The 237,948-nt window shown below is 40.5% G+C and overlaps 3 protein-coding genes and 2 long non-coding RNA genes across 9 annotated transcripts in view; 2 read left to right on the top strand and 3 right to left on the bottom strand.

Moving 5' to 3' along the window:
- The window catches only part of smg7 (SMG7 nonsense mediated mRNA decay factor), a 52,999-nt gene extending 20,187 nt beyond the window's left edge, over positions 1-32,812 (bottom strand). The window contains exons 1-18 of one of the 2 annotated variants that reach the window (XM_023818827.2): positions 32,476-32,812; positions 31,975-32,171; positions 23,205-23,236; positions 21,647-21,764; positions 21,276-21,408; positions 20,989-21,160; positions 20,805-20,876; positions 19,537-19,687; positions 18,173-18,308; positions 16,638-16,800; positions 8,513-8,669; positions 8,047-8,117; positions 7,563-7,623; positions 7,344-7,460; positions 6,029-6,437; positions 5,596-5,737; positions 4,664-4,998; positions 2,412-2,768 (exon numbers count right to left, since the gene is read on the bottom strand). In XM_023818827.2, coding sequence (XP_023674595.1) covers positions 2,412-2,768; positions 4,664-4,998; positions 5,596-5,737; positions 6,029-6,437; positions 7,344-7,460; positions 7,563-7,623; positions 8,047-8,117; positions 8,513-8,669; positions 16,638-16,800; positions 18,173-18,308; positions 19,537-19,687; positions 20,805-20,876; positions 20,989-21,160; positions 21,276-21,408; positions 21,647-21,764; positions 23,205-23,236; positions 31,975-32,000 — 2,652 coding nt within the window. In that variant the 5' untranslated portion in view covers positions 32,001-32,171; positions 32,476-32,812. The other variant, XM_023818828.2, reaches the window with a different exon arrangement.
- Positions 32,813-32,834: 22 nt separating this feature from the next.
- LOC140581457 (uncharacterized) lies at positions 32,835-35,924 on the top strand. The gene is made up of 2 exons (XR_011984522.1): positions 32,835-32,912; positions 33,956-35,924. It is a non-coding gene; the product is annotated as an uncharacterized lncRNA (long non-coding RNA).
- lamc1 (laminin, gamma 1) lies at positions 34,929-88,520 on the bottom strand. Its single transcript, XM_023818826.2, has 28 exons — positions 87,915-88,520; positions 68,736-69,040; positions 57,854-57,984; positions 57,024-57,190; positions 54,751-54,939; positions 51,553-51,670; positions 51,371-51,469; positions 49,796-49,932; positions 46,777-46,899; positions 46,411-46,600; positions 46,053-46,165; positions 45,147-45,368; positions 44,681-44,869; positions 44,238-44,483; positions 43,373-43,526; positions 43,093-43,235; positions 42,720-42,898; positions 42,481-42,637; positions 42,069-42,274; positions 41,867-41,946; positions 41,620-41,757; positions 41,392-41,536; positions 40,662-40,811; positions 39,832-39,946; positions 38,162-38,361; positions 37,591-37,749; positions 36,738-36,837; positions 34,929-36,594 (listed from the first exon to the last, which is right to left on the bottom strand). The coding sequence occupies exons 1-28, from the start codon at positions 88,285-88,287 to the stop codon at positions 36,338-36,340; spliced, it is 4,785 nt and encodes a 1,594-aa protein (XP_023674594.2). The 5' UTR covers positions 88,288-88,520; the 3' UTR covers positions 34,929-36,337.
- Positions 88,521-105,094: 16,574 nt separating this feature from the next.
- Positions 105,095-224,491, top strand: astn1 (astrotactin 1). 4 transcript variants are annotated; one of them, XM_023819082.2, is made up of 23 exons: positions 105,095-105,639; positions 126,777-126,964; positions 134,972-135,365; positions 139,438-139,587; positions 145,558-145,662; positions 163,849-163,995; positions 164,097-164,264; positions 169,658-169,742; positions 174,402-174,476; positions 175,907-176,044; positions 178,216-178,366; positions 180,912-181,078; positions 184,351-184,545; positions 189,180-189,307; positions 191,678-191,782; positions 192,700-192,888; positions 195,833-196,101; positions 199,854-199,987; positions 206,938-207,089; positions 210,477-210,612; positions 212,256-212,356; positions 213,125-213,308; positions 216,968-224,491. In XM_023819082.2, the coding sequence occupies exons 1-23, from the start codon at positions 105,354-105,356 to the stop codon at positions 217,203-217,205; spliced, it is 3,885 nt and encodes a 1,294-aa protein (XP_023674850.1). In that variant the 5' UTR covers positions 105,095-105,353; the 3' UTR covers positions 217,206-224,491. The 4 variants fall into 4 exon arrangements, with proteins under 4 accessions (XP_023674850.1, XP_023674849.1, XP_023674848.1 ...); XM_023819081.2 differs by having other exon boundaries at positions 163,846-163,995; XM_023819080.2 differs by having other exon boundaries at positions 145,558-145,704.
- LOC111847674 (uncharacterized) lies at positions 113,746-124,006 on the bottom strand. The gene is made up of 2 exons (XR_002839148.2): positions 117,196-124,006; positions 113,746-114,193 (listed from the first exon to the last, which is right to left on the bottom strand). It is a non-coding gene; the product is annotated as an uncharacterized lncRNA (long non-coding RNA).
- Positions 224,492-237,948: the final 13,457 nt, after the last annotated feature.

The following is a 237,948-nucleotide window of genomic DNA, read 5'->3' as shown; positions in this document are numbered from 1 at the left end:
ATGGCTTCCAAAACGATAAAGATCTTATCCCAACATTACCCCTGTCCTGCCCCGATCGTCCGCTCCTTTCCGTGTGCCACATTCCCCCCTCATTAACCTTGTGTGGGATCCCCATGTGATCAGCTGTTTCTGGTTATTGTCATTAGTCCTCTGTATTAAGTCCGCGTTTCAGTTTGTTTCCCCAGTCCGGTCATTGGGTGCGTTCGACTTGCTTACAGTGCTGGCTTAAAGCAACGGATTCTGATCCTGACGCAATGCATTGCGGTTAGATGCATTGCGACCTCTCACCCGGCTGCACAAACTGGAACCGCCTCCGTGACGACACACCTTTGCCCTTATTGGCTGAAGTTTAGTTACACGTATGACGTTTGTATCCCAGGCAGTTCCGATGCGTAATCTGCTATTTCTCCCGAATATCACGTAAAGCCGCGAGAACTGTTTTTCAGTTAATTTACCTGGTAAAATAAAGTTTAAATAAATGACATAAATGCTCTAATAGTACATGTAAGTTAGTGGTTTATTTATTGTTAGTTACTGTAATGTTGCGCTGCTTTATTTGGTTAATCGTCCAGTCTGTGAAAAAGGCATTCAAGTAAGAATTGCATTGTAGTATGACTCATTTCCTGGCGCGTACAATTTATATTAGGTCAGTGTTCATGGTTCAACTTCTGATATTCAGATCGAGTTCTAGGTCAAACTGGTTTGTTCGACTTTCAAGAAATTCGAGTTCTAGTGAGTTTGAGAACCGAGGTACCACTGTAATTTGAAATTTTAACAATTCTTATAAAAGAATTAAATATTTAATGGGGTGTTCTAATTTTTTCACGACTGCATAATAATACAGTCACTTTACAATGTTCCAGTTGCTAGCGACCCAGCAGTTTTTTGGCAAATAAATGACCATACAGCAATAATTTTTAAGGCTGTTTTGCCTTAAATTTATAGTAAATTATCGCAGATGAAGAGTATATGGCATAATCTGAATCATATGACCGTTATATGACGATGCAAAAAAATAATAATAAATAATGATAAATAAATTAGAAATGAGATGCAACTAGAAACTGTTCTTAGTGTTCAGGAATGACATATTCAGTAAAAGTTTGCAGTTAGTTACCTGGGGTTTGATTTTTATATATGTTCACACTGATTATATTTGTCTCACTGTCAACAATCCACTTAAGTCCATTTAAAACAGTAAACCATTCATTGATAGTTGTGTAAAGATGGGTTTCTATTCGTGGTACAAATGCTCTCTTATTACGCTGTTTTAGGTTTATTTTGTTAAGTTGTTCATAAGAAAATGCGTTTTGTCACACTCCTGAAATCAGGGTTTATGGAGATAGATAGATAATTTTTCACATTTTTGTAAAGCGTTTACTTTTAAAATTTATTTGGGTGGAGTGGTTCCTTTAAAATGACTTAATCAGAACCTCCTAAACAATGCTTTCAAAGTACAGTGGTACCTCATAACTCGAAGTTAATCCGTTCAGAACTCCGGATCGAATCCTATAAAGTTAGAGTTCTCATCGAATTTTCCCCATAATTTTCCCCGATACCCTGACGTCTGCGCCTTTGTCTCCGTTCCGTCCCCGCTCGGCACGGCAATATTATAATTAAATGTATTAATGGTTTATTATAAATATTAAAATAATTAATAAGTTCTAATGAGTTCGAGAACTGAGGTACCACTGTAATCGGCTATTGGTATTGGCCACACTTTTCCTTATTGGTGCATCATTAATTGTAATGCTTTGGACAAAATGATTAAAATTTGACAAGTCATCATAAATACTTTGGATGTTCCTAATGGGAAGGAGAGGAACAAGATGGCTGACATGTGTGACCAGGGACAAAATATCACATCACTGACTGTACCTCCGAAAGTACAAACAAGATTAACTCGTGACAAATTTAACTCAACACACAAACTACTGGAAACCCGTTTAAAAGTAAAGTGATTCACTTAAAATAGCGCTAGACAAAACTCCACCAACCCTATCTTAACAATCGTGATACGCTAACTGGCCTCCTGTCATATGCAGCCTCTGCTTTCGCTGTATAAATAATGTGCAATCACAAAAAATTCAGCTGTCCAAGAAAAGGAGACCGGAAGAAGTTAAGAGAAGGGGATGAAAGATAATAGTTGCTTTGGCAAAAAAAGGGTTACTTGCAAAGCACAAAGAGGACAGGAATTAACAGGGAGAGATTTATGCCTCATTGAAGCCTCTGGCTAGTACATTTTCTGTTCATATCAGTTGAGTGGTAAGATAAGGCTTTTCTCTCGAAACAACAATGGATATCTATCAGAAGGGCAGCAACATGTGATTCCTGTGACAAGCTGCTCAACACCTTGGGCCACCGTTTGAAAATTTATTGGGGTCGAATTGTATAATACCAGAATGTCATACCTCAAAAGATGGTATTCGGGATCCGCTGTCCGGGTCGGGGCAGAAGACGCCTGCCTGGCGTTTGACTGGCCGATCACCAGCCACCTGATGGCTCATCATTGGCTGGTTGTCTGTCATGCGGTAGGCAGATTCCCAGTAGAAATCCTTGACAGGATCGGGAAACGTCATCTTCTTGTCCAAACTGCTGGGCTGTGGAGGCTGCAGGGGGACTGGCTGCAGTGGATTCTCGAAGAGCTTCAGGGGGTCCTGGGCTGGCATGAAGAATGGCTGCTTGACAGGTATCTGCATCTTCCGGAAGGACGGCTGCAGCTGGTGCTGGTTCCACAGCTGGCCAGATGGCTCTGAAACCTGGATGTACTGGTTCAGAATGGACAGACAGACATATAAAGGTATATTATAATAAAGGTAAAGGTATATGCCAGCAACCACAAGAGTTAAAATGCACCTAAAGTATGTTTCTGTAACCACAACTGCCCCTCCTACAGTCCCCCCCACCTTCTCCCGTTGACCCTTTGAAATATTTTTAAACTTGTGACCACTTCGGGATGAGAGGTTGTGTAAATGGCCGGCTGCAGCCAATAGTTACGAGTCTGCTACTTTGCTACTTGATGAACAGATGGAAACTGCTACAAGATGACTGAGACAAGTGCTGGGAAATTTTATATATATAGTGCGATCGGTGGGGATTCCCCGTTTCTACATTGCTGTGGTGACAAGCAGGCGGTGGGAATGCAGCGATTGGGGTGTCGACTTACAGGTAGGAATATCCATTCATTTGTGTTCTTCGGGATTTAGGTGATGACTAAGGGAATTTGACGACTTACAAGCGGCGATTTACACAAGGACTTTTAAAGGAAACATCATTAGGAAAAATCGTGACTTTTACTTGAGCGTCGACTTGTGCACATTGACGAGTTACAAGCCGGTGACTTAGACCAGTTTTACTGTATATACATATATATGTATATATTTATTTATATATATATGCGCTAGGGATGTAACGGTATTGTAAATACCGTCGTACCGCAATAGCAAATTTTTTCGATACTACCGTGGTCGCATGACTCTATAAAACGATAGGTCTTCTGAGAAATGTTTGCTCAGGCGAATGGAGCGAACGGGAGGTAGCGGGAACTACAATTCCCATCAGCCCAGGCGTGGTCATCATCCTTTGCGGTCTGTTGTCGCTACAGATCCAGTAATGCGGAAATGGCGGGTGCTGCTAGTAGCGGCGAAGGAAAAGAGATGGAAATACTAAATTGAAACTTTATATTTTTTTACATGGTTTAATTTTTTGTTATTAAAATTGAAAAATTTAAGTTCCTGTTTCAAAGTTTACAGATAGATGGCTAATTTGTATGCCATTGATATGTTCAGTGTTCATGTAAACTGTTTAATAAACACTTCTGGCATTTTTTTCAAGTCTCTTCATTAGTTTTGTTTTTCCTGTAAATGATTCAATAAATACCGTACCGTGCCATTCATACCGAGGTATACCGAGGTACCGTGAAGTTTTGATACCGTTACATCCCTAATATGCGCCCATAACTTCTGGGAGGGCTCCGGACCCCCCGCGACCCGGAAGGATAGGCGGGTTGGAAAAAAATGGATGGATGTCACTAATGGAGAACTGTGATTTTATGTATAGATATGTGACTGTTAAAAGCCATCACAAACATATTTATCAAACACTGAAAAAGGTACCGCTATAATAGAACGTTCTCTCTCTCTATTTTGTTTTTAACTTTTTTCAGATATTTGACTTCTGAAGAGATATAGTAAAGACATACATCTAAAACAACGTTTTTATACATTCCACAACCATTCCTGGGCATAATGTACGCTTCTTTGTGTTTCGGGTGGTTCTTTGGGGCGCTTTCAATGGACCCTTTTATTTTTTAATGATTATGCTCTATGGGAGGGGAACTTGCTATTTCATATCTGAGATTGATTTTCGTAGGTGAATACAAGAGAAGGGCAAAACAGCCATCACCCCGCCCCCACTTGGTCGCTGAAATCTACTGAGGAATTGTAAAACTGAATTAAAAAATAAAATTGTACTATGATGCTCAAAAACAAAGCTAAACTGATTTAATATAATATAATATGCTGAGGAAGACAAGGGAAAAACAGGGAAATCTGGTCTCAGCAATGTATAAAAGAAAAGAAAAAGAAAAAAGACTGATGGATGGGATTCGGTGCCCTCTAGAGGGCGTGAATGGCCCAGCAGCTGGGGTGAGCCACAAATATACCTGCTGCACTGTGGGATGGTGAGGGGGGCTCTTGCCCTGCTGGGCCGATATGGGTTTAGTAGGCGACTGCTGCTGCTGCTGCGCCTGGGGCTGGCCCTGTGGCTGCTGGCCTTGCTGCTGCTGGGGGCTCTGGCTGAGAGCTCCTGGACCGGAGGGCCGCTGCTGACTGTAGGGGATGTGCGATGGCTTCCCGGCCGGCATCTGGTTGCCACTCTGAGCGTGGGAGGCGGCCTGCAGGAACGGGCCTGGTACTGACACCCCAGTGGAGAAGGTGAAGCCTGGGCTCATGGAGAACGCCACGGGAGGGGGGATGACATAGGCTGGAGGGGGGAAGCCTGCAATGATGGGGGGGGGGGGGGGTTGGAGGGTCGCAGTGAAAGAGCCAAGTCTGTGATTTTATTTAAAACAATGACACTTTTTAAAACAATTTAAAACAATTATTTACAATTTAAAACTATTTAAAACAATGATTAACGGTACTCATGCACCAATGCACAGAAATTGCTTTAGCATTGATTAAAAAATTTTACAGACGTGAAAACCCCTGTGTCAATAAAAATGTGATCAGAGGGTCTCTTAGCAGTGCTAAATTATTCATATAAAAGCAGAGATCTAAGAATTGTGGCTGGACTTTTTTTAATTTCCTTTTAAACACCTATGAAACCATGAATCCGGATAAAGGCTTTGATGCACAACCTTCCTAGACCCAGAATTATTTGCGCCTCCACCAGCTACCGTAATTCAGTGGGAATCATACATGGTTGCTCACCACGAGGTGCATCTTGGTTTGCCTAGTGAGGCACTTATGATTCAGTATTTTTCAGAATGTGGAATGAGGCAGAATTTCGGAACAGACTCACTAGTTATGAAAGGACAGTGTGAGGAGGATTGTTACCATTAACCAGTAGTCGGCGAAAAGCAAGTTGTTGTACCTTGTCTGCTGGGAAGAGGAGGGAATGCCCCAGGGTGATGGATGGGAATGAATTGGGAGGAGGTGGTTGTCTGTGTCTGCGTTACTGGAGTCTTCCGGAACTCGGACACTGGTGTCTTTGTGATCTCTGGCTGGCTTTTTACCTACAAACACACAGATGAAAGGGAAAGGGATAATGATTGTTAGGAAACAATGTATGTATGTATGTATGAATAATAATAATAATAATAATAATAATAATAATAATGATAATAACCAACAATAATAATACTTTCTCAAAAACAATTTCCTGTCCTGTCTGAGCACCTATGTGCTATAAAAGGTAAAACAGCTTCACACAACTCATCTGAGCCTAAAATGCAAATAAAGGAACACAGAGAAAATGTACAAGCAGCAGGAACCAAAAAGCTGGAATAAAAGGACAGGCTCCCAACCTGCTTCCCAGCATCTGAAGGCTTCTCATGGTTGTTTTTCTTTGCTTCATTCTTTCGCTTGTCTTTCTTCTGCTCATTCTTGTTCGGGGTACCATTGCCTTTGCCGTAATCCCTTCGCTCCTTCACTACCTCCTTCTGGTGGTGACCTCGGGCCGTCTCTCGGCTAGGGTCCCTGGGCTTGATGTTCTCTTTGAAAGTCACCACGGGCCTTTCACTGCACTCTGTGCCAGGGCTCCTGCCCATGGACAGAACAGGCTTAAGCGCAGGGCCGTCTTCATGAGACACCGGCTCGCTGTTGGAAGACTCCTGGAGCACTGGACCATCTTTCTCCTGTGGCTCCTGGATGACCATTTCCGGGACATCGGTCAAAAACAGGATCAGGCCTTCATTGATTTGGTACTGGATCAACCTAAAGGAAGAAGAGATAGATGTTAAAATTCCAACCACAAACTCAATAGTGTTGGGAACAGACCATTGCTGCACAAGCTATTAAGCATAAAGAAAAGACAGATCCATCTGAAGTCCCCCGAATTTGTCCACTAGTAAGTCAGAGCAAAACCAGGCCTAGTCCGTATGAAGCTTTTCACCAGAAAAGCAATGAGCCAAAATTGGCTGTGGAGCCATTCCTGTTTTCAGCAAGGGCCATAATGGGTACTGTGTCCCAAAAATAGCCCATGCAATGTGTTGACAACAGTGATAGAACTACATTCTGCCAGGCAGCATTTTACACATTACAGCTCACTAGTCATTTTGGTTCAACAGGAGAAAACAGCTTTGCAGGGTTTAATTCTAGCTGTGTTTTTTGTATGATGACCAGTCCTAGTCTTGAGACTAAAAAATGCTATTGGAATGAAAATAATCCCCGGACAGCCCCAACACTCCTTACCCAATCTGCTTCCCAATTTGGTCCTCGGGGACCCATAAAGAGGCCACATTTTTGCTTCCTACCAGCTCCGGGTAGGGAGAAAAAATGTGGACTGTCTGGCAGGAAGTAGGGAGGGAGCAAACACGTGGACCGTCTGTGCACAATGACCAGACTGAGAAACATCCTTGCCCCACACACACCCTCCAACCTCTACAATTTCTCAAAAACATGAAACCAGAAACTGGAAAACACACAGCTCTGCTACTAACTCTAACAATTTTTACTTTCCTATTATTATTATTATTATTATTATTATTATTATTATTATTCAACAACATAATGAAACACACCAAAGATGGCATCTAGATCATCAATACAGAGAACACTTTGAGGACTCATTCTCTTAGCGATGTGATTTTAAGCTGGCAGAGGAAAGTGCGGCCGTTTTACCCGGGCTGGTTGTCTGCCACCCACTTGCCGAGGTTGATAAGCCTCTGGTGACGAGCCCGGCTGGGCAGACCTTTGTCTCCATTGATGGATTGGTGCCCTTTCGAAAAATCCAGGGCTCTAGATTCAGAAAAAGGCCATAAGACCAAGGCAGACATATACATCAGCACTCAGCATACAAACATGAGAAAGGCAGAAATGGTTTGAATATAAACTGCATACCGTAGAGCCGGCCTGAGAGCCAAGAACCCCTGCAGCTCAAACTCCTCTGGAAGCGGTAAGACTAAAGAAAGGGCAGGTAGAACATGCTTATGACTGTCAAACCACAGGGACAACGTGCTTATGGCTGTCAAACCACACACTTTACGCAGTGCAGTTTGGTTAAACGAGAATAGTCTGAGGTTGGAACACTATTTATCTATATTTATCACAAATGCATTACCTTTTGATGGTAAGTGTATGCAAAAAAAACAACAATGACCAAGCTGTTTGTTCCAAATAGCATTGACAAGATGGAACCCTGTGTTCTTTACATAGCCAACAGACACTACAGTAAACTACAGTTATCTACTGGTATTAACCATTATTAGCTATATTTTATGCACTAATTACAGGACTGTAAAGGCTGCTCATTATGATTAGTTCCCAGATGTTTATACTTTAATAATCTATATACTAACCAAAAGCAACACATATTGAAACATACCTGACGGACAGGAGACATCATCTTCCTTTGGCTGAAAACTGTTCAGTATTGCAACCAGCCACGACCAAATACTGTAGTATAATGAGAAATACTGATGTTGGTAAAAACGGGGAAAAAATCTTGTATTCACCTACCAAAATATCATCTCATATATGAAATAGCAAGTATTACCTGGAATGCATGGAATCCACTCAAGAAGTGGACTTCAAATTCAAAGTTTCTGAATAATATTTGGTGAATTTTAAGTAATTCAGAAACCAATGCTATTTTGCATTCTTTTCCTATAACATAACCTTTATGTTCTCGTACAATAGAGGGAAATTAAGTTCCAGGCCAAAGACGCAGTACATTAACACAACCTGGACAGTAAACAATAAAGAGCATTTGAAAAGTTTGCAAACAAATGCATGGAGAGAGTGACACAGGTAACAGGACTTCAGAGGTGACACAAGGACAAAATACTCACTACTGCTTCTTGTCCACAGGGCTCTCGTTAAACACTCTGGGCCGCAGTTTGAGCCAATCCAGGGACACCTTGATAGCTGGGAGAGGGCACTCGCCCAGAATCTCCACACTGTTCTTATTCAGTACTGCCCTGCTGCACATGACGCCCAGGAAGGACACTAGGGCGGAGGGGGGGAAGCAGCAGGCACATGCAGAATGATGCTTCAGCAGTTTGCAGGCAAAGAATTTTAAATTTACATTCACAAGTTTAACAATTTTAGGAACACCACTCATAACACAACAGGAATAAAGGCTGAAAACAAAGACGGCCAGAAATTATTACCAAAAGGACTGAGTGACGTGTGTAAGGCACCAACACACTGCTTTTTTAACCTCCTTGTGTTACCTGAAAATTGAACCTCTATCAATGTTATGGTTAAAACTAGGACGGTGGCTCTCAAACTTATTTGTATTGCGACCCTATATCAAGTATAGGTTTAAATTAATGCTATGATTAAGCACGCAATGCACTCTGCACATTTGTCACAGAAAAAAATAAAATCGCTTTTCAACATGGCTTTCCATTTTCTAACCCACATTACAAATCGATGCCTATAGCACAAATCTGAATTTTCATTTAAGCATCTGTGGTTTATCTTGTTGGATTGGTTGAGTGTTCACTAGTTTTGCACTAAGCATGTGCAGACCCAAGATCTGTTTACATAGGTTAATTCTAGGATTGGGGCTGGGAAATCTGATCGTGGATCAGCACAGAAGCTTGCTGTATTTAAAATGCTTACATTTCCAACTCTGCTTGGCACCCTTTCTGAACTTGCTGCGATTGCGACTCAAATTGGGGTCGTGACCTATGGGTTGAGAATCACTGAACTAGGGCATATCCCCCTGGTGCTTCAGATTTTTCCAAAGCAGGAGAACAGATCTCAAACTTCACAGCAAAATCTTCCTACACTAATGCTTAACTATTTTGTAGAAATTATTTTTAAGCTAGAGCAAATGGTTTCTTATCCTAACCTTAGATTACAACTGTTGAACTGTAGATGAAATCTCAATTCACTGCACAGTAAAGTATCAATATCATTAAAGTATAAAATGAATGATAATGCTTTACATTAACTGCACCTTCATAATGCTTTTATATTGCATTCATAAAACTTTCAGTACACCTTCATAATGTATTCATTAACTATTGATAAAACATTCATAAACATCATGTATGTATACCTTAACATCCTAACATCCCTTAACAGCTTTAGTATACATTAATAACAAATATTATGTAATAACAACACACATTATAATTGTATAATCATGTAATGTTTGTTATTAATGTATATTAAAGCTGTTAAGGGATGTTAGGATGTTAAGGTGTACTTGCATGCTGCTTATGAATGTTCTATGAATGCATTATGAAGGTGCACTGAATGTTCTATGAATGCATAATGAATGCATTATGAAGATGAACTTAATGTAAAGCGTTACCAAATGAATTAGTCTAACTTGCTTATACACAAGTTGCAACCATTATCAATACTTTTTCTAAAGTGAAGAATTTCATGCATCTGGGTTTTTTGGTTAGTATAAAATCAGACAATGTAAATGAATTACAAAGAAGTGTTCAGAGTTTTAAGTATTTGGTCATTGTGTGCACACAGTACAGAATGCCAGGTCAGACAGGCATTGTGTCTAAGTCTCTGACTGTGTATTAAGGTTTTCTTCAAATTGTGTATTTTATACTTTACTGCCACCTATAGGACTGGAGTATGAAAAACTTGTCTGTGAAAACTTTTCACATTATCCGGATACAAATTTGGTCTGGCTCCAGACTTTGATAAAGGAATTATTTTACATTCAATAATGTAGAAATTACCAGCTGAACTAGCCTAATGTGACAAAAATGCCAAATGACAAAGTAACTCATTTCACAGAATAGGTTAACATGTTCTCATTCGACATCTAAAATAAATGAAATAAACTCAAACAAAACACTATATCCACACATGCCAGAAAATACTCCTTACTTCTCAAAACTGACTAGATTCACATTTGAGTGTGATTATGAAAAGCTTTGCTAATCAATTAAACTTTAATTACAGCAGCCCATTTAACTGAGTGTGGAAACCACCCCTGTTCATTTGTGGCGTTATATATTTTTGCTCACCTTTCAGTGATACCCCTCAATCTAAAGGCCAGATTTAAAATACAGTGGTACCTCAGAACTCAAACTTAATCCGTTCAGAACTCCGGATCGAATCCTAAAAAGTTCAAGTTGTGATCGAATTTTCCCCATAAGAAATAATGGAAAACCAATTAATTGGTTCCCGGCCACAAAAAATTACCCCTAAATGTGTTTTTTTTTTAGCATTTAAACAAAATGAACTGGATAAAACAATAGCATATACTGTACTAAACACATCTAAGCACATTTATCAAAACAGTAATTTGTAATTTTTTTTCAAAATGGTTGGTTCGACTTTTAAGAAATTCGAGTTCTAATGAGTTTGAGAACTGAGGTACCACGGTAACTACCAATACCCTGGACATGATTTGAGGTTAAATTTATATATTAAAAAGAATCAACAAGTTTAGGGAAGCTTAGATGTCCATCTGTCCATCGATACACAAGACTTACTTACGATGGGATGCCAGTAAAAGTGCACACACATTGGGCAACTTATGGAGCTTTTCCACTACCACCAAGAACTGTGCCGTACCCATGCCAAACTGTGAAGAAACAGCTTTCCATTGTAAATTACGTGAGCTATACCCAATCCATAACCATGCTGACATAGTCCTACTTACTAGCAGATCCTAAAGCGTGACTAAACCAAACTGGTTGTGTCACTCACCACCATTGATTGGTCGAAATGCATGAAGACAAAGATCTGTTTTGATATGTATGATTGATAGCATTGCAATTTACTGATGCATTCATGAGAACTTGAAATTTCCTACTAACTATTTGAAAAAGTACTTAAGAATGGCTGAACGGAATGAATTTGTAATGCATATTTACATAAGCTTCTAATAATTCCGCTAGCGTTCGATGCTAACATAACAGTGATTTTTACAAATGTGCTAGCAGAAATTAGCACACAGTAAATTCGGATGTACATCGTGTGAACAGTAAACAAGCGTCTCTTTGGTTTTATGTCACTGTCACTCTCCAAACCTGGAAACGTCTTTACTGAGCCGACCCTTCTGCAGTGGAAAATTGAAGCAAGCAGGAATTGCACTGCAACTAGTGCCTCTGCAGTACGGGTCGGTACGGCCTGGTTCCCGCGATTAAGCTGATCCCCCAATTAGAGACAAAACGGCAGTTAAACGAGGAGCCAGAGGAAAGCCATGCAACGTGGAGAACATCCGACAGCTGGGGTGATGTAACAGTTCCAGCCGCTAAGCCACAGTCCCACCAATCCAAGTATTTCTATGCAAAATTCAAGCATTATAAAATACTCAGCAACCTGATAAACACTAAGCTAGAACTATTTTTAATCAAATGGAATAAATTTTAATTATGAAATCACAGCAAGCAGCACAGTCTCTTCTCACATACCCCCATCTTGCTCTCTATGACACACAGACACACATGTGGGTGAGAGCGAGTTTGGCAGCGAAGCCATGAATGACAGGGAAACAGGGGGAAGTTACACTAAGGACTGTAAGGCACACATGGTGGGTAATTACACAATGACTAAGAAGTGAGGATCGGGCAAGGACCGAGTACAACCACAGTTAAAGGCACACAGGATAACCGTATACACAACACAAGAACTTACACTAAAAAATACAAATACAGGCTATAAACAAGACATACACGGGGCTATATACACACGCTCGCGAGGCATGCCGGGACATGCCGATACCGCCGGTGCTTCAGTATTATAGCGCATTTGAATTATTCATAGTTCGGTAATTTAATTTGTACAGTACTGTAATTTGAAGACCGCTTGAAACAGCTGTACTGTATTTTGAAAGAGTCAAAATTCTGACAATAGCAATGCTGTCCATTCTATTAGCTTATATTCACGTAATAAATATATGAATGTCAGATGGTAATCTGCCTGAGACATAAAGAAAAAGGAAAAAAAAAAAGTTATAACGATCATCCGCTTTAAGCGATCTATTTCAACCAGACAGACGTGATAACTAAAAGCAGTTACCACTGTAGTTGTCTAAACCTGAATCCTCTGACTTTAGCTTGCAAGTTGGGGTTGTTTCTTCAATGTAGAACTTGTGAGCATGGAAATAACTTCATCAGTTTGTTTGGAATCAAAATAATAATCTTCACACCTGATGCTCATGCTCCTTTATTGTAAATCAACCTGGGGGTCCACGGAGAAGGATCACAGAGTGTGTTTCGTTTTTCGGTATTAATAGCTAGTTGACACTTCACTGCAAACATTAAAAGGGGGATCCCCTGGGTCCTTGATGATCACGTATTAGCCGAATGGTAAGGGCCCTCCAGCTCTTCTGAAAACCCCTATTTTAAATAATAAGGCCTATCATCCCACACCACACATTCAGATAATCCTTAGGGACTGGCTCAGTGGGTTACTTGGTACCCTCACACCCACAGGATTGTAGAATGTAGAATTTGAATCTTCACCCCACGGGTGCATGACTTTCCTGCGACAGTCCAATTAAATTGTCCGTAATGTTTACGCATGAGGCTTGTAATGGAGTAAGATGTCATTATGGGAGTCCTCTGCCTTGTGCTTCTGGCGATAGGCACCAGGCAAATCCTATGTGATAGTGGGAGAGGGATGGATGCAAAATGGTTTATAGCCTCAATCCATGAAGACAGACAAAGCTAGCTGAAGGTTAAATTCAGAAGAGAGACTGATTGCAGGGATGTACTGAGCCAACATCAAAGATTGGAATTAAGGTCGATTCAGGATTTTTTTTTTTATTAATCGGTATTGGCTACCAAAGCCCTATATATTTCATTTCTCATGTCTACATAATTTACATCACTTGTGCAGATAGTAAGGTCACAGTCACAGTAAGCCTGAGGCACATGGCTTGAAACTACAAACTGTCAGCCATGTGGAAATTCTTTAAACTGGAAAATCTAAATAAACCAACGGCTACCTGAAATGTTTGCAATGGCATCCTTTTCAGAGGAGGTAGCAAAAACATCCTTTGATACAAACCCAATCAGGCACTTGTAAAAACATCTTCAGGAAGTATACTGCTGCACCATGCTCTGTATTTTTTTAGATAATATTTGTGTTGCACAGTTCTAATATGAAGCTGAAAGCTGCTAATGTGAATACAGTACAGATCAGGTACACCTTAACGGAAATTAATTTTATTTTTATTTACTTGAGAGGATATTTATTTTGATTTACTTTTAAGTTAATTCGATTTTTTTTATAAGTCGGTTGCAGCAGTATTGACAGACTTTTTATTTAAGAAAGACAGTCTTTCTTTGTTCAGAAAACCACTGTTTAATAAAGAAAAGCAATTTATATTTTGTTTCTTTTACCCCCGCTGTACCAAAACCGTGACTTCAAAACCAAGGTACATACCAAACTGTGATTTTTTTGTACTGTAACACCCCTAACTCTTACTGTATGTGCATGTATATTTAAATAAAGGGTTCTTGCAGGTTTCAGTAAGTTAAATTTAAGACCTTTTTAAGACCTTTTTAGACATTCGAATGATACCAGAAATTCTCATATTTTATGCCACTCATATGCTTAGCCCAACATCCACATATCATATGTGTTTACAAAGTGCGTTTTAATAAGTTCACATGTGTTTAAAGCATGTAGGAGTGGTATTTAAAGGCTTAAACTATAAAAAAAAGTTTATGTATATGGTCTTTCAATATCGCGGATTTTCACCTATCGCTGAGGGTCTGGAATGTAGATCGGGTGAACGAGGGTTTATTAGAAGGGAGACAAAACAGGAACATCGAAGAAGCGCAAGACGGACGTCAATGACCGGACTGGGGAAAACATATCTAACGCAGACTTAAATACATTAGACTAATGAAAACAACTAGAAACAGCTGATAAACACGGGGGTTCCACATGGGGTTAACAAGGGGGTGTGGGACACGGGAGGAGCGGACGAGCGGGGCAGGACATACTGCACTTTTATTCAAATAAGTTTTTTTCATCTCTATTTTGCTTTTTTTTGTCTTGGTGTAACTTTTTAAAATCTTGTTTTTATAAAGCACATTAAATAACCCCTGTGTGTGATAACAAAAACTTGCCTTGCCTTACCATAAGGAGACCGAGAAACGTTCTCCTCAAGACCTAACGAACAACTAAAAACTATATGCTGGAAACTAAGACATTCACAAGGTAACTCCATGAAAAGCTCTGTAAAAGTAGAAATGTGTTTATTTTATAAGATAACGTGAGCCAACTGGCTAGTAGTTGCCTTTTAGCTGAAACTTCACTCCAGTCAGAGAAAAAAGTTACTAACGCACTACATCAAAACATTTACATTGCAATAATGTATAGCATGAAATAAACTTGTAACTATATCATTCAGTAATACAGATAGTACCGTTCATATTGGCCTCAAGAACTAAGTTAGCGCTTGATTCCCCTGCACTTCCTGTTGTGGCTGAGCGTGCACCTGAGGTCAGTGGCTGAAAGTGCACGTTCTGCAGCCAGACCCTTCTCAAACTGTTGTTTGTTTGCCTAGCTGCAGTGATCACACAATGGTATTTGTAGATTTATTACCATGCAGACACCAGTGCAGACCAGAAAACACAACCAACAGATTAGTTTTACAGCGTTTTACTATTTTATTTTCTGCGTACAACGCTTTTTGGGAATGAACGGAGGTAAGAATTTTAAGACTTGGGTAAATTAAATTTAAGACCTAGGATGAAAATCTGGGCATTTTTAAGACATTTTAAGGCCTTAAATTTAACTTTATGAATTTTAGACTTTTTAAGACCCCGCGGGAACCCTGTAAATATTTAAAAAGAAAATTTAAAAGATCAGGTGGGGACTCAGTAGATATAAATACTGAATGGATCGGATCAAGGTACCAAAAATGAGGATCAGGACTTCCATAACTAATTGTGTTTCATCCAGCTTCAGCTAAACCCTAGGGGCACTATTACACTGTACCAAGTACAATACTTTTGTAACAGTACTTTTGGTACTTTCCCTTTTCCATTGGTCGAGTACCAGTACCAGAAGTGCCAAACCAACTGGGGTACTTCTTTGGTATGGAGGGGACTTGAAAAGCTTTCTTTGTCAATTGGTTATGCAAATAGCCTGCCACTGAAAAGGAATTCATAACCGTTTTCAAGGTGCCGTGGATCTCAGAGACCAACAATAAACAAAAATGCGATCTGGTCAGAAGAACAGATACAACAAAAAGCTCACAACTGCAGGACAAGAAATTTAAAAAGTGTTTGATATACTAGAACAGCATGCATATAGTGTATATAGCATATAGCATGCTGTCTTTGCAATATGATTTTGTTATAATAAATATTGGGTTTTTTATAAAGCAAAAAGAAGTTCGGCATATAATTCTCAGAAAATTTTAACCGCAACGATGAAAATGATTATGATTGGATCAGAGAATGCATGCAGCACTCATGCAAAAGAAGCAGAGTTAAACTTTAAACTGATTTTTAAACATATATTAGATAATCTATAAAAGGAATAATAAGTAAAAACTGCAAAACTAGTGAAGGTTTTCTTTCTATGATAGAGTAAAGATGTTTTAGCAAAACAAACTCCATGCGCTATAATGAAATGAGGCTATTTGCGCTATAAACTCAGGAGGCTATTTGGAGGGCAGGGGCAAAAAAATAAAAAGGCACTTATTTCATGACATGTGCCACCCACCCCCCCCCCCCCAAAAAAAAAATATCCGTTCAGAATTGAAAACAGCCTGTTCTTAATCTCTTACTAGCGACGCAGGAATTGCATTTGCAATTCAAAATACCCCGCCTCACGTTGTGATGTCATTCGGTGCCGGTGAAAACGGTTACGCCAGTGAAAACTCAACACCTTGAAGTACTTAAACTATATGCACCGAACCTGGTGAGGTGGAAAAGCAGTCTTCAGAGTTCAAGCACAAATAGGGCGATAACTCAACAACAGCAGAAAAGGAACATTCTTCTAAAAAAGCAGGGTACATACTGAAGAGTGCGAGGAGCTGGACCCAGCTGATCTGCTCATCAGGGCTGAAGTTCTGCTCATCTGCCTCACTGCCATAGTCCCTCAGGTGATGGAGGCCAAACAGATTAATGACCGTGATGTGGACGAGCTGCTGAGAGCTGAATGCTTTCTGAAGAATCAACGTCTACCACAACAATCAGGGGGAAAACAAGTGTTACTGTAATTCTATGAAACTATGTTCTCAAGGCTACTCAAATGCTTTAAGTTTACAGATGGTGTCATCATTTTGGGCAATTTGAGAAACAAATCGGAACAGGTCAGCGACACATGCTGTTTTTATAATGTACTGTCATTCCTGAGTGTTAATCCATATGCTGACACCCAAATTAAAAAGGTATCAAAAGACAAAAACATATCACATTACACATTAAGAGGTAACACATTACTTGATGGGGCACAAATATTTGGTAATAACTCAGTTACTACTGAAGTACAAATCATGAACAAATATAGTTGCTACTTAAGATATGTCACAAATCATTAATGACAAACAGATATGAGATCGGCATTTAACTTCTGTTATTCATGACTTGCTGTTTCAGTAGTACCTTCAGCAGTTCATAAAGGGTTACAGAATTAACAGATATGGTAAGAAACATAGTAACTGCTTGAGATAAAAGATGCGTCACAATTCATTAATGATGAATTAACATGAGATCAGTATGTAACTAAGACTAACAAACTAAGTTTGTTGTTAGTTAATACATAACTAATAGCACAGTACATTATTTGTGCCCAGTCAAATAAAGTGTTACCCATTAAGGAAATATGAAGACTACCAAAGCTGAACTACTAGTTGTTTGCCCAACAGCGTGAAACCATTTCATTTATTCAGCAGCATGAACAGAAATTCTGAATTAGCATGGATGGACAAAAAGTATGATTTCTAAAACTACGTAAATATTCTAAATAAGGTACAAAACAGCAAATGGACCTTTTGGTGGTATTTTTTTTAATCGTATCCTATATGCCAGTGTTTCTGAAATTGGTCCTTTTTGAAGCAAAAAAAAACGTTTGGAGGTCCCTGAAGACCGATTTGAGAAACACTGTTATATGCAACACCAGGACTGCAATTCAAAATAAACCAGACCTAAACTCAGGAGGCTATTTGGAGGGCAGGGGCAAAAAAATAAAAAGGACTTATTTCATGACATGTGCCACCCACCCCCCCCCCCAAAAAAAAAAAAAAAAAAAAAAACGTGTAGAATGGTACAGTTTGGTGAAGTAGTCCCTTATTAAGATTGTTCAACTAATGTTTGTGGACTATAGAGGCAACCTAGATATCACACTTTCATATACATGGGAACACAGAGGTACATTATCTACTTTTATGGCATGTACAGGGAACTGCTTCTTGTAGTACGGCACTGTATCTCATTTTCTTAATTGGAACGGCACCCTCCGTTTCTAAACTAGTTAGTAATACCAGCTAAGTAGCTAAAGAAGTACCATTAATATTTGAAATTATGTGATTTCATTTAGAGAAAAAAAAGAACCTGAAATTGATCTTCCAGCCTCTCCCTCAGGCCACTGAGCTTCTCGAGGCTCCTACTCAAGTAGATGTGGCCATGAAATTTGATGAAGGCTTTGATGAAATCAGAAACGCTCCATTTGGTTTTCACCTCATCGCGGCTAAAATGGTGGGGGGAGACAAATGACCAGATATTTAATTTTCAGTATTTGGAAGTGTCACTTTAAAATTTCAGTGCAACTGAAAGGCATCAATGATAGGCAATTCCTATACATTTAATACAATTATATTTTCAGATCAAAGTGAAACTTAAAATGCACTGTAGTTTACCATTGATTACACATTTGACTTATGTCAGTAGCTATTCCACAGTTACTACACATGAGGCTTATGAGTTTGTACCTAATACTTTTTCACATCTGTGAGCCAAAAATGCACAATATAATTTACATGAAATTATCCACAAATATTTCAGTGATAACTCTGCATGGATTTCTCAAGATAAAGATGTATCAGCTGAGTTCTCTTTTAAGGTATATTTCTTATTTGGTGTCAAACAAGGCTTCATCTACATGGGTAGACACTGAAAGATCTTCATTGAGGTATCCACTTAAGCAATGGCTCTTTTTCAAAAGCTTTGGACATATAAAAAAGTTGTAATAACCCTGTTAAAATCAATACTGTTAGAGTATGGCAGTCAGTCAGGTAGTTAAAAGGAAGATCCAAATCAACATCGACCTTTACAGCTATTCTGAACTCTGACTTCCTGCCTAGAGTAACAGATTCTGGCTTTGGACTGTGGTGTAAAAATAGCACAATTAGGCTACATGACTTATTCTGTCATTCAACAATCTGATGTCATTCGAACAGACGGTGGGAAAGTATTCACTCACCAGACAGGAATTCTTTAGATTTTTATGACTTACTCTGAGCAGTGGTGTTCTTAATGGTTAGGGAAGCGAACTTGTAATTGAAAGATTGCTGGTTCGAATCCCCGACCAGCAAGGCACCACTGAGGTACCCTGAGCAAGGTACCGTCCCCAAGTACTGCTGCCCAGGTACTGAATTAGCTACCCCCTGCTATGTCACGATGTCACATATGGGTTAAATGCAGAGGACACATTTCATTGTTGTGCATTGTGTCCTGTGTTGTGTCAACAATGACCACACTGATCGTCAAATTCTGAAGTATTAAACGGGAAGAATATTGCCAAAAAAATCCATATACATTTAAACTTGTGCAAAGTTAGGAGGGACATAAGAGTACATCATGATGCCTATGACAAAATGCTCTCGGATTAGACAGATGTAGAGCAAGGTCAAAATAATAAACACTTGGGGTAAAACCTTTGAGCAAATGGGGCAACGAGTGTTACCTCGCCATACTACCTTTCTAGGGCTTTGGAGAGGGCTTTCTGCAAGTTGGTTGAGGCAGCTGGAAAGGGGAATTTGACCGCGATGCTCCTGCAGTAGTAGAAAATCGTTGACAAATGGTCCCCTTTGGAGGAGGCAAGTATAGCCAACTGATTATAGGGCTGCCCTGTGTGAAATAGAAGGGGGTTAGAGGCCAAGTGAAGCAATGCAAAGATATGACAAAGGACAAGAACCCTTTAGGGCAGGGTTCCCCAAATCGGGTCTGAGAGGGCCGGAAGCCAGTACAGACTTCCCTGCTCAAACATCTTAATCAACTATCTGCCAGGTTTTGCGTCTGAACAGGGAAATCTGCCGACTGTGTCTGACTGTGGCCCTCCAGGACTGGAACTGGAGAACCCTGCTTTAAGTAAACTTTATTTAAACTACAGTGAGAGTTCTTTAATCCCATAGTAAGTTTCACATATCTAATCTGTGTTTCTCATTGCATGATTCATCTATTAAGGCACACTATTAGTTTGTTCATTTTCCATTTCAACAGAGACTGAAATTTACATTAAGCTGTATAAAATTACTTGGAATTTAATTCTGAGATACTAAAAAAAAACCAGTCATGCTCCAACTCGGCCATCCATCATTCTCAACTACATCTGGGACACGTCAAGAGAACTCCACAAGGCTTCATGGATCATTCTTTCCAAAAAGAATATCTGCAAAAGCTTTACAGTTCACAGCATATCAATTACAACACACTGTTGCATGAATGACTGTTCCCTCCCAAAACACAATTTCTTACCTATGTGAATATGTGATATGTAGAGTACAGAACAACAAAAATACACAACACAGAACTTAAAGGAAAAAGACATGTAATAGTTGTAACTCTGAAAAAAGGTACCTGGAACTGACTGAACTATTTTGATGGGGGGAAAAAAAACACTGATATTTGACATTTTTCTGTAACGAAAAATGAGTTGAAAAAGTACCCAAAATAATTCTTAGCCAAAAAGAGCTGGTTATTATATATTATCTAATAGAGTCTGTCAAATAAGTTGGTGGTTGTTGACTACAAGTTATGCCACCAGACTCAAAGCAGTGCCGTCAATTCACTTGCTTTTGCGCAATATAATCTCCACGGAATCCAAAATATTTGCATACATTGCAGAGCTTGGTAAATTTGATTGGTCAGCTCCAATCCAGCCTTGAGATTGACAGTTTAAAAAAAAAATGGCAATAACTGAGAAGGATTGATTGGGTATACGAATAAAATAAAATTCTACACTTACCATTTGAGGGTACAAGTTGAGCTGCATGTCTGTAATAGGACTCTGCCTGACTGGTTTGATTGCGATATCGTGCTTGAAAGACAAATAAAAAGCTGCTAGGAAAAAATATCAACACAGGCATCCATCTATTTCACAGTCTTCTCTGTGCAATTCATTTTCCTCAACAGAGTAGTCATTTCCTTACCAATGTCTCCAAGGTGCACAAGACAATGCTGGCAGATGTAGGAGCAAGAGCTTGGCTGGGGTTTGACAATGGCGCTGGTGTTGCTCTGTTTATTGCTAATAATCCCAAGTCGAGACGACTTCACCCGACAGGGTAAATCCACATTGAAGACAGTGCACAGTTCCTGTAGAAGCTGCAAAGAAACCAGGGAACAAGTAGTTCTGAAACGACTCGCTTTTAAAGCACAGGCTACACAAGGTTAGCAACGAACAATAACAATTAAGGATGTACAGGGTTTCAGGACTTACTTGCGTGTAGAATCCACTAGCTGCCTCAAGAAACAGGGATAAGTTGGCCTGTACTTCACTCCGGTTTGGGTTGCCTCTGTTCTTGGCTTGACTTTGTAGGGTTGTTATTTGATTCTTAAATGCATGATTCCACCTGAAAAAACAGAACAGATTGGGGGGAAAAGGATTGCTTGATGGATGAGTGGCCTGTATGAATTATATTGCAGAAAATAAGATGGCACTTCACAAAAAATGGTGATAGATTAGGCTTACGACATTTATAGAGGCTTTGATCAGCTATTATTAGTTTAAAAACTCTGTGCAAATAAAACATCACTATATGCACGAAAGGAAGACAAATTCTGCTTTATCATATTTTTAAAAAAGCTTACAGGTCTTGTTCCACTTTTTTATCTAAAGCGTACTCCAGATCTGTGACCAGCATCTTCTGATACACATCTTGCAGAGCCTGTCGAGATGTCCAGATGTCGGCTGGACCCAATTTTGAATCTGCCATAAATCAGAAAAAAAAAAGAATAAAAATTGAGAAAGGACAAATTTAAGTTCACATATTAGGAATGAAGAAACCGGGGTAGCAAGTGTTGACTGACAGTGTTCCAAGAACACAAAAAGAACGGAAGTTCTGAGGAACACACAGAACAAATACAAAGCATAGTCTTCTGCAATATAACCAAAATAATTTTTCAATATGGAAGAGTCATGGTATGCATAATTTCAACAATTTCCAAATGTGTAGCCAACATTTTAGCAAACAATAAAATAAACTTAAACACTTTAAAACAGTTAATAATTAGACAAATGCTTTTCAGCATTAGTGCTTTATAGGTGAGCAAAGCAACTGAAAAATGTATAACTGCCAGTTGATTTGTCAAGCATTAACTACAATATCACAGGTAGTCAAGCAACAGCTTACTGAGCTCTAATGATGCTGAAACTGAAACCTATTCCTTGGCAAAGTGTGTTACTCCTGTGAGAAACAGTAGCAAATAAGCTTTTAGTGACCATAAGAGTGTAACTGCCTGCTCCACAATGCTGGAGGGTATAGGAATCTCTTGTTAAATTAAGATATTTAATACACAAAAGTATCAATAAGGTTATTACTGATAATAAAAAGCAATTAATAACACGATGCCCCTGCAGATCAAAGTAAAATGACTGCCATATGAGAGGCAAGGACCAAATAATGATTCGAAACAGGTCAATTGATGACTAATGTTCTGCTGATTAGATTCTTTTTAAATATAATGTGTCACACTAAATGAAGTTATTTAATCCTGCATAATGTGCAGCACAAAAAAAAGTTTGTGAATGAGCAAAACAGGGGCTGTGAATCAGACTGAGTATAGCTGGAATTCTTTAATACTACAGATTTTTGGTGCAATGTGATGTATGTTTTCATGGTTTATATATGCATGTATATTGTATGTATATATATATATATATATATGACAGAAAGTACAATCTTTGATACTGCTGACACTCTCCTTTCCAAAAGGCAGTACAGACGCTCCTCTACTTAAGAACATAAGTCATTATTCAACATCATTTTAAGGGCATACGCAAGTACTCAGAACTAGGATGCCTGGAGTACGCAACTACACGGCGGGAGTAGCGGCCAGAAGTCATATTAGGCCGAATTGGCGCGCAGAAATAAATTTTGATGTTGCGGACAGGAAATGGGAGCCCAATGAACACAATTTGGACTTACAGTCCTCTTCGTTCGTATGTCTGAAAGTTAAGTAGAGGAGCGTCTATTTCTCTCCTAATATATCTCCTCAAACTGTCTCAAGGAAAGTAAAGAACCATGGAAAATATTAAACTTCAAAATTTCATTTAAGCGAAGGTTCAAATAAGGAATGATCAGGCCAACCCTTGATAGTATAAAGTATATTACCTATAAAACTTTAGAAAAATTACAGAAGAACATACCTGTCATGTCAGCCTTCAGCGCCTCAGCTTGCCTGTTTAGTAAACAAAAAATAAAGTAAAACAACCCATTTACAATTAACAGACAATCACTCAACAATAAAAAGTTCTCAATTTGACCCTGAGGTTACAGTGGAATGATCAGTCATTCTATTGTTTTGTCCTTGCCTTTTTTTCTTAACTTTCAAGGTACACACTACTCCACCCTTGAGCCAGTAGTGAACAATGAATAAGTAGCAACACCATCAAGGTTTTCTATTCCAAACAAGCTTCTAAGTTTATAGCCGTGTATCATAATCAAATCACACTAGGGATCTTAATGAGGTAGGACTGATCCCTCTTCTCTGCTGGTTTGCATATTACAATGTTAGGAATATATCGAGTATGGTTTTTACGGACATTAAAAATGTATATATAAACAATTTCGCAGTCATAAAAAAAAGTGAGATTTGTTGGTTATGTTACAAAAGGAACTTAATCTGATAAAGAAAAGAGAAACTGATATAATTAAGCTGGAATTATTAAAAAAATATATAAATTACCAGAAATAAAAATTTGACTCATACAATAAATCACAACAAAACTCAAATGACTAAGGGAGCAAAATGGAGAGAAATCTGGACAATTCATATTAAATGAACCAACATTAAAGAGAAAAGCAAAATTTAAACATGATCATGAACATAAAACTACACATTCCCTGATAACACTAAATCAAACACATTAGAGAGCCCATTAACATAAAAGGATACAGAAAAGGTTCTTTTGTCAATGTCAATCTCAACTGTTCCTGCTAAAACTTGCATGGGTCGAAACACGCTCAACTCTAACAATTCGGACCTCGAAAAGGTCAGTCGAGAAAAATCTAGCTGCAACTCGACTGAAAACTTGGAACACGACAAAACAAATCAGACCTGCTAAAACTTGTACGGATCAAGACACGTCTCCCTTTCCAAACAATAAACCCTCCATCCCTCCTCCTCCTCCTCACCTGACACTTTCAATATGCCATCAGCTCACCTCAATACAGGTAGAGTGCTCATTAATTATTATTACATGTTTATTGCTTTTGTGTGTGCTTTTTCATGTGTGTATTAGTTTGATATTGATTGTTAATGCTTTTTATCATTAGTTAGGCATAACTTGAAGCTCAAAATTGCATCATAGGCCAAACAGCTGATCAAGACATCATAGGAGGAAGTGAATTAGAATTTAGAAAATTAGAATTGGGTGATCAGTGATCATTGTTGACACACCATACCACACTAGGCACAACAACGAAATGCGGCCTCTGCATTTAACCCATATGTGACATCATGACATAGCAGGGGGCAGCTAATTCAGCACCCAGGGTGGTACCTTGCTTGTTGGGGATTCGAACCAGCAATCTTTAAATTACAAGTGCGCATCCCTAACCATTTGCAAAACAGAAGAGATTTCGCATGGGCAGTGGCTTCTAATAGGTCAAATGTTTGCATTAGGGCTGCAACAAATTACTATTTTGATAGTCAATTAATCTACTGATTACTGAAATGAATAATCATTGAGTTGGAACAATCTTCCATTTTCCAAATAACTTATTTGGTATCAGCTATCAGCTTTTACATTTAGACGGAGGCTGTTTCGTGCATTTGCTAACAATCAAGACAATAAAGTTGAATACTTTATTGAAAATTGCACTCTTAATGAACATTCCTGTGAAAAAGATTTTAAAAAATCCAATATCCATTTGTCCTGTTAAAATTTAAAACCAAGGATAAGCCATGTAGCAGCAAAAAAATATAACAAAACTACATCAGTTTCCCTAAATCAAGTAAACCAGACAATTCTTATAAATTTTAATTTTATATTTTAACAGTAAGGACAGAAATGTGCATTCTGTCCTTTGTGCATTCTGCTGTCCATCTACATTCTGTTCCAACTAAATTTTACAATCACAGTTATGCATTGTATTGGAGGAAAGCCATCATGTTAGGCTGTTTTACGGCAAAATTATACTTACACATGTACATGCTGAATCAATCCACATCACTGACACACAGACTCAACACTACTCAACTTTGTAGCCTATGCTGTATACCTGACATCAGTATAACAGTATAGGCTAATACAAAGCAGATCTCTCTCACCGTCACTACACCTGTCACTCACTCTCCGTCTCTCTCCCACACAGACACACACTCACTCTGTCATGTGCACGTGCACTCGCTGCAAAAAAATAAATAATTCTGGGATATTTATTATTTACGTGAGTCAGGGAGCTGCTACCAATATGCGGGAGACTCCTGGAACTTCCAGGACAGGTAGGATATCTTGTTGACAGTTGACAGCTAAGACTTAAAACCAACAATAATACTAAACACGTTTTATTTTAAATCTGAACATCAAGACGCTAGACAGACTGACTTAAGACAGCTATTTTGACCACCTTGCAACTCTACAACTCCAGCAAAACTCTCGATTTTGTCCGACAATGGAAATTTTTCTGCAAAAGTGAAATCGCTTGAAAAATCGTTAGGTGTAATGCTGGCATTATCCAAACCCATTAACAATTCAAGAGAATTTAGATTTCAAAATAGAAAATGTTACATGAAGTATGATGCCTTCTTTATTGTGAAAACCAAAATGATCTCACAGTTCAGCTCTGTAAGCCTTATGGACCAGTCTAAGTGTGTACCCAAACTAGGTGATCTGCACCGTGCCCAAGCACGTTTGATCCCCAAAGTCTAGGTTTTGCACATTTTATGTATCACTTGCCGTCTATTTGTGGATCATGTTTCAATTGTGACCTTGCTCCTCTTTATTTGTGGATTTTTGGCCAATTCCTACCGCAACTGATCTGTAGATATATGTGATCGTGATATATGTTGTTAGTATCCTAATGAGATACTTATTTCTTTATGGTGAGGTACTTTGTAAAAAGATAAGCATGTCAACACTCTCTGAAGCAAGATGACTGGTACCAAATCTTATCTTTATAAAGAAAAATAATTTTATTTTACAATTTTATCTGATGAAGTTAAGCATAGCTCTGTTAAGGAACCACAGGTAATTACAGCACAGTAAGTTTAGATAGATCATTAATGTAACAAATTCCACACCCGTATTGTGGCGAATGGTTGACAATTATAGTTTCTAATTTAATGCTTTTTAATGACATTTTCAATATTTTTTATGTCATACACGATCAATATCTGTAACCATGGGTACTCCTGCGCCCCCTTCAAGAAAGTACCAAAAGTACAGGACTTAAAGGTGTTGGTTTTTCACTGGCGTAAAAACCGGTACGGGCACTGAATGACACACTGAATCACAGCACGAGGCGGGGTATCTTGAACCGAATTTGAAAAAAGCCTGTATATTATAGGGCTGGCGGATGTGTGATATTAATACCAAAATCCCATGTTGTGCACATGCAATTATTACTTCAAGGGTCAGCTAGAATAAGATAAGGCTTTTTCTTACCTTCAGTTTGGTACAGATATTATAGTGCAGGGAGTTTAGGTTTTGCTAAAACAAATATCAGAAAACAAATCATCAAGTTTTGCAATTTTAATTATTATTCCTTTTCAAGATCATCTAGTTTATGTTTAAAAATCTGTTTAAAGTTTACCTTCAGTGGTTTTGCACGAATCACTCCTAGATGGGTTTTTGATAAATTTAACTCCTTTTTTGTTTTATAAATAGCCCAATATTTATTACAACAAAATCATTGCAATATTTAGAAATTTTCCAATACCATGATGTCGGTCCTGGATCAATCATATGTTTGGCAGAGTCATGTTTTGTTGTGTTTCCTTTTGCAGTTTAATGAGTGCAATAAACATTTAAGGGAAAAAAATCCTTACAGAGGATCGTGATCTCAATTCTAAGTAAAAGATCCACAATTCAAATTTTTTGCAGAATTGTGGAGAAGCTTGTTTTCCTGTTTATCCTCTTGTCTAAAAGATTTCATTGTAATGTTGACCCTGTGTTAACATGCATATGACAAATAAATTGAAATGGATTAGAAATAGCTCACAAGACAGCTTAAAATGTCAAAACTTATTTGCAGATATTTCAAAGTACACCTTTATTATCTGTTGAATGCAAGACATACAGAAAAATCAGGTCATGACTGGAAAAGCCACCAAGTTTCTGTTTGTGTAAATTGAACTATAACGCGTGGACAGTGAAGGAAAAAAACTCAAACTCTGCACTTAAAGGCTGGAACTTAAAAGGGCAATTAAAAAAGATATGTTTCAAAGGGGCTTTAGTGCTATCTATCAACCTAGGCTGTTCTGCTGGGAGTTGCCTAGTTTTGGAGACATCAGCCATAGAAATGTCGGGCTTCTCTTGAATATAATGCACATGAATGGCATTCTTTCTGTAGCGACTAAAGCACCAGGAAAATACACTTGAAAAAATCAAAGGCAATGTCTCTTACCGAAAATTAGTTAGTCGAGATAATCCACAGACTTTGTAGTGAGCAGTTTAATGCAGGAACTATTACCTTCTACCGAAATCCTTACACCAATCGTATCACTGGACAGAAGATATCGCCGTGATGCTTGTACCTTCTGTGTAGGCTGTCTTTTACAGCCGATTTGTGGCTATCGGACTGCATATGAGATTTATCGGAATTGACACCCATTGTACTTAGCTTAAATACTTTTTTTTTTTTTTTTTTTACAAACGCTGCAAAATCCTTCTCCATGTTGACCACCAACAGGCTGCAACCGTGTACTAAATTTGTCTTCTAGCCACTTTTGCAGGAATGTGCATTTCTCCACTTTGCGACGTTACAAGTAAGTTTTACTCCTCCAGGTCCCAGCCCACTGCAGCCCAAGCATCCAAGGTTAGCACACACTACAGTAAAGTTTTCATAGTGATAAAGGTGCAAAGAGCAAGGAGTTGGGCTAATGCCCAACTACTGACACTGGCCTGTTTCCAAATATTCACCTGGTGGACAAAGACATGAAAAAATGCAGGCTGCAGGCTCTGCCATTTTCTGCCAATAAGCTGCATTTCCAGTTGTGGTTAATGAAATATTCTGCATTAAAAAACATTAAAAACTAGCTAGCATCTAGTTGTTAATATGTTTCATTGCCAAGACTAAAGCAGGTATTAATGAATAATGAATCAAAGACTGGTACATTCCATTTAACCTAATGTAACAGACAGAGAAACATCTTAAAGGTGAACTACTAAACAATGAACCATAATCACTCCTAACTGTATTCCCCAGACATGGGGACATACCTGTATAGCACACAAACATGTTCCCACAACGAATTTACACTGCATAATGTGTCACATGTATTAAATATATTATGGGAAGAATTACTTCAGGGTTGGCTGCAGATCAGAAACTGGCCTCACATAGACATCGTGTCAATCAGCAGACGTGCTGAGTATTACATTGTTTAGACGTAACATGTATGTTGTGCAGACGTTTATGTGCTATCAGGGATGTGGTTGTGGGACTGGTCCACTGCCTCCAGATACGCTTTGTTCACCGCCTAAAATACTTTGAAGAAGATCTATAAAAACTTTTTGAGTAGTCAAACTTTTCAGAAACGTTGCATGGGTGCCGAACTGGAAAAGATTAAATTCTGATACAGATCACCCCTAGTTGCAATGCAGTGTGAATGCAGATGACATTTAACCTTATTACTGCTTCACAAAAACATTAAAATGAATGAAGATCTACCCAGGTTCATTTTCAAATTGCACCAAAATTAAGCATTTTCAACTGGGGTACCTTATATTCGTCAAGTTACCTGGCTTTGGGGGCAGTGGTGGCTTAATGGTTAGGTAAGCGCACTTAAAATTGAAAGATTGCTGATCCCTGATCAGCAAGGCACCACTGAGGTACCCTGAGCAAGGTACCGCCCCCAAGCACTGCTCCCCGGACGCTGAATTAGCTGCCCCCTGCTATGTCACGATGTCACATATGGATTAAATGCAGAGGACACGTTACGTTGTTGCACACTGCATGCTGAGGTGTGACAATGACCGCTGACCTCTAAATTCTAACTCTTCTAAATTCTTTGTGATATAGGCTGTAGGTGAACCTAATTACACTAAAACAAGTCACATGAAATTATCCAAGGGTGACCCTGAACAATAAGCCAAGAACAAAACAAAATGTCAGTGGTTCCTTCTGGGCTCTGCATATACCACCAAAAGGTTGGATACAGTGCAAAGGAGAAAACAAATAGAATACAAATAGAGAATAAATATGAATAATATACATGACATGTTAAGACATACACAAAGAAACACATATAACCACCTCATTAGTGGGGAATGATCGTGCAAACTGACATGCGAGTAGAATATGCAATAAATGAATACGTACATGTAGTTTGAGTTACACATCACAACTAGGACTGAAAAGATCCAGATAAAAACATTCACACTATCAGATGATCCATTCAGTACTTATTGAAAATCTACAGGTTGTTGAATAGGTGAGGAGTACAGACTGGGTAGAACAGGTGACAGGGCTGTCTGGAAAATACAATGTCATCTCAGACAGCACGAACCTCCCCATCCCCCAATTCTTGTTGTCAAATTCACTTCAGCAGGATACTTTATCATTTATTACTTATTATTATTCTAATAATAACATTAATAATACTAATAGGAAATTCACTGGAAGCAGTACATTCTCTTGCAATAATTCAGTGTAACTGCATCCTTGCCTTTGTCTCAACAACAAAACAAAACAACGTCATTACCTCCTCGCTCAATATTCCACATATATGAACTTTGCAGTCATATTTTTCATGCAATACTGCAAGACAGGTCACTAAAACAGCAATACAAAGTGCTCACGTGTAAAGCATGAGAAAAAAAATATATGAACATGACTCAGTCATTGAAAGAATAAAAGCGTGCATTACATCACGGAGAAGGGAAAAAACTGATCAAGTTACATATTAAATAAACATTTGTAACTCGTTTAATTTTTAAACCAGACCACCCCTGAAGACATTTGGAGTAAACAAAGGCCAAAGTTCATATCTTGACATATATATTACCACATCGCAAAAAAGGTGCATGCCCATCCCCCAAATAATATTACCGATAATGTGAAAAATGCGTTATCCCTCATTTACTGGAGACTGGTACCAAGTATTACAACGACTCTGAACCATACTAAATTACTAGAGGCGCTTGTGCTCATCCCATTTTACTAAAATCCCTAAAACGGAATTACGCGACTGAAATGACCGACTTGTAGTCATAACACACATGCAAATAAAAATCACACAAAAAATAGCATCTAAATATCTAAAATAAAGCCCCCAGTTTCCGCGCAGTTGAATTAACACATCGGGAACATGATTTTCCTGTTAGATCAGATTGGTGTTATCGTCCGTAATGCCGTAAAAATGTATACACAGATCGCCCATGTGAAAGCTGTATGTACATACAAAAACTAGCTAACCGGTAACTAATGACAAATATTCATCTATAAAGGGACAACCTAAAACCTGATCAATACCAAATTCAAGTCAATCATACAATAATACAGCCTTTATCTAATATTACACGTTAATTTGGAAACGGTCTCAACAACTGAACAATTCCTAAAAAGCAAAGGATCTAACTTGGCCTGTGTGTTACACCACAACCACCCCCCAAAGAAATAAATAAATAAAAATCAACATACACAAAAAGAAACTCGCTATTTGGCAAAGCACATGGGAAAAAGTTAGTGTAGGAACACGCCATAGTGCCCACGAGTGTCCATACTGCCTTGTGCAGCTCTGTGGGGGCGTGATTAACCCTTTTTATTTATTTCCTACATCACCATTTTTTGTTTAAAAACGTGGTCAGATCACTTCGTACCAATCGGCTGGTTTAGAAACCCACACCGATTTCCCTTTCATTGTGATGCTAACACATTTTACATCGCCATCTGATATACAATTGCTACAGGATGCGTATTGCCCTGTGCACCGAATGAACGGCATACAGGATAAAAGAACAATATGCAGAACCAGTTGAGGTTAGGATATACTGGAGTTAGCCAGTTCATGCAGGCAATTGTGAACACACCTGGCAACATTTCATACAAAACATCAGCCATTTTAGTGATAGATGGACTATTTGCTATTCTCACGTTAAGTATTAGATCTATTAATGACCGATCCGGAATTGGATGTTATATGGATATAAAATTTATTTTACTTTTTATAATTACATTACTAACCAGCAAGCCTGGAATTTCCGCAATAGGTCCACCTTCTCGAATGAATTTGGGCACATTTAACTAGCCACATTTTAAGGTTGATGTCAGATTTGGTGCTATGAACAAGAGCATCTGTATACCCAGATACCACTGCCTAACCGTGCAAAAAAGTCCATATACTTATATCTAGCACATTTAGTCGATTATAAGCATCTACAGAGCCTGGGAATCTGCCTAGCAAGCCGTGATCTTAACACCGGTGTATTTATAACAACACTGTGATATATACGCTTGTAAGATGTATACGATGATCAAAGCGCAGCCAGCGAAACTAATAAAATGGGTATACGACGACTGGTCTTTCGCTTATCAATAAAACCACAAATTAAATCCGACTGTCAAGAAGTTGTGGTGGTGATCTAAAACGAGAACCGTGCCAACTAATTAACTAGTTAGCTTAGCACAAACCGAGCGCCCAGAGACAACACTGCGGCCACTTTCAAGCAGACCTCCACATAACCCGCGCCGGGCTGAAACTGAAATGTTTAGCAGGGGAGTTTTATCTGGGTTTAAAAGACAGGCGCTTACCTCAAATATTGGACGCAAAGGTTCATCCTGCTCGGTCTTCGGGCTTTAAACGAGCTCTGTGTCGGGAGAAACCGAAGTGATTTCTGGCGCCATATTGTTCCCCAGTCGGTCACCACGGTAGCCGTCAGGCAAGCTAACTGGCTTAGCCTGCTAGCATGGACGACCCGGATCGGCCGAGTACAAAACCCTATAAAACACTAGGAAATTAAAGAGCTTGGTGTCGGTTAGATTGCCGGAAGGATAATTAACTAGGGATATGACAATTATTTTACACCTCCGCAGCGACGGTGGGTCTCAGAAAACAACATAGCTTGTCAACTTAACGCGTTACACCATGATGGTCAAAGGTAAAAACTACTACGTTAAAAAACGTCGTCGGCGATTTCTTGTGGTGGGGAAAAAAAATCATTCGCCGCTGAGCGTGCCAGCTAATCGGCCTCCGCTCGGCCGCACGGCCCCCGGCTTTGTGAAACAGGCGTCATTTTGGTTCTAAAGTGGTACCTTTCAGCTCACACGCGAGCCAACATGGCGACCTTTCTTCCTTCTGGTAGCTGGTAGACAAGGTGGGGGATGATTTTGTAGGATGAAGATGAGTAGATTGTTGTTAATTATGTCGGTGGCGTTAATCCACGGGCAGAAATCACCATTAATCATAAAAAAATATTCACCATTCAAAATGAGGTTCATTCGAAACGAATCTGTTTATTGAGCTTTAACTGAGCATTGGGTAAAATTTGGGCAGCATAATAAACATCCAACTTGTGTTGTAAATAGGAATGAATGTAATATGTCGAACTAACAGGCTCTTCCCGAGAAACTTATACGTTTAGTCGCCTAGGGCGCATGGACAACACGAACCCGGAAGTGCTCTGGGTGCGAATTCCCATCAGTCATTTCGAAAGCAACTGAAAAAAGCAAGATGGCAGATAGGTGATTGGGTATGTAGAATAATGGTGAACAAGAATAGCCCCCCGTAACTACAAATTTTCAGTATTTCATCTTTGCCAATAACAATGTAGCTATTTAATTGATTTCTTATTGTTTATTTTTTGTGTTGTCTATCTGCTTTCGGAGTGATTATTTTGGTTTAAGTACATGGCCATGATTTAAGAACAAATTTTAGTTATTTTAAATAATTTACAGTGATTTCAAATTTAATTAAAAAATTATGATTAATGACGTTTAGTTAATCCGTATTTCACAAAAACAAACGCAAAGTGGTTTTAATATGAGCGACTCGTTTTTAGTAAGTACCTCCAACATAAGTTTGTTCAGACAGCGCCTCTTAATATAAGGGTGCTATAAAACGAGAAATCCACTGGCCATATATTCTGCTGTACCTAGGATTCCATCCGTTTGATATTTGGGAATGTGTAATGTTGATGAAATTCTCTGATGGCGAGATAACTAATCTCTATATAAATTATGGTCAATACAAACTCATTAGTTCATTCAGAATCTCTTGTGCACCTGCCCGAAAGCTTGAGTTGTGTTGTCATCACAAGCATCTGGTTCTTTTGTCAGTTGTTTTGATTTAATCTACTCTATACTTTAGTTTATTCCATAGATTTTACATGAAAACCTTTCTCGGAGTCACTCCAGCATCACAAAATGAAAGACAGCTTTGGTTCTTTAGTTTTTTTCTTCTTCAACCAACATCTTAATGCAGTTGCATCATTAGATGTTATGCATCTATTAAAATAAATACATTGGAAGGGTCTATACTCAAGCCATCGATAACTTAATTCTTTGCTAATGTTTTGTACATTTTAACATGTTTTATTTTCACCAATGGATGCTTTATTTAGGTTTTAATACACATTTATTGATTGCAGCAGTGAAATTAGTCCCTCTGATTAGCATGAAGAATAATTTTAATTACCCTGATTTCAAAACTCAAGTTAAAATGTTTATTGAAGAAAAATGGAGGCTTAATAAGGATGGACTGATTCTTTTCTTCATTCTGCTTTTCCTGAGGAAGTCATAGGAGCAGCATGCTGAGTAGACAGACCAGACCTCTTTTGCCGAGGCCACAGACTGTACCTTGTTCCTGTTCCCCAAATGCTCCTAAGCCAACTAAGAGATAGTATCCCTCCAGTGCCTCCTGGCTGTTCCCCAGGGATTTCACCCAGTGAGACCCGCCCAGAATAGCTGCCTTGGGTGGCAAGTATGCGGCATCCTTATAAGATGTCCAAATCACCTCAGATGACTCCTCACAACTAAAAGAGCAGCAGCTCTATTTGGAGGTCCTTCCGAAAACCACTCACTAAAAGTGTGTCAGACCATCCTGCTGAGGAACCTCATTTCAGCGTCTTATACTTGTGACTTTGTTTTTTCAGTTATTACACATAGCTCATGACATATAGTAGCTTGGGTATCCAAACAAGCCGTTTCACCACTTAGTTCCAGCTTTTCTGTCAGACATCCACTGGGCCAATTTGCTTTTCTCACATTCCCGCTTACCTTCATGAATAGAATTGGACCCTTCCTCTCAGAACATCTCCTCTGGACTAGGGTCACCAGAACCCTTACATGGATTTGACTTAAGTTATTGGCCAGTAAATCCATGTCAGGCAGAAAACTGAACTATTTCAAAAACTGGAACAGTTTGCAACACAGTTCTTGGGCACAAAAAGCAAACACACATTTACTTCTCATCATGTGCTTAGCAGAATAATGGGAAAGCAACAATTATGGCAGTTTATATTTTGAGAATAAGTCATCATGTATTACCATATTAGAACAACTAATATCAGAAAGTTAGATCACTCATTTTTAAGATCAAGGAAAGAGCAGGGGAAACTCAGTACTAATCCTGCATCCTTCTAGCTAGTTACTGCATGACAAATAGTTTATATACCATTCATGTGACATGTTACCCAAAAGCTTTGCTAAACTAATTTGCGAACTATCCAGTTTTTGGAAGGGAACCATATTTACAAAATTGGACACAGTTTCTTGTTTTCGTAGCAACAATTTAATTGGAACAATTTGATTTACAGGCAGTATATGAACAGGAATTGTCAGATCTTTTCAAAAAAAATGTCACCGTGGCATGTAGGGATTTGAAAATAAAAATACTAACTTAAAAACTAATAAATGATTAAATACTTGATATAAATAAGAACTGTTTTATACATAAAATAGTATGTGTGACATTCTTTCCACAATGGCGTGCTTTGCAAATACAGAGGAGGCATGACTGGCATCAGAGGATTTGCTGGTCTTTCTGCAACTTGTTCCTTCATGCGTTCAACACAAGTAGGTATCTTTACATTGTTAACACTAACACCAGTATTTAATACATGGCTTAGAAAAGCCAGGTCTCTTCCATTCAAGGAAGCAACCATTGGAAGTAAAGGCATGTTTGCGATTAACAAGCAAAACCTTTGAATACAAGCAAGCATTGTCCTATACAGGTGTGTGGGTCTGTGTCTGTAGATTTCAGGTACAGTTATTTTGTAATGCTAGGACCATGTGTGTACAAGTTTCAGTTGCTTTTGTAAATGATGGGACCACAAGAGGCGGCTAATGCACTGTAGTCAGTCCTGCGCATATAAATGCATATATTTACACGAAAATCCCATTCTCACACTATAATAAACACACACACACAAATATAACATTTGAAATTATTAGCACCAGTGTATCAAAGTCTTGTTACGCACATGTACAATATTGCATAGTGTTGAATTCAGAGTATGTTGCAGGAAATGGGTACTTATGCAGCAAAGGTGGTCATCTATAAGGTTAGCTGATATTTTACAAGTGCCTTTTCACACTTTCGATATATTTACTTGATGGGTTTTGCATTTTCATGTATACATGCGTACACTACAGTAGACAAAATAAGTGGTTTGAGTTCACCAGGGATTCATTCACTGCTGGACAAGGTTACTCTCATGTCATGGTCAAATAAAAACTATGTATTGAATATTAGCTATGACTAGCTGCGCCCAAAAAAAACACGAAACACAAGTTGCCAAAAGTCTGTTTCACCTAAGCTTATTCTGAATGACACATGGATTTGACAGGAGTCCTTGCGTCTTGCACTTAAGGCACTTCTGGAAAAACACAAGCCGTTGCAGTCATATGGGTTTTTTTTTTCCCGGATGGTACCGTTTTGTCTCTAATAGCGGCTGCACTCAAACTGCAAAGTCGGTAACTGTGGTAACAGCTCTGTTTCTGCAACTTGTTGCATATATGAGTCGCAGTTATTTGTTATAAAATCCTGGTTTAACCAAAATATTGATATGTTTTTTTTTTTTGTTAAGCAAAAAAAAAAAAAGCAGTTTTGGTAAAAGACGGCACTTAGCCAGTGTTATAGGTGAGGAGCAGAGGTACATAGAGGGGAGAACCCAGGTTAGGGCCGCTCCAAGGAAGCGGTATTGTAACACCCTGCCGGTAGCGTGTTCTTTATGTCCATTAGGTTGTCAATGTCCTTCCTGATGTCGCGGATCTGCTGGTCATAGTCAGAGATCATGGTGTCCTGGCTCTTGGCAACATCACTGAGCTCTTTAAGCTTGCGGTCCAGCTCACTATTGTCCATCTGGTCTTTGGCACGCTTCAGCAATCCATCGATCTGGTCCAGTTTGCTCAGGTCCACTTTGTCGATGTTGCCTAAACCCAGATGGAAGTGTTCATTGGTCTAATTATAAAGCCAGGTTACTAGACCTGATTACCTATCAAATCTGTTCAATGAATTTGATGTGGCAAAATTCAATTACAGGCACCGCCAGTCACAAATGTCATGCAGTACATACCCAGTTGCTTCAAGAGGAGATTTATTGTATTCAAAGCTGTCTTGACAGCGTTCTTCGCCTTGCGAGCATTGTCCTCAGCCTCCTTAGCTGCATCAGAGGCCTGCAAAATGACCACACAGACATTTATGCTAAAGCAAAGGAGTTGCCAACATTCTCTCAAGTCATTAAATTTGCTAATTTACTGAAACAACAGTATAAAATGTTTAGCTCTCAGGTGCAAGTCTCAAAGATAATAAGCTGCCAAAGTATAAATTAGAATTTTGTAATGCATTAGTATAAAGATAAACATTTTCAGAAGTTTTGCTAGCAACTGCTGAATTGTATGTGTTTCAACATGGATGGGTGACACCTAAAAAATACAATAAATAAATCAAAGTGCATAAATATGTTGTACAAAGCAGCCAATCGGATCTTTCTGTTCTTGTGAAGTGGGAAGTATGGTGACACTTTCAAAGTGATAAATATGGCAAAAACAGAAATATCATACAAAGATAAATTCATGCAATTCCATGTGTTGTGTGGTAAGAATTTCACATCAAATGATGCAATGAACATTTCAAACCATTTTTTTCTATTAATACTTTACCTTTATGAATGTTTACAGTATTTAAAACTAATTGCCCTGAAAATGAATATATCCTTAATTACATGTTTTTATAAAATTTTTAAAAAGGTCAATTGTGGTTCTAATTGCTTCTAGAAAACAAATGCCACAAACAAAGTCAAACATGCTTAGTGCTTATTTCCATATGACCGGTGAGATCCATAATCCATTAGAATTTTCCTGACCATTCAGCTTCATCCCACTTCCTCGCGATATATTTGCATGGTTAGGATCAGCAGGCAGACTCACCATGCTGGCCATCATCATGTCCTGGTCAGCCTCTGAAGTCCTCTTGGCTAGCTCCGTCTCTGCATTCGACAGCTTAGCCATCATATCGTTGACCTCGTCGTCTAACTTCATGGTGTCATTAAAGGCCTTCTCTGCTTCCTGTTTGGTTTTTGCAGCACTCTGGAACATAGGAATGCCAAGACATCAGCAGAGAACTTCCTGAGGACTGAGCTCATAGTTCAGCTAAGAAGTTTTCCTCAACATAGGATGCAAAAATGTGTTTTTCCCCAAACTAACTAAATGATTCTGGGTTTTTGGTAACTCGGTAACTTACTCTATGGTGTTTCCAAAATTTGTTATGCTATTAATTATCCAAGCTAGTTGCAACCAAACAAGATAATCTTTATGAAAAAAATGATTCTACATGAGATGAAGGATTATTTGTTGCTTCGGTGTTGTGTTTGAGTTTCTGCAATCTTTCAGAAAGCTCCAAAAACCATTCCCGTTTACTTGTTCATGGTCAACTTGCAAATGAATGAAACCGACAAAGCAAGATCACTGCTTGCATGTATTTCCCAATGGTGAAATGTACCTTCTGAACGGCATTGGCAATCTTCTCGGCTTCTTCTGCCTTGTTCTTGGCCTCCGCGGCATCGGCAGCAGCATTACCCAGCGCTCCCTCCGCCTGCCTCGTCTTCTCAGCAGCCATAACGATGGTAGCATTAATCTCTGGGATCTTCTTCATGGCATCTTCTGCAGCCGTCTTGTTGTCATTCACTCGTTTGTCAAAATCTGCGCATGGAGAAAGGAAAACAAAGCACGCACAGAACGGTGACTTTCTTATGGCATTTAAAAGTTCGAATCCATTAATTATCACGTAATCCAGATTTTTTTTAAACCCGTATAAAATATTCCATCTAGGATTTTTTTCCACCTCAAGAATTAATCCAAAAAGAGAGATTATTTCAAATCGTAGGAAGCAAGGTTACATTTCATAATCTTAATTGTTAAAAGGTAATGTTTCTTCAGAGCAGCCTGTGTTAATATCATGTATTGTTTATTCTTAGAGTGAAAACACAAAAATAATACATGGTTTATATTTTTCCAAGGAAGGCAGGGGCCCTACAAAGCACATTGCTAAATAATAAATAAACGTGTAATTTAAACTTTTTGAGTCAATTTAAGATACACTTAGATGGTAAAGAATAACAATGGAAAAGGTGACTTTTGGGAGTTTTGCTCCAAATTTTACAGCTTCGCCATTTAAAATAAATTGAAGTTGCTGATGCCGCAAATTTTTTTAACAATGTAAGGAATTATGTCAGACCTATACATACAGACTAGATCTACTCTAATTATTAGAGATGCACCAAACCGATATTCAGATCAGTGCCAGTGCCAATCCGGACCTATTTGATGGATTGGGTATCAGCTGTATGTGACCGATCCACGTCCTATACTTATTTAGTTTTTGCTAGTCTCTAAAAAGATAGATTTAAATAATAGATTTAAAAATAGATTTAGAGCTATTTGTACAATCAATCGCACGATTTCACATTTTAGATATGTTTTTTCAGCGCCATTTAAGCTGAACGCTAACGCTGCCACTCAGTTTTTTTGCTTCTCAGTGGGTCTGAGACTTCCGCCTGCTGTGATGTCATGCACATACCCTTTGCAGCAAGAGAAGCGGGAGACAGTCTGGAAGTATTTTACGCTTCTAACAACTAGTATCACAGTGATTTGCAGTCTTTGTAAAAACAGTTTTGAGAGGTGGGAGTAGCGTTTAGTGGTAAATCCAACTAAACAAGCCGCATGTAATTATGGGGAATTTGAAGCATTCGGCACTTGTGTATCCTGAACTGGAAGACATTGAAATTGGACTGCAAATGCCTCAAAAATGCTTAAAACAAGATGGAACAATACGTTATTCATGTTTCTAATAGTCTAATTAAAGATTTTATGGCACATATTTTTTCATCTGTATTTACTAGTTAAAAAATATTAATATATAAATGTGTACGCTATATACTCATTATATCAGCATATTAAAGTAAAAAGAGCTCTTAAATTGGAATCTGATCCTATCGGAATAATATCGGAACTGAAAAAAATCTGGATCGGCCCATCGCTACTAATTACATTGACTGAATTCAAGAATTAAAGATTTAAGATTAAAGATATTGAAAATCAAAAATAAACATTATTTTCAAGCCCTAGCCCTAGATATGTTGGTTTTTGTACTCTCTGATAACACGGGCTAACCTCTCAGGTTTCCTAGAATGTCTTGGGCTTCCTGGTACGTGGATTTCCCCTTCTTGGATGCTTCTTCAGCCAAGGCCTTGGCGGCATCAGCTCGAGCCAGCAGCTGATCAGCAGTCTGGAAGATGGGAGCGTTAGCACAGCAGCCGCCCCACTGAGTTAAAATCAGAGTTCCCTTTGGAAGTTAACTTTCAAAAAGTTCTTAAATTGACAACCAGACTATCAAAGAAAAGTTTAAATGAGTGATTTCTAAAAATAAATATGCAACATTTTGAATAATAACAATATGCAATATTTAAAATAATAATATGCGATAAATGGAGAAAAAAAATCACAATAGAAGATATCAAGTTGTCCAACATATTTGTTTTTGCCAAAAGAATAACATGAAAACATGAAAAAAATATGCCGGTGTAATCCACTTATCAACTGGCACTAAAACCTGCCGACCAGCAGGGGGTTACTGATTAGCGGGGATGATCAAAGTCTCTTACTTTCTCTGGAATGTTGACTGGTGGGGCAGATTTAATTATGATTTAAAAGCATGTACCAGACCATCAGTGGTCAAATATGTGGCGGGAGAGTGCAAGAGTCAAAATGAAACGGGTCTCGCGTACAGCTCAACTGAAAACTAAATCAGAAGTCTTTGTTATCTCACTGTGTTTGTAGCCTAAGCCTGCTTCCTGGGTTAGTCACAGTCAGATATTGACACTGTCATGTACTGCACACTGCCCCGAACAGCAGCTAGCAGTACAGGCATGTAGTCGAGGCAGAAGATTGCCTTCTCTTTAACAAAGCGAGGGAGAATTAAAATTTGACACTGTAAAGCATACCTGCTGCTCAGTCTTGCCCTTCTCTAGCAGTCTGCGGACTTCAGTCTCTTTGCCTCTGAGGTCCTCCCTGAGGTCCACATACTCTTTCTCAGTTTTATCAATCAATTTATCCAGCTCCGAGGCCTCTTTCTGGATTTTGTTTGCTTCATCCTGAAAAGAGGAAGTTATTTAACAGGGTGTCAGTGACATTCAAAGTTCTATGCAAAAATTTAGGCACCCCTGGCTAAATTGCATGTTTAGTCAATTATGCGAGTGAAAAGTAACACGACTGCTCCAGGACACAGTATCGGAAAACAACAAATTTGCTATTGTTAAACGGTTACTTTTTATTCCATCAGCATTGAAAGAAGTGAAAATTGAAGTTTTTGTAAAAAAAAAAAAACAAAAAAAACAAAGGTATGTCTGGAGAAAAAAAGGAGCAGCTTTTCATGAAAAAAACACCTTTGCCAGTGGTAAAACATTGGGGGGGGGGTCATTATGCTTTGGGGTTGTGTGGCTACCAGTGCCGTAGGAAACATTGCAATGGTAGAGGGAAGAATGGCTTCCGCCAGGTATTAGCACTTTCTGGACTTAACATTTCCTGCAGCAGTTGTGAACTACATCACAGTTACATAATAGATTGAATTTGCAATTTGTGCCCAATCTTGTGCATACAACTGTATTTTCGTATTACGTCATATATTTCCTTATGAATACATCTGGCATGTTTAAGCTAGTGGTTCCTGCTAACCTCAAGTGATTTGGTGTCGAGACCTGGGAGCCCAGTTAGGTTTGCGTAGATGCGTAAGGCCTTGCTGCCAGCCTCTTCAGCTTCAGCGTCCACCTTGCTCGCTTGCTTTTCCAAGTTCCGTGCCAAGTCTTTAGCCTCATTAAACCTGCAAGCACCATACACCCGTAAGATTTGTTGTTCCTCGTAACAGCTAACAACAAAAAAAAAAAAAAGTGTCATATTTCATACTTCTTGTTGAGATCCTCGATGTCACTGCTCGTCTTGTTCTCCCCGTCCAAAGTCTTCTTCAACAGCTCCAGGGCCTTAGTTGATGTGCTATTGGCGTCCTTGGCGATTTTATGTATCTGATCTGCATCAATCTTGTGTCTAATCGGAAACGTGTAGAAAATCAATTGTCACTACCATTCCCAAGATAGTAGAAGTACATGTAAACACCAATTAACGACACCATTAATAACTCAAACATAGTTCTTACTTCTCAGCCAGTTTCCGAGCTTCCTCTGCTAGAAGGGTCATGTTGTTCGGATCCCCAGTGTTTGTTGGTACATTTATATCCTACAAAGAAAACTAACTATACATATTTGCCTATCAACTTCAATGGTGACACAATGGTGACAGAAGACACTGGGGTGCCTTATTTACTAGTGACTTAGACAATAACTGTTCAAGTTCCTCACCACTTTATTTATGGCATCCTTGGCCTTCTGGAGCTCATCGCGGGCCCGGTTGATCAGGTTGTCTGCGCTTCGGACACGGGTTCGAGACTTGTCTGCCAATGTGCTCGTTTGGTCCACAGTGTCACGTATGTTATGGAGACGCTTCGACTGGGTGACTAAGGTGCTGTTGATGTGAGCCAATCGCTCCAGGAGCTCCTTGTCAACATCTGGAATGGATGAAAAATTTGGTATCAGCAAGTCAAGCAGGTAAGCTTCCAAAATTTCAGACATGTTGCAATATTGTTTGTTACTAAGTCAATAAGGAAAATAACCAGCAAAAATTAGGGAAACTGATCTTATTTATTTAAACATTGCTGCCATTATGTATTGATCACCATTTAAATATTTTAGCCTTTATTTCAGCAGTCAGCACCTTTGCTGTTTTGCGCCTCCAATAGCAGGTCCATAATTGCCTTTTCTGCCTCCCGCAGACGCTCTTCAAAGGCCTTGTCACTGACGGTCCCCTGACTGCTGCTCAGGTTGTCAATTAGATCCTGCAGTTCCTGCATCTTCTGTCTTTGCTGGTGTACCTAGAACGAAAAGGCGACAGGCTGTGAGCAAACCGGGCTGCATTTGCAGAGAATTAACTCCCTCTGCACAGCATTAACTCACCCTGTCTCTCACAAGGGTGTAGCAAGAGGGACACTGCTGGCAGCCGGGCCGAGAACGGTTGTAGAAGTAGTTCTCTTCACACATGTCACAGCGAACACCAACAAAACCGGGCCGGCAGATACAGTGTCCATTCTCCTCACACTGGGCTGACTGGGAGCCATCAGGGTCACAGTCACAGGCTACATTGCAATTGGGGAGAGGGGTAGAGTCAGAGAGGAGACAGATTCCTAACACGTCTTACGCCTTGCATTCCGTAATATCTCAATACAGAACCATGATCAATGGCTTTTTCTAGGAAGATGGACATAGTTTGTATTTCACAAGATATGCAACTGGCAATTGGTAAAAGCAGCAGATTAAAAGAACATCTTACGTTTACAGCCAGACGGCCCGAAGCCAAAGGAATTGACCTCACAGCGGTCGCAGTGCTGACCCGTGACACCTGGCTGGCACTCACACTGACCACTGATTATGTGACAGTGGCCGTTTGTGGAACCAACTGCACTGCAGTCACACCTGTAGAGACAATTTTAGGCTTTAAGATACACAACTAGAATAGAGTAGTCAAGGAAACTGTGATTATGAGTACATGTTCTAGTCATCCATTATAAGGACACAGCTCTGTACACTGCAGGCAAAACCCAGAAGCTCACCGCTGGCATCCAAGGCCGCTGTGCAGGTTGAAATAGCCCGGACTGCAGGCACTGCAGTCCCTGTTTTCCACATGGGGCAGACATGTGCACTGACCAGTGGTCTGTGAGCAGCTGGTTCCCTTGTTCACCGTGCCGAAAGGAGAGCAGTTGCAGGCTGGGGGAAGGGAGCAGACCAATCAGAATCTACCCGCTATATTCTCAAAAGCAGTGGTAGTAACCATTATTCAGACTTAATCCAACAGTTTAGTCAGCTTCACATAATGCACAGAAACGAATGATGTGATCTTTCATTACAGTCAGACATCTACAAGCCAAATGTCTCCCAGTAAAATGTGTGCCCAAGAAAAAACCCCAGACCTCTCCAGGGTTCTGCAGGTTTAACTAACTAACTGGGACTTTTTGAGTTATCATGCTAACAAGAAAGCATCTGTGGTAGCGGTGGCCCAGTCCTAGAACCGTATGTATTCCATGCCTAAGAAACACAATTAACACCATTTCCCTGCCCAAACAAAAGGACAGATTGAGCAGCACACTGGCTGATCTCTGGAGCACTACGTGAGGGTTGTCCAGCTGCCATCTGACTCTGCAGTGAGTCCCTCATCTGACCTAATTTATCAGACCGCATGCTGTTTGTTGCTGTACATTTATGTGCAACCTTGTATTTTTTGGTTACCTGCCTCATCTATTTTTATGGCCCAGTTTGCCATTATAACATTTGCAATTTCTAATGGGATCAATACAGTAGCTGTCATTTAAAACATTGTGAATGCATTTCGTCTGACCATTTGCATTTATGTAATGTATGATGGACAAGATATAATGTGTAGAATGGAGTGTCTTCGCCCAGCGAGGACCACACTCTCACCCTTGCACTTCTCGGCAGGGTTGGTGGCCAGAGCATTTCCATAGAAGCCGTCCTTGCAGCGGTCGCAGAAGAAGCCATTGGTGTTGTAGATGCACTTGAGGCACTCGCCGGTGTCGCGGTTGCAGTTGCCCACTGCATTGGGGTCGATGTTGTTGCTGCATGTGCACTCCCTGCACACCCTCAAGGGGCCGCTTCTCCCCAGGGGGTCGCCGAAATAGCCGTCATCACAGAGCTCGCACTTCTTCCCTGGGAAGGATCATCACACAAGGCTACTCGCTACTGCGTGCTATATAGTGCTCTGTGCGCATGCCAACAGAGGCATGCCATGGAAGCATATGACGCACTCAAAAATACTCAATATTAAACAGCGAAAATAATAATTCTCTATTCCCCAGGGTGGATTTATTATAACATATATGTCTGGCTGCTCTTTAAATTTATACCTGCTGTCCCCGTAGGGCAGTTGGTACAAACCACTTCCATGGTATTAAGTACCACTGCACAGGATGAGCCTCCAGGACAGGGACAAGGCTTGCAATCAGAGGCAGTTCCCAGAGTAGCATCGCCGTAGTAACCATCACTGCACTTCTCACAACTGGAACCAGTAGTGTGGTCCTTGCAATCACACATCCCTGTGACAAAAATGTGTAAATTATATTTTCTGCCACTAGATGGTAGTATGAGCCATGCAAAGACAGTTAAACTTACTCTTCAAAAGTGTGAAACCCATCAGGTTCATACATACAGGATCTGTTATACCCTTGTTAACTATTAGCAATGCTTTCCAACATATAGCACATTTATAACTTTTTTTTAATCACACGTTTAATATTTTTATTTAAAGGGGTATTGTAAGGAAATGAGGTTTATTTAACAGTGTTTGTCCAAAAATTACTTCCAGAAACTAACCTGTCTCTGGATCACAGGAGTCGCTGTGGCCGTGGCAGTTGCAAAGCTCACAGGAGCTGAAAGGCCCCAGCTCAGGCTGGGCCCTGCGGTACCCCAGGGCACACCGCTCACAGAACTGGCCCGTGTAGCCCTGGGGGCAGGTGCACTGCTCCACCCAGTGCGCGGGTGTGCCCGGACCCTTGCGGGCAGTCACGAGGGACACGTTATCCAGATGCCCAGCACCTAAAGAAAAATTCAGCTTATTAACATGTGGAATTTTCCATAAAGTATCAAGCTACCATAAACTGGGCGAGTTAAATATATAGTCTTGTGAATATATTCTTCCTCTGTTTCTGATTCCCTCTATTTTTGCTTAGTAACACTTAATCGTTTATGTTCAAACTATTTAGTATAGTACAAATGACAACCTGAGTAAACGACAGATTTTAATCATTTATAATCCAACACTTATCACCCATGTGAAAAGTAATTGCTCCAAAGCCACTCAATCAACCAATGAACCAGATTTAAACAACAGGTTAAATTACACTAGTAATAATAATTAGTATTATACAAAATCAGTAACAATTATGAATGCAGAAATGTGGACTGAGGGTTCCTAATGGACCAGACTGAGAAAGGTGGCTCTTGAGAAAATCAAAAGCAGGTCCTCCATCACATGCTTAAAGATTCCTTGGCACGCTAAAAGACTGTCGTTTTTTCAGTCCACATCTAAACAAATTACGCAACAGAATTCCGCAACCCACACAGAATTTAACTTCATTGATAAACTCCAAATCTTAAAACTATTTATAAAGACAATCACATTACTAATAATTAATAAATGTAGATGCATTCATAAGGTGAGACTAATGAAATGTTCTACAGATCCCTCAGTAATGCTTAACGATGTGAGCGTGAGCACACTTTTTTCACTGTAGGTGCCACGGATCTTAATGGAGGTCAAGTTGTAGAGCAGCTTCTGGAAGTCCGAGTAGGTGAGAATGGGTTTCCAGGGGTAGTCTGAGGCGTCACGCAGCCTGCAAAGGTACATGGAGATCATCAGACACTCTTACAATGAATGAATCCCCCAAAAAGGCTGGTAAACAAAAGTCCCATGAGCACAATGCTAATAAGAGCTAAACTACACAAATCAGATTTTGAATGCAGAAAGCCTTGCATATTTCTGAAGACCCCGCAGATGTTTTTGTCTTGCATTCGTTTCACATTCGACTAAGCGTCTTGCCTTCCATTTAGCAGGCTCCCATTTAAAACTCATTAATACCTTAAGACGTATGTCTGCGGATTCTCATTGGGGTAGGCGTTTCCCTGGGCAATGAGGGGGACGGCCACACGCAGGCCTGCCCCCTCGAGCACCACATCTTCGGCAGACATGCGCGAGTCCCGTCGATCCACCCGGAAGCTGAATGTGAGGTTCTGCCCGTAGCTCAGGTGGTGGTCGCCCAGGAATTTCGCTGTTGGAATAAAATTCACAGAGACACCCTCACTGATGGAAGATGTTAGCGGCAGAACATCTCAGCACGTGGGTGAAAGCAGCAAACAGAAGCATGCTGCTATCGCATATTAGAAATGAATGTAAATGTTCTCTCCAGTAGGTCTCTCCAGTAAATGGGCCCTATATGTTTTATACCTGGAGCGACAAAGTATATGGGAAAGTAGTCATCGGACATGAGGGAGATCTCCTTCCTGCTGGAGGACCACTGGACCGGGATCCCGGACCCGTCACGCCGCTGGCCAGTCCACTCCTCATTACCTGGGCCAGATAAAGGCACAGCATTACATACCGGCCCGGATCTATATATTTATGTCACAGTTATTCATTTTAACTGCTCACACAAAGTTAATAATTACAACAGAAGATAAATATAACAAAGTGAAACTAGAGTATAGTGCAGGATGATTACTAATAAAAATAAAGCAAATTATGAACCAAATAGCTGGACTTTAACATGGATTTTATCAGAGTCAACACAAACTGAAATACATATTTTGGAAATACTGAATACCACTAGAATACAGTACGGCCCAGTTCTAACAAACAGAAAATCACCTTCAATTTCACACTAATGAATTCTTAAATTCAATCTAAATTGCTGACATAAGAAAAATTAACACTGTAGCACTATGAACAGAATCCATAATGAAACAGCCATATAAACTAGAAACTCCGGTTATGTTGTTCGGACTGACTGGAATACAGTGCAGTGATGCCTCCACTGGCAAAACTCATGCAAGGAAAAAAAAATAAAAATCAAGAAAGCTCTTAGGAGGTCTGATATAGTATTCATGTTGCTCCTTTAACATTTCCATAAAATGAACCTCCCTCATTAGCATAATCTGGGTATATCCCACTTGTACTAATTACACTTAGAAACCAGCAACTATTGGGGAGCAGCAATTCATGAGGAATCCCTTTTTTCATGAGCTTCCCCAGCTGGTAGGAAGGTGTTGCTCTTGTTCCTGCGCCCAGATAAACATTTGACTTCATTTCCTCTTAAATATGCCTTTATGATCAGTTACATGATCAGTTAGCAAAGTACTTAAATACAATAAAATTGTCTGACAAGCACGTATGATTAAACCACCAAAAAAAAAAATTTAAGATCAAAATGTAATAATGGCATACTCAATAAGGCGCCAACCTTATGATAAGGGAAAGGAAAAGCACTGTAGAAGCCTTCGATCTTCAAAAAAGGAATGCATTAAAGACAAGCTTACTGAGTTCAATTAGTGCACTTCTCCAAGTTTGATTTATGGAGCAAACGCTGAAAAGCATGTAAATAATTCCCTGTTATTATAGCAAATTGTAATGCTTCAAATAAAAAGCCATTGTATTGTATTTTAAAGCAATGGCGGTTTACAATGGAATGACACTGCTAGTTACCTTCAGCTAACAGCAGCACACTGTAAAGCCACCAGCCACAGGTTGTGAAGCCTCGTATCTTCGAGCCTCATATCACAATTCCAAGATTTCTTTGTAGTTAAACTTACTTATCAGTAATATGCTTTACTTATCTGACTACAGAATTCCGTGATGCGTACACAGAACGCAAGATTTAAACGGTGTTCATGTTTATTCACAGGACAAAACACAATAAAAAAAACTGTGGTTCCCAATAAACTCATTTGTTCAGAGAAGAAATGGTTCAATTTGTCAAATTTCTACCAAAATTATTTTTCTATGTATTCTGATTTATATAAGCATACAAAGGCCGTCCTTTTACTGTCCATGTTTCCAAATAAGGGAAAAAAGTTAACTTTAATGGTTAATTTTCAGAAATGTTTAATCAAGAGCTGTCACTGTTTCTAGATTAATAGAGCATTGATTAAAATTTGCCTTCCAAATGACTCAGCAATATGGCATAAGGAAGATGGCACATAGCGGATGAGAGTCGAAATAAAGAGCAAAAGCCTCAGATGTGTGGAAGCATTAAGTGAAAGAAAATGCTGACATTCCGAAGACTGTCAGGTAAGGATGGGAGAAATTATTCTTTTTGGGACACAGTTCGTTTGATTCTGTTCACATAAAACATTCCTTCACCAGCTAGTTCAGTGGCACATCCTGTTTGCATAAAATTGGTCTGAAACAACAGTGTTCCAATATGCGCAAAAAAGAAAAAACCCTATTATTCTGGCTAACGGTTCCCCAGTTTGCTCCCACAGTCCAAAAACATGCCACCTAAGTGAAGTGAGGCGCCTAAAATGACCTTATGCAAGACAGAGTGATGTCCTGGCACACCTTCAAGGGTTGGTTCTTGCCTCTTGCTAATTATAATAATGTATAAATATTATATTTACCTACGTATATATTATACATAAAGAATTACTTGATTAATCATAAAATGAATCTCCAGATTACTCAATTATTCATATAATAAACAGCGACAGCTCTAATCTAAATTTATAGCTGGCAATAATGAGAAATTCCCCTCAGGAACGACTCAATATCCCAGCTCACTTTGCTTCATGTCTAAAAATGCCAGGCATGCCTGATCAACCATAATCATGGCTTGTATGGCTGCAAGAGGCCTCTGACTATTACAGAAGTTGTCAGGACACGTTTGGGAGCTACTGAGACCGCCAAACTTCATTATGTCTCATGGAAATGTTACGTGGAGGCAGGATACCTCAAGGATACGGATATCTGAGCATTAAGGTACAAGCCAGAACACTGACAGCAAAACCTAACCAACTGCTGAGAAATGAACAGTAATTATTAAGTTAAGTGGTAAGTTGCATCAAAACAATAATAAAAGCCTAACATCACCACAGAAAGTGACACCGTAATATGCCACCATGAAGTGTTCATGAGACCTAGCAAGACTTGTCAGTCAGTTGAGTGAGATGGCTTTCCTTTGCTCACCAAGAGTAGCATCAACATAATGTGGCTCCCTTAGGGGACAAAGTCAGCAGTGGTCACTAACAAATCACCAAGTAACCCTTACTTCATGTTTTTGGGCATCTGTATGGCATTGCCTAATGGCTCCATAAGCAGAGCCACTCGTGTTTTTTCTCATATCATCAAGATACCAGATGTGAAACCAAATAACCGATTGGATTGCAGTTTTTACCCCCTAAAACAAAATCTGTCACTTCCTATAAAAACGAAAAAATGTAGTGGTTGTGATTGGATAAAGAGGTTGGCTCACTTTTGTCAAAGGTGGAGGACACAAGGTGTATGCTGTAGCCTTCTGCCTTGTCGCACACCGACGAGTGGCGGAAGCAGAAACAGGGGGTGCATCCTTGGGGGTTCAGTGGATCCAGGTTAAAGAATCCCGGCTTGCACCTAAAGGCATAACAAGACATTTGAACTGGATTAGATTTTCATCTTCAATGGCTTTGATAATGTAAGTACTATCGGAAGTTAGTGTTCATCTCTAGCCTAATCTTCTAAAGACATGTCAAAGACACTTTCATTACAATGAGTCATGCAGACACGTACTTTTTGCCTTCACACACACAAACTTTAATGACATCCCATTCTCAGTACATAGGTGTTAATAGGGAGTTGGCCCACCCTTTGCAGCTATAACAGCTTCAACTGTCCACAAGGTTTAGGAGTGTGTTTATGGGATTTTTTGACCAGTTCAAAACTAAAGTAACCCTACAAAATACTAACTCTTGGAAAAAGCCAATGTCTGAATTTATTAGGGAATTTACTCTAGTTCACTATTAGACACTAAATCAAACCAATTAAGGTATTCATCACAATAAAACTGGATACTTTAAAGACTCAATGAGTGACATCCTAAAATAGAATAGTAGTTTAAAAGTCAAAGTGTACAACTAAATTAAAATTATGGTCCAGATGTTCCAGGTCCCAGAGTGAAATCATGAAGGTTTGAACAAAGACTGCATGTGTGCAAAAACAAGCTGGGACCACATGTTGTGGTCATTAGTACAGACGAGTCCCATCTACAGGACAGCTTTACAGCAAATGGCTGTGCTGTTACACTATACACAGGAAGTCTTAAGATGGTGCAACAGAACTTAAATAGCCAATATGTACTTTCCATAAAATACATTCTGTGACATTAAGCTTCACAGCACCAACATAAATCTGAAAATAAAACAGTATGTCGGGATTATACGTCAACCAGATATCTAAGATAATGAAATCATTGTACACTTTTTAAGCTTCCCAAACCTGTGCTGGAGCCCTGAAAACAAGACAGCCAATCCAACTCTCTTTATGACACACGCATCCCAGTGCTAATATTAGCCATTTCAATCGGTTTCCTTACTGAGCGGCTCTACTCAGCGTCTGTTCATCTCTGGTGAGGAGACAAGGTCCCTGTTTGCATGGGAGCCCATTCGTCTGGCATCGGGAACTGATTTACAGTGTCACCGGACAATAGTAGCCTGAGGTGGTGTGCTGGGATTCTCCTCTGCTCATAGAAAGCCATACAAGGCAAAGCTGCCCATTCCCAGCTGGGACGGGGGGAGCTAAGTGCTATTTTCTCCTTCAGCCAGGAACGTCAGGCCAAATGACTTTCTACAGCCACCTGTGCCACACTTTGGTCAAAGATATGCATCCTTTTATAAACAAGAAGTTGAGTTCAGAAATATGGCGAAGCAGATGACGTTTTGGCAACTCCTATTATTCTCAAGACCGCAGATTCAAAGTGGCAAATATGAAAGCCGTTACATCCTGGAAAGTTCAGACAATGGAATAACAAAACTAGCTGGATGATGATAAGAGTGGCTTGATTGTGATGCCGTACCTATCGCAGTTGAACCCCTCAACATTCTCTTTGCACTGGCAGCGGCCTGTGGAGATGTCGCACTCCTGCGTGCTGCCGTAGGAGTTACAGGAACAGGGTCTGCGGCGGGGAGAGAAGCTTTAGTGCTACACGTCCCAAAAAGCACTAAAGAGAGACTGAAAGGCAGCGGGAGCAGTCTTCACCTGCAGCCCGCCTCCGTGAGGCTGTGAAAGCCAGGCTGGCACCGGTCACACTTGTCTGCAAACACGCCCGTCTTGCAGCTGCAGCGTCCACTGTTGTCACACTGCGTGCTGAGTGAGCCTGGAGTAGAGAGGGATTTGACAGTTGTTACTCATAAATGCGAGGTCCTGATCTACAGCCCCCTGTGTTACTCATAAATACGAGGTCCTGATCTACAGCCCCCTATTCACCATCAACAGTGAAATATCGTGAAAAATTCACATTCAAAGATCACAGACTGGTTCTTCACTAGTCATGACTTACCAAAGAGTTATAGCTGATGAAATAAGTGCAATACCAGCTAATAAACATGAGAATGTCTTAAGGGAAAATGCCTTAGGCCAAAACAGGCAAGACGGTACACAAGAGGCCAAAAACACACTAACACTATAGTGAACCAACATAGCCTAAGCTAGCTTTTGATGCTTTGCAAGCTGAGCGGCAGATGACTTCTGATTGGCTGGAGGTACACTGTACAAGGTCAAGAGCCTGGGTATTCAATCATAAGGGGAGTAGGAACTGGTGTGCACATAAGCAAAGAGATTGAGAGCCATGCAATGTCCAGGTAAGGCTGCATGATTCTGAATTGCATGACTGCTTAAAATTGAGACCATGGTTTACTAACATTTTTTCCCCTTAAATTTAAACGTTTATTGCACTCATTACACTGCAAAAATAAACATAACAAAACATGACTGTGCCAAACACATGATTGATCCAGGACTGACATAACTTATGACAAAAGGAAGGAAATGCTCAATTGGCCATTCAATTAGGGTAACCCAAACAGCCATACCAAAAGCCCCAGTACCAAAAGGGCCAGTGGGGTACTTTTTCGGTACTTTGGGTGGGACTTGAAATGCTTTCTTTGTTGAATGGTTATACAAACAGCCTGCCTCTAAAACGCAATACAAAGCTGTCTTGAAAACGACTGAACTCGGAAAACGACAAACAAGGCAAAATAATAAAAACAACAATGGATGCGTGGACAAATAAAGTGACCAAAGCTTTAACTGCGATCTGGTAGTAAGAAGCAGAGATTAGAATTCCACATGCACACATCTGTCAGCCCAGTAATATACAGCCATTTTTTTTTTTTAATTCAGATGAGATCATATAGAGGTATGAATTGAAATTGCGTTTTTTTTTTTTTACGATTAATTGTGCAGCCCTATGTCCAGGCTGGAAATGTCCCTGAGCAAGTATGAGGAGGAAGCTACTGTGGTGTGGCAAAAGTGAGGGAAGACTGGCAGCTCTGTAAAACACACCAATGGTGGCACAGTCATGCCAGCTTCCTCAAATTCTGATGCATGTCAAGACTAGGAGTCAGTACATGAATGGTACAACTAAAATCCTGAGGTAAGAGAGCGGGAATTTGTTTCTGGGACAGATTATTCTGTCCAAGCTGAAGAGTTTACACCAGAACCGGAGGGTCATAACAGCCCTAGAGAGCTGAGTGTGTACATATTTAAACTAGTTGGGGAAAACAGGATAAACAGGAAGAACACATGCTAGAAGCCCGAATATAAATTACTTAATGCAACACTAACAGTTAAGGCACACTCAAACACTAAAAGGAGAGACATGTTCTTCTAATCTTTTGGAATTCCTTAAAAATGCGACTATGGCACTCATTGTACAAACACCCAAAAGGCTAAAACTAAAATGTAAAATGTTTTAATTGGAAGTAATGTGCCCTTTGAGGAGGAACAAGCCTGCACGTAATTAGTGGAGCACTACGGAGTACCGTGTTTGTACTGCTACTCTTTATGATGTACATGAATGGCAGATTCTGCCATTTTACAAATCAGTTAAATCTACAGATGGCAAAACAAGGGGGTCTGAGACACAAAGCCATGTGGTGGGCAGAACAGCCTACAAAACAGCCAGATGTTATTATGGGTTGGCAGATGAAAGTTAAATACTACAGGGAACTAGGCAAACCAGCAAAATTTGCTTACAGGGGAATTCGTGTTTACATGCCTCCACGTGTTCAGGGTATGTTCCAAATATTAGCTATGTATTGCTATGCAATTTTATCTGAATATTACATCAGTCAGCTGTAACATTAAGACTACCTGCCTAATATTGTGTAGGTCAACCTCATGCTACCAAAATAGATCTGACCCGTCGAGGCATGGACTCCACAAGACCTCTGAAGTTGCCCTGTGGTATCTGGCACCAAAGGATCCGCTGCTAATGTTTTAAGTTCTGGGGCCTTGTTTGTCCAGATGCTTAATTGAATTGATCTGGGGAATTTCGGAGGCCAAGTCAACACCTTGAAGTCTTTTTCATGTTTCTCAAACTATTCCTGAACAATTTTTGCAGTGTTGCAGGACACATTATCCTGCTGAAACTTGGCACTGCCATCGGAGAATACCGCTGCAATAAAGGAGCACACTTGGTCTGCGACAGTGTCTAGGTAGGTGGTACGACCATCCATATGAACGCCAGGACCCAAGGTTTCCCAGCAGAACATTGCCCAGAGCATCACACTGCCTCTGCTAGCTTGTCTTTTCCCCCATAGTGTATCCTGGTACCATCTTTTCTCCAGGTAAATGACGCACACGGACCCAGCCGTCCACCTGCCGTTTTGGAGATGCTGACTCAGTCATATAACTATCACAGTTTGGCCCCTGTCAAAGTCACTCAGGTCCTTGCACTTGCACATTTTTCCTGCTTCCAACACATCAACTTCAGGAACTGACTATTATAAAATGCCAGCACCTTGACAGGTGCCACTGTATCGAGATAATCTATTTTACTCACTTCACCTGTCAGTGGTTTCAGTGTTACGGCTGATCGCTTATGCTTATACAACAGATTTTTGTTCCCGAATAACCAAATATAAATACATTTAAATTCAAATAACCAAGTTGCAAGGTCTACAAAAATTAAAGCAATATACGCAGAACCACAATAATGAACATGAACAATAAATATTTCAAGATTTTGATATCTGACCCATATGACGCAAGTACAATTCAGACAACAGTACAATCAGTACCAGTTCTGCATCAGAACTCCTGTGCCTCATATTAAGAGTTAGCCCAGGCAAGAGATCTATACAATTAAAATCATAAGTATGTAAAAAGACATTATATACATGTACTACAAGAGTGCAATATAGAAAACATAGATGTGCATGGAGATGAACCTACCCACAGTATTGCAGTTGCAGGAAGAGCAGTAACCATTGGCACTCTCCCGATAATAGTTGTCCTGACATCGCTCGCAGTTTGGCCCGTCCGTGTTGTCGGCACAGTTGCGGCAATGTCCGCCATGCCCAGTGGCCCGGTACAGCTCCGGGTCGAAAAAACATTCGGTGGATTTGCCGTGACAGTTGCATGCTGGGAAAGGAGAGTTCGGTTAAAACCATAAATTTTAAAATTGCATAACACAAACCACCAAAACATAAATGTACCTTAAATTTTGAAAAGTATATGGAACAAAAGATGCAGAACCATTTTTCCATGGAACTGCGGTGTTTCAGGTAGTTGTTCCGTGTAACCACAGAAATCACGTATTAGCCTTAGCTCATGACCACCTGTGCTCTGGTCACCTAGGGGTTAGGAAGACACTCGCCCGCATAATAAAGTGTTTTTATTGGCCGGGAATAAACTCTGATGTAAAGAGGTATTGTCGTTCGTGCCACACTTGCCAGTTAATTGGCAAGCCCAATCAAACGATTCTCCCTGCTCCCCCGTGCCCAGTCCCAGCGATTGGGAACCGTTCCATTGAAACATAAGCAGTGAAGATAGTCATTTAGTGCAGTTGCATTAAAAAAGTTCAAGGTAGGTTTAAGGCCAGTAAGACTATGAATGAATTGGATCTACTTGAAGAGAGACACTAAGTTAAACATTCAGCTCAAGATTTAACTAAAGGAATTCATTCTATGTAAATTACAGCCAATCAGGAGAAAGTACAGACAGTGAGGCCAGAGATCAAAGGGGTCCTCCTAATTTTGAGGAATGTACAAAAAAAATAAAAAAAAATTGGGACTACTGCTGTAAAATAACCATCGGAAATTATTATTAGAGGACGGAAATTGATCTGAGATACTAAGACACTTCCTCAGACCAAAGTAGGCTTGGGCGGTAATACGGTAATATGGTATACCGCGGGATCTAAAAATAGCAACGGTATCAGTTTCAATACCGTTATACGTCATAAAAACAATGCACTTATATAGGAGACACGGATTAAATATTAAATGCAATTTATTTAATGCCTAAAAATGCGTATGCGTGGTTGTCATCACGTGACAGCGTGGAGGAGAAATAGAGAGGTGGGGAAAGATGGCGAGTCGCGCACCAAGGGACCTGGTCTCGAAAAAGAACACAACTTCTGCAGTTTGGCAGTATTTCGGGTTTCGACCGAACGAGAAGGGAGAGGCGGTAAATACGGATTTATTTAATTGATTCAGGTATTTTTATTTGGTTTACGTTAAAAAGTTTTTGTTTAGGACTATTGCTTTGCAATACTTTTTATAATATGGATATGTTTATGTTAATTCAATTCTGGTTGACTGTTGTAGGTCTATTTGCACTTTTTTATAAGCTGCTGCTCTTCGTTATTAAAAGTTGTTCAGGCGGTGTGATTTAATTTGACTTGTGCGCGTCTCTGCGCGAAAACTGTTCTGGATGTTTATGTTAATTTAATTCTGTTTGACTGTTGTATTTGCACTTTTTTATAAACTGCTATTTGTTGCTAATAAAAGTTGTTAATATTGTTCTGCATATTATTTTGTTATTGTTTCAGTATTAGTGTTTGGTATTCAGTTTCTGAATGGTTTAGGCACAAGCCAACAGTTTGGTGACGCTGTCTGAGTCTTACGTCACAATTTTTTTATTATTCACGGTAATACCGTATACCGAGGTAAAATAGGGAGGAGGTTTGACGGTATCAAAATTTGGATACCGCCCAAGCCTAGACCAAAGGACAAGCTATACATCAATAAATAGAAACTTTTCATGTCTCTGGAATGTAAAATATCAAACACAAAAAAAAATCTCAAACAGCATTAAAGTTTAATATGCACACCAAGCTCCCGTGAAGGAGGCGCCACAAGGAAATCTGGTCTCTTACAATTAAGCAGCTCGCAACAAAAGTAGGAAGCACATGACACCAGAAATATAGTTATATGGAGCCCAAAGCTGTCAGATTAGAGAATATCCTAAACTATTCCACCACACTGCCTCTGAAACCACACTGACCCAGAAGACCTTTGACATGACAGCCACTGCAAAGTGACACGGCAATTAGCTGAAGAGATGATGAGTCATGCAATCAGGTAAAGACTGGGGGTTGCTAGAGGGGACCACTTGCAGACCAATAGCAGAGGGAATGGAAGACAGCTTACAAGTATGTAAAGACGGTTTCGATCATGATTTTTCCCTTCACTCCTAATCAGAGGTTTAGAAGGGGGACTTACGCAGACACTCGTTGGCATTCTCCGCAGTGGCTCGTCTCCAGGGCCGGCTGTTAAAGAAGGGCTTACACACCTCGCAGTTGGTGCCCTCGGTGTTGTGCTTACAGTTACACACTAGTTTGTTCACGCTGTTTTTCACACACTCGCTGGCGTGCCCATTACACTTACACCTAGAGCAGGGGAGAAATCATGATCAGAGCAGGTCATTTAACTATCATATTCAAATCTTAAGTTAGTGTACAGATGTAACAGGTCACAAGTAGGAACAACATGTACTCAGTCAGCTGGCTGCCCTTCAAGACAGGTGTCCATTTTGAATAATGACTAACAAGATGGTGATACGAGGAACAGCACGAGTGAGCGAGCAGAGAGCAAACAGCACCACCCTACCATAACACCATTACAGGGAACAAACTCCACATGTAAGTTTGACATAAATTTAATATTTGTATCAATGAGTGTTGCTCAAAAAAAATCATGATATGGATTATGCTCATTGCAACACATCTTCTGAATTACAAGTCAGTTTCAGCAACGTAATAAGAGTTTCACTTTTTACTGTCTCAGGAACAACTGAAAGACCTCCCTTATTTGACTGAATGGGTGGACTACAGCCCATCAACTTCTAATCAAATACATAAAAATAAATTGTGACTTTAAGAGTACAGCAGATGTGCACAAGATGTGGCATCTTAGCATGTAACTGAGAAAAATGCGCCTGAAAAAGTAGGATAAAGCAATGGTGTAATTTAATATCAGATTAACTGGTTATTAAAATTAGAGTTAAAATCTGAAGTTAATTGCAGGAGTGTGCATGATGAGCCTAGTCTTACCTCCCCCCGACAGCAAAGTCCGAAATGGCATAATAGTAGGACTTGAGAACTTTAGGGTCGTTAAAAACTTCATCTCCAAAGGTGTTCAGCCTGTTAAGGGTCACTCTGATATCCGTGGCAGTCACCCAGTCCTAAAAGGAGAAACAGCGTGTGAAGGACAAAGAACAGCAGCATTGAGGTTTATTTAGCAATTTCACTATCCTGAAAAAGCAAAAGAAGATGCACTGTGGTAAATCTTACAAAAAAGAACAGATTTCAAATTCAAAAAATTCTTTGCCACCCAACTTGACAAATAAATTCATCGAGTTGTATGAACACGACCAAACTATCACCGCAGTGGTTCTCAATCTATAGTCTCAAGGCTCTCACTTAGTTAAGTCTGCTTACAGGTCTGATTTTACATAAATAAGGAATTTATTTATTTGGTTCCAGCATGCACGTGAAAGAGTAAAATGCCAACTGGAAGGTCAGAAGTTGAGAATTTCATTAACGAACTTTCAATATTTTACACGGGTGATGGATCTTTCTGTGGATGGTTTGATGTTTAATTTATCATCTCTGAAAATAAACTTGAAGGTAAATCATAACTACAAAATGTTTAGTCTGTTAATCTAAGGCCAGAATTGTTTACACCTCAAACTGTCGGGTAACAGGATGTTTGAAGCAAAGGTGTAGGCAGTCAAGTTAAGAACTTTAAGCAAAATACAAATTCGAAAGAGAAAGATCATGCCACAAACAGTCAGTGTTCTGCTTGCCTAATGTATGGCAAACACACAAGTTTGTGGTGATTAGAAAGGAAGGGATCATCAAAACAGACAAGGCATACGATATTGTGTGCTTATTCTTTACAGTAAATTAAGCACGATGAAAGCACTCAAAGGCATCTCAAGTAATACATGAAAGCCACTTCAGCTTAGAAACAATGCCTGGTAAATTTTCCTCATTTTACTGAGCATATGTTCTGAAACAGTTTTCCAGAAAGCACTTTATTTAATCAAGGCTGACAGGCTCACCTAGATAGTCTAATTTTAATGCTAATCACAACAAAAGGATTCAAGTATTTCATTAACGGTCCATGCTCCCACCTCAGTAGAATGACTTAGAAGGGATGTGCAGAAAGCCCAGTATTTGTATCTGTATTTGTTGAGGCAGCTAAACTATTTGTATTTGAAAGCAAGTGGAAGTATTGCAAGTGTAACGGTCCAGTTTTTGCTTTTATTACATTTCTAACATTATTAAGGTGTTCAATAAACTATTGCAGAGTTTATGAAATCCATACACTAGTATTATATTTAAGTGTTCATAATTATTATAATAAACCTGAATAACCATCAACATAATTGAAAAGAATTTTAAACACACCATTGAGTTCCTATTCCACAATCAAACCAGTAAACTAAACTTTAAACTAATAAATGTCTATATGAACATTGCGAATCCCACCACAACAGACAGAATATAAAACAAAAAACATCATTACAAAAAAGCTGTTCTCTTTCAAGTCCATAATGCTAAGAACCTTAATCAACCCCTGCCAGATCTGGGGGACTGGAGAAACACAACTTTTATTGTATACACGTCCATGTTATGATCTGTCCAATTTGTTTGGAACAAATTGAATTTCAATGCTTAACAATAGCATTAGATTTATTATTAGGGAGCAAAGCGTATTTAGATTTCATGCAACCCCAGCAGGCCAAAACATACCAAAATAAAACCTTTGTAATGCATTCATAGAACATTCAGTGTACCTTCATAATGCATGAATAAAACAAACATTCATAAGCAATACGTATGCATACCGTAACATCCTAACAGACTATATGGACAAAGGTATTGGGACACCTGGCCATTGCACTGGCAGGACCTTTTATGACATCCCACTCTAAATCCATAGGCACCAACATGGAGTTCGGCCCGCTTTGCAGCCATTCCAGCTGCCATTCTTCTGGGAAGACTTTCCACAGGATTTTGGAATGTGTGAGAATTTTTGCTCATTCATACAGAAGAGCATTTGTGATGTACTGATGTTAGATGTGAAGGCCTGGCTAGCAATCTCCGTTCTAGTTCATCCCAAAGATGTTCAATGGGCCAGTAAAGTTCTTCCACACTAAACTCACCCAACCATGTCTTTATTGACCTAGCTTTGTGCACTGGGGCACAGTCATACTTGAACAGAAAAAGGCCTTCCCCAAACTGTTCCCATAAAGTTGGAAGCATAGAATTGTCCAAAATGTCTTATACCAGGGGTGACTGATTGGCTGAAGAGTCCTCACACCTGGGTTTGAACAGCTGACCTACAGGTTATCCCAAAAATCTGCATACACACCGGCCCTTTGCGGATAAGATTGGCCACCCCTGTCTTATACATATCAAGGCTCAAGATTGCATGGTCTGTTCTAACACAATTGATATATTAGTGCGCAAGTCCAATACAACACGGAATTGGATTTGGGTTTTTTTGTGCAATTTTTAGGTCGGAGTTAAAAGCACCGTGCAAAGTGATATGGTCTTAGCAAAAAACACTACCTGCACGCAAAAACAGCTACACAAGTGAATGACTGATATCCAACTCAGGAACGAATCTTTCTTTTAAACCGGCTCTTTTCAGTGAAACAAGTTTTCAAATCTAAAAGAATCAAGCTTTTTGTGAATCCATGCATTGCACAGGTCAAAGCATTAGATTTGGAAAAATATTTGACAAATTATCCTATAAAAAGACACAGCAACCTTTTTAAATTCACTTACATTTGCTTTTCATTGAATGTCTGTAGCCATGCTGCCTTCAGTGCCCCTCCGCATACCGTAATCTGCCGTAATTGTGCTGTGTGCTCATCCTGCCGCATGGTGGCTGTGGCTCACAATTCCCAACTCTCGACAATCTACAAGCGAGTTTGTGAGTTAGTGAGTTTGGCACGTTCGGTTGAAGTTACTAGGCAGTTCTCGTGTGACTCATAAGACCCATAAAAGATGCTGATGATATAATTGATTCATGCATTATTTCTTATATAAAATGCATATTGCCATGCATTATTGGTCATTGGAATCACTGTCTTTGTTATTTTATTCAATTAATTTGGTGTAAGTTACTAAGTTTTGGAGTTGCGTTCCTCTAACCCTATTTTTCCCATTGGATATGCATACTTCAGTATGTGTTGTAGCAGGACCAACTGAAGCAGTACTGTGACTTAAAACTGATCCTCTGAGCATTTTACTGTGGGCAGGTGTCCCAACTCCGAATGTCCATGTCCAAATGTGGGAAAATACTAGCAACAGTATTCTAAATATGTATTCAAGTTCTTGTTTTTCCCGCAATAACAAGGTACAGAATAGACCATTCCTTGTTAATATGGCTCAAACAGCATGGACAGTAGCACCACAGCTTTCTATTGGTCAAAGTCCAAAGCCTCCATTAGGGGGGGGTTTAAAATGCAGCCAGGATCTCATAGCAAAAACCAGAGGTATTGACACCAAAAATAGCTTTTAAAGCTGTTCATCTTCATGTATGTGTGCTGATCATATGAGTATAAGGGATGAAATTCCTATGGCCTATTCCATGCAAAAAATTGCCCCAATGGCTGGAAAACTTCCCACAAGCAGACAGCTAGTGCTCTCCCACAGAAAAGCCGACTATAGTGTTACTCTAATCTCTTGGCTATAAAACCAGAACCTGATTACGATACACAGCTGTCCAAGACAGACTCAACATACATCTGTGAATGAAAAAGCCTGTCACTGTACCTATCTAAGAGGAATACATTGGGGGGCTAATTCAGCAGTTCTATCTGGTACAGTGGTACCTCGGTTCTCGAACTTAATCCGTTCCGGACTCCAGAACGAATCTGATTGAATTTCTCCCCTAAGAAATAATGGAAAACCAATTAATTGGTTACCGGCCGCCCAAAATTACACCTGAATGTGTTTTTTTTTTTTAGCATTTAAACACAAAATGAACAGGATAAAACAAGAGCATTTTTTCCTTAATGGCTTCCAAAACGAAAGAGATGTTATCCCGACATTACGCCTGTCCTGCCCCGATCGACCGCTCCATCCGTGTGCCACGCCCCCTTGTTAACCTCGTGTGGGATCCCCATGTGATCAACTGTTTCTGGTTGTTGTCATTAGTCCTCTGTATTAAGTCCGCGTTTCAGTTTGTTTCCCCAGTCCGGTCATTGGGTGCGTTCGACTTGCTTACAGCGCTGGCTTAAAGCAACGCATTCTGATCCTGACGCAATGCATTACGGTTAGATGCATTGCGACCTCTCACCCGGCTGCACAAACTGGAACCGCCTCCGTGACGACACACCTTTGCCCTTATTGGCTGAAGAGTTTAGTTACACGCATGATGTTTATATCCCAGACAGTTCCGATGCGTAATCTGCTATTTCTCCCGAATATCACATAAAGCAGTGAGAACTGGTTTTCAGTTAATTTACCTGGTAAAATAAAGTATAAATAAATGACTTAAATGCTCTAATAGTACACTTAAGTTAGTGGTTTATTTATTGTTAGTTACTGTAATGTTGCTGTGAAGAAGGCATTCAAGTAAGAATTGCATTGTAGTATGACTCATTTCCTGGCGCGTACAATTTATATTAGGTCAGCGTTCACGGTTCAACTTCTGATATTCAGATCGAGTTCTAGGTCAAACTGGTTTGTTCGACTTTCAAGAAATTCGAGTTCTAGTGAGTTCGAGAACTGAGGTACCACTGTATATGACTGCTTCACATACCACATCATTAAAAGGTCAAATTTAGTAATTAAATTAAAAATCTACCTGACTTATGCACCTTAGCTTATAGCTAAATGCAGGGAGAAGATACCACTATACTGAGTTAGTATTAAATAATAAAAAAAACCAAACCAGATTCATGGTTATGAACACCTCTAACCAGAAGACTGAAGTATCTTTCGGGGCACCACGTTGGGTAAGAAATCAATCACAATACACAGCATCACTGTTTCAAGCGAGACAAGAAACCTTCCATAAGAAGCCAATGAGGATCAGTTTCGTTTCCATAAAAATATCCAGCAGACCATGTCAAGAGTTTAAATGTCACGTTGTCATGCCCTATATTAAGCTAAACAGTCTCACATTCTTAGTTAATCATGCCAGGTCTTTATATGACAACGCTTAATCACCCAATGACAAGCTTTTGCATTCATATTATCATCCAGGTTCAATGGGCAACAAAACTGGAAACACCCAATATATCAACGTAATGGTACTTTTACAGCCATGGGTATATTTATTTATCCCAAAATAACTAAAGCATATCCTTTTGAAAGAGCCATACCAATCTGTTTCTGTCTTTCACAGAAAGTGATTGCTACAGAAAACAAAGCCAAACAAAGCTATTACAAACAGTAATAGGTTTTTAAATCCAAGGGTGTTAAAAATTAATCCGATGTTGCACTTCTTTATACAAACTAGTTCAGGGAGGAATGTGAAATCCTAGTTTATTTACATAGGGACAAGCTATTCCCCTCCCCATGTTACACCTCTTAGGAAGGAATGCGTCCGGGAATAGCAAGGAGACATCTGCAGTCAAGAATCTGTTTGGAGCAAGCCAGACCAGCTTCACCCTGTCACCTGCTAATTTGGACCAGACTAGCACAGGGCTGTTAAACTAGACTTCGGGATACCAAGTAACCTTCATTTGTGCTTTTACAATAAAAAACGAGAAATTAATGCTGTGAAAATCAGAAAAGCAACTTACCCTTTTGTTGATGTTTATTAAATTACACTGTACATTTTCCATGGGGTATGTAGGGAAGGGCAATACAGAAATAAGGAGAACTTGATCAGCTACAGTTTTCTGGGAAGGGTGAGAAGCATTGCCAACTCACCCCTTCCAACAATTTTGCAATGGCCAGATTCTGTAGCTCTGCAGGTTAGGATTTGTGCCCGTGACCAGAAGGTAGCTGGTTCAAATCCAGAGGCTTGAGCCCTTTACCCCAACTACTGCAAGGATAGTGCTGATCCTGATCTTTCACTAGTACGTCACCTTGGACAAAGGCATCAGCTAAACATAATGACTGGACAACCCTACCAGCCATTGTTTGATTGTTGCCAGATAAGCTTTGTCAAGCTCCCCAATCAGGTTTTTTTGTGTGTGTAATCTGAACAGTCACACCTATTACACCAGGGGTGGCCAATCTTATCCGCAAAGGGCCGGTGTGTATGCAGGTTTTTGAAATAACCTGTAGGTCAGCTGTTCAAACCCAGGTGTGAGGGTTCAGCCAATCAGTCCTCTAATTAGTCATCTAATTAGGGAGTTGCAGCGAAAACTCGCACACACTGGCCCTTTGCGGATAAGACTGGCCACCCCTGTATTACATGGGCAGCAGCTGTATCCTTAGCCTCATAGCCCACTTGGGTTGATTTTTATTTCCTAATACAGTGGTACCTCAGAACTCGAACTTAATCCGTTCAGAACGCCAGATCGAATCCTAAAAAGTTCGAGTTCTGATTGAATTTTCTCCATAACAAATAATGGAAAACCAATTAATTGGTTCCCGGCCCCAAAAATTACACCTAAATATGTTTTTTTAGCATTTAAACACAAAACGAGCCGGATAAAACAAGAAGACCATATACTGTACCAAGCACATTTATCAAAACGGAAATTTGTAAAGTAAGAAAATAAAATGTATCGAAACAGTGTGTAAAGTTAAAAAAATAAATAAACAATGTGTCCTGCCCCGATCGTCTGCTCCTTCCGTGTGCCACGCCCCCTTGTTAACCCCGTGTGGAATCCCCACGTGATCAGCTCTTCCTGCTTGTTGTCATTAGTCCTCTGTATTTCGTCCGCATTTCAGTTTATTTCCCCAGTCCGGTCATTGTATTGTCCGTCTGCGTTTTGCCTGCCTTACCTGTAATTAAACCCCGTATTCCTCGATACCCTGACGCCTGCACCTTTGTCTCCGTTCCGTCCCCGCTCCGCACGACAATATTATTATAATTCAATGTATTAATGGTTTATTAATATTAAAATAAGAAATCTTTATTTTTAAATGTATTTTATTATGTAATTACTGTTACTGTCCATCATTGTCTAAATGTAGTTTTACTGTCTAAATATATGTATTCAGCTAGTGTAAACATGCATGATGCTATCACAGCAAATGCGAGGCTGAGACTGAAGCTTTAGCCCTTGTTTCCACTGAGAGACGTGACGCGTGACTCATTTCCCTGCGCGTACAAGTTCTTAGGTCGGTTCACGGTTTAACTTCTGAGATTCAGATCAAGCTCTAGGTAATTTTTTTTTTTTAACTGGTTGGTTCGACTTAAGAAATTCGAATTCTAAAGAGTTCAAGAACTGAGGTACCACTAATTACCAGCGCCAGGGGGTGATATGGCTCAAATGGCTTTATTACGAGTTTAGATCACATATATGACAAGTATTGCAACTGCAAAAGAAAATTGCTATACAAAACTCCATATGGAGATCTACAGAGACAAAGAACAGATGGGTTAAGTTGTAAGGATAAGAGTGGATTAGTCTAGTTATTTAGGCCAGGCTTTGTACTGGAAGGTTTTTTACTGCCATCTCTGTTACCCTAAGGTGCTTCCTGTAGACTGACTACAATAAATTTGGACACCTCTGCCCTTGAACTTCACTTGACTGTCATCTTGAATTTGGTTTGTCATATACCTTTATCTGAAGACTAAGCACTCTTTACATTTGCCTTGGAAGTCCAGTCCATCTCTGATGTCAGTCAAAAAAGTGACAATATATTAATTTGTAGCCTTAATACAGCAGTTAGCCATAGAATACCTCTGAGTCTTTCATGGATAGAAATCAGAATCCCACAAAGCTAGTCTCAGCTGGCCTCTCAGGGGGCAAATTACATCATACTGCGTTCATTAGAGTAAACACTGAACATCTGTCTGGTCTGACCCACCCAAATCCATGACAAGTATTGCATACACATTTTCTCCCAAGACACTCAAACCCCACCTGGAGATACCAAATGAATTTGATTGACCAAATCAAGCGGACTATACAGGGATTGAGTCTCCCATGCACATAGCTGTGTGGTTTTTTTTTCACTCTAGCAAATTCTCCCATCGACTCAAGTCTGGGGTTTACGGGTGCTTAGGCCAGATATGTTGTTTGGGTGGAGAAATAAAAAACAAAAAAAAAAAACAACTTGTTTTTAATTAAAATCAGAAAAAAATGGGTTCAATGAAAAGAAGTATGCCCTCAATATCCTAAGTCATAGTGCATGTACTCGCATGTGCTCCTGTGAGAGTGAGACAGGCAGAAAGGTGCAAAGACAGATGGCCCAAGAATCTCCCACCCTTGTCTTGATGTACTTCAAATGACCACACCAAATGCATTACATGTTACCTTGTGGATCAAGAAACAGTAATCTTTCTGTGCTGACTTTGTTTTGAACAAATACGGGACGCATTTCGTTCTGTAATTTTGTACACATTGTTTCATAAACAAACAAGGTCAGGGTTACTGCTGGACCCCCTGACCAGGGGTAAGTATCACAAATCCAGATTTCATGCTCAGGCAGAAGATTTGTGGGATTTAAAGTACTCTAGTTTAAACACACCTGATCAGTGTTCACTTACATTTAGCTGAGTCTACCTTAAATCTGAAACCTTAAGTTAAATCTAAAGTTATCCAGCTAAGCAAGAAATCCTGCTTTGTGACGCAGGCCCCTGGACGCTCACGTAGCTGGTAATTCAGGTCTTAATGATGCAGATCTGTGACTTTTTAGTGGCAGTGACTAGCAATACATAGCAGCCTGCACTGCGTCATATAAGCTTGTTAACACTACGCAGTTGATTGCATTACAGTAAAATCCCGTCATAGTGGACTCGCTTATAACGGAATATCATCTATAACGGACAAGGTCCACTGGTCCCGGCCGTGCGCTTTTAAGAATTTGCAGAACATGCGATGATATCCAGCGCACATACATAGTCGGGATTATTAATAGTCATGCATCTGGTCAAGCAAAGTTGGATTACTACATGTACAATATAATAATCTATACCACAAGTGTGTCTGCTGGGGTGTGGCATGATTAAATGATGTCCTGTAGTTGTGCTCTGGGCATACAGCAACTCTGGATATAACGGACTGTTTTGCCAGGTCCCTTGAAGTCCATTATAGCTGGATTTTACTGTATTATATCATCGGCAATGCATTCTAAACTTTCAGTCTATGCTACTAATAATACTAACATCTACACCATATTTAATGTTTAGGCATATTCATTCAAAACAATTCTGTAAACAAAGAGTAAAAAGCTGAAGCATATGGATTCAATCTTAAACACAATATTCTCACCAACTTGATATGTACCACAAAGTGATGTAGTCAAGACCACCTAAGCTCATTACCAAGACCAGAGTGTATCAAGAATGAGACAAGACCAAGACCAAGGCAGGGTGAGAACAAGTCAAAATCAGACTGATGTTTGAGTCTACATAACACAACACACTGTAAAATGTGAAGCATAGGCACCATCTTGGGGCTAGGCAGCATGGCCTAAAATTTGTGTCACAGTATAATTTGAACAATGGACGTTTTTGCTTAAAATTCCATATTAAAGCATTCTGCACAAATAACATTTTTTTCAAATAAGACACACCTTATTGGTTCCATTCGAACTTTGAAACAGGACATTTTACACCCAATCACAGAACTGTGTTAAAAAACAGATAACTATTAAGCCATTGTGATAAATATTGAGGTATTTTGATGAGTGGTCTTGAATGGTCTTGAAATCAAGCCTCGAGTCCTCTATGTCCAAGACCGAGTCAAAATAAAATCGATTCTGAGATGAGACCAAGACCAGTCTTGAATACTACAATAGTAGTACCACCAAAATCAAGTTTCTCTAATTTTTTTAATTAGTTTGAAGACAGTTTCACATTATACGATTTGATGTCTAAACTGTCAATTGTGTCTTTGGGGTAGACCTCAATGCACGGCCATGCCATTTTTCGAATTATGGGCAGTGGGCATGACCACACCAATGAGGGGAGAACATACGTAACTGAAAAGCGTGTAACTTTTAACTTGCGTGCCTGAAGGGAGAACAGACCCCATAGTTCAGTCATACTTTAACAAATTCCAACAAGGCATGAACTTCCACTCATGAAATACAGACAAGCTAATACATCTTCATAAATTAAAGATTCAGGCAACATCCATCCATTTCTCTAGTACAGGGTCATTGTGAGGCTGGAATCTATCCCAGGAAGCACAGTGATTGTAGCAGGGGAATACCCTAGAGGCTAAAACCAAGATTATGGCTATCGGTATAACTATAGGAGGGAAGCAAATTATTGCGCAATAACCTCGTGCCACCATCTCGGAGCAGTTAGTCAGGGTAATAGAATCCTCTGAGCAAATTAATGCAAGCAAGTTAAACTCTGGCACTGTTAGAGTTCTGTTCAGTATGAGGTGCTATGTAACCAATGTTGGTGATGTCCACTACATAAAACTTCATCTCACCTCCCTAGATCACTGGTTTTTAAATACTTTTGGGAATCCTAAATAATCTTTTACCTTTGTCACAAAAGACTATTGTTGCTGCAGCTGACAACAGCACACTGACCATGACAAACACAGAAAAAGAGCACAGACAGCACATGCAGAGTATCACATGATACGGAAGACTGTGTGCCAACATAGAGGTTGACGGGCTTGGTGTTCATAGTAACACGTGGCATCATCTGCAACTATCCTATACAAATCAATTAAGCCTTAGCTAAATACCTATTCATTATTCCATAGTGAAGGAGTCACAGCTTGCTATCTCAACTCCAGATGTGTTTATTTGAATTGAGTGTTGACGCAATCAAGCCATAATTAAATCACAGCAGTCAACATTACAGGATGAAACCTACCTGTAACACAGGGCTGTTGTCAAAATTGTAACCACTGGGTCTCCCCTCCAGGGTGGAAAAGGCCACATTACCACCAGTCAACGGAGAAATGTCACTGAACTCGTCTGTGCACAAAGCCTGCTGCTCGTCTTCACCAGTACGTATAAACCCCCGGTTAGGCTTCTGGTAAGTCTTCTCACAGGAGCCACTGTAGTACTGGTAGGGAATCCATGGCCCATTCTCAACGGTGCGTTTGTAGATGGCGAAACTCTCCGGGCGGCTCGTGTGGAACTTCAGTCGGACATAAGTGATGTCAAAAGACTTGCCTGAGGAAAAGCAAGAAGCAAGGATGTGCAAGGATTAATCTTCAAGTTTGTGTAATTACACACTCACATCCTTTGTGTAGACTTGAGTTTACTGATCTCAAGTAACACACATTCACAGTGCAAGTTAAAATTGCTTGATGTGCTTCAAAACACTAGAAACCTTGTAATATTGAGGAATTGACAGGGCCCTCTTTCCATAGCTGAAGTCAGTGTACGACTCCTATTTGAAAGACATAAACTTGAACATAAATGGGACACAAGGAACAGTAGCAAATGAACTCAACTGTAAGAGTTCTGAAACAATACTCTATAGACAAATGAATCCACAGTGGAATGTTTTGGTCAACAACGCCACGTTGTGTCTAGACTAAACGAAGCCTTTAACTACACAGCCAGGCATGCTGTTGGTGTTGTATGGAGCACAACCGGCTCATTGTCTTGATTGCAACACGTATTAGGAAGTCTATATCAGGTTAGAAAAGAAGGAGGGACTGCCCTAACCAAAGTCCAGACATAAAGCCCACTGAGATACATCAAGATCATGAAGGATGACTCATTTTGGATCACAAATGGATATTTTGTATCTAAATGGATCTCGTTGTTCCTTAGCCTTCAGACTGTACTCCCACAGAGCAGACTAAACTGTGCCCAGTAACCCCTAAAATAATACAGAAATATCAAAGCACTACTCCTTGTTTCTTTTTTCCGCCATGCCAAGGTCACATGCTTCTGGGTTTACATGGCCGCAATAACAGGTTTGAGATAATACAACCATTCACATTAAAATTCAGGCAGAAATAATTTTTGGATATTCATCTTTCAAATGACTGAAATAGCCATAGACTCTTGGGGGACTTTTCCACTGCACCAAATACCGTACTTTTGGTACTGTTCTTTTGCTTTTCCATTGACTTTTGGTCGAGTATCAGTACCAAAAGTTCCACTACCGAAAGTGCCAAACCAGCTGGGGTACTTCAGTACTTTAGGGTGGGACTTGAACCAATTTGTAGATTGGTTATGCAAATAGCCTGGCGCTGAAACACAACACAATCACCGCCATGAAAACAGTCCCGAACTCAGAAAATAACGGGAAAGACGCGGTTTGGTCATAAGAACATATACAACAAAAAGATCAGGATGGCGTGACAAGAAACTAAAAAGTATTTTGTTGAATATACTAATACAACACACATAAAGTGATGTGATTTTGTTATAAATATACCACTGATATAAATTCATTTTTTAATATATTTATAAAAGGAATAATTAAAATTGCAAAGCTTGGCAAGTATTTTTTTCCCTGTGACAGAGTAACATAGTATATGAAAATATTATGGCAAGACTAACACCCTGTGCTATGATGTTCTAATTGAAAGTAAGAAAAAGCCTTATTTTGATATAGTTGACTAGTGATGTAAGAATTGTTTGTGCACAACATGTGATGCTGGTATTAATATTGCGCATTGCCAAGCCGTATAATACACTACAATGATTTTTCGAATTCAGTACAAAATACCCCACACCATGCATGGTCATTTGGTGCTTGGGGCTTTAGTGGAAAAACACCCTTGGTGTACAGACCCCAGGAACTAGAATCCTGATCTACGTTTATGACTCCGTCCTTTTAAATCTACCAGGTCTGATGGCACAACTCAAAAAAGCTATTATTTTGCCCTCTATACCTGTAGACTAGGGGTGGGAAACCTGATCCATGGAGGGCCGGTGCAGGTGTAGGTGCAGGTTTTTGGGGTGACCTCTCAATCAGCCAATAACAGTGGATTCCCAGTGGAGTTTAGTTGAGAACCACAGCTTTATTATTGGCTGATTGAGAGGTCATCCAAAAAACCCGCACCAGCCCTCCATGGATCAGGTTCTCCACCCCTTCCGTACACAAAAGTCATCCTCAGATTTTTTAGAACCACAGCTAGACTTAATGCTACCTAACATTAGTGGTAATGATGTTGTCAAAAATCCCTCACCCAATGCAACCATACTTGGACACTAACTGCACACTTAAATCGATATGCTTGACCGTTTCCATTCTAAACACAAATCGGAAATGGATTTACGAATTTATGCATAGCCTTCAATCCAAAAAGGCAGGGAAAAATCATATTGCAAGTGATGGGTCTGGGCCGTTGTATACAGACCCACCCAGGTCCATTGACACCGCTTTTCTCCAGATGCTACCACTTAGGCCGTGCAAAAGCAGGATAACTTCTTTCAGCATTAAAATACTACATAGTATTCGGTAAAGCTTTACATTCAGTGCACCTTCATAATGCATAATTCATAGAACATTCATAAGCAGCATGCATGTACACCTTAACATCCTAACGTCCCTTAACAGATTTAATACACATTAATAGCAAACATTACATGATTATACTATTATAATGTTTGTTATTATATAATGCTTATTAATGTATATTACAGCTGTTAAGGGATGTTAGGATGTTAAGGTATACATACATGATGTTTATGAATGTTTTATGAATACTTAATGAATATATTATGAAGGTGTACTGAACGTTTTATGAATGCAATAAAAGCATTATGAAGGTGCAGTTAATGTAAACTTGGTGGTAAAATAAGATAATGTCATTAGCTTTCACTACTGAGGTCTTAAAATGTGTCATGTGACAGGCCTGTCCATTATCAGTCATGTTATCTGCTAAAGATAATAATCCTAGAGATGAGCTCAGCTGAAACCAGTATCTGTAGCTGGACGAACTGTAACCAAAAGAACACATATAGACACACATACAGAACTGTGCAAAAATCTTAGGCCGCCAAAGAAAATCTCTCTAGGTGTGTGGAGTTTAAGTCAAGAAAGGTGATGTTACATTTATAGAATTCCTTGGTAAGACCCCACCTAGAATATTGTGTGCAGGTTTGGTCACCATACCTTAAGAAGGACATTGCTGCCTTAGAAAAGGTGCAACAGAGGGCTACGAGAATGATTCCTGGTCTTAGAGGAATGTCTTATGAGGAGAGGTTAGCTGAGCTGAATCTGTTTAGCCTGAACAAAGGAGGCTAAGGGGGGACATGATCCAGGTCTATAAGATTCTAACAGGTCTGGATGCTGTTCAGCCAAATGGCTATTTCAATATTAGTTTAATTACTAGAATTCGTGGCCATAAGTGAAAATTAGCGAGAGAACATTTTAAAACAAATTTGAGGAAGCACTTCTTTACACAGCATGTAGTTAGAATATGGAATAGTCTTCCTGCTAGTGTAGCGGAAGCTAAAACCCTGGGTTCCTTTAAATCAGAGCTAGATAAGATTTTAACAACTCTGAGCTATTAGTTAAGTTCTCCCCAAACAAGCTTGATGGGCTGAATGGCCTCTTCTCGTTTGTAAACATCTTATGTTCTTAAATGTTCTTCATGTTGGTGTAAAACTGCTGTTATGCCTGCCAAAGTGTGTTAGCTTAGCCATTTCAAAGCATCTGGTAAAATCACCACATTATTTCCAGAAACCATACAACACCACCCATGTATTTTTTCACTTGACCACTAGCACACCTCGTGTAGCTAATCAATATCTCACTGACTTTTTAAAATGAATTAATTCATTAACTGCCCTGGTGGTGAAATTTAATAAATACATTTATTTAAGAACTTTCAACTAACAAGCAGTGTCCATCAACCCATTAGCAGACGTGAGACACAGCCTGGGGCACCATATTGTGGGGGCCAAAGCTCACCAGCTCTGCCCATCTGAAGCTGATTAATATACACAACTGATAACGCAGAGTGCAGGCCTTCTGCCAATTCCTACACAATTTCAGCATGGCCCTATTAGTAGCCTCAGGGATCAACCTGACCATTAGCACACATCATTTACATGACGCCATCTGTCTTTGTACAGCTCTGGACCAGGGCTTCCCCCATATTTTCTGCTAATTAGGATACCTGGATACCTGAGCCAGGGAGACCACTGGCTGGATTTGAGGCAGAAGTCAGAGAGTAGACACAGCAGGAAGTCAGGCCCCAGGCAGAGGCCTGCACACAGCAGGAAGTCAGGCCCCCGGCAGAGGCCTGCACACAGCAGGAAGTCAGGCCCCCGGCAGAGGCCTGCACAGAGCAGGAAGTCAGGCCCCCGGCAGAGGCCTGCACAGAGCAGGAAGTCAGGCCCCCGGCAGAGGCCTGCACAGAGCAGGAAGTCAGGCCCCCGGCAGAGGCCTGCACAGAGCAGGAAGTCAGGCCCCCGGCAGAGGCCTGCACAGAGCAGGAAGTCAGGCCCCCGGCAGAGGCCTGCACAGAGCAGGAAGTCAGGCCCCCGGCAGAGGCCTGCACAGAGCAGGAAGTCAGGCCCCCGGCAGAGGCCTGCACAGAGCACTATCCCCCACTCCCACTTTGGCTGCTCTCACATGTACACACCTGTTTCAGGCTTGCACAATGTCATCATGCCCCGGTGCAGGGCAGAGCAGCAGCCAGTGTAGCTGCGAACGACCTCCCCCCTCCCGCCCCCAAAGTTCCCCTCCCATTACAGCTTTTTCCACTAGTTAGTTCCTATTTTGCAACTGCTGAACTGTCCATTAACGACACAGCTGCTGCAAAATTTTCTGGAAAGATCATTTTGTGAAATATGAAAGTAAATCCTTTGCAACTGCGTGTTTGGGAGTTTCTTTTTTTTTTGGGAGGGGTGGTGGTGAATTGAACACCACATCTGAAAGTGTGACTGAAAATGTGTTTGAAAGAAAGTGTGAAAACCTATTTGGACAAAATCAACCTTGACACAAACAGCTGTGACAAGGATGAATCCAGTAGAAAACCACCCCCTCCTTTTGTTTCTGCAATCTATAGGCTTAGAGCCAGTGCAAGACTGAATTTATCTCATCAGAAGTCTACATCATGTGCTTCAGTTCTACAGCTAGATCAACTAAAAGGGCAAAAACCTATGGTGTATTAGCACCAAGACGTCAGCACTAGTAGCTACTTTATCCGGGAACATTGGATTATGAGTTAATGAGGGGAAAAATTAATATTCTGCTTAAGCTGGGGTCCAGACAAAAACTAAAGCATTTTTCAAAAAAATCAATAACCGAAGCTGATTACTATGATTATCTTTTCTACTTCTCACCATTTTAGACTTATTTTAAGGTCGATTTAGCCTCACACTTCCATGGCATGTTGGCATTCCAGCAGAGTTCTCCCTCTGTTGCTCAACAGCTCCTGAATCTAGCAGCACCACCAAATCCCAGATTCCCCTCCTTCCATCTCCCACTCATCCCCCAGCTGCGTATCCAGTACAGGGCAACAAGGGAGGGGGGCGGCCTGGAAGCCATCCCAGACGGCATTTTCATTTGATAAATCCATCTTTAATGAGTGAGAAACACTTTCCAGCAGGCGTAGAGGAATACATTCAGAGATTTTTCCAGAAAAGAGAAACATTAACTGATGCATAGTCGATCAGAAGACCTGTTTGATGGTACAGTAGGGCCAAATGTGCAAAATTAACACGTATCTACAATTCGCCAAGGCTGGTCAATAGAGGCAAAAAAGAATTCATTTAGTGCCTGAAAACCAACTGATTTTGTGTAATGTGCAAATTTTACACTCATCCACTACGGATAAAAGAATGACATATTACTGGTTCAGATAAACTGAACTTTGCAGGACTGTATGTTAAGGGAGATGGGGGAAAATTGTCAGATAAACAATTGGAAATTCATAAGATGTGAAAAGATGCAGTTAAGTTCCTGTTGAGATAACAGAGGCCTTTACTTACTGGTTAAGAATACTGATGTTCAATAAATCCACAAACTGGAAGTTCTCACCTGATACCAGTGATCAAAATAAAACAAAGACAATATAAGCAGCCTAAGAAGCAGTGCCCAGCAGGCCGCTTCTGAAAAGAATTGACAAGACAGATAAAAGTAGGTAGCCACAGGTTTCCAGGTGAATCGTTATATCCTTTTATGTTACGTTTTTTTCCCTTAGGATTCCATCTGGCAGTGAGCCCTCAAAGGGTCTGAATGTTCTCAGACCTCGAAGAGGTTTTTGATCTCTTTTCCAGCTGAAGTCATCATCTAACCAGCCAAACACCACCTCAGATGAAAATGGCAGATCTCTCTCATGTTACCTACATGTTTTGAAAAATTACAATAAATGGACAATACAGCACCATTTCCAATATGCCAAAATACCCATTAGTAAGTACCCAACAAACTTAAAATTCATTCATATGAATTACTTTTCAGTGACAGATGCTACGTTTTTGTGAAGCTGACAATATATTCATATTAATATTAATTAATGCTAATATATCAGAAGTGCAATAAACAAAAATAGGCACTTTTCCACCAAAGTCGCAGAACCTGATCCCTGTTTACAAGTTCTTGGGCTGTCTCAACCTGTAACATTTGTAGTTCCTGGCTATTTTGGTGTATTGCTTTCACACTGCGAAACTGGAACTGGGATTTTAGTGCCAAATAAGCATGGGAGACGCAAAACACTTCATACATTTTAAAACGAAACTACACCCCCACGCCAAAATGATGGAGGGTAAACAAGTCATTTATATCTATGACCAATGACATTTTTATGATTCTTGTTACATTTTAACAATGTAATGTAAAATGTATAATGTAAAACAATGTAATGTTATTCTGCTAATAAGCACTGGCAAGTGTCACTGCTGGAACCTATGATATTACACAAAAGTGGTTATCAGTTGAATTTTCCGATGCAAAAATATGGAAAAAGATGTAAGCAAAAAGGTACTGATTAATGCAATAACAGCAGAAGATACAAAAATAATTCCAAAAGCTGAATTTTTGCTCTATCATCTCTTTTCACTGCCCTTTCACGTAACTTTCCAGTTAGTGTCAGTGCTTGTGGTCAACCAATCAGCAGGTTCTTTGTAAGCGCCTCCCCACGCATTCATATTTGAACAAAAAGTACCTAGTCTGGAGGAGGAACCAACAAAAAGTTTCCGGAAGTGCTTCCAAGGAGCTACAATCCAGCAGAGATCCTGCGGTGTGAACATGACAAAAGTTCTTGGTTCTGGAAAAATGGTTCCGTTTCCTGAAAAAAGTCTCAAAGTGACCAATATGAAGTTTGACCTTCATAAAAGGTCAAACACACATTTCCAAAAGCCTTACTCAAATACTGTACTACAGAAATTTTAGAATTACTACTGTCAGTGAAAACGATTGATATGAATGACACTTTTCCCATTGAAGTTTAGGAAAGTAGTTCCTGGTTCTGATTTCCTGGGCTGTCAACTGGGAACTTTTGTAGTTCCCTGCCACTTTCATGTGTCGCATTCCCACCGCACATCAGGAACTGTGACCTATATGTTAAATAAGCATGGGAGACGTAAAACACTTGTAGGTTAAACTTTACATAATTTCATAGGAAACTACTTCACCGCCCCATAACAATGAAGGACGAACAAGTTGTTTTATTAGTTATTTCTTGGTTATTGATGGGATCGACTGCATGGTCCGAAATTTCAGGACAAATAGTGTTCCATTGTGGTTCAAAGTAGTACACAGCCTATTTATTTTTTTATAGCCCATGACACATTTATACTTTGATATTAAATCTGGCCAGCAGATCAATCTTTTGTTTTCCACAAAATAAAAAACGATGTAACTTTATTCCACGCAATCTAATGATGGCTGGCAAGTTTCCCTGGTAATATTACACAGATGTATGTTGGTTTGTATGTTGCTTATCTATTGAAGTTTCCGATGCAGACATATGGAGTCTAGAGCACAACATACTTAATGCATGTAATGAAATTGACATACAAAATTATACAAAATTATTCCATCTGCCCAGTCTAGGGCTGAACAATTTGGGGAAAATATCTAATCTCGATTTTTCTGACAGACACTGCGATTGCGATTTCATTCGCGATTAATTTTTTATGTCAAGCTTCAGTTCAATATTCAGTGTGTAGTAAATGCTGCGTAATATGGTTTAAATTGCCAAGAGATGCCATCAAAATATCAACTGGTCTATATTCTAATGCAAGGATGAGAATTTAAAGATGTGGTGTGTCAAGTTAAAGTAATAATGAAAACAATTGCAGCAAAAAGAAAAATATCGATCTTGCAGGTAACGCTTATTACCCTCCTAATAACACTAGAACCACCTTTTCCCACGCCAATGAACAAGCAAGAGCTACTTCGGGGTATGCCGCCCTTTTGTTTGCGCTAATGTGTTATTAGTGTTAATAACAGCAGCAAATCTAAGACCCGCAACCAAAAAGCCATAATGTCCTTAACAGGGTGGCTGTTTTTTCCGCACCGTGAATGCAACATTTTCCTTGGGTTTCACGTGTTTGCTGTTTGTGGGCCTATAGGCAGTCTTCCTGGGCCACTACTGATTGGTTAGCATGACTGGCACGCGAGAAGCACGGCGACTGTGATTGGTGAGAATGATTGTCACACATGGAGCACAGCATGAATTTGTAAAGCTATCCCACAACAGTCGGACGTGCTGTATAATGTATATCCTAAATCGCAGTCTTTGCGATATGCTAATCGCGTTGTTTCAAATTGCGATTTCGATTTGAAAACGATAAATCATCCAGCCCATCTTTGCTCCATTACTTTGATCTCTTTTCCGAATATTTTTGCATAACTTCCAAGTTATCACCAGTGCTTGTGGTCAACCAATTTGCAAAGTTCATTGCTGTAAGCTTCACCCAGTAGTTCCCCGTAGAGTGATAGGTACCAACTCCAGAGTAGCAACTAAAAAAGGTTCAGGAACTAGCTCTGAGGAACTAAAATTGGGCCAAGTTCCGGTAGTGGGAACACAAGAGTAGTTTCTGGTTTCTGAATGTTTCTGTGGTGGGAATGGGCCTATTTATTTTTCCCCAGATATCTTAAGGTGAAAACATTTGGTAGTGTTTCTGCCAAGAATCAAAACATCCAAACAATATAAATGATAAACTGGGGGACATTTAGGGTTATTTTCCTTCATAAAATTCACAAGACAAAAAGAGGCTGCTGGGCAGACTAACCTGAAGGCACTGAAAGGAGTGTCACAGCCTAATTCCCAAGGCCCCTGTCCTTTCCTACTTCTGAATAAAAGTTTCCTCCTATGACATCACCACATTCCTCTAAGGGAATGAACAATGGCTGCTTTGACTTTTGATGTGTGGGCATGGTGATCTCGGCACGACTTCTCCTTCATATGCCTCGGAGATATGTTGGAACATCTGTTTGACTAAAATCCCACGAGGCCACTATGATTCGCATTGGAAGGGGAGTGCTTCAGACCGGCTCAATTCTCAAAAAACATGCTTGTTTTTGTGGATTTATCATGTGAAGTAACAGTATAAAAAAGTTAATATTGAAATCGAACTAGATTCACCAAGTGTTGCACCCATGTTGAAGTTTAGAATTTTGCAATCTCAGCAGATAAGATACATTAAAATCCACTGTAGTGTGACAATCCTTAATTACTGCCCTTAAACAGATATCACACACACACACCAAACCAACAGTGATGAGAGGCTTATTAAAACTCACAATCAACCCACCTCAACAATTATTCACAATATAACAAGCCTTTTGCTCAGTCACATTAAATCTAGCCTTACGCTATTGTTTGTGACTCCCCATGGCATGGTCAACATACTACACCACTTAATATGACAGGAAACATATGATAGGAAAAGGAGTCTTCCACAGGTCTCCTTCAGAACACAACAATTGGAAAGACGCTGAGCTGATGCAATAAACGTCGCTATGAAATCCACAGGAAATAAATAAGCAAGCAAATTCCCATGCAATCTCTGCTTGAGATTTTCAGGGCTGCTTTTTAAATGTGAATTCTACAACCAACAGCTGCATAAACAGTCAGTGAAATGCAGCCAAGCCACATGTCCTCCCCCACTTCCTTCCAAACAAGCACTGGCGTCAGTCCCAACCTGCCAAGTCCGATTCTTCACGTCTTTTTAAACCAAGTCAGCTAGCTACTCTCACCAGTCGAAACCTTCAATATGTAACATGTTTAAAGAATTGTTTACAGTCTTCCTAGGAATTATGAGAAGGTACCAAAGCAAAATTTCTCTCAGAACTGGACATTGTGAAATGAAGAAACTCCAGCCCCTTGGGCATAAGAACATTCCAGTAACACACAGAGAAGCTCTTCATTTAGATACCCTCTTAGCACCGGCATACAACAAGCCTGGCCACAGGAGCTGTCAGAAATTGTTCTTCCTAGTTCAGAAGACACCAGAATGGTTGAATAAAAGCTAACGCTTTACATTAAGTGCACCATCATAATGCCTTCATTAAGCATTCAAAGAACATTCGGTGCACCTTCATAATGCATTCATAGAACATTCATAAGCAGCAGGCAAGTACACCGTAACATCCTAATGTCCCTTAACAGCTTTAATATACATTAATAGCAAACATTATAATTGTGTAATCATGTGTTATTAATGTATATCACAGCTGTTAAGGGATGTTAGGATGTTACGGTATACATATATGTTTATTAGGGGTGTAATGGTTCACAAAAATCACGGTTCGGTTCGATACGACACAGTGGTGTCACGGTTCGGTATGTTTTCGATGCAGCAAAAAAAAAAAAAAAAAAAAGCCAGATAATTTCTTTGATTTTTTTTCACTTTTTTATTTATTAAAACATCAAAAAAGTATGGTCTTGTTTTTTTTCTTTTACTTTAAACAATGATGAAGCTATTCTTCACCCATTTAGCTACATACAGGTCAGTCACAAGGAAAACGCCATTGAAAGCAGCTCCTCCATGTCCGCCATGTTACATCCATGAATACTAATTACTTCCGTGTGGGTGTACAGGTGATTAATCAGACAATGAGAGGGTGTAACTTGCCAGATCAAATCAGAAATGGGCCACATGATGAGTACGGACCAACCTGGGCACTTGTAGAGTCCGTGTTTTCATAGGTCTCCATTTTCACTTGTCCACACAGTGACACTAAAACAGTGTTTTCAGAAGTATACAACACGGAGTTTCAGATGTGTCCGTTTTTGGGGGCTGAAAACTCAATAGTAGTGTGGATAAAAGGCAAAAATTGAGAATAATGTCTTTTTTAATGAAAATGTAACAGTATAGATGAAGTGAGACAGACAGACTAATTTCTGCTTCATTCAGATGTCACACTTTGTTCATCACATACTGCATTACACCAGTAATGATGTTATTATTAGCACCATCAATCTTTCACAAATTGCTTCAGAGGCTAACGTATATGGGAGAATGCATTAGCCCCTGCAGACGCAAAAATATTCCAGAGGGATCACACTTCTCTGAAGTACAAAAAAGGCTATAGGCACACTAGAATCTGGATTGAGGGCGAACTTGCCTGTTAGAGGTGAGTTTTTGGGGTCGATTTTTAAAACATTCATTGCTGGAAAATTCAGCTACACAGTATCTGTTGGCCTCGGAATAGCAAAAGGCAGAATCCATGTCATAGTGCAAATCCAATTCATCAACTGGTGTCAAAAGTCTTTCATCTTTACATGGCAGAATAGTTTGACAGGAGGAGTTAACATGGCAGCTGAACTCACAGGGAAAATCCCACTCAAAAAACAAACAAAAAGCAGCGACGCGGGACAAAATAACCTCCAAATGGAGCCCATCACATGGTGCAACTTGCCAAGAGCACCAGGAATTTACTACGAGATTTACTATCTAGCGTCCACGACCGACTGTCCATGGCATACTTACCGAGTTAAGACAGCGCTGCGGCTGCGATACTTCGTCTCTGTCTGTCCATTTTGACATGTTTCAAGTTGGTTTTAACAAGTAACTTTTTTTTCTTTACCTTTTAATAAGTAAAGATGCGGAAATTAAAAGCATGCATTTAATTTGGCTATATAGTGTGATTAAGTGTGTGTTTTTTGTGAGCTGGTTGCTGCTGCGGCGGGGGTGGGGCAGAGGATCGTGATGTCTATTGGCCATCGGCGATGGACGATGGCATCGTCTATCGACCCAACCCTATTGTCCAACTCTTAATATTGAGCTATCCCCACTCCTAGTCCTAGTCCAACAGCAATATCCTTGGCTACTGTCATTACTCACCCCTGTGGTCTAGTTGCAGATTCTATCCTGGAAGGCAACCTACTCAAAACTACTCAAGCACTTAAGAGATGGCATCTTCATAACTAGTTAGTATTAGCTGTATACATGTTAAGGATTGGCTGCTGCTGGGATCGACTGCTGATGTGTTCTTCATCCAAGAATGAAGTTTTCAGAGAAGACACTGGCTAACAAATGCAATTTCAGTGGAGAAACAGAATTTGGCTCATACAAATTATTGGATGCCATATCTAAGTTGTGGCCCATATAATCTTTATATTATGGTGCTCTTCCCCTCAGCCTTCTGCAGCAAGTGTTATGCAAATTGAGGACAATCTCCAAAGTATTGATGCAAAAAAGACTGAATTCTGATTTGCAAATTTTATTCACCAATAAAAAGTGATTCACTTTAAATGGGTTTCTACAAAATATGTTAAAGCATTAAAACTAGGACAAAATTCTCAACTAACACTAGGACTACAAAAAACAGAAATATGTACAAATACAAGTACATTTTGACCCATTGCACCAAAGTCCAACCACATTTTAGGCGCACAAAAAAAGGTAAAATTGTGCACCTAGCACTTTTAGGGTGCACAAAAAAATTGTGCACCTAGCACTTTTTTAGGTGCACAAATTTGTGTGCGCCTGCATTTTTCAAAGGACAACCCCAGGGAAACACACTTTTGTCTTATTTATTGTGCGACCCTACTGTTTTTTTTTCTTTAAGAAAACAAGAGCTTTTGCCTGGAGGTTACTTTGCTATACCATTAACCACCTCCCAACATAAATCTAGTGGGGAAAGAGGATGAAATATTAACCACATGGCAGTACCCATGCAACAGAATGAGTCAAGATACTGTTTGGAGTACAGGCTGCAAATCAGTTTTTTTTCTGACAATGTCGAATGATTCGCACAAGCAACCAAGCCCATTTGCCCTTCACATACGTCACTCTGGACAAAAGTGTCTGCTAAATGAATGAATGTGAATGAATTGTTACCTGAAAAAAGGATAAGCAAGCTGTGGAATGTGGAGAGAAACTATGGTACCAATCAAGACGGCAAACAGAAAGGGCGACAGAGGAGCTGAGATACCAAGGATAATTATCAGAGCTGTTCTATTCCCCAGAAATGTCTGTCAAGACATCCTGACTTTCCATTTAGAAATCAGAAGCCATCATTCAGCTGAAGGAATAGAAAAATGATTTGCCAGTTCTTAGAGAAGGTCCCAAGCTTAATTTCATTAATGCCAACTAGAACTCTTATATAGCAAGATGATCCAGGGTTTATGGAACCGTTGAGTTAGAAATATGGACCATAAAACATGCAAAGGTTGCTCAAAATTGTATGAAGTACAACTTGATCACTACCATAACTAAATGAATGCAGCAAACATTTAATGTATATCTTGCCCTCCAGTAATATGTACAGGTTCTGCTGATTGTTCTTAATGTTTTTCAAAAATCTGTATTGGGTGCTTTAAAACAAAGGAATGCAAGCTTGTATAAAGGTCCAATGATTAGTATATTTAAAAAGGTAGAGGGGGGAGGGGTGAGGAATGCTGAGACGCAAAGTCTCCAAACAGACCTTCAAATTTGTACAGGTAGAATAGGCTGGAAGCACTGCGGGGGGGTCTTAAGCCTACTGCACAAAGACAGGAATGTCACAACAAAGTGAAGAAACCCTTTGTTGTTCCAATGGGAAGAGAACGACAGCAGCCAAAAGGAAAGCAGAAGCTTGGCTTTTTAATTAGCTGGAAATTTTAATTAGCTGTAAGTTTTTCCTAACAAAATAGTTATAAAATAATCATACATACAACCCAGATTACTAAGCGCTTTCAATTAACAATACAATTGTTGGGTTCTGAGCAGACTACCAAATAAATCAACAAAACAAGGGTGTTTAGATGTTAGATTATAAGAGTAACTTATTCAAACGTATCAGATTCACAAACTACTGAGCAATTCCTAAAATCACATTGTGGGCTTTTATATAAAATTGGCTGAGAACACACAAAAAAAAAAAAAATCAATGCAAGGTTACATAGAGTAGTAAACAATGGAAGCTGACCATTAAGCAAGAAGTGGTCAAAATGTTTAGTGCTAGCATTTAAGTTGGAGGCTAGATTAATTGTACATAAATATATAAAATCATCCCAAAGATGTGAAAATATTTCAGGTTTATGGCAATCACCTGTAGCCATCAAGTGCTCTCCCCAAACAATGTCCGTCATGAAAATATTCCCAAATAGTTGAGCTCAGCTGTTGGCCTTGAGTTAGAGATGCTGCGCGGTGACTCTTCTCTGGTGCTTTCCGACCAGATTTCAGGTCATAGTTCGACAGATTCTTCTTCACAGTTAAAATTGGTTTGCTAACATAAAATTAGTTTGCTATGGTGCAGTTTGTGATGTGGGTCGAAAAAGATATACCATCATAACAAGATGTACAGTGTCTCATGAAATCAATACGACAAACAAGCCTGAGATCATATGATCACTGTTAATTTACAAATAATAATACATAACTTATATGAACAATTACAAATATCAGAATTCAGGTATAAAAATACTTCACATGAAAAATGTCTGTCGACATTTTCCAACACTATTGTGGTTTCATGCAAAGGCATTTTCAATCTAAGAGAAAAGGATGCATTTAATGTTAGGAAGAACTAATTTCTAACAAACAAAAGGCCAAATTAGCACTACTGACATGTAATTTGTAGTGTTGCATTCACATTGCACAGCACTTTGTATAATGTTTAATTACACGTAATAAACCAACCACAAAAACAATGAAGATTGTACTTTAGCACCATCAATCTTAGTCCTGAAATGCACCAAATATGGTTTTTCAAGGCCTTCCATGGTCCATTAAAGAGTGGGCATCCTGCTAGATGTGAAATTCACACCACCATGGCAAGGTTTTCAGTTAACCATAAAACAACATTAAAGCAATAAACACAATGGTAAACATCTCACATCTGTCAGCACCAATTATCACATGCCGGCATCCAGCAGAGCTGAACTAGCATAGGAGACCACACACTGGCCATTGCTAAGCCCTAACAATCCAACGGTAAACATGACAACATTTTTATTAATTAGCCTAGCCTGAGTGGTGCCATAAAATCAAGGAACTGTGTATTGGAGACTTACAGGGTAATACAAATACACAAATTTAACAAGCTGTGATAGGGATGAACATCCCAGAACATTTTGAGCAGCCTACTTGCATACCTCAAGAGGGTGAGCACACAAACCAACCATCTCATTATTTAGTCTATCACAGAAGTCCATCTAAAAACCATGTTTTAATCCCTGAAACTCATACACAGATGTCTAGCCAGTCAAAGGGGGAATTGGACTTGAAGTGCATGGTGTACAACAATTTTCTAGGTGCCAGAAGTTCAAAATAACTCATCAAAAAGAAAAAACATGGCCAACAGGCTATTGGCATTTTAAGAAAGACCATCCAAAGGGAATTTTCAAAATTAGAATATCCACACACAAACCTGCCTTTGCTCAAACTTTTGAAAAGTCAGAGGACCTCATATTAAAGAAGATAAAGTAAAGCCTTTGAAAGGAAGACAGCAATGCAAGTACTTTTGTGACAAAGCAGGCTGTGGGTGGGGATTCGCAGATAAACATCTGTCTTGAGGCAGATTGTGAGAGCTGAGAGTAAAAAAAAAAAAAAGCAAAGTCCAATCCCTGCAAAAATGCAGATGATAAAACAATTTTTTGACTTGTCTACCATACAGGATGTCGAACTAGGAGCATCTGGACAACTTTTGCCAACCTAAAATCCACTCTGATGACATTTAAGGGTGTTATAACTCCAAAGGATGTAACAGCAGAGCTTGCACAGCTAAAATCTCTGGTCTGAGACTGGCCTATCTCCATACATAATCAACAAGTACAAATTTCACAATACAACTTTTAGGTATGCATTTCTCAAAATCGATTACAGATATGATCTCCACTCCAACTCCGACCAACAACCAATGAGCTTGCTGAGAAACAAAAGACGAAGACCTCAGTGATCCCATTGGATTTTTAGATGCGATCTCACACCTGCCTGAACGTCTGTAAACCTGGGGGCTATATCCTGTGTAAATACATGCTTCCTGAGCCAAGATCATACCTTTCAGCACCTAACAATAGGTCTCCCCTTTTTAGGCTGGTATAATTTGTAGCAGGTGGGTACTTATACCATGGCCTTTGATGCTGCTTGGGAATCTATAGAGTTTCGCTAGGCCAGAGAACATAGGGTTATAATCTATGCCTTCATGAAAATCCCATACAACCCCCACCTCCCATACAACCCCCACCCCCCAAGAAACTGTACAGTTTTATTTCTGTAAATAGAAATAAAGCACCTTATATCTAAGAAACCCTCAGATAATCAGCTGTAACAGAGCAGTTTCACAGTTTTCATCTTACATTGCCAAGCATAAACCAAGCTCATTGTTCAACTACAGCTTCTCAACTCCAAGAATAAAACAAGCGGAAACGAGACAAGTCACATAAGAGAAGCCTTCAAAACATGCATTCAGAACCTCAGCGATATTTGCAGAGCAGACACATATACTGCAAAAGGAACAGACTAGACCTCGACGTGGTCAGAAGCAACAAGAGAGAATTGTTGCTGAGGCTAACAGGATGACATAGAGCTATACATGATGTGCAGTTCATTCAGTAAAGCAGCACTAACGTGTTATGTTTTAGTTACATTTTCATTTTTCCATTTTTAAATGTTAAATATTTAACAGAATTCAAACAGGTGAATTAAGATTAGTTAAGGATTCACTTAGATTCAGTAGTATCTCTATATGAAAGGAAAAAAAAACAGTGGTAACATTGTTACCATTACATTATTTTTTACTTGAGGGAGGGACAAGTAACTTAGTAGATCATCATCAACAGCATCAAATACACAAACCATTATGATTGATTAATAATGAACAAACATGAGATCGGATGTAGCTAACGGTTTCCGATTAAATAATACATTAACTAGAGGGTACTATTACATTATCTGTGCCCATTCAAGTGAAGTGCCAACAAAACAATATATTCTTATAATGTAAACAACTCTTTACTCATTCTCATATCCATTTCACAATCAGACACTACGATAATTACCCTATAAAAGTAAACCCTGCGAATGGAAACATGGTTTAAAGCAGTTCAGACTCACTGAAGTAACTGCAAAATTTTTTTTAGCCATGACATGGATAACAAATATGCAAGTAGCGGTTAAACAATGCAGGAAAATGACCTCCATTCACTTACCACATAAAATAAATAGTATTTGCGTACTAATCCGGAGTTCAGATACAGCTTCCGGAATACATTCTAGCAGTACTACCAAGCATCATATCAGTTTATTTGAAAGCTAGAAAAAAATAGCATAAATTATGTGTATATTCTGACCCTAGCTAAAACAGTTTAAAGTGTTTCTTGGAAGCTTGCAACTACTGAAATGTATATATACGACAACACTTAAAGATTATAAATCCTGGAAAGTTTGGACGCCATCTTGGCTGAATCTACCTACCATTATTCAATCCTATACACAAGGGCAAAAGTTAAAGGATAACGTGCTTAATATTTTTTCACATACATTTCTTTTCCCCACAGAAGTGGGAAGTACATTGTAACTTTAGTACTTAGACATATGAAACCATATAACCAAAAACCAAAATCACATTAAGAAATGCAATGACATTACAGGAAAATTATTGTCAACCAAAACGTTTCCCTCCGCAATATAGTACACCAACTATGACCATACAGAAAGAAAAAGATTTTGAGCAGAAGGGCTGGGGGAGAGGAAAAGAATTCTCCCACCCGCTAACTTGTCTAAAATCATGCTCCTACTTCATGTGAACATGGATGTTATACAAGATATGAAGCATTAACAAGGAAAAACTAGACAGTTACTGAGAGAAACTGATTTATTAGTACCGATCGTGTTAACAATGAATCCTTAGTGTTCTGCAAACCAAGAACACAACAATCGGACAGACAACTGTTGCACGTCTTACACGACTGGCACACAGGGAGATCCCCATTCACACGCTCCCATGCCGGGGCTGTAATTTCCCACGCTTTTGGATCGGCTACACTCTTAATGGGCAGCGTCCTGCCCCCCAAAAAAACCCATGTGAAGGAATGCAGCGCAATCACTCATATCTCACAACCCCGTCTTCGCACACCGCCCCTCCCCCCGGTCATCAGGTCTTAAAGGCTTTCCCTGGGGAAAAATGTTTCAAAGCGGCTGTTACCATTTAATCAACAGTGATTTCAACGTGTTTCTCAAATGCATATATTTTGTTGAAGATAAAACCTAGGACACAGGTAGGCCAGATTCCCAACTCCAACACACCACAGACTACTTTCCGCCATTTGCATTCACAAACTTTTGGTCGCATTAGCTTGGCCAGGTTAACCCAACAATTCACGATCGGATGGCATGAAAATAAAAACCCGTGTGATTAAGTCGGATGGTCACATTAAGACCACTACGAAAATGAAAGGTTTACAAGAAACCGTCAAGATTGCAAGCTAGTTCTCGTGACTAACTACAATGCATCTACAGTAACGTGTAGCGATAGCTGGGAAAAGCCTACTTGCGACTAACCAGGTGTTAAAGTTACAAATCATGAGATTAAAACCCTAATTTACAATTTTTCTTTCGGAAAATAAACTTGCCACTTCACTTTCTCGAATAACATTTAAAGACCGGCTAATTATTACTTTGGTTAACTTTTCCTAACTTTCTATCTAGCTTGATAACTCAGAGGTGCGGTACAAAGAGCGGCGGCTCTTACCCAGATGTAGGGTGAGGTTGACTGAGTTTGGGAACTGGATGCCTGCCAGCATGGTTTGGCTTTGCCACCAGGTGGTATCCGCATGGTTGTTGTAATCGGTGAGGAAAACCGCGCTGTGGTGGTGCCGGGGATCCCTGGCATCGCAGATATGGCACGATTTGGTAACTCCGGTAACTCCGGTCTGCACGCAGTACTCTTCTGGGGGAGAGCCACAAGTGTTGGTTGCCACTACCGTAACGTTGAAGGCTGCGTTGACAAACTCGGGCATACAGCGTTGAAACTGCCCTGAGTCATCCACGCACTCATCCATGGCACCATGGCTGTGTACAGCCAAATAAATGAACACAGTCAAAACGTGCAGCAAGCGTCCCATTTTTAAGTTTGAATGCAAAGTCAGACTAATGACTTATGCCAACTAAAACTTTGTTCAGAATTAACCGTTTCCTAAAAAGTCATCGGAGAAGCGTGATCAATAATCGCGCTTTCACTCTTTCCCAGATCTTTTCTTTCTTTTAATCCCCCCGGTTCACTCGGCACTACACGTCCACGGCCATGAAAGTCCTCAGCTTCTTGCAGGAGTCAGTACGACTACACCCTTGATAGCGCTGACATGCGCAGTGCGTATGCGCGAGGGAGCAGCGCCCACTTCCGGGAGCGAACAGCGGCGGCCTGACGGTGTCCTTGTTGGAATAGAAACGGCGGACATCCGAGACGAGAAAGTGAAAAGCTAAAATTAAAAGTAACAAGTGTACTATGTCAGGTTGTCTTATTAACGCAAATGTTAATCCTCTTCAATTTTGCTTAAGTGATAATTGCGCAGCCTGATAGACTGTCTGTGTTTCTGTATTTTTATTTTTTATATGTTTCAGATAAGGAATCGATTCAAACATTTAGCAACAAATACATACTTCCAGGCAAAAACGTAAACGATAACATTTTTAACGACTTATGTGCATTTACTCGATGTTGAGAATTATAACTTTGCTGATCAGTTGAATGTAGTGATTTAGTAGTTAAGGAGTTGCTCGTTAAGTTGAACCAGAGAAAATCCAGTGTGGTTAATCATTTAATGTTTTAATGCGCATAATTTGTACTTGGAAATTCATTTGTCGCTGTCAGTTTATAAATTTCAAGTGAATCTTAAAAGAAAATTAAATCTGGCGTATGTTTATATGATATATACAGTTCACAAATTGTACAAAAATAAGTGAGATTTTCAGCCTAGTATTGAATTTATTGTCGATGTTAGGTTTTAATAAATAGGTTTGAAGTAATGTATCTCATATGTGAGCCAATTCAACCCTTACAGTATGTGGTGTATTTTGCAACACATTCAGTCAAAACATCCTCTTGGGGCGGTACTGAAACCAAATATCCATCCATAGCCGTTGCTGTGAACCTGGAAGCTATCCCAGCAAGAAAAAGACACACCCTGGAAGAAAGGTGTTAGTCTATCGAAGGACACACAGCTACATACAAGACAATATAAAGTCTTATTTAAAGCAATCTTTTGCGTGTGATTTTAATCAGTTATTAAAAATCACGGAGTGAAAATCAGTGATATATAACGTTAGTGCTATGACAGGTGACTGCAGAGTCGTTCATCAGAACCTATTTGTGTTTATATGGTAGCTATTCTAAATTAGTTCAATATTCAACATTTTCTTGCTGCATGCGTCTTTTATTTTTATTACTGTAACACTAGCCAAAGTCAATAACTACTTTCAGGTGTAGGGTTTTGGTAAGCATGTAGCCAGTTCCAGGAAGCATGTAGGGTATAAGGCAGGGACACCCTGGATGCTTAGCTACTTCTTTGCAGTAACACACTCATACAGTCACACGCTAGTTCACCAAACCACTACCGAAGTTAACCTGGATAACCACAGGAAACCCATTCTGACATCAGGAGGATATGGAGGCTTCACACGCAGAGTCAGCGATAGGAAACAAACCTACTGAGTGGAGATGTGAAGCCCCTGTCACTACTAAAATAAAGTGCTACCCTTTATCTTAACTCAATCTGCATTTGTTTCGGAAATGTTTCTTCCATTATCCAAATCTTTATACATTGCAAGATATGTGTGATATTCAAATCAAGCTCAGGGTTGCACTTTACTTGTGGGGACATAAATAACACTCTTGCTTAATGTATTAACTAGAAACTAAGTGTCAGTCCATGTTCATTCATCATTAATCAATCACAACACTTGATGTATTCCATGCAGTTACTATGTTTGTTCATGATTTCATCTTGAGTAGTAACTCAGTTACTAAGTTACTTGTGCCCCTCAAGCAAAGTGTTACCCAAACTGAGAGGCCTTTATATAAGTGCTATATATCAATAAATCTACAACTGCAAAGCTGGCTATGTTGTGCATTTTAACATCATCATGAGGATTACAAGTGTCTGATGTCCACATTAGCCGCAGTGTTGGCCTTCATGTTCAGATAAAATCTGTCACCTATAATTTTTACATTTCCATCTAACCATCTTCCCACCACTTAACCACTGTAGGGTCATGAGGTTTAAGAGTATTAGCTTAACTAAACAGATGTTTCTATGGTGTTTTTTAAGGCTTCAGTAAAATGTTGTTGTTTGTCGTACCAGCTTCAAGCATATGAATGTGGTTTGATGTTCTTTTTTGATTCTTCATTTATTTATTGACTTTATATTTACTTAACATTGGACATTCACCAATGTATTTGACTGGATTACTCCATCCAATACAAGTGCAGAGGAAAAAGTGTTGATCAGCCTGTAGATGGCAGTATTCAATTTGCTGACAAAATAAAAAAAATACCTGTGGGTTGCACATCTGTCAAGTCAATGCAGACAACATGATTATAAATGCAATATCCACAAGCACAAGTGCCTTATCCTATAGTGTTCAAGGCTGAGTAAAAAATAAGTAATAGCATTTTTTATTGTATTAACACTGCTAAATCAACTGGCACAGCATATGTCTAAGGTGTGTGGTTTGCTAATTATTGTTATAACTTTTGAGTTGGCTTAATTCTAGACATATTGTACTGTTTCAGACATAATTGAGACATCAGTTCTTGTAACTACACATTTTTGAACTGCATGACAAAACTCAGAAATATACAGAAGAAATCCACAAAGAAATGGAGATAATGTCTACACACAGAATTAAGGGTCAGATTCAAAAGATATAAAAGCCCCTGTATAGATTACTCACCTCCAATGATGGCTTATAGCACGTTTTAGAAATATGTATTTCATTTTGCCAGTCCAACATGCTCTGTGTTTTCAATAGTAATTTAAATCAATCAAAAAATAAAAAGATAAGTTCTTTTTCAGTCCCTGTAAGTTGAAGTAAGTTGTGGATGATAGCAGAATATAACGATTATTTGACTAATATATCATCAGGTGTAAATATGTCTTCTTTTATTTTAATATTCATATGTGATATACGTTCTATTACATCAATCACATACTTATTAAAAGTTTTTTTGTGGTATATTTTCTTATTGTGCAATATGCATTATTATTAATACTTGTAGATTGCAAATACTTTACAACAATTAAAGAGAATTTAGCTAAATTAACTGATTAACAGAAATGTTGCCATATTTGTGTCACTGTAGAGATAGTACAATAAGTGAATTCACACTACTGGTGACCCCTAAATTAGCAATATAAATAATGTAAACTACAGCAAAGGTATTCAAGTCAAGCCTAGTGGGCTTTATTGTCATACCATCCATAAACAGGTTTACAGTGGCACAAAATAATACTACCCCAGGACCACATTGCGATTTACAGAGAGCAAGTAACAAAATGAGTAACAAAGACACATGGTGCCTGATTGTATGTAGACAGTGTTAATTAATAATGGTGTATCAGCATAAACAGAATAAACTGTATCAATAGAATGACAATAGTTTTGAAGGTATTCTGATTCTGATTGCTTGTGTAGTAGACCTTGTATGACAATAAGTACATTAAAAAAATTCTTCATATTAGGCCAAGAAAATAAAGATCATGCAAATATGTATACACATTTGTATGAGAGCATTTTTTTCTCTTACTGTGAGCAGACATTGTCATTATTTCCAAGTAGATGTTGTTGCTCTGTGATTCTGAGAAACAAAGCACTGGGTCTTTGTTTTATAATCTGTTTCCGACTAGTTCTCCTCAGGTCACAGCCACTAACTTCATCGGTATTTGGCCCAGGGCAGGTTAAATGCGCTATTCCTTGTTGGGAAGGCCAGGGTGCAACTCAATGATTGGAACGAATTCCTTCCTGTGCAAAAGCCTAGTTTTTTTTGTAGCTCTTTTTTCAAGTTTTGTACTCAACTCCAGTGCCCTGAGTTTTGCTGCTAGACATCAAAGGATTATGGGAGGTGCGCTAACTCAAGAAGGTGGGGACATAAGCCTAAATACCCCTTCCGACCCCCTACGCCCCTGATTGTCTCCTTACGTGGTTTGCTCTGGGCTGTTTTTACAGTCACAGTCAGTTATCAGGAGAGTTCTTCTGTATGCTTTCTATTCAGGGACATTTGGGGATTGACTGCCTAACTCAGAGTTGCTGGTACTACAGGACCATCATTTTTCAGAAAGCTGCAAACTTGGAGATATACCCAAGCCAAGCAGAAACTCTCTACAGATGCTCCTTTGCTTCAAAAAGTCTTGAATCTTTTCTCTCTGAAGTTCAAAACTGTTGTCTGTTTTAAGGACACAGCGCGTTTTGACTGATAAACTGTTTTTTGGTTGTGCCTTTATTCAGATTTGCATTCTGAAGGTCACCTGCTGCACATCTGCTTTTGCATTCCAACGTCTTGACCTTTATCTCTGCACCTTTACAATGTATTAAGCCCATTGCTGCACAGAGGAATCATACTCTATAATTATTTAGACAACTCAAGGAACCAAAGTATAAAATCACATATTTTGATATATAAATTGAAGAAAATGCCTAAACTTACATGCTTTATTAGGTGTCTTGCAAGTTCTAGCAAAACTATTTCTGCCTGCAGTTTGTAGTGATATACGCTCTTCCCCAGCAGCTGGCTTGTGAGGCAGCAGATCGTTATAGTCCTATTGCCTAATTGTTCCATGCGGCATTTTAGTTCGGACAGGGCTGCAGTCTTGTGGGAGCTGTTAGTGATAACAGATGGTACTCTTGCTGGCTGACTTACCTTTCTGACACGCACAGTCAGTCTATGATTTCAGATAGACAATTTGATAGACCATGTCATTGCCTCCAGGCTCAGTGTCCATCGCTCTTCCCTAAAGGCTGTTCTGCTTGACATCAACTTTCAGGCCAGCAGTTTCAGTTGGGCTTTTTAACTCTGTTGCTCTGCAGTTTGTGTTGTTGCAGAAGAACTCAAACAGAAGGAGCATCATGTTACTCACATACATCAAGGTTCTCTAAATGTTCCTTGATCACAGTTTCCAAATGTGTGACCTGGTGTCATGGGCGAAAAGAACGTTGTTCCACTTCACCATCTATTGTTTTTGGGTTCACCTTAGTCTGGTTTCAATCTTCCTTGTTCCTTTTAAGTAATGTATACCTTCAGATATGAGGCAGTGATATAATACTTCTGGACTTTGAACTTTGTTTTTTTCTGATGGCTGCTGCTTAGTATTTTGCAAGAGCTGAAACTCTTGGCTGCGTGTTGCTCAATTAAATAATCCCTGAGACTCCTTTGGAACATATGCAACAGTTGAGTTTTGATATGTTTATAGATGGTTTATTTTTAATAAGATCACAGATTAACTATATATGGTGGTTTTAAATGGGAATTATGTGTGGCAGGTATACAGTGCTGAGCCTTAGCAGATCAAAGAAAACTATGTAGCTATTATATAAGAATTTGTTCTGTTTTACAGTTACACTTTCAAAAAAAAGGGTAAAAATTTGTACCTTTGCTTGTCACTGGGGCTGTACCTTTGTGGTTGTACCTTTTAAGGTATGTGGCGGTCAGCAACACCGGGGAACCACAAGGGACTGTCCTCTCTCCCTTCCTATTCATCCTCTACACTAGGGCTCTTCAAATCTGGACCTCGATTCCAAATCCAGGCCTTGTTTTCAGTTCTCCCAGGTAGTTAGTTTAATACTTACTGATTCTGATTGGTCAGAGGCTTCACACCTGGCTCACAGGTAAAGGAAGGCTGGAAAAACAGCAGTGCTCGGACCTTGAGGACCGTGATTTGAATAATAGGGCTCCACACCATGGACTTCAGCCACTGCACAGAAACCTGTCATCTTCAGAAGTTTTCTGATGATTTTGCGGTGGTTGGATGCATCAGTGGTGGTGATGAGACCAGGCTGTGGTGGATTCCTTTGTTACGTGGTGCGAGCAGAATCATCTGCAGCTGAACATGACAAACACAAAGGAATTGATTGTGGACTTTAGGAGAACCAAAAAACCAGTGACCCCTGTTTCAATCCTGGGGGTTGATGTGGACATAGTGGAGGAAGTTATTTATATCTGAAAAGATGGTCCCAGAGTGTAATGCTGCCTTGGAATTCCCTTCAGAAGAGACAAGTTGTGAGTGTCAGTCATTATTTATAATTAGTTATATGCAATTTGTATCTTATTTTCCCTAAGGCATGATTGATCCCTGTCTCTCAGCTGGGCAAGTTTCATTGTTGGGAACCCCCTCCCTTGCTGTAGGGACAGGGTGTGTGCTACTTAGTCTTGGTCTAGATTTGGAACTCAATATCAGCAGTCTCGTCCCCATCACTAATTATTGATATGTTAAATTGGTTTGGACAGCCCATTAGACACAAGTAACCTTCTGCTGGAGGGAGGCCTTGGGCCTTGGCAGTTAGTTGCAGTGCCTATGGGATGGTGTCAATGCCACACATGCGTGCAGCAGCTGTGTTTATACTGGTTTAGTCACAACTATTTTGATGTAGTCAGATATCTCACGGCATGTAATACCGCCTCTTTGCAGATGGTGTCCATTACTCAGAGAAAATTTAACATCTTCAAAATTGGTGCTAATATTGTTCCATCCAGCTCCATAAATTAATAAATTCAGTGAATAAATATGAAAAAATAAGCACCTTAACTTACTTAGATCTTTTCTGTAAGTACCTTGTGTATATCAGTAAATATTGTATATATTGTAAGTATCCAGGAAGTAGTGAGTGTGATTTTGGTTCTCACTGTTTTTGGAAGTTACAGATGTTTTGTCTATTTCCATTTCACATTTTGTTTGTTTAGGTTAAACTCCATAGTGTCATGCCCCGATCGTGCAGACCCTCCCGTGTGTCACACCCCCCTCTCTACCTCGTGTGGAATCCCTGTGTTCCCAACTGTTTCAAGTCCTGTTGATTACTGTGGTTTATTTACGTCCATGTCAGAGGCTGTTTCCCTAGTCCGGTCATTGACGTCGTTCCGTGTTCCTGAATGTGGTGTCCCCTAATAAACCCTGTCTTCACCCAACTTCTCTGTGCCTGCTTCCCCGCTCTGTGCCTGCGTGCACCGTGACAACATAGTTAGCCGTTTTTTATGTTATTTTGTCTAGTTGGATCCCGACACAGTTTCCTATCCTAATAAATGAACAGGACAAATTAAGTTGTGGTGTCACTCCACTTTTTATTGCACCAGACCCAAGACTGTAATGTAACCAGTATTTTTCAACTGCTTTACTTGCGTGCTGAATGCTGCTTTCAGAGAATTTGACCTTGAATTCTTTGTAAATCAAGGAACTACGGATCCTTTATCATTTCTCATTGTTCTTCGTATAATTGTTGATGAAGACTCACTAGTTGAAATGTGTAGGCATGTAGCTAGTTTCAAATGAAGGCTTTTTAAACTGTAATATGTGGAAGCCTGGGGTCATGCTAGAGCAGGTATAAATTAAAGATACACAAAACAATGATGCCTGTTCATTTCCTGGTGAAGATGTGTTGCAAAAGAAGCATTCGTAATATATTATCTTTGTGACCCAACAATGTGTTATACAAGTATGGTTTTATTGTGACTTTACTGACTCTACTATCCTTCCTTATTCTATCAGCGGAGAGTGAGGTCATTCAGTTTGATAGGCTGATTCTGAAACTCCCTTTAAATTAGCACTATGAATGTGTAATGACTGAATTTAAGCTGCTTTTTTTGCAATAGTAAAATGTCATAGCTTACGTTACAGCCAGATCCTATCTAATGCCTTAATTTCAAAAAGCCATATTGCGGGTACTTAGAATGTGCCGGAAGTATAAATTGTTATATTGTCACGGGCAAAGTGGGAAATACAAAATATATCCTGAGTGATCAACATTAGGAAGGAGACCTCTTGGGGGCTTGGGTGGGAGGTAATGGTAATATTACACTAAGGACTGATGGGATAAGAACCATGGCAGCACTTTAACTTTATCTTGTTTACTGATTATAAAAAGAAGTGCATTGCGTTAGCATATTCAGCTAATCTGAATAGCATATATCTAATCTGTCAGGTCATCTAATTCTCAGAGGACTATTCTTAACGTTTTATCTTAATAAACTGTAGCAGCTGTCTGATGTTATGGTGTAATCAAGAAGGACCTTAGTTACTTTCACCGCAACTCTTTTTAGTTTCTGATGTAACTATAGGTTTTGTGACCATATCATTTAACCGAAAAACCCCCCCTGCCTCTAGTGGATTACTGTCCATTTGTTGTTTACCATATAAACAAATGCTGTTCCTCATACAGTGCAATTAGCTGTGTAAAACAAAACCATTAAAATCCCATGTCTTATATAACTGTGCACTGCAACTGCCTTTGTTCTGCAGTATGTATCCAATCACAAGAAGGCTCTGAATCACCCAATCAGCCATAAAATAAAGCCAGTCAATGACTCTTAGCTGTTTTGTTGCTCTAGTCAAACAAAAAATGTTTTTGGGAAACTAGGAAATATTATCCTTCATAAATTACAGTCTCACTTTTTAGATCATATCTTTTTTTTACTCACTTGTACACATATAAGCCATTTTTAGAATAAAGACAAAATGCATATTTTGTGTCTTGTGACATCAACCGATTGAAAGTTATTTTGAAATAATGTTGGGGACAAATGTTGGAGGCCGTCTTGCTCTCCTTCGGAGTTTTAGTCAGATCTATAAATATGGCTGAAAAGCACCTCTCATTGAAACCAGTACACCTCCCCTCATTAAATCAAATGAATATTAAACTATATTCATGAGGTACAGTATGTGAAAGTCCACATCATGCTATAAAAGGCTCCCAGCTGGGATGGCTCTTAGTGATCACATCAACAGCTTAACAGCTGAGCCCAGCTAGGAATGTGGCCTTTTATTTGCCTCATGTTTGCGCCCCTTCCTGCTGTGCCTCTTCTCATGGCCCCATTTCAGCATCCCAAAGGCCCCCAGCTCGGAGGAATGTAGCCAGGTGTCCTCCAGGCCGAAAACTCCATGCTGGTGTAGAGTGTCTCTCTTTTCATCAAGATCTCGCTGAATGACTCTGGCGGCCACGTCTCCCTGACTGTGATAGGTATCTGCATGTCTGCTCCAGATAGGAATGCGAGGAGAGAGGGATTAGGGTTGGGGGAGGGATGGAGAGGGGGGGAGGGGGGCAAGACAGAAGATATACATACGCACGATCTGCATGATGAACGGTCCCCCTAACATTCTCTTAGCCTCCCTTTAAAATAGAGATACGAAGAATCAGACATGACCTACCTTTGAAGGCAAGGCGAAGTACATCTGAATCTTTTTAGATTGTTTTGTTCTTATTGTCAGTGCTGCAGTTTAATTTGAGGGTCCATCTATACATGAAAGACTGAAAACTTCCATTGGGAAATTTGATGCACAGTTTAATTATTGGTGAACCCATAAAAGCATCACTGCTGTCTTCCAAATTAACACAATACATTCACACAATTTAAAGATTAAATCTATAGTCATTCAAAAATGCAAAGTCAAATCTGACCCTTCTATAAAGTGAATTTTAAAGAAACATGCAAGAGAAACAAAGAATGAAATAAGATAATAGTGATAAAACATTTGACCTCAAAACTGTTTATTTATTTAAGTAAATAAATTTCTGGATTAACTGAAAAGTTCTTTACTAGAGTGATTATGTTTGGTATGTAAGTAATCATCCCGCACAATGCCAGGCATTGCATAACAATGTCTGTGACATGCCACAAATAAAGCCTGTATCAGTTCTGAAATCCCCGTGTCATGTGCTTCTCTAAGTGGTGCTGAATCCCAGAAACATTAACCACAGACAGGTACCCTGGACTGTGTTTTGGGTGACTGGGGTGTTACGGCATCTCACCACAGAGCAATGATCGGCGCTCTCATCTTTCACCAGCAAGACAAAAAGATACTACACTCTCGAAGGGAGACAGCCACCCTGTGTGAGCCTTTCCTTAATGTGCTGCTGGATCATAAAGCAGAAGAGCTGCGGGGTATGTTGGGGCTGTATTAGGGGCCTCATGGAGTCTGTGCTGTCCATAGAAGGCCAGGCTGAGGCCTACTGGGTGCTGCCCCATGTCCAGGAAAACCACAATGTCCAAGGGACAGTGTGCTTCTGAGACGGATGTAAGAGGAGGCTGCTACAGCCATTTCTCAACAAGGGTGAGCGTCATTTGACCTTTTCCCAGCATCTCCTGAATCTCCTGAACTACAGCCAGATACTCATTCCACTGACAGTACATGGAGCTGTGGTATTCATTTCCAGCCTACACTATAAAAATGCATCAAGACAGGGGTGCTGGAGATATAGTGACCTGTGCCATTTCCTGGGGGGTTTCTGTAGGGATGTTGCTGGCCAAGCTCTGCCTCCCTATAGCTCCTCCTAACTGGTAACTACAATTTCTTTTGTCATGTGTTTTGACTAAAAAAATAACATAATGGCAGAAGATCTACAGATAGATAGATAGATAGATCCATCCATCTAAGTTAGATTGTTTAATCCTTTGTTATTTTCCAGTTCAAGTAGTACCCCACTGTGTTATCCATGTCTAATTATACAAATGGTGGCATCTTTAATTAGGGAAGACTGGCAGAAGAATCAGGTGACCAAATGCTTGTATTTACTCCCACACCTACATGTGTACAACATGCATATTGCTCAAAGCTGTTTGAGGTGTGGTGGCATACTGGAAGCTGTGGCTTTCCAGACTGGACCCAGGTACTCAACCCAGTTCCAGTCGTCTGTAGGTAATCACACAAAACTCATACAAGTCTATGCACAGAAGCTACTACAACCAAACTTCACAATTTCACATTTCACATTTAGACAAATAAAACAAAAACACATTGTGCAGGAGGAATTATGAAAAACCTTTATTTGCTTATATGTGAACTTTCATAAGTTGACTCATTTCCTGCTAGCTCATTTTCTCACTCAGCCAGCCCCCCCCCCCCCCCCCACACACACACTACACTTCAAAAAAATAAATTAAGTAAACTGAGTAGTAATTTTTAAAAATGATCTCTGTAAGCATACAAATCATTATTCTTTGATCATGGCTGGTAAGGATAGTATATGGTTGGTTAGATTTTTTTAATGTATTTCTTGGGGTAGTGTAATGGTGTTCTTGACTCTGGTCTGCTGTGTTGCATAGCTTATGGGAATCTTATGGGAAATTAGTAGGCAGTTAAATACTGAATAGCTTGCCATTTAGCATAGTATAGCTATAGCTATGATATGGTAACATAGTATCCGAGTGACAAACACCTAAAGCTCATATCAGTTAATAACGAATGTAATACCATGTGAGTAAACATCTCACTTGGGTTGATATCAGGGTTAATATGATTTCCATTGTTGACTGAATGGACTCTTAATGTCTCGGATGTACAGTGTGCACTGGTTAAGATCTTCTAGTAAACCTTACAGATGTGTGTTATCACTGCATCACTGACAGCTGACCAATGAAGACATGGCTGGAACCTCAGGTTAAAGACCAGTGAAAATGCTGTCGTGGGTCAGGAGAGACATGTGGCAATAGGAGGCCAAACAAGCTCTGGCTTTTTTTTTCTCAGTTTGATGTGGATGTGCTGACTTGAGGGGAGTTGCTGTCCCTGTGGCTGTAATTCGGGGTAATACCAGCATCCACAGAACAGGACGTGCCGGACTGTAGGAGTTCATTATCAGGCACTGCCAGAGCTGCTGCTTTTCTCATTAGCTGCCTGCACATATACTGCTATCACTGGAGAGTACTGGCTCAGTATTAACTAGCATATCTTTTGTTAATATTATGCATTAAGCATCAAATTTTTATGCCACTGAAGTTTCAATTAAAGTGCCTTTGCTGGAGATTTTCTGCCGTCATTGTCAACATGATGCTCAGCAGTCTGTAGCTGAACTCTTAATTAGAGTTGGATAGGATCTGAATGCATCGCTGAATGCATCCCTAGGAATTCAGTTTGCTGCTCACCATGCACCAGTAGGGGGCGATCACCACCATGCACGGGAATAGTAACAACTGCTTCCTCATGGTCAGTCCAGAAACCACGTCTGAGGAATGTTAACAGGCAGGGCTGGTGGTCCAGCCCTGGGCTTAAAGCCTATGCTGGGAAGGGTGAGCAGAAAGGCCAGTGTTAGAGCTTTTTCTGCCACCATAGACAGCTTGGAGAAGGAGAACCCTGAAGGGGCTGCCATTTCATAGCTGAGCCCAAATGTAACAAAGGACCAGAGCCTTCTCTTTTGGGGGAAGAGGTGCTTCTCAGGGCTGGATTAAGAGTACTAAGTACCCCTGGATGACATGACAGCAAGGAAATGGAGCTGATTGGCAGCTGACCAAATTCAGAATCATATGAAATATATTAGATCTTAAATTAATTTGTGAAAATTCATTAGTGAATGAGACTGGACCCAAGACGTGGTGCCCAGATCCTCACATGGATAACCTAGGTCTGGTGCACCCCCATACCCTGAGGACATAGTGCCCAGAACCCCACATGGCTAACCTAGGTCTGGTGCACCCCCATACCCTGAGGACATAGTGCCCAGAACCCCACATGGCTAACCTAGGTCTGGTGCACCCCCATACCCTGAGGACATAGTGCCCAGAACCCCACATGGCTAACCTAGGTCTGGTGCACCCCCATACCCTGAGGACATAGTGCCCAGAACCCCACATGGCTAACCTAGGTCTGGTGCACCCCCATACCCTGAGGACATAGTGCCCAGAACCCCACATGGCTAACCTAGGTCTGGTGCACCCCCATACCCTGAGGACATAGTGCCCAGAACCCCACATGGCTAACCTAGGTCTGGTGCACCCCCATACCCTGAGAACCCCACATGGCTAACCAAGCTAGCTGCTTCCCCCTGACCTGCTGAGCGTGGCCCCTTTATTGCCATCACCCTTTGGCACATTTCCCCTCATTTGCTAAATAATCCTTGCCCCCCAAGGGGGCATTTGCCTGCACCATTGCCTCCTGTGCCTCCTCACCTGTCACACAGTTTAGGGGTTTATTGCGTTGTTTACTGAATTTATATAGCGAAGGCTGCTGTGATGATAACAAAGAGAAATAGGGCAGGCAGACATGATACTACAGGAGACTATGAAACCAGAGAGTAAGAATTCAGTTTATGATAACGCCATTTTTGAATGTGCTGTACAGAATGTAGTCTAATTTTTAAGAATGAGAAGTCTGCATTCATATGTACGGGGAGTTTTGGAAGTTTGCCTGACTATCTTGTGTATAAAACTCTCCTGGGAAGCTATCCAAACCAAGACCTGCATTGGTTTGGGTTCCTGTAAGAGCCTGGAGTGGAGTTGCTCTAGATTGGGTATGCGTCTGGGGTTGCCAGTATAGAATTACATTAATTTCAAGAAATATCTTCTGTACTTTCAGGAAAGAAGCCACAAATTAGCTTTTATGAACAGTATTAAAGCACCACCTAGAGGATTTGTGTTGATCAGCTGTTAGGGTAGCTGTTGTAAATGGCATAAGGCTTAGAGATTATTGAAATGAAATGATCCTTTATTTGCCATTTACACAAGTACATTGGGGGATCACACTCCTCAGCCTCCCTGGTATGGTCTATTCGGGGGTTCTGGAGAGGAAGGTCTGCAGGATTGTCAAACCTCGGATTCAGGAGGAGCAGTGTGGTTTTCGCCCTGGCCATGGTACAGTGGACCAGCTCAATACTCTCCGCAGGGTTTTGGAGGGTTCATGGGAGTTTGCCCAACCAGTCTACATATGTTTTGTGGACTTGGAGAAGGCATTAGACCGTGTCCCTCGGGGAGTCCTGTGGAGGGTGCTCCAGGAGTATGGGATGCCGGGCTTCCTTTTAAGGGTCGTTCGGTCCCTGTATGACCGGTGCCAGAGTCTGGTCCGCATGGGCGGCAATAAGTCAGACTTGTTTCCAGTGAGGGTTGGACTCCGTCAGGGCTGCCCTTTGTCACCGATTCAAATATTCACATTCCCAATCAATACACAAGATAAATGTAAAGTCAGTAAGTTCTTGTTGTGTTGCGTATGAATTGTATTTATGAGCTACAGGGTCTACTTATGTTCCTGAGAAGGAGAGCCTTAAACTTTCTGCAGTTTTCTGATTTCCAGACAGTTATGAATTAAAATCCTATGGTTGACACATATCCCTGAAAAAAATCCATTGGATTTACTTAGTTGGTGTGGACATTGGTACCACATCAATGGTTTGCTTTACCAGTCCTATATACATTTGGTTTGCTTCTACCCTAAATTAAGTTAATAAAATGTAATTTAATTGAATAAATGATCAATGTTGATAATCCTACATTTTTGTTCATTGTTCATCCAGCATGTTTTGATCATTTTAGCTACATACTTTCATCATGCGTGTCACCCCTTACGCATTCGAGCCTCCGGTTTCCTCCCTGGTGTGGCCCTAATGATGTGGCCATGCCTGTTAATCATTTGTCTCACCTCTCGTTTCAGCCCTTGTGTGGATCACTCCAGCTGCCTCCCGTTTGCCCCATTGTTAATCCTGTCTAAGAGTGCTTCCCAGTGATGTGCTCCCCAACCCTGTCATTAAAGTCATTCTGTGAAGGTGCTCTAGTGCTTTCCCCGTGTTCACCTGCTTGTGTGACCCCTCGCAGTCTGCCTTGTTTTGCCCTGTTCCCATGTAAATTTGAATAGAGCCCCTTGTCATTCACCTTTGTGCCTGTCCTCCATTTTCTTGCTTGCAGGACACACCAATGTTACATGTATGTTATTTGATCATATAATTTAAAAATGAGTCTATTCCTTCTGTTTTAATGGTTTAAGTGTTAGTTATGTTGGTAAAAATGAATGTTGATGGAAAAATTGGAAAATCAAGCATTTCATACTACACAACTGCAAGAACAAATATATTATAAAAACACAATGTTACATCAGTTTAACTGAACAAAAATCCCAGTGTGCAGAACAGTCCTTTGAATTCAGGCCAGTCTGTGAGGCTGTGTGAACACAAACAAACAAACACACACACACACACACACACACACACACCCCAACACACACACACACACACACACACACACACCCCAACACACGCACGGACACACACACACACACACGCACAGACACACACACGCACAGACACACACACACACACACACACACACACACACACACACCCCAACACACACACACACACACACACACACACACCCCAACACACGCACGGACACACACACACACACACGCACAGACACACACACGCACAGACACACACACACACACACACACACACACACACACACACCCCAACACACGCACGGACACACAGTACTGTTACCTCATACTGGCAACAGAGAAGAACAACAAAATGCATTAGATGTATATTGTTGTATGTGTGTGTGTGTGTGTGTGTGTATTTGAATGCCTGAAATAAATGGTGAACTTCCAGCGGAACCAGGGGGACAGTGAGAAAGGAATATAAATAAATAAAATACAACAGATTACTGGAAATACTAGCATTTGACATTATCTAAGCTAACTATTTGTTATTTATATTAATACCAGCTAAAAACATCTGACATTAATGTTTCCTGATCTGGCCTAAGTAGTTACCTATGTTGCATAAGCTTGCTAGCTAAGTAACAGGAAAAAGGCTTTTGGAATTTGGCCCATGGATGACACATTTTGGAAAACCTGGTTTATTGGCTTCATCTGGAAAAATACAATCATAGCTGGAGGTTGGAAGTGCACTGTGTGACCTGGGACTAAATGTGAAAAATGCAAGGAGTAAAAATTATCATCAGCACCTTGCCCCCCACCCCCACCCTTATAGCAGCTGTTATTGAAAAATGAACTCACAGCCCAACACTGGCTCCATGCAGTAGGGGGCAGTGTAGCAATCCCAGAAGTCTCACTAAAGAGGTTTGTTGGTGACATGATTAGGACTGTCGCCATTGGCAGGGCATTCGAGCCCCACTACAAGCTCTCCCCAGCCGAGCCGCTACACTAATAAGTAAATGAGCACAATACACATGTTGACAATTACAGTGTTGTACGACAATGCAGTCTTGCATAAAGATGGCAGACATCCTGCCATCTTTATGTAAAACTGTCTACTGTGTAGAAGCGGGGCTATCTCAATGAAAATGTTGTGCTGTGACTTTATGACATTATACATTAATTGCTACTGTTGTTAAACAACTGAATATGCCTCTGCAACAATGTTATATACTACATTAGGCCTACCCAAAGAAAAGTCATATAGGCTTAATATATTTTTTGTACATGCATTTGCATGCAAAACATAGATATATCCTCAATGACAAAATGAAATTACCTTAATGATTTTTTCAACACAGAGCTAACTTCTTTTTTATTGGTAGTACTGTGTTTTAGTGCCCTTAAACGTAATATTTACCACTGTGCTACATGCCCTAGTTCATTGCTTTATTTAATTCTCTTCTTGCCAATCTCCATCAGATTGTCTGGCGCTACAATGGTGGTCATATCGTGTTTATTTCCTCCTCAAACTACGCATTCACAAACAGTGTAGTTACAGCCATTTTCAGCCATCGAAGGGGTGTCTCATGTACAATTGCACTGTATTGCCACAATTTTATACACCGATATATTATTCTACTTATAATATAATCTCCAGCTTAAACTCCTGGTGAGAAACTGGAAGTTTATCATAAAATGTTGATATTTTCTATTTGTTATAATAGCCAGGACATGACAGAAAAGCAACAAAAATGAGAAAATACTCAATTTATAGTTAAGTTAACATTTTCATGCTGTACATGCTGCTTCCGCCGCAACCTCAGGCGATCGCTTCCAAAATCGTGGTGACTCATGCGGTGCACGTATAGCTGCCCAGGAAGAAATCCGCTGCAAAACCAGTTAAAATTAATATAGAACCTAATGCAACGTAATAAGGAAATTAATACATTTTATAGACCGGGTTAAAACCGTTGCATTTCCTACCCGTTTTCTCCCCTACCGCCCCTTTCTCCCATCGCATCCCCACGCATGACAGCGGTCGCTTCGTCAGCAGCGGATTTTGGGATCGTCGCATGATGGAGCCCCATTTATTGCTCCTATTTCTGGGGGTTTTCTCCGTTAAACTCGTTGGCATGCAGGGTTTGAGCACAGAGGAAGACCAGTCTCAGGATCTCGAATGCAAAATGAAAAGTGTCACCGTGTCGGCGTTGCCTTTCTTGCGGGAAAACGATCTGAGCATCATGCACAGTCCATCGGCCTCCGAGCCTAAGCTCCTCTTCTCTGTTCGGAATGATTTTCCAGGAGAGATCGCCGTTGTGGACGACCTGGAAAACACCGAGCTTCCTTATTTTGTATTAGGTGAGTTTGTATAATGATGAACAATGCGATCGATTCCTTTTCTGTATGGGCCCTTGTATCCCGCAAATGCACCGCATCACTTGTATTTCTCAAATTTATTTTCAGGAAGGTCTCGATGGCATGATTTACATTTTGCTGCACATCGCGCTTTTCTTAGTCGGTTTTAAGATGTATTGCCTTAAAAAACTCCACTAGGCTAATAAAAATATTTAGTTTTCCGGAAGATGTCAAAGATTGTAATACTTGTTTTTTTTTTTTTAAACCAATATTAGGTGTGATGAGCTCCATTTAACACTAACAGTTCATATAGACAAGGAATCGCAAACCATCGCTAGACAAGTATATATATATATATAAATCATATATATATACATATATATATGATTTACTTTACTGTTTTCACGTCACACTGTTTACAAGTTTATTAAACGTAACATTTAGTACTTTCCTTTATATATTAGTATTTTATATATGTAATCAGTGCATGCTCTTTACCTCTATTATTTGTTTGGCAACATAGTTATATTGCATACTGTACATGTAATTTACTACTGTGTAGCTGTCCATGGTCCTGATGTGACAATTCTTCATATACAAAAGCGTAAAATCAAAACGTCTGTCGAGGATGACGACAGTGCTTTAAAGAAATTTGAAATCACACAGTAAACAGCGAGAAATGCAGTAGCTGAAATGACTTTGAAATTATTGCTGTGCAAGAAGTTTCAAAAGATGTGTTTGACCACGCTGCCTTGCTTAATGTTGCTTAAAAGAGTATATTATTATGCATAGACTTGTGTGCATAAATCATCACACAGGAACATTTGAAATGCAAGTGGGCAGTCTGGTAAATTGAAGTTTCTTTTTATTGGTTTTTAGATTTTGGTTTATGTATAAGGTAAAGATGTCAGTTAATATAACACTAAAACTGCACTACTAGTCCAACAAATTGCCACTAAAGTAATGTGCGAAGATTCTTAAGTACATCACCATTTTACTTTTACCTGATTGATCGCTGTGAGGTATAATCCTTGAATATGACATTAATGATCCATTAAAGCAGTGAAGAACTGGTATAAAGACCAGAAACAAGACGTTAATTTATACGCAAAATCCATTCCCTTTTTAAAATAACAGTGAATCCAATGATTAATCTTCATCTTATCTCGGATGGCTCTGGGTGTAACAGAGTGCCCATCCTGGGTAGGATAACAGCGCACACACTTACCCTCACACAGTATGGGGAAAGCAAAATTACCAGTATGGTTTAACTGTATGCGTTTGGATGATGTGAGGAGACATGAATACCTTTGTAACTTTGTAAAAAGGAAACAGTCGGTTTTAGGAAAAGAATGTGACACATCCTGAAATGTAATGTCATCTATTAGCAATGTCTGTATTAACCTGTACAAGTCCCTCCACTACTCACTGCTAGAATTGGACTGACGGAGACCATGTTAAATAGCATGTCTGTTGCGTCCATAGAGGTTATTCCTGTTTATCAAGAAGCAGGCACAAACTTCATCCTGATCAAAGAACCGTACTTCTTACAGGTCTTATCAAACATTTATCCAGTAATTTATTGTTATTGGATATGTGCCAACAGGAGTGAGAGAAATTTATAATGATTTCACAGTACAATGGGTAACAGGTTGACGAAGGAACAGATTACAAGTAACAAATACACAATCGGGGTCACTAATTATGACAAAGATTATTGCGACCCTTTATGTACAATATGGAATTGCTTAAATTGGATTTTGTCTTTTCAGTAGCCTGACATGTGCTGTTTGAAAAAATTTATATTTTGACAGTTTTGAGGTGAGGTGATATTCAGGTGATATTAATGTTTTATTCATATACAGAAACAGATAGTAACCCAGCTGTGGACATTGAGGGAGATGTATTTTATGCTTTTAGGATTCCCAGGGGGAACATTCTTACAGATATGCCATAAAGCACAACTTTATGGGATTTGGGATCACCTAGGTGATGTGAATTTTTCAGTTCAGTGCAGTTCAGAGAAAGTTTTTAGCTTTTTCTTTTAGCACATTAGTTAGTTCACTGATTAATTGTGGTTTTGATGTTTAGTATATCAGTTCAGTTAGGAAAATGTATGCTGTTTAGGGTTAAATCTGAATTATTCACCCTCTAACACATTCAGGGATATTCTGAATAATTCATAAATTAATCAATTTATTTTGACTCTGAGTACGCCAGCTGAGAGATGAGGTAGAGTGGCAATTAAAAAAAAACACAAGCAAACACAACAATTATATCTATTAATCAGTAAACAGTACAGAATGTAAACACTTTATTACTGAAAAATCCTGCATCAGTCAGGAAAACCTTGGGCGGGGGAGTCAGGCTGAGGTAACAGGGGGTTGGAGGGGGAGAAGAGTCGAAGCCAGGGGCGGTAGCAAGGTCGCAAAACCAGGTCTGTCCTGGGAGTGCTGGTTAAGGCAGGTACATGTACAGACACTGGGAGATTGGTGCACACGCTCAATGGGAATGAGATCAGGGAGAACCCAACTCCACACAGAAGGGGGATCAGGGAGAAGTTTCACATAGCTACACACAGAAGGAGGAACAAGGATAACCTGCACACAGCTCCACACAGAAGGAGGAACAGGGAGAACCTATGCACAGTTCCACACAGAAGGAGGAACAGGGAGAACCTGCACACAGCTGCACACAGAAGGGGGATCAGGGAGAACCTGCACACAGGTCCACACAGAAGAGGGAACAGGGAGAACCTGCACACAGCTCCACACAGAAGGGGGATCAGGGAGAACTCGCACACAGGTCCACACAGAAGAAGGAACAGGGAGAACCTGCACAAAGCTCCATACAGAAGGGGGATCATGGAGAATATGTACACAACTCCACAAAGAAAGGGGAACAGGGAGAACCTATGCCCAGTTCCACACAGAAGGAGGAACAGGGAGAACCTGCACACAGCTCCACACAGAAGGGAGATCTGGGAGAACCTGCACACAGGTCCACACAGTAAGGGGAACAGGCAGAATCTGCACACAGTTGCACACAGAAGGGGCATCAGGGAGAACCTGCACACAGCTCCACACAGAAGGGAGATCTGGGAGAACCTGCACACAGCTCCACAAAAGAAGTAGGAGCAGGGAGAACCTGTACACAGCTCCACACAGAAGGAGGAATAAGGAGAACCTACACACAGCTCCACATAGAAGGAGGATCAGGCACTCAGGGGAAAACAGGGATAAATGGAAATAAGTCAAACCATTTCTCACACTCAGGGACCCGGATAGACTGTTTGAGTAGGCTTGGCAGTTAAGAGAAACCAGAAACAGGAGTGAAACTCTGGGGCACAGGCCACGGTACACCCTAGATGGGATGCCAATTTATCTCAGGGCACCCTTTTGAACTTCTGTATTTTGTTAAATCTTTAACTATTGACATTTAGAATTGAAAGTAGTGAACCAAGTATGTAAAGGAAGAATTTGGAGTCAGCATGTAGAAAGTTAGAAAAGCTAGATTATATGAGTGGAACATTTCAAATGTGATCTACTGTAGGTTCTTCAGGAGTTGTGCAATTCATGGAGCAAATGGTTCTTGAAATTAAAATGTCACTCATTTAATTTTTTTTAAAATTTTGTATCCATGCATGGTAAAAAGAGTGAGTTATTTTGGGCCATGTACAGCACTGTGCCAAACGCACACGCACACAGACACACACAGATAGATTACTATACGCAGTCATGCATCACATAACGACAGAGATATGTTCTGTGAAATGCGTCATTAGGTGATTTTGTGGTTGTGCAAGCATCATAAAGCATACTTACACAGACCTAGATAGGATAGCCTACAGTAAACATTTTTATAAGTTGAAAGAGTACACTCTAAAGTATTGATAAAAAGTACATAGCAAATACATAACCCAGTAACGTGGTTGTTTATTATCATTATCAACTATTATGTACTGTGCATAATTATATGTGCTATACTTTTGTATGACGGGCAGCATAGTAGGTTAGTTTACACCAGCTTCACAAACATGTCAGTAATGCATTGGGGTACGACATTATGATGGCTTTCAGTTCCATTATAATCTTATGTGGTCCGTCATTGACCAAAATGTCATTATGTGGCGTGCGTGCTTGTGTGTGTGGATTAAGTTTATATTATATCGTGGGGACCAAATTATTCTGCTGGGGGACTTCAGTTCTCACATGGGTAATGATAGTGTAACCTGGAAGGGTGTGACTGGGAATGTTGAATCTAGACTAATCTAAATCTAAACCATTGAGACAACAGTTACTGATCATTGGCACGTATTCTAATGTTAAATTGTATTGTATTTGGGTAAATATACGCTTACTATCCAGATAAATAGCTTTCATCATATTTCACATTTGCACAGTACTGCACATTGTTAAATCATCATAACATGTGGAACCTAATCTGTTGTTTTGTCCAAAAATGAATTTTGAATAGAACTGGTTATGGCATCCAGTGGCATAAAACCAGTGACTCCCAAAGCCACAAAACCCTGTACAAGGGCAGGTTTCAGGCTACAATTGAATGTTCTGGAGCCAATGACCAACACCCATCATATAAAACTGAACCCAATCTACTACTGAAGTATGAGAAACATAATTACTCCTTATAATTAGTGCTAATTGAAGACTGGAGCAGTGGAACGTAAGTAAGTGTATACTGTGTAGGTCAAAGCATGACTGCATTGTCTCTTTTTTTCCTTTGGATGTCAGAGAGTCATGACTGATGCAGAAGAATTCCAGAGTGAAGGAATGACTGAAGGTTTTTTTTTCTTGGTGAGAAAAGGTTAACTACAAGCTGAATGTTAGTGAAAATAACTTAGATATTATTTTCACAAACTGTAAGGAAATAGACAGATTGCCTCAGTGTACAACACCAGTGCCTCATGCCTCTAGGGTTGGGTTGAATCCGGTCCAGTTCTGCTTGTGTGGGGATTGCATGTTCTACTTAAGCACTGTGGAAAAAGTCTTTGACAATGTCTGACAATCAGTGTATTGCCAGATATTCAACACCACAAAATATTTGATTAAAGGGAACTTGTAAGAAGAAAGGAAGCAAAATTTTGATACAATGCCTCTGAAACTCAGTACAGTGGAACCTCGGATTACGAGTAACGCGGTTTACGAGTGTTCCGCAAGACGAGAAAAGATTTTTAATAAATTTTGACTTGGAAACCGAGCAAGTCCTGGTTTACGAGCGCCAAGTATCATCAAAAATCATATGGCACACATGCGCTCCTTGTTTTTCTTGTTTTTACGTGCACTCGGCTTCAAAACAGGAAACGCATGCGTGCGCTTCTTGTTTTGATGCTGAGTGCACGTCATCACAACTGAACCAATGGTTATTCACTTTCTCACCCTGTGGAATTGTGGGTAATCGTCTCCCATGCTCGGTCTCAGTCGGCATGCCTCACTCGTATAGTCAAAATTTAGTAGAAAAGCACCACCTGAATAAGGGCGTAGCAGTGCGAGCGATGAATCTGTTTAACGACAATGCAATGTCCACATTTTTGCGAAATCGAAAAGGAGGCAATAGAGGCTGTCATTGGATGGGTTCCTTGTTAAAGTCGCACAAACAGAAAAAGATTCCAGTGAGCCAACAGATAGCAGTGATTCCGTTAATTATAGTGAAAGTCGTCCTACAAAATAACCCTCCTCATATGAGTTTCCATTATTTCTAATGGGAAAATTTACTTTGATATACGAGTGCTTTGGATTACAAGCATGTTTCCGGAACGAATTATGCTCGTAAAACCAAGGTACCACTGTATTTGGTTACAGCAGTTATAGTATCACCAATGGCTACGGCACTTACTGTGGTTATTGAGTCTAACCAAGTTTTATATAGTTACATGGTGATACTTTGGAGGAATTTTGGCCTAGTTCTCCTTATATACAAAACTGCATTAAATCACTGACATTTTTTCTAGTGGATGGCAGCATATTTTGTTTATAAATGTGATCCATGATATATTTGGTTGGTTAGAATAAGCTAAGAAAGATGACAAATATCATTTATGCACCTATCCAATGCTGCATAATAATAATAATAATACATTTATTTTATATAGCACTTTTCTAGATACTCAAAGTCACTTTACAAAGGCAAATCTGGCACAAGGCTGGGGCAAGCAAGGAACATTATGAAATAAAACAAGATTGTTATATGGGATGCTGCACGCTGCACGCTGGCTGACCCTGCGCTCTGACCCCCCAGACATGCTGTTACCTCTTTTTGTCTGTGTGTCTCGTGGAGAGCAAGATAGGATTGGCAAAAAGACAATTTCCCCATGGACATCAGTACACTATCACTATTCTTTTTTATTTTAAAATGCCCCTGCTTTAGGTAATAAAAATCTTAATTTTGATAATATCTAATTATGTTTTGAATGACTGTGTAATTTCAGGGATTCCCTGTGGCAGGTGCCTGAAATGAGCTGCATTTTAATTTTCAGTATCTATTCGTCAGGTGGTACCAGGCTGTCCTCTGAACAGTCAGTAGGCACTTTTACTTTCATCGGCTTGACACAAAACTGACACTCCCCTCCAGTTTGAGAACCTCGCCTTCCAGATGACGACAGTGGTTGTCTTTATGAGGAACATGAAGTAAATGGGCAGAGTGAATTATATTTCAGCATTTTTCATTTGTTTATTCTCTTTGCTTTGATCCTACTACCTTAAATTGTTGATATCTATTATTATTAATTTTTGCCTGAGACTGTTTTGCTGGCAAAGGAACCTCATGAAATATCAGTATCAGTCTTAGTACCTTTAGATAAGTACAGTCCTGCAATGAAATTGCTGAAATTATTATTAATACTTATTTGCTCATGGGGTCACCAATAAAATATGTATTTACATCAGTTTCAAAGGCTAAGATAATAAACTTTAATTACAATGATTAGATGGGGCAGGAGCAACAAGCTTATTTACAGAACTGTGGACCACAAAAGGGCAAATAGTTAAAAACCAAACAGAGGCAGCTGAAGTCAAGCAAATCAGAATAAGAATCCAAATCTGTTGTCCAATTACAGGTAGAAAGTCATAAGGTTGACCTGTGTCAGGTCCAGGTCAAATAATTGAATCCAAACCAAAGACTCAAAGCAAGAAAACTGATGAAGCAAGCAGGAGTCATATAAGGAAAACAGATCATAAAAGATGTACTCTGCATAGTGGATACCTCAATACTTCATGAGGAAGTCAGTGAAAACCAGGTACTTTTATAGGCCAAGGAATTATGTTAATGAGCTCCGGGAAGGCGGGGCTGGAGCCGACTGGGTGTAGCTGGATGGATGTTTGGCATTTAAATGAATAATTGATCATAGATACTTTCAAGACATGAAAAAGTTCTTTTAAAAATATGCTGTGCTATATAAATATACATTATAAATAAATATATAAATAAACCATGCATCCATTCATCCATATTTCTGCCTATGCGGTACAGGATCAAGTCAGTACACAATAACTATTAAAAACACTCCTTAAGCAACTCTTTTTACTGTAATTGATGGTAATGAAATTGTGATCCCCTTTCAAGAATTGCTACCCACAGGACACCTTCTTCACTTCAGCGTTTAGCCCCAATGTGTGGTGCTGTATCTCTTCCCCTGTGCTGTCAATAAATGCCGTTTTTCCTGAGGCACAGTCCACTGCCAGCTAATGTTTCCATGGCAACTGTTTGCTACCTTCCTTTTTGCCTCAGCTTTATTCTGTGGAGTGGCTGGCACTCATGCCGGAAGGCACTTTCTCACTGTTATTTCCTATTGATGAATTTTTAGAACTTAAATACAGCATATATTGCACTGTCACAGTCTCTAATATATATGTTTAAATCATAATTCCTCAGTAGTTACTGTTGGTGTGCAGTATGCTTAACTGAAACAAATGTTTATTTATATAACGTGTCCTTCATCTCTTTAAATAGCTTCAGTTTGAAAATAGAGAGAAGAGTCACATGTGACGGTTTATATTTAATGTGCGTAACTAGGCACACAGCATCTTTTGTAAGAATCACTCTGGTAAGGCCAGAAAAGAGGAATGAGGAAAGAGATATGACATGGTGACAGGATTGGGGGAGAAATGAGAGTTTTATTAGGGACGGCATTTTCACTTTTGGTGAGGATGGTGGGGGTCTCAGACACAGGGGTGCGCATCAGGATGAAATGGAACAAGCGATTTATAGTGCAATCACATGAGAAACAGGTGAACCATGCCCCCAGCTGCCTTTATTAAACTCGCATAAAGAAATTCTATTAACTGTGTGTTAATAGAGAAGCAGTGAGTATTAATAGAGGAAAAGTATGATATCCTTAGAAATTATTTAACAATAAGAACACAGACCATTTAGGGAGAATTCTTGTGGCAAAATTTACATATCAGTATGAAGAATCCATTCATCCATCCATTTTCTGCCTATTTATCTTGAACTGGGATGTGGGGGGGGGGACGGGTAGTCCAGGGTGATCCTACCCCAGCCAGGAAAGGACACCAGCCTGGGGTACACCCCGGATGGGATGCTGTCACAATAAAACAAACCACAAGAATTAACACTGTTGCTTTCAAACTGCAGAAAAAAGCTTGGAATGGAAATCAGTGGGCTACACAGGGAGATTTCAACCAGGTACCGGAATCTGTAGCACAGGATTTTAACAACATCAAAGTTCAGTGTCACTATGCGTTTGGTTTGCTAGCTCAGTTATTAGCGACAAGCAGCTGGTGAGATATTTGGTGTGAAATGGCTTCAGCTGCTAACAACAGACAGAAGTAAAGGTGGCTGAAACTTTAGAAAAGAGCCAAAAAATCCTTATCTTAGGGTGTGAAGCTTCAGGTGACCCTAACAAAGATATTTAATTAGTTATGGGCTTATCTATATCTATTGTGCATGCTGTGTTTGTTTATTTTGTTTGTTGGTTGTTTATTTGTGCCATATTTTGGCCTGAGGATGCAGGATTTCAGTAAAGTGAAATATAAGCGTATGTTTGATTTATGAATTTGATTTATGAACTCACTCTAGGACTCCAGCAACCAAAGCTATGCTTACACAAAATACACTGATCAACAAGTAATACAGGTAATAAATTGATTAAATAAGATAACGATAACATATTTCTTAGTTTACATAGGCATAAAATTAGCTGTACTGGCATTATAAACTTCTGGCTCCCTTTGGATTCCCAGGTTTTGACAACACAACTGGTTTCCTTGGAACCTTACCATGCTGTTTAAGAGAACATTTCAGTTAGCCCAGCCAATCAGCTTAGTTTAGGAAAATATCCAAATAAGGTAATGTATTCTGCATGCTTTGCTGATTCTTGGGGCTGTCATGGTGGCTCAGTGGGTCATAAGTGTGACCTCAAACCTCTAGGGTTGTGACTCTGATTCCTGTCTTAGTTATGTGTGTGTAATGTTTTATCTTTATACTTTAATAAAATATTATGCCAGCAAACCGTAGTCTTTGTGCTCTCACATACTGATGAGCAATGTGCTGGCCTTCACCACTACAGTCGTGCTTTAATCCACACACACACACACACACACAAACTCCAGTCCTGCGGGGCCAGAGCCCTGTGTAGCTTAGTTCATTCCCTGTTCCACCACAAATGATTCAGCTCAAGAACTGTGTTGTAATTAGTACAAGGAGTTGAATCAGGTGTGTTAAATGAGGGGAAACCCAAAAATGTGCAGGGTTCCAACCCCCCAGGACTGGAGTTTCACACCCCTGATCTAGTAGAAAGGTTACCTAGCAAAAGGTTTTGCTAAATAACATGACTTTTTTTTAAAAAAATTTGATAATGCTTTTAACGATGACTGTCAGTAAAGTTGCTATTGTATACAGAGATTCAGATGGGATGTCTTTGTATACAATGTCACCCTATTTATGGTCTAAAGTGGAAACATGTGAAGACTAAACTCTGGATTGGCCACTTTTGGAAGGTCTAGCCCCCACCTGAGGTGATAATTTCATGACTAAACATTATGTAGGTTTTACATCAGACTTTTGGAGAGTGAGGTCACCCCCTACAATTGAGTGTGATGTGTTGTTTTGAATGCTTGGTTTGAAATGGTCAAAAAAGTCTTCATATTCATATCTTTAAGTTCTTTTTAAGTTTGATGTCTTGAATTTATCTTTTATGAGAGTTGGGAACATTTACTTGTTTTACATTTTTTTAGGAAATGCTTTTTTAAGGATCAGAGGGCAGGGTCAGCCACTTCCTGTAGCATTCAGGGTTTTGGGTCTTGTTCAAGGGCCTGAATGAGAAATCACTTTGCCAACACTGACATGTGAATGGGTGACTGTCTGAACATGAGCGCAGAACCATACACCACTCTCTTTTATTTTGTTCATTTACAGCAGTGTTTCCCAATCTGGTCCATGAGGACCCATATCCATTCCAGGTTTTTGCTTCTTTTTACGAACCCTCTCAACGGATCTGCTTTCTGTTTATTTTTAATTTATATCTATTTGTTAAGGAAAACAGAAGTGTGTGATCCTAACTGTACACTGCTCCTAGCACGTCTTTCTGTGTTGTGGCGGTAATCTGGCAGGTATTTTAAATTGGTCAGTCAGTGGAGGTGAGAAAAAGACCAAGAATTAGTTAAAAAGCAGAGAAAGCAGGACATACAAATGTTTTTTTTTTGTCAGACAGTAAGGAACTAGATACATGTATAGGTAATATTAGCTTAGTATATGAAGGTTAATGTTTCTTGGACCACAGAACTACATAGTGCATGGCAGGGGAAACCATGTACCATCAACATAAACTTCCATGCCACACAGAGAGACAGGGCCGGGGAGAGGCATGCAGAAAGCAGTGGCCAGACAGGGACAGGGAGAGGCATGCAGAAAGCAGTGGCCAGACGGGGACAGGGAGAGGCATGCAGAAATCAGTGGCCAGACGGGGACAGGGAGAGGCATGCAGAAATCAGTGGTCAGACGGGGACAGGGAGAGGCATGCAGAAAGCAGTGGTCAGACGGGGACAGGGAGAGGCATGTTGAAAACACTGTCAAACATTCTGTGAACAATCATGCTTCGTCTTTCCCCTTTTACCTAAAATGCCCTGGACTAATTATAATCATTATTGTAGATATTGAAGACATCAATAATGGTATTTTTTATGGTTATGCTAATCAGCCATGCTCTACTGATCACTTCTTGCATGGCCATTAACATAAATTTGTGAAGTGACAATTAAAATTCTATTTCATATTGAAAATAAAAATAACTGTCGTGCTATGTTGGGGATTTGTGATCATTATGGTTGAAAGAAATATTTAGAGATTCTTTAGAATTTGTGTCACCTCATTTTTTACATTGACACAGACAAAACTTCATGCCCCATTTTCCCTCACTATTCAAGAATGATCTCTTGAAATGTGAGATTCAATACTCCTCCAAATAGTGAATTGTAGCTGCACCTGAATACAGCCAGCACAGAGACAGGGTCAAGAGCTTTATTTAGTATCTGACTGAGCATTAGAACAGCTAAGCAATTCTGAATGTAGAGTGATTGTTGGTACCTTAAATGGTGGTCTCAGCATCACAGAAACAGCCACTCTCCTGGGATTTTCACACACTACAGTGAAGAAAAACATCCAGTTACTCACAGTTCTGTGGGCAAAAACACCTTATCGATGAGAGTGGTCAGGGGAGAATGGCCAGAATGGCTCATTACAGGTAACAGGAAGGTCATAAGTGCAAAAATAACAGCTTAGTACAATAGTGCAAGTGTGCGGAAAGGAATCTCTGAGCACATAATTTGTATAATTTGTATATGGTCTGGAAGCTAGCTGGTATTAGCTAGTTGTACCTAATAAAGTGGCCATGTATTTGAGATCATGTTGAACATAACATTAGTACTATGACATCCCTCATAATTAGCAAGAAGTTGCAAACACCTTCCCCTTGAACAAAATTATTTCTAATCATATGACTGAAGAATACAATCATGATTCTAAATTTAACAAGTCAGACTTGAGGCCTCCCAGCAGTTGCAGATTCTATCAAGGGCAAAAAGGTCAACTGCCTTGGGTGACATGTTCCGAGGGGACACTGACTTATCATACCACAGGCATCAAACCACTCCTGGCTGATGACTTTAACTTTTGCCTCTCCCCCGGTTAACAATGGTTGGGTTGGGTGGGGGGAGGGACTACAGTGAGGAATTTGGCTCCGATTTTGCCCGGGGCACCAAGCATGCCACTGATTAATTACATCTTAAACACATCCAGTATGTTTACATGTACACTAAGAAAATGATTCTGTTAGTCCCATTGAAATCGTACTAAATCGAATTTCTCTAAGTCGGACTAAGACACCCAGATAATGTGATTGGGAGTCGATTTATTCCTGCATGTAGACGTTTAATCGGACTCAAACTGGCCTAGGCGCTCTGCACATGCTCCACATCCCGGGCTTTGACCTGGAAGTAACAGAAGAAGCCGGTACATAGAAGCATAGGGGAGGACGTACAGCACATAGGGAATGTACAGCGCTGTAAAGCTGCCCAGTTCACCGCACTGGGTACTATACTTTTGGTATATCAAGAAGGTACCAAAAATACAGTGCTTCAAGGTGTTGGTTTTCCACTGGCATGAAAACTGGTGTCGAATGACATCACAACACGAGGCAGGGTATTTTGTACTGAAAAGGCTTTTTCTTACCTGTACAACCGGTGTCAGAGCTTGGTCTGCATTGTCGGCAGTAAGTTGGACTCGTTTCCGGTGAGGATTGGATTCTGCCAGGGCTGCCATTTGTCACTGATTCTGTTCATAACTTTTATGCCAGGGCATTGAGGGTGTCCAGTTTGGTGACCTCAGGATTAGGCCTCTGCTTTTTGCAAATGATGTGGTTCTGTTGGGCTCATCAGACCGTGACCTTCGGCTCTCACTGGAGCAGTTCGCAGCCGAGTGTGAAGCGGCTGGGCTGAAAATCAGCACCTCCAAATCCGAGACCATGGTCCTCAGCTGGGAAAGGGTAGAGTGCTCTCTCCGGGTCGGGGAGGAGGTCCTTCCCCAAGTGGAGGACTTTAAGTTTCTCGGGGTCTTGTCTTTCGGGGGGGGACTCAGAGTAGAGCTGCTGCTCCTCCGCATTGAGAGGAGCCAGATGAGGTGGCTCAGGCATCTCGTCAAGATGCCTCCTGGACGCCTCCCTGGTGAGGTGTTCCAGGCATGTCCCACTGGGAGGAGACCCAGGACATGCTGGAGAGCCTATGTGTCACGGCTGGCCTGGGAATGCCTCGGGATTCCCCCAGAAGAGCTAGACGAAGTAGCCGGGGAGAGGGAAGTCTGGGTTTCCCTGCTTAGACTGCTGTCCCCGCGACCCAACCCGGAAAAGCGGTAGATGATGGATGGAGGGATAGAACTTACGAATGACATAGCGTTAAGAAGGCTTCAGGAAACTCATCCCAGATCCCAATTAAAGCTTATGTCATTTCATTTGTCCATGCATCCATTAGTATAAATTTTATGTTTTACATCTGTGATGTAATAGGTCACCCAGAGAAATCCCAGTGCTAACAAGCTGAAAGGAGCCATATAAATAAATCGATTCCCATCCTGTGCATGTATACTGGGACAAGGACTGTAGTCCAATTAATAAGCATAGTCGAGCTATAACCATAGCGCAACTTAGCTGTGCATGTAAACGTAGTTTATAAAACAAGATGTCCCACTGGGAGGAGACCCAGGACATGCTGGAGAGCCTATGTGTCACGGCTGGCCTGGGAATGCCTCGGGATTCCCCCAGAGGAGCTAGACGAAGTAGCCGGGGAGAGGGAAGTCTGGGTTTCCCTGCTTAGACTGCTGTCCCCGCGACCCAACCCGGAAAAGCGGTAGATGATGGATGGATGGATAGATGGATGGAGGGATAGAACTTACGAATGACATAGCGTTAAGAAGGCTTCAGGAAACTCATCCCAGATCCCAATTAAAGCTTATGTCATTTCATTTGTCCATGCATCCATTAGTATAAATTTTATGTTTTACATCTGTGATGTAATAGGTCACCCAGAGAAATCCCAGTGCTAACAAGCTGAAAGGAGCCATATAAATAAATCGATTCCCATCCTGTGCATGTATACTGGGACAAGGACTGTAGTCCAATTAATAAGCATAGTCGAGCTATAACCATAGCGCAACTTAGCTGTGCATGTAAACGTAGTTTATAAAACAAGATGATTGCCTGTGACCATAAGGTCACTGATTCAAATCCCATCCTTTTCAGAATAGTCACATTGCCGCTGAGCCCTTGAGAAAGGCCCTTTACCTCCCAGAATGCACCAGGGAGGGCTGCCAGATAAATGGTGGACCCTGTGCTCAGACCGCAAGCTTCAAACTCACTTGTGTATGTCTCAAAGGACAGCAAGATAGCATATATAAAAACTAAAGATTTCCATTACACTTGTGCAAAAGGCAAATAGAATTTTATTCTTCATTAAAAATACTGTAGACATGTATTTATAATATGTTCTATACTTTACGATCTCACTTTTGTTATTCTCCTTTAGTTTTATTACCTGTACACCACCTAAATATCATTATGTATTTGTATTTGTATAATTGTGTATCCGTTATGTTTTTTACAACTGCGATGTAATAGGTCAATCGGAAAAAGCCCAGTACTAACAAGCTGAAAGGCGCCTTATCGCCACCTACCATAGCAGAGTCACACTTCAGTCAATAAAATCGATTGAAATCGATACAAATTAAATTTCTTTTTACATACGGATGAAAGCTGTGGATTTCACCAACATAGTAAAAGCTTTTAACCATAATCAGTATGTGCTCTTCATGTGATTATCGCTGGAGTCTTAAACACTGTTGTCACTCACTTTATATTAATTATTATTTTTCATCGAAATGTGCTTTGTAAACAGAGGAACACCAGAAAAGTCAGAGAAGAAACATCTACGTTAGTTTTGTCTTTTTCCTGTTGTGATCAAATGAGAGGTTTACAGACATTTGAGATATGTCCGCCCCTGCTACCCTCTATGGAAAATGAGCTGAGAGATTAAAAAACTCTAAAGAAGCTGCAGGAAGGCTGAAGGTCCATGTAAAAGTGAACATTCATTATCATATAATAAGGCTATATCTTGTTGTGAAAATCAAACCAAGAATATTTGGTATCTGAGCACAGTGGGATTCTGCAGTTATTGGTCCCCTAACCCTGACCCTTCTCCACCACACTGCTCTTATACTCTCATCTGTATTGCATATTTTATGATACAATAGATATATAAGATCGAGACAGAAGCTTTATTGATCCCAAAGGAAATTGCAAGCTTTAATTTGGTTTTATTAAGCCAGTATTATTCTGTCATCTGGGAATATCACCAAATTCTTTAAATATCTTTATTAAATACATCTATATTGCCATAACAACTGTTCACTTGCAGTGGCGTACCAAGAGGATCACTGACCAGGCACTTTGGCATAGTCCGAAACTAAGAACATCGCTCTTGTTGGGTTATAGGGTTCCTGTGCTTGTGACGTAAAAACACATACCCACAATGTTGCCAAATTTGCCAAACAAAAACAAAATACTAAACCTTTAATTTAAAACTCTTTAATATATTTTTTTTTTTTACCAGATTCAGAAAATCATCTTGCAATTTGAGAACCACTAGCCAGCTATGAGCTCACTGAGGTCTCAATCTATGTCATTTTTTAAGAGCTAAAAATGAATTTTGAAGCTAAATATTCACCTGAATAAAAAATTGGGCTAAGTAACATTTCACATAAATAATTAATTATAAAAAAAAAACAGCTTATGAAGGGGACAGTATCAATAATGTGATTGACGAGAGTCACCCCCCACCCCTGGGTCCCGGACCTACTGTAACTATTTTACAAACCCTGGCCTTGGCCCTGCTCCCATAGAGTACTATATAAATAACTATATAAATCACACATCAAATTTTAAGCATTAAATTTTAGTATCATATGTAAAATAGCAAGGAAAATATGATGTGAGGGAAATATGTTGGCAATCAATAGCAATGATGGCATCTGAAAATGCTTGTTTTTTTCCACTATATAGAAAATATTCAATATTAGTGGGTTATTGGACCGAGGGTGTAGCTTTGGTTTCTACATTGTTATGGACCAAACTAGCCCCGACACCCCCTGCTTCTCTAAACTCACAGAAATCCCACCGTATGATAGCAGGGAATCCAAACACGGAGCAGACAGAAACCAAATACACAAAGCCAAAGTGATGGTCAGGAGCCAGGACAAGAGTCAGAAGGCCAGAAGGTCTGTCCATGGGGTGCTGGGTAAAGCAGACACTCCTGCAGACGCAGGGGAAGCTGGACACACACTCACAGGACCAGGTACTAGGGAAATCAGGCTCACGTGACCACATAAGAGGAGAGACCAGCACCCAGGAGCTAGCAGGGCAAGTAAGTCATCCCTTCTAGCAAGGGATAGACCACTTAAATTGGATCGGTAATTAACACAAATGGTCCAATGACAGCTCTCGGGAGGAGGGAGATGGGGTGCGGGGCATGACAGCAGTGTGGGATCAGAGACCGACCTTACATCCCTATCGTTCATGCCCGAATCTACACCCTTGTGTTGAACTTTCTGAGGAATACACAGCTCTTGGAAGGCTGTTAATAATTTCTTTTTGGAACCACTCCAAGAATTAAGAAACCTAGCATTTGCAAAATACTTTTTATGCCATGCTTCTTATTATCAACTACAATATCATAAAATCCAGACTGAAATATGGGGAAATTTAAATGAAAAGCAGGGTATTCACATCAATGTGACAATACAATGCTTTCTTTAGAAATACTTGTTTTCATGCATGGTCTTTTACAGACAGATATGTTCTTTGGCTAAAATTGTACAATACTAAAATCGTGGCTGGTGATCTGACACGACTGAGACATTACTTAACAGGGTTTAAGCTTAAAGTGTATATATCAGGCACAAAAAGGGGAACTAACTAAGACTGAGCCTAAATAAGACAGAACAACAAACTTCACAAACCTAGGAAATTACATCCCCACACTTTTGAAGCCTTGAATATGTCAGGCCAATTTATTATGTGTACAGTCCCGTCAGTGTTAGTTGAAAAGGAAAATTTCATATTCACCAAAAAAAGGGAAAATCAGCTCATAACTAACAGTTTAATTTTCCTGTAACACTCAGTGAGAAAAGAAGCACTATTGTGAGATGTAGTTAAGCCTATTTGGCCTATGTTACTAATCCGGTACTAAAATCTATTAAAGTATCTCCAGAATAATGTAAGGAAAATAATGATTGGGTCTCCAGCAACCCTGTCCCTATTCAGCTGAGCATAGCTATCCCACAGCAGACTTCCATGGGACCTTGTTTTTGGTGCCAAATGTAGTTGGCCCATCATGGCCTTTATTTCCATCAAAAATAGTTGGGGAAGATTGGGCTGTGGTTAGTCTGTCATATTGGGCCCATTATATTTAGCACAAGTTTCACAGCAGTTTTGGACCACATACATACAGCATGAAAATAAGATCACATAGCAGCAAATGAGGAGTATCCTGTTAAATAGGTGCATTGTGTTGCATATAAAAGTTGACGAAATGTTCAGATTTCAGGTGGACAGTCCACTTTTCTAGCCCCCATCCACCCCACTGTTGCGTGTACTTTTCACCCATTTGCCCTCATTTGACAACTGCTGCACACAACAGAAGCCAACACCTATAAGAAATGACAATAATATGATGATGATGGCAATGTTAATATGGAGCTCCCTGTAAGCTCTGTTACATTGACATGGACGTCTTTTCAATGTCAAATCTTAATGTTGATGAGATGTCTGGAAAAGCCATCTATTCAATCTTCTCAGCTAGCTTTCGTTGGGTGGGTAACCAGAGGCCCATAAGCAAGCCCCCCCCCCCCCTCCGTGAAAGCAGCATTGATATGCAGTAAATCTTTCTTTAAATGTAGTTCACTTCTCACCCAACATCAGCCTGTGATTTGTGCTTCTCTTGTGAATACGTAATAAATCTGGATATCTGAAAGCACTGTAAGATTTATAATCATGCACCTTATAGTTTGCTTGTGTTATAAATGGATTATGTATTAAATTCACATGATCATTTTTAAAAAGGAACTGTGATCTGCCTAATGCTTTACATAGTTTTGTTAATGTAGCTGCTGTTTCACTATAACCTTTCACCTGTAATTGACTGTAAGCATTTTAGTGAATGATCAGAATCTGAATTTTTATTCTGAAAATACAAAAAGTACAAGGAATTTTTTTTGGTGCAGGAAGTGGCATGAAAATATGAATTAAACATATATTCAAGGCAAAACAATAAATAGAATAAAATTGAGATAGTGAAATAGGAATAAGATGTACAAATAATAAATAAACATGTAGACAAATAAGGGTTAGACAGCGAAATGTAAGTTCAAAAACTTTTTTTGTTTTGTTTTAGTATTTTTTGTTAATCTGGTCTGTGTCATATTTCCAATATGAACATATTGTGTGTCAGTCATATTTCATCCATCCATCCATCCATCCATCCATCCATCACTTATCCAGCACAGGGTCATGGCCCTGTATAACAAACCAGGATTTCTTACTTAGCTCAATAACTAGTGAGATTAAAGGTAGTTTGGGCCAAATGTAAGTGAACAAAGATAAAGTCAATTTGAACTGGGCTATCTGGAGTAGTTTTGTTTTGTTACGTGTTTGGCTTTATGAAATGTCCTTTAGCATGTTTCACATGCTTGGTTGGTTGTTTACTCACTTTTCTTGGCAGAATTGGTACAGTTCAACCAAATTTGCTGGTTTTCTGCCACAGACTTTTAAACACAGTCCACATAATTTCAATGGGGTTGAGTTCCGGACCTTGGGAAGCCCGTTCCAAAAACTTAATGTAAGCCTGACTTAGACATTCCAAAACCAGTTTTGATGTGTGTTTAGGGTCATTGTCTTCTTGGAACACCCAAATGTGTCCAAGTTTCAGTCTTTTGAAGGTTTGAGGTTATGTTGAAGAATTCCAAGGTGATCCTCTTTGTACATTATTCAGTGAATTTTGTGCATCAGTTCCACCTGGAGCAAAACAGCCCCAGGGCATGATGTTACCAATACCAAGCTTCACAGCTGGTACAGTGTTCTTGGGGTTGAATGGCTCTCCTCTCTCCCTCCAAACATACCTCTGGTCATTGTGGCTAAACGACACGATCTTTCTCTCATCTACTCATAAAAAAATCTTTTTTTTTTATCCATGTGATCAGCCACAGACTTAAGTTGAGCCTGAAGGTATCAATTCTAGAGCTGTCACATCTTACTTGGACAGCAGCCTCTCAGGCCATGGCCATGTAAAACTCACTGACTGAGGACAGTAACACTGGTATTCAAGCAGCTTCCAGTTCATAGCAGACCTTTTTATTGGTTGTTCTTGGATTGCATCTTACCATCTAGACCAATTTCCTCCCAGCTAAGAGTAGCAGTTTGAATCTACTTCCAGACCTTAGCAAAGTGTCTAGAGCTCCAAATAATTTATACTTTCAAACACTTCTTTGAACGGATTATCTTGGAATCAGAAGATGCTTAGAAATGGATCCAAAAGACATTTCTGACCTGTGTAAGTCCATGATCCTCTTTCTCAGGTCAGCACTGAGCTGCATGGACTTTCCCATGGCTGACCCAATGAGTGCTCTCAAATGAGCCTTTTAATGGTGGCACAGAGGAGCTACCAGCTGTACTTAATCAAAATCACCAACAGGAAATTAAGGGGCCTTGGTACAAAGTAAAAAAATATTTTGGACTTTCAGCACCTCTAAATTAATAATCTAAGTCGGTGTATGTATATATTTTTTGACCCTGTGATGGTTTCAGAATACCCATAATAAATAAATTTATGTGCTAACTTGCAATTTTTTTGTTATATGTTATATATTTGTTATAAGATGTAGTGTAAGCTATACATTCTGCTACCAATATAGAACGGTTGTGGAACTAAAAGCCTGACACTGCCGTGACATACATGTGTTATATAAGTGTATGCAAACTTTTGACCATAACTGTACAAAAACACAGTGAGTGGGGGATTTGGTCATCATCCACCAATGAGGAGCTTCATAGCAGCCATATTGGATTTACAGTTTTTCTGAATTGCTAAAACACTAAAACTCATTCTTGGAACAAAACTGCCAATTGCCAAAACTTATTTATTGAATCTGTCATTCGTTTGGTGAAACTTTAAACAGTGCTCACCTAGTTAGACACAATTTCCTGATCTGAGTCACCCTTGTGTCATAACACTAAACACATTGTCATTCATCAAAACACATTTTGCACCGTGGTGAACTTTGAGGCAAAATAGAAAACACAGGTCACAAAAGTGAAGCACAGCCAGCACACAGTAGACATCATTTAAACACAATGACTCAAAACTGTTGACACACGTTTCTAAACATGGGAAGAAGCCAAAGAGCGACTGGAATGTAGAATATGTACCTGATCAGAGTGCAAGTGCCACAGATGAGTTGAATTTCAACGTCAAGGTATAAATTTGTCACACAGAGGATTCTTCCCGCATTACCCAGCAAGGGAGAACATTTCCTGTGATGTAGACAAAGTTCTCTGTCATTACTCAGCTCTTAGACATGGTGATGAGATAGAAAGAATATTCTTCCTTGACTCTGGCTTGGCAGTTGCACAACATCTTACTGTAATATCCCTCTCGTTTGGATTTTTTTACTTTGTCCATACAGTAACCTTTTTGGAGTACTGAATACTGCAAACATTACATTTTGCAGCTCAACGTATAAAAAACCACATCCACAGTAAATGTTTTACATGCCAACAACAATAAGGCATCTGCTTCTCAAGTTTATCTTGAACCAAAAGTATACTTGTGGTATGAAAGCACAGTTTGTCTATGCTGGTAGGATAGGGCTCTGTGCCTGTGATTGGAAGGTCGTTGGTTCAAATTCTGTGATTGACAGAGCATGGTCACCATTGGGCCGCTGAGCAACCCCCTTAACTCTAGTTGCTCCAGGAACTGTCTGACCCTGCTGTCTCAATTGCACATCACTTTGGATAAAGATCTCTGCTGAATATATAAGTGTTGCATTGGCTCTGCTCTGTTCTTCCGCAGAGATCTCTGGGAACTCGGAGGACATCCCACTCGTGCGCTGGCGGCAGCAGTGGCTGGAAAATGGGACACTACTCTTCCACATCCATCACCAGGACAGCATGCAAAGCCAGCCAGGCCTGACCCCCACTGATTACCCCGCCACTGACTCAGCAGAGGAGGAACTCCGCATACTGCACATCTCTGTCATGGTATTCTTATATTGCATATCTTTTCCACGGTACTGCCATACTGCACATATTTGTCATGGTATGGCCATACTGCACATCTCCGTCATGGTATAGTCATGCTGCACATCTCTGTCATGTTATGGAAACAGTCCTGCAAAGAATGCAGTGTAACACGTTGACAAAGACCAGCACACACAGAACACCCATAGTCATCTCCATCATGGTATGGCTGTCCATCTCGCTCCTGTGAAGAAGGTAGTGCCCTTGCTTTATAACAAAAGGCGAAGGATGATAATGGCAGTTGGACAGGAAATCTGAAGTGGATTCATGTTGATGAGGATGACTATGGTAGTGACATTTACCTGTCGCAATTGAGGTAGGCTTGTAGTCTGGGTTGGTAGGATAGTAATGCTGTAGTGATCATTGAGCAATTTGCTTAGACTTTTTATGTTGGATACAGTAGTAACTAGAAAGGGAGGATGTGAGAACGACAGCATTGAATTTTTTAGACAGCCTAGTCACGTGCTCTGCACATCTAATCCATATTTATATGCACATATACAGTATGAGTCAAAGGTTTGGACACACCGAGCTGCCTACATCACTTGACTACATTGCTTTATTTCAGTTAAACATGGTTTAGTAGGAAGTTAGTCTCGGGTAAGTAATTGTTCATTTTTTGTATTAACTATACGTTAATTAGATCAAATAAAAGTTAAGAACATAAGAAGAACATAAGAAATTTACAAACGACAGGAGGCCATTCGGTCCATCAAGCTCGTTTGGGGAGAACTTAACTAATAGCTCAGAGTTGTTAAAATCTTATCTAGCTCTGATTTAAAGGAACCCAGGGTTTTAGCTTCTGCTACACTAGCAGGAAGACTATTCCATACTCTAACTACATGCTGTGTAAAGAAGTGCTTCTTCAAATTTGCTAATTTCCACTTATGGTCACGAGTTCTAGTATTTAAATTAATATTGAAATAGCCATTTGGCTGAACAGCATCCAGACCCATCAGAATCTTATAGACCTGGATCATGTCCCCCCTTAGTCTCCTTTGCTCAAGGCTAAACAGATTCAGCTCAGCTAACCTCTCCTCATAAGACATTCCTCTAAGACCAGGAATCATTCTCGTAGCCCTCCGTTGCACCTTTTCTAAGGCAGCAATGTCCTTCTTAAGGTATGGTGACCAAACCTGCTAGGTGGGGTCTTCCCAAGGAATTGTATAATCGTAGCATCACCTCCTTTGACTTAAACTCCACAAACCTAGAGATGTAACCCAACATCCTATTGGCTTTTTTATTGCTTCCTCACACTGGCGAGAGCGGGACATGGAAGCATCAACATACACACCGAGGTCTTTCTCATAATCAGCTACCTTTATTTCAGTGGAACCAAAAAAAATATCTGTACTTTATTTTTCTGCTCCCTGCATGGATTACCTTACATTTATCTATGTTAAATTTCATCTGCCAGGTATCAGCCCAGTTGCTAATTAAATCAAGATCCCATTGTAGCCTCTGTGCTGCTAGCTCAGTATCTGCTACACCATCCACCTTAGTGTCATCTGCAAATTTAACCAGTTTACTGTATGTATCATTATATTAATATCATTAATATAAATTAGGAACAACAGTGGTCCTAAAATTGAACCCTGCAGTACCTCACTATGAACACAGGTCCACTGTGACAACTCGCTGCTTCTTGTCTGTTAACCAGTTTTTGATCCAAGCTACTAGAGTTCCTAAAATCCCTGCAGCTTTGAGCTTAAGCAAGAGCTGTTTGTGGGGGACAACATCAAAGGCCTTCTGGAAATCTAAGTAGATCACAGAACCAGCTTTATTTGCCAAGTGTGCTGGGGCACACAAGGAATTTGGTTCCGGCTGGTAGAGACTCCCTAGTACACAGACAATAAATGACACTGTACAAACAATAAATTACAGTATACAAGAAATTAAATTTGAAATATACACACATGGGTAGCACTTTACAAGTATAAGTGTATATGTGGGGACCCCTTTAGGACAGCTGGAAAAGCATCCCAAGAGGCCATCTCATGAAAGTGGCTTAGAGGAGACAGTAGGGTCAGCCAGGCGCTGGAGCAATTGAGGGCAAGGGCCTTGCTCAAGGGTCCAATGGTGGGATCACTCCGGCAACCCAGGAATCTGAACTGGTTTCAAAGTTGAAATCAAAGCTTGGATTCTGTGTGCAGGGTCAGGCTATTTATTTGGTGGAGCACTTTATATGATTTATCTCAATTAGGCTCACGAGATCTGTGACTATACTTTCATGTGTCACCCCTGACTTAGACTAAGTGACATGATTAAATTCCATAATATAGTACCGCAATATAATGAAAACTTTATTATTACAAGCCTACCTGACACTCTCTTCCCACCTCTCCAAAAATATGTGACAGGATTAAATTCCCTCATGATAAATTTAGTGGAATTCCCCATGAATCATTTCTCCAACTGACTACCAGAATGCTACTGATAAAATGTGGGAAGGCTAGCGATCAAGTGTAGATTTTCAACCATGTAAAGTTTTTGTGAGCTGGTAATAAGACTAAATAACAATGTGCCTGAACAGTAGAGCTGTCACTATCAATTATATCAGTAATCAAGTAAATTATCGATTAATCTGACGATTCATCAAGCAATTGATTAATATAATATAATATAATATAATATAATATAATATAATATAAATTGCAATTCAGTCAGTCACACTCAGTCACACATACAGAAAATCTAGACACTCCAGTTCTCTTTCAAGTTGCATGTTTTTGGACAGTCATGGAAAGAAACTGGAAGATCTACCTACGCTACCCACTGTACTACTGTACCGCCCTGACAAGCTTGCAGGATGTGCGATATTAATATCGACATGACATTTTATGTCTTTATGATCACACATCGCAAGGACCACAACAGTCTTCTGTGTTCAACCAACAAGTTACGCTAAAACATTTTTACTGAATCATAGGAAACCACACTTAACAAACGTTCCAATTTTAATGATGGTTCCTTTTCAACATTATCTAGTATATGTAAAAAGAAAATCAGTCTAAAGTTTACCAGCACTGTTTTTGTATGAGCTCTGCATGTGCTCTCCGAGAGTCATAATCATTCTCGTTCTTACTGTTAAGCTCATTCAGATATTATGACACGTTTGTGAGAATTTAAACAAAAATAAGCGAAGAGGGGGAAAAGCAAACAAGAACTGGTCACAAAAAAGACATCTGTCTTCCGCTGTATGTAAATATTTTGTTTTCCATAGAGATACAATATTGTAGCACCGGTGAAGTTAGCGTTGCTGGAAGGCATTGGCACCGCTGGTTCCCCCTGGCTGCTGACTCTTACCTTTACGGCTTGGAGAGAGCCTGCCGCCCCTCTGGCCCCCCAGATTGGGTGGCCTCACACCGCTACTCCTCACCGGCCATCTCCCTTGGCAACTCACAGTGCTTCCACACTAGCCGAGCCTCCAGAGTGCACTTGCGCTCCTCCAGCTTCATGCATTCCTGTGCTAGTGCGAGTTGAGACATGTCTTCAAGCAGTTTCGCAGCACAGCCTCCGCCTCCAGCTTCTGGAGGTCACACACATCTATCTGCTCGCGCAGCTTTTCAAGGGTACGCTGCCTCCCCCATCATACTGTAGTTGCTCTCTGTCTTGCTTGATCTGCATCCGCTGCCCCTCCAGTTTTCTGCGCTGCTGAGCTAGCTGGGTCTCCAGCATGCAGCAGGCCTCCTCACGGCTGAGTAGAGCAGTCTCAGCCTGCTGTCTCCCTTGGGCGCGCTTTGCAGCTGGGGTCTCGCCACGGCACGGCACAGCTGGAAAGCTGAGGGCCCTTGCTGGTCTCCAAGATCTTCCGCCTTCCCTGGTCTCCAACCGCATCTTGGATGGGAAGTCGGGGGGCTGGCAGGGACAGCTTCTGGGAGTGCTGCATGAGTCTAGAGCTCCTCAGATGGATGGGGCAGTGCCTTCCTCACTCCGCCGTTTGTCTGCCGGTGGCTCTGGTCCGGGTTTCCGGGCAGTAGTGTGCCCGGTGCCTTCTCCTTTGTGTCCCATGCAGCTTTCTCGCCAGAAATGCCACCTATCTTTGTTTGCCACTTCCCTTGCTGTCTTGAGGTCCACCAGGCTGGGGCAGACTTGCTTGAAAATGTTTAGACACGCCGATTCTGGCATCCCACTTCTAATACCAACATGATGACTGGCAGACCATCGTGAAGACAACGGCAAAGGATGAGGCATGTCTAGGGAAGAACAACACCGTTTTATTTAGTCCTGAGAAGGACTAACACAGGCACCCAATGAGCATCAAACCAGAAATCAAATCTGCCTTTTTTTGCAATCACTATGTGCCTTCTTCAGTTTTGTGTCAATTAGGATCAAAATTCATCAGCTGCATTTCAGCTTCCCTGTAATGCATCGGCAAAGTTTGAAAAAATCTATCAAACCACTATTGAGTTATCATCTTAACGGGATCAAGTGTCAAAACTGGCCTTTATTTTTGCTACCACTCTATGTCGCCATTTCAGTTTTTGGGGCGATCTGTTTTTCTTCCTCACCCATACAATGCCTGTGCAAAGTTTGAAAAAGATCTGCCATATGGTTTTGGAGTTATTTGCAGACTGCACTGTTTGCCATGGCATGCTCACGAAATCTGAGCAGCACTCCCAGGAGCGAGGGACCTAAGGTTGGGCCAGGGAGCAGTGCATCATTAAAACTGACACCCTGGAACTGAAAGGAGCAGTCAAACACCACTTGAGGTTTGCCACTGTGATGGACTAAATGATGAGGAAGAAACCAGCACTCACTTCCTGCTTCGAGCTCCTCTGATCTTAACTTCACCATGGCACTAGACTGGACTAGCTTCTGTATCTCTCCTTTATAGATCTCTGCTAACTGTGGATGTTTAGAAAGCCTCCTCTCTATCTATACTTTGCAAACGGGCCATTACTGCTTCCATTGGGGCATGAAACCGGGGCATGTTGCGTTTACGCAACAGAGGTGTTGCATAGCGCCATGCCCCTTTGATGTTGACGCAAGTTGTACTAGACTGCAAGAGGTCAATCGCTTCTCAATCCTGTCTGGATCTGGTCACCTCTTTCTCTCTCTGAAATGGGACATCAACCTGCCATTACTTCTCAACATTCTTTAACAACTCAGCGGTGCTTGGCACAGTGGAGGTGAACAGACACTGGTGTGGTTTGAACTGCTGTTCTACAAGACTGGTGGGACCCTGAAGTGGGACCCATCCTGGTTCGGATAGCCACTGGCCCCCCTGGTGGTCCCAGTCTGACAGGCCCGATGGGGGTAATAATGTGAGGGTGATCAGCGCCAATCAGGACTAGAGGCCTAGCATTCTCAAACTGTGGTATTGGCAATCCAGCAAGGTGTTTGTATTTCCTTTTCAGGGTTTTGGAGGGGTAAGAATGTTCAGCTAGAACTAGATGTGGGGCTGTGAAGGCTCCTGTAATTTGGAAGCGTTTCTCCGGCTGTGAGAATGGAGAGACATGAAAAGAGACTGACGCGCCTTGAAGTTTCTGAATCTCATGGCTAATAGTGCGGAGAGATAAATGTTTTGGTGTGCCCAGTAGGCCGAGTCTTCGTGCAGCGTCAGGTAAAAGCATTGTCCGTTCAGACCCGTCATCAACAATGGCAAAGGTGTCTATTGTTTGGTCTTGGTAGTGCAGGAATACTCTGGTGATCTTTAGAAGAACTCAACTGCTATTACCTGGCCTGTCTAAATGGAACACCTTGGTGGCTGTGCTAAGCAAGCACGTCTCTTCTTTGGGCTCATGCTTTGGTACTCTGTCATTGACAGCGTGCAGGACTCGTAAGTGCCTCCTCTGGCAGATTGGGCAGGGTTTCTTCAAATCACATTGGGCTGCCAGGTGTTGCTTATCACAATGCCAACATCTCTTATTGGCCTTTATCCATTCTCCTACTTGATCTTTAGCAAGGGTTGGAATCACAGGGCACTGACTGAAGAAATGCTCAGAATTTCTGCAATAAGGGCAATATGGCTTAGCTTTGCCTCAGGCCCCTTCCTCTTCTGATTTACTAGAGTTGTTCTGAGTTCCCCCAGCTCCAAGCAGGATGGTTGCAATGTTGTGATGAGGACGCTGGCGGGTACGCTGTGCAGCCCTTCCCTCACTATCCTTCCTCATAGTCAAGTCATCACTTCCCTGGCACCTTGACTCAAACTTCAGCCACTCTGCGAAATCTGACATTGAATAAGTAGCACCTGGTCGATGTAACATATAGCGACAGAAGTCTGCTCTCCTTTCTGGTGGTAATTTATTCAGGAGGTGAGTTACGTGAGAGCCACACTCTAACTCGACACCTCCTGCAGGGCCTAATGTCATAACCCCAACAGATCTGGCAAAACTCCCCATCTTCCCTGCAAAACCCTCTGTGTCAATCAAAACGGGAGTGGGTTGACCTTAGTGTAAGTCCTGGGGGTGAGTAGCCAATAGGAGAGGGCGCTCAGACTATAAGGGTTACTCCAGCACAGACGCTTTATGCTCCTTTTCGGCTGTCATTTTAATTGTTAGATTCCCGGTTCGTTCATGGACTAGTGGTCGGGGGGGAGCGTGTCTACATGCGTGCGACGGGGTGTTAGAGGGGCCGATTGGTCCCTCACTTTTCAAAGGTTTGTTTCTTTGTTTTTGTTTTAATTGTATTACGTTTATCTCTGTTTGATATATTGTGTTTTCTGTTTTGAATGGGTAAAAATGTGTTTTTGTGTCATCAATGTAAATCGTTTTGTTCGGTTATGTTGCTATGTATCTTATTTGTTGGGTTGATTTTCTTTACTTTACACTGCAGTGTTTTTCTTTGGGTTTTGTGTGATTACCATTGTGGTTTGCAGTTATATATATATTTTTTTGCTCACCCGTATGATTGCATGCATCCTTCTGGTTCTTCTGTGCTGTCTTAGGTTTCAGCGCCCAGTCTTAGACCGGCAAGAAGTGGCTGCTGGTATCCGGGCTGTACTTTAGGCCTATGGTGTTGTGACTGACTAATCTTCTTATGGTTTTAGTTCTAGTAAAATTTGTGTTTGGAACAATGTCTCTCCGCTCTTACGGTAAACGGACCAGTGTGCCTTGGCCCGGGGGGTAGGGCGACCGAACTTTCTCCGGGTGTAATACCTGGGGTGGCGTAGTCGAGCTGACTTGTGGCTATCAGTACCATTGTTTGGTACCATCCGGCAGTATTCCATCACCACTCGCTACATTAGGTAGGGGGAGAGGGGGAATCTATGAAACAGCGCATCTCTAACTTTGTGCAGTACTAATGCAATTATTAATACGAGTTCCAAATGGGAGATAGGTGGGAGATAAACACGTAATTTTTTTTACGTGTTTACGTGTACGGGGGGGGGGCGCCCAGAGCACCATACAAGCTAGAACCACCACTAGTGTTAGCATGCGCTGAATAGACCTCTCTCTGTGTAATTTCGGGCCAAAATATTAACAGTAAAAAAGCAATAAATCTAGTTAAAAATATAGAAAAGTGTTGTATTTCAAGTAATAAAATTGTTGCCTCGTTTAAAAAAAAAAGGTTGTCTGTGGATTGAGAAACGGATGACAGAGTTATGGGAAAATACTGTTGTGGGATATTACTAAAGTGACCAGATAATCCATGTCAGAGAGGAAACTTTGAGCTACTTCTGGTTTTACAAACTACTTTAAAACTGATAGGCTCCTATGCTTGCCTAAATAGTTGTTCTTTCTTGTGCTTTTCTTGATCAAAAGACTTTAATATAAACATTAGTGACACATGCATAATAATGAGACTGACCAATCAGCACAAAGCAAGAACTCAGTGTTTAAGTGAAATCAAGGTCCTTCAATTGAAACGGTAATTTCCAAATCCTGTCCTTGCTCAAAAGTGTCCTCCCTGACATTATCTGGTTACCTTAGATATTGCTTTAAGTCGAGCTTTTGTCTAGTTTGAGTCAAAGTTAAAGATTTGCTGTGCTGATGTCTCACACTGCGAATCTGTTTTCCCCTGCAGGGCGGCATGATAGCCTTGCTGTTGTCCATCCTGTGTCTGGTCCTCATCCTGTACACGCGTCGGCGCTGGTGTAAGCGTCGCCGGGTGCCCCAGCCACAGAAGAGTGCCAGTGCAGAGGCTGCCAACGAGATCCACTACATCCCCTCAGTGCTGATGAGTGGCCAGGCCCGCGAGAGCCTGCGCAATTCGCGCGGTCAGGGCCACAACTCCAGCGGCACCCTCAGCATCCGCGAGACACCAATTCTGGACGGTTACGAATATGACATCGCGGACCTGCGGCACCACCTGCAACGCGAGTGCATGAATGGCGGCGAGGACTTTACCAGTCAGGTTACACGTACGCTGGATTCACTGCAAGGCTGTAATGACAAGGCCAGCTTGGACCTCACTCCTGGTGTGTGAATCGTATGCTGCACTTCCTCTCTGAATAAAAACAAAGATCAGGAAAATATCCTAATACTATTGCCTTATTCCATGCTAGATGGCACCTGAATACTACTAGAAATTAAGTTAAGCAAATCTATGTAGTCTATACACATTTTTTGTTTATTTAGCAGGCAGTCCAGTTATTAAAAGGTTTGTTAAATTAATGTGTCACACATTAGGACAGGCAGTAGTTAATAAGGGAGCCCACAAGGTTTCTGGGTAAGAGCAATACGATCTACTGGAGATGGCTCATGTAATGGTCAAAACAAACACACAGTATGGTTATTCTGAAGTTAATTTCCACTGTCTGGTTATTTATTTTTTATGAGACAATTCTCCACGTACCAGCCACTCTTTAGAACAAAGATGATGCATCTAATTAGAGTGATCTAATTCTGTCATCGTCATAGGTTTGATTGTATACTGCTCAAAGTAGATACCTTCTGATTCAATACGTTAGACACTGTAATGAAAATAAACACATTCTAAGGAAATGTTTGTTTTGTTGAATTCAAATTAAGAGCTAAATAATTTGCACTTTTAATATTTTATGCTGATTGTAGTCCTTGCATAATTTTTTAATAGCCCCTCAGTGAGACCCTGCAAGCGATTTCGCACTGGGGGATCAGATTAGCTCACTAAGCTAACTCACTTGAATAGTGCTACAGAATTTATTTCATGTGTTCTTTGGGCTTTCTAGCATGACTCACATTTAACAAATAAATGGATGCAGGTTATATGTATCTAGGAGGGAGATCAGGGATTTCAATGAACTTTTATTGAAATATTTTTGGGTTTGGTTATTTTAAGAGAGCCAGGAGCCATTCACATACAGTATTTATACATTAATTCAGCTATAGTTTTCCTAATGAAGGCAACCATACATTCAAGGGTGTTACTGTGTTTTCAATATAAACAGGACAGATCCATTAAGTGACAAATCCGTCCTCCCACATAATCCTGTATCACTGTGTATACCTATGTACAGTATAGTCAGTAGGTCAACAGGTTAGATGAGAACCAAATTTTCCCAACAAGTTTATTCATATTGTTAAAAGCAAAATTCTGGAAAATATTTGGTGGGACAAACACCATTGTTTTGAATATTGGGTGGGATGTGCCTCCCCCCCCCCCAATGTCCTACCTAATTTAGGTGAGTTTAGGTGAGTTCTTTGCAGTTTATATATAGACAGTATAAAGGCATTGAAAGAAATATAGAAATTACTGTAGTACATTAAGGATAGCTAATGTAAGCAAAGCTTCTCTGAGCATGACTGAAAATACATTTACAGTCTCAGTAAGAAAAATATACTCTTATTACATTGACAAGTATATTTACATTTATTTATTTAACAAACACATTTGTCCAAAGCAACATTTAAGCCAGCAGATAATACATTACATACATGGCTGCCAATGAGTGGACAGGCATTAGAGCAGCTAGGCTGACCTTTCAGTGAAGGCCCTGGTAGAAGTACAACACTGTGAGCATTCAGGGAGCACAAGAGAGCAGTTAAGGGACTATAGAGTGGCCTAATAGAGCTGTTCCTGAAAAGGATGGATTTTGAGGTAGTAGGACAAAATAACAAAACACTTGTTGGTTTATTCTTGAGTGCTGAAATGCTGTAAATGGTCAGGTAATTATGATTCATTTTTATAGGGGGGGAAATGGGAATAGGTATTTAAGAGTATGAAGTATGGCAATTATGTGGGACATTATTGTTTTTAAATAATTAATAAGTAAATACACTCGGTACACCCAACTTGTACTGGGTAGGGCCCATTTTTGCCTCCAGAATTGCTTCAAGGGTTGACAAATTTACCTGCTCAGAGATTCCATTCTGCAGTTAGTTATTTTTACACTTGAGGCCTTCCTGTTAGCTTTAGCAAAGCTGGTCATTCTCCTCTGACCTATCTCATCGTCAAGGTGTTTTTGTCCACAGAACTTCCATTTGTTAGATTGTTCTTATTTATTGCACCATTCTCTATAAAGACCAGACACTGCAGTGTGTGAAAATCTCAGGAGGGTGGCTGTTTCTGAGATTCGGTGTCTTAGCTTAGCTAAACAGTCAGTAAACCTTCTGACCATGTCTGCATGCTTTATGTTTTCAATTCCAGGCACATGGTTGTCTTTTTGGAGGACTAGTCTGTTTGTAGTACAGTAAAATCCCGTTATAGTGGACTCGCTTATAACGGAATATCGTTTATAACGGATGAGGTCCGCTGGTCCTGGCCGTACGCCTTTAGAGAACATGCAGAAAAAACATCGGATATAGTGAACTTGCATATAATGGAATTTCGCTTATAACGGACAAGCAATATGGTCCCCAGGCCGCTTTTAGCTGTAGTTTTGTTCGGCTATAACGCACATACAGGCTCCGCCTACAAGGTGTGTGGCGTGCCGGTGATACCCAGCGCAGATACGTAGTCGGGATTATTAATAGTCACACATCTGGTCAGGTAAAGTTGGATTACTACATGTACAATATAATAATGTATACCACAAATGTGTCTGCTGGGGTGTGGCATGAGTAAATGGTGTCCTGTAGTTGTGTTCTGGGCATACATCAACTTTGGATATAACGGACTTTGGATATAACGGACTGTTTTGTCAGGTCCCTTGAAGTCTGTTATAACTGGATTTTACTATAGTAAGTAATTGTGCCTTAATAAGCTGGACACTAAGTATATATTCTTAACAAAGAACATAAAGTTTAGATGAATGTTTATACAGATGTTTTGTGAGTCTTTGCAGTTGTTGAGGTAGGTTCTGTGATGCCCAGTTTTTCCTGTTTATACTATATTTTAATAGAGCAGCACAGACTAAAGTAATAGAGCAGCACCCTTACTGCTACTTAGGTCCTCATGTCAGTAGTAGTTAGGGGCATAGGGCAGCGTATTTTCATGTAACCCCCAATATTTCATTTGGCTTCATTTGTCCCCCTGTAAATATGCCTTTGCGTTTCATTTACCAGAATAAATAATAATTCTTGTGTCTCAAATATATTTTAAATTAAAGAGAGTATCAGTCTGTATCAGTATTGTACTGGTCACATCAGCACTGCTTAATGTTTTTGAGTTTTCACTTGAATGCCAGTAAAAACAAACAAATGCTACAAAATGATATATTTTTTTAAATGCGGCATAACTCTATATGTACATGTTCTTGATTGTTATATTACATTATATATTATATAGAGAGATTATATTTACAAGAATTTTTGATTATCATGATTAATAAGAGGTTTGTTGTTATTGACTTTAACATAATGTTGAGCTATTTATTGTCCTTTTTTTAGCAGTAAAATTTAACCTCGTAATGTCAAACCAGCTTGACAATCATATATATGCAGTTTTAAAGAATGGAATATTTTGTCAGATGTTATCAAGTTGTGTTCCCCCAATATTTCCTACGCCTTTCAGTAGCGTGTCCTAAATATTGGCATACCTGTTCAGTTGTGGACAGAATGACAGAAAGTACTTGACTGCTTTTGTATTACTTTAGCAGTTTCATAGACATCATAGAACAATATTAGCTGACAGAATAAGTTCTGCACCCTGTTGTACAAGTTTCTGTTTTCTTTGATTAATTATACGTCCCTACCTAGTGTTTGTTCAGAGTGAGAGCTGCATTCTCAGCTGAACCTCTTCAGAGACACTCTACTGTCACCGTCACTGAATGAACTATTGGGACACCCCAGCACCAGGATCACTTCTTAAATTCTAAAAGCAAGAAGCAATGTTCAGATATATTAGACAGACAGTAGCATGATTGTTAGCAGAATGCCTTTTATTTTATACTATAGAAAGTGTTTTTGCTTGTTTTTCCTAGTGATCTTAACTATTTTGGTTGGTAGAGAGATTCAAAGGGAAAAAGGCAAGACTATACAGTGCTAATCTCACATAATTATGTATGTAACTCCAAAGTTTTTGCTGTATATTTTAAAACAGTCTTGAGAAGCTTGCATTCCCTGCTGAGGATTTAAAACGGTTTGCTTGCTCTTCATCTCCTTGTCTTATTATGCCCTTTGTTTCATCAGGCAGTGACACTACTAAGCTATCTCTAATGAGCAAGTACAAGGACAACATCATCGCCACGAGCCCCATTGATGCCAACCACCAGCAAAACACGCTTATTGCTCACAACACGTCAAGCAACCAGCGCAAACGTGTGACCAGCAAAACCCATGGTGAGTCGCCTGCCTCTGATCCTCTGTGAATGGAAACATTCAACCATTTTTCAATATTTTTCAACTGCTTAGACAGGGTCACAGGGGGTCCTGGAGCCTTTCCCAGGAATTATAGGGCATAAGGTAGGACTACACCCCCAAACCCTGGATGGGCTGCCTGTACATCACAGGATACATACACACTACACGTTTTTAAAGTCATCACTTAGCCTAGATGCATGTCTTTGGATAGTAGGAGGAAAGTAAAGTACCCAATGGTGACGCGCTCAAAATTATATTGTTTAAAAATACACAATACCATTCTGAAGGGAAATGTCAATAAACTGCTGTGCAAGATCTGGGCATTCTATGGCTTCATTGTTTGTGAACCCTAATGTAATTTCTTAAAATGTTACTTTTGCTATAAAAGCATTGTATATGGAAATTGATGCATGCGATAATATGCAGCAGGGTTGCCAACTCTCACGCATCTGGTGTGACACTCATTCTTTCAGACTCTCACGTTCATGAAGGAAATCTATATTATCCCATTATAAAACTAAAAATAGCTACATCAAAAGTTTTGGGGCAGTTTGCAAACCCTACAGACTATTTGCAAGGAAATTAAACTGTTACATACTTGTAAATGTGTGTGCAGACTTGTTTTGAATGAAAAATCTCATGCCAGCCAGCTGACGAAAAATGGCAACTCTGAGGCAATGAATGTGCAGATATAAATAGATAACGGTTAACCCATTAACAGTCGATCACTAGATTATAATTTAGATGACTCTCACTTTTTTGTCTTACCCATACAGGTTTGTGTGATACACTAGAACATGTTCTAACCTTGGATTTGATATTGTAACAAATCTAGACAGTAAAAAAAACAAAATGAAAAAACTTAAAAATATCCCAGTTCATTATAAACAAGGTTATGCATCATTCAGAACTGAATTGAGAATGTCGCTGAAATTACAACTCACATTTACAACTCACTTCACAAATTACAACAGTTTGTGAATTTGAACGAAATTTGAATTATGGTTCAAAACAGGTTGCACAATTGCAATTCGAGTTTGAATTTAAGAAAGTAGAGTTAAAATGGAAATTAGTTCAATTGCATTGATATATATATACAGTGGTGCCAGAAAGTGGTGAAACCTGTTTCTTTACTTTTGCTAGATACGATTTAAAACATGATCAGATTTTCAAGTAAGTCCTAAAACTAATGGGAACCCAGTTAAAAAAAGACACAAAATATTATTCTTGTTCCTTTATTTATTGAGTGAAATGATCCAATATACACATATATGTGTATGGATGAAGAATGTTAACCTTTGCTCTCAGTGACTGGTGTTACTCCCTTGTGCAGCAATAAGTTCAACTAGACATTTCCACTCCTGTGCATCATCTTGGAAGAATCTCAGCCCATTCCTCTTTACTGAACAGCTTCAACTCTGGGACATTGGTTGGCTTTCTTGCGTGAACTATTCACTTCAGGTCCCCAACACTTCTATTGGAAGTTTCTTCTGCTTTAAGCATTTTCAGGTAGAATAACTTGTGTGTTTAGGGTTGGTGCCTTGAGTTTTAATTCAGGGATGGATATCCTGACATTTTCCTTTAGAATTTTCTGGTGCAATTCAGAATTCATAGTTGCATCAATGATGGCAAGCCTTCCTAGACCAGAGATATCAAACCACGATACTGCCACTGCCAAGTTTCACACATGAGTTAAGGTTATGCTAATATTGACTTGCATTTGCAAAATATCTTTTTTTTGCGAATGAAAATTGTGTTCAGTGCGAGCAAATTTCTTTTTACGGGTGCAAATTGGAAAGTACACATACAAGTACATATGGCACTATTCTGACTCCATAGACTTATAACATATTTTGGATTGCACCAGAAGGGTTTTGTCTCATCTGATATGACTGGCATCCATACCTTGTTGCAGAAGAATTTGTCTGTATTTAGTGCTGGAGAGGGAGATTTGGGGAGAACTCGCCTGACGTTTCATAATATTGACACTGGTGAGGCGAAGCCTGTAAAGTTGCCACCCCGCCGTGTCCCTCTCCATTTGCAGGAGGAAGTATTTGGTCACTTAAAGCAGATGCTGGCTAACAACATCATTCAGCCCTCAAATAGCCCTTGGGCGGCGCTGGTGGATCTGGTACGTAAGCGAGATGGTGGCCTTCGGTTTTGCGTTGATTATCGCAAATTGAATGATGTCACCCGTAAAGATGCGTATCCCTTACCACGAATTGATAATGCGTTGGATAGTTTGAGTAAGGCGTGCTGGTTTTCTACGTTGGATTTAGCCAGTGGGTACTGGCAAGTTGAGTTGGATCCAAAAGATAAGGATAAGACCGCGTTTATCACTCGTCAGGGCCTTTTCGAATTTAACGTGTTGAGTTTTGGCCTGTGTAATAATCCGAGTACGTTTCAGCGTCTCATTGATTTAATGCTGGCGGACCTTCAATGGACTACTTGTTTGTTGTACTTAGATGATATAATAATATTTGGCCGTACGTTCCAAAAACATCTTGACCGTGTGGATGAGGTTTTGACTAAACTAATCTTAGACTAATCTTAAGGTTAAGCTGGCGGCTAAAGTGGAAGCTGTGCGCCAGTGGCCTGTGCCTAAAAATCAGACGAAGGTGAGGAGTTTTGTGAGCCTTGCCTCTTATTACAGGAGGTTTTTTCGGGGATTCGCTGAACTTGCTCGGCCTCTGCACCAGCTGACCGAGAAGGGCAGACGGTTTAAATGGACGGAAGCTTGTCAGACAGCATTTGAACAGCTCAAACTTAGTTTGATGTCTGCACCAGTCCTGTCTTACCCTGACCCAAAAAAAACCTTTAAATTAGATATGGACGCGAGTGATGCAGGTATTTAGGCCGTATTGTCCCAGGTAAAGGGGGGGCGGGAAGGTGTGATAGCATACGCTAGTAGGGCTTTGACTAAACAAGAAAGGAAATATGCAACAACCAAGAAGGAGTTGTTAAGCATGGTTACATTCATAAAATATTTTAAACACTACTTGTTGGGTAAGGAGTTTGTCTTACGGACAGATCCTAATTCATTAAGATGGTTGCATAATTTCCAAGGCTTAGAGGGGCAGATGGCTAGGTGGGTGGAGCAGCTAGCCAGCTTTCAGGTCGGGGGCACGCTAATGCGGATGCCCTCTCTAGATTGCCCGCTTTTCTGCCAGTAACCTCAGATTCACCACCAGTTACCCAAAAAAAGGGGGAGAGGTGATATGTGCTGTGTAAGAGGTGTGTCCGGAAGCCATGGAATGTCAGGAGGAGTGCGATGAGTTGGGGCAGGCTCAGCAAGGAGATGCGGAGCTGCAAAAGATTTTTGCTCTAAAAAAGCAGGGGAGGGCAGGTAGTCAGCCTCCAGATGAGCTGCGGAAATATGCACCTTTGTGGGATCAGTTGCAGGTGCAGGGTTCTAGGTTGGTACGATATCCACCTTTGAATTCTGATGCAGCAAATCAAGTTCAGGTTGTTATCCCCAAGTCTTTGGTGCCAGATATTTTGAGGCAGTTGCATAATGCTACTACTGGGGGTCATTTGGGAGTACAAAAGTTGCAAGCCAAGGTAAAAGATCGGTTTTATTGGTTGGGGTGGTTTGGGGATGTTAAGTGCTGGTGTCGGGAGTGTGTGGATTGTGGTTCCTGGAAAGTGGTTTGGAAACAGGGGTGTGCCCCACTGCAGTCTGTTGTGACCGCTAGGCTATATGAACGGGTAGCATTAGACATTTTAGGGCCGTTACCAGTAACCTCAGGGGTAAATAAGTATATTGTGGTCATTGGGGATTATTTCTCAAAATGGGACTGAGGCATTCCCTCTCCCTACTCAGGAAGCTTCAACTGTGGCCAAGGTCTTGGTGGAGCAGTGGGTCTGTCGTTTTGGGGCCCCTCGCTCTATTCTTACAGATTAGGGTCGAAATTTTGAATCAAATCTATTCAAAGAAGTGTGTCAATTGTTGAACATTGAAAAGACTAGGACATCAGCTTACCACCCCCTGTCAGATGGGATGATTGAGAGGTTTAACAGGATATTGTTGTCATTGTTGTCCCTCGTTGTAGAGGAAAACCAGTCCAGATCTTTTGTTACCTTATGTGATGATGGCTTATAGGAGTAGTATTTACTCCAGTACTGGGTTCACACCATATAAGGTTGTTTTTGGGCAAGGGATAGTGTTGCCAGTGGATGTTATGCTGAATCTGAATGGGGGGGGGGAAAGATTTTCCTCTGTAACTGAATATGTGGCTAGACTGTAGGACACATTGTCCACAGTGGTGGAAGCAGAAAAATGTCAGCAGTCAAGAGCTTCTGGTAAGCAGAAGGAAGCGTATGACTTCAGAGCGCGAGTCCAGTACTATTCAGAGGGGGAGTTGGTATGGGTCCGAGGGAAGGCTAGAAGAAGGGGTTTATGTCCAAAGTTACAGAGAAGGTTTAAGGGCCCATATAAGGTGGTGGAAAGGATAACAGAGGTGTTGTATCGAGTGGTACCAGTGGAAGGGGGGATTGAGGTGGTGGTGCATTTTAATCGACTTAAACCTTTTCTCTCTACTGTAACAGAGGCTACCAACCAGGAGTATAGAGAACGAGTGATGCCTGTTGGTACCTTGCCGGAGTTAAGGGGTACCCCCCCCCTGGTGGTGGCTATCTGCAAACACTGCCCTCAGAGGGTAAGGGTGACGAGATGGAGGTGGTGGTACCAGGGGCATAAGTGGGGGTAATGGCAGTGAATCGGCCAGAAGAGGCAAGTGCAATTGGACTAGGACAGCAGGGGGAAGGGGACCAGCCTGCCCGAACATGGCGGAGCTGAGCCCGTAAGGACTCTTCATAGTTGCACAGCGATAGGCCTGCTGCTATGTGTTGGGCTAAGGAACAAGAACGGAGCGAGGGGGCTCCAGTCCAGAAGACTCGTCTGGGATGTCAGAGGAGGCCACCAACATGGTCTAAGGACTATGAGATGATGTGACTCGAGGATGAGTCTGTTTTAAGAGTGGGGTCGGTCCAGACTGGAGAAAGGCAGCACACTACCGAAGAATTTGGGGAGGAAGAGTCCAAAATGAATTACAGATAAACAGAAGGAATTACACCTTAGTTTACGCTTCACCCCCCGATAAAACCTATTTTAAATATATTGAAACTAAATATGTTCACTTAACAAAAAACAGCATGAAATAAAATGATAAGGAAAGCATCCCCCATTTCCCAAAGTGGTTCCTCCTTAACCTTACCGGGAAAATCATACAAAAGAAACCCGCTAAATGGAAGGATTAGAGCTGATGGGATTCTCTTACAAGAAACCATGCCACAATTTCTTATTTAAAACGTGTTGAATTACATTGTTGGCCACTGGTATGACTGTTTTTATTATTTTATTCATTTTATTTAGGGTAAGTTACTATGTTTCGGAGATTTCGGAGCACTTCCCTAACCTCATTTTTCCCATTTGACATGTGTATTTTAGTATGTGGTTTTAGTGAACATGTGTTTTTCAGGAACTCTTTAGTTGCGTTGTAGCAGGACTGACTGTAGATCATCCTCCTGTAATTTTAGAAGAGCAATGTTTGCAAAATGCATTTAATGGAAATATATGGATGGAAGGGTGAACCTTATAATTCACATGAAGTGCATAATCTTTGGATTGTGAGAGATATTGTTATAGCTGTAGCAGTATGAAGGTTTTAGGAAACACAGCCCTGCACTAGGACTGTTTTGTAGTATGGGATTACATCTAAGCTAAACATCATTCCGAACTCATTTGGATTCATTTAGGCCTTTTTACTGTTAAATAATATGTTTCGATACATTTCCTTTGTATTTTTTGAAAATACGCTTGAAACATGATTGAATATCATTAGGAAGTGGATATCATTACCTTGACTACCATTTGAATTAGACGCCCTCTTTTCCCCGTAAAGGGAGCAGCGTTTTGAATATATGTTTTATATTTGACTTGTGCTTCAGGCTCGGTCTTCCTGAACCCAGACGGGGATTCAGGTACAGAGGCTGACAGTGAACCCCAACTGACATTCTACACCGACCCCAACCGAAGCCGGCGCCGCAGCCGAGGTACGAGAAATGGTAACGCCTACATCGCATGGGGTGCCGGGGGTAAGGATGCATTATCTATTAGACCATTTGCTGCAAATGAAAATGAAACCATGGGTTTAATGATGTGTGAAATTAATATTTTGTTGATAATGTTTATAGCAATTTAAATATTTTTAAATAATTGTTGAGGCTGTTTTGTCATGTTTTGAGATGTGGTGAAATTAAATTTGTAAGTTGTGTTTTTCTTTTTTAAAGAGTTGTTTAAAATTCTTATTTTTGCAACGATGATCAAATAAGCAGTGATGCCAGTGGTCATCATTATCTAGTTCCAGAATTACAGCTGTGTAAGCTTGCTGGGTGCCAAGAAAATACCTTTTAGATTAGATTAGATTGACTTTATTAATACCACAATGGGGAAATTCCTTAGAAACAGCAGCAATAATAAAAAAGGCAGTAAAAAAGACAGTATAACAGGATCCATAGGATCAGCAAAAATAACAATATAGACAATAAAAACAATAGAAAACAATTTCTAAAACTGTATAAATATATAAGTAAAAATATAAAGAAAAAAAAAACATATACATCCATCCATCCATCCATCCACCCACCCACCATCAGACTATACCCCCTGGTGAGCATTGTGGAGGGAACATGCCTAGCTCTTTAGATAAGCTCTCACATTCCAATTTTGCAGACTCTTGCTTGAGGATCCCCAGATGTTCCTAAGCAGACCGGGAGATATAATCCCTCCAGTATGTCCTGTGTGGTCTCTACCCAGTAGGATGTGCCTGAAATAGCTCCCTTGGAAGTCATTAAGGTGGCATCCTTATGACGCATCCAAACCACCTCAGCTGACACCTCTTGATCTAAAGGAGCAGCGGCTCTATTTTGAGGTCACTCCATATGTCAGAACTTCTCACCCTGTCACAGAGAGTCAACCGCACGACCCCATGTGGAAGCCTTGTTGGTGCTACCTTGTCCTTTTTGGTTATTGACTAGACCTTGGATAGCGGATAGTAACATGAACAAGAAGTCATGGTGCTTAATCTCCTTCACTAAGGGCAGACTCTTCACCTTCTTCTGAAAGGAGCAATCCACTCTTTTTGGAGGGAGAGAGTTCATTCATGTCCTTGCTTCACACTCTGCTGTTCAGGTGGTTCGGGACACCCTGCAAATATCAGGGATATTACTTTTTAATTTAATTTGATTTTATATTTTATTAAAATTTTTGCCCAAAGTTAGGATCAGACAGTGTCCCTGGAGCAGTTGGGGTTAAGGGCCTTGCTGAAGGGCCTGACGATGGAATCACTCTGCCAGCCACAGGACTGGTGACATTCTGATTGCACTATGCCAGCTTATAAGAGACACCCTTCCAGCCACAGCTGCCCCTTGATATCTTGTCCTTCACTGGAATCTATAACCCAAGCAAATCAGACTCAACTTTGTACTCATCAAGCAGGCTCATTCCAACCAAGATTGTCACTAGAAATGTACAAAAAGGAGGCTAAGTCTTTACTAGGACGTCTCATGGAAATGGCCAGCATTATTTAAACTAATTAGTGTGCATTTATCTTTTTTTTGGGGGGGGGGGGGGGGGTGCGGGGAAAAGATAATTTTAGTAAGGCTAAAGCCCCTGAACTCGTCTACCTTCATTCACAGATAATATAGCATACAGTAGCTCTAGTACTCATATTCCTGCACTACCTACCACAATTATTGTTGAGTCATGCCATCATATACCCTTTAGAAGTTTATGAATCACATGTAGCTTGTGATAGCATATTTCCACAGACCCTCACGTAAGTGCAAGGGGGAAATTTGGTCCAGTGTTCCACGGCCAGGCTGTAACCCGCCTTGAATCCTAGGTTCAGTATCAGGTGGAGTCTCCTCTCAGAATTCCCATTCTGGAAATGGCTTTCCTGGGGAGGTTGAAAAGTGTGAACACACCCCCTGGCCCTGCCTTTTTAAAAAATATGCACCACCACCCCTGTTTGTCAGTTAACTACAATACCTCAAGAACATCCAATTTACACTGGCAACCTTTCCACCTGCCCGGGTTACTTGGGTGACCTGACCACCAAGGCTTCCAAATGTTATCCATCTCATCACCTGGCTTTGGAATTGGAAAAGTCAGGTAAGAGCCAGCCCTGGGTGTTCTGGTGCCCTAGGCGAGATTCTTCTGAGCAACTACCAAATTAGTCTTCCAAAAATCATTGAACTTTCACTAAAAATGAAAAAAAAAAACACATAAAACTGATAATGACTTTATTTACAATATTTACAAATACCACTGGTGAAAGATGAAATGATAAACTGTCACTGGGTGGCAATGAAACGGTTCTTTGCTCCTCCATGCAATCCAATGAATACTGTGAGGCAACACCGCCAACCACATATGAAACCTGTCAGTCATGAGCATTAATGTTATTGGTAGTTCATCCTGTCTTGTTGAGATGTCTCCAAAACACCATGCAGGGAAGCCTAGCTTCCACGTAGGTCTAAAATATCTGACTACAAGTCTATTTGTCCAATGAATGTTGCCTATGCAAAAACTATGTATGAACCTCTCATAGACCCCCAGTGAAGCACGGCATCTGGGTGGGCTCCAAAAACATCTCATCGAAGCAGATTGACCAATATGACCGATAAGATTTTGTATGTTCTGCATTTAGATAAAGCCTACATGAATCTTCCATAGACTTCCAGTGAAGCACAGCGTTAATGGGCGTCTATTTATCCTGGCTTCAAAGGGGAAAATAGTGTTTGTGATGTTGAAAGCAGTTCATGTGAAACGATTAGCACTGTGGTTCAATTAATTATGGAGGGCTAAGAGTGCCAAAATTAAATAAATAAATACACCAATAATTAATTAATTAAATGTGCCATGAATTGTTTAAAATGGGAAATATAAAGATAAATTATTACTTAAATGTGTCATGAATTATTTAAAATGGGAAATAAAAATATCGTTAATTAAATGTGCCATGAATTATTATCTACCATTAGAAATAAAATCATTATTAATTAATTACATGTGTCATTTACAATTATTTCACTATTTATTTAATTTTGGCACTTTTGGCACTTTCACCACATCATGAATTAATTTTATCTGTCAGTGTGAACCATCAAAGTCAGTAGGCGGGACAAACAATGATCTATCTGGATCTTGTGCAGCCGATTGTTTTGGTCTGAAGCTGTGTCATTTCCAACATGGCGCTACCAATCATGGACCAGGCCCAATACTGCGCATGTATTCACATTTTGCGGCAGACCGTGATTCAGGGCATGAATGTCGTGTATCATCATTCATTGGTCACGTATTGTGAGATGGGTCATTGATGTTTATATTTATAGTTCAGCCGTCACTTTATTGTGGTATTTAAGCCATATTGCTTTGCAGATTGTAATATTTGCATCTGTGTGCGCGTTGCTTTTAGTGCCGGTGTTCTGACAAAACATCCTACCTATCGAGACGTGCTATCGAGCCTTTCTGCGCGTGTGCAGTTCCACTGTCTTGGGATTAGGGTTAGGTTTTAGGGGTTAGGGTTAGGGTTAAGGTAAGAGTTTTAGGGGGTTTTGGGGGGTTAGGGTTAGGGTTAGGGCTATCGATTAGCACTACGGTAGGATGTTTTGATAAAGTAGGACGTTTTGTCAGAACACTGGACAGTAATCTTACACTTTCCCAATTGGTATTGCTGAATAGATGCCTTTTCTTTAGAAATCGTAATAAAATTGGGGTGTATATCAATCTTGTGCACCCATATTGCTTATCAAGGGGCTGTGATATATGTACAGCATTTTCTAAAAAAAAAAAAAGTCACTCCAAAATAATAGTTAAGAACTTTTATTTGCAGAACATAAGCAATGTTTATGTTGTGCGGTTTGGCCCAAGATAAAACAATCGGTCGTCTGTCAGAAACAAATATAATTTGCTTCATTTAGCACCACAAGACACAGCTGCCATAACTGACAGGAGTGTGTGGTAATTACACTGATACAATAAAGAAAAGAAATGACTAAGGAGCAAAAAGCAGGCTTAGTTTAAGTAACTTCACAGCACATCGAACTGGGAGTAGTACATAATGGTAACATTAAAGTAATGTCACCTTTGACTAAAATTGATGGCCATACCCTGTATTTTACGTCGCTCCTTCTGAAGCACATTAGGTATTAAAGGCCTATGCGAAATAAAATCTTTTAAAGTCGAAGGACTCCATCATTATCCGGTTAATTCTCTTTCCTCTCGCTGTCGACATTATCATAAAAAATCAACAGACGATGAAATGTGACGCGATACCATTAAAATAGCACGCCTTCTTCCAGAAGTCGCAAGCGTGCGCATGCGTAGTAGCGGAAGTTACATTTTCGGTAGTGACACCACCCCTACCTATATCGCTCAATTAAGGCCGTTGCGAAATTCCTCTTCTTCTTGATTATTATAGGTAGCAATGTAAAAACAAATACTGCCATCTATTGTCTCGGAGTATGTTGACGGGTCCCATACCGATCCATTATCTGGGATCTACAGTATTTGTTTTGACTTGCTGTACAGGGTAACCAATCAGATGTTACTCTCGGTTGACGACCCGCAGTGACCCGCCTACTGACTTTGATGGGTCACACTGACAGATAAAATTAATTCATCATGTGGTGAAAGTGCCAAAAGTGCCAAAATTAAATAAATAGTGAAATAATTGTAAATGACACATGTAATTAATTAATAATGATTTTATTTCTAATGGTAGATATAATTCATGGCACATTTAATTAACGATATTTTTATTTCCCATTTTAAATAATTCATGACACATTTAAGTAATAATTTATCTTTATATTTCCCATTTTAAACAATTCATGACACATTTAATTTATTAATTATTGGTGTATTTATTTATTTAATTTTGGCACTCTTAGCCCTCCATAATTAATAAGATAGATAATATTTTTAATTTAAAAATAAAATGAATTTACATTGACACATTGACAAATTCAATTCTTTTTGGGAGTTTTATGAGGGAAGCTGTGCTTTCAGTGTAGTCTTACAGCAATTGTTTGTGCTCAGCAGTAGTGTCTGCGGTAGACTTTGCTTTCAGTCTTTCTGTATGCCAACACTTGCTTTGGTTTTCGTGGAAGTAGCTGTTTCAGCTGCCTTCAGCTATCTCACATTCTTTTACACTCAAATGACAGTGAGAGACAGATTAAATCAGTTCCCCGGGAGAAGTGATTTTCACCCAATGTATTTACAACTGGAGTGGTTTTACTGCACTTCAGTGATATTCAAAGGATTCAAGGATTCAAAAGGTCTATTGTCATTGGTACTAGTACAGGTACTGAGTACAATGAGACACTTACTCGTGCGTTTCCTGCAGATAGACACAGGGTAACAAGCCATAAGACAAATAAATAAATAAACAAAATAAATATAACTATACATATGAATATGCAAACAGAAATATGGGCGTGAAGATATGGATGTGCGTGGAAGACTAAACATGGTATGTACAATATACACTCACCTAAAGGATTATTAGGAACACTTGTTCAATTTCTCATTAATGCAATTATCTAATCAACCAATCACATGGCAGTTGCTCCAATGCATTTAGGGGTGTGGTCCTGGTCAAGACAATCTCCTGAACTCCAAACTGAATGTCAGAATGGGAAAGAAAGGTGATTTGAGCAATTTTGAGCGTGGCATGGTTGTTGGTGCCAGACGGGCCGGTCTGAGTATTTCACAATCTGCTCAGTTACTGGGATTTTCACGCGCAACCATTTCTAGGGTTTACAAAGAATGGTGTGCAAAGGGAAAAACATCCAGTATGCGGCAGTCCTGTGGGCGAAAATGCCTTGTTGATGCTAGAGGTCAGAGGAGAATGGGCCGACTGATTCAAGCTGATAGAAGAGCAACTTTGACTGAAATAACCACTCGTTACAACCGAGGTATGCAGCAAAGCATTTGTGAAGCCACAACACGCACAACCTTGAGGCGGATGGGCTACAACAGCAGAAGACCCCACCGGGTACCACTCATCTCCACTACGAATAGGAAAAAGAGGCTACAATTTGCACAAGCTCACCAAAAATGGACAGTTGAAGACTGGAAAAATGTTGCCTGGTCTGATGAGTCTCGATTTCTGTTGAGACATTCAAATGGTAGAGTCAGAATTTGGCGTAAACAGAATGAGAACATGGATCCATCATGCCTTGTTACCACTGTGCAGGCTGGTGGTGGTGGTGTAATGGTGTGGGGGATGTTTTCTTGGCACACTTTAGGCCCCTTAGTGCCAATTGGGCATCGTTTAAATGCCACGGCCTACCTGAGCATTGTTTCTGACCATGTCCATCCCTTTATGACCACCATGTACCCATCCTCTGATGGCTACTTCCAGCAGGATAATGCACCATGTCACAAAGCTCGAATCATTTCAAATTGGTTTCTTGAACATGACAATTAGTTCACTGTACTAAAATGGCCCCCACAGTCACCAGATCTCAACCCAATAGAGCATCTTTGGGATGTGGTGGAACGGGAGCTTCGTGCCCTGAATGTGCATCCCACAAATCTCCATCAACTGCAAGATGCTATCCTATCAATATGGGCCAACATTTCTAAAGAATGCTTTCAGCACCTTGTTGAATCAATGCCACGTAGAATTAAGGCAGTTCTGAAGGCGAAAGGGGGTCAAACACCGTATTAGTATGGTGTTCCTAATAATCCTTTAGGTGAGTGTACATGCATCGCAGCAAACAATAATGTAAATCAGTGTTAAGCCAGAAATGCTAGGGGTTTGGGGTTGTAATGGGATCAGTATAAGAACAGTGGCAGTCTTATGGCAGTGAGGAAGGAATTCTTCCAGAGGTAGGAGGTGTGTATCCGCATTGAGTTCAGCCACTTGCCAGATGGGAGGAGGGTGAAAAGTGGCAGTGCAGGGGGGTTGGATTCCCCCATATAGCAGCTTGCTTTCCTTAGGCAGCATGTGGTGAAGATGTTATGGATCTCCTGGAGGTATCTGTCTGTGGTACTCTGCGCAGTTTTGACTGTCCTGCCCAGTGCTTCAAGATCTTGAGCAGAGTAGCTGCATTACCAGGATGTAAAACACCCTGTGAGGATGGACTCCACAGTATACCTGTAGAAGTTAGTCAGGGCTCAGTCTTCTGAGGGAATACAGGCGCTTATACGCCTTCTTGATCACTACTGCAGCATGTTGATATCACTTAAGATCCTCAGCGAGAGTGACATCAAGGAACTTAAAACTGCTGTCCTGCACCACAGTGCCCCTTCCAGTGTGGATGGGGCTTTGGACTGCCACCTGCCTCCCGAAGTCCATGATCAGCCCCTTCATTTTGCTGATGTTGAGGGTGAGGTTGTTGTCCTGGCATCACTCTCCCAGGAGTGTGACAGGCTCCCTGTAGGATGATTCGCCATCGTTGCTGATCAGCTTGACGATGGTGGTTTCGTCAACAGAATTCAGGATGCAGTTGGAGCTGTGCTTGGCCATGCAGTTGTACATGAGTACAGCAGGACACACTGCGCTGTTGATGGTGATGCATGTGCTGGGGTCTGCCAGTGAAGAAGTCCAGGATCCAGCTGTAGAGTGAGGAGCTAAGCCCCAAATCAAGCTGGGATGAAATGACACTGTTGAAGACTGAGTTTCCACGGAGTGCAGTCTGACATAGCAGTTTTATTTTCCAGCTGAGACAGAGTGGTGTGGAGAGCGACGGGGATGGCATCTTCAGTGGACCTGTTGCAGCAAACTCTAGTGGGTCTAAGACCAGGCGTGGGCAGTCTTATTTAGAAAGGGCTACTGTGTATGCGAGTTTTCACTGCAACTCCCTAATTACATTCTAATTAGATTACTAATTAGAGGACTGATTTGGTGAAGAGTCCTTACACCTGGGTTTGAACAGCTGACCTAAAGGTTATCCCAAAAACCTGCATAACACCGGCCCTTTACAGATAAGTTAACCCACCCCTGGTCTAGACTGTCTGGTATCATGTCCTTTTTTTATATATATTAACTCCTTTATTGAGAAAGCACATATTATATTACAGTAACATAGCTGTTGACATTGCCTTTGCTTTCAACATTTTAACCTTCATACTAGAAAGATAGAATAAGAAAAAACACACTGAAACTTGGGTGGGGGTACCGGGGTTGCCAGGTTACAATCACATCATTGAGATGAGGGTTCAAATCAGTGCAACCAGACCTAACAGGCTTAACAAATTCCACTTAGTCCATAATTTGTAAAAGGTATCCCTCTGCACTTTGAGAGAGAAAAACAGTTTTTCCATTGTATAAATTTCTTGCAGCACATTTATTCAGTCTTCAGTTGTTGGTGGATCCGGTTTGAGGCCTCTCCTCGTGAGGACCTTTTTACTCACAGCCAATAAGATGTACAAAAGTTTTTTATCATTGAGGGTCAATTTATCCACCAGTATATTACACAAAAATATGGTTTCAAGGGTTAAAGGAAAAACATTCTGACATTCTGAACATGCTCATGGATTTGAGACCAATACTGATGAATGGCTTGGCAATCCTAGAGACTATGAAAATGATTGGCATCTCCCCATGTCCTTAATGTGTTCCAGCACCAGCCTCTCAAAGCACTTCATTGTGATGGGGGTGTGTGTCTCCGGGAAGTAATCATTGAGGATATCCACCTGGGCTGTCTTTGTGATGATGGTTGTGTTTCTAAAGCTCTTGGGGACAGTAGACTGTCTCAGAGAGTATTTAAAAATGTCAGTGAAGACAGCTGGAAGCTGGTCGCAGCAGGTTTTTAAAACTCATGCAAAGACTCTGTCAGTGCGAGCCACTTTGCGAGCGCTGAGTGAATTCCAAAGTTCTTCTCACGTTACTCACAGAGGCTATTGTGCAGCACTGTGGGAGTCACTCAGGAGGGTCACTGCTGACGAGTTCAAAGCGGCGTAAAAGGCATCCAGCTCATCCAGAAAGGAGGCTGATTCCACATATCTGAAGTTTGTAGTCCATAAGCATCTGGATTCCCTGTCCACATCTGTCATGGATTCTGTCTGCTGCTGAGCTGTAAGTCCATTTTGTGTGCATACTGCCGTTTTACACTATTGATCGCCTTCCCGAGATCATACCCGAATCTTGTTTATGCTTTTCTGTCTCCAAAGTCAGAGTTACTACAGCATGATGTTATAGAAAGATGTCTATGTCCTGCCATTGCACTCAGCTACTTTTAGCTATCTTGCATTCTTTTAAATTCATAACCTTTTTGGGAACAGATTTAATCAGTCCTCCAAAAAAGCTAATTTTCATGTACTGTACTACAACTGGAGCGCTGATAACTTTGTCTTTAAGCATCAATTCTGCTTGTATCTGAAGTATCATAAAGTGTGGCATATCAGTCATACTGTATAGATCCCAGATGTCCGACACTAAGCATATTATTGATTTCAGGGAAGGTCAAGTGACAAGTGTGTGGTGGGTGGTGCTGTCATACACGCACAGCAAATTTTATTGAGAAATACCAGAAGTTCTGCTTTTTTAAAAAAATTACTGTCAAAATGGAGAAGTAAGATCGTGTGGCCCCTAGTCATTTCTTTTTGTTTAAACCCTTTGGTGTTGAATTGAGTAAAGCAAGCTGTATTGATGACATTAGGAGCTGTAGCAAATCAAGAAATGTGAATCTACAGGCAATGATGACTAACTTGGCTAGTTAGCTAGCAAGCGAAGTCGCAGATGCTGAAGTGTGCAAAAATAGTGTGGAACTTTCTGATACCTCTGCCCCCAAACTTTAATGACTATAAGCTGGTGGCTGAGCTGGTTAATAAATGGTTCAGTCTGAAAGAAAACATGGCAGAACTGATTCAAGGTTCTCTCAGATCCCTCCAGCCTTCAGTGTACGCTATGCAGTAAATGGTCAATACATTACAGAATTGTTTGACATCTTCATAAGCTCTGGCTGGGGAGAACTTTGAGCAGTTGGTAAAAGCTGAAGCAACAATTAAAATACCATCAAAATACTGAAGTATTAAAAATTAGGTACCACCAAACTTAGTGCTGGCTGGCTGAGGGGGGAGTTAGTCACTTTTGCGAGTGACACTTCCCAGAGAGTTGGGATGTCCGACAAGCAGCCAGAGTACAGAACAAGCGTTTGTCTGCTACTGTGTTTAATTGAATTAGCCTCTCTAAATTAACTGCAGTGCATTTCTCTTGTTCCTTGTATTCGACCCTTGCACAACATGGGGGCTAGGGGCACAGGCCCCTCACGATCTGGAAGAACCACATTAAAACCACAAGAAACACCATAGACAACTACAAGATATCACTGCCTTAAAGGCTGCCTTCCTGCAAACCAGCTCTGTGTCAAAGCAATCTGTTGGAGTTTTTTGAGGAAGCTACTCAGGAAGTTGATGATAAGAAGGCCTAAGATATCATCTACTTAGATTTCCAAAAGGCTTTTGATGTTGTCCCCCACAAGAGGCTCTTACTTAAATTCAAAGCGACAGGTATTTTAGGAACTGTAGCGACCTGGATTGATAACTGGTTAACGGATAGGAAGCAGCGAGTAGTTATAAGAGGCTCAATGTCACAGTGGGCCTGCGTTCATAGTGGGGTACCGCAGGGTTCAATTTTAGGACCACTATTGTTCCTAATTTACATAAATGATATAGACACCAATATATACAGTAAACTGGTGAAATTTGCAGATGACACCAAGGTGGGTGGTGTAGCAGATACTGAACTAGCGGCTCAGCAGCTACAGCGGGATCTTGATTTAATTAGTGACTGGGCTGATACCTGGCAGATGAAATTTAACATAGACAAATGTAAGGTACTCTATGTAGGGAGCAGAAATATAAAGTACAGGTATTTTATGGGACCTACTGAAATAAAGGTAGCTGATTATGAGAAAGACCTTGGTGTGTATGTTGATGCTTCCATGTCTCATTCTCGCCAGTGCGGGGAAGCAGTAAAAAAGGCCAATAGGATGTTGGGGTATATCTCCAGGTGTGTGGAGTTTAAGTCAAGGGAGGTAATGCTAAGGTTATACAATTCCTTGGTGAGACCTCACCTAGAATATTGTGTGCAGGTTTGGTCACCATATCTTAAAAAGGACATTGCGGCCTTAGAAAAGGTGCAGCGTAGGGCCACAAGAATGATTCCTGGTCTTAGAGGAATGTCATACGAGGAAAGGTTAGTTGAGCTAAATATGTTCAGCCTCAAGCGAAGGAGACTGAGGGGGGACATGATCCAGGTCTATAAGATTCTAACAGGTTTGGATGCTGTTCAACCGAATAGTTACTTCAGCATTAGTTCAAATACAAGAACTCGTGGCCATAGGTGGAAATTAGCAGGAGAACATTTCAAACTGGATTTAAGGAAGCACTTCTTTACACAGCGTGTAGTCAGAGTATGGAATAGTCTTCCTGATAACATAGTGCAAGCTGAATCTTTGGATTCCTTTAAATCAGAGCTAGATAAGATTTTAACAACTCTGAGCTATTAGTTAAGTTCTCCCCAAGCGAAGTCGATGGGCCGAATGGCCTCCTCTCATTTGTATAGTTTTTATGTTCTTATTACGCAGGTGGGAAAAAGGTGATGATCCAGTTGTAGTTCCAAGACAAACAAGGGTTTATTGAGTTAAACAGAACACACTAGGAAAAGCCACAAATTAAAGGGACCACAAGGGTCAAAAACTAACAGGGGAAAAATAAGAACCAACAAAAGAAACCATAACCTACTACTACTACTACTACAAATACAAATACAAATACAAATACAAATACAAATACAAATACAAATACAACAACAACAACAACAGAACAGAACATAGAAACAAATAAAATTCCTAATACACAGCAACAGGGACATGAACAATGACAAGCTGGAGAACATAGTGGACAGAGGCACTTAAATACACGCAGGCAAAGAAGGCATACAAGGGACAAGTGAACTCAATAATCAATTAACCAATCAGAGGCACAGGTCAACAAACAAGCAACAGGTGAAACAGATTAACATTGACACACAGAAATGAAGGAACTAAACAGACACCAGAACTAGGCAACATAACCATTAACTGGGAGTACAACACTAAGATAAACGTGTAACATAACCATTAACAACAACACTAAGATAAACGTGGAACAGAAACACAAAACAAAACCAGAAGAAGCATACTGTATTAGAAAAAACACAGGGGAACAGAAGAGCTGGAGCCTCAAACCCATGACTAAGAGAGTTGTGGTCTTTGCCACGCAGTCAGCCCAATGAGCTATGCAGCAGTCCAGGAAGCAGGGGACAACGCACAAGGCTTGAAGGACAGAGAGGAGGGAAAGGCAAACTGTGGGCCAGATGGGGAAAGGTCACAAAGGAAGGGCTCAGAAGGCACCCACCCAGACAGCCCTGTTTGTATATCGTATATTTTTTGAGTTACTTAACTTGTGCATCAGCCAGCCAGTCAAGATGCAGAAGGGTTGACTATATTGTAAGTGAGCCATGTTTTTAATAGTAAAGAGGATACATCTTTTTATAAAAAAGAACAGAAGTTCTGCGTTTAATAGCAATACACTGTGAAAGACAACAAGCAGTAACACCGATGGAAAAGCCAACAACATTCACATTCAGGGTAAATGTTGATGTGAGCACATGCAGACCATGGTAAAACATTACAACAATTACAGCACAACGTTACAACAGTTACCATTTACAACATAAATGCATGCATGCACACATTCAATTACAGGTTATTTACAACTAACAGTTTGCCTCAAATCCTACTGGTAGGCATTTAAAAGTGTTTTAATGGCATGAAAATATACATGAAATGAGTGTGAATATAAAATATAACTAAATAAGAAATAGTCATTAACAAAGTAAATTTTTTGAAAATTAAAATAATAATTGTGTTCTTCAAACTATTTTGTCAAAGAGTCCCCTATTTGCAGCAATTACAGCCCTGTAGACCTTGGGCATTCTAGATGTCAGTTTGCTGAGGTAATCTGACGATCCACCGATAACAGGTATCAAAATTTTCTGCTTTTTCTTTCTGACATCTGCACTTCCTCCAGAACACCTCCCACTCACTGTCAAACTGTGAAATATTGGAGGAAACCAGTATTGGAGCAGGTGGGTCACATCACTGCAGGGGGCCCACTGCAAAATTCACCAAGCGCACCTCAGCTGGAAAATTGTACCAAAGTCCCTCTTTTGATAACAGATGATAAAGCAAAACTATTCACAGAGAGCCCCCATCTCCCTGGGTCGGCAGATTTTGCAGAACACCTCCAGTGGCTACTGAAAAAATGCTGACATCAGACTATCATCGTACATATATTTCTTAATTACAGTTTATTGATGGCATGTTCTCTCTCTGTCAATGGAGATAAACAATCAAATACAGTATATGAGCTAATTTAGGCTAGTTATTTTTCAGTTATACAGTTATGACTCTTTTCTTCTAGGAGGGTTGCTAAGTTTATCCCCTCTCCGGTGCTCCACTCAACCACGTAACAACAGTCTGTATCTGTGACAGTCTAACTTAGTGGTTTTATTGTGGGAATTGAGTAACAGGTGTCGTATACTTCCAACTGATATCAATGTAGTGAATAAAGGGCAAGAAGCCCCCCCCCCCACAACCCTTCTCAAACATGGTAATCTGTTACTGTGTCGCATTCACCCTGCAGCCCTGTCAGATAGCCACCGCAAATGTTACTAGGTTGTCAGGGGATAGATTAATGGGTAGACTTTGCCGCTTTGTCCCATTCTCACACAAAGCCATAATGGTAAAATAGCATCAATAAGCTGGTTTCAGTGTAAATGGGGTATAAGACAGCGAGGAAAGACATGCATTTTTGCCCCCACTTAATTAAATCCCTGCTCTGTTTACCCACCTCGTCGCTAAGTAAGCTCATTTTATTAGAGTTATAAGAGATATGCTAAATGACAATGTAATATGGCCTGTTAGTGCCAGCATAATGCATGCGAGGGAGGGGTGGGGGCAAGAATCAGGCTTCCGGATTGAGTTCCCAAGGTGTTGGATTAGATGATTGGTCAGACTGATGTTTTTTTGGCATGTAGGGCCACCACAGAGAAGCGTTACCAGCCGATACACTGCACCACAGGGTCACATTAAATATGGAGCCCATTTTAACATTCTCAGATGGGATGCAGCTGTTACTGCAAAATAGGCACCCATTATAAATATTGATATTAACGTTCTTCATATTGAAGGCCATGTATGCCATTAAAACACTTTTAAACAATACTGTCTACATAAAATAACAGAACCTCAATTACAAAATTGCAAACCAAACACCAAATTATTTGTTTCTCTTGTCCAGCAACTTGTCCCGGTCAGGCCTCAGGTATTAGGACTGCACATCCGAGTGGAAAGCCAGTCACATCCTCACTGGGCACTGGAGCGAGGCCCATAACCTCCAGAGACGTTGCTGGATAAATGGCTGTTCATGCTTTCAGTCCCCAAGCTTCACTTACCTGTGTTTGTGTTTATATCATAAAGGAGAGAAAGGTGGGATATGTGAAAACAAAAGAATTGTGATGTACCTTGTACAAATGGCAAATAAACTATCGTTTCAGTTCATCACAGGGCACAGCGGTATGGCTGAAGCCCCTCACCCTGGAGTACTCTGGCACTTGACATCCCTATTATTAGTACTAAAACGCCAAACTAAATTAACACTATGTCACCAGAACTAACAGCAGATATCCACACTTCATTTGGCAAATGATTATATACAGGATTGCTGAAGATTTTAGACCCCATGACAGCATGTTACGGGGATGGCATGGTGGTGCAGTGGTTAGCGCTGATGCCTTACACCTGTGGGACCTGAGTATAACCCTCTAGCAGGGCTCCATATGTGGAGCTGGCATGTTCTCCCCGTGTCGTCCTGGGGTTTCCTCCAGGTACTCCAGTTTCCCCCCACAGTCCGAAAACATGTTGAGGCTAGTTGGAGTTACCAAAGTGTGTGTGTGTGTGTCTACATATCATATCCGGGGTTGTTCCCTGCCTTCTGCCCATAGCCTCTGGAATAGGCTCTGCACCCATGACCCTGAATAAGAAAAGTGGTTTCAGGGATGGATGGATGGATGGATGGAGGGATGAAAGCATGTTATATTGGGCCCCCAACCCAGATCAATCCAATTATGCTCTAGAATTTTCATAGTCCCTGTCACTCAGGAGCTACTGGAATCATCGTAACTTTCTCCTTTTCATGACACCCTTGATTAAATTATATTATATTATATTATATTATATTATATTATAATTTACTTCATTTATTATGTACGACTGCAGGATGTCTTAACATTAACATCAAAGACATTCATGCAGTCATTTCATGCCTGACCTTTCACACAGGTCATCATTGAAAGGGGATGATGAGACTCTAGAGGAGCATAAGGTGACTCTGGTTGCTTGTCTTAATAGGCTTAAGAGGCCTTGTTCTATATAGCTTCCAGTAAACCTGCCCAGCCTAGATAAATACTCTTGTGTCATTCTTCGGCTGATATTAATCTATCACACCCAGTGATAGGCAGTGGTGGCCTCATGGTTAGGGATGCACACTTGTCACTGAAAGGTTGCTGGGTTGAATTCCTGGCCCCACTGAGGTACTCTGAGCAAGGTACTGCCCCCATGCATTGCTCCCCAGGTGCTAAATAATAGATGTCCACTGCTGTTACATATGGGTTAAATGCAGAGGACATGTTTTGTTGTTGTATGCTATGGTGACAACAATGACAATTAATCACTGTCACCTGTTTCCGTTTGAAGGTGGATATCTTGTACTAGTAACTATAGTGCTGTTAGATTGAAGAGTTTATACTGTATCATTTTTTCCACATTTTGTTTCTAATGCAGTTTGTATTACATATGCTTTTGGGACCTGTCCACCACTGTAGACATTACTTGTTGTTAGTGTGATAACTTATTTTGAGACAAATCGTACCAAAGTTGAAACAGAAGCACTAGGTGCCAGCAAAGGATGGAAAGGGCAGCTGCAGAAGACACTTGATCTTGTGAACACAGTAGCTACAGTATAAAAGTATTTCATGGATCTTTTTCAAACTTCCATGGAGTTTACATAGGTCGGACTTCCCCAGTTCTGATCCTAGAGGGCCAGAATTCAACACTGTTTGTATATTTCCCTGCTCAGACAAACCTACTAAACCTAGTTAATAGCTGATTATGACGTGTTTGAACAGGAAAATCTGCAAACTGTGCGGGATTCTGGCCCTCCAGGACCAGAACTGAAGAACCCTGGCATAGGTGATAATCTGAGACCTGTTTCATTTTGAGACAAATTGCACCAAGATTGAAGCAGGGAGAGGGGGGAGAGGCCAATGGGGCTGTCTGGGAAATACATTGTTATCGTTTCAGCAGCAACTAGTTACACTTGGTATAAGTGAAGGAGTGTGCCTGTCACCTGACTTCACTCAGCCATCTGACATCGGTGCCACATATCCGGGTCCGGCGTATCCTTCTTATTTTTATCTACCTGGTGGAGTTTTTGTCTATTTATTTTGCTCAAAAAACAAGACCTTACAGAAAGAAATCAAGATTACTTGATGAGAGCAGGCATCTGACCAAAGCCAGTGTAATAAACATTGATGATGCTTTTTGCCTCAATAATTTATCCATCCATCCATCCATCCATCCATCATCCTTCCAACTGCCTTTTTATCAGCAGAATGTGGATGAAGGTGGAAGATATCCAAATTACTGGAAACTTCTACATTAATTATTTAACCCAACATTCCGTTTAAAATCAGTCAGTTACTGTGCAATTTGTTTTTCATACCTGGAGGGAAATGTCACTTTAGACCTTTACAGTCATTCTTTAAATTGTATATTTTATACAATACTATGCTGATGTTTTAGGCCATCGAAGAAAATGACGTTTAAATGATGTTCATATTGATGTTAAACTATTATATTACATCTGTTAAAGTTATTTCGAAACCTCTCCTAAAGTCACCTCAGTCTTTGCAGCAAATGTCCAATATACCAATGTATTTTTTGACTTGACCACTAGCACACCACATTTGGCTAATCTATACCTCATTGAGTTATTTAACCAACCAATCAACCCCTGGCTTGGAACGGCTTGGTTGCAGTGGTTCAGGGCTTCCTGGGGAATCACAAGATATGTTAATGTAATATATATATTTTTTTCATATGTTGTTTTTTCTAACTGACAAATTCACTAATTTTCTCACTGGAATTAGGTGAATTTCAAAATATCACTGTTCTGGTCACAAAAGCAAAGTTTATGGGGATTAATAGTCATTTTCTATACCTTTCAGTCAAAAGCAATTAGGAAATAATACTTAGTACCCAGGAACAAAAAAAAAATATTACATGGTATAGCTGCACAGGGAACTGCTCAAACTGAGAAGATCTTGAGTTTCCCCCGACATACCTCAGGAGCTTAAATAGAGCAACAATCAAAGAAAACTACAGCTGCTAAATGGGTGTGGCTGCAAATTGAAATCACCTTTGATCTAGGGTGTGGGCTGAACAGGGGGTTCCCAAGCGTTTTTTTTCCCCAATGAGAATGGAGGAGGATTTCTGAATGACGTTGACGGGTTCCCCCAGTCTGGTCCATGACAATATTTCCGTCTGCTCATTTTTTTGGAGTTGCATTTTGTTGTGCCTGCTGTGTACAGTGACAGTAACAACATTCTCTTCTGTTCTATTAAGTCAAAGTGAAAGTCAGCTTTATTGCCAATTTTGCCACATGTACAGAACACACAGAGAATTGAAATTACGTTACTCTAAAACCCTTGGTAGATAACAGAAAACATTAAATTAAAAAATAAATAAATAAGATTTTTTTAAAAATACAAATAAGAAAATATGAATAAGTACAATATACAAGTAAAGGCACATGGCAGAAAGTGCAGACCAGACATATAGTGCAAATAGAGCTTATAAGTATGATAAAAAGAGCAGCCTTGAACAGACAAGAGTCATTATGAGGTAGACTATGAGTAGGATGAGGTAATTAGCAGACCAATGCTACACATAGTGACTGGTGCAGGTCAGTGAGTGTGTGTGTGTGTGTGAGTGTTGTTTTCCAAAAGGCGACTGATGCACACAGCGATGTGCAAACATTTTCATTTTCAGTTATGTGTTTCATTCACTCCATCACAGCCATGGCTCTTTGGTTCTCTTTGTCTCTCCCTTGTCCAGTAGGCTCCCCACGAAGCCCCATCAACAAGACAACCCTGACACTGATCAGCATCATCAGCTGCGTCATCAGCCTGGTATACTCCTCACACCTGTCCTGCAGCATCAACGTGCGTGTCATCCTGCACGTGCCAGAGCACCTCATCGCCGACGGTAAGAGCCGGCTGAACCCCACACACTGGCCCACTAAAAGATGAAGTCCCTAGTAGCAATTGTAATTCTTATTAAGGCTGAATACATGATCCTTCCCCCAGGGTCACGGTTCATTCTGCTGCATGGCAGCCAGCTGGATGCCAGTGACTGGCTGAACCCTGCTCAGGTGCTGCTCTTTTACCAACAAAACGCCAGCGGGCCTTGGGTTAATGAACTGTGTGGCCGTCGCCTGCTAGACCCCTGCGAGCACCAGTGTGACCCAGAGACAGGTATACATCTGCTTCAGTGCTTCAGAAATTAGTCACTCTGTTTCTTGTGATTGGGGGAGATAGATAAAGTTTGTCTGAGAACTACTGTATACATTAATATTTGTGCTTTATGTGTCAGACACTTCTTCCAAAATAAGCAAGTCAGTGCAGACACTAGACAAGTATAGTTGTAAATTACATAGAATAGAAAGGGGTCACTTCATGATAGTAATAGTGGTATTAACTGAAGAAAAAAGGAGTCAAATTCTGAATTAAAATTTGTCTTTATTAATAAGAGAATGAAGCTACCTGTGGGTGTTTGCAATATAGTCCATGTCAGGAATGACTGTTTTTGAAGACGAAAGTACATCCTGCAGTATTGCAAAAAGCCTGCATAGTATTGCTTTGCTAGAACAGCTGCCTGAGCGTGGTTTTTACATATTGCTTTTCCATGCATTTTTTGGAGCTTCCTGCATGTCTGAATGAAGTAGCATTTCGTTGAATAACATTGGTAGTCTTGTCACCTAACCTCATCCCTTGACAGGCTGTGGTGTTTCTCATCATCATACAGAAAAAAAACAGGCCAACAAAGCTCCCATTCATTTCTTGCGTGCACAAGTTTGAATAGAAAACAAAATTTCTTCTCCTCTTGTGGGTAGTAATATGAGGTGTTTTCGTATCCTAATTAAATAGGGCATATCAGATTGAAGTCAAATCCCAAAAGCGTCCAGATATTTGACAGATCTTTTCACCATGTCCTCTTGATTTCTGAGGGGCGTCTTTTTGGTATATTTGCCTGCCTTCTTTACCATGAATTGACTGTGCCCTGTATTCATCATACCACAGATTGCAGGGCACTGATGTAGCGTGAGGGAACAGAGCTGATCTTTATCACTGCCCTCTGCTGGAGGTTTCCGAGGCCCTGAGGCTGAAGTGATACAAAAAATCCCCACTGGAACTTGAGCTAGTTATTATCTCTTTTAAAGTATTCATTATTCTTTTCATTCACAAGCACCTGCCTCCCTTAACAGGGCAAGTCCCTACTCCAGTTGTTAAGAGTCAGTCAACTTCCGACAAGCTATTGTCATAATCATCACCAGCAAGCCAGAATAAATTAAGTTCTCATTTACAGTGTCGCAGTGAGTGAGAATCTTTAATGCAAAAACATGCAAATCGTTCAGTTTGTGGCAGACCTGGGATGTGATATTGGACAGGGAACTTAATTTTGTTTTTTTGAATTTAACAAACTAGACCGAATTCAGCATTCAAAGTTTTATATTTTCTGTTTCCAATCTGTGATTATTTTATAAGTACAATATTCATGCATAATAATGTTAATTATTAAGATATTTACATTTTAAATATGTCAATAATATATGGATGGTAAATAAATCTTTAAAATCTTTAATATTACATGAGAGGCACAGAGAGGAACATATCTTGTAAACCTCACAATGTTCTATGAATTCACTCATACTGTCTTTAAGCAAATGGACAGCTATATCCAAGATGTTTTTCTAGCTTAAGTGCTACAGAGACTAGCAGTGTTGCATGTTGCTTTCATTGTCAAAGTAAAACAAAGACAATGAGGGAATGGTGTTTTCTTTAACCATGGGAGGCTGTTGCCACAGCGGACAAGGGACAAGAGAGAAACCACACATTCAAATTCAAAGTGACCCTAATTAACTAAAAAGAATTATCGTGTTGCTGTTTTTCTCATCCATTCCCCACAAACTGGCTCTAAGAGAAACTTAGGTAAACCACTATGTGAGAACATCCCAGGTTGGGACAACAGCCAGAATCATGATACAGGAACTTGGCAGGGAGTTGAGGTTTATTTATAAAACCTTCTTTGGGGATAGACAGAGCTAAGATAATGCAATGCAGTCTGAAAAACCAAAACAAGGCACAGAGTTTGAAAATGTGTAAAAATATAAATGAAAAATGCACAGCCTATGTATTATATGCAGTAATATTCAAAAGTCTTAGGCAACCAAAGAAAATTTGACTTAAACATTGTTTCATGTGGCAGCGGTAGTTTTACATATAGAGAATGAGACATAGAATTACAGGACTAACTCTGGGCAATTCCAAAAAGGTCTGGAGACCCCCTGTCCTAAAAACATAAACCTAGCTTGTTGAGTATCATTAGTATTAGTGTGAATACTCAGTACCCCCCCCCCCCCCCCCCATGAGGCTTTAGTGCACTCAGGGGCCTTGGTAACTTGGTGACCTTCGCCTCCCCTTTATCCAACTCAGCAGGTTTTCAGCCGCTTCGCTTTTTCCAAACCACCTCCCCCCATATACAGCAGCCAAAATCAAGAGCGGTGTCTTTGTTTCTAAGTGATTGTCTTTTGCAGCCTTTTTTTTAACAGGCAGATTAATGTCTTGCTGTCTGCCCTTATCTGTCTACTCAAAAACAACTCTATGCGGGTTTTATCAGTGAATGCGTGTGGGAGGCTTTTGTACACAGAAAAAACAAAAGCCGAGTTATGCCTAAACCTCTAACCGACCAACCCCCCCCCCCCTCCCCCGCAGATAGAATAGTATTGATTTTACATTTCACTACATCCATCTGTCCATCCATCCATCCATCCATCTGTCCATCCATCTTCCAGTATTGTCAGGGCTGCATGGGGTCTGTGCCCGGCAGCTCAGTGAGTAGGGTACACCCAGGAATGGATTTTGAAACTTTTGCAAATTATAAATTGTGAACTATTACCAAAGACTTGCCTAAGAAAACCATAGAAAGCAAATTAATAAAACAATACTGTTTTGGTGTTTAAATAATTATAAATTTGATAATTAAACAATTTAACTTCTGTGTATCATAAATATTACCCTGTGATGGCTGAGCAATCGGTCCAGGCTGACCCCTGCACTACCTGAAATAGGCACTAGGTTCCCTGAGAACCTGCACTGGCTAAGCAGTTATGGATGGATGGATGGATGGATGGATGCATGGATGGATGGATTGATGAATGCATGGACATTGTAAGTATGTATCCAGCACCACCAAAAAAAAACTATATTAACGTTCTTCCAAGGTCTCTCTGCTTGTTTCCATGGATATGCATCAAGGAACATGCACTGTACGATGTATTTCAGATTTATTATCAGCTCTGAGAGAATGGATACAGAATGCATTTAAAATATTACTCAATTGCTAGGAGGACCAATAACCAACCAGTTACTGGCAATTTTAGCTAATCAGAATAACAGTTTGGCACACATGTCAAAAGCTGTTTATTAGATTTGGAATCTTTGTTATGGCTGCTAGATTACCTAAGGAATTCAGCCCAAGATAATTTTGAATAAAATAAATGTGAGGTGGCAATATATGTTTTGTAAATCATACATTTTTATATTAGTTAATAACTTAATGTTTCAATGCCTCTGGTTTATTGTAACAAACCTTCATGATGATTTTTTAATCTTACTATCTGCAGTTTTCAGATTAAATTATGGGTAGTGGTAGATGGAATTTGGCAGGTTAATTTCCCCTTCAGACAAGTAGAAAAGCTTAGGATTCAAACAATTCAAAATATACCAGATATTAATTTCCTTTTTGGGGAAAATTCTGAATTCTCCTCAGTGATTGTGTCACGTCTAAATTGGAAGGGGGAGAGTAAGGAGGTGAGACAGAAACATCCTGCTTTTAACCATGCAGTCAGTGGAAGGGCCCAGATGGGGATACACAGGGCATTTGCCAGGGGTACATGGTATGAGGAACATTCTGGACAGGGTTATAAATTAACAATTTCAAGAGTTATTATGAATACGCTGACTTTTGATTTAGCGGTATAGGACCGTATTATACAGTAAGTGTTCGATTTTGAGTTATTGTTAATAGGCTGACTTTTGATTTAGCGGTATAAGACTCTTGTTTTTTTACGTAGTGAAGACGCTCATAAACGTCTGAACAATGTTGACAGTCATTGTGAACACGTGATGTAAAATAAATTTTGGTTGACTGGCTTATCTGACTGTTTTGTTTTGCTTAAAGCGCCTTAACGTCCGGTGCGCCTTGTATGTGGAAAAAGTTTGAAAATAGACCACTGACTGACGGTGCGCCTTATAATGCAGTGCACGTTATAGTGCGGAAGATACGGTACATGACACACTAGAAACACTGTTTTACCTGACTACATCTTTGGACTGTAGAAAGAAACATGGGCTACTTCACATAATATGGTCAGAAAATGCAAATTTACCACATGAGCAAGGATTCAAACCCCCAAAATCTGCAGGTATGAGGAGGATGTGAGATTTATACCCTCCACACTGCAAGTATGAGGTGGCAGAGGAATGTGAATCTCAAACCCCGCTGGACTGAGGTGACAGCACTACTCCACCTGTGTGTGTGTGGGGGTGGATTGTGTTTATATTACATTCCATCCATCCATTTTCTGAAACTGCTTATTTTGTTCAGGGTCGCATGGGGTCTGGAGCCTATCCCGGAGGCTATGGGCATAAGGCAGGGAACAACCCAGGATGGGGTGCTAACCCATCACAGGGCACAAGGCAGGGAATAACCCAGGATGGGGTGCTAACCCATCACAGGGCACAAGGCAGGGAACAACCCAGGATGGGGTGCTAGCCCATCACAGGGCATAAGGCAGGGAACAACCCAGGATGGGGTGCTAACCCATCACAGGGCACACTCACACACCATTCACTCACCCACGCATACCTATTGGCAATTTGGCAAGCCTAATTATCCAATTAGCATGTTTTTGTACTGTGGGGGAAAACTGGAGTACCCAGAGAAAACCACACAATGACACAAGGAAGAACATGCAAACTTCACACAAATGGAACCCTGGTGGAGACTCGAACCCAGGTTCTAGAGGTGGCTAACCACTGCACCACCATGCCACCCCCTAATACCAGTACAGGTCTGTGTGTGTGTGCGTGTGGGTGTATTATGTTATATTATAACAAATGTTCCCCACAATGCAATAAAAACCTGTTATTTTGATGTTGTGAGGTCCATTTTTCAGGTCCCCACAAATATCTGTGAATGCAATCAAATAATAATAATTAAAACGCCAGCAGTCTTGTATTTTGTTTGGCATATTGTTTGGCATAAGGTTAGGGCTGGGTAGGGGTTACGGTCGTCATGTTGAGATTAAACTTTTCCCCATAGAAATCAATGGAGAGTCCCCACAACGATATGATTACAAACCTGTGTGTGTGTGTGTGTGTGTGCGTGCGTGCATGTGCGTGTGTGTTATATATCTCAATATTCCATGTTCATTTGATCTTCTCTCTCTCCTCTCAGAGCTCAGGACAAGCATACTGACTGTGTTTGGTCTGCTAATGCTAAAGCATGTAACGTCATGGTGACTTCAAGATAATAGCCGGAAACAAAATAACAGTGCTATCTGCTGTTTGTTTGGCTTTTTGTCTAGGCGAATGCCTTTGCTTTGATGGCTACATGAAGGACCCCGTCCATAAGCACCTTTGTATTCGTAATGAGTGGGGACCCAATCAGGGGTAAGCAGCCCTCTTTGTTATGCCACATCTTCACCAGCAAAACAAAACATCATACTGCAAAGGTTTGCTGTGTCTGTAACTTTCCTCCAAACATGTAGCAACATGTTCTGAGAAGCATAAAGGTCCCGTCCGCAAGCTGGTACTTGTGTTATTGCCAGAGATGAATCATCATTGACAAAACAGACAGTGTCTCGGATAAGAAAGATTCCTGAGCCATAAGGTGACTATCCTTAGAAGTGAGGAGGACAAAAACAACCAAGGCAAGCTATGCATTCACATGCACTGCTACAGTACCAGGTGACTTCTTATGTATGCTTTACAAGCACTCTTAGATTTCAGATACCTTTATTGTTCATTGTCCAGTTCCAGCAATCATAAATGCATATTAATAATGTGAGGACCAGGATATATTATTTTGCTTCTTGTCCATTTAAAACATTTACCTATTAATGCCACAGAAATCTTCTTGTTGCCTTAGCAACCAGGACAGAGTCCAGGTAAACCTTATATCCCTCCCATATCCTTGTGGCGTACAATTCGCTATGATTTTTCCCGTGTGCTGTCAGAAAAACAAGCCTATCTTCACCACATTGGGATAAATTGGTTTCTAATCCATATGTCACCAGTTACTGTAGACCCTGAGGCAACTTACTAAAAGTAAAGGGCATCACCAGTTTCGTAAGGAATCTTGGACCCTCATCACATTCCCCAAGAGATATGGATATAATGATCAAGATAGAATAAGGAGCATCATATACTAACAATGGAGTTGAAATCCAGACTTTACTCAAAATACACTGCCCAGACAAAAAAAAAAGTCGCCATTTGAATTTTTCGTTGGACCGCACATTTGTCATGGCATTGTTTCCACAAGCTTATGCAAAATCTGACCCTTTATTTTCATCCAGATTTGCATTCATCTCTCACTGAGATCCTGTATTAACAAGTGAGTTGAAACACTCCATAAAGCCTCCTTCAGCTCATCCCAAAGACCTTCAATGAGACTAAGGTCACAACTCTGTGGTGACCAAGTCATGCTTGAAAATGATTTCTCATGCTCCCTGAACCGCTCTTTGGCAGTTCAAACCCAATGAATCTTGGCATCCTTGTTCTGGAATATGCCCATGCCAACAGGGAAGAAAAAATCCATTGATGATGGATGGAGGTGTAACCTGGCCATTCAGTAGATTCAGGTACTCAGCTGACTTTATTTTATTGTTGCATAACATTGCTGAGCTGTAATAATGATCAAGTTATTGGCTCTTAAGTATTTGCTGATATAAATTCAAATGGAAACTTTTTTTGTTTTCAGGCAGTGTGTTTTTTATAATATGCTATATAATACACAGTTCAGAAACAAAAATTGAGTCCTATCAGGGTAATGAACAATATATGTAATGACTGGTTTATTCTGTCTCATTAGTAGTTTTTTCTTTTAACTATTTTTACATTTCTCCTGTATGTTTCACTGTGTCTTTTCCAATTGCAATACCTGCTGGAATGCTTGGGCAATATGAAAATTTGGGTAGAGAACGGGCTCAGCTGGAGAGAGAATTTGAAGTCTAGCTCTTTCCAAGGGATGCCAGAAGCTAGCCAGATTAGCACAGTGTTTACACAGTGAACACCTCTTTTTTCTATGATTGGACGAGACCGGCAACCTCATATACTGGTTGCCAAGAAGTGGTGCCTGCTATTAAGCATTTTTAATATTCCATTGCCATCTTCTCATTGGTCAACATACTGCTTCAGAAGTGTCCAGGTTTTCTCCTTTCTGCATGCACAAGCGACTTCGAAATAGCACGTGTGTGTTCTGGTGATAATGATGATTACTACTGCATGCAAGCACCTTTATGTGGGGCATGGTGTGTACTATTTAATGTATAATATGTAATACTTTTTTTATAATTAAATTTTTTAGCAGCTGGGTTAAGGGCCTCAGAAAAATATTTTTTAAGCTTATCTCAAATACATGCTTAAGTATTTTGAGAATTTGAGAGTTTACTGTTAAATTGTAAATGTTTGGTTATACTCTTAATTTTTTAAAGCATTTACCTGCACAACAGAATTGCACATTGCTAAGACAGGCTAATAAATGTGCATATGGGTAATTTTATAATACATTTTTGAAGAGAATTTGAATACCAGCACCACACATAGGCTGATTGTCAGCAGTCATAGTCAAATGCATTAGAGGAAATGTATGACCGATTAATGAATTTAGACTACAGAGACTGACAGAGTCATCATTCTTGGATAGCCATGAACCCTGAAAAAAGTATACAGAGTATGTGCAGTTTACATGGCACATCTTGGCCAAGAGGCCACACTGCCATCTACTGGACATGTCATGTTAATAATAGTTTTCAACTTGAAAATGTTTGATTTATCCATCCACCTCTTCATCACTCCATAATATGTTATTATATTGTGAGATGGCACAGTGGCTCAGGGTTGTGGGCTTTGAATCCCGCCCTTGTGTGTGGAGTTTGCATGTACTCCGCCTGTTGCATGGGTGTCCACATATGGACACCCTTGTGTTTGAACATGGTGCTCATTATAGACAATCCGTGATGAGCACAGAAGTCCAATAACAAGACACCACTCGGGTTCACATTGGCGCATAAGTGCAAACAGCAGTCAGAACCCATCCCCCCACCTGAAGGCGAAGTAAACCCCAATGTACAGGCGCCCAGCCAGGGGGCAATAAATATGCCCACCCCTGCTCGGCGCCTCTCCCCCGAGCAACTCCAGAGTGGAAGAGGGTCCAACCCCCCTCAAGGAGATTGGTTCCAGAGCTCAAGCCGTGCATCGAGGTGAGCCCGACTATATCTAGTCTGAACCTCTCAACCTCACGCACCAGCTCAGGTTCCTTCCCCGCCAGAGAGGTGACATTCCATTCGACTCCTACAGGTGGTGAGCCCATTGGAGGGGTGACCCACGCTCCCTCTTCGGCTGTGCCCAGTCAGGCCCCATGGGTGCAGGCCTGGCCACCAGGCGCTCGCCATCGAGCCCCACCCCCAGGCCTCGCTCCAGGGGGCGGGCCCGGTGACCCGCATCCATGCGAGGGAAAATGTGTATCAATGTTATTTTTCTTCATAAGGGGTTTAATGAGCCGCACTTCGTCTGGTTCCTCACCCGCTAATTTTCATTAGGTAGCCATCATTATGACATTATCAGGTAATTTTCAGGATAGTGGGAAGTGATAATTCAAATCCACGAACTATCAGTAAAATACAATAAAACTGCTACTTATGAAAAGTTATCCCACAATGCCTGTTTTTAAGGTTTCTTCTTATTGTATATCTAAATGCTGCACGTGCCTGTGGTATTTTTCAAGCAGTTTACTATCAGTGACTGAGTGTTGACTGCCCCAGTATGGCAACCACGCAGGTGCACGTCCAACCGGTAAATGTAGCATCTACCTTTTTTTTTTTTTTTTATCTCTGGTCACAGTTATTAGTGTATGTATGGAGTGTCTGTCTGTGCTGCGGAGAACATCCAAACACTCTGCCTCAGATGGCTCTCAGATGGTAGCCGGGAGGTTAATGTAACAGAGCCCCCTCAAATGGGTGGTTTGTTTGTGACCAACACATCGCCATGATAAATCAGACAGGCCATTGGCTGGATGGCCGTTCTGGACTTTTCCAGAACGTCCAGATGACCAGCCTGTCCCTGGTCCTGGTGCTTGCTGGACACTTTTGGATGTCCTGAAGCATTCTTCACCACAATTGAACCTCTCACCCTGAAGTTCTTGGTGATCCAGTAAATGGTTCTTTCAGGTGCAATATTCTTAGCAGCAATTTCCTTGCATGTGAGGCCATGATGGCTGCACGTTTCATAAGAGGTAACCATTGCTAACACAAGAAGACAGTGATTTCAAGCACTTCTGCCCTCTTTTTATAGCAATCAGTCTAGTCTTATAATTCAATCAGAATGACAGAGTGATTTCAGCTGACTTGTATTCATTCACACTATCCCCTGTGCTGATGATGTGACTCTACTGAAAGGATGTTAACTGGTCATTTTGTGCCAGGGTCAAAATACAGTGAAAACTGGGTTTTTGTGATAAAGTTAACTAATTATGCTAATGAAGCTCTTTGTAATTAATTAAAATGCATCTCATCACTCCACCAATCACCACCACAAAAACAAAACAACAAAACTGAAGCAGCAAAGTTTGCGAAACACAACGAACTGTGTCACTGCCAACACTTTTGGCCATGGCTGTATCTATACTCGTTTAAAGATGACGCTGTCCTGGGATGAGTTACAGCTGACGGTGGAGGTGGCACATCTGGAGGGGATGCTGTAGTGCCTGATGGCTACAGACAGGCAAGATCCCCAACAGAACCTCTTAGCACAATTTGGGGGAATGAGCTGGCGATTAATAGTGCCCCAAGAGAGATCCCCAGGGAGGATATGGGCATTTAAATACAAAAAAAGCAAGTGTGTATGTATATGGAGCAATTGGGTTTAAGGGCCTTGCTAAGTGGCCCAGTGATGTCATCACATGCTAACCATGGGTACCCATGATCAGAAGGTCAGCGGTTCAAATCCCATGGTTAAAATAAAAGTGATAAAAGTGTCTGGTAAATAAATTAATGTGATGTACACAATAATTTGGCATGATTAGACATAATCTTCTCTCCTATTTGCTAGACCCTGGCCTTACACGATTTTCCAGAGGGGCTTTGATCTGGTCATGGGAGAGCAGCCCTCCGACCGCATTTTCAGGTAAGACCTGGCTTCTCCAGAATCATGCATTTGTTAAAGCAAGTGTGTGATCTTGAGGGAACTCTATGAACCGAAGCTGGAAACAAATAATAGTTACATAGTTTTAATGATCCCAGGTTCATCATGAGGCAGATTAGGAAAATGGTGTCCGATTACAAAGAAGAAATGAGTCCTCGGTTGACAATGATTCTATCAATCCATCATCTGTTTATCCCGAACAGGGTCATGGGTCCGTTGACTGCTATTATAATTAATTATGTTGCATAACAGAATAATAATAATTAGTGATCTAAACTGATTAGTTGCAAATATTCAAACATGCAGCTTTTTAAAAACCTTCACCTTTTCATTTAAATGAAAAAAAAAAGTTCTACCATCACACTCTTTAAATGATGTTTTACATTATTAAAATTCACTGTGATGGATTTGGCACCCCATCTTGGGTTATTCCCTGCCTTTGCACCGGTATGGGATAGGCTCTGGACCCCCTGCAACCCTGCATTGGACAAACAGGTATAGAAAAAGGATGGATGGATGGATGATTAAAATTCAGGTCTGTGATCCTATACTGGAGCATAAGCAGTCCTGGAAGGGTAAAAAAATATTGCAGAAGCGGAACTATGAAATGCTGAAGATTTCGAAATGGATGCAGTTTTTTCATCACACATTTTAGAGATTTGAAAAACTGGAGTTTGTGATTTTGGCATGTCTTTCATGAGAATTCTCCTAAACAAACATTTTGGAGTATTCATAGGCGATTTTACTTTGGGTGTACCCCCTACTGTTCAAATGAAAATGCTATTTGAAAATATTAAATTCAATTAAATTAAAAATTATATTGAAATTGTATTGTAATAATTTATAATTGAAAATGCATTTACTATTTTTTTCTAACAAATTTGTTTATGTGGATGAATGGCTAATGGAGCTAATGGACGGCTCTCTCACATTGCACCCCCTGGGAGAAAAGCCTAGATTTGCCTACTGGAGTATTGCTTGTAAAGAGGTGCTGAAACAAGTGGCTTGTTTTCCACAAGGTGTGCAAGCTTATTTCAGAGGGCTGGAAAGATGAAGTGTATGGGTAACTGTGTTGATAATATAAATATATGTTTAAAGATGCATTAAATCAAATAGTAGACTTAAATATTTTTGTCTTGTTCTATTTTTTATTTTTTATTCTCACTGCCAGAAAAAAAAAATCACGTTTTAATTTGAAATTAAGGATTGCAAAGGCAGTTCCTGCATCACATGTTTTCTTGTGAGGTCATTGGTTGTAGAAGTTTAAAAAAGCAGATTAGGTCAAAATTGTTTATTGTTTTTAATACACTCCGAAATTCAACATTCCGAACATTCAAATTTACAAGTCAAAACAGAGTCAATGGCATTAGACTGCAATGAAAGTGTCTGTCTCTGCGTCTGCATGCTGCCAGATTCACGTACACTCTTGGGGAGGGCATGTGGCTCCCCCTGAGCAAGAGTTTCGTCATCCCCCCTGCCGAACTGGCCATCAATCCCTCAGCTAAGTGCAAGACAGACATGACCGTAATGGAGGATGCGGTGGACGTCAGGTAAGACACCACATTTCTGGCAAACGCCATTTTAACTTTTCATGTAAAGACTCGAGTAAAAGTGGCAAATGGATATTATGCCATTTTTAAGGAAATGAATGGATTTGTTGGTAACACCTATAATTATGGCTACATTTATTGGTGGTGATTACCACCACTGAAACCACATACTGTATTTGGAAACTACACTAAATATGTGATTAATTTGTTACTTTGAAGATGCTGAAGCAACATGTTCTACTATCCTGCTGGCTAGCTATGATCTTCTGACTCTACTCACTAGCTGTTTAGGTTTTGAAGCATCTAAGGATGGGTAGCAAAAATAACTTTTTGGGTGAAGCCCAAGAAATAAAAAAAATCCACCCCAGGCCACATTTTTCTTATTAATCAAGCAGACACTTTTAAACAAAGTGATGCATATTTGAGAGAATGGGGTCTTGTACAAAAGGCCCAATGGATTAAGCATGGGGTATTTTGTATTCATTTCACTCTTTGTAAATTGCAGCTAAAATATAGTCACGTGTTCTTTATGATCAGTAAGTTGTAGGGGTGTAACGTTATACAAAATTCATGATTTGGTACAAACATTGGTTTTTGGTCTACAGTTTGGTGCTATTTCAGTACAGCAGGGAAAACCGAATGATGCCATGAAACATTCATATGCACATTTATATGAAGATTTTGGGATGTATAAAAGGAACAACATAAATAAAACATACCCTGAAACAGTTTGCACATTTACGAATGGTCCTGTGCAGAGTCCAGACAGAACTGACCATCTAAGTTGCATTTACAGTTAGTTGTAGTGCTTGGTGAAATGTACCTGAATAAATACAGAAACATTGAGAAGCATTTTTTTAAAGAATACATTTATATATACCAATACATTTATTGCTACAGTAAGAAATTAAGTTAGATGTGTACTTACCGATATTTCAAAGTACAGGCACCAACAGGTGTGCACCCTTGCACATTTGCAGTTCTGGTTATTGGCGAGTTGGCCATGAACAATTAAACGAGAATATTTTTGGAGCTTGCCGAAAGATTGCAGAAACTCACAGACAATGCTTAACCCTACAGCCTTAGTTATTTCTTCAGCCTAGTCTGGATTTACTGGTAAAAGTGCCTTAAATGCTATGCAGAGAATAACTTACATGATGAGTTCGTGCTCTGGTGTATCATGAAATGAGTAGTGAGAGCGCAGAATTTTGTCCAACAGAACGATCTTTTGGGAATATATTCCCACGTTGGACGTTCTTTGAGACGGCGCTTAACTAAGCGAGACAGTTAACCTGGTCTGGAGCAGACTTGTTCACTTGCGTAAGTTACCATGGTAGCTCAGCGGGGATTCACTTAAGATACGTTGATGGAATAGAACTCCCACTTAAATGAGCCAGACTTGTTGAAATAAGTCAGACTTTCCCTTAATCCTGCTTTGTGGAACACCCCCCCCCCCCCATAACTAGGAGGTAACATTAGCACAAACCTAGCAAAAACTGACATGTAACTCACTGGGGAACAGAGCAGGGCAGGCACTTAAATACTTAAAAACTAGCGTAAACAAGGAACAGGTGTAGGACATAAACAATTAACTAATCAACACAGGGGACAGGACAACAAACAACAGAAAAGAACAATTAACAAGCCAGGCAAGAAAATGGGCAACAGGTGAAACTAATCATTAACACACACAGAAACTAGAAAACTTAATACCAAAAACTAGGAATATTACCTACATACTGGGAATTAAACACTAGGAATAGAAGAATTAGACAGAACCAGAATGGAACAGAGCAGAACACAAGCAGGGAACACATAGGACAAAAATTTATTAGCAGAATTAATAGAAAATAAGCACTGGGAACCTCAAACCCATAGTCAGAGGCCACACACTCAACCCACAGAGCTATGCAGTAGCCCAGGAAACAAGGGAAACATACTAGGGACTAGTACAATGACAGAGGGAACAGGATGGCCAGCAACACCTGCTAGCCAAACGTGGAAAGAACGCTTAGGACAGGGAAGGATGGGCACCAACCTGACACTTTTGTGGACCCTTTTGAACTTCAGAAAGTGCTTGAAATATTTTTTGTCCAACTATTATACAGATGTATGGAGTTTTATGATATCCTGCTGGAATGATTCCCTCCCTCTTTGTTTTCATTCCTCAGGGAGGAGTTGATGGTCTCCTCATCTTTTGATAGCCTTGAGGTGTTGCTGGACTCCTTTGGTCCAGTACGTGATTGTTCCAAGGACAATGGGGGCTGTAGCAGGAACTTCCGCTGCATCTCAGATCGAAAGCTGGATTCCAGCGGCTGTGTGGTGAGTATGTGGAAAAACTTTCCTTTCCCCAAGCCTATTATAAGAAATATAGTCCCGCTTAAAACTCATAAATAAAACTAATTTTATCTTTAATTCGTTAACTTACCTAGTAATATGTGTAACTAGACTTCTTCAGAACCAGGAATCCAAAAGCAGAGCAAACTAACAACCAGGATTCAAAGCCAAAGTCATAGTCAAAACCAGAAGCAGGGGTCAAATAGCCAGATAATCTATCCAGAGGGTGCAGGGTAAGGCAGACACATGTGCGGACAAGGGGGCAGCAGGACACATGCTTATTCCAAGAGAAAGGACAGTATTCACACTATTGGGTTTGGGTTTTGGGAAAAAAGGTATGCAAAACTAGATAGGAGGAGATACAAGCACACAGGAGAAAGCAGGGGAGATGAATGCTCCGAACTGGCACAATGGCATCAATACCTGCCACAGACAAAACCAGCTAAACCAGTTAAATAAGACTGATAATTGATTTAGATAAGCTACAATTAGAATTCTGGTGAGGAGGAATGTGTGTGGGGGCATGGCAGCAGTGTCCATTTGGCCGGACACCCCTGGCACTCAAAATGGGTCCAAAATGTATGCAGTGCAGACCCAGCTTTGCTCCTCTGGACCATAACCAACTCCCCCCCCCCCCCCCATACTGGAGCCCACTATTCTCTTATACTCTGTAGGCTATAGCACATATGCTTCAGGAGAAAGACATGGAACATTGGGGATATCTTATAAATCTTTAGAAGCTGCAACTGGTATGTCATTGGGTTGATTTGGTGTAAGACAGCAAGGGGACCAATAAAACATGGGGACAGCATCTTTGAGGGAATGAAGGTAAGTAGACAGCCATATCTTCTGTCCTGGCTTGGTGATGATGGTTTGTGATGGCCTTTCCTCGTACGGCATGGAAGGGCTGTACATGCTCCACTTCCCATACTTGACCATTAATCCAAAACCAGTGATCCAGTGGATCTCCCATGTGTCAAGGGGTGGTTAATATCCCAGGATGCACTAAAAGAGTGTCTGACATAAAGAGGAGTGAAACAAAGAATTTTGGGCATATTTGGCACATTGAAGGGACTGACACCAGTCCCTCTGGTTCATTGTGCAGTAGGAGCGGAGGAATCAAGTAATATCCAGATTAGGATGGTCGCACTGAGGGGATGTACTCAAGATTCTTGTGATTGGTTAATACTTAGAACAATTGTTTCGATCCCTCTAACCAGCAGCACAGTGCCTACTCCAACATTGGACACATCTACCTCAACTATGAATAGTAACTCTGGGTCAAGTTGATGAAGGATAGGAGCCTGGGTGAATGCCTGCTTGAGTCAGGCAAAGGCTGTGCAAGCCTCCCTGAACCACTTGAGCTGCTTATGTTGGCTGTGAATGGGCTGACAATGTAGCTGAAGTTGTGTGTAGACACTGGAAAAACCTATCAGCCGTTGTAATCCCAGAGACTACATCAGTCTTAGTTGGGTCCATCTGGACCATTGCAGGAATCAGTATAAACCTGAGGAAAGTGAGTCGGGAAGCGTGGAATTCACACTTCTCCAGGTTTACAAGAAGAGAATGCTCCTGTAGATGCACAAAGCCAGACACTCATGTCAGATATGATCACTCAGGGACAAACATGGTCTTATATTCATTTTCTACGCAAATATGGATGACATTATAGGCACTGCATAACTTACCTTGGTAATAATATTGATGGTATGAATTTTCTCCAAAGTGGATGGAATTCAGAGGAAAGGATAAATTAATTTAGTTATTACCTCATTCAATGCACAGTAATCTAAGCACGGACGAAGACCCCCATCTTCCACATCTTCCATAGCATCAGGGCAGCATTGTGCCCAATGTATAAACCTTGGCAGTTCATGGGCAACCCATTGTATCCCTGGCATGAAGTACAGCTGAGTGCATGCAGCCACAGGTGGAGCAGCGGCTGCAATGGGAGGAGTTGGTGGGGTTGCAGGAGCTGGTGATCAGCTAGAGAACAAGTTCTCTAAGTACCTCTCCAGGTGCGTGAGGGTGCCCAGAATGCAAAGCCGAAGTCGCAGTCTACTCAAGAAGCAGGGGTGAAATAGTCATATGATCACATTGTGTCCATTGTTTCTATCCTTGTCTTAATCTTGCTTTCATTGTATAGCCAGATCTGCTGACTGTACCAATTAGCGAAATCCTTAATTAATGGAGGGAGCTAGCTAAGCAGTTCATTGCAGAGTTAATCTAATATTAAAAACATGTGACCAAAAAGCTGTCAACTAAAACTATGCCATTCATTTCTCAAATGCAACATGATCATCATGATTCACACCGTTCCCAAATTGTTAGCTGAAGCAAGATTTACAGTATACCTATTGTTATTACCTGTCGTATTTTTAGTTTTCATACCATGATATATGAAACTGCTTAGGTTTTTATTGGGGCAAGTATTGTTTACGGGCAGAAGTATGGGCTCCATACTTCTGTGCAAAAGATTTGTTTTACGTTTATAGCACCTTTCACAGTCTGTTAAAATCTATTCCCCCAGTGCCCTCCAGGTCTAAGTCCCATGAAAGATGGTTCGGGCTGTTATGATCACCATATCGGAATTGACTGTTCGGATGGCTTCAACGGTGGCTGTGAACAGTTATGCCTGCAGCAGGTTGCACCTTTAGAGGAGGATCCCTCCTTTTACAACATCCAGATGTTCTGTGGGTGAGTATATGCTCTAGCCACAGGGACCATCGCTGAGTTACATTTCCCAAATTACTTCATATTACTGTTTCACTGCCTGGCTTTATTATTGGACTGTGACAGTTTTTTTCTTGAAACATTTTTCACTGTGCTTTAATGAAAATAAGTGAAAACAGCAGGTCTCCTCCATCAGGTTTCCTCTACCATGTCAATAAGAGTGTAATGTGTTTTTTTTTGTGGTGGTGTTTTTGGAATTTACTCCTGTGGCGATCGGTGGGTCCTGGTAAAGTCATTCTTGCTTGATCAGTTTATTTATTGAACTTTGCATACTCTCGACTGCAATGCAGCCATAGTAATGTAACAATGTATTCAGTTTTGCATATGAATTGTTAATTAATTGGTTGGTGACTTCCATAAAGTTGCAGGGGTCTTATTTATGAACCGTGCATCCAAGTACTTCTGTGTGTAAACCGTGCATACGCTAGGGGTAGCACGGACTAGTTGACTCTTCAACAAGTTGACTTTACTGCTCTATTATGATGCTTTAATTTTGATGTTGGCTTGTCATTGATTATGTGATTATGACAATACCAACAAAGGGGATCTCTGAGAATAATAGTTACGTGGAAGTACTGGTAAATGAGAGAGCAGCAGTAGAGCAAAAACTGAGCAGGTGGGATTATTTGTAATTCAGTTACAATGAATGTGTTAATGAATACCTTTTTGCTTGCATCTCCATATTTCTGCAATGGAAAATGTGAATGATAACTGATATACTTTTGCTTAATATTGCCAGTGCCCATTGCCAGTGCCCACAAGCACTTATTAGCGGAATAACATTACATTGTTTTTTATTCTATGGAAAATGAAAGATCAATCTGCTGGCCAGATTTAATAATGAATTATAAACACGTTGTGGGTCATATAAATAAAATGCTGTGTCCCATTTTGATCTTGATAGATCCTCCCAATATAACTAACAAATAATTAACAAAATAACATTGACCTATCATGACATAACTGTCAACTTTACAAATTTTGAAGTCATGTACCTCCTAGCCTAAGCACATTTTTTATAGAATGTTATAGAATGCGTAGAAATGTGTGTATATTTTACAAATACTCTTGACCATGCTTATGCACGAACCCATAGTGATAGAAAAGCATAACTAAAGCAAAATGAACTGCACATAGGATACACATAGACTCTCAGTTAATTATCAGCCTGGACAGACACATAGAATGATCTAGCCTTGTTCTCAGAAATTGTTCCAAAGTCATATACGGTCCATGCCCAAAAAAATATCTTTTACTAAATATATGCTTTACAAGACAACTTACATGTTTGGTACAATTTGTAGTTACTCAGTAGTTACATCGTACAAGTTATAAATCCCACTTAGATATATTCACAGTGGTTCATTCATTGAGAACACCCAATTGTCACCCAGAAATTACCCTATGATGACATGAGGAGGACGTGCAAACTCCACACACATGGAGCCAGGTTGGAGACTCACACCCTGGTCCCAGAGGTGTGAGGCAGAGTTGCACGTTTATGGAATAAAACTGCTTTTTGTTCACAAAAGCAATGTGCGTGCAGTCATTAGCACCGACAATATTAGGAATGTTGTTGCAAATTTCACTGTAATGTACATCTACAATAGGGAGATTTCATACCCTGTATACTGTTTTGCCAATCTGTTAATACCAGCCACTACTTGAGGAATAATAGGATGGGATATCCCTGATCTGTCAGCCAGTTCCCATTGCTGTGTTCCCAAGTCAGCAAAAAAATCCAGGTGTTGTCAGTACTTAAAGATGGACAGAAATAGCATTTTGTATTGTAGGTCATGCATCACATCACACAATTCCATCATAATTGCTCTTGGCAGACTAAAATGGTGGATAAGCCACAAATCATCATTGGAAAAATGATCATTGTAATGTCTAAATATTCACTCACTTCGTCTTTGTTAGCATATTTAGCTAACAAAGCTAAATATGCCATAATGATACTACTTACACATGAGCCTCTTTTCCCCACAATTACTCATAACTTCCGAGTTATTACTAGTGCTTGCAGTCAACCATTTGACAAAGCCCTTCCCTGTAGTTCTTTGTAGAATGAAAAGTTCATACTCCGGGGTAGGGACTAAAAAAGGTTCAGGAACTACAGGAGACAGAGTTCCTGGGCCCAGTTGTTCAAAAGTAATGTGATCAGATTTTGAATAATGCATTGGATCAAATCTTGAAAATGGATTCTGAAATTGGATTAGATCACGTAGTCTAGTCTTTGTTTCAATCTGGATCAAACTCTTAGTTTGCATTGTTAAGAACTTTTTAGTACGATTGGGACAACTTTAATCCAAAAAAATCAGGATTATTCTGATCCCTGAAAGAGGGTGGATTCAGGGTGGATTTCAGGAACAAAATGTAATAATGCTTTAAAACTGGTAAAAAAAAATGACATTTGCATTATGCACTATATACATTTATTAATATTTTGCACTTGAGCCATTACAGTGATAAAGTACACGAGGCACGCTAAAGTAAAAAAAAAAGAGAGATTTTTTTTTCCCATAAAATAATCCCCCAAACAGCCATTAATTTCAAACAAAATTAATACATTTAATGTGTATTGTCATTCATCACTTCATGTTAATAACAATGACACAATCATCAGAGACAAACCAGTCCCAAGTAGTCTAAGATTACATGATTTCTTAATGTTTATTATTGGACATTTAGGCTTTTTATGACTTAAAACAACTGTTAAAAAAATTCACAATGCATTTTTGAATAACATTCGTATTTGCTGTTGGTCAGGTGAGGGGATCTGACTTTAAAAAAAATTGAAAATAGAAGTGGATGTTTACATAATTTTATTGTACCATTTTCACTCTTCAGATAACAACACTTAAAGTGACCCCACACTGACTATTCTACCTGTTGTTCAGTCATACTGTAACTAGCAGCCTACGTTTGGATGTGTAGTCCATTTAAAATACTGGTAATCCTGATTTGGTAGTCTTGAAAAGTTTGTATCTGGATCAGGGTAATCCAATCCAATCCAATTTTACTCCGGAAAACCAGGACAAAAGTAAGATGGATTACCTGATCCTGGGATTTCAAAAATCCGTATTATTCTGATCCAGACTAAACTTTTTGAACAATCGGGCCCTGGTTCCTGAAAAAGGTTCTTGTCTCTGAAAATGGTTCCTGTGGTAGTAAAGTACCTCATTTAAGAAATAGTAAATTATTGAAAACCTAATAGTTTTCCTGTTCTTTAGTTGTATTGAAGATTATAAGAGGGGACCGGATGGACGTTCTTGCCAACCACTATCAGAGGCTTGTACAGACGGACTGGACTGTGGTGAGGCAGTTGACATCCCTGCCAATGAAACTCTATTTGGAGATGTTTTTTATGGCTACAACAATCACACAAAGACTCTAACTTCTGGACAAATCCTAAAGGTCACATTCAGGTAAGACACTTCTACTCTGGCAGTCACTTAACTGCATGACAAGAATGTTATAGTCAGAGGTGCACATAACTGGTACGCAAGTATGCATTCGCCTTTAAGAACGATACATGCGACAATCGATTGTTTGTAAAAGCACAAATGCATACTTATTTTATGTGCATTTGCGCTGCTATGAAAACAAAATATGTATTTTAATCTTCATACGCTAACTCAACTTCATCTGCGGTATACTGGTTACAATGCAAGGTATAGTCTTGTCATAACAGCGCAAATGCACATAAAATAAGTACGCTTTTACAAACAGTCGATTGTCACAGGTATCGTTCTTAAAGGTGAAAGCGTACATGAGTACCAGTTATGTGCACCCCTGGTTATAGTAGAATTTGGGAACAGGGGTTTTATTTATTTATTTTATGTACCCGTAATAGTAGCTAGCACTTTGTGATAGATGCAGGTGACCTCAAACCCATAACTCCTTTACATATTTTAGCTCCTAGCTCATGTAGTTCAACAATGCTCCTGTGTTAATGCAAAGGTTGTGGGTTCAACTACCAGAGAGCATAAAGAAATTGAAACCCTCCCCTCTACTGTAATTTGCTTTGGATTAAATTAACACAAAGGGTAATAAACAAAAAGGAGCAAGAGGGGTCAAAATCAGAGGCAGGTGATACAGCTTAGGAGGTACAGTATATGGGCAGACCTAGATATAGAGAATGGTAGGGTAAACACAATGCATTATACGAGTGGGACCAACAAGGAGCACAAATATCTACAATGGTGGACAAAGGAGTAAGGCAAGGACAGTACATACAATTAGAGCAACATAAGGGACGGGTGTGGCCGGTTAACTGTCAAACAGACACTAGGAATCATACATAACAAAGAACAGGTGAGGAAAGAAACAGAATGACCAGCAATCTCTGCTGGCCAAACATGACAGGACAGATGGAGACAAATCGTGACAGGTCTGATCACATGGGACGAAACAAGTTTCAGAGAGATAGAAGAGAAAAAGATTCCATAAACCTTCTCATTATAGGAGCTGACAAGTGAAGTGAAACCAAACAAAATACATGACAGTATACAAATAATTAGGGTGGCTGAGAAACAGGTGCCCTGAGACAACCTTTGAGAGTATCCCTTCTTTAAACAAGGAATGTGAAAAGTACACCATGAAATCACAGAAAGGAAAAAGCTTAGAAAAAAATAGTAACATTATCAAGGTATTGTTCTTTATGGATGGAGTGATACACATAAAGTAGGTGTTCGAGGAGTGAAGCAGCACAACAATCTGCCCGTTAGACAGCAGCAGCTGACATGACTTGTTACATGTAGAATTTAAAGAAAGGCTGAGCGCAATTTGTTCAGGCAATCATGCAGACGGGACCATGTGGAACTGATGTGTTGAGATCAACTAGCACAGAATATGCTTGCTTGGTAAAAGAAGCACAATTTCGGTAACATTTTACAATATGGTTCCTTAGTAACTTAGTAACTATTGAGGTACAAATCAATAAGATGCATTGCGATTCATTAATGATGAACTACAGTAACATGAGTTCAGTATTTCATTTTTCGTGTTATTCATGTTTTGTTCCTTCAGTAGTTCGCAAAGATTTATAGAATTAACTGACAGTGAAAAATACAGTAAGTGCTTGAAATAAATGATCAATTATGATTCATTAATGATACATGAACATGAGATAAATATATAAGTAAATTAATATAACTAATAGATACTATAAATGGAAACTTTCTAAATCCATAGGCATCAATATGGAGTTACTCCCTCCCCCCTTTGCAGCTATAACAGCTGTCACTCTTCTGGGAAGAATTTACATAAGATTTTGGGGTGTCTGAAGGAATTTTTGCCGATTCATTTGTGAGATCAGGTACTGATGGTGGACATTAAGACCTGGCTCACAATCTCTGTTGTAGTTCATTCTAAAGGTGTTTGATGGGGTTGGCACAATGGCAAGGGTCAAGGAGGGAAAGGGTGAGGGGAAACAGGGAGCTGGAGGAACCCCGGCAGGCAAGAGGTGGAAGCCGCAGGGGCAGCAGACGAAAACGAGGCTGGAGTAGGAGGGACCCCTGGCGAGCGCGAGGGAGGAGCTGGAGGGAATGCCAAAGAGGGCGAGGAGGAAGGCGAAGGGACCAGCGGAGGAGGCAAGGAGGAAGGTGAAGGGGACACTGGCAGAGGGGAGGAGGGAACTGAAGCCACAGCCGACCAAGGCAGAGGTGACTGACGAGTTGGAGCCAGGTGACCCGCAGGCAACCGACAAGCTGTTGGAGGCGGGACCGCAGCCGGTCGACGAGGCGCTGCAGATGGAAGCGAAGGTGACTGCCAAGCCGAAACCAGGGCGACCGCAGGCGACTGCTGAGCCAGAGCTGGATGACACGCAGACAACCGCTGAGCCAAAGCCAGGGGGACCGAAGGCGAGCCAGGGGGCAGGATGGGTGGGTCCCAACCCGGCGCAGGTGTCCTCTCCCTTTCCGGGAGACCGAAAGGCGGGGACCCGGCTGGGATCTGCCATGCTGGGCTGGTGGTGGAGTAGGAGTCACTGGGGTAGTCAGGGTAATCCCTGAGGGGTCCCATTCAAGCTCCTCCTCCATCTCTACTAAGGAGGGAGGAGCAGTGGTCTGCCGATCAGGGACCTCCTCGGGGACAGGGACTGGGGCCATGGGAGTCAGGGGCACAGGAGGAGGGTCCAGGGAATCAGAGCATCAACCGCCGGCACAGGAACCTAAAGGGGCGGAGCATCAACCGCCGGCACAGTAACCTAAGGGGGTGGAGCATCAACCGCCGACACAGGAACCTCGGGGGCGGAGCATCAAACGCCGGCACAGGAACCTTAGGGGGCACAGCAGGAACCATGCACTGGTACAGGAACCTCGGGTGGCAGAATCAGGGTTCGCACCTCAGCAGCGGGCACCGCCCGTTTAAGGAACTTGGGGACATCAATGGGCCTGGCCCCTTTAACAGCCTGGCGGGTCCCCAGAAATGGGAGAGCTGCCAGTGAAGCAGCGAGCAGACGAGCTTCGGGCTTCTGCTCAGGTGAGGCGGCGGTGACGCCAGGCATGAACACCGCCTGATCCAGAATCGGGAGGGATTCCTTCCGACGCACAGCAGGGCTGTCTGCATGGCAGAGGTGAAGAAAGCCAAAGATGGGCTCTGAAGGTGCAACAGAGGTGAAGACGGGCTGGGTTCTGGAGGCTCATTAAGAGCGGCTGCCTCTTCCGGGTCAGACTCTGAAGACTCCCGAGAAGCGGATGCGGCCCCTTCTGGACCAGACATTGGAAGATCGGGTGGAGCGACAGCCACACCTGGGCCGAGCTATGAAGGCGTGATGGCAGATTCACCTGGACCAGGCACTGGAGGAGTGGCAACAGCCTCACCTGGGCTGGGCACTAAAGGCACAGCAGCAACCTCTCCTGGGCAGGACTCTGGAGGGACCAGGTTCAGTGTGGCAACAGCCACAGGCACCACTAATTTTTTCCACTTTTTTCTCCTGTGGTGGGAAACAGCAGGAGGGAGAAGCAGTTGTGGCCCTTTACGGAATGGTGGCCTCACCTTGGCCGGATGCTGAGGGTATAGAAGAGGCCTCTCCTGGCCCGGGTGCTTGGAGGCATGGATGCAGCCTCAGCTGGGCCAGGCACTGCAGACACGTTGGCGACCTCTCTTTGGCCAGGCACTGGAGGGATGGCAGTGTCCTCTCCTGGGCAGAACTCTGGAGGGATCGGGTCAGGTGGGGCAACAGCCACTGGCATTGCTAGCTTCCTCCACTTCTTCCTTCTGCAGCAAGAAATGGTAGGAAATGGCAGGAGAGGCTGTGGCAAGCTGTGGGGCGCCAGTGGGTGAATTTGCAGTGAGCTGCAGGGCTTCAAGCAGCAAATAAGCAACAAGCAGAGCTGCTTTATGCAGCAGAGAAGTGGCATGCAAGGCCATGTCAGGGGGCTCTAGAGGGATCAGCGTGGGCATGTTGTCCTCATTGTAGCTGAAAGCCCAATAAGGTGTCCATACTGGCAGGTCAACCTGCACGCCAGAAGACCCTCTGGGGTCTTCCTCCTCCTCGGGGTTCTCCAGCTCACTTTCATTCAGTAGGTCGACTAGAGGATTGTCCACCAGCTACCGATGTGAGAGAGACTTGGCAGCAGGGAGGAGGTCAGGCGCAGTGGCTCCCAAGGATACCCGCTATGTGATTGATGGAGTCCAGTCATTCTGTCACGGGTTGTGGGATGAAGGACTCAAGGACAGGCGTGTTGGCATAACATAAGGGGTTCTACTGAGTCAAATCAAAATAAGCAGGACCTGGAAAGTGACATATAATCAGTAAAATCGGGTATAAAGTGACATGTTTGGATGAGTGAGGAGTAAGGTGATAAGCAATGTCAAACTAGTGGAACAGACTACCTCTTGGTTCAGGCCTGGCTGAGAATTTAAAAAGACTGGCATGGGAGAGGCAGATAGCAGATGACAAGCTGTGAGGAGCCAAGTTAAAAAGAAATAACTTAGACACGCACAAAAGACAGATGAGCCCATGAATCATTACAATTATTATGATGAATCATTTTTCTTTTGCTAAGTCATTCTTACAGACCGAAGCAGAGTTTTATGTTGCTTTTTCTTTGCTCAGACAGAAGAACTTTGCCCGAGGCATTGAGCAGCAACTCCCAGATGGTATGGTTGTGGCATCCGTGCCAACAGAGGCACAGTGCCACGAGGAGATGTCCGACCCAGTGCCCGACCCCGAATATCTCACAGGTAAACCCATGTTTCATAGTTTCTTCCGCAAGATGATGTGACTAAATGTGGTTTGCCTCTTTTGCGGATAAGAATATATTTTATGAACCAACATTCACATTATAGTGAGGCGCATTATAAATGAATGGAGAATATTAATTAGCACTGCATGCTCCCTTAAACCCAGATAACACAACAGCACCTCACCAGATGTTAGTGTCCCACTCTTAGCCAATGCTAACACAATGGCCGCTCTGCTCCTTTTTGGCCTTTGAGAGTAACCTATTTTCCAGACTATTGATGTGAATTGCACTGTGGTTCAGTACAAGTTCTGTAGCCTCATAGTTGTGGGTTTGATTCCTTCCCTGTCTGTGTGTTTTGGGAGGTTTTGTTTTTGCCTGTGTTTGTGTGCATCTCCTTTCATCAAATATTAAGCTGGACTGTTGCCATTGATATGTGTGAGTGTACGTGTTTGTGAGTGTGTACTCTGAAATACAGCTACTGTACCTTCTCATTACTCTGACTCACTCTGTGCTTTCAGAGTTAGGCTTGCTGTCATCCTGTACATTAAGGCTCATGTATACTTCGGTGTAGAATCTGTGCCATAGTAGTCTCATAGCTGCGTAGCCTTTGCCATGCATAGACTGTGCCATAGCCTGATTCACTTTGCTCTTTTAAGGCTGATTTATACTCCTGTGTAAAATCTACGTTGACAGAAACCACATGGTAGGGAGGGCCAAAGCAAATTTCACTGTGGGATATAGATTAAATAATGTTTGCATAATGCTATTCAGTACTAACAGATTGGACAAAATTAAATTGTTAGCTATGGAAAACTGGCATTCTATGAACTACTATGTTATGATACATGTATGCATGTAATTCAACTCATATTTAATTTAAAACTGAGTCAGTGGTTTGAACAATATCCTGATAATGTATTACATAAATATGTATTAAAAACCAATTGCGGCAAACTACTTGGCTGTTCATTATTTAAATATATGTACTGTAAGTAGAAAACATGGGAAATTCTAGGCTGAAGATGCATTAATCATGGTTGTTATAAATAATTGCCACCCTAGGTGTATTAATACCAGGTGGGCAAATGTGACAAGATAGCAATTCCCCATTGCTAGCTTACTGAGCTTCCCAGCTGATTTTAATGATTGTTGTGAAAGGGTAAAATTCCAACAGTGGGTCATTTATGAGAGGTGATGAGAGGTGTAACTCACGGGAAATGTTCTTATATTTTGAAATACCCTTCCTAAAGAAATAGTTTGTTTATTAAGGGGGGGCTATATAGTTGTGTTATAACTATTTTTTGTGAATATGGTTGAACATGGGGTGGCATGGTGGTGCAGTGGTTAGCACTGTTCCCTCAAACCTCTGGGACCTGGGTTCGAGTCTCCACCTGGGTTACATGCGTGTGGAGTTTGCATGTTCGCCCCATGTTGTCGTGGGGTTTCCTCTAGGTACTCTGGTTTCCCCCCACAGTCCAAAGACATGCTGAGGCTGATTGGAGTTCCTAAATTGCCCATAGGTGTGCATGTGTGTGTGACTGGTGTGTGTGTGCCCTGCGATGGGCTGGCCTCCTGTCCGGGGTTGTTCCCTGCCTCGTGCCCATTGCTTCCGGGATATGCTCCGGACCCCCCACAACCCAGTAGGATAAGCGGGTTGGAAAATGGATGGATGGTTGAACAATGATGACACCTGCTGTTTGGATTATTGAATCACGGTGAATGGCCGATGCACAATAGTCATGTGATCAAGGTAACTGATCAAAAAAATGTGCACATGTGTATTTGAAGCACCTATGCAAGAGCTTTAATGCAATAATAACAGGCTCAACATCTCCCAAATACCTGGCCAGAAGGCGCATATAATGTTGTGTTATATGTTATATGTTGTTAACCTTTGTGTTATGTATTTATTTTTTTCGACATCAGTGTAAATAATATTAGAAGATGTGATGATTTATGTGTACGGATAATATGCTTACTGTATGTTTACGAATCGTAATATTTATTTCACTCCGGTTATTCACGGTGTCAGAGTTAAGAAGGAAGATAATAAATACTCTATAAACATCAGTCGAAGCGTGGTCTAATCTGTACCAGATGACATGTTACGTATTATGAAGGACTACGGGGGCTGGGGGTGGCCCCTTAGCATCTCCAAAGGGAGGGTCATGTGAATCCCAACTTTTGCTTCTTTGCTTCAACTGAATCTGCTGTATAATTTATTGTCAAAGGACTCACCCACAGTTAGCTAATAGACTAGGGATAAAGGTTGAAAATGATCCCACTGTCCTTAGGTAACTCAGTGAATTTATTAGAACATTTTTTTCTATCTCCAATTAACCTCTTTGTCTTTTCTGTTATACTGCAGGTATGGTAAACTACAGTGAAGTGTCTGGATATCCCCTGGTACAGCAGTGGAGGTTGAGGTCCATTTTGTACCATGTCAAACTAAATCAATGGGCGCTTTCCCAGGGTAAGTTAAAGGAGTTGCCCGTGTTTGACAGCGGGTGTGATGGATTTTCTATCAGTGCAAAGCATGAAGTCATGAGCCAGCCAAACCAGTCTATGATGTTAGTGACTTCTGACAGAATTACACTTTACCCCAACATATTACTGTATTAATTAGTGGCAGAGTGAAGTCTGATGCCTTTAATATGCACATACTTGGGGTGTAACATCCATATAAAACAATCAGAGAAGAAGAACTCACTGATTATTATAATTATACAATCTAGCCTTCTGGACAATAATTGTTTGTTGTGGATGTAATTAATTTCCAGGTGGAGTTTAGCAGATTCAAAAGAAATGTTAAAGCATCTTTTTAATGAATATGCCTGTTTTATACTGAATTGCTCCTGCATCTCTAGTAATTGTAATAATCTGCATCCAATTACGTTACAACAGTTGTATAAATAGGTGGAAACAAAACTCAAGGTACTTAAAGAAAATAATAAATTAATAATAAATGAAAAAAATAATAATTTTGATGCAGTATATGTTATTATTTGAGATTTTATCAGATAAATAATATAGGTAGAGCTTAGTCCAACTATACATTTTCCAATTGCTGATCTTAATTAGGGCCATGGGAGCAACATCTTGTTTATTTTTTTTTATTGTTTTCTGCGATATGGATAATGTTTCATGTATTCCAGAGATCCAACTTAACCCTGAAAATAAATATCCTAAACACTACCAGTGTAGAGACCACTGTATTGTGAGTTTTACTTTAACATTTTAAAGGCATAGAGGCTTTTTTGCAGTATTTTTGGAATTGCTTTTGATGTAATTTGTGGCTATATTGTAATGAGGCAGTACAACATAAGCAGTCGATAGTACTAGGATGCAGTTTGGTGTTATGGGTTAAGAAATATGTCTCTCATCTGACAGCATTCAGTTCGGCTGTCCATTCTCTGGATGGCGCTACCTTGCGGAGTGACTTTGTGGCCATACTCAAGGAGTTCGGGAACCATTTCGTTCAGGAGGCAGTCTATGGCTTTGAGGAGTCCTGCAGCATCTGGTACCCCAACAGGCAGGTTCAGAGACAGCTGTGGATGGAGTACCAGGACATCAGCAAAGGTAACTAGGCGTTTTTATTGAACTGGATATTTTGCGTTGAGTGAACAAAATAGTCCTGTAAAGATGAAATTCAAGGTTAATCAGTCAATATGTCTTTAGTTATAATGAAAGACAGACCACTTTGGTTTTATATATGATTAATGGTGAACTATAATTTTGAAAATCAGGAACAAAGAAGGAATGAATTACATGCAATAAACATATAATTACGTAATCTATATACTGCCTGGGAAGATTTAACTATTATTGTTAAGACTTATTGCACCCTGATCTACTGAAAAGTTTGTGAAAGTATTCCTTTCAAAGATGTATAAAATCTTTTGAATTTTATATCAGTAAACTAGACTAATCTGTTATAATTTATAAATGATTAGGGTTGCTTGGTGATTAACTGTTATTCATTATAAATAGGCTGTATATTAAAAAAGGCAACAAGGCCATGATGTGTGGATGATGGACCATCACAACTGTTAATCAGGCACTGTTGAGTTTGGCTGAGATTTTCACTATGTGGAGCCTCTAGATTTCTGTTGCTGGCATCTGTAAACAGGAATCTTGTACGTGCAAGCATATTATATGTTAATATAGATATATAAAGGTATATAAATGACGTTTTAATACATGATCATTATAACATCCGCAAAGAAATCTGAGTAACTACCTAATTGGTGGGGAAAGATTCTGCAAATTGGCATGTACTGTAAGTGAAATATGCAATAAATGAATATGTGTAATTTCAGAGTTACATGCCACAATTAAGACTCGGAGAAATCAAATAAAAACACATTTATTGGCTTATACATTTCCAAATGATCTTTGTGGGAGGAGTAAGGTTTAGATGGGCGGAGCAGGAGACAGCACTGCCTAAGGAACACAATGCTGGCATCCCCGTCAACCCCCATTCTAGTTGGTTTCTAAAATTAGTACACATTTTGATGTGGTCATGCAGGATGCTTTTGCTCTGGAACAGGACAACCACAGTACAGTGTCCCTAGGAGATATGCTGTTCTCTGGAAGGTCAGAACATTCTTTTCTACAGACAAACACACACAATGTCACACCCTTGCATGCTTTCATTTCACCCACTTCCAATGGCCCACGCCGCCCCTCACCATAATGCTGATGAGGTTACTCCTCTTTCCTCATTTTTGTTTTCACCGGTACCTTTTTAACTCTTTGGATATTAGTTCCTATTTGCAGTTTCTGTATGACTTTCCATGTTTTTGACCTGTGATTCTGGATTATCCTTTGAGGTTCTGGATTAACCTTTGAGGTTCTGTTTGTGCTGGATAAACCTGATTATTGACTAGCAGCAGGATGATTTTGGAAATTGATACTTCTGGGCCTCGTTATGCTTCACTACTATTTTTTGTGTTCATATTGATGTAAAGTCTTTGAACCTTTGGAAATGGATTCCTGAATTAGTCCAAATGCGTTTTTCTATTATCATCACTTGGGTGAAGGTCACACCACATTTTAGGAGTGACTGTTGGAGTTTCAGTTCATATATATTTTTGTTCTGTGTCTTATTTTGTTTACATCAATTCATCCATTATCCACCTATCCTGGTCTAGCTCATAGGTCTCATATCTTTTGTTTTTGATATATCATCTTAGTTTTACCTTGATGTATTTTATTATATCAGTATATTAAACAGATTTATGTATTGAAAAATAATAAATTTTGTCTTACACTGCAAAAAATAAAATGCTGGAAATGTTGAATCAACTTAAAATGTTTGAAGTAATCACCCACACAAAATATTTGAAGTTTCCTTAATCTAAATAATTTATTCAGTTTAACCTGTAAAAAGTAGATTCAGCCATGAAAATAAATAAGAACCTTACATTTAAATGAACAAACTATTAATTTTTAACTATTGGAATGAGAAGAAACTCATTGAAAGAACAATAGCTTTGTTTTATTTTTTCAGCATAATCTTAATTTAGAATTCAAAGAGGTTAAAAGTTACTGTTGACTCATATAAATAAAATTAACTTCCAAATCTGTTTAAAATGCCCAAACTGCCCAAAGAGAAATGTCAGAGCTTCAGATTTTCTTTGTAAAGTTGCTCCACAAGCACTCAGCAGACCCATACTTAAAAATACACATCCCTAACTTCTGGTGTTGCCCCTGATTGATTTAAATGCTTAGTCCAATACAGTAGTTAGCAAGTCAAAATTAAATCCCTATATTTGTGACTACTACGGGTTGTTTTTAGAGAAAGTCTCTAAAAGAACTGTTTCCACTCCACTGCAAACATACCTGGACTAATAATAAACTCAAAAAGTTTCAGCCATGGAACTCAGACACTTTTAATCAGAGTTGTCAGTGATGAACTCTGTCCTCATGTAATCCGAAGAAGAACTTTTGGTAAATTTCCAAAATGAACTAAGTCCATGAAAATTTTCTTGAAAACAGAGCCATGGACTGAATGAGTTTTTGAAAGTATTGTGTAACAGTGTTTTTGGCCTGGTGAATAAATAGAAAACTTGTCATTCAAGAAAGCTTGTATTTCAGTTTGACATCAGTATTATTAGTTGTTTCACACTGAATGCATTCTCCATATTAATATTTTTAAAGATCTGTGTACTTGTGCAGTATGCAACGATGGCAGCACAAAGTCTCTCACACCAAGCATGAAGCTCTCTTAGCTAATCCTGCTTACAGTCCTCTCATGGCAAACTTGTATTTGCCAAACTCTTACTTTGGACAGAAGAATAGAATAGTGATACTATATTCATCCCTAGGGGGAAACTGGATTTTCATCTATCCCCATCTTGCTCCCCAGGAGATACACAGACAGGTGATAGCACTGTACAGTGGCTCTGGAGCAGGGGGTTAAAGGCATCAATCTGGCAGCCCAAAACCACACACTGCCCCCAAAAGAGGATTTCAACATATCCAACAGTCCTTTCTTAAAGCTGTATTGATGTGCTTTCAGGTAACTCTCCGTCGGATGAATCAGAGGAGCGAGAGAAGGAGCCCAGGACTCTCACGTACCCAGCCTACATTGCCAGCCTGCTGGATTCAGGCACCAAGCGTATGGCAGCGGGGGTCCGCATGGACTGCAGCAGCCAGGGCCAGTGCCCACTGTCCTGCCACCTCTGTCACATGTCACCTGGGATGAGCCGCCTCGCTGAGCCTGTCCTTCTGGAAATCACAAAGGCAGCCCCAATCTATGAGCTGGTGTCCAACAACGACACCTTCCAGGTGAAGTGTGTATATATAAAGTGCATTATGTATATACAGTGGAGGAAATAATTATTTGACCCCTCGCTGATTTTGTAAGTTTGTCCAATGACAAAGAAATGAAAAGTCTCAGAACAATATCATTTCAATGGTAGGTTTATTTTAACAGTGACAGATAGCACATCAAAAGGAAAATTGAAAAAATAACTCTAAATAAAAGATAATAACTGATTTGTGTTTCATTTAGTGAAATAAGTATTTGAACCCTCTAACAAAAAAGACTTAATACTTAGTGGCAAAACCCTTGTTTGCAAGCACAGAGGTCAAACGTATCTTGTAATTGATGACCAAGTTTGCGCACATTTTAGGAGGAATTTTGGTCCACTCCTCTTTGCAGATCATCTCTAAATCACTAAGGTTTCGGGGCTGTCTCTGTGCAACTTTGAGCTTCAGCTCCCTCCATAGGTTTTCTATTGGATTAAGGTCCGGAGACTGACTAGGCCACTCCATGACCTTAATGTGCTTCTTCTTGAGCCACTCTTTGCTGTATGTTTTGGGTTATTGTCGTGCTGGAACACCCATCCACGACCCATTTTCAGTTTCCTGGAAGAGGGAAGGAGGTTGTTGCTCAGGATTTTACGATACACGGCTCTGTCCATTTTCCCGTTGATGCGGTGAAGTTGTCCTGTGCCCTTAGCAGAAAAACACCCCCAAAGCAAAATGTTTCCACCTCCATGCTTGACGGTGGGGACGGTGTTTTGGGGGTCGTATGCAGGATTTTTCTTCCTCCAAACACGGCGAGTTGAGATAATGCCAAAGAGCTCAAGTTTGGTCTCATCTGACCACAGCACCAGTCACTCTCTGAATCATTCAGGTGTTCGTTGGCAAACTTCAGACGGGCCTGCACATGTGCCTTCTTGAGCAGGGGGACCTTGCGAGCACTGCAGGATTTTAATCCATTGCGGTGTAATGTGTTTCCAATGGTTTTCTTGGTGAATGTGGTCCCAGCTACTTTGAGGTCATTAACTAACTCCTCCCGTGTAGTTCTAGGATGATTTCTCACCTTTCTCAGAATCATTGACACCCCACGAGGTGAGATCTTGCATGGAGCCCCAGACCGAGGTCGATCGATGGTCATTTTGTGCTCCTTCCATTTTCGAACAATTGCACCAACAGTTGTCACCTTCTCTCCCAGCTTCTTGCTAATGGTTTTGTAGCCCATTCCAGCCTTGTGCAGGTCTACAATTTTGTCTCTGACATCCTTGGACAGCTCTTTGGTCCTTCCCATGTTGGAGAGTTTGGAGTCTGCTTGATTGATTCTGTGGACAGGTGTCTTTTATACAGGTGACTAGTTACGACAGGTGTCTTTAATGAGGGTGACTAATTGAGTAGGAGTGTCTAACCACTAGTGTTGTAGTTCTCGAGACCGGTCTTGGTCTTGAGACCGGTCTCGAGACCAATTTTTTGTGGTCTCGGTCTTGTCTTGGTCTCGACTCTATTTGGTCTCGGTCTTGTCTTGGTCTCGACTCTATTTGGTCTCGGTCTTGTCTTGGTCTCGACTCTATTTGGTCTCGGTCTTGTCTTGGTCTCGGACATAGCGGTCTCGATGGGATGGGGAAAAAAAGAGAAAACTGCACATCCTCACAGAACAGTATCATTATTTATTACGTGCCTCAATTCAAATGCAACCAGTCAGATGCATCCATTTCAAAAACGTTACATTTTATACATTTTCTCCACGGACACTGCCAGTGCTTCACAGTCCACAAACATCATACACATCGTATCATACATCGGCAAAAAAATGTCCGAAAATGTCCGCGAAGTCTATAGCATAGTTATAATTCAAATAAATTAGGTATTTTACATTGATTAGAAAGCACGGTCTTGGAGGTGCAAGTCAATCTGGAGGCTCATTCTCTTCAATTCAAAGCAAAGGATCATTACATAGCTGTATTCATAGCTTTCCCGAGGCCTCTGTCCCTGGTATAAGAGACTTAATATGAACATCTTTCTGGTACATCCCATCTCTTTCCCTTGACGAGGTCTGATAAAATGGTTATAGGAGAGGATTGCTGAGAATATTATTTTCCATCAGGTCTCGTAACTATGACAAATCTGGGAGATTTTAAATGAGAGACATATGGACATACGGACAATATAATTGAAAAGATAACATGAATTTGATTTAACGAGTAATGACACTTTACAGCATTGCCTTTTTTCTCTACAGTTGATCTGGGTAATGTGATGTCGATTCTAGCCCTAGTCTGTTTTCGGTCTTGGTCTTGGTCTCGACCAGTCTTGGTCTTGGTCTCGCCTTAGTGTGTCTTGGTCTTGGTCTTGGACTTGGTCTTGGTCTTGGTACCCTCAAGTCTCGGCAGTGTCTTGGTCTTGATACCCTCCGGTCTCGGCAATGTCTTGGTCTCGGTTTAGGCGGTCTTGACTACAACACTACTAACCACTCTGTGGGAGCCAGAACTCTTAATGGTTGGTAGGGGTTCAAATACTTATTTCACTCAATGAAATGCAAATCAGTTTCTATCTTTTATTTAGAGTTATTTTTTCAATTTTCCTTTTGATGTGCTATCTGTCACTGTTAAAATAAACCTACCATTGAAATGACACTGTTCTGAGACTTTTCATTTCTTTGTCATTGGACAAACTTATAAAATCAGCGAGGGGTCAAATAATTATTTCCTCCACTGTATAAGAACATAAGAAATTTACAAACGAGAGGAGGCCATTTGGCCCATCAAGCTCGTTTGGGGAGAACTTAACTAATAGCTCAGAGTTGTTAAAATCTTATATAGCTCTGATTTAAAGGACCCCAGGGTTTTAGCTTGCGCTACACTTATATACCTTATATACCTGGATCATGTCCCCCCATAGTCTCATTTTCTCAAGGCTAAAAAGATTCAGCTCAGCTAACCTCTCCTCATAAGACATTCCTCTGAGACCAGGAATCATTCTTGTAGCTCTACACTAAACCCTTTCCAAGGTAGCAATGTCCTTTTTAAGGTATGGTGACCAAACCTGCACAAAATATTGTGTGGAATTATATAATCATAGCATCACCTCCTTTGACTTAAACTCCACACACCTAGAGATGTAACCCAACATTCTATTGGCCTTTTCTATTGCTTCCCCACACTGGCGAGAGTGGGACATGGAAGCATCAACATACACACCAAGATCTTTCTCGTAATCAGCTACCTTTATTTCAGTGGAACCCATAAAATATCTGTACTTTATATTTCTGCTCCCTGCATGGATTACCTTACATTTATCTATGTTAAATTTCATCTGCCAGGTATCTGCCCAGTCACTAATTAAATACAGATCTTGTTGTAGCCTCTCTGCTGCTGGATCAGTATCTGCTACACCTGCTACACTTTTTGTTGCCTGGAAATTTAACCAGGGGTGTCTTTGAATTCAGCCTTCTTAGGTTGATCATTTTCTTTTCCATCAAACAATGTGGCATCGTTTCATTCCTAACACATTACCCAGTTCATATCGGTGTAGATATCCAGCATGATTTTTTTCCCATTGAGAGATCTGATGTGTTTTCAAAGTGTTCCTTTAGTTTTTTTGAGTAGTGTATATTCACGTTGTCCAGATGTAACCAAACAATCACGTTTTGTTTACTTATTTTTCTTCCCTCGAGAATGTTGAAAAAAATACCAAAGCTGACACTTACATGCAGATGTGTATTATGTATTGACATAAGTGAGGAGATCTTGCAGAAATGCCTCCCTCTCCGTTTGTCACAGGCCCTGCAGGAGGCACTCACAAGTATGCTGTGGTGCTCGGGAAAAGGCGATGTCATCGACGACTGGTGTCGCTGTGACTCAAGTGCATTCGGGGCTGATGGGCTGCCCACCTGTGCGCCTCTTCCCCAGCCCACGTAGGTGCCGGCCTGGGGCAAACCACCCGCCACATGCTGAGTAGGGTGACCAACTAGTCCATGTCAGGGGGGACACTATGAGCAACTTCAGTTTAAACTTAAAGGCTCCTGTGCTTCGCTAAATAGTTAATTTCTTGTGCTTTACCTGGTCTGTTTCCTTGATTGAAAGACTCATCCAGCTGTTTCACATGATTTCACTAGTGACATATGCATACAGCTGATTCACTAGTGACATATGCATGATTATATAAGACTGACCAATCAGCACACAGCAAGAACTCAGTGCTAAAGTGAAATCCAGTGGCCTGTATTACGAAGCAGGGTTACTGGCTTATCGGGGTAACTTGTCGGATTTAAGGTACCACAGTTTAAATTGACTTAATATTCGTTCACTTACATTGTGCCCAGACTACCTTAAATCCGACAAGTTACCCCGATAAGCCAGTAACCCCGCTTCGTAGTACAGACCACAGATCTTCTTAACTGAAACTGCAGTTTACAAACCCTGTCATAGCTCAAAGTGTCCCTCCTGACATGGATTACATGGTAACCCTAATGATGCAGAAGGCATAAGCGACAGCAATTCATAATGACATTTAAATTGCATAATCCAAGCCATTTTAGAGAACTATATAATATAAACCCATGCAAGTTTGGTTGAGCTCTCTGGATACAGTGCAATACATTATTAGTATTGTTTATGAAGTACACTACCATTCAAAAGTTTGGGGTTAAATAGAAATTTCCTTGTTTTCTATTAAAACATACATGAAATGAGTTTAAGAAATTTAGCTAAATAAATACTCCATCAAACTTTACACTTGGCACAGTGCAGTAAGGCAAGTACCATTCTCCTGGCAACCGCCAAACCCAGACTCATCCATCGGATTTCCAGACAGAGAAGCATGATTCGTCACTCCAGAGAGTCCAGTGTCGACATGCTTTACACCACTGCATCCGACGCTTTACATTACACTTGGTGATGTAAGGCTTGGATGCAGCTGCTCAGTTATGGAAACCCATTCAATGAAGTTCTCTATGCACTGTTTTTGAGCTAATTTGAAGGCCACATGAAGTTTGGAGGTCTGTTGATATTGATTCTGCAGACAGTTGGTAACTTCTGCACACTGTGCGCCTCAGCATGCGTTGTCCCCGCTCTGAGATTTTATGCGGCCTACCACTTCATGGCTGTTATTCCCAATTGCTTCCACTTTGTTATAGTACCACTAAAAGTTGTCCATGGAATAATTAGTAGCAAGGAAATTTCGTGAATGGACTGGCACAAGTGGCATCCTATCACAGTACCTCACTTGAATTCACTGTCACGGTGCGGGTCGTGTGAAGAGGGAGGACGGTACTGTGGATCAATCAGGTACAAGAGGCTTTATTTAGCAGACTGTAATCCAGGAAAAGGATCAAGATGTGGTTCTGGGCTCATGGTCGTGAGACAGGCAGGGGTCAGGTGATCGTCATCAGTAATCCAGGGGGCAAGGCAGGCTCAGGACTGGGGACAGGCGGTTAATCAGGCGATCTTTGTTGGAAACTAAGAGGTCAAGGCTGGAATCGTTGTTGGGAAAACAGAACAGTCAGGGAAGCAGGCAGGCAGAGGTCTAGACAAGTGGGGGGAATATGGGACAGAATTGCTCGAACTCGCAAAATATGCTGAAGATCTCGCATCTGTCACGCCAGAATAAGTACTGTAGGATCTTTCATTTACTCTAATGGGTTCCAGCTCTCAGAGGGCAGTGTATCGTAACCAGTTCTCCCGGTTCCCAGAGCCGGTAGGGAGTGAGCAGTCCAGCTGCTGCCACACTCCCTTCTCGGGAAACCCTGAGGGTGTGACAGGGAAGTCCTGTGTGACGTCAAAGGGGCTTTCTCGGTGCAGTCCATGACAGTACTAACCCCCCCCCCCCCCCCCGCCATGACCACCACCCGGTGGGAGAACGCGTTCCTTGGCACGACTGCGCTCGAAGTTGGAGATGAGAGACAAGATGAGATCAAGAATATGCCGTGCAGGAACCCAAGACCGTTCCTCCAGACCATGCCCTTCCCAGTCCACCAAATATTGGAGGCCACAACCCCAATGACGAACATCCAGCAAGCACCGAACGGTGTATACTTCACCACCATCAACTAACCTGGGAGGTGGAGGCAATACAGGGGAAGCCAGGGGGCTGATCACATGGGGTCTGAGGAGTGGAACGTGGGATGGATGTGCCGCATACTGTAGTTGCCGGAACTGCAGAGGGACTAATTACCTTGGAAATGGGAAACAGACTAACAAATTGGGATGCCAACTTACGAGACTGAACCCGTGGAGGAAGGTCCCTGGCATTTAACCAAATCCTTTGACCCACATGGAACTGCGTCGGTTGACATAGTTTTCCATTCAACTACGGGAACGCAAGAGGAAGGTCCTGGCTAGTTTCCATGTCTGCTGACAGTGATGGAGAAAACAATGGAACGAGACCAAAAATCTCGTTTTCCAATGCTGGAAAGAAAGGTGGCTGATAACCAAGACAGCACTGGAACGGGGACATTCCTGTGGAGGATACAGGCAGAGAATTATGGGTGTATTCCACCCAAGGGAGGAAGACACTACAAGATTCAGGTGAGTAGATGGCCATACAATGTAGCATCCGCTCCAGGTCCTGGTTGGCCCTCTCCGTCTGCCCATTGGACTGTGGGTGAAAACCAGAAGAAAGACTTGGGGTGGCACCAATCAGCTTACAAAATTCCCTCCAGAATCTGGACACAATTTGTGGACCTCTAGAGAGAGGAAGACCAGTCACAAAATCCAAAGACACATGAGACCAGAGGTGTCATGGAATCGCAAGAGGCTGCAATAGGCCTGTTGTGGCACGGGATGGGTTTTTATTTGGAGAGCAAGCAGGGCAAGCAGTGACATAACCCCGGATATCCTGCAGCATGGTAGGCCACCAGAAACGCTGTCCTAGGAGTGCTCAGGTACGATGCACTGCTGGATGACAAGCTAAAAGAGAGTCATGTCCCCACTGGAGGACCCATGAGCGTAAAAAATCTGGGACAAACAGTCGATTGGGTGGACAGCTTTCTGGAGCCCGGGTGAATTGTTGCACAGCCTGAACGGCCTCCTCAATGCCCCAGGTCACTGCCCCAATGAAACGAGTTAGGCAGAATCGGTCCAAGGCACTCCTTTTGGTCCTCCTCTCTGAACTGGCGTGACAGAGCATCTGGTTTGCAGTTCTTGGAGCCTGGTCTAAAAGAGATAAGTTAAAATGACAAAAACATAGTGACCACCTAGCCTGGTAGGCATTGAGTTGCTTTACCGACTGTAAGTATTACAGATTCTTGTGTTCCATTAGAATCAGAAAAGGGTCTTTAGTGCCTTCACACCACTGCCGCCAGTCCTCCAAAGCCAGGCGGATCACCAGCAGCTCATGATTGCTGATATTGTAGTTCCTTTCGGCCGGGATTAACTTATGGGGAAAAAAGCACAAGGATGCAACTTATTGGTTGAAACATGCCTCTGGGAAAGAACAGCCCTCACTCCAGTGCCGGAAGCATCCAACACCACTACATACTGTCAAGAGAGATCAGGGTTCTGAAGAATAGGAGTGCAGGTGAAACTTTTGCGAAATCCCAGGAATGCCTGTTGTGCTGCCTGGGACCACTGAAAACAGACCTTGGTAGAGGGCGCTGTGAGAGGCGCAACAATGGTACTATATCCCTAAATAAAACACCGGTAAAACGCTGCATCTCCTTCTGGTTGCGAGGTTGGGGCCACTCCGCGACCACTCAGATCTTCTCTGGATCCATCCAGACTGACCCCTCCCCGAGAATAAACCCAAGGAAGGATATTGATTGACAGTGAAAGTCACATTTCTCCGCCTTGACATACAACTTATTAACCAGCTGTCGTTGGAGCATCTCTCGAACGTGTAGGATGTGATCCTGTTTAGATTGGGGAAAAAAATCAAAATGTCATCAAGGTAAACGAAGACAAACTTGTCCAACATATCCCGAAGGACGTAGTTAATCAGTCCTTGGAATACGGCCGGTGCATTATTTAACCCAAAAGGCATAACTAAGTATTCATAGTGTCCAGAGGGCGTATTAAAGGCAGTCTTCCACTCACCCCCCTCACAGATTCTAACCAAATGATAGGCGCTCCGTAAGTCCAATTTAGTGAACCACCTGGCACCCTGAAGTAAATCAAGAACTGAAGACATCAGGGGTACTGGATTTCAGTTCTTGACTGTGATCTGGTTCAGACTATGATAGTCAATACAAGGCCGAAGGGAGTCATCCTTCTCCACAAAGAAGAAACTGGCGCCTGCTGGAGATGATGACGGCTGAATTATTCCTGATGCTAAAGCACTGCTGATATGGTCATTCATAGTCTTCCTTTCAGGGACAGACAGGAAGTACAGAAAGCCCCTAGGAGGCAAGGTGCCAGGTAGGAAGTTAATGGCGCAGTCGAAAGGACGATGTGGAGGAAGAGAGGAAGCCGGAGACTTACTGAATACCAGTTTTAAGTCCAGATAGTCTGCAGGAACCGAAGACAGGTCAGGAAAGTCCTTCTTCTCCTCAGGAACAACTGAAGGAAGAGCTGTGCGGAGACACTGAGCATGGAAAAAAGGGCTCCAACCCATAGTGGATCCTTTCTTCCAGTCTAGGTGAGGATTATGTTTAACGAGCAAAGAGTGGCCTAACACTATAGGTGCTTGAAGGGGAGTCAATGACACTGAGCTCCTAAGAGCGACACATTCTTTTGCAAATGTTTGTAGAAGCAGTCTGCATGCTTCATTTTATAGACCCGTGGTTATGGAAGTGATTTGAACACCAGAATTCATTGATTTGGTAGGGTGTCCCAATACTTTTGCCAATATAGTGTATTTATCCTTGTGCACCAGGGCCTCACTCTCCTCTTTCTGTTGTGGTTAGAGCCATTTTGCTCTGCTCTGTGAAGGGAGTAGTACACAGCATTATACCAGATCCTCAGTTTCTTGGCAATTTCTCACATGGAATAGCCTTCACTTCTCAGAACAAGAATAGATTGACAAGTTTCACAAGAAAGTTCTTTGTTTCTAACCATTCTGAGCTCTGGAGGCAGAGCGGGCACCTTAGGGGGCAGGTCAGAAGCACCAGGAACAAGCAAGCCAGGAACATCAGGTACAGGCAAGCCGGGAACAATAGACACAGGCTGGTCCGGAACGACGGGCATAGCAGCCAGGGTTGGCCCCTTAGGAGCAGGCGTTGCCCCTTTAAGAGCCTTTGGGACCCGCAGGATAGCATCCTATACTGACCAGGCCCCTTTAAGAGCCAGGCAAGTCCCAGAAAAGAGGTGTGCTGCTGATCCCGGGTGCATCGCAGCAGGTGGCGGTGAAACGGCGGTGGTGATGGTGAGGGGGTAAACACTGCCGGGTTCAGGATCGGGAGGGGTTCCTCCTCATATCTGGCTGGGGAGGAAGCGGCAGAGAGAGAGACGGCCCATAAGAAGATTGCCGGTTCTTCTTCCGGTTTCTCCTTAAGTTTCACATTTCTCCGCTTCTTTTTCCCCTTCGATGGTGGAGTTGAGGGCAGCTCTGGGGAGTCCAGTAATGGACCTGTCCAGGGCCACTTGGCTCATCATCGTTTCCGCCAATCCATTCCTCAAATGCTGCAGGTTCAGCCAGACCTCCCCAGCGAGGAATGAGTCCTTTGTCTGGGAGATCCTTGCCAGGATCTCTCCCTTATGTGCAGCCAGGGCGTGAGCAGTAGAGTCATTTTGGACCTCCGGCTGCTGCAGGAGATAAACTGCTTCTTCGACCAGATCGCTCTATTCGGCATTGCTAAGCGAAGGCGTCTTCTTCCGAAGTCCAGTCATTCTGTGACGATCGTGTGTCAGTCCGTGCGCAGGACGAGCAAGCAGGGAGTCAGGAATCAGGGTAAGGCAGACAGAGATCCTGAAACTGGGGTTTATTGCAGGCAGGGCACAGCAATACGGAGAACATGTAACAGCACTTCAGAACACTTCAATGACCGGACTTGGGTAAAAAGACTTGAACGCAGACTTAAATACACAGGACAAATCGAAATGACAGGAAACAGCTGGTTACAATCAGGGTTTCACAGGAGGTAAATGAGGGGGCATGGCTATGGGCTGATATTTGTGCCACTAGAAACTTGAATATGAATTTTGTATATTTGAATCTGCAGTTAAAAACTGAATTTGAATCAAATAGTTTGAATCTGAATTCCAGCAACTTGAAACAGCATTTATCCTACCTCGAAAGTTTTCAGTTTGCAAATTCAATTTTAATCTATTGTGACACACATCCGGGTCCTTGAGGAAAAGTAATCGACCGCAGATTCACAACGCAACTCATTCCCACGTTTACGACAGTTGTCATGATCCGCTCGTCCGCTCTTCCCTATGTCACACCCACTCATTACCCCCATGTGGATTCCCTGTGTTCATCAGCTGTTTCCTGTTGCTGTCATTAGTTCAGTGTATGTAGTCCGCGTTTCAGTATGTTTCCCTAGTCCGGTCATTGTAGTGTTATGACGTTTCTGTCCTGTCTGTCTTATCCTATGTCAATTAAAAACCTTGCCCTATGGGTCAGAATCCCAGGGGGACGTAGCTGGGATGATGATAAGGATTCCCGGAGCTATCCATGACAATACCCGCAATATACAGGACTTTAACCACCCACATTCTGGGCAGGGGACTTTAGATTATCCTCTCTGGTCTCTGAAGGGGACCACCCTCTCAGGTCCTCATGTAAGGGGGCACAAATCCCTGCCACACTGGAATCCAAACCCAGTGTCCTCTGGGGGACTCAAGCCACAGAGAATCATTCAAGGGACTGGGTATCACCCATTTACAGACATGCTGGCCCATTAGCTGAGGATTTCTCTTTAGCTGTAGTTTGTTTAGGATAGTTTAGCATCTCATTATCTCCTTGCCCTCCTTCTCTGTGTTGCAGACTGAAGCTGTCTCACGTCTTTGAGCCTAGCAGTTCAATGGTCGTTATGGAATGGAACCACACAGAACCACCCATTGGTGTTCGGATTGTGGATTACCTCATCAGTCAAGAGAAGGTAACAGAGAGGGTGGACCACTCCAAGGTGGAAACAGGTACATCCAGCTATCGTGGTTCTGGGCCCATTGTTCCAGTCAATAACCCAGGCATGACTAATTCAAGTTTATGAATTCTACTTGAATATTTTTGAGTTGCTGAGATTTTAAGAATAATTTACGTAATAAAGAAAGCTTTATTGATAGCACTGTGTAATTTCTAAACCACAAAATTGGGGTAATAATATCGACAGAAGCTTACACTTCTGAATTCCTCCTGGGTGCTCTTTTTAGAGAGAGACTGAATTCACATAACTTTTATTAGTGTATTTCTGTAAATGTTCTATTGCTTTTATTCTCTTATTGTCTCTAATTTATAAAATAAAGTTTATCATAGGTATGTATGAACAGTATAGGAAAAAACATAGGATCAGTACTATTCATGGTTTTCAGGTGTCCGCTGAAACAAATCCCCTGCAGATAAGGGGGGACTGCTGTATTTTAGTATGTTGTTGAAAAATATTTAATTTAAGATTAAATGTATCTGACTCTGTCAGGCTATACTACCAAGTCAGTTTTTAATCACAGACCTTTGATGTCCACAAGCAAAGACACACACAATCATTTTTCCATTTTGATCCCTTTCCTTTACACACACAATCATTTTTCCATTTTGATCCCTTTCCTTTTTTGTGCACTAAGTCTTAGAACAAAAAGAAACAATCCCTGCTGTAACAAGATATTGCTTCAGCATTTTGAGTTGATAGCAACTCTTGCACACCCCTTGGTTTTACTTTATGGGGGAATTTTAATTAATATGAGAAAAATTGCACATGCACTTCATATTCAATAGCTTACAGTTAGTGGTGTGAATGCATGCAGTGCAGTTATTCATACAAAGGTATAGAAATACATAATCAGAAAATCAAGTGGTGTGCATTGTTCTCCTTCATCCATTGCTTAATGCACACATTACTGGACATGTCTGTCTCATTTAGTTTTCTTATTATTTCATTTATTCTACCCTTAGCATTTTGAAAGGAATAATGATAAACGAGGATGGGTGTCATTGTAAAATAAGTCACCACCTTTGTCATTTTCCTATTCACACTATTACCCATGCTCTTTGTGTGGTCGTGTGTGTAGTTTATTTAGGATTTGGCAATCTTTAAAAAGATAGTTTCAATTTCCTGTTAAATCTATTTGTACAATCAATCACACGACAGCTCTTTTAGGTTTTAGATGTGTTTTTGCACATCTAATAGCACGGCAATTTGAAATCTTTGTAAAAGCAGAGTTTTGAGAGGTGGGAGCAGCGTTTAATGGTAAATCCTGATGAACAAATCGCGGGCAATTGTGAGACAATGAGATTAATATGAAAAAAAAGCAATCAATGATTTGTGAGTCGCTAGCTTGGGCTGTTTCGTGCAGTGGCTGCAGCTTGTGGGGTTGCTATCACAATGAAGTGTAAGTGGCGTTGTTGCCAATGGGAGAAATATTGTGGGCATTTTAAGCATTCGCCTCTTGCATATGTTCGCTTGGAAAATATTGAAATTGAACTGCAAATACCTCAAAAATGCTTAAAACAACATGTACATTAAGGTGGAACAGTACGTTATGCATGTTTCTAGTAGTCTAATTAAAGATTTTTTATCTGTATTTATAAACATCAATACAAGTCTGTGTGTGTGTGCGTGCGTGTGTGTGTGTGTGTGTGTGTGAAAATTTGACAGTTGGTACTAAATGTAGCATGGGCTGTAGCAGCTATCAGAACACACATTACCTAGGTATCTTGTCTAAGACATTGTCTTTGAAGCAGCAATTCGTGGGAATGTGTAATTTCAGATATTCAAGAACCTTGTAAATCTGCCACTTCATATGGTTGTAATCTTGGAGAATGTGACATTGAATGTTTTAATCAAAGTCCATTGTTCTTTTTTTATTGTGACATTTCTTGGCAGGAGGATTTCTCATAGTTGATGCACCCATGCCTTGATTGTCGCATTGTAAAGTTTAATTTATTATTCTCACATCAATTGTTATATCATTTTAAAATACAAACTTGACTGTGGGTGCAGTCAGTGTAGTGTAAATATATGGGTGTTGATTCTGGTAGAGCATATGTCCACTTACAGTGTGGTCTTAAATTTGGCTGGTAGTGGCATTAAAAAGGTCTGAAAAAGGCTTCAATTTCACATCAGGATTTGTGCTGACATCCTCAGTAAAAGTTAGGCCGTGCATTCAAGCAAGCTAAATGAGATGTCTCAGCAGAGTTACTGGGTTTACTCTCCATAACAGGTTGAGTTTGGAGACCTGGAGGGACCCTGGAGGAGCCATTGCTCCTTCAGACTTCAGAGTCGACAGAGGTGGTTTGGGCTTCTTTTAAGAAGGCAAACTGGTCAGCTACCAAGGGAGCTATTCCAGGCCTGTCTCAATGGACATTTATATTTAATGAAAAAAGCTGCATGTGGACTCAACCAAGTAATAAGGCCTTGAGGTCATCATGAATTGAAGGTAGGAGATATGAAAGGCGATTAATGGGGTGTTCAGTTTATTTCTTGTTTAATGGAATCAAAGGGCAATCTAAAATTATACATGTTAAATGAGAATCATATGAGTACCAGTGAAAACTTTCAATTTCTGCTCCTCACTTAGGCTCTTCATGGTCTTGTTAATGACTGCTAAGCTCCCTATAGAACTGAACTGTGCCTATTATGTACAGATTTGCTCTTACTCTCATGGTGGAAGGTTCTGCTCTATTAGCATAATTTATGCATCAAATACCCAGCTATGGAAACTGACCAAATGTAAAACATTATGTATAGATCATTAGAAGCAAAACGTATAGCATGTATAAACCTAATTTACTCATCTGACGTTGAAGTTTGTCTGTTTTACAACAACCTTTTTTTACCTGTGTATGTTTATTGCTTTCCTCTTATGAATGTGTTCTGTACAGTCATACTTATCTCAAGATATGATTATGATACTTTTGGTCATCTGTTTAATCCAGTTTCAATAAACACTTGATCCATTAGCTGTCAAGTTGTATATTGCAGAACCGACCTCTTTTCTGTAAATTCAGAACATACATAAAACATCCCTCTAATAAAACCATCAATTATCCTACACCTTAGTTAATAGCACACACAAGAAAGTTTGGAAAAAGTGGTGAGGTCTGAATGCTGTTCTGAAGGCACTGTATATGTATTGCAAACATTATGTATTGATTACTCTAAATCAAACAGTAACATTTAAAATCGGTAGATCTGTAAGCCTCCCGGAATTGCCATCTCCCTCTGCTCACATTCTACTACTATTGTTATTATTATTATATTACTAGACAATAAAATATGTATATTTGATAAAAATTTTGCTGTGGAGTATGTGCACCAGCGCAGATGATTTTAAACAGTACTTCTATTAACATATAATGTGTCCTGACAGAGACCATGCTGAGCTTTGTGGACGATATCCTCTCTGGGGCCAAGTCGCCGTGTGTCATGCTGGCAGATATTCCTGACCTGCTCACTTCCTCTATTAGCATGATCATCCGCTGCTTGGAACCGGACACCACTTACATGTAAGTAGCTGTATCTGAAAACCAAAACAATGCTATGCATGTAGGTCATTGAGTGAATGATCATTCCTGTTAATTAGTTATTGCTATTGTTTGCTACAAGACACCGCTCTCAATACGTGTATATGCAAAAATAGCTCGTATGTTGTGTCCTCTCTCCCTCAGTGCTGTATGTATGGTTACACAACATGCTCACTGATGATAAATTGTTTCGACCTGTCATGATTACGCGATTATACTGAATTACTCAATTATTTAAAAACATTGATCAAAATTTTCCTAATCGTTTACTCGGTGGTATGGCAGAAGGAAAATGGAGCATAGAGGATGAGGATCCAAATAAAGAGCAAAAGCATCATTTGTGTGGAAGCATTTCATATTAAAACTGAATGAAAATTCAGTCGTCTGAACTAACTGCAGTGCAAATATCTGTCAAAAGAAACCAATAAACAGTTCAAAAGATCAAGTGCTGATGAAAAGGAGGGCATAAAGGATTTGACCAGTAGACTTCGGGGGCAACTGTGCAGACTCAGAAGAGCAGAATGGTCTCGGAAACTGAGGAATGAGAAGGACGTCAAGCGTGCTCAGTTCATAAAGGACCCATACAGGTTTACCAAAACACTGTCAGGTGAAGCAAGATTGGGGAGACTGATCAACCCTATAAAATGTGAAGGAATTCCTCAAAGACACTTTTAGGGGTCAGGATTTAAGTGCACACCCAAATGTCAACAGAGTTGAAATGCCAGAAGAGGATCGTGAGATCAGGAAACCAACATGAAAAGAAGTCCTAGACATTGTATGGAAAGCCCAATCAGCATCAGGACCAAGTTTTATACTGTACCTAATAAAGTGTAAGAGATGCCCAGTGTTAGAGCCGTAGCTGATAATTGTACTATTATAAGTTGCATGCAGTGACTAAAATTTGATATTTATTTTATTTTGTATACTTAAGGGTGAATGTGTACTTCTTGGATTTTGTTGTAGTGGTTCAGTTAACATTTATGTTTAAATTGATCATTTTGGTATGACCCTTTTTTTTGCACGTAAAAGGGACCCATGTTTATAACAGTCTTGGCAGTGTTTGTAAAGTTAACAGACTGCAACTTTTCACACCTATCACAAATAAATCTGTAATTTTCATGAATTTCGCTGCACCCTCCTCCAGTGCCTTTCTTTTAGCTTCATCTTTTCTCTCTCAGCACCACCCTTCTCTTTTATTTCACGCAAAGCAAGTGTGTACCCTTTAAATTTTTGATTTTAGGAGCCGGCCTCTTTCATTCGAGATAAATACATGCACATGCATACCACTCAGGAGGGGCCCTCTTTTCATTTATTTAATACATGCATGTACATCTGTTTATGAGAATCTGAAATGTGCTCCTGGCAGTGGCCAGAAACGTCACCTGCCCACCTGCAATGTTCCTGATGGTCACTCGGCCTGAATTTCCTGGCAAAAGCACTTCAGAGCTACATCGTTCCCGAACCAATAATGATGTAGCCAAATGGTACACAACGCATATGCCCTAGTGTTTTGTAATGTGTTACTATGTAAAAGGCATGAATAATGCAATACCATCTGCCATGTTCTGCTTGTAATAATTTGTAATAATGAAATACTTATACAGATTTTTTGTCATGTCTGTCAGGTTCAGGCTGTGGGCAGTAGACAACACAGGGCGACGCTCCAACCCCACTGAGGTTACCATCAAGACTCCCTGCCCCTCTGTAGATGATGTGAAGGCGCAAGGTAGGCGGGGCGGGGGTATGGTGGGGCGGGGAGGGGCATCACACATACTGTCCGGGGGAAAAATAAAACAGTATATGTCTTTGCCACCTGGGTCTAGCAAGCTTTGCCTTCTAGCAGAACGGGTAAAAATATCAACAAAACCGCAATAGCTTTATTTGAGGAAAATATGTGCAAGAATATTTCAAACATCAGACAAAGGATGTTTAGAGAATATACAAATTATTCTTAGAGTTCTCACAATTTACATCACAGAAACCCAGCTCTACCCACTTCATACCATCCAGTAAAGCTTAACTAAAAATCATTCTATGTGTGTATTTCTCTTTGTGTGGAAGGGAAAATGTAACTGCAGGGAAAATGGGACTTGAGAGGTTGCCAGATAAAGTTGAGTAGGCACGCCTGTGTACCCACGACACTAACAGCTAATCAGAGGGTGTTAAAGTATGTGTTTAGCTCCCCAGCTGCCACCCACAGAGAGTGAAGGGGCTTCCCATCACATTCTTTGGGATGAGTGGTGTCCCTTTCTGTGCCTGCACAAAAACAGAAATATTCGCTTTTTTTAACTCCTTGCCTTATTAAATGCAGCTTATTGATAAAAATCTGATTAACAAAGCACATTTCTCTGCACATGCCCTATTAAACTGGAGATACAGCTATATTCTGGGTAAATTTATTTTGTAACTCAAACTCCTCATCGTTCCAAGAAGTGCGTAGATGCTGAAGGCCCTGCTTTCACAATATTGTCGTTTCCCTTTCCTCCCACCTCAGAGATCGCAGATAAAATCTACAACTTGTTTAACGGCTACACTAGCGGAAAAGAGCAGCAGACAGCCTACAACACACTGATGGACCTGGGCTCGCCATCACTGCACCGCGTCCTTTACCACTACAACCTGCGCTATGAGAGCTTTGGCGAGTTCACATGGCGCTGTGAGGATGAGCTGGGACCCAGGTAATCACAATTCCACCCAATATTATACCTTTCTTGTTTAGATCTCCTCCGTGCATCATTCATTCCATCCATCCATCCACCTTACAGCTACTTATGCAGCACAAAATCGGGACCTGGTTGAGAGTGGGGAAAACAGTTAATTGCCAGTCAGTGGGATGCAAAACAATCAAAATTCCAAGTCTTTTAAAATGTGATCACCGTACGATTGAGTGTATTGTGGTCAACAACCAAAGATGGAAGAAGCATGTAGAGAGAAGAAGACTGAAATTAAATGCCAATGATAAATTTGAATTTAAAGGGGGGGCTTCCAGAAATGCTTTAGCATCAAATGTCACATTTATCAAAACTGCAATCTAAAGGGAATCTCCAGAAGTACCAGGTGCAGTGTGCTGTGTGACATTACTAAGGTCACAAAGGCTGAAACACAGCCTCCATTCGATAAGACACGCAAGGCAAAACATTAAGAATGGGCACAGACACATCTCAAGGCTGATTTTGCAAAGGTTTTGTGGACAGATAATATTAAATGACTTTTGATTGTCCTGGTGGAGGGGCTATGGATGGACACCTTCTTCAAGCACTGACAAGGTGGTGGAAAAGTGATGGTGTGGGCCGCAGTTGTCAATGATGAACTTTAAGAAGATGTCTTCTTCAAACACTGGTACAAGAAGAAGTCAGCAGCTTTCATGCAGTACAATATCCTTTCACATGCATCAAAGCATTCCATAGATTGAAAGGTGATTGAAGACATGGCCCCTCATCATTACCTGACTTAACCCCCATTGAGAACTATGGGTCTTAGTAAAGTGTGAGCTTTACCAAGGTAGCAAGCAGTGCACTTCTCAGGGCAGCGTCTGAGTGGCGGTCCTAGCTGTCTCAGCTAATAATAGATGGGATCAAATAAAAAACTTGAATGGTTATGATGGAAATTCAGTAGAAAGGCTGCTATACAGGACATAAAGCTTGGTAAAGTGGACTGTATAGGACAGTCAGTAGTATGTTATTCCTTATACAGACTGAATAACTAAAATTGTTTTTTAGATAATGATTGCTTAATAATTGTGCAGACTGATAATCTGTTAGATACAATAGTTATTATTCTATTGTCTTACCTTGCTCTCCATGAAACACACAGGCGCAAATGCTGGGAACAGCGAAGCTTTGGGGTCACAGCTCAGCTCAGCCATTGTCTAGAGGCCCAGGAGCAGTTGAGGCTAGGGGCCTTGCTCAATCATTTGATTCTGATCAAGAGGATTATTTAGATTAATCGAACAATCAGTAAAATAGTCGATAGATTAATCCATAGAAAATCAGTCGTCAGTGGCAGCCCTAGATGTGAGTTGGCAATTAATGTTGTTAAAACTTTCACCAAACTGGTTTGTGTGTCCTGCACTGTTTTCTGGCCTGCTGTACTTCCTGTGTCTTCACAAGTTAACTTCAAGCCTTTGCTGAAGGTTACTCCCACACACCTTCAGAAGAAATTCAATACACACATGCAGACCAGGCTGAGAGATACAGACATAAGGTTTTTTAAGTGTATGTCTGCCGTTTTAAAAACAGAAAAGAAACACACCATATTAAATGATAATGTGAATAATATTTCAGTGAATGTGTGCTTATGGTGACTAATCAAATGACATTTTTCCGGAACGTCTTGTCCTGTCTCTGGTTCTTTTAAGCATCCAAGTGGTATATTCATTTATTGTTTCCTTGCTGGTGATGCAGTTCCTCTTTACCATTAACTTTTCACAACCATGTGGCCTTTTATAGTGATATTGTAAATAATAGACCCAAAATAAGATATCTTCGATGTGAACATTTGTGTTCCAGCTGGAGGTTCCAGCTTGATTTAGACAAGTAACAATGTGTTTATTTTCAATATGCTCTATTCTATTCTATTCTATTCTATTCTATTCTATTCTCAAACGTTTCAAAGGCATCAGTACTCTTCCTGTCTTGCTTCTTCTTTGTTCACATCCATATTCATGAGAAGGCCATGTTCTAAGTGATTCTCATCTCGTGAGAGTGGCTTCCTGTCCAGTGTGGGGATACTTCATAAGAGCATTGAGATGCTCTAGCATCCCAATTTACCTGTGAATGTTCCATAGTTTGATATATACAGTACGTAGCCCTGGATAGGCCACAGATAGTTAATTATTTCTTAATTGTGCACACCATTTAGCGTAACATTCTTAAGAAATGGAGCTCACATAATACCTAAAATGTGACTGTCACGCCCCACATGCCTTTTTCCCCTGTGGTCTCTGTGGTGTGGTGCTAAGAAGCCACACCTCTTCCTCATTTAACCCCACCTCTCATTTCAGCCCTCGTGTGGATGATCCCAGTTGCCTCTCATTTCAGCCCTCGTGTGGATGATCCCAGGTGCCTCTCGTCTGTTCCTCGTCTGTGGTGTATATAGTGCCTCCTTGTCCTGAGCTCCCCAGTCCGGTCATTGTATTGTCGCGTGTGTGATCCTGCTGCCTGAGCTACCCCTTTGGTTACCCAGTGCCCTGTGTCTCCCCCCTGCACTCCCTGCCTTGTGTTGACCCCTTGCGGTCTGGTTTCTTTGCCCTTTTGTATTGTGTTTTGTTGAATAGAACCCCTTCCGTTTCCCCCAATGTCTGCCTTTCCCTCCACCCTTCCTAGGTCATCACAAAGGCATAGACATTAAAACTTACACAAAGAAACAGAGGTAACCACGTAATTGGTGGGGAAAGATTCTGCAGTTCGGTATGTAAGTGGAATATGCAATATTTGTAGGTGTAGGTTCAGAGCTACATGTACTTGGAGCATTCAGGTTAAAACACATGTATTGATTTTCACATTTCCAGGTGATCCAGCAATTTAAGAATCTGAACAAGTTGGGGCGTGTGGGAGGAATAGGGATTTTATGGGGGGGGGGGTGCGAGCAACAGCACTATCTGGGGAATACAATCCTGTCATTTCTGACAGCCCCCCTTACAAGTTATACTATTTTTTTTGTAATATTTTATTGTGATGTCATCTATGCCCATTTCCAGGGCTAATCTGGCATCCCCTTATAATTCTGAGGTCAGGGGTAATAGAATAGAATAGGCCTTGGCTGTCGTTGTCTTTGGTGTAGAGTCCTTCTTTGTATTTCTTGATCTCCGCTTGATCTCCATTCCATCATTTTTAACTTCCCAGTTGAAATCTTTCAGTAATGGCTCTGTTCCCGTGATTGACAGGTGGCTGGTCCTAATACCGTGGTTGGCAGGGGGATTTCGCTGTTGTGACCTTGAACAAGGCCCTTAATACCAATTTATCCATTGATTCTGACTGATTGAGGCTGACCCTGCTCAATAATCCCCATTTGTTTGTTGCTTTGCAGCTAAATAAGTGTGTCAATTTGAGGTGTTTAATCTCAATGATCTTCAGAAAGACTTCTTTTTCCATGTTTGTTTCCATGTCTTAGTCATATTGGTCAATGTCATTCTTTGTACCTTTATAATTCTTGATTCAGTACTTAAAGGGTACTTAAAATCTTTACTAAGTTTTCTTTCTTAACTTACTCAATAAAATCAATACTTAAAATCTTTTTGATTCTCTTCTCTTACCAATTTACACTGTGTCTTCTGTCATTTACAGATTAAGCTTAGTGTCAGTTTATTATGATGTGATATTCTTTGTTTCCAATGCAGGAAAGCTGGGCTCATCCTGTCGCAGCTAAACGACGTGAGCGGCTGGTGCAAGCGACTTCTGCAGGAGCCCAAGATCGGCTTACGGAGAGTAGCTATCAAATACCTGGCCTGCCGTTACACTGACACGAAGGCTGTCACCCTCAACTGGCTGAACCTTGGGCAGGATGTACGCAAGGCCTGTGAGGAACAGCACCTGTCTGTACTGTACAATGATTATGGAGACCCAAAAGAACTGTAACTGAGGAGCAGGAAGTGTTTAGTTTCCAGTAGCTGTTTGGACTGAATGATTTGGGATTTTACATTTGATGAAACTAGTAAACCCCAACTAATATGATTGATTATTACAGTACAAGGATAGCATCTGCAATGTTTCCTTTAGTTATGTTAGTGGATATTTTCTTAATTAGCTACTGTTTGACTGAAGTGGCTGATTCTTAAATCTTTGGAGGCTTACGTTTTTGTAAATAAGAATCTTCTAACATACTAAGATGTTCTCTTTAAGTGTTTATAAGGTCTTTAGTGCATACTGATGTGGAAAGTTAGTGAAAGGGGAGTCCGATAACACAAAAAAGTCTCTAGAAATGTAAATTACACAAGGAGTTTTATTTACTATAATGTTGGTTGTAGTATTTAAAGTTTAGCGCTGTTGTACAGATGTTTTTTAGTGGAAACTGTATTATGTATCTTTGGTAGGGGGGATCATTTACATAATATGTTTTGGTCTGTGTTTTTAATCTCAGCATATACATGAAATATCTTTGTGGAATATAATTTCAGTTACTCTAACCACAGGAATCCGCACCTGTATACCAGTAAAAAATACAGTCAACACTCCTACAAAGTACGAGGCTACACATTTAAGTGAAAATCCACCTTTACTGTACTATAAAAATAGGAACAATAAAACACAGTGGATTATGTTGAAGTCTGCACTTTTCCCATTTTATCTGGTGGAGCAGTATATTTTAAATAGTGGACCCAGTCTCAGGAGGTCTTTATTATCCGTGAATTTGCAGTTCTGCTTTTTCCCCTCGCGGTTATTTTGGAAAGTAAATTAACAGCTGCTATTTGGGGAAGAGCTGCTGCTAAATCCAATACATTAAAATATATATACTTTATCAGCATGATAAGTCTTTGAAATGGTGGTATCAACATGCATTATAGTGGGTATGATTCATTTAAAACTTTTTATTATTATCTTTACTTCAACCTTCATTACTTTTCTTGCAGAGGTAAAACACGTCCTTTCTTTAATGGAAAACATCTTACAAAGAAGTGTCTTTAATCACTCTATTGAACTAAGATGGTAGTTTAATACTTTAAATACAAATGGAATGCATTTGTTTCAAAGAAATACATGTATATGTCTCTTTTATAAATGTTCATATTCTAGCTTAAACTCAGCTGGCTCCAATCTCTCTATATATCCCAGTCCTGTCAGAGCTAACAGGGAGTGGAAGTACTTGTGACGGGAGTGTGAGACAGAGGGCTTCATTACAGAAGTCAAAAATCATGGTCCAGGTCAAAAACTGGAGAGGCCAAACAGAATCCAAGTCAGCGAACAGAGGAGGAAGTCAAGAGACAGGCAAGGGTCGAAAGATAAACAGACAGACAAAACTCTCTTCTGCTTGAACTCTCAGATACTGAGATCTTGTGCTTGAGAACTGACTCACAGGAACGACAATACCAGCAGCAATCAAGAGAAAACCTTGACAGTTGCAGAGGGGCATGGTTGTAAATAAGAATCGAGCAATCGAGCGAGCAATCCCGAGGCGCATGTTAAGTCAGACTTCCCTGAGCAGGCGGGGTTCACAGATGGGGATGGGGCAGGGGCATGGCTGCTGTGACGAGGAATCTAAGTGGCAGGGGTATGACATCAACAGGGTTCCTTTGGGCTGATCCGTGACAGTGCTCTATGAATTTTGGTGGATATGAATACTGCTCACATCATACCCATCGTTACTGTCTAATAGCTTAGCTTCCAGCATCCCTGCCTGCAGTGACACTATTGTCTCTCTCTCTCTGTCCCACCGCTATCCCACGCCTTTGATAGATCCTCTGAGCATTGCAGAGGGTTTCTGATTCCGTGCAAGCTGTAAATTCCGCATAACACAATTTGTTTCAGATACTGACCAGGTTGACTTGGTCATTACTCTCCTGATTGGACAAAAATGCACTCTGGTACTGTTCTACCAGCAGAGCCTGGTGTCGTGATCCTTTTATGCCTTCATCACATACACAGGGGAGGTCTTCAATCACCTGCTACAAGAAAAAGAGGTCAGCAACCAGCTGTTTGAGCTCCGTCAGTGATCGCATTTGCCAGCTGAATTGGTCTTTGAGTTCCATACCTGGGCTGCCTCAAGTGGATGAATTGGATGTTCATTACCATGCACAGCCATTATGAGTACTTCATCTTGCCATTCGGGCTGTCCAGCACCCCCTCTGTGTTTCAGTCTATGAATTCTATCTTTCAAGACTTCATTGACCTGTGCCTTATAGTATCTATTAGGGATGTAACGATACACTCATCTCACGATTCGATACGATTCTGAGTTCACGATATAATTTCTCACAATTTTTTAACAGAATGAGCTGCAGACAAATTTATTCAAAAATTCCTTTATTTATCTTTCTAAACTGTGCAAAACATGTCCTCTTCTTAACAGCGCAACTGAAGCTGAATAAAATTCTGTAAAAAATAAATCCCAAATCAAAATAAATACAAAACATCTTCAAATAAAAGGTAACACTTTACATTAACTGCACCTTCATAAGGCTTTTATATTGCATTCATAAAACGTTCAGTACACCTTCATAATGCATTCATTAAGTATTCAGAAATCATTCATAAACATCACGCATGTATACCTTTACATCCTAACATCCCTTAACAGCTGCAATATACATTAATAATGATCATTATTTAATAATAACAAACATTATAATTGTGTAATCATGTAATATTTCTTATTATTGTCTATTAAAGCTGTTTAATGATGTTAGGATGTTAAAGTGTACTTAAATGCTACTTAGAACGTTCTATGAATGCATTATGAAGGTGCTCTTAATATAAAGCGTTACCAAATAAACTAAGGCTTGCATGTGCAGCTTTTTAGCATGGTTTGCCCTTTTAATAATCTTTAATAATTCACTGGTGAATTGAGCTCACTGTGATGCCGGTGGACATGCTGAAGCATGTTTGTTGTGCTATTTGTGTACGTTATCAGTCTTTTACAATGTTTGCACGCAGTTTTCGTCTTGTCTGTGCTTTTCGTTTGTGATTACCGGAAAGCTACAATGTTGCCACACCGCCGATTTAAGATCGGGGGGTGTGTCCTCAGTTTCAAATTCGCTCACCATCTCGCGTTCGGTCAAAACGTGAATACGCAGTGACATCTGACGTCAAACTGACGTTGTGAAATCAAATGTAATATTTCGCCAGTTTTTCTGTTAAGTAAAATACCGTGAAGTACTCCTAAAGTAGCGATTCATTTTCCAACAAATATCTGTTAGAGGGAAAAATATATATATATTAAACAGTAAATTGGTTGCATAAGTGTGCACCCCCTTAAACTAATACTTGTTTGACGCACATTTTGATTTAATTAGAGCAGGGTTATTCAACTCACGGTCCTCAAGGTCCGAGCACTGCTGGTTTTCCAGCCTTCCTTTACCTGTGAGCCAGGTGTGAAGCCTCTGACCAATCAGAATCAGTAATTATTAAACAACTACCTGGGAGAACTGAAAACAAGGCCTGGATTTGGAATCGAGGTCCAAGAGTTGAAGAACCCTGAATTAGAGCATTCAGCCTTTTTAGGTAGGAGTCTATCAGCATGCCACATCTTGACTTTTCCTTGCAAAATCGCACCAAATCTGTCAGATTGCGAGGGCATCTCCTGTGCACAGCCCTCTTCAGGTCACCCCACAGTTCTGGGCTCTGGTGAAGCCATTCTTTTGTTGATTTAGATATGTGCTTGAGGTTATTGTTGTGCTGAAAGGTGAAATTCTGAAAAGCGCTGCAGGACCAAAGCGATCAAAATCATTCAAGACCCTTCCCACCCCAGCAATTGTCTGTTCTCAGGCAAATGGTTCAGCAGCCTCATGACAAGAACAGAGAGACTCAGAAGGAGCTTTAATCTTCAGATCATGAGGCTCCTCAACCAAGACATGCCTCGCTCTGCCCGCACTGGACAAGCACAATGCCACTTTAAATCCTAATTACTTGAGTAGTTCATATTACTTCTTTGCTATGTGGTTGTTAGATTAAATTTTTAGTTTTAGTTTAGTCTTTCAAAACTGTTTTTATTTTGTTAATGTTATTTAAATCTGCACACAGACTCAGGAGTGATTCAGGGCTACATTACATTTCACTGCATGTTGTGCATGTGACAAACTTCTTGAATCTTGAAATACAATATAATCCCGTTATAGTGGACTCGCTTATAACGGAATATCGTCTATAACGGATGAGGTCCGCTGCTCCTGGCCGTGCGACCTTTACAGTACGAACATGAAGAAAAAGCATCGGATATAACAGACTCGCATATAACGGAATTTCGCTTATAACAGACAAACAAATTGGTCCCCAGGGCCACTTTTAGCTGTAGCTTTGTTCGGTTATAACGGACATGCAGGCTCTGCCTACAAGGTGCATGGCGTGCCGGTGATAAATAGGCATGGCGTAACAGCAGACAACACTGATTGGTTTGTGTGGCTGTCCATCACCATGCATGCTGTGCGTTGGCAGACGACGCTCACAGCTGGAGGGATGCAGTAAGCAATGAGGTCAATGTTACTACTGTACTGTACCTGTATAACCACTAATACGGCATATATACTTCCAACAGTCAGGATTACTACAGGAAAGTTGGATTACTACATGTATAATATAATGATCTATACCACAAGTGTGTCTGCTGGGGTGTGGCATGAGTAAATGGTGTCCTGTAGTTGTGTTCTGGGCATAGAGCAACTCTGGATATAACGGACTTTGGATATAACGGACTGTTTTGCCAGATCCCTTAAAGTCCTTTATAACGGGATTGTACTGTACCTCTTCATCTTCAGCTTTCTAGCAGACACCTGAAGGTTTTGGGTCAAAATTGACTGGTATTTGTAACTGTTCATAATTCCCTTCACCTTGACAAAAGCTCCAGTTCCAGCTGAAGGAAAACAACCCCAAGAATGATGGTGCCACCACCGTGCTTCACCATGGGTATGGTTTTGTTTTGGTGATGCAGTGTTGTTTTTGTGCTAAACGTACCTTTTGGAATCGTGGCCAAAAAAATTTGGTTTCATCAGACCATAACACATTTTCCCACATGGTTTGCAAAATTTAGCTGGGCCTGGATGTTTTCCTTTGTAAGAAAAGGCTTCTGTCTTGTGACCCTACCCCATAGTCCAGACATATGGAGAACATGGGAGATTGTTGTCACAACAACAATCAGAAATTCCTGCAGCTCCTTCAGTGTTGCTATAGGATTCTCGGCTGCCTCCCCGAGCAGTTTTTGTCTTGTCTTTTCATAAATTTTGGAGGGACGTCCAATTCTCTGTAATTCCACTGTTGTTCCATATTTTCTTCACTTCTTCATGACTGTCTTCTCTAAGTTCCATGGTATATCTAATGCTGTGGAAATATTTCTGTACCCTTCTCCTGACTGATCTTTCAACAATGAGATCCCTTTGATACTTCGTAAGCTCCCTCAAACCATGGCTTTTGGTGTAGGATGCAACTGAGTAAATGTCAGAAAAATCCTACTAGGACAGCTGAACTTTATTTGGGGTTAATCAGAGTCACTTTAATTGATGGAGGCATGAATCCAAAAAGACTGAATGCTGTAATTAAATCAAATGGTCGTTCAACTAATTATTAGTTTAAAGGTGTGTGTTAGGTCGGCTGAGCAGGGAGGAGGCAGACCCCGAAATGCGGAGGTAAGGTCCTTTATTTCTGTTATCGAGGAGTACAGAAACCAAGGGGGACGTGCTAAATCGTGGTCGAGAGGCAGGCGAGAGTCGGGAACCCTGATGATCAGTCTGGCACAGGTGGACGAGACGGGGATCCAGGGAGGGAGGAGGAGAGCTGACGAGGGAGCAGGGAAAGGCAGGGTAGGATGGCAGGGTATACACATGGGTCCGACGGGGAGGTACGATGGGTGAGGCGAGCAGGGAAGGCAGACAGGCGATCAGGCAGGACACAGCGGGTAAGACGAATCGGGAAGACAAGACACAGAGAGATTGCTTGGTATAGCTCATTACTAGAACGGCAACAATACTTTGCACTGCCTGCCAGGTGGAGTGTGTTTAAGTAGCCGGCCGATCAGGTGGTGATTGGCGGCCGGTGTTCTGCCCCGCCCGTGTGGGCGTGACAGTGTGCACATTAGCCTGGCATTCATCCACAGCTTTAACCATAGCTGTCAAGTCTCCCGTTTTGGCCTGGAAACTACCGTATTTTACCCCTCTTTCCCGCCGTCCTCCCGTATTAGTATTTTCCCGTAAATCTCCCGTATTATAATATCATTAAAAAAAAAATCCCTCTGCATCTCCAAACTGAACTGTCAGTAGCCTCGCGAGAACTGCCACCTGCTGTAGTCTTCAGGTCATTTACAACATTAACCAGGTCATAAATGCGGAGGTTAAAATGGCAATGCTGTGTGCCAAAAACAACGTCACTTTCACCTTCTGTGACGACTTCAACAAGGATACAAAGTCTGCAACAAATCTGTATAATAAGTTATTAGTGAATGCCAGAGAGCCACATGAGTGAACATGAGAAATTAAAAGAAAATGTGTAATGAAAATAAAATGTAAATGACAAGTGGTTATTTTAGATTTCTTGTACACCTGTCTTAAAATGTAAGGGATACTGGAGCTTGCTTGGGGTGGTGGGATGGCTCGCGGTGGGTGCCGGAAAATTTCCCTTATTTTCAAATCTAAAACTTGACAGGTATGGCTTTAACTTTATGCATAACCCCTATGAAAGGAACACTTTTGTTTTCTGAAGTAATTAAAATGTTAAATTATTTGTGTTTGTTTACTTCCAGTGTCTAGGAGAGGGTGGTTAACTAACTAAATGAAAATTAAATATAAAAATGAAATTTAAGTTTTACTTTGGTTACTATTAATGCATAAGGTATAGGAGAGCAGAGTTCATTTAGCAGTGACAATGGACCGAACCATATCATATGGAGATTGGAAGAAAGGGGATTTTAATTTGGCACAAAAAACATCAGGCAAAGCATTTGCTGTGCCCCCATCCTTCTATGAAAAATATTTAATATTTTATTCACATATGGAACAACAATAACTGAGACTGGTACATATTTTGATAAGTGCATGTATTACCTATGGCTGGAGAGATTTATGCAAAGAAAATCATTGAGACACCTTCGGTGACTGGAAGCTGAAGCAGAACATTTACTCAAATTTCTGTATAAGTGGTAATGTTTGGAAATTGCATTCACTGATCAAAAATAGTTTTGTTGCTTTCTGTATTCCAATAAAATGTCAAATGTTACCGTTTTAGAAGGTTTCTGGAATCTCTCATTGCTTTATGACGTTATTGGATACAGTTGTTTTTACACTCTTTTGATACACAATACCAAAAGAAACATCATTTAAGTATCATTAATAAAAAGGGAAGGATGATTATATTTCTCAGAAACTTTCTGAAAATCTTTGCTTAACTTGCAATGTAAGGTTTAAAACAAACACATTATGCACTATTTAATTTCTATTTTTGCTGCTTCAAATAATAAAGAATGTATGCTAAATTGTCAGTGTTCTAAATAAGAGGTTTGTGAGACCGACCAGCTGCAGTGTTACCTCCTGTTTCTACCTTAGATACTGTACAGTAGCTTGGAGAGTCAAACCCTTCTGGGTAACAGATGTGTTATTACCACAGAATCATTAGAAATGTTTTTGTAAAATTCACATTGATTCATATAGACACAGTTAACATTATATACATTTAATAGGAACAATCCTATACCCAAATTGTTTTTCAGTTGTTTAATTATAATTAAGGCCAGTTCTGGGCATTCTTCAATGTTCTAATCAAACACTGGTAAATGATACTCATTGGAAGGCCTTGGAGCTTATGAAGCTTTTTTTCTACTTTGTGGTCTGATTCTGTGAAAATGTTCATCAAACAGAAAAGTAATACTTTTAGAAGAAATATTAATGTGCTGTGCTTTTGATATGCTCACCGACAATTCCACATATTTGTTTTTGTCTTTCATAAATATCTGGGCAGGTATTTAACTTTTAATGCAGTTCTTCTTGCACAAACACTATGGTATTTGTTGGGAAGAAATAAAATACATTATTGGTTCATATTTTCATTTAATTTCAAAAGTAATTGTTTTGAGTATAAGTTTACACCTTTTTGAAACTGCAATAGTTTGGGTGCCCATCCAGTACACTGCAGTTTCTAAATATAAATTTCAAAATTTCACACCTGAACGAAGGGAATCCACCCTAGAGAAGGCTTGGTCACCAAAGCTGTGGAGTTTGGAAGGATATTAGGTTTATCATCTCATATTTGTTTGATGTTACCCTTCAGTCTTCACCCCTTTCTCTCTTGATTACTTAATGATCCAGCCAATCGCTCCTGCCTGTGGTTCATGCCTGAACTCAGTCATCAGTGAGAATGTTACATAATCCCTTGGGTATTGGTTTACAGTATATTAAAAATTTCATAGAAGAGAGGTACTCTACTGCTTTTAGTTTACATAACCTAGGTCCCTTTCTGAGGACTATTCATTAGAATTTACCATATTGACATGCAAACTGGTAATAAGTGAGTAAAATTTTCCATCAGGCACATTTTTGTAGCTCGAAATGAATATTATGTAATCTTGCATGTTTATTTGTCTGAAAATATATTCTTCACAGCAGTATGAAAACGTATGTGTACCCTTTCGAATTACTTGGTTTTCTGCATTAATGGGTCATAAAATGTGATCTGCTCTTCATCTATGAATACAACAATGCGCTAACACAATCTGTTTTAACTGATAATGCTATTTAGAAGAGGCATCTGCTGAGTTGAACCATGCCTCACAGGAAAGAGATCTCAGAAGACCTACGATAAAGAACTGGGCCCAGGGCCTACAACAGGTAGGCAAAATTTTGCATTTTGTCCCCAGAGTGGTCAGCCAACAAAAAACGGAGACTTTTGTAAATGCCCTAACTTTGTTTTAGAGCAGGGGTGAGCAATCTTATCTGCAAAAGTCTGATGTGTATGCTGGTTTTGTGGATAACCTTTAGGTCAGCTTTATTATTATTATTATTTATTATTATTATACCAAGGTTGAATGGCATGTAAAGTAGGAAAAACATTCACTCAAGGAGCAGTTAGCGACTTCGTGCCCCTCTATTCCCACTTCACTTCATGTCAAATTCAGATAATTGCCAGTTTGGGACAGTGTTCTCAGTTCTACCCTGAGCTTTATATATTGGTACTGCTGCCATGTCTTTTGTTTCATCTGTGCCATTCAAATACAATTACTAGCAAACGCAGAAACGTTAGATTTACCTTCATTAAGTATTGGCAAGTCAACATGATGAATATCATGAAAAACTGAAGTATTTTTACTGCAAGTAGAAAAGATGTGGAATCTACGTATTTACCATCAATGGACTGGATACAAATTTTTTTGTCATGCCTCAATCTGACCACAAGAGGGTAAGGTAAGCTGCTCAACTGGTTTCAAGCTCACCACTGTGGGAAATGCCCTGGGCATCATTTTATAGTGACTTTGACCAGGATAAATAGGTGAAAGATGGATGGCTGGTTATTCAATCAATGCCTCCCACTAGATGGGGCAATTGCACAATTTTGCGCAGTTCTTTATTGTCAAATAAAGGGTGGCTAAAATTATGGCAACTCCTATTGATACATGAATACAAAGTCACTAACATGAGAGGTGCTGTGTGCTCCTACAAGTTCAGACTCTGTACCCATGGTCAGTAAGTTGTCGCTTCAGATTCAAGGATTAGCAGGGTGATTTCATAATCGGGCCCTTGAGATGCCAATTAGCCTTACTTTCACTAACTTTATGAATTCACAGAGGCTGGGGGGGGGGGGGGATAGGTGTGTGAGGGTCCTCAAGTAGGAACCTTCCTCCCACAATATTTTGTTTGGTTTCATGTGGTGATATATACTGGTAATTTACTGTTTTTAAAGGCAGATTAGCAAATGACAAGTCCATGAACAATCAAAGGCACAAACCTGAAATGAAACGAAACTAAAACCTTGGAAACAAGATGCCGGTGCATGGAGACACCGACAACTGGATTTACAAGAAATGGAGATAAAACACAGACAGATGAAATCCAGTACCACAACCTGCACATCGAACTGGACTCCTAATCAAACTATGTCATGAGCAATACTTGCTGCTCCGTCTAAATTACATTTCTGTCTGTCTTCTTCCTATCAGGTTGGGCTCCATTTCCTCACCATGGCCACGCCCCATGCCCAGCTTCCATCGCCAGAGTATTAAGAGCTGTGCTTCATTCCAGCTAACAGCTGCACTTTCCTTCCTTGATTACCTAACCTATATAAAACCTATATAACCAGCTTGACTGCTCTGCATGAGGAATTGTTCAACTATGTGTGATTGCTGAGTCCTATGCTCTTTCGCTTTCTTCTAACTGCTTGATCTCCCTCTTTTTTGGTTTAGTGCCAGTGTAATCCCTGGCCCCTTGCCTTATGAGTGAGTGTACCCCAATCCCCTTCTCCATGTACCGATATCCCCACATCTGCATGAGTGCCAGCCTCTTCCTCCACTCCCCAGCACAGACTCCCCGAATTCTTGACCCTTGCATCTGTCCCTGACTGAGTCTCGTTTAGTGTTTTGGATTCCTGTTTGCACTGCATTTGGGTCCCCTGAGCCAGATCTGTCAGTGACACAAAGCAAGGTCGTGCAAACCCTGCTCAATTTCACAATTAAACAAGGTGCTGATATTATATGTTTATGTTGCCCTGTTCATTGATGCACAATGACTGTGCAAAGCAGTACAGAGTATCAGTTTTCTTTTGAGCTGTAGAAATGTTATCTGCGTGCTCGCAGTTATTCAGTTACTGAGTTTCTTTACTTAAGGCCTTTCCTGTATATTTCCTTCTTTATTTTTCTGAAAGAATTTATGAATAAATGTATAAGAACACTGGATTCAAACAGGAAGTGTTTGCACAATTGTGATTACTCTTGACAGTATAATGAACATCTAGATCACAGCAATTTTCAAATTCAGTATGAACTGTGCTCAGCAGAGCTCTGCTCGAAGTTACCTTAACTACTACTATCCAACATTCGGTCACAACATAAAAAATTCAGACAACTGCAGAAAGATACAGATTCTTTGTAGACAAAGAAAATTGGTGATGCATACACTGTATACATTTCAGTGCATTTGATGCAATGAGAGTTATGATAGTGTATTTAATGTGGGTCAACGTTTAACCAGAAAGCAATCATTCCAGGGGAGCAGGGCAATGACCATTTTTAACCAACGGTGTTGATGATAAAAATGCCCAAAGACTGTCAAAGACAGAGCTAATTTTTACCTATGAATTTCACATTATGTTTCTGAAATACAAAAATCCACCTAGATAAGACAAAACATGCTTTATTGATCTAAAGGGGAAATTATTTTGCATAAAGCAGCATGTTACATAAAAGTGAACAGATACAAAACATATTGCAAAACAAAGTGAAAGATGGTACATGTAGTATAAACAGGTACCTGTAAGCATAGGTCAAATGAGTTTTAAAAGTGCACAATAAACAAACAGAATTACCGTAAAAAAAAAAAAAATGTTGTTCAGGAAATTAAAAAAAATGAATGGATGGTACATGCACAATTGAAAGATGATAGCAATGGATTTCATGTAAAAGATGCATAAGATGTTGGTCAGCATGTATAATGGGAGTAAAAACCAGGCTTATTTTCAGACATTCAACATAATTTAAAAATCTAAAAAGATCATATGGAAACCACTCCAGTGACCACATTATATAATTTAACAGCTAGATTGGAATTAATGTGTAAATACTTCCTAGATACCTTGAAAAATAATAACAATATGTTTCAGTTAGATTGCTGTAAAGGAGACTCAAAGATGAGGTATTTCAAATTTACATTTAAGATGAAAAATTTGCAGTGCTTTCAAAGCTATGTTTGAAGGGTAATGATCAATGTGTTTATATAAGCCTGAGTAATGGTTAAGACCAAGGTAGAGAAGCTTAGAATAGAAGGAGTCTGTTGCTTGGTAACCTAGTGATGAAAACATCAAACTTCCCAGATAGAGGTTTCAAATCCTGCTACTACATATCTTTGTTTAATTTCCCATATTCATGGTGGAATTGATAACTGTACTGATAAATACTTTAATTTTGGGAATAGTGCCATTAGTTTATTTTGAAAATATAAGCCTATTTCGATCTACATGGACATTGATGCCCATTTTTTCCAATGGTGTTTGAGAAGATATATCTGCCTATTTATCAGATTTTTAACTTGTAGACATTTTAATAGTTTAATCTGTAAACTGCTGCTTAATTCTTATTAATTGTACAAGGTTAATGTGTAGTACAATAAAATTAGATAGTGATAAATATAAATACAGATTTCCCACATTTACGCATTTTACACAATTAATGTCCATGCAAAAAAAATCATTAGTCATTAGTGGTTTTCTCAAAAGTCTTTAAAGAGACCAAATTGGAATATTATCCATAAACACTCTCAACTAGCAAAGGAAATGATAGAAGATGGACTCCATTTTCGGAAAGAATTAAAATAGCACAGAACACATGTCGCCTGTCACTCACTGTAATTGCATTTATTGCACACATACATACATGCATGCCTACATACATACCTACACACATATATACATGCATGCATACATACCTACACACATACATACATGCATGCATACATACATACCTACACACATACATGCATGCATACATACATACCTACACACATACATACATGCATGCATACATACATACCTACACACATACATACATGCATGCATACATACCTACACACATACATACATACATGCATACATACATACCTACAGTACACACATACATACATGCATGCATACATACATACCTACACACATACATACATGCATGCATACATACATACCTACACACATACATACATGCATGCATACATACCTACACACATACATACATGCATGCATACATGCATACCTACACACATACATACATGCATGCATACATACATACATACACACATACATACATGCATGCATACATACATACCTACACACATACATACATGCATGCATACCTACACACACATACATGCATGCATACCTACACACATACATACATGCATGCATACATACCTACACACATACATACATGCATGCATACATACCTACACACATACATACATGCATGCATACATACATACCTACACACATACATACATGCATACATACATACACACATACATACATGCATGCATACATACCTACACACATACATACATACCTACACACATACATACATGCATGCATACATACACACATACATACATGCATGCATACATACCTACACACATACATACATGCATGCATACATACCTACACACATACATACATGCATGCATACATATATACCTACACACATACATACATGCATACATACATACATACACACATACATACATGCATGCATACATACATACCTACACACATACATAAACCCAGGCACTCCCCAGGTTACAAATGAGATCGGTTCCTTAAGTCTGTCTTTAAGTCTAATTTTTAGTTAAGTTGGAAAAATAATAATACACTACATAACAACAATAACAACAACAATAATGGTGATGATAATAATAATAATAATAATAATAATAATAATAATAATAATAATAATAATAATAAAGTATTTATTATAACAGTAATTACATGTGGTACTGTACTGTACCTAAAGTCAGCAAACCGCTGAAACCATGCAATGTTTTCACAGTGTGTCACAAAATTGTGTGTGCATTCATTATTACAAACCATTATATTTATCCCTAATTATTAATATAATAGGCTTTATGGCAGTCCATTCACGAGTATGAGTTGTCCCCAAGTCAGAGATTCCTAACCTTCAGACTGCCTGTTTCATTCATATATATATATAAACGTAGCAATGAATGGCTGGAAGTTTTACGTGTTCATGTTCCTTTAATTCAATCTAGAAGACCTAAAACCTTGAGCCTGCATTTCCAGAAGTTATTCATAAAACATGCAAACTGTGTATAAAAGGGTCCATCTGACTATTGTGTTATGGAGCTTTGTGTTGGCACATTGAAAGAACATAACAGAAAAATCTAGTGTGCATTGTTGCTATGGAAACTGGGACAAAAATGGGTGCAACATGAAAAAAGGAAAAATTCTTCAGATTGTTGCAATGAAAGTGGTCTTTTATAACTTATGTAAAAATGTTTATGAGGAATATTTATGTTACAAGAAGTGGGATTAAGTGTGATCAAGTTGTTAATGAACAACACTATCAGTATATGTGACTAATGGCATTTCTTGGAACCTCGCCCATTTCTCATGTTCTTGTCTGAGAGACCTGAAATTTCATAATACCTTTTGTTACCCAGGGGCATCGGTGGGGCATGGATACCCAGACAGATTCAGGTTTTCAAAGGGGCCCTTGAATACACGAAATGATACATAAAGTGGGTTGGGGCAGGTACAGAATTGTTCTTAGATTTCAATATTTATTTTTTATCTCTTTTTCAAAAATCAAGCTACAGTTACAGAATTTTTAATGTACTTTTTCGACTATAGTTTTTTAAGCATATGAAATTTTTAAATTGAGATAAAGAGGTAAAAAGACTGCCAAACATGTAGATAATCAATGGACTAAAATAAAGTTCTGCTATAGTCATTTTGCTTTAATAAGTTTATAATAAATGCCGATGTTAGGCTCAGTGGGTTTGATGATTGACCCCTATCTCTGTTTTTAGTGTGTATGTTGTTCCTGCTTTTTCTGTGGCTTTGCAAACTTCCCATAGTTGAGCAACATGGTTGAAGTGAATGTGTTTCTGTGTTGTGGGAGCCTTGTGCTGGCCTGACATCCACAGTGTTCCCTGACTTGTGCAGACTAACAGTGACACTGCACTGCATTGTGGTTATGCATGGTGGAAGTGCTATTTATCACATTGGTAATCACTTGGTATATTCAAATTAATCAGAGATCAATATATCATATGGATATATAACAATGATGGAATGGGATCTTCTCCTTTGCAAGTATTAGTGTTGGTGTTTGTATGCAAAAATGAAGACAAACTTTACAACAGGCTCACTGTTATATGTCAGGTAGCACTTTTACCTCCTGCCACCATGGAGTTCAAATCACACCTCTAATTTGATACTTTATTTGCCATTTGTAGAAGCAGAAATACGGCAAGTAGAAATTCTTTGGTGTTTGCATCTTGCTTTTCCTTGAGGATAAAATGCTGAGTCAACCATTTTTCCATCACCCCAGAGTACATTTTGGAGTAACTGTCCCTTCTCAGGGACCTAACGTAAATATGAATACTCTGTCAAGCTTGGTGTTTAAACCAGCAGCTTTCTGGACAGAGACTCCTACACACAATCTGACACTGTGTGCATGGGTAGTTTACATGTTTTCCTCTCATCTTCATTTATGTCACGCCCCATTCGTGCCGCTCCTCCTGTGCCACGCCCCCCTCGTTAACCTCATGTCGATTCCCAGTGTTTTACAGCTGTTTTCAATTACCTGACAGATTTGTCAGAGGTTTTACTGATTCACAGTATACAGCATATATATGTATCTCTCTTTCTCTATCTGTAAAGTTTTTAAAAAAATAGCACAGGAAATTTAAGTTCAAGATTTTGCAACTTCAAGATTATTCTACAAGGAGGCCTACTATTTATCGCTTGAATAAAGTGTGTTCTACTCTGGGTAGGTATGTCAGTTTGCGTATGAAAGGATGAAATCAGCTGTATTCCCAAAGATATTGTATGTGTGTGTGCGTGGTAACACTTTACATTAACTGCACCCTTATAATGCCTGTATAATGCATTCATAGAACATTCAGTGTACCTTCATAATGCATTCGTAAAACATTCATAAGCAGCATGTAACGTCGTTAACATATGGGGCAGCGTGTGGCTCAGTGGGCTAAGCCTGTGTATCTGTGATCACAAGGTTGCTGGTTCAAACCCACCCTCAGCATGTCTGTGGGTCCTTGAGCAAGGCCCTTAATCCCCAGCTCCCTTGGCACCACAACAGGTGGCTACCCTTCACAGACAACTTACTCTAGAAAGAGTGAGTTGAGGGAGGCGTAAAAACAATTTCCCCAGAGGGATCAATAAAGTATCTATTATTATTATTATGTAAGTACTGTATATCAACATGCTAACATACCTTAACAGATTTAATATACATTAATAAACAGTAGCGCTTTACATTAACTGCACCTTCATAATGCCTTTATAATGCATCCATAGAACATTCATTGCATCTTCATAAAGCATTCATAGAACACTCATAAGCAGCATGTAAATCTACCACAACATCCTAACATAACTTAACAGTTTTAATATACATTAAAATTAACATTATATGACAATAACAAACCTTATAATCATATAATGTTTGTCACTAATGTATATTGAAGTTCTTGAGATATGTTAGGATGTTAAGGTATACTTGCATGTTGCCTATGAATGTTCTATGAATGCATAATCAATGCATTATGAGGGTGATGTTAATGCAAAGCGTTACCATATATAGTATAACTGAACTGTTATGGAGTTCCAATACTGCTGAAATACTGCTTCAAATTCAGCTTTTTTGGATATTTATTTATTGCATGTAATACACATTTCAAATGAAACACACATTTACAGCCTTATATGAAGATTTTAATTCAGATAAGGAAATCTCAGTAGAGAGCAATAATGCACTGGCACTGGTTCTACATCATTTATGTGCATCCCATCATACTATATAAATTTTCCAAAATAAGTTTCTGAAAGAAGATAATATAATATAAAATTTAGAGATCAGTGTTAACACAGCACAGCACACAGTGCGCAACAATGAAATGTGTCCTCTGCTTTTAACCCATATGTGACTTTTGTGACATAGCAGGGGGCAGCTAATTCAGCGCCCGGGGAGCAGTGCTTGGGGGCGGTACCTTGCTCAGGGTACCTCAGTGGTGCCTTGCTGGTTGGGGATTCAAACTAGCAATCTTTCAATTACAAGTGTGCTTCCCTAACCATCAAGCCACCACTGCCCACTATACCCACTGTAGTATAGTACAGTGGTACCCCACTGTATGCCCCATACTTCTACTGCATGGCCCTTCTACGGGAATTTTCTTCCATCCCTTGGTGTGGCAGACCTTCAGACAGAGGTGGCTGCCCTGCAGACTGCAGTTGAAAAAGTGGCCAGTCAGACACTTGACATTGTACTGTAAAGGCCGTTAAGGGTGAATTATCCGCGGTTAAGCAGGTAGCGCTGCAAAACCATATGGCATTGGATCTTAGCTGAGAAAGGTGGTGTTTGTGCTATACAGTGGGGAAAGAATGTTGCAGGTACATCCCTGATTCCTCTCAGGCTGTGCAGGATCTGGAGGACATACTGCACAAACAGATGTCTGAAATACATGATGAGCATGGCCTGATTGAGTGCAGGTGTAACTGAGCCCTCTGGGCATCTTTATTGATTATCCATATTAGCTATCTCAGTGTGGGGTACAGACTGAGAATGCCATGCGCAGGGGTAGTGGGCAGAGCTGAGCCTTTTGAGCAAATGGGAGAATGTGGCCTCTCAGTCTTCCTGGACATGCTGATAGAGACGGATAGGCATCCAGCCTTGCCTCATTATACAGCCTTATGTGATTAATTTATCTTGGGTGATGTGTATAATCGCATATGATTATATATATGCGCCTCACCAGGGGGTTTGTAGCTATTGAAAAAAAATCAGGGGCTAAGGCAAGTTTATCCAAGGCTAGATTTATTTTTTTTGTAGGAAGACAAAGCATCGGGGGTAAAATACTTGGGACTAGGCTTAAAATACTCGGGGCTATAACCCTGAGTGATTCGAATCATGTGCCTCAGTCAGTGGACTGAGAATGGTGTTTTTATATAAACTTGCTAAAAAGGAAAAGGAAAACCTATATCTTTAAAAACACACTCGATATTATAAGCTTATTTATATGATAACAAAGCCCAGAAATGTTAACATGTTTCACACTTAGTCTTGATACCTCAGATATGTGTTTCTAAGAACTGGTTGAGTGGGTGCAGGTTTATCTAGAAAATGCAGACGCGCTGAATTCCAGAGCATCGTACAATATTGACTCCTGGTGTTTGCTGTGCTTCTCCCATACGTTGCCCATTTTAACTGTGCTATTGTATATAGATTGTGCTGCTTTTAAATCAACATGTATATACAAACAGGGCCAGTGAACAATACAGTATGTTTTATAAAACCCTACTATCCATAATACGCTACATAAAACGTTATAATGTAATCCAGTAACTGAATTCCGTGGATGGAGTGAGATGCAGTGTTTGAGGTGTATAGTGAAACTGGTTCCACAATTGGTTATATTCCAGTGCTGTAACAATAGCTATTTCCAATGACAACAACAGAAGAGAGATTCTGGATAGATGAGCAAACAATTATTGTGCTACTGAATATTAGAACATAATGGGAACAGAGCATTCTTCAACAAGATCAAAAACCAAACCAAACAAAATAATCCATCAATCCTGATCAGTTTCGGGCTTTGGGGGCTGCTCAAGTCTGTCCCAGGCTGCACAGTGTACAAAGCTGGGGTACACCCTGGATGGGACGGCAGACCTTTCCAGGGGGTGCACACACATACACGCACACACACACACACACACATCATACTATATGGGCAAATTTGAGACACCAGTCAACCTAACTATATGTCTTTAGACTCAAGGAGGCAGCTCACGAACATGGGGAGAAACTGGCAACAGTGCAGAGAAACCCTGCCCCCACCGCAAAACCAAAACTCCCTGACACTCAAATAACACAGAAGTCAAAGATTTTAAACTGGAGCATGGATATGTCACCCCGTTCTCAGTCAGCAAACATCCGGCCATCTCTGTGCTCCCACATTTACTTACCATATTTAATCCCTGTACCTTGTCTACTGCAGCTTACTATTTCAGAAAACCTATAAAATGCAACCTAGGTTTCTCATATATTCATTTGTATTCAACTTTATGTTTATATGGGAGGCTGAATAAGCACTGGAATCTTTGTGAAGCTGCAAAAATACATTTGAAATTAAAGTCTGGTTCTGAAATATATAAATAAGTTGTTAAACCATAATGCCAGTTCCATCTCAGTTTTATGACTCTGCTACTTCCTTTGGGGTGTGCAAACACATCATAGCATTTTCACGTTAATACTCATGCAGTGACTCAGCAGTGGCTGTTTTGGGGTGTTCAACACACAACCTTCTCCAGGTCTACTTAGTTAACCACTGCTGGTTACCTCACCAGCGATTATGCATGATGTGGCGGACCAGACACTTTGCAACCTCCATCATTACAATCCTCTGGAATGAACCAGGATGAAGCTATTCATCCTTAATAAGGTATCTAGTTCACTCAGGGCCTGCTGGGTTTAATTAAATCAGGCATCTCTAGGCACCATTCCTGGTGATGACTTGCCATGGTAACACAAGATCACCAGACCACTCCCATGACACGTCTCTTGCTCCAGCTAGCTCAAACTTACATGTATGTTTAATTTTATGTGAATATTATTATAATGGTAGATGCTTTATCCTAGTCATCCTAGAAAAGCCTGGAATGCTATGTGTTTCTAAGTAGTTTTACTGCAGCATTACTCTCTGATAAATATGTGTGAGCTTCTAAATGCAGCGCAGCTGTCTCAAACAGGGTAATCTTGTGATCTGTTTCCTGTTCTATTTTTATTACTGACATAGTGATGATATTGTTATCATGACCTGGATTTGAAATGATGTATCTCATATTTCCTAAACTAATGTCAATTCTACAGTCACAACTCAAAAAACTCTTCAACCATCACCCCTTCGTAAGGATGCAGTACTTCTAATGTCACACTTTGCAGATATAGTTTATTAAGTTTCATACTGAGGGTTCTCTCTCTGAGGGTGCCATGGTACCTCATTGGCTAATCATGTGGCTTCTTTCCTCCAGGTTTCTGGGTTTGAATGTATCCCTTTCTCTGCATCTTTGTGAGGTTTGCATGTTCTCTCCTTCCTGTTCTGGTCTGGTACTTTCCTCCTCTAGTCCAATGGTATGCAGTTATGCAAATTGGTGTCTCTAAATTGCTGAAGCCTTGTGCCCTATGCAGCTGGGGATAGACTCCAGGTGAAAACCATCTATGGATGATTTCTTCTTCCTTTATATTTATGTACCCTAGTGTGGTTGGTGCAATGCATATTCCATACACATTTCACAGCAGACCAGGCCAAACCATTGGCAATGCATGTTTAACCTACCACTTATGATGCTTGTGCCTTATTATGGATTAACAGATTTTTTTGTATTCTGTTCGTGTTCTGATGTTGAATATGCAGAATTCCACCCACTCACCAGGAATGTAAGAGTTGCAGCAGTGACTCCTTCCCTCAAACGATTAACACCATTCTAGCTCTGGCTTGAAAAAGGTGCCTTTGCCACAATTGTAACCAAAAGCCATCTAACTTTGCTTGAATGTACGTAAACCACATATACAGTTGTAACACTACAGCAACACATCCTTGCCAAGCTCCCCATATGGCATTTAATGATATCAATTTAAATTTTGGAAATACAAATAGGATGGAAAATGTCATTCTTATTCTAACTACTAGACCCCTGTTATTATTTTCTTCTTATTGCCTCATCAAAAATAAAAGCAGAATGGCAGTAA

The sequence above is a fragment of the Paramormyrops kingsleyae genome, chromosome 21 (genome assembly GCF_048594095.1).
Source record: "Paramormyrops kingsleyae isolate MSU_618 chromosome 21, PKINGS_0.4, whole genome shotgun sequence".
In the NCBI taxonomy this organism is placed as follows: domain Eukaryota; kingdom Metazoa; phylum Chordata; class Actinopteri; order Osteoglossiformes; family Mormyridae; genus Paramormyrops; species Paramormyrops kingsleyae.
Note: the sequence above shows the minus strand (reverse complement) of the source record. Positions and strands in the feature narration are given on the sequence as shown.

Excerpts from the sequence above, each read along its gene's own strand:
- lamc1 (XM_023818826.2), bottom strand. The coding sequence starts at position 88,287 with ATGGGACGCTTGCTGCACGTTTTGACTGTGTTCATTTATTTGGCTGTA. Across the intron at positions 57,985-68,735 it reads ACAACAGCCCTGTGTTACAG|GACTGGGTGACTGCCACGGA; the intron begins GTAGGTTTCATC and ends TTCTCCTTTTAG. Across the intron at positions 43,527-44,237 it reads CCCTGCCGAGAAGTGCAAGG|CCTGCAACTGCTCTCCTTTC; the intron begins GTGAGAGTGTGG and ends CCCTTCCCCCAG.
- astn1 (XM_023819079.2), top strand. The coding sequence starts at position 105,354 with ATGATGGAGCCCCATTTATTGCTCCTATTTCTGGGGGTTTTCTCCGTT. Across the intron at positions 164,265-169,657 it reads CCAGTGTGACCCAGAGACAG|GCGAATGCCTTTGCTTTGAT; the intron begins GTATACATCTGC and ends CTTTTTGTCTAG. Across the intron at positions 178,367-180,911 it reads TGGATTCCAGCGGCTGTGTG|TGCCCTCCAGGTCTAAGTCC; the intron begins GTGAGTATGTGG and ends CTATTCCCCCAG.